Consider the following 239,058-nt stretch of genomic DNA (forward strand, 5'->3'; position numbering starts at 1 on the left):
CTAGCAAAGCCTAGAAGTCCTAGATACTCCAGCACCAAGTTCAACAGTGCTTCCAGAGGAAGAAGGTGCTGTGTGTTTCCCCGGACCATAAGTTGCAAGCACAGATTTATTAGGAGGCTTTTAATGCATTTAGAGGTGAAGCTGGACACCTACTCAGCTCCATTCTCAAGTTATCCTGGTGGAAAACACTTGGGAGAGGAGAGTAGATGTACTCCTACAGTCCTTACTTAGTTGTCTGCTGTAAGCTGCTTGAAAATGTCTCTCTTTAAATAATCCACTGGAAAAAATATGACTCACCTTTTATTTTGTGGTCTTGGACACCACCCTAACAATCCTCAGAAATTGTCACTGCAGTGAGGTTTGAGATGTTAAATTTTTGCTACTTCATGCAGATGGTATATGCACAAAGAGTTGAGGAAAGTATTATATTCTTTCAAGCTGCTATGGCAAAGACCATATCTTCTTTGTGTACTTTTCCCCCCTTTACCTCAATTCACTGAATGGGTTTCCTATTTTTTTTTAAATTTGTGTGTGTGTGTGTGTGTGTGTGTGTGTGTGTTCTGTGTCACTACTGACAGGACTCATCATCTCACTTCACAGGAAGGGTAGAAAGCATCTATTTATTGAATCATAAGAAAAGGAACATCTTTGAGAAATTTTCCATTTTTCTATACAAATCATAACTTTCACACTGTTCAGTTGCAATTTTTTTATAATGGAAATGGTATGGAGAAGCAATCAACATCAAATGCAGCTCACAGGAAATGACAGATTCCAAAGGTTTATTTTTCTTTCCTACCCAGTCCAACATCAAACACTTGTTTTCATTTTACTTGCTAAAAGGGGAAAAGAAAAAAATACATAAAATTAATAAAATGCACATGAAAACCAACAGAAATGGATACAGTGGAAAATAATATGCATTTGGATATGTCCAAAAGGTCTCGCTTCTGACAAACAATTCCCTGACTGCTTCGAGAGTGGACTGATACTGTCTTAATAATCTGAAATGAGTAGATGTGCTTTTTAAATGTCAGTGTCTAGATTTCACAAAAAGTTACTTACATAGATTTTATTTAGTTGGTTCATTTTGACCTAGTTTTAAGGAACATATCTATTGCCTGGAGCCTTAGCACTAAATATTGCCATGTTAGAAGAGCTTTTACATCATGTATTTAAATTCCTGTGTGGACTGGATGACTGTACTGTGTGAGGCCCTTGGATGACATGTTCAACAGTCGTGATTTGTCAGTCCCTGAATGGCTACACGACAGAAATGTAACTTCTTAAGTGACCATGAGATAAGAGTCATAAGTTGAATTTAAGATCTAAAAGGCACTTCTCTGCCTACACAACTAGTTCTACAGATTTTTATTTTTCCGTTCTTTTGACTTGTGCCATGTAAAGGCCAGCAGCTGGAGTTTATACCTTATTTGTAACAAGGAGGATAATAAATTAATTGAGTTAGTGCCCCAGGAAAAGAGAGATCCCATTAAGGAACGATTACACTTGTATTTTTCTCAACCGCTGTTAGCTGAAGTTATTCCAGCTGTAGCTGAATCAAAGCTTTTATATTTAAAGCAGTTTTAATGAAGTGTTTTCCTTAGTAATTATTGTAAATCCAACCTTATGAAGGTCTAAGTGGCTCTCTGGCCTCTTTGTATGGGTTTGAATTTCACCCAGGAGGGAAGAATAAGTTGGTTTGTCCATTTCTTTATGTAAACTTTGATCCTGCCCCCTCCACCCCACCCCAGTCTTCTAGGAAATATTATACAGATACTTCGAATTACATAAAACCATAAAGCACATGCTTTTCTAAAAGGCAGTCATTTAAGGAAGCAGGCAGCAATTAATTTTTTAACCCTTAAAATCCTAGTGTTAATTGTCCCATGAACTTTGGGGGAACCTTAGAAGATGTGACCCAATGAAGTTAAGAGTGTGTGTTTGTGTGTGTCTGTATGTAACACATGTGTGTTTGTATATGTGGGAGTTTTGAAGTCTGGTTCCAAAGCCCTCATAAACCAGTTTGATCAATCATCTGCCATGCTTTAGGCTACTAAAGAATATGGATTATTTAGCCCATGGTGTTGTGGTTTATACAGGTAAGACTGCAGAGTGACACAGAGTGATGTGACCGTGCTGCATGCATGCCATGCCGGTATAGATGAACTGACTGGAATCACAGAAGTGCTCACCACCTCCTCTAATTAAACTAGTGTGACTTGCACATGGGAGGCTGGCTGAATTTAAACTTGCCTCCTTAATCTTTGTGCTTAAGTGTTTTGGCTGTTTGCTTTGTAAAGAACACTAACCCTAAGGGCTTAGCTAATGGACTGATGGAGGTGGGGCTGTAGCCCTGAATTTGATGAAGAAATGGCTTTTGTAGTTTAAAGTATTCTATGCATCTGCTGTCCTCCCTCCTTGCAGCACAGGCAAACCAGAACATGTGCCTATGAAGTAGCAGCTTCAAAGTCTGGATTGAAGGTAGGAATGAAGAGAGGCTTGCACAAGCTAAAGCTGACATGCTCACATGTAAACTGAGGTGGCTGAGGCTGGCATTCTGGTTTATTCTTTCACAAGAAATGAGTTTTAGGCAGCTGGAATAACTGCAACAGCATGTTCCTGTGCTTGCCTATCTGGCTTATGAAACCTCAGGAGAGTTCAGTTTGGATTCTGGCTGAATCATCAGCTCCAGTCTCTAAACAGCATTTAGATACACAGGAGCTGCTGGGGTGGTGATACACACCTGCAGGGCCCTGCCCTTGGTCTCGATGGGCAGTGTGACCGCAGAGATCGCACAGACAACACACACAGATGAGAAAAGACACAGGGCCCCAATGAAAGAAGCGTTCATAAGGACCTGCAGGCAAAAGAACATTGAACATGAGCTTGGTGGTATGGGGGGCTGGCACTTAATTAGGAATTAAGAGTGAACAAAAGGTCACAAAGAGCTGAGAGACTCCGCAATAGAAAAATGTCTTGTGAATCTTAAGAGCTTTCAGGAAGTAACAGATACTACCAAGACGAACTCCATGATGAGAATTATGCAGAGCTATATCTGTCAGAGACCATCCAAATACTCTGTGTACAGGGTTGGGTGATTGATTACACCCTTTTATTTGGATGAACGTCAGGGGTATCTCTCTATATCTGACAGCAATGATCGCAATGTTTACCGACATTATCAAGCATGCTCTTACTTGTGATATAAATGGGGCCACCATAGCTCCAACACGGCACAGTGACCCACTTGTTCCCATCCCCAGCGCTCGCATTGTGGTGGGATAAACCTAAAACAGGCCAGAAAGAAACTGGATTAGTGCAACACCAATCTGTGATATCTGTACCTTTCTTTTTTGTTAATTTTTGTTCAGAGAGACCCGTTGTGTTATCAAGGGCAGCTAGTGGGATAAGAAATGAAAAGAAAGAAAGGCTGCTTTAGGTCTTGAGCCATTACAAATCTCTCTTTTTTTGCCCAAAGTAAAGTTTTAGGGCAAGTCAATCAAAGCTAGAGGTGATTCCCCTGCATTTGCTTAGCACCACTGCTATCACCTTTCTCCCAGCTACGCTGGGCAGCTCACACCAAAGTCACAGAGTTGGGTGCTGAAGGAAGAATTCAATTAATATTGCCGGGCCCGTATCTGGAAAGCAGGAAGAAAGGACATTGTCTGCAGCCTTCAAGACTGCCTATTCATTTTTATCAGCAGCACTTTTGTTTAGAAGGAGGAAAAAGAAAAAACAGATCCCAGTAAGAAAGCTCCAGGCTTAGAAGAATATGTTTTGTGTAGTTTATCTCTCACATTTCCCAAACACCTGTGCCAATAAAACACTTTAAGTATGGATTTTGTTTAACTTTTTTAAATCCTCTTAACAGATTTTAGCAAGTATACTCACATGAGCCTTTGTTCAGATACTTTACTGGGCCAAGTGAATGGAGTAAGTTAATTCAATAAGAGTCCAGGCACATGGCTTAAAAGGGAATTTTCAAGTTTGGTTTTGACCATTGATTAAATTGTGAGTAGAATTGTTTTATGATGTGGCTGTTGCAGCAATGCTCTTTACATCAACACCAGTCAAAACTACTAAAATTTTGGTATTTTTACAAGCCTGGTGCAAGTTTAGATATTATAGTGCACTATTAAAAGAAATATCAGGCCAAAATGGAGAGCTACTTTTGTTTGCTCTTTATCACTTTACTCACTTGAAAGGAAATACGTTTAACTCCATACAATTGTTTTTTTAAAAAAGAAAAACCAAAAAGCCCAACAATGCATACTTAACTTGCAGAACTCATGGCTCCAAAGCTGTATGAAGGACAAGCTCTCTGAAGGATTAAAACTATTTGCAGATAGAACACAGCAGTTTCCATTAAGTGAAAAGAATCATATACATAACCTTATATACTACCTCAGTATTACTACATCAGTCCCTTTAGTCTGGAAAAGGTTCCTTTTAGTGGAAGCCTATTTTCTAACTGCAGGGGTTAGAGAGGGGAAAGATTGTGGGGTTTGAAAGATGGTGGTACCCAATATCCTCAAAAATAGTGGGGTTTTTTCAGCAGCTGGCTCAGTAGAGTATTCCTCTTCCACCTGCTCCTGTCATCCCCAGCTGGTTTTCTGATTCCTTCTCTGATCTTGCATGTGAAACAGTGTGGCCAGGAAGCCAGAAATACTTAGTTCAAGAAAGGTGACTAGCTAATCAATAAACTAGTAGATAGCATTCCTGGGTATATGCAAATGGTATTTCAAGCAGCATAACAAACTTCAAGGAGGACCCACCTCTGCTGTGTAAATGTAGATGGTGTTGAAGTTTGCTGAAACCAAGGCACGCAGCATGAAGAGAAACCCAACCATGCCTGCACTAGAGAGAAAGCCATGTGGGGCAGAGTTAGCATCACTGAGCAGAAATCAGCAGAGATACAACCTAATATATGCACTGTGCTAAGCCTTTTACCAGCTTAATATAAGGGAAAGCATAAGGAAAAGCTGATTGTTGACAAGTAGTCATCGTCAAGGCATGTTTGACAACAGGCTATTACATGTAAGGTTTCCTTTAAGCCAGTGTTAGAGGCTAGAGAAATGATTTGAACAGGACCTGAGTGGCTCAGCTGGTGCCCTCAGCATCATGGTAAAGCCTTGACTTCCAGCCTGGCCCTCCCTTTTGGTCCCTGTATAAAACTTTTGCAAGAAGATATTATGGTCAGGCTCAGCTTTAAGGAAACCTGAAAATACTAACAGCACTGAAGCTCACTGAATGACTGGAAGCTTCCTGACATTGGCTTATTTAGCTTAACAACTATTTGCAGCCTCCACTCCAGCTCCCAAGTATTCCAGCCAGCCTCCAGGACCGGTGTTCCATGGGGAAGGGATGTACACCTGTGGCGAGCAGCCTTCAGGCTACATGGTAGTTTAGAGGAAACTTCAATGTGAAGCCATCCTGATTTTCAGTAACCATTAAGCTCTGCCAGCTTGAGAGGGATCAATCTTACGCATCCTGACAAATTACAGCACTTGTGGCAGACTTTCTCTTGATGCCTTGAGCTCTCATGAAGGGCCTGACTCTACAAGTTAGAGCAGACATATGTAACATTTCCAGAAAAGAAAGAAAGGGGGGAAAAAAGTGAATGAAAAATATTACTTCTTTTCTAGACTGTGTTAAAAGCAGCTTGTATGCTAAGGTGAAGCCATGTGGGCTCAGTAATACAAGTGAGCCCCTCTGCACACCACTGCACCACAGCATCTGCTGCCACAGCTTTCCCAGGAAGAAGGGGAACTAGTCAGAGGCTTTTTTCAGGTCTAAAAGAATTACTGGCCTGACAGACTGGTGACCTGAGAATACTATAGGTCTCGCCCTCAGCATTGCATGACCCTCAAGAAGACCCACAGTCTGAGTCAGAGTACCTGGAGGTGCAGATATTAAGGAGAAGAAAGAATAGGGCTGTACATGCCATGGTGATACACAGGCTCAGACGTCTTCCGAGGAGATTGATGCCAAGAATGTTCAGAGGATTTACTGGAGATAAAAAGGAAAACCATAAAACATTAGATCATCTAACTGCAATGACTGCCTGTCTTGACAGACCTTATGCAGTGTGCCTCAAAGACACCTGTCTGCATCCCCAGTGCCTACCAAATGTTCTATAAAATGCACACACCCTATAATTCTTTTCCCGTACCCAAACCCTGTAATTTGCACCCATCCTCCTTTTTTTTCATCTTTCCCCTCAGATGGCAGAGCCTGTGCTTCTTTGAAATTGCCCTGCTGTGCTGAGGCAGGGCACCAATGCCTGTCCTGAGCTGTGCAAGGAAGGCACCCGTTGGGTGAGCAGCACAGGCCTGGGTGGTTTTCCTCCCTCTAGCCACAGCCCAGCCAAGCACCAGGGCCTGGAGTGCACCCCACTGAGTCCCCCATTGAGCCAGGAGCCCAGCAGGCACCTGAGCACATCACTGGACTGATCCCAGCCTGGCTGCCCCTGCAGCCAACACCCCATTGCTTTGTTGTTCATCTGCTGAGACATGAACCAGGGAAAACGTGCACCTCTCAGGCATATTGTAACACTAGACCCACACACCACACCAAGTTCTTTCAAGAGTGCCACATGGATGCTTTAGGCCATCCTACCATCCATCCCCCAGTGCTCCCAGGCAGGTTGCACCAGGGAGCAGTTTGGTTTGTTGTAGATTCCCTGGGCACTTAGCTGTCCTTTGCTGTAGTGCTCAGCACAGTATCTGCTCCCAAGGCCACCATCTCTTGGAAAGCAGGGCATGTGATACATTCAATTATGCCGATCTAACTATTTGCAATCCTTACTTGTTTATGACTTTCCAAAATCTGCATATTTGGGAAGCCAGGCTCAGTTCTGTTACGTTAAGAGCAATTTCCCCTGGAGTCTAACCAAGGCTGTTGGTATGTACAAACTGCAAAGGAGGTCTTTAGCTCTGTTCCTGGAAGGACCTGTGCTGTCACCAGAAACTGAATTATTCACCTGGGGAGCAATGCCCTCTGTTTCCCCTTTGCCACGGGCTCATGGCCTGTGTCCCAGAAGTTGCCAGCAATGCATGCACAACTAAAACCTTTGCATTGAGCTCTGGCTGTCTGCAGTAGGGAACAGGAGGGCAGGGAGGGGAGGAGAGGTTACGTGCGATCTCTCCGGCTGTGCTGATGATCATGGTCTGGTAGGCAGTGGGCCCAAACAAGTGGCAGTGGCAGGGGCTGTGGCTCTCCTCAGAGTCATCGCCAGAGTCCTGCACTGGTGGGGCTGCAGAGCCACAGACGACGTCCCGCTCCAGTAACTCAGCACTGGCCAAGATGACGCCATAATAAGCGAAAGCTATGCCAAGCCTGTGGGGAGAAAAGATAAATAAGGTGCAGCTATGAGCCCACACTGAAGCAAGTTTACTGGCAGGACTTCTGACCCCAATGAGGTTCCAGGCTGGAGCAGCCTGTTCCTGAAGGACTGCACCCCGTGGAAGGGACTCACACTGGAGCAGCTCGTGAAGAACTGCAGTCCATGGGAGGACTCACATTGGAGAAATTCATGGAGGACTGTTTCCTGTGGGAGGGACCCTATGCTGGAGCAGGGGAAGAGTGTGAAGAGTCCTCCGCCTGAGGAGCAACGAATAGTAGAGACAACACATGAGGAACTGACCACAGCCTTCATTCCCCATCCCCTGTTCCACTGGAGGGGAGGAGGGAGAGAAAATCAGGAGAGAAATTGAGCCTAGGAAGAAGGGAGAGGTGAGGGAAAAGTGCTTTTAAGATTTCATTTTATTTCTCATTTCCCTACTCTAAATTGATTGGCAATAAATTAAATCAATTTCCCCAAGCTGAATCTGTTTTGCCCATGATGGCAATTGGTGAACAATCTCTCCCCGACCCACAAGCATTAATTCATATTTTCTCTCCCTTGTCCAGCTGAACATGGGAGAAATAGAGCAGCTTTGGTGGGTACTTGGTATCCAGCCAGGGTCAACCCACCACAGTCATTATGCTTGTCATTTTGCTTGCCCTTTATTTCTGTTTCTTGCTCTGCAGCAGGTGACCTGCTGTGGCCATGCTGAGGAGAGCCTGCCCCTTCAGTCCCTTTCTTAATGCAGGGCTGTAAGTGAAGACATTTCCAAACCACCCCTTCCTGGGGAACCAGGGAATCTCAACATCGGGCCTCAACACTTTCAGCTCCCATGAAGCAAATACCCAGGTTATTTTTTAGTCCTTATCCTTTCTACCCAGGGATTTTCAAGAGGAGTTTTCATTAACTGGCTGGAGAGGCTCACATTGCACCCTGGCTGGCTGTCAAGAATACAGAATTGGTGATGGCAGCCTTGCCTTGTCTTTATCAAGTAATTCAGCATACGCATAATCATAAGCAGGCTGATAAGTAATTTTCACTTTTTTATTCCCCCCAGCATTTTCAGACACAAGTAGCAGAATCTGGGCTGCCTGGGGAGGCAGGAGATGCTTGGGGCAGGGAGGGATGGGAATGCAAACCCAAGAACATGCCAGAAACTCCTGAGAGGACTAGGAGAGAAAGGAAGATTAAAAAACAAAATGATATTTCATAACACTCATAACAAGTCAAGAAGAAAAAAAGCATAAAAAATTCAAGGCCTGGCTAGCAACATTTTGGGTCAATGTGTTCCCACGGACCTATTATTTATACATTTCCATTCCAGACAGCAAAGTCAATGAAACATGTATTACCCTCGCATACAGCTACTGGGAACATTGCATATGAAACCCATTTCTTCAATCTTAATTTTCCCCAGTGAGTGGAACTGGCACCAGTTAATGTGTTTCTGTCAGAGCCCTGTTTCACCAGGACTTTGGCTGGCCTGCAAAGGTGGTATGTTTGTCTTCCTCTTGGGAAGAACAAGTTTACACCAAGAAGGGAAGCGGAGTTGCGGGGACATGGCTGGTGCGTGCTGCAGGCAGGCGTGGGCTTTCTCCTGTGGCTCTCACCTGGCTCCCAATCAACCTTCCATGAGCTGCCCTGTCCTGAGAAACGACTCATGGCACCCTACACCACCCTGGATGTCCAGCCCTTTTCTGCCTCTCTTAACAGCAACCAGTCAGGGTGTCTGAGGAATAGTCTGAGGTCAGGGCAAACCTGTGGTGATCCATGTCTGCATACTCCCCTCCAGCTGCCAAGGATCTGCAGTCACCATCTGAGGCAGAGTGGTGCCTTGTAATGGCAGAGTCAACGAGAGACTTCTACTCCCTGCACACTTTCAACTGAGAGAATGAGATGATAAACAAGAGAAAAAAAAATTACCATATGATCCATATCTGTAAAGTGGTTCTGAGGTATTTGGGGTGGATGAGGTCCTTGAATCTTCCTCCCCTTTCCTGCAAACCATATGTTAGAAATAGAAATTATAAAAAGGGCATCTTTTATACAGGGGCAAATGTCCTGTGGCAGCAGCTGCCACCCCAGGCCTCCCTGCCCTTGCCCCAGGCTGCTGGTGGCACAGACTGACAGATGGTGCAACACAGAACCCCACCAAACCTGCAAAGAGGAAAGCCTCGCTTCCTAAAAGATGCCCACAGGAGGATGCACTGCAAAGGATGGAAGGGGGGAGAAAGAACATCCTGAGCACTCCCAGCAGGTCTCACAGATCCCAGTAGTCTGGCCCCAGTGTGACCATGATGGAGCCAGAGGGGGCCTTGGTTGCTTCTTATGGGGTCAGCACTGCTGGGGCTGCTGTCAGCTCTCCTTGCCCCACGTGCTGCTCTGCTTGTGAAGCAAGTTTTTGGCCTGAAATGCCAGCGAGCACAGACACAGGCAGGCACTTGGGGGACCCTGCCTGCCCTGCTGCTCCCCAGGAGCCAGCAGCTGCCCCAGCATCCCGCCACCGAGGGGAGAGGAGTTCACAGCAGTGGTTTGGTTTGCCTTTATTTTTATTTTCCTCCTCATTGGTTAAGCTTGAGAGGGTGCACAACCAACAAAAACGCTTCCCACAGCCAATGTGGGTCCATTACATAAATTCAATTAAACTACAGGGAAGCTTTAATCCTAATTAATTCCACTACAATAGCACCATCTTGCATGAGTTGCTAAGGACAATATTTGGTGCCTGTGGGATTGAATAAGCAGCAAAGAGGTCCAGGAAAGAGACTTAAAAGAGCTGGATACTAATTTTGAGGCCCTTGACAATAGATTTGTCTAATCTTCCTCTCTTGGGGGCCAGAGGAGCCACCTGACTAAGTCCTCCCACCTACCAGAAGGCAGAGCCCAGACTAGGGGGTAAGGAGGAGAAGCCTGGGAGGAACCTGGCCCCAGCTCCTCTCCTGCCTGCCCTGAAACACCCACACACACTTGTGGGCATTTCAGTCCAGCAGTGATTAAATCCTGAGCTGCTCAGCTGCTTACAGGTGCAGATGGTGGTAGCCGTGAAATGGTCTCTCCTGCTTTGATCCTCTTCTGCTGGTCAGTGGCTCCACACTCAGGGAACCTGAGGTGCTGGGACACAGTGGACAAGCCAGGCCAGGGGCTGGGAGAAGCCTCTGGCAGCACTGAGTTGACCTCATGGCAGGGATCCTTTCAGCCTGCCTGGTCACAGCCCTGAGACGGACTCCAAGGGGCAGTTCCAAGGTCTCATGGCGCAGGGAACACCCCTGTGGGACGGATGGGTAATAAGGAAGAATGTGCTTTGCCAGGAGCCCTTTTCATGGTAAAGGAAATAAATCTTTCCTTAGCACAATATTTTTTTGAGCGAACACAAAATGAGGAGAAAAAAAGCAGAAAACTCCATTCTATTTTGAGGGCCAAGATTCCAATCTCTCCAAAAGAAAAGCCCAGGATGGATGGGCTGGGCAGCAATGCAGCCTCAACTTACCTTGGCAGGCTCTCTCAGCACCCCCTCTGGCATCGCCGCCCCATTCATCCTGGCTATCCTCTGCAGCGTGGCCAGGGCAGCCCCCATGTTTCCCGTGGACACGTTGTACCGTGCCGATTCCGGGATGAACTGAAAGCAGAGTGGTGTCAGAAAGCCTTTCTGCACCCCTCTTGTCCTCCTCAGCTTCCTGTCACGCCCAGGGGTCTGGTCAGGTTAGCAGGGGCACTCCATGAGTCAAAGCAGCCTTTCGCCTGTCCTCCTGCCCAGCCATGCCCTGGGGTACCCCTCCAGGTCCCCACATCCCTTGCTTGGGGGGCTCACCCTGCCCAACAAACCTGTTTCTTGGTCCAGCTCCCAGGATTCTGCCACTGAGCCATCTGTGTCTAGCACTTACGAAAGGTGGGAGCCAAAGATACAGGCTTAACAAAACCAATCCTGAATTAATTGACATTCTAAAATGAGACGAGGCACATGTGACTTACTTAAGCAAAAGTCCTGGAAGATACCACAAGGCCATTTTAATAAAAAGAAAAGCATAACTGAAATTTAGGAACTAATTCACTCTTCCCTAGCATTTACAATGTTGACCCACACTCAGTGCTCTTTCCAAAATAAAATACTTCTAAATTATAAGCAATTACATCTGTATCACTGAAATATGAATTAAAGACTCATTTTTTTAGAGGTATGTACGCTGACTCAGTCTTTTTTTTTTCTTCTGGACTAAGAACTTTTGCTATCCATTTTTTTTTCTGGTAAAAATAATCAAGGAAACCAAACATCAGAGTTATAGAAGTGGATGCTTACAATGACCTGGCATTTGCCTGCCCAGGTGGCACCCCAGGTGGACTTGTGCATTCATTCAGCTGCAGGAAGGGCTTTTACATCTGTGTGGCTTCCACCAGCCACAGCTCAGGACTGCAGTGCCTGTGGACACTGTAAATAGGGATTTTCCACATCACCCCCACAAATAAGATGGTTCTTATGTCTGAGCCTGATATTTCTGAAGGAGAAGTAAACCTGGGGAAGCTGTGCTCAACCTTCACATGTTCTGTGAACGCTTTACTGAGGTTGCTTTCTTCAGCCACAGAAAATGTAAAGACTGAAGAGGGTATACTGTGGCCACACTAGACTGAGGATATTAGTTGTGATTTTTTGCATACCCTGCCTAGCCTGTCTTCTTCTCGGTGCCTGGTCCATCACCCCAATCCCTGGGTACTACTGGCATCCTGGACACTGAAACCTGGGGTGCTGAAGGGCTACAGAGGAGCAGCAAAGCCAAGACATCACTAGCAAGGTGACATCTCCCCAGCAGCTGGTCTGCAGCTCCACCAAGCCATCAGGACCTTACCAAGCTCTTGGGTGAGAGGGTTGAAATGATGAAAGGAGGACTAAAGGATAGTCCCAGCCTTACAGGGGGTGGAGAGCAGTGCCTCTTGGCGCCTGGGGAGACATCAGGTCAGTGGCAGTGCAGTGGGGAGTGGAGATCTTCCTACCTTGAACAGGAGGATGAGAAGGATGCCGGGAATGGAAGCAATTCTGATCAACCACCGCCAGCCGATGGTTGGGTTCACCACTGATGCCAGGCCAATGATCAACAAAGATCCTGCCAACCAAAACACCTTTTCAAGGGAAAGAAAGGAGTTAAAACATGAACACATGGCAATGATTTGTTTATTTTCTTCCCTTCTGGTCTGATCCTATGGGTAGGTGGGGAACTCTGCTAGGGAATGCTGAGGTTCAACTGAGCCATCCCGTGGCTATCTGAGAAGCTGGCCTTAGGTGGCAGGAAAGAGGAAAAGACAAGGATTTGGGGAGGAACAGCTGAAGATAGTCTTAATTAGCTGCAGATGAAAACAGACAACTTGCTGTGGATACCACTGTACTTAAAGCCACTTCTTTTGTCCTTCCAGTGACTTCTCTGCTAATGCTCATGCTCATGAATTTTCCTCTTGTCTAAATCTCTGCAGGGAAGCAGCAGACTTACAAGCTCAGAAGGCAAAAACAGGCCAGATTTCCACTGCTGAAAGTTGGTGGCTCTCCAGTAGACTCAATGCCAAGTCTACCAAAAGAGAACCTGGCCTCCAATCTGCGTGTACATTCCTCTCTGTAGTTCACTTGTTGCCACTAGGAGACATCCCTTTCCAGGGGGCCACCCAAAGGAGCTCAGCCAACACAAATTACACAAAAATACGTAAAAGCTACAGCAAGTTCATGAATAATCTGTGTGCAGAAATAACAAATTTCTAGGGAGAAATACAAGATTGTTCTCTTATAAACTCTTCTGTTTCTGATGCCACTTTTGTAATGATGCCCTGGGATCAAAGAGACTGTAGTGAAAAGTGAATTATCCCTGCCACCAAACACATTTGGTTCAACAGTCAGATAAATCTGTGGGCTCAATGGGGTCTCCACTGATCATTTGCATACACAGCAAGTGCCCATTGCAGAAGCCTTCAGTAAACACTAACCCCAGTTACTCTTGCTGTGGTCTTTGCCCAGCAAGTGGGCACAACCCTCACAGCATGTCTCAGGCCAAATTTGTGACTATCTATGCTAGCCCTGTCCTGTGCAAAGCCCCTTGCCATCCCTGAGCAGGGACAGGGAGAGGCACAGATTCCCTTATCTGGGAATCACTGCATAAATAATTTGTTATGACTGGGGATCCAAAGAGAGGGGAGGATGAACCTCAGCATGGAGGGGCCTGGGAATGCCACTAGCTCCAGTGCCTGCTGGTCCATCAGCACTGGTCCCACCGGAGCAGGTAACCCCATTATCAATAGGACAACCATGAGACCGGTTGGTGACAGCCAGCATTCAAAGTTCCCATACAATGCTTGGAGGGTCAAATTATTTGAGAAGATATTGCCTCTCTTCTGCAGGCAGCTGCCTGTGTATGTCTTTAGTAACACAGATGCCACATTCCAGGATGCAGGAGGCAGCAGACGCTCACTCAGACCCAGACAGGTGTGAAAAATCTGGGAGAAACACTGACGGCTGGAGACCTGGCTTGCCAACATCAGTGAGACAAATCTCCCAGGACTCCCAGCTAGAAGAAACAGTAACGGGCTCACTCTTCTTACCTGAGATAAGGGCAACATGTATCCTCGGTATTTGGTGGGCAAAAATTCCGTTTTTATGATAAGCCTAGCAAAAAAAGGAAAAAAATGCAGAAATATAGCAACACTGAGAATTTTCATACAAGTCAAGTAACAGTTTAGCTCAGCTCAGTCAGTGCTGGACATTGATGCCTACAGACAGAGTACCATCACCCTTCCACCACTGAGCACCCAGAGACAAGGAATCCCTGCTCATTATGCCTTCCACTCAGGCAGGCACCGAATTACATGCAAAGGAAACACAAGGCATGAATCCTTTCTAGCCCACACCTGTGGGGTACAAGCAGGTAAGCGCTGCACTCTGTACATTAGGAAACCTACAAGAAGGTCCTGTGGGCTGATCGAAGTGCCAGCATAGGCATAGAGTATGTTCACAGAATCGAACAGTTTTAGTGAATTTTATTTTCATTAAATAAAGACAACACTCTGTTCCACTTTTTAAATGATTCAATAGCCCTTGGTGCAGAGGGATCCTGGCACTGGCACCTCTCAGGCTCACAGGTGTGAATTGTGCTTCCTTGGCTGGACAGAGAGAGAGGTCGGGAAAGACCCACATTGGCTCCTTCTGTCTCAGCTGGTGAAGTGTTTCATAAAATGTGCAATTTCCCTCCATCCTCATGAGGCTCAGCAGCAGCCTCCATGGCCAGGGAATGGGGACCTTCCTGTGAAGGAGGCAGTGCCAGGAAGTCAGCGGATGCATGACGCAGGCACAGGATGCCTTCTCGTCACAACAGCAGATCTTTCCCCCTTTATCCTTCCCCTACTTCAGCAAAGGGTGCTCAGACCAACATGACCAGTTCTGGGCTTTCCTGTGTGGGAAGCAACCAGGCTTTGAGGAACCATAGAAGATGCTGAAATGTTGCTTTTGTTTCCCTGAGAGAGACAAAATAGTTTTCTAACCAGGCTCCTAGTGAAGTGGTTGGTAATATTGTGAATTTCTCCTCTCCCTGCCACATCCCCCTTTCTGCCCCAACAGGACAAAAAGTTTCACTTAAGTTGGAACGTTTTACATCATTCAAAAAGAATTTGCTACTTAAGCAGAATTGTTGTGACTTTTTTTTTACAAGGAAGCAGCCTTCACTCTTCTGTTACCTGTCTAATTGTTTTTATATGTGCTTAATAATCCCTCTGTCACCAATTTAACGTAAACCAGTTGCCCCTTCTGTCCCAGGCCTCAGGAGTCCCTGGGAACTGCAAATTAGTTCGATTAACTAGGATTTAGTGAAATTACAGAACAGCATTTTGGTGATATGGGAATTTTCTCCCCTTTCCCCTTCCAGCCCCCCTGAAGGCCCCTGCTCCACCATCGCCTTCAGGTCACAGCTCAGCCACAGCTCACTGGGCTCAGTGCACGGAGACCCAGCACTCCACCAGGGTCAGCCAAGATGAGCTGGAGGGCCTGTCTTGCTGTAAACCCAGGAACTCAGCCCCTCAGGGCCCGTCAGTGCCTCTGTTAAGTTCCCTGGGAAGGTGAGCTTGCCGCTGCCCGTGCCACAAGGCATGAGGCACAGCCTTACCCTTGCGCGTGACCCGACACACCACCTCCTACCATGGCCCGCAGGAACACAAACCAGATGTAGGATGGGGCAAACGAGGTCAGCAGGGAGAAATAGGCTGCCCAGAGGAATGAGAGCAGCAGAATCTGCAAAAGGGGAAAAATCAGGGTCATCAAACCACAGGCTCAGCCAGGTGCATGGCTCCCGTGGAGCTCAGGAAAAGGTGGTGCAGCCCCCAGCACTCACTCACCTTCCAGCGGCCATACCTGTCAGCCAGGAGCCCGAGCACTATGCTGAAGACCATGTAGCCAAAAAACACCATCTAAGGGGAATTGAAACACAGCTGTGGAGGGCCCACTCCCAGGAGCACTGGGAAGCTCTACTCTTTGAACTGTGGGTGAGCTGCATGCTCCCAGGGCAGCAGGATGAACTGCAGTGCCCAGAACCATGAATAAGGCAGCTATCAGGGGATGACCTCCTTTGTGTGGGCACACACTCCTTCAATCCTCAAAGCTGGGGGATGGATGGTAAGGGCATCAAAATAAGAACATGGAAGTGGGGACTTGCTTTGGAATTACAGCTCTGTGAATGGACATCTGCTCTTGTCAGCTTGATTTCTGGTTTTCTACAGTTGTGGTACTGTTCTTATTCCTGAACAAAGGCCCTAGGAATTTATTTGGCCCACTGGGAAGTGTACTTTACAAAGCCCCTGACAGTGGCCACATGGTGGATAACCTGTCTGGGGGGAACACAAGTCACTCACCGTTGTGACTAAAGCCACCTGCCAGTCTTGAAGCTGCCACTCACATCGGATGAGAGGGGACACAACAGTTATTAGCATGATCTCCATGGCTTCAGCCACCTTTGGAAACAAGTGTACCTGTTAGCAAGAAGGGAAACTGGAAAGAGCCCACAGGGGAAAGTCTCTCAGTCCTACAAGCCTGCACCTTGGCAGTCCCACAGTGTCAAAAGAGTCCTGTGAAGCCATGGTGCCTCCAAGTGGTCTGAGCCCTGTGCCTGATCTGGAAGACGCAAGCACTTGGCAACAGGGAGAGGAGGGGAGAAAAGCGCATCTAGAAAGCAGGTATCTAGGTACACCCTGTATCTAGGAAGTTTGGAAAGAGTCAATCCTTAGCAGAGGAGACTCTTATCCTGCTGTGCTAGTGGAAGACCTTCAACTACCTCTGGAAATGAATCTGCTTGGTTAGGCAGCTGACTGTGAATTCAGGAATCTAACATAGAGATGAACTCTTAAAACTGCTTTTGATTAAAAACTTCATAGGTCCATTGGCTGTTTGCCCCAGCAGCTGGCTTCGGTTAGGAGTGAGGCTATTGTTTACACATAGTTACAGACTTCTACGCCTCAGCTGCAGTGATTCTCTTGAATATACCCTCATTACATCTTTACCCTGGCCTGGCCTCAGGCTTTTGCCAAAGTTCTCAAACCAGATACACCATTCACCCAAGACCATGAAAGTTAAGAAATTTTTCAGGTAGCCAAGGGTGAGAAGATGGCAGCCCTCCTGTGCTGTGTTGCTCAGCGTTTGGGCACCATGGAGATGACATGGAAAATGCCAATGTGAGGCTGAATCTAGCCCTCAGGCACTACTGAAGACATGCCCTGACAGTGCCTCAGGGCAGGAGCCAAGCCACGGTGCTCTGGGCCATCCTGCTCAGCTTTGCCCTGAGATAGGTGTGATATCCATGTGGCCAATATCTACTTTGGCCAAAGATGACAATAGCAGAAATCCTGCTTGAGAAGGTATGTGTGGGAAAAAAATGGGCTACAATATGTGCTCCCAGTGTTTATGGTTATTACTGCACAATAACAAGAGAAATAAGAACATTTTTTTCAGGCCAGTGCAGATGGCTGCAGATACCTACCACAGTGCTGCCCATGATGAAGAAGAGCATGATGTGGAACCTCCCAAACCCAATGGTTTCCACAGCTTCTTCCACTGTAAATGTCTTCTGCCCTGAACACCAAAGGGAAATAGAGAAACAAAAACTGTCAGCAGTCAAATTGTACCTCCTCTTCATGAAATGTCAACGTTTTTCATGCTCCTGTAGCAATGAACCAGGAAAAAGACTGGAAACATCTACCAGTTTGTGTTCACTGACCAGCCCCTGGGCGTTCTGGTGACCAGGCATGGCAAGGAGTTGCTGAAACAGCAGCCAGTGGTAATGGAGGAAGGACAGCCTTGCACTGAGTTACCCCAGCTGCTTCAGAAACCTATGGCTTGGACTGCATCTCTGGGCAATGCTCTACTGCCTTCCCCTGCCCAAACTGCTGTGACACTCAGTCCCTCTGCACTCCTGGGATACAGTCCTTCTCCCAGCAGGAGTGGTGGGAGTTGAGGGTTGCCCCAGGCCCAATTCCTGCAAGATGAGCACAGCTCTGAGCTCTGGGCTGTTTCATGCCCTAAGCCTTTATTCCTGACTTCTTCACCGCCCTCCGCACTTAACCCATTTAATGGTCAAAAGAAGCATCTCAAGATCAGGGCTGGGTCACCCTTCTAAACAGACTTTGCAGAAAGATTTCACTATATGAATACTTTCAAACTCTTATTTAGGTAAAGTCAGAGCTGCATAAATTTTTCTGTCAGGCCATATATTTCCAAAAAAGTAATCTCAAGCTCATCAAGACTACCTCTGAAATGAAACAGAACTAACTGCAGAATTTCAGAAGAAATTCAGGTTTTTTTGCAAATGCAGGCCCTTTTAGATGCTTTTCGACATTTTTTTTCACTTTAAAATACTTCTGAAATAGAATAAAATTTAAAAAAATAATATCCAAAATAAATGAGTCATCAAATCACCAATATAATAAAATGTTTACACAAAGCAGAGGCCTGAGAAAAGCCAAACCAGCCAGCTCTTCCCACTGCTGTAGGTAGCAGTCACCAGCCTGGTAGCTGTGATGGGAGAGGAGTGGTATGATGCTGCTGTTTGTGGCTCCAGTTACAGAAGATTTAGGTAGCTGGAGTAGCAGGACTGAGGACCGTCCCCCTACCCCAGCTAAATGAGGACCCAGATTTCTAGTCCTGCCAATACAAACCCACCTTTTGGTGATTCTTTTCTCTCTGTGTGGATTTCCTCCAAGCCAATAGCATTTTCTGCCTCTTCTGGTGCAGTGGCCATCTCAGCTCCTGCTGGGATCCACCATCAGACAAGGCTAGGATTTAACTGTGAAACCTCTGGACAGTCACAAGACAGCAAGGCAGTTTCTTGTGCTGGAGTGGAAACATTCGGATATGGTCAAACATAGTTTGTTTCATGCAGCTACTGGGAGATATCCCTTCCCATCATGGTTTTGGTGAAGAACAGATAGAAACTTCACAAGGTAAGTTGGTTGAACTGACAGTCATCACACTGCACTGGCTGTTTTTATGGAAAGTTCAGGGACTGCCTTACGGAAGACTAGAGACCTACTAACACAAGAGAGCATGTGATGACTTTCCTAGCCCAGAGGTCAATGAAATGCAGAAACAGTCTAAAAGATGCTGCATCTCCAAGAGCCAAGACATGATACAACTAGTAGGTGGTTGTCTCTGTTGGAGGCTCCCCTATGGGTGCTGGGTTTGAGAGGGCAGTAGAGGTGCTGCACCCTGTAATTGCTCAGCCTGATGGGAGCCCCCAGTGGGGCAGAGCCAGGTGACCCATCCAACTTCCTAACCCCGGCTGCTTGAAGATGGCATGGCTAGCCCAAACTCCTCCTCACCCAGTGTGCACCTTGCTGCTTCCTGCTGCAAACTTTATCCTGTGCCTCGCCCCCTGCCGTGCTAATCCCCATCCTCTCAGGGTATCAAGAAACACAGCCATGGATTGTGACAGGGAGAACTTGGCTGCCTCTGCTGGTGTTTCTGGTTTCCAGTGCTAGATCCCTTGGCCTCATCACTGTTGCTTTTCCTCATTAGAAAAGCTCACTTTAATCCCAGGGCAGGGATTAAGCACACTGACGGCTTAAACCCACAAGCTTTTCTGCTGAGTGAATGCTCAGACACTGGGGGGGGGGCCTCAACACATCTTCAGTTTGATGACACCTTCTGCTTTGATTACCTCCCTGTAGAGGTGCTGGGCTTGGCCCAGGCAGAACTCACAGCAAACCAGCACTGGGGAGGCTGCAGTAGGGGGAGAGCTGGAGGGAATTAAAGGCTGAGAGCATCTAATGAAAGGTACAAAACCCCAGCTGAGGTGGAGGGCAGCACAAACATGGGAAGCATGGAGTTACAGTACTCACAGGCTGGATACCTTGAAAGCATTATACCGAGGTGCAGTCACAAGGAGGTCATTAAGGGCTAATGGCAGCTTAGTCAGTCGGATCACATACACTGACCTTGCTGTTAAAGATCATTACAGTCCAGCATGCAAGAGGATGTGTAGGATATTGCTTACATCTGTCTCACAGTGTCCTCAGAGGCAGCAATAGCTGGCAGCAGCAAACAGTGCCACCAGCTGACCATAATGGCCAACAGCTAGGGACCATTTCCAAGTGGAACTGGCTCAACAGAAATCAAAAAAGGTGCTTGGAAGATCCCACAAGAAGAGGTAAAGATCTACTGTGTGGCTGAATCGCAAAAGGCTTTGCAATAACAAAATCTGGGCACCAGTTTATCTCCTTTTCTGTTCCTTTATGACTAAGGACCTGCAAACACATTCTAAGCTGCCACATCACACCTCTGGTAAACAGCTACTCTCTTCCAAAAGCCTGTGGCAGGCACGCCAAGGGTGTTGGCAGAAAAAGGATCAAGCCCTGGGCCTTTGTCCACTCATCCTGATGCTGGGATGTTCTGCTAATTTTTGCTGAGGGGTGTTGGAACATTTCATTGGCACTTACCTACTCTGGGCCATATGCCCTCCTTCTGGGAAGTGCCACAACTCTTCCAGACAAGGGGAGGGAACCCCAATCCTTGGTGTTGCTGTGCAGAACTACCAGTGAGGGCCAGATGCTCAAGCAGAAGGCTGCAGTGCCACTTCCAATACCTGACAGTAGACAGACACCCTCAGAGGTATCAGGATGTTGGATAGCACCTAATGGGAGAACCACACTACTCAAATAGCAGCGGGTGAGCAGGTGGGATACATTCTCTAGCATCTCAACACTAGAAATCTTTGCAGGCACAGTAAACCTCCTAACAGTTCCTACCAAACCCAGGATTTCATGCCAAACCTTTGCAGCCCTGTTTGCCTTAATGGAACAGCTAGTGTCTATCATGCATCTTCAGGGAGTCACAAATTTTCCACTATTTGCAATTCCCAATTCCTAAATGCCAGTTACATGAGCCAGGAGAACAGCAGTGACAAAGCTGCTGCTGGCAGGGAAAATAACAATCCTCCATCTGAAGGGAGCAACCAAGAGTGCAGTGAAACTGTTGCTGGGACCCGTCGGAATGATGACATGAGCCCACACCAGAGGGCTGTGAGGCACGAAGGCCACACAATGTGCACTTCTGCATGTGACACCAGCTGGGAACTTTGTCAGTAAAGTCAGAGACCTCCCTCTTGTGAGAATTCCCCTCACAGGTGAATGATCAGATACCCCCCACTATTAATCAAGACCTGATTAAATATTTATTTACTTAGTGAGGTTTTCTTACCTCTGCGGTGTCTCAGGCAAGAGGAGCAGACCTTTCCTCCTGTATGACTGTATCTCTTCTGCTACTTAGTTTTTACAGTGTTGGTGGTGCTGTGGGTTTGGGATCCAGCTCCCAGGAGTCAGGTTTCCTCCTTGCTGGGCACAGGCACGTCCCTCTCCACCTGCCTCCACCCCCAGAAATAGGTGCTGCAGGCAGAGTGCCCAAGTGCTGATCTGTGCTTTTCCGATGGCATCTACAGGTCCTCCACAGGTGCTGCCCACCACAGGTGTTGGTACTTGCCCATCCCTTTTTGTAAGAATGACCCCAAGTAGACGCAGGGAGGATGCTGAGGAGGCCCCTACTGCAACACCAGCTGGATTCAAGCTGATGGGTTTCAGAGGCGGCTCCTGCAGCATCAGTGCCCATATAAGGCACCTTTCCCATCCCCTGCAAAGCCATGAGCAGTGGCTGGGCACTGCAGCCACCAGCACTCCTTAGGCCAGATGAAGCCAACTCAGATACCAGCACCATCAGAAAAATAAGGTCAAGTTCATCTGCTTCATCCTTCTAAATTTCCTGACCAAGTAGCAAAATGCAGGGAGCGTTCCCGGTTTGAACTGCCACAGTGATCCCAACCCTGTTGTGCAGCAAATCTCAGTGCTATGACAACTATGGGCTCTTGACTAGGAATGTACGTGTCTACCTTTACTAAATATTGACATTGGTATAAGCCAGCAAAGATGCTGGGAGGTTTTTTGTCTTTGTATCTCATGGGGGTTCCCAAAATCCTTCTGTTTTGAAATATGTACACTGAGCTGGTAGCAATACTGCAATAGTTTTATCACAGTATGTAACTCCCATGCTGAATCTTATGCTTCCATAAGCATCTGGAAGACATTTGCTACCAGCCAACATATGCTATTTCACAGCCTTATTTTACCTCTCCTTCTTAATAATATCTAATATTCAACCGTTATTGGCATCTGCTGAATGACATGCATGATGCAGGCTGCCAGATCCATACCATTTTGTTTTCATTGCAAAATCTGAGACAGTGCACATGCAATCACAGGAGGGCACAGATGTTTCAGCATTCCAGCTTCCCAGCACAGAAGGGAAAAAATGACCAAAATACCAGTGAAATTCTAAGCCATGAAGATGTGCTTTCAGGCCCAGGTGTTTTGGATTGCACAAAGGGATACTATGTCTATAATTTTTTTTCAGCGACCTTATGATATTTTAATTATTTGTCACGGAAAGGCAAAGGCTGGTCAGAATAAAGCACAAATGGAAATGTCTACATGCATGAAAGGTCCAGAAGAAATAAAAGACTGAGAGCAAGAAGAAAGGTCTCCATGCTGGCCAAGGACATGATGGAGGGCCATCATCTGTGTAAACACTGAGGAAAGTATTGTTTGCTCCAGGAGCCAGAGGCCAGACTCCAAGAAACTGACTTCTGGAGTTTATAAAAGCTCAGTCCAAAAGCCAGTTCATCATTACCAGCCCAGATGACCTAAGGGACTGGACAAAAACTCAATACCCAAAATACTTGATACTTTCTTCATCTTCCACATCACAAGGTTGTCCTGGTAGGAGGGCCTAGGCACACACAGCAATAGCTCTCATGAGGAATAAAATACTCAGGAAAGAATGAGTGTGGGTGACTGAAAACAGTTTGCTTGACTTTGCTATCCCTTTCCCTTCCTACATGGTCATTCACTGAGGGTTTTTTAATGTTCATTTCCTACAAAATGATGTAACTCATGTCACCAATTCTCAGAAACAAACAACTCCTTACCCACAGGATGAGCTTTGGGTCCAGAAGCACCCATTCCACCCTAGGCACCAATCCTGAGTCTGCAGCAGTGGGACATGCTGAGGCCCTGGCTTGGGTCAAGTCACACCTTCTCCAGCAATGGGCAAAGTTTAGATAAAGTCACTGGTCTGTTGTACCAAGAAGGTCTACTAGTCTGTAACAGTGGTCTCTGCTGGACCTGACCACATGCGATGGCCACAGTCACAGAAACAGCCAGAAAACATGGTCCCATTCGGCTGAGCAGGTGTACAGGGAAACAAACAGCCACTGCTCTTCTCTGCTCCAAAATCTCCCTTATCTTCTCCAGGAAAACCTTTGAAAAACAAGGCACTCTCTGGAACATTTCTGGGTTTTTAAAGAATTCTTCAAAAACCTCAGATGAAAGCCAGGGCTCTCCTCAAAGTGTATCAGTGCAACCGTGCCTCTCAGCAGTATTTCATCTGAATGCTCCCTGATTATAAGTGGGCTTGGTCTACTTGTGGAGTGAGGAAGTGCCATCCCTCTATCACAAATGCTCAAGTGAGACACAGGCTCTGCTGTGTTTTTTCAGTTGTGCACAGAAAAAGAGAGCTGAATATGGAATTAAGCCCAGTTTTTGAATGGCTGTTCAGTACAGTAAACAACAGACCACCTCATCACCTGCAGTAATCACAGGATAACTTGCTTTTCTTGCTTAAAATGTAAACCTCAGACAAAAAGCAAAGCACCAAGAAGTTCTAAAAGGAACAGATATTCTGTTTCTGGTAATCACCTTCTCAGTTACACTGCAATCACATCGAAAGGTGTAATAAAGATAAAATGTGTATTTGTGCAGAAAATTCACCCGCTGTTTCGTAAAGCAAATGGTTTTCTCTGTGTTTGGTAATGCATCAAACTACTTTGGCCTTTCTTGCTGCAAAACTGCTTTTCTCCTTAATAGGAATAAACAAAACAGGCTGGAAGGAAGAAACAAGGGTGATGAGCATACACTGAGCAACCGTGACACCATCTGCAGTGATATCCATGTGGTTTTTGTCTGTATTGTAGGTTACCCATGCCCAAAGAACTGGTGACACAAGACCATGCAAGGGTCATGGACACACTCCCATGCCCACCTCTTCTCAGCTCCAGCTGTTGCTCCTAACCCAAGCTGTTGTTGAAAAAGGCTCATGGCTCTGCTGGCAACCAGTGCCCAACATCAGTGTGGCTTCTTGAGACCACAAGAGAAAATTAGAACAACTGCTTTGCCTGGGGCTGTATTTTCTCCCCTGTCGCTGTAGCTGAAGGTGACTCTCAAGCCTGAATACTGCAGAAATATTACCTGTGATGACTCATTACACTGTGTGTCCTGCTGAGAACACTCCCAGGTTGTTTTTTTGGTGGAGCTGGATATCAAGAATGTGAGGTTTGAAAATAAGGGCTTGTTTGGTCACGTCCCATGAAAGGGAGCACTGTCCACTCCAAATCCATTGGTGTGCTCTGTTTTCTTTTACATACTTCATGGTTAAAAAAACATAGCCTGATTAACACTATTCAGTTTGAAAGATTAGTAATTAATGAATATTTAGGAAGATCACAGTACATCAGTACTTCAAATTCATGTCAACTGCTTTGATTCCACTCTTCTTTCTGTTCATTAGGTATTAGCATTTCTACATAATCTACTTTAACAACCCATCTTGAAACATACAGCACAGGAGGAGTCATCTTAAGTCTCCAGTGAGAAACAAGCCAACAGAGATAAATAAAATGTCTAAAAATGTTGAAATGGGTGCAGTCTTTTGTTTACACAGGTCAAAACTAACACTTTTGTTAAGTGATGATGTGTGCAAACATCTATAATCCAGTGCTGTCAAGCCCTGGAGAAAAATCAAATAAAAAGAAGGTTATTCTAGTAAAGCACGCAGAAAATTGCAAGCCTGCAATACAATCTGTCTTTGAGCTGGTTTGCATTGTGTGCTAAATGACGGGCTACAACCTTGTAAGGGACTTAATCATGTCACATGATCAACCACAGCTTAAAACAACAGCCAAAACATATTTTCCTCTGAAAGAAATATACCACAAAGACGAGGCAGTAAACGGAGCAAAACATGTGTGAGTTGATTATTAATAACTGGTTTAATTCAAAAGCTACATCTCCTCTTTTCAACCAAGCAGTAGGCAGCTGACCTCATCAAATCCTGAGGACCAGGTACTTGGCAAAGACATCAGTGGAGACACTCAGCCAAGGGTCCAGCCAGCCCAGCTGATACAGTTCAGCTCTCAGCTGATACAGCAGTATATTGGAATGTAGCTATTACATTTTCATCTGCAGCTGCTCTTCTTTCAAGGGCCACATCCCATTCTCTTTCATCCCATATACCCTACGCTGTGGGTGAGCGACCACAAGGAAACAGAGCCTGGTCTGAGGAGTGAAGCAGTGATGCACTGGCTTCACTCTTCTGCAGTGCCACTGATGATGTGCTTGAAGGAGAATGGAGAAAATTTGTACCCGGCTCCCACGTAGAACTTGTTCTGAAACTCCACCCTGGGGAGGAGCAGAGGAAGGCATCAGTGCTGCTCACGGGCAGGATCTACTGGCAGCCAAGAGGCTTATACATGGCACCCATGAGAAGAGGGAGGCCACGATAGATAGTGGCCTCTGAGACAGGACATAGGCTCTTTCTGGAGCCAGCAGTGAGACACAGGCAGCCCAGGGAGCAACCTGGCATGCATCAGTTTAGACTTTCCATCAGCCAGCCTGGAAATGCTTGTTGTGAGGCCAGTCAGCAGAACTTTGCCTGCCCAGTAACCTGCTTCCAGCAGCTCTGAGAGCTGGGATAACCACCTGCTGGTTTAACACTCTGGTAGGAGACAGACATCTCCCGTGCCCTGCACAATGACAAGCACCTGCACCCTGCACCCTGTTTTTCCTTGTCAGTGTTTGTGGTTTATGGTGGGACATTACATGATGGAAAAAAACCACAGCTTGGCTGCTCAGGCAGGAAGACGAGTTATGGTGGTGGTAAAGGGTGTTTTGCCACCTTGGTCTCGCTTACATACTAGCCTGACAGCGCATCTGCACTGCTGTCCTTGCCTGCACTGACATCCAGTTAAGGCAGATATAAGCTAACTTGAAACTGCTTTGCCACAAAGCCAAACCAGCTTGGAGCTCAACTTGAGCTGATGGCACAAGCGTTGACCCAGGTTTTCATCAGGTTTTGTGCCCCCAGCTGAACTCTTCCTGACCTAGGCAGTCCCAGCCCTATTGTATGACAATAACCTTTGACAGTAATCTTGTTTGATGGTAACCTTGGGTGGGATACACAGCCAGGGGTGGGGCTGTAGAGCCTTTGAGCCTTGTCATGCAGGTTAAAGTGGCCTTGCTGGCTCTGCACATTTACCAGGACAGAACTGCAGATTGCCATTGGCCTCACATGCTCACAGCCACCACAGGCACAGGAGGACAAGCAGGTTGCTCCAGGGAGCAGCTCAGAGCAGGGAGCTCTGACCTCCCTTTGGAGGAGTCTCCCTCGCTTCACTTGCCAAAAGCAACTGATGTTCTAATGCACAGGTACTAGTACAGCGTGTCTAGTACTGGCTGACGGGGCCACCTGTGTTCACAGCCTGATCCCTTCCAAAGACTGCTCCAAGAACCTCCAGAAGACCACACCACCTACCAGTGCAGACGCAAGGCATGTAGGAAGGCAGAGAGTCCCTCCATGACCAGCAGGATGGCCACTGTCAGCACTGCAAATGCTGCAAAGATAATGAAGATGACAATGAGGCCTGTCCAGCCACTGCTGCTCAACCCGTTGTGCATCACCATGGTCCAAAGCACCTCTGACAGCTCTGTAGAAACAAATAAAGGGAAAACAGTGCTGAGCAACAGCTGTGGACAGACATGCAGTCTGCCAGCTCACCCATTTTTCCCAGTCAGATGAATTGGCCTAGGATAAAATGCACATGATAGTAACATATACATGACAGTGATCATATTTGGCCACCTCGGCTTTCCATGATGACCAGGGAAGGAAAGTGGATGCAGCTTGTTTTCCATTGCTCCTTTTCACTGTGTTAGAAGCTGATGGTGCAGTTTTGGCTTAACTTTGCATCACAAGTCCATGGAAGCACACTACCAAGGCTTCTGTTAGCCTGTCATGATACACTCATCAGTTTAATTTACACTTCCTTAACATGGCAGGTAGGCAGTATGTGCAGCCTTCTAGGACTGCCTGCTACTAAATCCCAGTGAACATGATCGATTGACATAGTCAATACATGTGCAGATTAGGATACAAGCTGCACTGACTGAACCTAGCTAAGACTCACAGGAGACATGTAATTCCCACTTGTTCTCCAAACCACTTCTCCTACGGTGTCATGGAGATTCTGTGGTGGGGAAAAAAAAACAAAGACAATTGGCTGGTCCCACCCAAGGCAGGATGTATTTGTGTTCAGGTTTCTTGCCATGCTCTTAAAGATTTTTTTTTTTTTTTGTGCACAGGTTTATATCAACATTCACAGCATTGGTATATCTGACTCTCAGCTCAATAACATATTCCTAACTTAACTACCCCAGTCACACAGGAGCACACAAGAGCAATTTGTCTCTTGTGATACAGGCAAAGCAAGGATTTAGCCCAGGTCTTCTACATGTGGATGCTCCAGCCACCAGTTCAGCATCCCAAGGATCCCTTCCAATTGCTGCTCTCAGGAAAAAAGAAATCTTGTTGATGTAATTTTGTAATGCTGCAAAGGAATATGGTGGTTCTCCAGGCAGAATACATAGGACTGCCCTTAGCTAAGCTTTTCAGTTGGTTTATTTTATTTTATTTAGATATCTGTCCTCCATGTAAAGCTAATGCGTATTAGCTTCCACTCAACTCCTACTAAGCTCATTTCTGTGTCAAGCAGTTCAGCTCACCCCTGTCAACCCATGGCACGCCACACCACAAGCCCTCCCCTTTTTGTTTTCATTTTTTGTGTGCTCAATTCTTTAGGGCAGGTGCAACTCCTAGCCAGAGGCAGTACAGCAATACTAATAAAAAACATTTCAGAAAAATTAGAGACGTTGAAAACCTGAAGTTCCAGCCTGAGGCAGTTTCTAGTTTTTGAGCATTTGTTTTTATCATAAATCAAGGCAAAAGACATTGAAATGCTGCACATTTTTCATGGAATGTAATGTTCCACTGAATGTCGCTGGGAAAAATCCCACTGAAAATGACAAATTCCAGAAGCTCTTGAACCCAGATCTTTTCTTTCTAGTTTGCTGAACAAAATCAAAATAACTGTTTCAAGTAATTTTGACATTTGTCTGCATACCCTGAGGCTACAGCAAGTGCTTCTTGGAAAAGAAGCTATGACTCCATACTGCCTTTACCTCCATGGACTGGACTACCCATTTGGACTGCACCACCCACTGTGCCACACACCGTGAGGACTATTCCAGAGGGGTTGCTACAGAGCAGCGTGGGAAAGGGGCCCCAGCCAGTAAATGCAGTCAGGAGCTGACTCACACATAGCTGCCAGGGATCACCACTGAAAACTGAGATGGCCACTGTGAAATGCTTGGATTGACCTAACCTGAAGCAAAATATCCTGAGACACAAATGGCCACAAGGAGAACTTGGATTTTATGAAGAAATCTGCAGGAATACTCAAACACCAGCAGAGGCAGTGATCAGCACGGAGTTGCTGGTCAGGAAACAAACAGGTGGACAATCACTCACGTGCATGGGCCAAGCTCAGCGCCCAGAGCCGCAGGTAGGATGCTGTGTTGGAGATGCAGCCAAGGCAGTATTCAATGGTGTGGATAGCTTGGTGGACAAATATGTCTCCAAAATTGAACTGAAACAACATAAAACCAAACACATTTTATTAGTTCCTAGTTCAGGACTTCCTGGCTAACAGAGCAACACTCCACGAAAGGCTCTTCGTACTCCTTCCTTTTCCTTGCTGTGTCCCAAGCAATGCAAAGATATTTCCCAGGTAAAGGGACTGCTCTGAAAAGTGTCCATTTTGTATGATCTTCCCAAACATTCTCCCTGGAGAAATACAATTCCAGTGAAAACCAAATGCTCGGGAAACAGCTCATATTCCACTCTTACAATTTCAAATATTTAAATGTCAATCCAATTGCTAACAATGTGATTTCTGATAGAGACATAAGTCCTTAGGTAAAATAGTGGCTTTCAGACTATCTGCCTATGGGCATACACATTTTGTGAGATATCACTGAATTATTGTGTCTTATAATAATGAATAAACAAATCTGTGAAGATTCTCCGTGACTGGGAACAGCCAGCAATATCCACACTCAATATTGTTGATACTCCCAACTGCCACAAACACTTCTGTTACTTTTTCCTGGGCTGTTGCCTACTGCAGAAGCCAGACAGTATCTGCCAAAGGAAGACTTTTCTCCTTAGTCAACAGTTCTGGCTTCCAACTTTTAAATTCTCCTTTGCAAAATAAAGGGAGGAAAACTCACTGACTCTTGGGAAAGGGTTGACCTTCTCTGGGTGCAATGTGGAAATGAAACAACCACCCCTGAGGAAACAAAACCTTGAGGTTTGTAAAAGCTTGAGGTTTGTAAGAATACCTGCCACCACCAGGCAAAACTGAAGGAAAAATTTAGGGGAATTATTTCAGTGAAAATTCAAACCTCTTTCTGTTTGGAAACACAAAGTGCTACAACAGTGTGTGTTGACATCTTGTTAAAAAGAAGGGCTGACAACTCTGAAAAAGTCTTCTGCTTGACTTTGTGTCTTCTACTATTGTGTCTGTCTCAATAATTTCCTGCCCAAATTTTCTTACCTCTTCATCATCACCCTCATGTCCTTCATGGCCACCACTGTGGTCTCCCTGGGAAGCTTTCTTGGAGTGATTGGTCTCTTGGACATCTACCTCATTTTCACCTCTAGGGTTTCCTGAGATGGCTTGAGAACGGATCTTTCAGAAACAAAATGTAATAAATCTTTTGTCATGCTACAGGCTGATACCAAAATGAAGAAGTCCATGGCACAGACCTCCCTCAATAACCTCATGATGGGTAACAAATGAAGGATTATATCATCAACACGAAGACAATTCAAAAATGGTCATCTTGTACTACAGAAACTGAATATTTCCATGGAATGGCTAACAATACCTAAATATTTTCCATCCTAGAGCATTTTCCAGTGCTTTCAACTATTTCACTATTGACAAAAAATGGCAACCCATCTTCTCCCTGTAATTATTCTTTACGGAGATTTTCTAGAGGCCTGAATAACCTGATCTGAGTCTCACTCCAGAAACAACAGCACAACATGAAAATAGCCCTACATCATGTAACAGTCCTCTTATACAGCATAACCAAACATGGACCTCATGGCTTCGCTCAGGTTCTGTCACTCTTTATAGCTTCCAGGAGGTTTCATGGGAAGGGTCTCATGACAACATATTGTTTCCTATTGCAGCAGTAATCACTGTCACACCCACTTTATCTTTGCTTTACCTGAACGTCAGCGTAGAAAACAGATTTTGTTGCAAACATATAAATCTGGGGGAATGTAAGATGTGATCAGACAGCTAACATATGAAAATTAGGAATGGAAATATGGGGACACAATAGGAGGTAGGGAAAACCTGTCAGATGTTGGTAGCATAAAAGCAGGAGATGGAGTCAGCCGTGTCAAGCTTCCATCCAAATCCCAGAAGAATGACAAAATAAGAAATTACAGCGCAGAGGCAGGGCTGCAAAGGTCTCCCAGGGACCTGGCTTTCAGTTATAGGTCAGAAGTGACTGTGTTGGAAAAGGTCAAGCAGCACAGCCAGCATCTCTTTCTTCAAATGGAAACATCTGTACCCTATAAAAGGCACTCCAGGCACTAACTCTAACTACAAAGAGAAGTAAATCTTGACAGACAAGTAAAGTCCTATTAGTGTAATAAAGGAGAGAACTAATGAACAACTGGGAAACTGCAGCTGCCACAGTTATGTGCTGCAGAGCTGGGCAAACCACAGAGCCCATGGGAAGGAGGGCTCTGTTAATGTGAAGACAATCACTTAGGGAAGAAAGCACTGCTAGAAAGCGAGCAACAGCTTTTAAATCAAGCTTCTTCTTTAAGCAGTGTTTTCTCTCCAATACCAGGACTATCAGAAATGCTCCATTTCTACAGAGCAGCTAATTGGTGGTTAGTGGTGACTGTGGACTAACAACTGAGGTCTTTGCCCTGTCTTGGCTTTACCAGAACTTCAGTCTTTCTAAACTTTCTATGACTTTGGATGTGACATGTGAAAGAGCTTGATGTCAGCTTAACAAATAGGGCATGGCCTTGCGACCAAAGCTCCTGCTTCCAGGGATATGTTTCCTTCTCTGGAGATATTTAAAAGCTGACTGGACACAACCCTGAGTAACAAGCTCTAGGGGACCCTGTTTGAGCAGGGAGGATGGACTAGATGACCTCCAGTGATGCCTTCCAAACTTAACCATTCTGTGATTCTAGTTTAGATGGCTCAAACATGTCCATACACATGCCCTTGGTACATGTGGCATAAAGCACACTTTGAACTCATCAGCGAGAGTCTGAGATCAGAGAAGAGCACTTCTCAATTAGATCACTGCAAACGAGTTTTGGGGTCTATCTCCTCATCCTTGCCTCCGCTGTACTGAATCACCCTTGACTGATCCACATCCCTTACCATGCGCTGTGCTTTCTGGTGGTTGGCTCGGAGGATGAAAGGTTTAATTAGGAGCATCCAGGGAACAGCAATCAGAGCAAATATGACCAAGAAACTCTGCACTTCTTTCTAAAAGACAAAACAACAACAAGACAAAAAGTTACTTTTCTTCCTTAACTTCCTATTTATGGTTAGAAACCTGATTCTGTAAAATGGTATTTTTTTTTAATACAACAGATATACTCCCTGCTTGGTTGTGTATCTTCTGCTTGTAAGGACATGAAAAAAAATGTATACTGCTTAAGGCTCCAGAAAGCACTTCCAGATAGAGATGGTTGGAGATTTGGAGGTGAAAGGCTTTCATGCTGGAAAGGGCTATTTTACCAAAACCCAATGTTACTGACTTGAACCTGGCTGTCCAGTGTCCCAAGGGAATGTCCTAACTGTTGTGGGAGCCAGTCAGTCTGCCTTGCTTTGATCAGTGTGGCAATGCTGCAGTAAGAGCCAAGTCATTTAAGTCTTGCCCTGGATTTGCTCTAGATTTGCAATTCCAGAAGGGAATTGAATTCCCATAGCTTAGGCTTGGTACCACATTGTCCCCACAACAAAAGGTGTTCTTTCAGTGCAGTATGGCACCCCTATTGCTGTCCTAACATAACTGCTTGTACTTCAGGAAAAAAAATGACAACAAAACAAAGAAAACCCTTAACTACAACTTCTGCATTTTCTTAAAGCTGGCTCAGATCTCAAATCACCTCATGATTTGTCTCATACACTATTGCATTCAGACTACCCAGGTGGATGGCACAGACTGTTATTGGTGAGGCAAGGAGATAGGAATCTGAGAAAAAAAAATTGCCATCTTGGGAAGGCTTTGGGTTGTTACAAAGTGAAATGTTACCCAAAGACTTTTTGAAGGCTGGGAAAACTGTGTTTTCCCAAACTCCCTCTGAAGCCTTAACACAGTTACTTGGAACTAATTGGGACTCTCTACTAACTGACTCCCCAGCACCCCTAAAACTGAGCTCACGCTGAAGTGCCAGAGTGTGCAACTGTATTGAAGTAGGTGCACATATGTGGCTGGATGCTGCATTTGTTTGCATATTCTTCATTGATGTTGCTAATATAAAATCAATCAAGGAAAAAAAAAAATTCCATGTTTTGACCAAATAAATAGAGATGAATTTAAAGGAAGTTTTCTCTTAGAGGAGATTTTTTTGATGGTACTTTTGCCTTTTTTTTTTAAGTGAACTCCCCAAAGGAGATATTTCTGACAAGAAGCTGCCATATAATTCTCTAGGTGCTTCTATTTTTTTACATCAAGTTGTGAAATATTTGACTTTTTCAAAGAAGAAATAAAAAATTATGAAGGGAGGGAGATGTCTCTAGCGTCGTGACCAGACTTCAGGACAGCACATCTGCAACACCCACCTCTGCATCCATAATCACCCTTCTTTCCTTTTTTCATCAAAAGTATCTTCAATTGTACCATTGTTCTTGTAAGGATAACATTAAGAATGAGGTTCTCTCTGCATCACTGATTGACAGCTTCTCCGTCCTATCTGTCTACAAGGTCAACACAAATACCAGAGGAATAAACTTCACTTCTGTGACAGGCACTTGTGATTGAGCTTCGGAGCATGTTCCCCATATACTTATGCCCACTCTCCACAACACCCACTGCAAATACAAAACCAACTACAGTGGAATCAAGCTGCTTGATTCATACCTGATGCAGATACAGTGGAGCGTTTGAAGTGTCACCATAATTGAACAGAAACATGTTGATGAAGTGGATGAGGATGCTTGGTGCACTCTGGGATGAGTGGACATCAAAATGACACCATTTGAAAATAATCATGAAGACCAGGTAGCCAAAAAGAGAGATAATAAAAATCATCTCTGGAATGAACTGAAGGATAATGTTTATATATTTCCTGAAGTAGCTGGAAAAAATCAGGAAAGATAACTACAATTAATACACTAGGTATTAATACAAGCTTGCACCCAAGTATGGCAGTACTGTACACTACTTAGCCTTTGGAAAACAACCTAATGAATATACAACTGTCACTAGCCAAGAAAGAAGTCTGTAATTACAGTCTATATCAATGAAAGCTATTGTTTAAATACAAGATCTTTGTTGTACTGATTACCTTCAGATTTTTATACTTGACCTACCAGTATCTCAGCACCTCAAAACACTACTACATTGAAATAGAAGCCAATTTTCAAAAAATGGCTAGTTTACAAGGTTAGCATTATATTCTGAGGAAGGTCAGAACCAGGTGTAGTATCAGTTATGTAGGGGCAGTCCTCTCTGTCATCTGCAAACACTTCTGTCCTTGAAGGTCACCACCTCATTTCAGCTTTAGAGAGTCTCTCAAGACAATAGTGTCAGCCCCTCCACTCTACCACCATGTCCTATTTTTTGTTGCAAAATATAGAGGCAGAGATGTAGACACACAGACCCACAGATCCTGACTAAAGGCCCACTAAGCCAGGTGAAACTCACACGCACACATACTCGGCAAGATTTCAGTGTACTTTGGTTTAGACCAAGGGAGTTTGTCTTTTAAGAGAAAAATTGTCCATAGTGGGAGGTGCTATGTATTTTTAATTTAGAGTATTTCAGTATTTCTGCTATATATTTTTAATTTAAAGTACTTCAGTATTTCTGCAGAATCAAGAATATAAGAAAGTTAAAAAGAGAGTTTATCCAAGAAAATACCTGCAATGTAATGGCTGTCCTTTGGACTTAGCACCATTTACCAACCACAGTGTGAGTCAGTCAGGGTACGGGACAGTTCAAGTCATCAGTCAAAGACATGAGGCTTTCTTTGAATGAATGACACTAGTTTAGCGATGAGGACCTGTGTGCTGCAGCAACAGGCTTGGTGAAACAAACTTACATGTGGTTGAAGAGACTGAGTATCACCCCAAAAATCATGTGCACAATTCCTATGACAACCGACATCTTCATTTTGTAAGAGTTCAGGAAAGTCAGCTTGTTTGATGCAACGTTCCAGATCTTCGGGGAAAGGAGTAGAGAAAGAGAGAGAAGAACAAGATTTTCAGGTGTTTGATTAGTAACAGACTTGTGGAAGTTGTTGCTTTGACACCATCAATTTACTACTCTCAGTTATAGTAAGAAGATAACAAGTAATGGAATTCTAATTGTTCCTTATAATACTTTTCACTCTGCCAAGCTTCTCATCTAAAAAGTATAAGTATTAGTCTTGTTTAATAGATGAAACAACAGGATATATGATTCTGTGACTTTGCTTCAGCCCTCCAGAAACCGATGCAAAGGCTGGTAGCAGAACTTTTCTGTGTCATTCCTTGTCTTTAGGCTGAGTCATCTTCTTGAGCAAAGATGGAAAGGCATGAGAAAATCCCTCCTGCTGCTATGGAAATTTGTTCCACCTTCACCAGAGAAGTACTGAGAACAGAGCATTTTCAAATGTTTTGTTTGGAAAAAAAAAAAGCTCTTCCCAGCTCTTTGGCCGTGGAGATCAGCATATCACCTGCCTCTCTGCAGTAACTTTTCAGTTATGTTAGGACAGTAACCATATGTCTCTTCTCAGTCCTGTCTTTTTCATGCTACAAAGCTTCAGGTTGCTTCTTCTTTCCTCTAAAACTTCCTAGAATCCCTAGTCTTCTGTTCTCAGAGACAGTAAGTAGATACCGCTTTCCAGACCCTAAGTATAGTACCTGAACAGAAAGGAGGAAGACAGGATTATTTGGAAGGTGAAACATTAGCTTATGCGCCTTTGTCCAACATGCTTTGCCCCCATTATAGCTAGAGAAGACTGCCTAGCTTCTGCATCTCAGGGTGACTCTTTTTTTCCAGGATACACCTCAGTCATCCCACCAGGATTTGCAAAATGCAAAGAGCCATCTGTCCTTCTGGGCAAATAACATGGATAATTTCAACAGAGAGGGCCACGTGGGGGCTGATGCTTCCAGTCTACCCCTTCCCTGCCAGAATTTGTTTAGCCATTCCTCCCTCCCAGCCAGGGGTCCCAGTCTCTTGAGTTGGCAGAAGCCAAGTTGGAAGTGGTAGTCCAGGTAAACCTAAATCAGGGATGTGTAAGAGCAACATACAGAAAACTCAGCTGCTTCTGACATGGCTTCCTGAACTGGACTGCCTACATCCTGGGCAGAGCTTTAGAGCTGGATTTATTAAAAACTTACTACAAGGTCAATGTCTCTGAAAAGCAGGGGAAGCCAGTGTTTCTTTGTGTGACCAACTGAAATGAGAGCGCATTCAGTAGGGAACAGAGGTTAATTGGCTAATGTGAAGTTTGAAAGAGGAAAGCATGATGTTAACAACTACATTTCAACACATGATCAAGACAGAATGGTGAGAAAAATGCAAGTAGGACACAGAGAAAATGTGGATAAGTTAACTAATACTGGCCTTTACTTTACACTTCATACAATAAATAGACTGCATTAAAATTGGGACTTTGCCTTCAAACTGGTGAGGTATCTCTGGAAGGGGTTAAATACCCAAGTAAGGAAACTGAGTCCATCAGATTGTGGATGGAGCAGAGACTGTAGCACAAGACCACCCTCCAGCAAAATCGAAGATCCTTCCTTCTTACCATTTTGCTGCTGCCTGTGCAAAACCGTCAACAATATATATCCTTAATATATATCCTTAATTGCTAAAGAAAAGCATTAGAAGGACTGATGAATGGGAAGAGGGTAGTGGTTAATGAAGTTGTATTGAATAGTGTAGGATCTGAGCATGATGTAAATGGTACGGAATAAGGGGTGGAATGTGCTGGGTTTGTCTGGGGTAGAATTAATTTTCTTCACTGTGACTAGTATGGGGCTGTGTTTTGGATTTCTGCTGAACACAGGCTGGATAATATGGATGTTTTTGTTATTGTTGAGCAGTGCTTACACAGAGCCAAGGCCTTTTCTGCTCTTTTTACTGCTATGCTGGCGTGGAAGTTAGGGGTGCTTGGGAGGCTGAGAGGAGACACAGCCAGGACAGGTCACCCAAACTGACCAAAGAGATATTCCATACCATGTGACATCAGGCTCAGTATATAAAGCTGAGGGGAAGAAGGAGAAGGGGGGGGACATTTGGAGTGATGACATTTGTCTTTCCAAGTAATCGTTACGCATGATGGGGTGCTGCTTTCCTGGGGATGGCGAATCACGTGCCTTCCCATGGGAAGCAGTAAATTCATTCCTTGTTTTGCTTTGCATGGCTGTTGCTTTCCCTGTGAAACTGTCTTTATCTCAATCCACGAGTTTCCAGGCTTTTACCCTTCCGATTCTCTCCCCAGTCTCACCGGTGGGGCAGGGGGCGAGAGACTGTGTGGGGCTTGGCTGCTGGTTGGGGTTAAACCACGACAGCTCTGTAAAGAACAGGCAAAGATCAAGAATTGAAAAGCACAGCTTCAGGAGAGAGTGTAGGGAGCTACTGATGTACCTGATATGTAGAAACAGGATTGAAATACAAATTATCTTAGAGCAATTTAATTTAATTACCGGATCTATTCCAAATGGATATGGATTTCCAGAGTAGACTCCTGGGACTGCTGGATCCAACTGCAGCACCGTATTGTCTAGAAGCACGTCCTTACTACAAGAGAAAAGGGAAATGACCTTTGCAGCTTAATCTCTCCATCTAAGCCTACAGTATATTTATGTGAGGTGTGCTGAGGACTACCACATGATATCTGTATCCAACTCCAATCTCTCTATGACCTGTTATCCTGCACTTGTGTGCACATGTGTGTGTAAATGGGCCTCACACAATGACAGTCTCCATGCATCAGTCCTGGACACCTGCAGATTTTTATGCACATCAGTGCCTGAACAAACAGGCATGTTCCCAAGGACTCTACATTTCCATTTCAATAGCAAGTTTATCTGTGTGTGTCAGACAAAACCTCTGATTCATTCATGACTGCATCCACAGCAGGGAGTTCTTCCCTTCCCCACACAAGCAGTCTTTCTTTCCAAGCCTATGTGCTCCATTTGCTGCGGTTTCACTTCTTTCCTACATTTAGCCACTTACTTCCAAGTGTTATTTTTAAACATGGGGATGATATGCCAGGAAGAACCAAAGAAGTTGAATGATTTGGAGAAGCAGTCATTATAGATGAATCCAGTGTACATGGAGAATATGCCCATGAGCAGGATCAGGTAGCGCCCGCTGAAAAAGGTATTCCAGATCTGCAGGAGGAGAAGGCAGTGACAGCGACCAAAGTACCCGCAGGTCCACCAGGTGGTGGCCCTCGCCCAACAGGAGACATGATTGTACTAATCTATGTACATACAATTATTCATAGGAGACTTTGAGTCCCTTAGGCTCATCTAGGTCTATGTGTCTCAGTAGTCATAATTATTTGCCAAATTTCTACCTCATGAGTATCTTCAAAGAATCTCCTCTCAGCCTTTGGGAGGGAGGCTGGATGTCCCCTTTATCAAATGGGGCTGATGAGCCTTTTTCTATGCTTAAAGGGTGCATCAGCTCCCTGGTACTCACCTCATTAGTGCTCTTCTGGGCCAGAAGGCTCTTCTCATTAATGACCATCCAGAGTGCAAAGCCCAGCATGACAGCACCATGGCCACAATCCCCAAACATCACCGCAAACAAGAAGGGGAAAGTAATGATAGTGTATGGAGCTGCAGGAAGCAAAGGATGAAAAGCTCAGCTGCTTCCAAAAAAAAAAAAAGGCCTCAGCAGAGAAGCTGTCTATCCCATCAGGCCATTCCTTACAGCTGCTGCCCTTAAAGGCCTCCCTGATCCCTCCCCTACTCACCAGGCAGTCAGATCTAGTGCAGAACTAGCTTTACCATCAGAAAGATTGTCCAGTTGTATGACCTGTATCTTCCTTGCAGTTTTCTTGTCTCACCATAATAAGCACCACGTGTAGAGAACTGAATTCAGTTTTGCAATGCCATAATGTACTTGAAGTTCACTATCATGCTTCTCAATCTGTTCAGCCTCAACAATCTGAGTTAATCTGAGCCTTTTCCATGGGTCCCAATTTCTAGGCATCTCTTAATTTGCAGTGGTCTCTCTGAGATTCTCTACCAATGGTTTCACTCTTTTATCAGGTCCTTTTGGCCTTTTTTGCCTCAACACAATGAGCTCAACTTACATTTGTCTTATGAGCTTCATTCTTTCCCTCAGAGCTGCTACCTCACCATTTTTTCCCCATCTCATATTTGTATAGTTCATTATTCCCATCACAAGAATGGGAAGAAGACCAACAGCCAAATTCTTTGCTTGAGAAAATACATGCCTATGCACCAAAGAGTTCCAATATGGTTCAGACTTCTTAATCAAAGAGTACACATTTTAGGATGGTGACAGAGCTCAAAGGCTTAACTTTGGCTCATGCGAGCCAGGTGCAGGTAGTTGAATGTTTCTCACCTGGGTTCATCTCCCTGTAGTTGCCCACACCATACGCATCCACAATGTTCTGAAATCCAGCTGTGAACTTGTTGGTCCTGTTGAAGGTGGGTGGTGCCATCCTGGTGTGTATGGCAGTAAGGATAGGGGCAATGGTAGAGCCACTGCGCTCCTGCAAACCCAGTGACAAGGGCAGACACAGTCAGAGTGGCTAGGAGAAAAAAATCAGCCCCACAACACCACAATCTGCGTCCAAACATGCACAGGCAGCAACATGAAAGCTGGGCTCAGGAGTTTTATATCTCAACCCTTTCTCTAATATCCACATTTTTCTATTTTCTGTGCTATTGATTTGTTTAGGGAAAGATGCCAGTACTGCTGGCTCATGGACCAGTCACCTGCTAAGATTTAATGCTGACCTTAAACTCCCTGAGTCCAAGCGATCATACAACAGCCTCAACTTAAAACAGAGAAGGTAGCCCAGCATTATGGTAACAGACAAGTCTGAACATATACTCAACATATAAACAATGCAGTTTGCGTGAGAACTTCAAGGACCCAAAATGTTGGTCTCTTACCATTCCTTGATGGAGAGCTCTTTTTATCCGGTCAGCATCAGCCACTGGGAACCAGATCTCTGCAATGACACACTGCTGGGTGACGTCGATGTTACAGCAATTCAGGATGTGGTAGATAGCCTTGATTTTCTTCACTTTGATCCCCCAGGACCACAAGTTGGCTGCTGCCTCATACAGCAGTCGCTGGCGGTGAGATTCAGTTTGTGTCATCACCTGTAAGCATAGCATAGGCAGCACTCGAGATGGGGAAGCATGGGGGGCATGATCAATTCAGTAGTTAATTAGAGAAGGTAGGTGGAAGAGGGTTGCAGAAAGGGAATGATTTGTATGAATGAGTCTCCTGTAGGGCAGTGTGTGCAGGTCTGGACACGGGAGCACTCGACACCGGGTGCATAATGCTGCTCACTAAGGACTCTCCCTGGATGGTCCCAAGTCACTATGAGCGTAGAGGAGGTCACTGGGAGTTACTGAGCTGTGGAATTGGCTCCTTACCCAGTCGCTTATAGACTTGCCACATCTCACTACACACTCCCAACCTGACATCTCCCATAGGCAGCTCTGTGCCATGAACTTCGGGTGTATCACACCCACGAGTTAGAGCCACAATGGCCCTGGAACCTCCATGCCTCATGTGGCCACCACAGCGCTGCTGCATAAGTGAACGAAGGAGATAAAGTGTTAGGAAGATAATCTGTGTGGTCTGCAGGTGCTAAAGAAGTCTGGCTGCCCATGATGCTCGGGAGTGACAGCAGTCCAATTTTGAAGCGGACTTGTGTGCAGGCTTGGCAGTCACAGGCATTCACAGAGTGGGTGACAGCAGGACGCCAACTGCCAGATGGACCACCTCAGGCAAACAGGGTGCCCGTTCCTTCCTGCCTCGGGACCCACTGACTGTCATGTGTCACAATACACAGTCCTGATACAGTGTACAAATATATAAGCTCCTGAGCACCCATAGCAACTGAACTTGTAGTTTTCAGCCCCATAGTAAATGTTGGAGACTTGTACTTCTATAACAGCAGTCTTGGGTTTCCACTGCTAGTGTGATAAGCACCCCAAGATTTTGTCAGTAAAGAAAACTTAATGTAAATATAAAAGAAATCCTTAGAGTCCCCTCTAAGCCTTGTACTACAGTTATGACTGAACAACTTTGCAAGCTGCTGAGGGCAAACCATGCTCTAAAAGCTAGACTAATCTTGAATAATGTGCAATTTGGTTACAATACCTGTAGCCTGCTGATGATCTTATATTTCACTCTTTAGCCCCATATCATAAGGTCTAAATCTCCGGCTTTTGCATAGAGAACAGCAGCAAGCAGTTTTCAAGCCACTCATGTGGGATGCTTTCCCCCAGCAGCTCCTGGAGGTTGTAAATGGGCAGAGCAGAGCGCAAGCACTGGCCTTTGCAACTGGCGGGGGTACCACTCCACGGCTGGTGGCTTCATTCCCAGCCCCTGGCCAGCTCTGCACAGCCAGCTCCCAAAACAAGCCTGGGGTCTGGCCATGGCCAAAGGGTTTCAGACAGGACAAGTATCTGGGCAGGTCCCACTTGCAGGGTTCAATCCTCAGTGAAGCCGCTGCCACTTACTGTGTTTAAATCCTCAATCCTTGTGTTGACTCCATCAAGCATTTCTCGGCGCTCAGTGGCAGACTCTGGACAGGGATAGACTGTGGCACGAAATCTAGCCTCAGTAAAAGAGAAGTGAGAAACACCATTTATTTGACTGAATTTTCTTCCTCTGTACTCTTCTCAGCTCAAAGGCAGGGAAACTGGACTTCATTCCTGACCAAGTAGTATACTCTTCCTACATACTGTGCAGATGTGTCTGGTCTCACAGAGAAGTCCAAAAGGGTACACTTATCACTTCATGAGAATAAAAATCCCTTCACCTGTTCTAGCTGAAAAAAACCTTCCTGTCTCAGGTGACACACAGTAGCTGATATCATACAGTGGTCAGTACTAACATGTAGGCACCTCCCTTTATGCCCACAAGCTGCTTCAACTGCAAAGAATCCCAACAAAAGCCCACCCTGGCAAAGGCAGCCCTGCTAACACGGTAGCCAACAGATGTCCCTCTTGCACTGAGGCTGGAAAAATACCATGTCCCTGTCTCTGCACTACCCTCTCGAAGGCACTGGGAGAAGGCACCAGCTGAGCTACTGCCGCACTGCAAGCAAGCGCCCTTTGTGCCGGCAGGCTGCGTAAGTAATTAACCCTTGTAAAACAAACAAGCGAGGAAACAAGCATAAACAAACAAAATACTATTTCCAAGATAAAACTGAAGGAGGATGGCTGGCTCTTGGCTTCCGGCTCACCTGTTTGGCTAGACAGCTTGGGAACAAGGAAAGGATGTGGGTAAAGGTTTTTAAACACCTGAGAGTGGTATCTGTCAGCTTAGATATGCCAGGCTAGTATAAATGCTTTTATAAGCTTCCCCCCAAGGTTCTGTTTGGGACATTCAACGGGTTTGTTTAGTGTGGTATAACAAGGACTAATGTGGGATTCTAATATGTGAGTGAAAGTCTTAATTCCATGCAGGTGTTGTACACTGCTTCATCTATGGTATGCAACATGACCTTCTCTAGTACAGCTGCAAGTCACCCTGGTGTAGAGGTGCTTGCACCAGTACAGCACACTGCAGTGTCGTACAGCCACTGCATGATCCTGGTACAGCCAATTACAAATTGGTTGCATGTCTCTCTGAAAAGTGTACAGCTACCTCTCCTGCCTGCAAAACAAGTCCCAGAGGACAATTCCTGCCCCACAGCAAGCACAAGGAGCTCCCCTAGGACCTTGTAGATCACAAGGTGCACTGCTGCAAGACTCTGCACCTGCAAGCCTGAACTGAGCTGAGCTGTTGCAGTAACTAAAACAGCAGAGATCCCTCCTTTTTTTCCTACTCGGTTTGTTCAGTGATAGCTAGTGCTTGTGCCACTCCTGCTACTTTAATATTGCCCAACAGATCTGCAGGAAGAGATCCCTCCTCTTTACAGAGTGGGGATCTTCTGCCCACCTAAGGCAACGTGTTTCCACCATCCTGTCATGGAGGTACACTGAGTTAGGGTTGCTGAAGGGCTGCCTTTCTGCACGTGAGCTGAATTAAAAGGCGGTGTAATAGGGTCATAGGGGTCTATCCCTGCTTAAGAGACAAAAATGTTCAGGCTCTGTGTACAAATAAGCATCATATTCTGGCTTTGTCTGAGCACAGGATATTTCACCACCTGCTCTCCAAAATCAGTTCCAGCACACACACAAGTGAGGACAGTTGCAAATTGAACAAAACATGCTGCAGTTTCCTAGAGATCAGCCCAGAGCTGTGTGTAATGACAGCACGTGCTCTTCAGCTAAACTTCCCTTTCCAGAATTGAATTTCTCCTCACTCAACACCTGATATTCGTTTCCAAAGGTTATTCACCCCACCTAATTATTTCCATCTTCTTATTCTTCCCAGCTCTTAGTTCATCTTTAATAAGGATTTTTAATCAAACTTGAAAGCTTATTCCTCCATACTGTACAGTTCCCCCGTTCCCAATAACGTTATTGCAGCAGTGCTGCTTTGATCTTTTAACAGCCACTTTGCATACTGAGTATCAGCTTTGCCCTAATGGCACACACATCTCTGAAAGCTCCAGGAGAATTCAGCAGGGAATCCTTACATCGATAAACCCAGTTTAGTATTCACATTAGCACTGAGGCAGCCGCAAGAAAAGGAGGAAAAGAAAAATTCTTATATTTTCCTCCTCCCTGTTCCCTCTACATCTTTCACTAATAAATTTGTGCATGGACTTAATACTCATGAAATTGGCAGACTAATGTTACCAATTAGAGTCAAGCAGGGACTACAAGCGTAACCTGAGGCACACAGCTCTGCAAACAAATCTTAGCCTGCCTTGCAGGAGACTGGCTAAGACCAGTCCCATGATTTTTGCAGGGTATTTACTTGTCATGAATGATGACTTAGTGCTAAGCAGAAATGTCCTGCTGGGGCTGGAATGACACTGCCACTTGAATTAGGTATAGTTAACTCTGCCTTTAAGATGGCCAAGATCAAAATGTCTTGGCCTGGGTACCAGGGGCAGCTGATGGCCCACAGAGCACAAAAGGATTAATGTATTTAGAAACCTGCCACTCAGCAAAACATCCTTATGTGTGTGCATATTAGCAAGTAAAAAACTTGAAAGGAAGAAGGAACATAAAGGATGATTTCAAGTGTAGCCTACTTAGCTGGCAACAAACAAAACCCAGTGCAGTAGGACTGCAAAGGGCATCCTGTGAATTTGTCTTTGGTAGGTATGTTTTCCTTCAGTTACAAGAGCCCAAGAGAAACCAGCCAAAGTTCCTTTCTATGAGCCTACTGCCACATCCACACTAGTTCCCAAAAAAACGATCGTGTCATGATCCCCCTGCAGGGATCTGCTCACATTTCCAGCACTGCCTGGCCCCTTGCTCCCACCTGCACTCCACTGCAGAAGGTTATGCCTACGGTCTGGATGATTTTGGAGTCAATCAATAATGAAAATGCTGACAGGCACTGCATTGCTTGTTCTTTTACTCTCATCCCAGAAAAAAAGTCTTGGGCTTTTGGCTGCAGGGAATTTAAAATGCTGCAGGGGAAAAAAATAATAATCCAAAATGAAGCACCTACAGCACTCTGTGGGGTTGTTCAGTTGGGAGAAGATAAGGCTCTGGGGAGACCTTATAACAGCCTTCCAGTACATAAGGAGGCCCACAGGAAAGCTGCAGAGGGACTTTTTACAAGGGCATGTAATGACAGGACAAGGGGGAGTGGCTTTAATCTGAAATAGGGTAGGTTTAGGCTGGATATTAGGAAGAAATTCTTTACTGTGATGTTGGTGAGGCACTGGAACATGTTGCCCAGAGAAGTTTTGGATGCCCCATCCCTGGAAGTGTTCAAGGCCAGGCTGGATGAGGCTTTGAGTGACATGGTCTACTGGAAGGTGTCCCTGCCCATTTGAGGGGAGCTGGAACTAGATGATCTTTAAGGTCCCTTTCAATCCAAACCATTCTATGATTCTATGATATGCAGGAAATTGTAATCCAGAAGGAGAATAAGACTCACTGAAAGCTCAAAGACCACTGGCAGGAGCAGACTGATCCTGCACAGTGGCTATGGCAGAACTCCCTCCATATCTGAGGTTCAGGATCAGAAATCAGTGACTGAGAGCTGGGAGTCTTCCCTCAGCTGTCTGTGATTGCTTTATAGACAGATGCCCACCTCAGGAGGGCTGAATTCTCACAGGATGAGAGATTGCCCTCCACTGCCTGTAGAAGGTATCTTGGAGGGCCCCATTTCTAATGCAGGAATTGCTAATAGTCCCCAGGGTTCTGTCAGTTCACAGGACTGCAGTCAGTTATCCCAGCTGGATGAAAGATCTACCTGTTTTTATTCTGATTAAAGGCAGGATGTAAGGAAAGACCTGCCCTGAGTGCAGATGTCAGAGAAGAGCAATTGATCACCCCCTCCCTGTGACTTTCTACAGCCTGCAGGCTGTCCCTTCTTGGTCAAGGTGCCATACCTGAAATGGGTTTGGTGACAGCAGAGAGATCCTCTCCTCAAATCTGATTTATACTGCAACAAAGCCCATCGGTCATCAGTGTTATGAAAGAGTAACAAAATATTCAACCTGAATTATCTTTTCAAGATGCTTAACAGGGTGGAAACAAGTCAAGTTGCATGAAGCTTTCATTTCTCTCCTGGGCTCCTTCTCTGATTACACAGATATTGTTCAAAGGCCTTGGGAAAGGGTTGAATAAACTACAGCATCATCTTTTTATGAAGAAATGCAGGAAGGTTTGAGAGCAAGTTGGGGATTACCATGTTTCCAGTCCCCAAGTTAGGGCCCCTGATTTTCAGGGAAAGGGTGCTGAGTATTCCTTAAACAACAGTCCCCTTTTAGATGTTTCAAATTAAAAACCTAGAAACTGAAGCTCCCAAGAGCTGTAAGTCATTTTTTAAAATTTAGGATCTTGATTTCCAAGTGCCAAGGTGATGGATATCTTTCATGATTAGGGGCAGAAGAGCCGAGAAGGAGAAGGGAGGTTCTGGTGTCAGAGCTGACAGATGGAGATCTAATCTCTAGTTCCAAATTCAGCCAGCCTGGGCTGCCAGCTAAACACCTCCATGGGAATCATAGTAGCTTGCCCACAAGCCTGCCTTACCCATCACAAATCTTCTTGATTTTTTGTTTAAGTTGCTCTCCTTGATAAAAGATAATGAACACATTCTTCTTCACCTCTTCTCTCTGCAACAAATTAAAGCAGAATTTAATGCACCCGGAGTCCTGCGCAGAAAAGTTGATGGGATTTTTTTGGCAGCCTCTCCACTGGGTTGTTCTTTTCCCCCAACCCCAGGTGAGGACAGCCACGGTCCATCTCCACAGTGGTCCCCATAATACAGCCACCCTGCTAGGCCCCACATGCATCTTAACCAGGCAGGAAAAAGAAACCACCTCGATAGCAGCAAAAGGGGAAAGCAACGTCAAAGAAACCTCCCATCCTCAGACTTTCCCTCTTTTCTTCTACAGGCTGCCTTCAGACACCCAGCTCCGGTGAGGCAGCTGGTGTTGCAGCATGGCCAGGGTATGAGTTTGGTTTCTGCAGGTCACAGCCATGGACGCAGGGCAGAGTAAAGCAAAATCAGGTTGGTACCTACTGTCACAGGGTCCTCCATGGGGGTGTCCATTTCCGTGTACCTCAGGTAGATATTTCCCCTGCAGGCTCTCCACAGTAAACGCTCAAAGGGTATCATCCTTTCCCTCCTTATTACCCCTGCCGTGAATCTGAGCAGAGTTACAAGACAAATAAATTACAAGCCCATCCTAGGCCTTTTAGGACCTTGGTAATGCACACGATTTTACAATCTCATGTTTTCTAGCCCAGGTTCTGCTGCTGCTGCAGGCACTTTTAGGAAAACTTCCTTCCTCAAGCCTGGCTTTTATGTCAACCTACTGACTTTATCCTATTGTTCTTTCCTTAAAAAAAGACTTTCCTAGATCAACAGCTGAAGGAGAAGAGACAACTCTGGCCAGAAATGGAGGAATGGGTAGATGCTCAAAGTCACATGAACAGAGAGTGCCTGAATGACAGAGGCAGGAGAGAAATTTTGAAGTGGTGCTTTATCTTTACTCTCTCCTGTTTTCCTTTCCTGGAAAGCATTAGACTGCACCTCTGAAGTGAAGCATGACACGTTGGTATACACCCACCAAGGCCAACGCCCTGCAGACATAATCTCTGCTCATAATGGAGTTGAACAGGATTTCAGAACTACCAGCATAAGCAGCTAAAAACACCAGCCTGGAAGAACAGCAGTGAGTTTCACCACACCTGTCTGATGTGCAAGGGAAAGCTGTTTGAGTCTATGCTGTCCACCAAACTACCATCAGCAATATACACAGTGGTGTTTCAACTCCCCTAACTCTCACTCTTAGAGCAACTTCCTACCACTGGCAAAGCCCAGTGCAATCCCATGGCTTTTTGCTGTGGTTAGACACCCATGCCTGGAGTATCCAGATGTTTGAGCCCAAAAGTCACAGGTGAGATGCTGTAAGACAACAATTTTCTGTCAATACCTACTAAGGGGTCACTGGAATTGGTCCATTTGTCCCACTGACCCATAACCTGACCAAAGTTTCAATGATAATTTCTGAGGGCACACTTTCGACTTCATGAAACAGCTATGCTGAAGAGGCTGGTGAGCAACCTCTGCTAAGAAGCTGAAGGAAATTGTGCCAATGTCACAGCAATGCAGCACAGGTGGGAAGTCTGGCCAAGCTGTGGCCCATCACCAATACACACCCCAGCTTGGCAGCAGCAGCAGCAGGAGTGCTTCTCAGCTCCAACAGTCCAGATGTGTCCTCACTGAAGAAATCATCCGGCAGATTGGTTTCTGCCTGGAAAACATTAGTTTTAAAAAGCACTATTCAGCACTGCCAGTTTGAAAACTATATTCACATTTTTCTCCTGACATTTTTTCCCCTAAAGGTATCTTTCCACAGAGGTTTAGACCAAAGGAAAAACAATAAAAGTAAATTATATCTTAGAAACTGAAAAGCATAAATGCCATTTTCAAAGAGATCTGGGAGCCAAGTTCTTAAGCCCCATTGACTTACAGAACAATGCAGGCTCCAAAGTGACTGAGGTGCTTTTGCAAACGTATCTTACTGGCTTTTGACTGAAAATTAATAACAGTGACATACATCAAATGAAAGTGTCAGTACTTTTAAGAACCTTCCACATCTCTGTTGGAAGAACAAAGGGGCCTCTCACCTCAAAGAAGTCCTGGGTTTTCTTCAGCAGATGTTTGAGCTCTGTCAGTTCAAGGAAGTTCTGCTTCAATGTTTGCTGGTTCTGGTTGGCTTCCAGAAGCTCGGCTTCAAGTTTCTCCAGCACTGTCTGTTTAGGGTCCAAGCACATCCAGAAAAACTCTGAAGCAGACCAATGGCCCTTTATCAAGCTGATACCAAATAGCAAACTAGATATTTTTTTCCAGGGGAGAGTGCAGAAATATTCAATGAGCACTTTGATAAACCCTTTTTGCAGGAAGATATTCACCAAGGCTAATGCATCAGGTTTCCATTGCCAGCATTCCCTACTGGGTGTGTTGTCCTCTTCTGACATTAGAGTTCTGATGCATCTGACCCAAGCATAGGCAGGTAAGTGGGTGTGTTGGGTAAGTACCTCAGCCTGTCTCAGTGTCTCTGTGGTTCCTCACAGGACATCTCAGACCCCAGGCTGGCTGGATGTCAGTCTACAGGCCAAAAGTTAGGTGAGGATGTGGGCCCAAGAACACACTAGGAAACCAGCTTGCTTGTGAAGCTGAAGCCCTTGGTAAGCATGATTTGTCTTCCTAGTCACCCACTTGTGCAGCATTTTTAAACTACCCTGTCAGTAAACTTAAATTCCAGCTGGGCTATAATAAAGCATCCCTTGCACATCCAAAAGCAAGGTACAGATATTTGTGTCAGGCCCCAGCATTACTATATCACAACCATACTCCCACCAGGACAGACAATCCTGGGTTTTTTATTCAGTGAAGCTGGTTCTAACATCAGCTCTCCTGGTAAAATACCCAAACCATTCTTATTCTCTCCTACAGGATGATGGGGACATTCTATGAGAGTGATACTTTTCCATTAATATGTGGGACCCGAGGGGTGTTTCACAGGGGATGGTGAAAAGAGTGGGGTCCTTTAGGAACATGCCAGTAGGACCAGCCTTAACCTAACAGCTGAGAGAGCAGCTCGGGGAGCACCTCCTCAGGCAGGGAAAGCCGTGCCAGCCTCAGATACCAGATCCTTTCTTGCAAGGCAGGGCTCTACTGAGCACATCACACAGACATCCCAGTGCACTGCCTCTTCTCTCCATGGTGCATTCCAAATTCTGTACCTCCATATCAATCATCTCCCGAGGCAGGGGGGTCTCTGGGTACTTTTCTCGCTTGACTATCTCAACATCGTCTTCCATCTCATTTTCCAGAAAACCTACAAGGAAAGGACACATAAATCTCAATACAGAGCCATCTCTGCTTCATCGTCCTGGTCATCAGCTCGTTGCTTAGCCAGGACCGAGGTGCCCCACGGAGGTGTGACAAGATGCAACGATATACAAGGGCCATCATCGCAGTGCATATACACACACGTCAAGAAATTACACCCAGCAACCTCCTTTCGCAGTGAAGAGGCTGTTTCTTCTGAAGTCGTGGTGGCCACTCCCACCTGGACAGCCCTCAGCCCCGCCACAAGTAGCATGGTTCCCTTTATTTGGGGCAGTGAGTAAGGCACACAGAAAGCTCAGGTTTCTCTCCTTTGCTCCTACAATGGCAAGTGCAGTCACCGTGGCTACAGTGGGCACCAGTGTTGTGGTGGGGAGAGTGCAGAGCTCTCAGGACACATGTCCACAGGACAACAGGCATCATGAGCTCTGCTGCTGGGGTTTTAAGGACTTATCCCTTGGGCCACAAGAAGTGTGTGTGCCAACAGCTGGTGCACTGGTGTAAGAGTGAGGTTATTTGGATTAGCCTCCTGCCCAGCTCCAGATTTATCTTGTGATTTTATAAAAGCTAATTAACCTCCTTTCAGTTCAATTAACCATTTTCAAAACAGGGGCAATAATTTATTGCCCATATGGGGTGAAGTGGTAATTAGCTGACGCATGGAAAACATTTCCAGGGGCTCAGATGAAAACATCATCATTTTGCCACTAATTCTGCTCCCCAGTGTGAGAGCACTTAAAGAAATAAATCCCACACCACTAGTTGGCAGGAAGTCGACTGCATTTGACAAGCATTTACTTACGCAGGATCCTCTCCAAGGATTCGCACCTTCTCACTTCATTCACAAACTTTCTCTGGAAGCTGTTGACATTCACATTCAGCTAAAAACAGGAGGGAAAACAAACCTGGGGCTGAAGGCTGCACACTGCTGTGCTCATTTTTAACATCAGCAAAGAATGAATGCCTTTGGTGCAGATGGCAAACACTGCTGCATCTGAGAGGCTCCTAGAGGCAGGGTGACACCATGAGCTTCCTTATGGCCAGGGACATGGTGGCCTTACACCAAGTTCATTGCCCCACAACCTTGCTGTGACAGCAGGAGTCACAGAGGGACTCCCATCGAGAGAACTCCTGTTTTCTGGTGATGGAAGGAATTGTTCTACAGTTGTGTGGAGGGCATGCAGAGCACTGGATGGGAGGAGACTCAGGGATGGGGAGGTTCTCGGCATCATAGTTGTTTTTCAGATCAGCCTTGGGGAAGGCCTGTTTTCACCATGGACTTTTTGGCCATCCTCCAGACGCACCTTTCCCAAGTGCTTTGAGGGAAGGACAAGCACACCACAGGGCACATCTCAGCATGACAGCCAGGCACTACTCACATCTCTGAACTGGACCAGACCCAGCTCCCCAAGCTCAGCCACGCAGCAGTAGGCAGCCTCCACCTGAAGGAAGAGCTGCATCAGGCTCATCTCCTCGCTCCGGAAGATCGAGGCCATCTTGCCTGCTCTCCTCTGACTTGGATGTCTGTAGGAGTCTTTGTGGCAGCAGCACAGTGTTCCTTGCCCGGGGAGGTGCCAGAAGGTGCCAGGCACTGCAGGAACATTGGAAATCACTGAGTCAAAGTGCTAGGAGATAACCCAGTGCTGCCCATCATGTCCTCCTAAAGGGTTTCTTCACCTCCTAAGAGCCTCCTTGAACCCACATGAGGCTTCATCCCACCAGAGCAGTGATAGGTGCTAAGGTATGTGCGTACCATGGGGAAAGAGGGGAGTCACCAGTCTCCTGTGACAGATGATGAGAAAATACCTTCCCCTGTCCTCTACTGGACCTAAGACCCTTCAGACCACTGCACTCAAGCGCTTTAGTTGCATTTTGGATGGTGAGCTTGTAAAGGACTGAATTTCTCTCTGTCTTAAACACAGAGACAAAAAAAAAAAAATCATTAATTTCATCTTGCAATTAGACAAGTGAAAGAGGCCTGACTGGTTTTTATCACTTTCACTGGTAGTGTGAACGCAACATCACAAACACCTCTGGAGCATGTTATATGGGCGTGAGAAGAGCAGACTAATGTATTTAAATTAAAACAACCTCTGAGATTTCAAAATAATTTTCTCCCCATAAAGGACTGTTTTCAAAATGAGATACATGAAATAACACGTATTAACAAAAGTTCCTCTCATCTCTATGCTTCTTATTATTTACTTAGAGTAACCTGAACATACAAACTGCCTTTGGTTGTTCTCACACAAAATTAACTGATTAGCATGCACAAACACGGTAATTATCCTTTCTCAGAGAAAAACATGCAAGTAGATACACTTCTTGCATGCATTTAATTTTGCAGCAAGCTTACATTTTAGAAATAGCAAAACAAAATCCCTTTACAACCTCACTTCTATTTGTTGACAGAGATGGCAACTGAATTGTCTTTAATGCCTTCTCTCTTCATAAACCTTGTCTTTCAGCATTTTTTAAAAACTGTGGATTCTATGAATTTTCTTTATAATATATGACAGATTTATCTTAAATACAAAAGAAACATTTTGCAAGATATTAAAGGCTTTTTTAACAGCAGCACCATAGTCACAAATCTGCATTTACAATTGTCCTGTGAGTTTTCCTTGTCTTACTTTCTGTACCCATTCACTCAAAGATTTAAGATGCTGAAAATACAATATATGACAACTAGTAGCTTGTTAAAAGAAAACACCATGTGCCAACTCCAATACGTTGAGTGAGGATATAAATTTTAAATTGTTTGGACATTTTTCAGCAAACTGTATTTTTCACAGGGAAAAGAGACAAGAGCTACAATAGTCTCTCACTACTCATGCAATTAAGTAAATCTCATTTTCAAAAAGTTTAAAAGATCAAAGTATCTTAATTTCTCAAGACTGAAAAGTGTGAAGAAACAATAATTTAAAGCAGTTTGTATTTCTAAACCTGCGGTTAGCTTGCATAGAAAAAGTTACACCTTTAGAATTATAAGAACAAAACTCAAATGAGTTATTTAGAAATATCTTCGTTAAAATGCTTCCAACCATCAAAACCCAGGGTTCTATTTTTCCTTGGCAATCAGCCAGTGAAAACCCCAAAGGCTCACTTTCATCTTGATTTGGAAGGGGGGGGGGGGGGGGAGAAAAAAAAAAAGAGAAACCTCTTTCCAGCCTGGAAACCCTTCCCAGCCCCGCTCCAAGGAAGGCAGAGTGTTCGCCCCTTATCCACTCCTACAAATGCAGGAGGCTCGCCCAAAAGGACTTGCTGCCAGCCGTGCCTCTACCAACACCACCTCCCCCCCGCTAGCCCTCCCCCCCCCCAAGTTTTCGCTTTGGCAGAAGAACAGTTAATTGAGGAATCACTCACACTTCCCCCGGTCGCTATTTCCCAGCAGTGCTGCACTGCATTAAAACGCATTAAAACGCACCGGGTTTCGGGCAGGGTAGATCCCAGTGCCGTAGGCTGCTTTGGAGAAGGTGTCTCTGGGATTTACCTTTCAGCCACCACGCTCCTTTCTGTCAGCCCCTCTGCCCAGGGCAGGGGGGAGCTGTCCCCTGGGTTTGCCGGGTGTCCGTCAGGCGATGACAGCGGGGCTGTGCTCTGGCATCGCTGCGGGCACCGCGCCGGGCGAGGAGGGCGGCGAGCGGAGCGCCCTGGCCACCCGTCCCGTCTCGCACAGGGCACGGCAAATCTCTTCTTTTAAGGTCAAAACTGGTCTGGACCAGAGACGGGAAACCCTTTCTATCCCTAAACAACCCCCGGGTGGACTAGACCCAGCGCTGTCTGGCTCGGTCACAACCTCTGTGTCAAGTCTGTGACAAGTGCGAGGCGTTTTGTGGCTTGTTGAGACCAATAACAAATGGGGCAATGCCGGCTCACACCGCCCCGGCCGCCCGAAAACGGGCGAGAACCTTCGAAACCTGCTGCGTGTGGAGCGCCATAAAACCCGTAAGAGCTCATTTGCAAGCTCTGGATGGAGGATCAGTCGTCAAGCAGGTGGAAAACTTCTGCGCTGTTTCTCGCGGGTTTTTCCTCGCTAAAGGCAGTCTGGGAAAGGGCAGGGGAACAATGGGAGATTAATGATTTTCCTGCCGCGGGGGGAAGAGAGGAAAGAGAGGGCTGGGAGGGCAGGGACTCTGTCAGTATTGCTGCGCTAACCTGGGGCAGTACTGGCAGGGAACTTGATTCTCACCCTTTGAAATAACAAATGGTGGGGGGAAAAGTGGCTTTATAGACTTTTTGCCACTTCAGCTGCTAAAGCAAAGGCACCAGAGAGAAATTTGACCCCTTCTTAAACCAATGTCTTATCTCCTGCTGAGGCAGAGGAGGCAGGGTTTCACCCTGACGAATAAGGCTGGCTGGGTTACTAGTAAATCTAGCACCCAGAAGAAAAAATTAATCTCAAAAGGAGAGCTAATGAAAATGCATGGCTATATGCAAATTGTAAAGTACCCCTTAAAGAAATGCTTTCTCAGGCCTGTTCTTTCTGAGGTATCCAGTAACCCCAACCCGACAAGCCCAAGGGTATAGTTTGCCCGGGGGAACACTGCTGAAAAGAGAGCAACAGCAGAGGGTTTCCCAGCACAGGGGGTTTCTATTCAAAAGCAACAAAGAGTGGTCCCACTTGGCAAAGTCAGTCAGTGTGAGAGGGGTCCCGCTGGCTTAAATCCAGCTGCCTCAAGCTGTTTGACCCAAAAAGGAGGTATTAAAAATTATAAGATGGGCCTAAAAGTTGCACTTTACTCAGCAAACCACCCAGCTGAACTGATTGTGGGGCCCCCTGGGCTCCCACCCACAGTGGCTGCACTGTGCTCCTCCTATACCAGCCACTGCCCACAGTCAGTTCTGCTTTCTCTATCAATTCTACCAAAGAAAGGCAGTAAAAGCTTTCTGCTGGGAAATTGGAAATTTTCTTGGTAAGGCAGATGTGAAGTCATTGCTGTCGACCACACAACTACCATGCAGGGCTGTGGAGAAACTCCTGTGGCAAAGAAAGGACTTTGTCTTCCAGCCCATGCAGTAATACTAAATAACAGGAATCATCACTCAGTTCTCAACTGGTGTATCTTGACACAACAAAACGAAACAGCTTCTCAGGCTACTCCCCTCACCTCTGAACACATTCTTCCTCTTGGATTCATTTGATGCTATCAGGATTTGCTTCCATTTTGCACCTTTACTTCTCTTACTCACTTTTACTCAGTCCCAGAGTTATACTCAGCTACTCCCCTACAAGCTGTCAGGGCTAGGGGAGCAGAAGCAGGTCCCAGCACACACTTCATGGCCAAAGCAAGCTGCACTATGCTGGCCGCTCCGTCCTGTTAGCCAAGGAGCAAGAAAACATGGAAAGCAGGGTTAAAGTAATTTCTCCTGCCCTCCCCTGCACCCTTCCCACGTGAGAAGCAGAAAGGAGAGAAGCAGAAAGCATATCCCATTTCATGCCTCTGGCATGTGGGAGTAAGAACATTATATTCTAATAATCTCATTAATGCAGATCGGATGATGAGGGCCAATGATGAGGCACCACTTGCAGAAGCCCCATCAGTGGGCCCATTGTTGGTGCCGGCTGCTCTGCCTGGGAGAGCTGAAGGCAGCCCTTCTCTGGCAGCCCTGCACTGCCTGGCTCATCTTGGGCCCCCTCACTGGGGTCTCCAGAGGAACAGCATGGGGTCACAGCAGGGTCACAGGCTCAACATTTGTCTAACAGCAATCCCAGCCTGGACTGGAAAACACAAAGGGCAGGGTTGGGGTTCTTGTCCAAAATGCTAGAGTTGTATTCCTTTTTGTGGCAGAAAGCACATCCTCTCTTCCCTTCTTTCCTTTAAAGAGTAAAACCTTTGTGGTTTTGATATTTTTCTATATTTGCCAAGTTTTAGAAATCCTCTGTTTATCTTAGACGGCTATTTTTCACATCAATGAAGACACCAAAAAATCAACCCCCTTCCTGATGGACACATTATTAGCATCAGGTTTATGATTTCGAGTGTTTAAAAGTAATTTTAAGGCTTTTATAAAGACACTTAAGTTTTTCTGAGCTTTATAAAGGCCACACAGGAGGGAGTTCACCCCACAATACAAAGACTGGGGGTTGCTAACAGGCAGACCCGTACCCCCAACAAATGCCTTTTCTAGAGTTGAACCGTGAGATTTTGCTACCTACAAAGAACTTGTTGGAGAAAGATCTGCTCCTATGGTCCCACCAAGAGCACAGACCACCTTGGTGTCTAGCATCATGACCTCAATGGCTGCACACAGCAACTAATCAGCAGCTTCAGTGTGCCACCACACACAACTCAAGAGGGTCCCTAACACACAACCCCTCCAGCCAGGCTGTCATCACCTTCAGCAGCACTGGGAAGTGTCAGGCAGCTGTAGGTAGCTCTGGGATCAGACCTATAACTACTCCATGCTTAGCTCTACCATGCAGAGGGTTTGTGTGGTTACATGGGATATTAATTTTTGAGCTCTCTTTTACCAAAAATCCTTTTTGTCATAACAGCTAAGCATAGCACCACCTCAGGTACACTGAAACGAGAGTTGGGGTGTAGTTATCCCAACCTCAAGTGACATTCAGAAAAAAAAAAGATTTGTCCTCTATCACTGATACACCCAGAGGTGATGCACCTGCTCTGCTCTTGTGGACTGTGTGTTTTGCCCTGAGTTAAATACCATGCTATGGCTCAATTGCCATCGTGCTGGTTACTGCAGGGATGGAACACAATTGCAGCAGCAATCAGATTTCATTTGGAATGAAAAATACAAACATGTTGCCTATGTAAACAGAATATATATAGAGAAAGAGACAGAGTGTATGTGTGTATGATAAAGGTAATAAATACTTGTCTGAGAGCCACACCTGGTGGTGACGTGTCAAGGGCAATACTTCGGTCATCAGAGAATCTTAACTGTGAAGCTCTCTGTGGCACAAAATATACTGAATGGTAGGTATTGCCTCATTTGTAACCATCAGGAAAAGCTGACCTGGAGCCCTACACACTGTGGAAGAGACTCCAAGGGGAGAGCTGGGGAAGTATCTGATTTTAGAGTAAATAGAGTCTTGCCTTGAGAAGTGTATGAAAATGGGATCCTGAGGAAAGGAAGCCCTGTCTCTGCAGGGGCTGCAGTTGTGCTCTGTGTGCCAGAGCACTCTCATGGAGGGAGACAAGTATAGAAACTAGGGGAAGGCTTTGGAGCATCTTATCACTCTTCAGGCAGTCACAGCACTGAAATATGAACATGTTACAAAGAAGAAATGAAACAAATCCAAATTTGTGTCAGGAGATGATTTTACAGAGCTCCCATTGTGTCTGAACTTATCAAGCAAAGCCTTCATTTCCAATCCAATCCAAAAATCGCTGAAGCCAAGTGCAGCCTGTTCACCACTTCAGGAGAGTTTGGAGCAGGCCCTTTCTGAACCACAGAGGGAACACATTTTGGAAAGGAAAAGAAATACATTATGTTAATTGTGCAAATGCATTTTCAGCATCCCTTAGAAATGGGCACATTTACCTGCAAGCTGACAAAGAGCATTTAGTTATAGTTAAAATTCAAAAGACATTTCATTACAAATTGAATCATTCATGCAATAGTAGAGCAGTTTTGTCTTTTCATTTCCCCTCAAGCATTTTGTGCTGCACAGAACACTTCTGTATTCATTACTTTTGCAAAATTAACTGCCAGGTCAACTTTCCGGGGGAATTGTGGTTGAGAAATTCAGGAGGGAAAGGTGAAACTGGAAGAAAGGAGAGGGCCCTTTCCTGGTAAAGACTTGAGGTTTAATTTTGATGCAACAGGTAGCTCAGATAAATACCCTCAGATAAATCAAAAGCAACCACTACAAGAGGATCTAGACACTGAAACGAGGTAGAGATAAAGATTATCCTATAGGTGAACTTGGAGCAGCTCTGAGCAGTTGGAGTCTCCTGCCGTGACTCAGGACTGGGGTCACACACCCAGCCTGGCTGCCAGCCGAGCACGACACACCTTGTGCCACCCCGGTGTCAGCTGAAGGACAGGGCCTTGCATCCCGGCAGCAGCAGGAGGTGGCTGTCACAGACCAGCCTGCACAGCCCTTACTCTGCCAGCCCTGGCAGCATGTTGATATGAAAACAGGGAGACAAGGTGGGTAAACATGCCCGTTTCAGCTGACCTGCCCTCATCTGCAGCTCAGTGTGCCCTCTCTCTGGAGGAAACCTCCAGCTGCCGTGTCCTGCTGCATCATGGAAATATTTTCAGCTGGGTGGGAACAGAATGTTTTTGGTGGTGAGAGGACAAGTGGATTCAGCCCACAGAAATGCTGGGCAGGGCTAAGAAGGGCTCTGCTGCCAAGGTTTTTCTTAAATGAAAGGAGACCAAATCTACCTCACGGCTTTGCACAGCTGTCCCCTGTTGTATGCCATTCCTGTGGTAACCCTGTCATGTCCCTCCCTGTGGGTTTTAGCAGCGTGAAACGAAAAAAAGAGAAAATTATTAAATTCTATCCTACAAGGATTGCTGCCCAAGGTGCCTTCCTCTGTGTCTCCTTTAAGACTGGCTGCTTATCCAGAACAGGCCCCAGACCAAAACCATGAGTGACCACTGCAGAAGAGCACCAGCAACCTGCTCCCTGAGGAGCCCACCTCTCCCAGTGCCTTCCTGCCTGATTAAATGCCTGAAATTTTCTCTAACAAGTGCATCATCACATCAAAGATAGGAACAAGCACAGCCAACAGCCTCGGGAAGAGCAGCAATGTGTGCTGCTCATCAGACCAGGAAAACAACACCAGCACTTCAACAATGTGGCTTTTCAACCACAATTGCTGAACAATTCTCACTCTCCAGCTGGTATCATTTTGCCAGCAGCCCTCTTGGTATGCAGATAGAGCTCTGCTGGTGTGAAGGCACAGCTTCTGGCTTTGCCCTCAACAAGGAGGAGTTGGCACAACCACCAGAGAAGAAAGAACAGCTTTTCCAGAACCACGTTGCAGATGGCAATGGAGGCAGTGACACCGCTGTGTTCACAGGGCGAGAACAGCAGCAGCTTCTTCCTGTGCAGAGGCCCCAAACTGGAACTGATCCCATCCCAAGCCATTGGTACTCTGCAATAGCTGTCAGTAGCCTACACAAAGCCACTGGTTTCACCCCATTTCTTGGTGGGAATGTGCCCACACTCTGTGTATCCTGTGTTAACTCAACAGCTGCTGTACCAGCATGACCTAAGCCTGCTGTTTTTTAGGATTCCACACAGCCCTTCCAAAAAAGCATCACTGGGAAAGTCAAGCAAGAAAACATGCGAAATCAAAGCCAAATAGGGAGACAAATTCTCTACCCCAATCCTCTGCTCCTTTCCAGCTCTATTATACCATCTTCATAGGACGAAAAGAATATTCAGAAGCTGCCTGGGACTCTGCTGGGAAGGGCTGGCTCTGGAGGCCTTTCCTTCCTCCAGCTGCAGCATATCCTAGGGAGAAAACTTTAGCTTAACCTTCAGGGGCCAACTCCTGGTATCCACCTCCCACTGAAGCTGTTTCGGTCAGAGCCGTTCTCTTTCCTCACCCGGTTTTGGCAGGAAAGTTCAAGGTGTCCTGGCAGCAGGAAGCTCCCTTGCTCCACCCTCTGCTCTGCACACCAGCTCTCTGAGCTTATCAAGGATTTGCTGCACCAGAGCTGCCAGAGACAGTGACCTGTTCCGTGTGGACACTCAAGTGGGAGTTGGACCCCCGGCATGAAGCACTTCGAGCCCTGGGCAGCCTCCACAGTGCTCCTCTTCACCGCTGCGCTCTGGGATTCCTGCTCAGCAGGTATTTCTCTTCTACGCTTCAGTTTTTATACCCTGCCCTTTCCCCCTCCCCCCATATATTGCCCACAGACAGTAATTTGTTCTTTCAAAATGAGGCGGGCTCCCTTGTCTCACCTACGGAGTGTAAAGAGCTGGAATCGATTAATGCTAATGAGAATTACTGGACATGATTGGTCATCATTCTGTAGAGATGCTCTTTTGCCAGCTATTTACAGATCCACTGTCAGTGTGAGGAGCTGCAGGCTGCTCCACTGAATGGCAAGGAGATAGGGAACCACAGTTATTTGGTCTTCCTGTGCTTGCTGAGGAAAGGACCATTTGCAGTAACACCCAAGGGGCTCGATGTAGTGTGGTTGGGCTTTTATTGGGTGCTTTTTGCAGAAAATCTGGTTTTGGTCCCACCTTAATTATAAAAGTTGCCTAAAACCAAAATGCAAATGAGACCTGTGAGCTGCCCCTTTCCCACCAGGGTCCTGCCTGAATTTGTATATCAGCACCAGATGAGACCTGCCAGCTGTTTAAAGATGGGTTAGCTTTGAGAGCCTGTTCTTTGGGCTGCAAAGTTTATAAATATGAACCAATGCTCAGCATGCTGCAGCACTTCCTTCCACAGATCATACACAGGTTTCAATGATTCTTCCCAGTGCTCTCATAAGGTACTTATTAACTGAGAAAACAAATTATGGGCTTGGCCAAGGTCATTCAGCAAGCGTCCTAACAGAGTCAGACAGAGGCCTGGGGAGTATTCAGACCCTTCCCTGGAGCAGGCTGCCCAGAGACCCACTCTGAGCATGGCAGAAGCCATGAGGAAAGCTCTGGTATTGCTGATGGTGAATCAGCTCAAAATGCAAAGCTGAGCAATGGAAGGTGACCCAAGAGGGACATCTCCCACAAGACAACCTCAGTTTATTTGCTGTTACTTGGAAAACACCAAACTCAAAGCAAAGGTTTGCTCAAAGGTCTTGTTCTGTTTTGTTTTCCTAAGCTGAAATTAAACCTGAGCTATTACTTTGCAGTCTTCACTGAAATCAGGCTGAAACTGATTTTCGCTATCAGACTCCAAATTATCAGCTCTGAGTGATGGTTTGACTGGAAACAGTTATCTCATAGCTTCTGCCTGGTCTGTGGACAACCAGCACACCCTCACCCTGTAGCCTCCCCGGGCCATTTTTCATCTGTCTGTGCAGGGGATGCTCCACCTGGCTGAACTTGAAGTATACTGTTCATGGGAGCACAGGAAGAGCTATTTCTTAGATTCCCTTCCTTATGCAGCAGGGGACAGACAGGTGTTGATGCACAGGGACCACAGCAACCCATGCTTTTCCCTCACTCAGGCATCCTGCAGCTGTCCTTGCATCTGATCCCACAGTGCTACAGGGAGCACGCTGAAGCTGAGGGGCAGGTCTTCCTCAGGAAGACTAAGGAAGGTTTGGCCGATGACATGGACAGATTTGGAGGGCTGGAGACCAGCCAAAGAGTTGTGCCAGAGTGTATGTGTGTTCTGACTATGAGTAGGAAGCAGGATAAAGAGGCAAAACCTTCATCAAATCTTCTGACCCTCTCCGGCCGTTACTCATTTCTGTATGTTGTATTTTCCAGCCTGAGATGGTTACCATGCTGGTCCAAACTGGAGTCCAGCCAGAGCAGGATCAGATGCTCTGAACTGCAGCAAAGCCAAAGCTTCCCCTTGGAGCCATGGTGGACCTGCTCAGGGCCTCCCTGGATGGGCTCAGCCCTCGGCTCTGCCTGACTTCTGCACACCCTGGAGTTACTGGGATTTTTTTAAGGACAAAAGGAGGCAGATGTACAGCCTGCTGGCCATGGATCTCCCATGCCACTGAATGATCTTTCTCATTTCAGTCCTTGCTTGTTCTGCCCCTGTAGTTTGGGAAAGGACAGTGGTTAATTTGAGCTCCGAGTGAACAGCTCACATCAGGGTCCCACTCAGGCAGAAAGACAGTGATCCACCTCCTCCTTATGGCTGCTGCTACAGCAGGTCTCTGGAGCCTGTGTTCAAAGTGGTGGGATAAGAAAGTGTACCCTAATGAAGCAATGTTTAGGGGCAGGAACTTCCTTTCTCGAAGTTGGTTCCATCCTATGGACCTCTGCAAGGCCAGATTTTTCAGATTTTCATGTTAGATGTCCAGTATTGCTTTTCTAATCCAGCTTGCCTTTTCTCCTTCTGGCAGCAACAGAAGCCATCTCCAATGTTTCAGGAAGCTCCATGCCCACAACTGAGTATGAACCACCATGTCTTAGTAAGTCTTCATAAATCATTACTACCACGTTAAAGTCAGGTGATGAGTCTACACAGGTGACTGAGAGGTTGTCCTGGAAAGGGATTTATCTGTTGTCAAGGCCTACCGTTGTGGGTGAACCTCTAGGATGCACTTCTAAGACTCCTCCATTGGCACGGTATAGTATCTTAGGTACACTAAGAAAGATGCATAGGTTTGAACAGACTAATTGATAGCTAACTCAAAGCTCCCTGCCAGACCACCTGCCTGTAGGCACTATATGGATTCCCAAGAGAGCCTCTTTCCCTATCCTCTCAGGTCTTTTTCAAAGAGCCAGCTCCAAGCAACTCGAGATCCCACCAGTACTCCCAGAGTCATTCTCCAACTCAAACATCAAACATCCCCCACAATCTTGCACTTCCTGTATTATAGAACATGTACCAACACAGGTATGTTACTTGAAAGCATGGCATAGGCATATAGGGCAGGCATCCCTCTCCCTTCTCTGGGCACACACAAGACATACCTCTGTGATGGGAATTCCTGCTCTCTGCAGTGCAGGACAGTTGTACTGTGTGCACTGAAAGCCAACGCACAGGACCATGGTCCTCCCTGACATACATGAATGAGAGCAGCTGAGCAGCACCTGCACTTGCCTTTTCCCTGGAAATGTGCAAGAGGCTGGATGCCCTTCACCAAGCTCAGGGGGCATTCCCTTTTCACAGCTAACGAGATTCATGAACATCAACACACAATATATGTAAATTCCGGGGTGCTGGGGTTTCACACTCAGCTTCTGTCCGAGCCCAAGGGGTTGAAATACCATGGTCCTTCAGGCTCCCTTTGATATTTCCACATTACCACACAGCATATAGACACAGAGCTGGTATCTTCACGGTGCCCTTGGAATGGAAAAAGTATATCAGATGCCTTTAAATAAAAGTATAAATGAAACAACTAACGACATACTCTTTAAGTGCCTTTAGGAAATTGGAGTGATTAAAACAGACAAAAAGATGCAAGAGATGCAAGAAAAAAACCCATGGAATTGTTAAAAGTTATTTAATTTTTAAACATGTAAAACAGGGATCTCCTGATAGTGGTGTGTTTTGCAGCTGTTATACTTAAGTCACAGTTAAGAGCCCAGCAGAGAGCTGTCACTGCCCCTATTGCTGACAGAGGTATTGGGTACCTAAACTATTGGAGGTCCTGCTGAAGGTGTCTCTACCAGGGATCCTCTTACTCTCCCACATGAGGGTTTCTCTACCCCAGGTTTGTTTTTTATTTTAACTAGCTACTTCTGTCATATGCCATTCCTAAAACTGACAGAGGAGACGCCAATTAAAAGATTTCCATAATGGTGGGCACAGTGGTACGAGGAGCTGCTGAGGTGTTTGGCCAGACAGGGATGACTGACTGAAGACATGCAGATGGAACTGAGCACTGCCACCCACCCGGGTTAAGGCTTAGGGGAAAGATGCCAAGGCGGAGTGACAGGCCACAGGGCAGACAGTGAAGTCACTGTCTCATCTGCCTTCTAGTAAAGGAGACCTGTTGTGTACTTGGCCTCCCATCAGCTCACCTCATTTGTTCTCCACCAGATGTGAACTTCTGCACGCAGGCGGCCGTGTGCTGCCCGTCGGGCATGGACGATTACGGGTGGATTGCAGCGGCCGTCGGCTGGAGCCTCTGGTTTCTGACTCTCATCCTGCTCTGCATGGACAAGATCATGAAACTCCGGCCTGATGAACCCAAATACTTGGTGGCCTGAAGCAGGGACTGAAGCCAGCAGGCAGCAGCACCTGGGAGCAGTGAGGTGCAGACAGACAGACAAAGCATTTCAAACACTTCCTAAGAAACTGAAAAAGAAAGGAAACATTCAGTCAAAAAGACCAGATTTAAGCAGGGCAGCTGCTGAGGCTTCATCCTCCCTGGCAGGTTGGAGCTGCCAGCCAAGGTGTGGACTAGGCAAGTCCTTGCAAGCCACCACATATGTCCCACTGCAAAAAAAAAAATAATCTTTTCCCTGAGCCGCCTCATGCTTGCTGTGAGAGCAGCAGCAGCAAGGAGAGGTGAAGGACCAGTTACCAGTCTATAGCCTGTTGTCTTAAGACAACCCAGTGCATGATCTTTGGTATGAAACAGAAAGTGGGCAAATAAAGATATTTTCTGGAGGATCAACATAACCAGATCTATTACTGGGCTACAGGCCAGGTTACATCAGAAGGAGGATGTAATTCACTGACTTTACCGAGTCCTTCTCCCTCACTAACCTGCAATATTTAAAAATCTATTAACTGATGCATGGGAAAACTCTCTTATGGAAACTTAGGGATCGTTTGGGCTGGTTTGAAAGTAAAACTAGTTTTTCCAGTGCCATTTGTATGTGAACTGTGTTGCAGGAACTGAATGTTGCTTGTATTTATTCAGCATGCACCTGTCTGAGTAACTAAGCCAAGCTGAACTATGGCAAGCAGGTTTAAACCAGCATATGCAATTCATGCACAAAACTGCTCCTATTTATATAAGGTGATAATAAACACTTATTGATTGAAAGATTCTCACTGACTGGTTTATGTGGATCAAGCTTATATTGGCAAGGAATTACTCAACCCAAATTGTTAGAAACAGGATTCTAACAAGACATATTCATGCAGGAGGGTTTGCCTCACTGCAGCCAAACTCTGATTTGGGGCAGTTGCACCAGTCTTGGTTTCTATCCATTATTAAAATAATAAATCTGTGTTAAACCTATCTAGACCCACACAGGATTAGCAAACTTGCTAGAGACCAACTGAAATGAAACATAAAAAGTTACTTTTAAACCAAACAAAGCACCACTGGAGATCTATATCTACTAAAAATCATTATATTCTCCCACCAGCTCATCAATACGTAACTTCTCCTGTGAGAAAAGATAGGCATCAGTTTAAGACTCTTCACATTGATTCTGGCACAAAGTAGATACTTTGATCAGGACAACTCTGTGCCACTTCAGAGTGATGGGCAGTTGTCCCTTATCAACTATCCACCATCAACAGGAACGGTGACAAGTTTGACACGGAGGAAAGGACACCCTTCCCTATCATTAGTATCACTTAAGACAAAAAACCTTTCAAAGTGAAACACTGAACAGAGATGCTAGTATCAGGAAAGTAAGTTTTAAAAGGGAAGGCCTCAATTCTCAGTATTCCAATACAGAACAATTAAAACAAAAATAATTTTCACAGGACAAGTCTTGGTGTTGGACCAGCCAGCTCTTTCAATGAAAACAACCCCAACAACCAAACAACAAAAAAAACCTCTCGTGTATTTACAAACTTACAGAAAAAAGGACTCTCAGTCAACATCAACACTCAGGTGTAAAGAGCAGTGAGTTCACAGTTAAAAACCACTTCAATCACTCATGTGTAACAAATCTTCTACATACATAATTTCTTTCCTATTATATTAGTGTTAATAGTAACAAATGTTCATTGGCCTGAAAGCAATGTGAAAGATACTGTGAAAAAATCTCCACGTATTGCCTTAGTGTCTGCCTTCTGCAGGCCTCTTCCCACAGCTCTCCAGACTTGAGGACATTGTTCTCCTGGTTGGGAACGCAGAATTGCCTGCTGGATATGGCACTGTTTTTCACCTTTGAGAGGATGTGCTTCTTAGCTTTTGTATGTCTGAGTTTTAAGTACGTGATGCAAACTTTACATGTCTTACAGCCAAGTGCAACACCCACAAATGAGCTTTGTAACAACTGGGCAATTCTGGGGGGCTTCCTGAAGCCTGCCTTTAGAAGTACAGCTTGTTTATTTTTCACGCTCTCCAAAACAGTCCGCTTGTGGGCAGCTACCTTCAAGGACTGCAGTAGATTTAAACTTCAGGTTTTGCTTCTTGCAGCTTCTGTTGAGGATTCCCAGCTCAACCAAACTGGGGAGGAAAGCAAAAAATCTGTATTTTTTCATATAATGTAGTGCCCCAAAGGATTCTGTGTGCCTATGTTCAAGGGTGAAACCCAAGTCCTGACAGAATCATGTATACAAATGGAGTATCTTACAGATTATTTCTGTTGTGAAATGTATACTTTTTCTAGACCTGTAAACCTCTGATCTAATTTCACAGTTTTGTTTCTTACTGTATCACCTACTTTGACAACTGACATTGTCAGGTTTGATCTGTAGCTGCTTCTTTTCAAGTCACTTGATTGGGTCACTTAGAAAAATTTAGTCCTGTAATGAATCTCATGAAGATACTACTACTCCCAGCGTGTTTGAGATCCCTAAACAAAGTGACAAGTGCCCCAAAAACTCAAAGGCTACCAATGTAAATATCTTACCTGTTCCTATGCAATATAGTACAAAAAATAAAATATTATCTTAAAGAGACTCTCCAAGGTACACTCTATGTGTTGTACTGATCATAGGCACCACGGGCAATCACAGGTACATAAGCAAAGCAACACATTGTGCAAAAGGAGGAGAAAAGCTCTAATGGTATTGTCAGTGTTTCAGGGGCTTGTCAATAGTTACAGGAAGCACAGAATAAAAAAGTTGCATCCAAAAGACATGAGAAATTGACATAAAACCAGAAATTAGTATGCAGAAATGGATTATGCATACCTGATTTCTAAAGTCTAAAGATTACCTGTAGTCTACTGTTACACTTTCTGCAATAATTTCAACAAGGCACACACCGTAGCACACCTTGTGAGTTATAATTCCTATTTAAAGAGCAATCAAGTCACAGTAGAAGGCTGTGGTCTGGTTGTGATGCACAAATTAAAGATGAACTGTATAGTACAATGCCTTATAAGTGTGGTCTGTGAGCAGTGTTGCAGACTGATACACTAATTTATCATGTATTATTTTATGATTTTAATAATATCACTGACAGGAATAGTTGACCTCTAATCGTAGATGCCAACTAGTGTAATGCTACCCAAGCCCTGCTGACTTCAAGGGAGTCATACATCCAGCACGGGCCTGGTTTTGTTGTTCGGATTTTTTTGTATTGTAATTCAGGAAGCCTTTTTGTTCCCACAGGAAATCTTGGAAACAAAACATAACTCCTGATTTGTCAGCATGCATAAATCATTTCACCAGTGCTAAACCTAGGTGCCCCATCAGACTACTATATACAACATTATGCAGGCACTTGCACATCTCAAAGCATGTCAAAAGTAAGACGGCAGCTCACGTTGCCTATTAAGCTGCAAATTACCCTCTCAGATTGATGATGGAAATGTTAACGCTCCAGTCATTTATAGTCATTGTCTGTCCAGTCAAATTCCATGTCTTTGGACCTAAAAGTTCATCACTGGAATGAGATGTAGGAAAAAATCTATTCCAACTCTTACAACTTAGTACAAAGAAAAGGAAGAAAATTGTTGAAACCTGAATGGCTGAAAAAAAAATAAGTGTGACTGAAATACACAAGTTTGAACCTCAACACTGCTGACCAAGTCAGCAGAGTTCTTCATATTTTCTGGACAAAGTTTCTGAATTTCAGGCATGAAGGCACATAGTGCCTGACAAAAGAGGTGTAAAAGGTACCCGAGAGAGCTGCTGGTCTGAAAACATCTTGGACAGACAAACAGAGCAGTGGGCACATGTAACCGATCAACACTTCTAATAACTAAGGAGAAAAACATTAGCATCAGCACAGCATTCCAGGGTAAATACTTTAATTTGCCTGGAGATAATATCAATCACATCCGACCAGTGGTTTTTAAAATTCTTAATTCAAGACTAAATGGATTGGTACTTGATGCATGAGTCTTCATCTTTTCAGATACCATTGCTCTGGTAATGACTCACATTACTCACTGCCTTTATCCTTGGGGTTTTAGTGAATGAGCTACATATTAAGCAATTGCACTTTACAATGATTACACTTTGCAAAATCACTAGAGGAATGAAAACTGGCAAGCACCAGAGCTCCCTACTCACATGACGCACACAGACAAAAGGCAGAGGTTAAATTCATAAGAAAAGGTGCTGTGTACTGGGAGTATGTAAGAATTTTGATAAAGCCATTACAAAAACTAGGATTTCAGAAATTTATTGTAGTTAATTATGGCCAAGGAATGGAATGCAGGCATTCTTGGGAAGCAACCACCCTCTCTCATCCTTACACTCCAGATTCTGCTTATTTTGTTTTATCAACAGTACCAGTATATGCTGTGGAATTGTTCAACAACTCCTATTTTGTAATAACCTTCTGGAAATAAAACACAGGGTAAACAATGCAGTACTGTCTCCCACATCTGCAAACTGCTTGAAAAAAGAAATATAGCTCTAAGAGACTTGTGACTTTTCCTGTCCAATTTGACAGCATGAAATCTAGAGACACATTCAGTTAAAAGATTTTGCTCACCCATCAGAGATTTACAGGCTCCAATGTCTCGCTGACATAAAACTCCCTCAGGATTAACTTTTCCCTCCAAAAAGAAAGCAAGGGAAAAATGTCCAGTCCCAGTGACCAGCAAACAAAGCTCTGTTCTCATATCCTGGTTGTCATGGTGACCTTCACTCTAAGAGCTAAAGAACAGAACTAATTGTAAAAGTCTATGTTTGTTCCCTCTATCACTATGTGTGGTAAAGTCATGTCCCTGCCAGACACATTTTGGGAACAGCTAAAATGTTTGTTTGGGGACAAATTACACATTCACATTGCATCAGTCCCAAATCCTTGCATTTCTGTCTCCAAAGGTTCCCACCACAATTTGGTTTGCCACTTGAAGGAACCAAAAGAGCCTGGGGCCATTTATAACCTAATTTAGATGAAGATGTCACAGGCCATACAGACATTTTGTGGGCTATTGCAACAGCAAGGTGAGATCATAGAAACATAGAATGGGGTAGGTTGGAAGGAACCTTAAAGGCCATCTAGTTCCTATTGCCCCTGTCACGGACAGGGACACCTTCCACTAGACCAGGTTGTTCAAAGCCTCATCCAGACTGGACTTGAACACTTCCAGGGATGGGACATCCTCAACTTCTCTGGGCAACCTATTCCGGTGCCTCACCACCCTCACAACAAAGAACGTCTTCCTAATATCTAATCTAAATCCACTGTCTTTCAGTTTAAAGCCAACACCCCTTGTTCTATCACTACTTTGTAAAAAGTCCCTCTCCAGCTTTTTTGCAGGCCTCTTTAGGCTCAAAGGTCACTCTAGTCGAGCTCTGTCTCCCAGCAGCAAATACTGGGGGAAGAAGATACAACCCTTGCCGTACGTAGCAGTCATAGGCTCATAGAATCGACTGGGTTGGAAAAGACCTCTGCGATCATCAAGTCCAACCCTTGATCCAACACCACCGTGGTTACTAGACCATGGCACTAAGTGCCACATCCAGTCTCATCTTAAAAACCTCCAGGGACAGTGAATCCACCACTTCCCTGGTCAACCCATTCCAATGTCTGATTGCTCGCTCTTTAAAAAATTTCTTCCTAATATCCAACCCAAACCTCCCCTGGAGGAGCTTAAGACCGTGCTCTCTTGTCCTACTGCTCCCTTCCTCTTCCCTGCTCAGCTCACAGGTGAAATAAAGCACCCTCCCAATACAGAACTGAGCTCTCTTACAGCAGCTCCCCCCCCCAGCATTTCAAAATAAATCCTCTGAGGACTGTAGATAGTTTCATGCAATAATACCTTTCTATGACTTTTTCAACTTTTCCCTTGTGGAAATCAATCACTCCTGTTTCTCCCCACCCTCCTCTCTCCTACTGATCTCATTTTCCATAAACTTCACATATTCACTACCGAGCTCGTGCATGAACTTAAACACAGTGTGTCACCCTTGAACTATTTCATATAAGTGACTGTATGTTTCAAGAAAAACACAGAAGACCCAAGTCCTGGTTAAACTTTCTGTTGCCTCTGTGCTCTTTGATGGCTGTATATTCCAAACTATTTACTCATTTCAGCTTTACCGTTATTATTCACTATTGACTCAATATACTAGGTTTCTGCTCATCATGCCCTGCTCACAGCTGTGCTGGTTGCGACAACCCGGAAGACCCGCCTTGTCCTTTCCTTCTCTTCCCTTTCCAGTGGGGAACTGGAAATCAAATTGACTCCCAACTAATATTCTGTAATCTTTGCCTCTTTTACCATTACTTCTCTTCATAAAGTTCTTTTTATTATTCTTACATTATCAGTGGCTTTTTCAGCCTCTGATTTATCTAATTATAAAGACAAAACAAGTGATACCAACATACAGAGCTGCAGTTCATGAGTCACTGGGAAAGCCAGAACTACCTTTTCTAGCTTGTAGTTTCCAAATCACATGATTAAACATGCAGCCAATTTTCAGTGTGACTTTCAGAGCAAAAGTTAAAGTACTTATTGAGGTCTTTCACAGTTCTGTTTGCTTTGCCTAAATGGCAGAAAAGGGAGACACCTGCAAAGCCATCTCTGCTAGACTGTTCCCACTTTGTGCCATTTCAACATATCGTGTATTTAAGTCAGATCAGTCCAACAATATTCAAGTTCTAATGTAGCAACTCTCTGGGCTCAAATACATGAAGAAATCACTGTGCTTTAGCTGAGCAATACTAACCTTCTGTATAGACACATGATAATGTTAGGTAAGAGATGTTAGCTCATCCTTAAATGAAGAGGACTAAAGAATTCTCATTGGCACTGGTGTTGAGTGCTCCTCAAGCTGCAGGAAACAGTGCTCTCTGTTCCCTGGCAGAAGTAAGATTATTGTAGGCAATGCTGTATCAGTGATGCCATCTGCTTGAAGGGACAAACAACTTCTTGTAACTTCTTTGCAGTTCTACTCTGCAAAAGCAAGATTGTTGTTTCCAGTGTCCCACCAAATTTTCTTCCACACTGCAGTGAAGTACAGAAAGATGTAGCAATAATGTGAATATGTGGCTGCACATCCACAAATCCTCTGAGCAGGAGATTCCTCACCTTCAACCTTGAATTTTCAAAGTGTTCTTGCTTAAAGCTGCCATCATCAAGCCCAAAGACAGAAACTAACCTAAGGATTAAACTCATCCATGGAAAAGCTTGACAGAAGTGTTCCATGCAAAATATAAACCAACTTACCTGAAACCATTTTATCCAGGATTGCATGAACCAACAAATCCAGTAATCAGTTCACAAGTTTGTACTTGTACTGCACTGAATCTGAACAATTTCATATTTAGTGACTATGTTGAATTACTACTAACAGTGGCTAATCAAAAATTCTCTTTCTCCTGTTTCCTCAAGTCCAACAACCAAGGATAAAAGCTTTCTGATTTTTTATTATTGCAGTATTTTTTAACTTTTTATTTCTTTACTCAAGTTCCTTTTAGATGTGTGTTTTGGGACCAAAAGAGCACAGTGCACTGCCAAATATAACACCACATTAATTCTCCTTGAATATAAAAAGTAGTTTTTCCTAAAACGCAAACAATATGCAGCTACTGCTTTTAAATCATGCACAGCACTAAAACCTTCCAATAGCCTGGATGAGGAAAGCAACTTCCAAGAAGCCTTGGGACGGAAATATTTGAGAATTTTTTATGGGAACACTACAGAGCTCTTAAGTGTGTACGTTAGAATGCATCTGGAAATTGCAAACAATAATTGTCATCTTTCAGTCTCTTTTCTACTCTCTTAGTTCTCATTTCATTTCACCTGCTCTACAAATGGCAATAAAAGGATTTCTGCAAGTGAACCTGAAAACCATGTCAGGGATCCATGGAGGTTTAGCATTTGTTTCAAAAGATTCTTCAGAGCATTTGTTCAAATGTGCCAACATTTTATTCCAATTAAGGCAAGATGTAACAGCCTAAACACAAACTTCCAGTTATGGAGTAAGAACTACTCAAAACTAAACAGGAGTGGCCACTACAAAGAAAATATACGTATTTGATATTATAAAAGGTATCAAGAAAAAGTAACACAAAATCAAGACAAAACATTCTATTTCTACAAACTATGAAGTGCAAAGAAATGTGTATGTTTTCTAGTACTAATGTAACTTTTTTTAATTTATCAGTCTTCTGTGGAATTCATGAGACTGCAGCTCTACTCCGGAAAAGTCTCTTTAAAAAGGCAGTGCAACTCCACAGGATTTTTGCTTCTCAAGTTTCTTACTCTGGGTGAGTAAATTCACCCAGGAACTTGTACATCAAAGCTAGACACATCTTGCCAGCTGCATCCCAAACTCCACTAAAGAATCTGTAGGATAAATTCTCGTTCCAAAGAACACATGTGACTAAATGGTTTTCAGCGCAAGACATGCAGATGCAGCCAGGGGCAACATGCAGAGCAACATTTGGATCTGAACTACCAATCCTATTGGTAGGAGCTGTCACAAGCCAAGTGTGTTCTGCCCTCAAGTATCAGAGACAGAAGTAAAATTTTACAGTCCTCCCTCTGACATAAGCTCCATTTTGAGAGACACTCGCTATAAGAGACACACTGCACTCAAGTGCACTCACACCAAAATACTTCAAAACTAGAGTGAATCGTCACAAGCATTCCAAAACTTGCATTCCCAATTTCTGCTTCCTCAGTATTTAGGCCCTACAGATAGTTGAACACGTGAATGGCAGCAGACTGATGACAGCAGAATACATCCCCATTGTATCTCCTCAGTTTTTAAATACAAGTCTGACAGGAAGAGAAAAAGATGCCGTCCACAAAAGGGAAGTGGATTTGTATTTCCACATTCAAGCAATTCAAAGCTGCTGCTTTTCTCTATGCACATCTAAACAGCCCTGGAGAAACTCTACAGCCTTGGCGAACTGCTTGTGGGAGTCTCACTGATGAGAGATGTTCCTCACTTTTGTACAAACCAGAACTGCGAGTGCTGAAGGACTGCAAAGAGGGGCTGTGTTATGGTCTCAGCTTGAGTGGGGGCAGGTGGGCTCCCTAAGACTTTTTCTCTCTCTTTTTAGTGCACTTTACAGGTGGTCCTGGAGACCTCGTTGCTGTCCTTTGCCTTCTGACAATCGCATGTCACTCTTTTTCTTTTAAACTTTTAATCCATTTCCAGCTCTGTCCATATTCAGAGTACACCAAACCAGGTGTTATTATTTAAAAAATCCATTTTTTTTTTGTCTGCAAAAATACGGCCCACAACATGCTCCTACCTCAAAGTCACAAATGTTCTTCGTCCTGCCACTTCAAAGCTCTTGGCCAAAATAGGGTATTTTCAAGGACCGGCACCTTTTAACAAAGAGCTGCTTGATAAGGCATGGAAAGGAAAACGCTCATTTTTTCCTTGCGCTAAAAACTATTGAAGTTGGAAAAGGGAGGAATGTAGTGAGGGCAAAACTTAAAAAAAAAAATCAGTTCAGCTGCTTCTGCCATCCACATCACACAATTGGTGACTTTACTTGAGCCTGAATACACACCAGCTTCCTTGTGTAATCCATCAAATGTGTTTTCAAGCCATGAGTTAACACACAACAGCATCAGCTGTTTTGGTTCTTGGGAAGTTACCATCCCTGTACACAACCTCTTTCTAAGATAATGCTGTAACCCTGCTGTCCATAGTCTAATTTAAAGGCACTGGCTTCAGCATTTACTGGGAACATGCACTTTTGGATGATCAATCTTTGTATATATGTGTCCATAAAGGTGCACGATATTGGGGTAGCCAACACTTCTTTGGGTGCAGAGGGGATAGGCAGACCTTGTGTGATGCTGCTGCTCCCAAACCACTATATAAGCCTGTTCCAAACCACTGCAAGGACAGTACATTGCAAAGGGTCAGTCAAATTCCACTTGCTGTTCCAAAGTGTGCATAATTAACATTATGAGTCCAGTACCTACGCAATTCACTCCTCCAAAAACCAAGGTTTTCTTTCCTCAGTTACATGCCCACAGTCACTGGTAGGACCATGTGTTACATCCTGGTAGGGAATATTTTATAGTACTGAAGTGTGCCCCACCTTTCAAATTCAGTGTATGAAAAATAACCGTAACATTTCACTTAGCTCCAAAAATAATCAAGAAGCAGGCTAGGGGTCAACATCTTGGCCACGGAAAGGAAACCAACCAAGCTAAATTATGTAGCTCTCATCTTGCCAACTTCTTCTACGTGCCAAACTAAACACAGACAAAACACAAATGTCAAGGAAAACTGTGGAGAAAGGGAAGAGCCTGAGGATTCCATGAACCAGATGGTTTAGTCATGGAAATGGATGCAACTGTTGGTAACAGCTTTCTGTGCCTGTACCAACTTCTCATTCGATCAGTGTTTTCAGAAACTGGTAAATTCATTAACAGATACTTAAATTCAGGATACTTTAAGTTTCAGGAAAAAAAGGTTTGTTTGGGTTTTATTTTCCTCCCTTTTAACAGGGTAATAAAAAGAACTGGCAAAAGAGCCCAAATCCATGGGGATATAGAAGCTTACAGATTTTTTCCCCCGAATATCCAAGTGGAAACACACATTTTGGCACATGCATTCCACAGAATCCTTTTTTCTTAGCGCATGGAAAAAGCCCCAGCTTTTCTTGTAGCTACAGAAAGTAAAGTGTGGGTCTCCCTTGTTAAGACCATTCTTGGAACTGGTGCTACTTTTCTTATTATATGAAGATACAGACTATGCCATACCACTGGATCAGGTGTCCAGTCAATTTGAGAACATAACTTCCAAACACAGCTTTCCGACTTCTTATATTTTACTGTCCTGCCCAAGGTTTTAAAGAGGGATTTTTGTATCAGGAAGCCTCTTTTATTTATCAGTATATATTTGTCCCGTGTCCTGTGCTTTTCATAAGATTTGAGACTGAAAAGAGAAAGGATCTTCATCCATATATAAAAAGATGGAATTTCACAATAGCATCACCACCACTAGCAAAAAATGAATAAGAAGTGGCTTAAGTACCTCTAAATTTCAAAACTCTTATTTCACAGTCCTTCTTAAATAGCTGAAACCAGAAAATTAATTTTTTTTTTAGAAGCCCACATTTTCTTGAAATGAAGCCATGGTAATATGTTAATATTATAAGCACTGGTGTCTCAGCTCACTGCAGAATTAAGCTGGAGAAGAAAGTGGGCTTGGACACACATGATTTTAATGGGAACCCTTAGGAAAAGTCAGTCTTCAGCACTGTCAAAAAGACCAAATGAACATTGCCTGATACACTCTTCATTCTTCAAAACCTGACATTTTGCAGAATTATTGGCAATATCCATGTTTACAAACTTGGCAGAAAACAAATGTTTATTTTTACCCTAGAGTTGATTATCACACAAAAAAGCTTTAAAAATTTAAATCATAATAACCTGTTGGTACTGCTGTTCACAACCATGCTGGTGTTCTGATCCCATTCACACCTCAACCGGTGCCCGTGAGGGCTTTACACATTGACCAAGGAACTGGAAACTAATTTAGACTGCTTCACTGCACTAAGCCGCTCAAAACAATTTCATACAGCATTTTGACGATCATAAGTAAACAGAAAAATAACTGTTCTTCCTAGTAAAGAGGGAAACATACCACATTTTTTTTCCACATCAGTGAGCGACTGAGGTTTTGGCTTCAGCAATGAGTTTGGTGTACCAGCTTCATGAATAATGTATGTAGTTGGTTTCTTCCACAGTGTCCTCCTACCTGTTCTCATTCCAGCCTGAGTTAGTCCTGTCACAGCTACTGAACTGTGCACTGGAACCAGGAACAGATTTGGCAGCCCAAGACCACCATACCACACCAGTGTTACACACCTGTATTTTACCAGTGCCATTTCTACCCCAGTGAGTGAGGCAAACGCAGCCCCTACCCAGAGCAACTGCCCAATGTTCTCTCTGGCAGACCTCTGTTCCTCAGACCTTTTATGACTATAACCTGATATTATTTGAAATACCTGCACTGTAGCACATAACAGTTTTGCTTTTCATTCTTCTAGGGTACGGCTCCCAAAAATCCTCACAAACACTGACAGAGGGTAACTCTGTCTCTGCGCCAGGTTGTTAACTTTAGTTCAGTTTGATCTGAAAATGAACACACTCCAACAAATCGTAACTTAAGTAAAATTTCTGTATGTATTATGTCAGTTACAGTTATGCAATGGTCAATATTAGTAAATTTGTAGCTAATATTAAATTAAAACTCTGAAAAAACAGCGACAAACAGTTCCATGGCACGTACCATTTTTACCATGGGGATAATGCTCACCTTTTGTCCAAAGGGACAGTGGAAACAAGTATAAATATAGAAACTGTCTCAAAACTGCAAATCTAAGCCTATGTTAATGCTCTAAACTGTCACTGACTTCCACTAAAATTATTCAGATCCAAACATCAGCAATGATTTAGGACATCAATTTATAATGTAATGCTGGTGACCCTGTACCAGTCAGGCTGGATTGGTTTCTGTCCACAAAGCAAACTACAGAGTGGCAATATTTTATCACTGGTCTTGCCAGAGCATTTAGCATGTAAATATATTTTTTAAAGATATACACACACATTTCCCCAAATTCAACTGTGGCTGAGTATTCCTCTTCCAGTTTTCAATAATTTTTAAACAAATTAGATACCAAGCCCTTTCTGTTTGGATGCTTTGTTTTCTTTTTCCAGCCTGAATGAGTCTACAGATATTTTCTTAGTTATACAAGGCCAATGTTTCACTTTGCAAACATTGAAGATGAAGGAACACTTGAAGCTTCAGCACCAGAAGGAAAACAAGGAAGAGTGCAGAGGGTAGCTCCATTCGGAACCACAGAGCTATAACAATTATTGTTCCAGTTTGATACAAGTAACTCAAAAAAAGACTTTTATTCTAAGCAGTCCCATTGTTCCTGACAACCAAAGTGATTCTTATGTTGGATTGGACCTTCAAGACCCTTGAGCTGATACAGTTTGTAATCCTGCAGAACAGCAATGCAAACCAGTTCCCCATAAGCACTGGAGAGATAAGAATACTTGTAATCTCTTGCAAAATGTCATCTCAGTTTATTCAAAACATCACCTACTTCCTTAGAAAAAGGAGTCCATCATACTTGGAGTTTGTTCCTGTCTTTTTTTTGTTTTGTTGCTGGAGTATTGAGTTCTTGACCTAAGGTTTTATTTATATGTTAGGTTGAACGAGGGTAAGGAGAGAGAAGGAGCATCGTAATATTAGTAGATTAATTAATATTACTTGTGATGACACTGATGATTTTCCCTGTTTGTCCCCCATCTCTCTCTCCTTACTATCCTCATTTTGCTGTCTTCTTCAGTTTTTCCAGAGTGTTGTCAACAGAGCTGTAAAAGTTCCTTCCTTTGAGAGAATAACATTGCTGATTTCCAATAAGTGTTTGCTTCCATAGGAAGCAGATACCTGGCAGATTTGCAACGGAATGCTAAATCAGCTATGGAAGTTCTGCACTGTTGTCTGTTTCTGAGAAAGTCGCAGAAGTTCTTCTCTAATTGCTTTGATAAGAGAGGCTGATGAGTGACCTGGCTGGAGGTCCTCAGTGGAACTGGTGGTGTAGCAAAGGCCCTGGCCCTGAAGGCTGTTGTGTGGAAGCTGAGCAGGAGGTGCTGAGGGCTGTCTGGCTGAAGTCCTCGGCATCTGGAATACTGGTGAGGAGGAATATTCTTGGTGTCCATGCATATGCGTCTGGAAAAAGGTAGAAAGCATTACTGTACTTTCTGAAAAAACATGATTATCCCAGAAAAGACAAGAAAGCAAAAAGGCGAAGAACAGAGGGGAAAGCAACATGGAGATGCTTCTATCTGCTGCAACTGTTCTTCTGCTATATGAATGAGTGATTCCTCTTACGAAGCACAAAACAACAAGTGTACACAAAATTGTTGGACTGCCTCAAGTCCAGTGATTTTCAAAATCTCTCTCAGTATCCATTAAAAAGCCTTGACCACCTTTCCAATCTCTGGTATGTTTAGAAACTGAAGTGGAAGGAGGTGGGGAGAAAACCCACAGAACTGGAAGTCAACAGAATTGGCTTCTCTTTCCTTCCATCTCTATCAACTTCCTAAAAGACAACAGGCAAATCACTGTCTTCCTGGTTGTCATATCTCCATACTATTTATAAGCACAGATGCTACTAGTTTGACCTTCCCTTTCTCTGCCTGGCTTGCCTGTTCAGACCGTACACTTTTTGTGGACCCTGTGACTGACTGACCAGTGCCCAGGAAAACACAGTCAACAGAAGAAGCAGAAGGAGAAAATTACTCAGATTTGAAAGATTAAATTTTTCATTCTCAACATCTGTTTTACATATCTGAGAAACACTATCCCAGTTTAGGGACAATCACTGTTTCAGGGTAGAAAGGGGTTAATTCTGCATTTGTTCAGTAACATGTATTTTTTTTAAAAAACAAGAGAGAAACAAAACAGAAGCCTGAGTTTATGGCTCCTCTATCTGGAAGAAAATCTGCTTATGCTAAAACAAAGCATGAATTTACAGTACACTGGGTGACTGCACCAACTCCCAGTACGGACACAAACAATGTACATTTTGAAAATCTAAATTCCAGCTGACACCCCAGAAGCAAGTGTTCCCCCTTGCCTCATACTGCTGAAGGCTGAGAGACAGCCAGAAGAAAACACTGGACACAAAGGACTCGAACACACAATTGGGAGCAAAGCAGTGTAATCCCCTTTCAGAGGGTCTGCACTGGGGATGGGGAGCAGCCACCTGCAGCAAATTCAGATCACAGTCATCACAATTCAGTGAGCACTACCTTTCTCTGTAGATAAGCCTTAAGTAGTAGCAGAGAGAGCAACCTGATGGGGGAAGAAAGGACAGCAAGGTCAGCTAGTAGGGGATTTGGGAGTGAGGGGGAGGGGAATGAAGGGATTACAAAGCAGAGCCCGGGAAGGATATGGGGGACCTAGAGCGAGTTTGGCAGCAGTGTGCAGGGAACACAAAAATGGGCAGGAGTAAGTTCCTTAACATCTCTCATAATATCATAGAATAGAATTTAAGCCATTTTTTATGAAGTAGAACTAATAATAGATTTTTGACTCTCTTGCACAGCTCACGTACAGCACTCATCATTTACACAGTTAATTTGGGGAGACAGATTAGGAAGAAAAGAGTCTTTAATAGAAGAATGACAGGTAAAGGTTTTCCAAGTAACATCCTGTCTTATATCTTACAAAAGAGAAGTGATTTCAGTATCAGAAGGAAATGAATGGGTCTCTTGATTGTTCAGAGTTATTCATTTGGCAGTGAAACCTGAAACTAATTCGTATGTGCAGCCTAGAGTTGGCAAACCTGACAAGTACTCTGTGGGTTTATAGAGAAGAGATGACATAAGAAAATATTAAAAGCAAACATTCCCTGATACATGAGTCTTAACAGCATCCTAAATTATATTCCTGTTATTTCACATTCAAATGCATTACATGATTCAGCTCCTACCTCACACTGCATTGCATTACTACCATAAGAATGGTTACAGGGGTATTAGAAGAGGAGTTAGAAAGAACATCTGATGACCTCAGTGGCTGTCTTTTACGTTAAGGTTATCAAGGTTTTCTTAAAAATCTAAGAAAAAGAAAAGTATGTGTTTCTGTGATTTCCCATATAACATCAGAATTAAACAGGCCTGACAACTTTCAATACCACATTGGTTTAGAAACCTAACGTCTACTAAACTACAACAGCAAAATAAGGAGACCAAAACCACTGACATGTTTTTTCAGTTTGCTGGTTTTTTCTACTTTTAAATTTCTTTACTAACAGAAATACACATTGGTATATTATATATGTAAAAATATATAGTTTTATATCGTATTCATAAATTTTAGATTTTTATCTAGAAACTTTTGCATAATTAACAGCAGTACAAAAAAATTGACAAAGCCATATTTACTGAATCTTCCTTCTTAAAAAATGAAGATTTATGAGATCACATTGTAAATTTATTAATCCTCATTTAGTACCTGTTGTACTCTGGCCAATTTCAACTGAACTGGATGTATAAATATATACACAGACATATGTGTGTATATATATATATATGAACAGATATATAAAATTCACAAAACCAGGTAGCTAATTAGACATAACCCGATCTGTGCTATCACTGAATCTGCTTCTGAGTGGCAGAAAGGTCAAGTTAGGCTGTGCTCATGTAGACCTGTCAGGCAGCACATATCTCACAGGGGCCACCTGGGGTACATGACAGACAGCTTTAAGAATGGTCAGATTGTTTAGACACACTACAGTGGGCAGCTGGAGTAGAAAAATAGAGTGAAAGGGTAAGAGTAGCTTTGGGGAAACACTGCAAACCTGGAGAAGACTTGGGAGAAAACGGAGACCTATAAGGGACTGTAGATGGGTAGGAGATGATGCCAGGTGGTGGTAGGGAGGTAGAGATATGCAAGACACTCCACCCACCTGTAAGAAACCAAGCTTTGTTTGTTCTGCTGCTCAAATGAGCACTTGCTCAGTATTGTATTTTGTGTCAGCTAAGGAAATCCTGTAATTCTCCTGGTTGCCTAGGTCTCCTAGATGGAGAATTAAGGTGAATGGATGGTACCCTGCACACTGGCTTTGGGTTGGGAGGTACAAATGCAGATCCTTCTCCGGTTTGAGTGTGAGAAGAATGATCTAGATTCTAATCTTCCTAAATGCAGAGTTTAATTTTAGAAACTTGCTCAGAATGAGGGAACAGTAAGACTGTTTGCAAAGGATCAGTTGAATAGTGCACCATAAGGAACATGACTGTTATTAAGTAAAGCCTCATTTCCAAAAGGAGGAAAGATAAATTCAGAGCTCTGTCCTAGTGAAAATATCCAAACTCTGAAGGTAATTATTTAAATACAGAAAGCTACAAGACTAAGGCATTTTTTTTTAATGGGAAGAATCCTTTGCAAAAAAAAGAAAATACTGTTCATAGGAAAAGGAAAGTGTGGGAAATAGGTGAGCTCTCCTACAACTGAATGATATGAGTCAGATAAGTTTTAGTCCATGATCTCCTCCTTTTGCTTTTTTTTTTTTAATAACTGAAAAAAAATTCACATTGCAGTAATATATGAACTGCAGCAACCAGTGAGCAAAAAGTTCTGTCAAAGCTGAGGCATTTGCCTCAGATGAACTAAAAGAAAGTCAACCTGGACTGAAATGACCTGAACACACCTGAAACTGTGACTGAAGGTGCAAACTGCAACCAAATCAGATTGCATTGGGCCGTGAATTTTTGAAAGCTGTGCAGGTAACTCTTTGTATAAGATCTCATATAATGGGTCCACCTGAACTTTCAGTAATAAGTTTGCAATTCATGTAATAAAACATTAAGAAAGTAACAGTCGAATATGCACTTGAGAGGCAGAAGGGACAGGTCCACAGATTTAGAAAAGTCACCTTCAGAAAAGAGAGACAAGTGTTAAGAAGGGTCAATGAATGGTAACCCAGAGATGTCTCTGAAAATGGAACAGGAGACACTAAGATCTCCCGTGCAAGTGCTCTTTTCTATGTAAAATGAAATTGTGATGATCTTGCATTGAAATACTACAGTTTCAAGCACAGAGAGAGCACATTAAATTAGAAAAAAATACACCTTTCATCTTTGACAGATAAAGTTTTTGAATAGTACCAATAGAGTTTGTTTCTAGTGCACCTAGTTCTCAAAAGCTTTATGCTGCTCCTCTCCAGCTCAATTCCACCAAAATCTCAAAATAAGGCCATCCTGCTGCACTTCCTTTCTGCAAAGCTCTTTCAAGATCATGCAGTACTGCATAGCAAATTCAAGTAGTGTGAACACACACTGCTCTAAGCATGCAAAAGGAGGAGAACCTGCCTTCCTCCCTCGAGGAAAAAATCAGAAAAAGATTGTTTAAACAAAGAAGCAAAAGAAGCATAAAGCTGTCGCTCTCTAGAGTACTACGATAGAGCTGTCACAGGTCAGTCTGCTTCAGGATGCAAGTACACCAAAGAAGGACTGGAAGCAGGCAACTGTCTCTCTCCTGGAAAGGCCATATACTATCTTCAACCTCACATATCTGGTTGAATCAGAAATGTCAACCTCTAGAAGCACCACCGCCAAGAACATGGAATCAGCATGGCTGCCTAGGCAACACTGGTAAATGAATACATATTAATTTACCACATCCTGCTGACTGAGGCTAGGAAAATAACTTGTTCAGAAACACCTCTAATGTTACATGCAACTATGCAGCTTATTCTTTTGCCCTGACTCCTGCTGTTGTTCACCAATACAGAAGACAAAAGAAATACACCCATACAAAGTAGGATGGTAGTCTGGGACAATTTAATTCAATGTTTTCTACTTACAATGATCTCAAAATACAGAGGCATATTTCAAAGAAGAAATGGAAAGCAGTATCCACCTCTGCTGGAGCTCAGAAGCAGAACTGGATGAACTGCAATTAATGGGTGAAGGCCTCAAGTGAGAAAAAAAAAGGTTAGGGTAAAATGAGAGAAAGCAGTTAGAGAGAAGCAAAGGTGAAAGAACAGCAAGCAGAAGTTGGAATAACTAACAAGGGTTCGAAGAGCAAAGCAAAGAATGTCAGAGAAGCAACTGAAAGTATTCCAGGGGTAAAAAGTTCCAAACAGTAATGCAGGAAAAAATACCCAAACATATCACTACTTTGGAAACTATGCAAATGTGTAACACAGTACTCACTGCATCTCGCCTAGCACATTCATCCTCTCCACGGTACTGGGGCCACCCTGGCCCCCCCGGCTGGCCATGCCCTGCTCTGCCTGAGGGGATCTCCACTTGTTGACCTCCGATCCTGCTAGCAATTCCCACCTGAGTGAGGTGCTGTATCTGAGAACCTTAAAAGCAAATATTGTTTTTTTCATCTTTATACACAGTCAAGTTTGCAGGGCAGACAAATGACAACATAAAACTTTGTTGGAAGCAGGAAACAAGAAGAAAATGAAGCTCTGTTTCTGTGCAATTAATAAAAATCAGCAGAAAGAAGGCTGTCAGTGTAGAACAAAGAAGGAAAAGTTATGTGCATTTTGTGCAGTTCATTTGAGTGTGATGCATTTCATTTCACTGCACTGAAAGATCAGGTTGAGATATGTGCATCTCAGACATCCCAGCCCTTTCCAAACAGCGTTTACTAAAAGCTCTGGCAATGCTTTCATGTAAATTACTTAGCAGCAAAGAGAAGACATTTGCTCCTGTGGCACACCTTACTTGCATCACACTAGCAGGACCCTAACTCTCTGCCTTCTGTTCCATCCCTCAGAAGAATAAAATACATGTCTATGTAAGACTGTGGTTCTTTGAGCTTTGCTTTGTGGTTAAATATTAAACGACGCTGTCATTAACTAACGGGAAGGTCAGAACACGCTGTATCTCCTTTCAGTCTGAAAGCTAACCTCCTCCTTTCTCCTTTTCCTTCCCTTCCCTCCCCTCCTGCTGCTTTCAAACACATGCAAAGGATAGCCGCCACCATTAATTTCAAGAGACATGCCAGTTTTCCTTCTTCCTGAATTTTCCCACAGAGAAACGTAATTTTTTTTTACTATTATAATTATTAAAATAATATTTTATTATTCCTTAGAAATGAAACACATTTAACCCAGAGATACATAAAACTGTGTGTATGTACAAAAAGGAAGGAAAAGACAAAAACAACAGTGTGATTTAAGTGATGGACAGTTAGATCACTTTCATATTTTCCTCTTAAAAACCCCCAATATTTGACAAGTTTGATATTCACACATAATTATGCTGAAGAACAGAAACTAAATATATGAATTACCTCCAAGCTTTAAAGCAGAATAGATATGAACATTTAGATAATAGTGTGAATCAGTGAATAAAATAACCATAATTAAACTGTAATAGTTACTATATTCCTACCATTCTCATTCTTTTAACATTTACAGGGAGAGGAACTATCAAAACTAGGCTTCTGACATGAGTATATGATCGTATTTCCAATCTTTTTCAATTCTCCAGGAAGAAAATATTTATCTGGGAGAAAATTAACTGTGACATTTGCATAACAATACAATCTTTTATTCTTAGAATCAGTGTTTGCTGCTTAATTGCCATATGATGTTAGCATCTTATTCATGATAGCATTGATGAGTGCTATGGAAATTATCTCACAACCAAATCAGGGAAGGTGATTTCCTATGGGACAGCAGCAATAGATAGTATAATCACAAACTAAAGGATCCTGCTTTTATGCATACAATTCTAGGAAAAGAAATGAGAAACACGTAGGAAAGTATTAAACAAATTTTGCTATTTAGCATGCTGATTTGGGATGCATCAATTGGTTTGTTTAGCAAAAAAGAAGTAGCTGGCAGTGGAAAGTTAGCACACACTGTACTCCCTAAAACAAGTAATTTTCCATTCTTAGAGAATGAGGTTTTGTGAAAATATGCTTTGTGATAACCAGTGCCTGTAAGATATTAAAACGGTGGCAAAGCACTGCCTTTTTCTGCAAGGTCCTGTGGATGTAAAGTTAACCTCATTTCGTGATGATTTTTTTTTTTTGGGCAATGAAGGCAAGGACCACACATCATGTGTAGCAGCTGGAGGAGAATGACGTCTTAATGGTGACCTTGGCAAAAGGGTAGGTACAGAAAGGGATCAGTTATTTTAGTGCACATTCAACTCAAGTGAAGTGTACCTGCAGTGCTTCCAACGGGCCGTGGCCGTGCCACTGACGGCATTTCCTCTGAGTACATCCCTCTGGAGGAATACGGAACCTCAGGTGGCGGCTGCTCAGGGTGCATTAACTCCGCAGGTTGAAGGAAACCTGGCCCAAAGTTCTGCCTGTGGAAATGGAGTCAAGATTAAAATAAGTGAATTCCCTAACCAGAAACAATAATGTAGGCGTACCTCATACAACAGCTCTTTACGAGGCCTTTTACTGTACATGATAACCTTAAATGTTCAGGAAAATATTTACACCCGAAGAGCATAATCCTCCTCCATGATCTGAACTGCACAGGAATAGTATAACAGAAGTTTACACAAGTGTTTTTCACATGTTGCAGTCTCCTCAAAGCAAGGGAAAAAGTCCACAGATCTTGAGATCTTGTTTTCCCCTTAAGGAAAAAAGGATCTTCAAAAACAGAAAAATAGGATAAGAGTAGTGATGTAGCTGCTTACCTCAGCAAGAAAGCTGACTACTCTAGATTTTCTGGGCACACAGTTTTGGTCTAAAACCATACAAAGTGCATTACATGTGTATTTCACAAACAATTATTACTTCATCAAGCATTCTGATAATTTTCCAGGAAGTTTTCAAATTTTTTGCTCTTGAAGATTCATCAAAATACTCAAAACTGTAATTAGCACATATGAAGAGTAATGTATACTAAAGTTAATGCTTCCTATAAATCAGGCTGGTGCTGGTAGTCACTGTTATATATTTACTGAAAGAGTTAACAACAGAAACTGTAATCAATCTAACTTCACTAATTGTGCCAAGGTAAGTGCACTTGTAAAAGAAACCCTATAATTAATTCACTGAACAGGGACAGAGAGGGAGATGGAAATGCTGCTTTTCTTATGCTTCCTATTAACATACGTTAACCCTGCCACGGCGAGATTGTATTTTAAAGGACTGATGGTAGTTGACTTTTCAGGGGTTATCAATTCCTATCAATATAGTGGAAGTGTGGATGCCCAAATTTCAGGTGCTTAGGTTACTAGGCTCGCCTCAGCCTCCAGGTATGATCAGAGGCACTTCTCAAGAGGCATCCAAAGCAAAAGATTACCTTAAACCGCTTTCTGCAGGAGCCTCTCACTGGTGAGTATAAATGAAGCAAAGTGAGACAAACATCCCAACTCAGGCACATGAAATCACAAAAAGTGAGGACTGGGGATGACTTTTATATGCCTTTTACCACAATGGCATCTAACCCCATCTATGGTTATGGACTGCAATGTATCCTATTCCTCAAGACCTCAATTTTACATCCCTTTGTTTTACAGGAAAATCCTGTGACTGCATCTAACTCAAACTATTCTTGATTTGTGCTTTATTTGGAAAATTACCCACCTTTGTATGACAGCCAGAGAGAAAAGAAAGTTGACGTAATAATAAACTGACTAACAAAGCCAAATAAGAGCCTATTAAAGCACCTCCAGGTACTTGGCATACAGTATTACTAAATGGAGGAGGTATAAGACCTTCAAGTTGTAACAGTCTTGCTGTGGAAGTGCTAGAATTTCCCCAGCTCCCTTACATACAATTCCACCTGTCCACTCAGCAGATGCAAAGGAAACCATTTCCAACTACACCTACAAACCAGTTAAAATAAATGCTTCAATGGGTAGGTAATGTTTAACAATATCACTTCTGTTATGTTAATCACTGCAATCAGTAAAGGATGTGATCATCTGGCTTTTTATGCCTGAAGTGTTGAGCTGGAATTTTGAAGCTCATGAATTGCTACAACTTTCTGATGTTTTCTAAAGAAAATATTTTTTCAAGATCACTGCAAATGTATTATTATTGTGCTAACTTTTCAGAGGACAGGAAGTATATCCTTTATTGCTGATGTGTTTGTACTTGAAAGGTACACATTTAATAACCCTTTACCCTCTCTTCTCAACCTTGTTTATAATAGATAGATATAGCTTCTCTTTAAAGTCAGAGATCAACAGAGGAGTATTAAACCGGGATACAGCTCTGCATCTATATCATACAGGCTTTCTAGTGCTCCTTCCTATATCCAGCTTTCGACTTTTGCACATTCAAAAGAAGAAAATTAATCTCCAGTCATTTAATTAACTGGGGAGATACCATCCCAAAAATCAATTTTACACCACTAATCCACTATGGCTAAGTAGCTCTATCTCTGTTGCATGATGCACTATCCTTTTTCTGGCAAAAACTGTTCACTGTGCCTTTATGTTTGCCTAGCTGTTATGTGACCTAGGTCTTTTACATTTAATTTTTTGCCCCAGGTTGGTTCTACACCATTAAAGATGCTGACTGCATTCTTATAGAGAAGAGAACAGTACGCTCACTCAACTATTATTCCATGCACTGCATATTTAAGCCAATGGACTATGACACTGATACCACCTAGTCACACTGACCTCAGGTTATTTTTCCTTCCTCTAATTGGTGAACTGGTTCTATCAATTTGTTCATCATTATCTTCAGAATTTGAGAATACCTCCCATTGCACAACCATGACAACTCTTTCCTTGTTTTCTATCGACCAAGCTTTAGGAAACTTTCTATTTTAATGAAAATTTAAAGGAACTCTTTCTGTTAAGGTCAATGACCTTGCAGATTGTTAACTTAATCTGTCTGCACTGGCAAAGGCAGTATTTAAACTTTTAATCATGATGCAATTAATTTGTGACTTACATAAATTCAGAGTGCCTGTGTCAAAAGGTGATAAATTTTTAAACAGAAAATATGTTGCAAAACCACTATCCTGCTCAGGTGTACTAATATGGGCTACAGCACTTTCATGGTTAATTTAACACATTTTCCCTGAATGTGTAACAGGTCGACAAAGAGCAAATCCTCAATAACAAATCACTGGTTATGCTTTGTATTGGCAGTCTCAAAGCCCATAATGTTCAAGGTAACCTAAATTACCAAAAATACACCACATGTCATACTGTGTTCCACTTCATGTACACTCACACTGAAACTGCCACCTCCAGACAAGACCTAGGTAAGAAAACATGCTTGGAAACTCCTCCTTTTCTACTTGGTCCTTTCAAAATCAGGTTGCAGAACAACAAATAAAGTTCTTCATATCCATTTTACCATCAAGTTTCCAAGGCAGTGAATACTTCAGGTGAATTCTAATGAATGCCATGGATACCAGCAGGGTTTCATCTCATATGGTGAGCCGTAAGAAGGTAATGAGAGAGCAGCACAAGGCCACCATTTCACCACCTTGGCTGCAGCGGCTTAGAGGGGGTGAGACAAGTCTGAACACAGTGGGTACCATGACTCAAGGTTCACCTTGACATGTAGACAAAACACAGACATCAACTGGGAAATTAGCAGTCACCTGGACAACCATTTTCTTCTCTTTACACAATTCTCCCATAGCAAGGGCAGGAGAGGATGGAAAAATTGTTCTTTCCCTGATTTTATAATAATAGCCAGGCAGGCTTTTTCTATGAGGGTCACTGTGCTCTGTCATTTGTTCTCAACTTGGTTAAAAATAGAATGAATCTGTTAGTCATATGAAAGCTTTTGCGAGTGAGTGTTGCCCTGAGGATACAGAAACAAGATGAAAGTCAGAGCATTGGGAGAATTACATGCATCTGAGTAACAGTTTCAGGCTCTCCAAAACCTGAAACTCAGTGGTTTACTGAATATTTGGAAGGATATCTCTATAGCCAAGGGGCTAGAAACACATTTCTGTTAAACACATTCCATACCACACGCATATGTCATTCATGCTACATAAATAAATTACAAAGACTGGATCTGGACTCTTGTTACTTCTCATTTATACAGTACTTTGCATAATAATATGCCAGTGACAGTAAGAAATCTGGAATAATTGCAAGGACAATAATAAATTATAATTTTATCAGTGAAAAGCTACCTTGGTAGGAGACCTGGTGCTGTTGGCGGAGTCATTCCAAATTCCATATATCTCTGTCAGAAGAATGAAAAAAAACCAAAAAAAACCAAATTAAAATCAAAATGCTTACCCTGGGAAGCCCACTGTCAGCCTTTTAAGAGATGAATGGCAGAGATCTCTAGGCCTCTATGTGTGACTTGATGGTAGCCATAAGAGCTCGGTTATACACACACAGAAGTACAAGAAGATCTGGGAATCACTGCGACAGCAGGTTACTCTCTAATGCAAGTCTTAACTTAAAAACTGCCCAGAAACGCTTTCTCTCATGTGCAGAAGATCAAGGGCTGCTCCAATGTCTGCTTAGCTGAAAACTTTCAGCAAACCAAGCTTTGCATTTGGAAATCTCATTAGAACCTCAACCAGCTTAAGACTGCAGCAGAGAGACCACAGGGCTCAGACTCAACAGAACTCGAGATGACCTAAAGGATTATCCGTGTGTTTCAGTGCTCCATTAAATGCAAAACGTCATACACAGAAATACTGCTTCCCTATCCCTCACCTCTTGAAAGCATTTGGATACCCTGATGACAAACATGACCCAGGTCAAATGTTTCTTTTTTTTCGTTGTCAAGTTACCACATATATTTAAAACAAATCAAGTCTTACTCTTGGACATGGCAAGACTGATCGGTGAAAGATCCTAACTGAGAAGAACAGAAAAGTTATCCTAAAGGAGAACTCCTATATTTTCTTGTGGTTGAGATGGGGAAAGAATCCAAATAGTTTAAAAGCAAATTCAACATCTTGTGATGGTCCTTTCTGAATTCTCCTGGTTCCGGGAACTGTCCCACATTTGTGGCAAGTCCTGACAGCAAGGGCACAGTAACAGTGACCGTGGCTCAACCAGTGCTAACTTGCTAACTACCTGCCCAGAAAAGCCCTTTAACTTGCATCACTCACGTTAAATGGGTTGTTTACTGCCTGAGTTGGGCCATAAGGTGATCCCCACTGGGGGCATGTGGTTCCCCTCCCTGCTCGAGCAGGAGTGCTGTTTACCGGCTGTCCTGCAGAGACCCCGGGCGGTGCCACAGCTGTGGAATTGGCAGCTTGGCTGCTGGGAGCCACCAGCGCAAAGGCGTCATCCAGCAGCGAGTGCATGGTCTGCCGAGCCTCTTCAATGGACGGCTGCGGGGGCACGTACTGCGACACCGGGTGGGAGGGCAAGCCAGGGAACTTCCCCAGATCGGCTGAAGATGATGTCTGAGGTTCAGGAGGCAAGTCTGGATCAGACTGGAGGAAACAGAAAGAAGGTGAAGGGCAGCTAGGGAAGGGAAGATTTAACAGCCAGCTTCCAAGCCCCTGTGAGCCTTAAGTCTGAGCAACATTGTCTTTGCCAGAACCACAATGGGACAAATGGCACAAGTGCTGGTGCTGGACAACACCTGCCCCTTACCCTTCTCAATTCTGCATGCATATATGCATGCACATACATAACACCAGCTGTTCAAATACTTCATTCAGTGTGATTTGAAAGACATTGATCTCAGATAAGGCAGCAGAGCTTTGTGCAGGAGTTACTCAGCTATAGAAATCTTGTGGTTTGCAAGCACATAGTGAAATCACGCACTTCTCCACCCAGAAAAAGACAATCAGCTCCATCTACATCTTTGACTTCTTTGCAGCTTTTGCAGTTCCAAGAAATTAATTCAGTCTTTAGCTTATAACTGACCACATCAGCAATAACATTAAACAATTATTACCTCCTAGAAAAACACACAAAGGAAGCTGTTAAGGATCTAAGTGGTTACCTGCATGGAACTTGAACTTGGGTGCATCACCTGAATGGGATTCATGTAAGTGCTTCATAGCAGCAATGCCTGAGGCATGCATCATAATTACTACCTGGGATCTTACCACATGGGCTTATTGTTCATCAGCAAGAGGAAATTAAAAGAGCTTTGCAGCAGCAGACTTATTATCCAAGCTCATTCTTACCACTGCATACAGACTGCAAAATCAGTTGTCAAGAGGCACAAGCCTCTACTTTATTCGGAACTTAGCATTCTGAGCACTGTCTCGCTACAGATGCCAAAGGGGCTGAGCCTGCTGTGTGACATGTCTTAATTAAACAGCTTCAGATGATAATTCATTCTGCTGCAGCATGACATTAAAATCATCACACTCATGTTTGAAGGCAGAAGGAAACTGCAGAAATCGACATTGTAGTCACCTGACTGCATATGCAGCTAATGGTGAAATTCTTAAAATCTTTAAACCATCTTTCAAGATGAAAACTGTCCAGGGGTTTCCAATATTAGCATTAGGCTTAGTGAAGTCTGCTTAGAAGTGGTTAAAGATGCCTAAATACAGTTTGTGACATGGATATGATTGAACAGAAGTATTCTCCAGGGTCTGCTTTTTTTAGACAGGAAACAAAATTAATTTTCAAGACATTGCATTAGAATTGTTTCAAGCTACTGTAGTACAAAGACATGTTTCTTTTTCATTAATAATTAATTCCCACATTTTAAAGATGAGAAAATTTCTCACAAAATGAACTGAGTCTTCCATTCTGTGAGAGCAAAGGGTGAAATTTTCTGTAACATATGAATATATAACATCCAGCAAATTGGACTAGAGTGAAACTATGTTCAAGATATTATGGAACACGCCAAGCACACTTTCATGTGCATAACCCAGTGGCATTAATGCAAACAAGGCTTTGCTTCTTGGCTTCTAATATCAAGGAATACTTGGCAGAATTTTACTGCTTAATAGTGACAAACTGTCAATTAAATCTTTATTTCACTTTGATTTACATGCTAACTACACGTGACTGAAACTAGCCATATAGACCATAGTCAGAAGGCCAAAACCCTCCCAATGTCACAACCATCATTATGATTACCAGAACATTCTTGCCATCACAGACATACATACAATATATGCAGAATTATTGACTCCTGGAGGCCTTTTGTATGTCCCATCACTGTCAGTTGTGATTAACCTGTCCTTTTCGGCATCAATCGGACTCCCATTTATCTGATGTCGCCGGCGCTGCTTGGGAGAACGTTTTGCACGAGAACTTAAGGGGAAGAAAAGAAAAAGTAGAGAGAGAAAGAGAAAGGTAATCACATTTCTTTTTGCAATTTTTATTCTCATCCCATTCAAGCTTGAACTCCTCTGTCCATTTCCTCCAAGTCATCCTTGCCTCAGCCCTGTTTCTCTTTCCTTTCCCAGTTTTTCATGCCAGTTCCATTAGGTAGCCTCAAATCTCTCTCCTTGAGCTCTCCTAACAACACTTTCCTTGGCAACTCTCCAAAATGTCCCATTTCTCCCTCAAATTCTTTCTAGTGTCACCTCCCTTCTATATTCATCTGTCAAAGTTGCCTGTGCTCCAGTTCCCCCTGACAGTGCCTCTCCAGGTCTCCCAGACCAATGACACATCTGCAGTAGCAGAACAGAACACACTGCCAAGGCGGCTTTGTGCTTGGCACGTTGGGTTTAACCCCACCAGGCAAACCAGCTGAGGAACACGCACAGCTGGAGAAAAGCTACTTTCTATCAGTGCAGAACCAGTCGCAGGGTACTAGTGCTCCAGAAACAAAGTGCTGGTATTCATAAGCCCTAAACAGAAGCCAGGGAAAACTTCCTCTGAAAATACAATGCCAGGAAGGCAGATCTGTGAGGTTGACAAATGTGCCTCATAATCTTTTATGTATTCCCTCTGGGTAATCTCATTGATTTGTGAATTTGCTTTTAACATTCAAAATCTTCATGCTTTTTAGGTTGTTCAAGGTTTTTCTTATTTTGCTTATTTTCCTCTCCCTTTATAAAAATATTATTACTTGCAGGTTATGTTTTCTATGTATCTTTTTTAGTGCTGATATTGTAATTTTGATCCCTCTACACCACACAAGAATTATTCAAACAAATGGCTGAGCAAATACTAAATTGTTTTAAGACAGTTTCCATACATTTGGGCTTATTTATCAAGAATTCATTGCTGAGAACTTGTTAAAGAATAATGTGAAAACAAAACATACTGGCATATAGTGAAATAAATCAAAATGCTTAGAACAATCCAATCCTTCTCACCTAGATAACTCAAATTCAACCAGTGATCAAAATGATTTTAAGCTCTGAAAGTTAAGAAGTACAGTTTTGATGTACTTTGGGCGCTGACTCTAAAAGAAAATTGCTCTTTCCATCTCTGAAATCCATACCTCTTCCTGGGCTCTATGAAGACTGTAGGCACACTGCCTCCAGGGTCCAAGATCTTGTCAATCTGCATCTGTGCCTTGCGATATATTCTGTGCTGTTCTTTGGAGTCAACCACCACCACGTCGTCCACCACTGGAAATTCATAGTGCCCTTTACGCTTGGCGCGAAGGCGAATCTTATTGCGGTGATGCTCAATCTCAGATTTGTGCCTCAGGGCTGTCTGTATCTTAAAGGAGGAAAGGAAGGGGGGGGGAAGAAAAAGAATCGCGTTTTTCACTTGGATATTTTGCAAACTGGATTTTGCTGCTCTTCCACAACCCTCTCCTCCCCACCTCTCTGTCTGCCTCTCCCTCCTTCACCCCCTCCCTCCCCCAAATCTCTGAAGGACTAAAATAAGTCACACAATTAACAAACACACTTTCTTTCTCGGGTATTTTTCAGTATCCTCATTGTCTCCCCAGGTAGATGTACTATTATACACAACACGACTGCCAGCACAGCAGGTGCAATTAGAAGGAGGTTGCAGTTTGTTAACAAAAGGTCGGAGGAACACAAAAAACTCCTGCTGTCTGCCAGAAGTGACACTGCTCTGAAAAAATAAGACTAACCAGACTGTAGTCAGCTTTGCTTGTCCAACAGAGATACATTTGATCAATAGTGATGAAATCTGTCACCCACTCCCTTTAATGACCTTCATCACCTATGAAGCAAGAACTTAAGGAGCTAACTGAGCTCATAACTCAGTGCCTCTGCTGAGCATGAGAGGTCACCATAAGCTATGCAGGAATGTAGCAGCAACAGAAGGGCCCAGGTCCCTGGATGAACATGTCACTATCAGCTCTACATCTTATTGCATGCTGAGGTTTCATGCCTCTCTCCCACACTTTTTCAAATTTCCTGCAGTGCATCTCATTATCTGGGAAAAGCTATTGTAACACCACATTTTGTAAGTCCTGGCCCAACATTCACTGAAATCATTCTTATCACTGGAAAACACTTGAGCACCAGAACAGGTAGCAACAACTGCTCTTGCCTGTGCTGGACTAGTCCTGGAATACATCTGCATTTAATTTGCTGAATTAAAAAGGAGATAAAAATTGATTTTTGTGTATTCTTTCATGAAAATCCCTAAAAAGCATATAATGGACACAAGTCAGACTTACTATTTACATTTATAGTTAGAATTATGTGTCTTCTGCCCATATAATGAGATTTCTTTTCTGTGGCTCCTCTTGCCTGTGTATCCTAGATATATGTGTTTACCTCTCTTCCACAGGGTACTCAGAAACACAGAATCTTAAAGTTAAGTTACAGGTTGTAGTAATCTTCCACTCTGAATTACGAGAAGGTATCATCTTGTACTCAATACAAAACCAAGATGCTGGTATGTGGTAGTGTCAGGCAGTGTATCACTTTTATAGTGCACCACCTTTCCTCCTCATGCCCCAGCCATGCATATATTCTGCTTACAGTAATGTGAGGCCTCAGAGAAAGCAGGAAGTTTCTGTATGCTTACTGTCAGATAAACACATCTGAAGTTGAAAGCAATGAATGTGCTGCAAACTCACACCCCAGAATATTTTGAGATAAGTTCTTTGTATAATCCACATCCTGAGTTGCTGAAAATTCAAGTGAATAATGTAAAATGAAAACCAAGGTGGGCAACGTGTTCCAATTCTCACACATTAATTAACACAACTCTAATTCAATCATGTCCTGATGAATAGCAAAAGGATGCTGACATGAGGTATCCCAACCATCAAATTTGCTCCTCTCCCATTGTTTAATTTTTGGTTTAGATACCTCTTAAAAACAGGTCAGATTCTTCCTCTGGACTGAAACGGGATTATTCCTGTAACTTGTCATGATTTCACTCCTCAGGAACTAACGAGGAACTCCTGATAACAAGAAACTGCATACTTTTCACTTCTCTCTTGGCTGGGCATACAGTCCTCCAAAAACATTCAAAGCACTTTACCTCTTTATTAATTTTGTTGGTCTCTGCCACTCGATCAGAAAGCACTGAGTTCTGAACCGGAGGTGCTGCCATCGGTTGCATAGCAATCAGCTGGATCTTGCTTGGGACCCGTCTGCTGGCATCTGAGGAGCGAGACATCCTGTCCACATGTTCAAAGATGGAGGCTGAGGAGTGCTGTTCATTTCCACTGCTGGTCTGAGGGGGTCCTAAATCACCAGAACCAACAGAGAGTAAAGCAGTACTGCCAGGGTTATCTCAGTCACATTTTAAGCTCTACAGATGCTGCGCTACAAGACTATGCCATGTTTTCCATCTGTGTTTAATTTGCCCTACAGGCCTTCCAGCTGATTCACATTTAGTGTACAACAAGTTTACCCTGTGGTTTGCAAATGATAAACATTTTTCCATTATATTTCCAGAAGGTGAGCTGTCATTCTTTATTTCTGTAAATCAAGCTCTTGGCATTTGCAAACCCCCAAAATCTCAATCTACTTTACTTCATAAAAAGCTGTTCAAGTACATACTGCTAATGGTTCCTCTTATCAGTACTTAAGGAGATGCAAATTGCTCAAATGGAGGTTCAAAGAGCAATGAAAGATGTCTCAATGCAAAATGTATTTCTTAAGTGATAGGAGTGATATAGGAACTAAACAAAAAAACCTCTTAGAAGTCCACACAAACCACAAAGAATTTTATGAACGGTTTACTGAATAAAGCTTTTAAAAGTAGTCTTTTTCTCTGTGACAGGATAAATAGTTCAGATTGTAATAAGCAAGCTGCACAAATATTGCCTTGTAATTTGTTGGAAAGGTTAAACCAACTCAAATACGATCAGCAAACGACAGAAACTAATATGCATGGAAGTTGCAGCCCAGGTCCTGCCAACAGTTAATCACTTCAATAGAAACAGGTCATCTCTTTCAAAAGACTTGAAATCTGTAGGATCACCCCAATGGTTTGCCGTTAAGCACAGATTTGATTATTTTTTTCAAGCTAGACCTAAACCAGGAACTGTTACGCAGATGAGGCTTGCAAAAGCTGTTCAAAGTTTGCAAAGGAACCTTTTGTCTTGTCCACATGGTAAAGCCACAAATTTTCAAACTGCTTTTCACCATGAAATACAAGCTGTGAGATCAAGATTTGTCACTCTCCTTAAGGAGGAACACAGCAGTGTGGAGGGACATAATCCCACATCCTTGCACAGACAATAAGGGTTCTTAAGATTCAAATCAGGAGGTAAATCTCACTTGATTGTGATACAGAATCAGTTGTTGCTCAACACTATCCAACTACAACAGACAAAAGCAGGAAAATAAAATAGTCACTGCTCTGATCCATTTGCAACATGTGCTGGTAATGCAGGATAGGGTTCAGAAGAGGAGTGAATGCTATCTTCTGTAGAAGATCACAGTAGATTACTTGCTCCTTTGCTTCCCTCTTCTAGCACAAAAAGGGAGCAGGAGAAGGAAGGAATGGTACACTTTATTATATTCACAGCACATTACTTTTGGGCTGGAAAGCAATCCGGCCACAAATTGAGCAAAATTCTTATTCTTCATATTTCTCAAAGTTGATCAATGGATTGTCAAATGTACCCATTTATAAATGGTATCCACATTTATAAATGTGACTTTTCTGTACGTGTCATTAAAAAGAAGGTAAACAGTTCCTTTCAAGACCTCTGTGTCCCAAATGTTCTGCAAGACACTGAGACTAAATGAAATATATCCATCTCTCTTCTATAGCTATTTATATCATCTTTACCATTTGTCATCTTTAAAGCCCAATCTTCATGCATTTCTCAGAAGTGTGCAAGCATTGCCTCTCACAGAGAGGGACACAAGATATATTAAGTAGTTAGTGTGAATCCCTCAGAGCAATTGTGTAGTCAATAGAAATCTGACCTTCTGCATCCATCTTTCCCATTTTCCCCACCACACATTAGTAATTTTTTTCCAACCTTTTCACTCTAACAGCCATTCTCAAGCTCACTGACCTCCAACATAAAATTTTAAGGTTATTTTCATATTACTTGGTTAGCAAGGTCCAACATATTCAATTACACTAAGCATTCACTCTGACTCTTTATAATTTCATCCATAACCTCCCCTTTTACACACACAAACAAGTGCTTGGCAGAGGCCTCTTAGCCGAAACAGGCTTATACTCATTTTGTAAAACTGTCCAAAAGTCCCACTGACAAATTTTGGTAAGGCTTTACAGTAACAGTGTATGTAACTCCCTTTTGCAGAAAAGATACACATACACACAAAACCCTCATAAGCTGCATCTGACCTTTAAATCTCCTGTGTGTGCATACACTGAATGTGTCTGTAAATACAAAGTACAGTAAAGTAGATAAAGTCAGGAACTGCACAGCACTGTATACATATAGCAAAACAAGAAATGGTTTCTAACTCAACACATAAATAAGCAAAAAGTTTTGACAGAGAGAATAATTCCTCATTTCGAAGTTCTTATATTACACTATTGTCCATGCTTAGAAAATCTTCCTTATAAAGCTATCAGATGGCACTACATGAAAGAAAATTTGATCTCAGACTAGTCACCTGAGGCTAAAAAATAATGGAGAGGAATTAATACCCCAATACTGGGCAGAACACATTTAAGCAAGTAGTCCATATAGGTCACATGTCAGGATCAATGTTCATCACTGTTCCCTGAGTTGTACTACTAATTGAATTGAAATGCCAGGGAGATTAATTGCTCTGCAGGAAGCTACGATTTCATATGAAAACCAATACAGTCAAAGATAGAGGAAGCTTACTGCTTCCTGCACCCTCTTGAAATAAAAACAAGAGACATGGCAACCAAAAGGCATAAGGCCTCATCCAAAATCAGATTAAGTCAATGGGATTCTTCCTCTGATCCACTGGTATCTGAATCAGCCAGAGTATGCAGTTTCAGATACATTTCATACCGTTTCTTTGTATTCCAGTAGGTTATGTCCCTAGGATGCAGCTGATGACTCATTAAACCCAACAATGGAATGCATCATAACCATTCTATCCATCCTTCTCTACCATTGTAAGATGGACACTGCTGTCAGAGGACACAGTCCTTATTTTATCATTAGATATGTTATGTATTATTAAAGACAGTGTCAGCTTTCCCCTGCCCTGTGTTTGCTATGTCTCACTCCTGGTCAGGAAAACACTAGTTCAGGAGAAAATATTTTATGTTTTTTTGCAGGTAGCTTGGGTTTGCCTTGGGTTTCCAGTAAAGAAATTAACTTCTAACAATACCTCTAACTTGCTTGTACAAAGCTAGTTTCAGACCCAACAGCTGCCTTAGTTTTGCTTCTTTCACAGTCATGTTTTCCTCAATAATTTGAAAAAATTGGGAGGAAATTAGAAAAATGTGCCAGATGACTATAATTTGTGTCACTGAGATTTTTTTTTTATAGTTCCACAGCTCAAAAGCAATTTTGGTTTTTTAGACTCAGAAGACAAACCCTGCCATCCTTAAGATATAATAGCAGCTACCCCAGCACCTCTATTCATATTTGTAATCAACTACCAGCTCTGGTTACTTACCCACTCTGTTTGCTCCTGACAACATAAAGGAAAAAGAAGAGACAACACAGTAATTATGACAAATAATTCAGCTGAAATGGCAACTGGAAAAAAACCACAGCAGCAAGATGATTGCATTTACTTTTGAATGAAATTCATGAACTTGGATCAAACTGCCAAGCCTCAGCTGCACAAAAAGGGAGCTGAATCTCCCAATTTAACAGAGAGCTCTCTCCAGACAGTGCCTGCAATTCTGAATGCTAAAAATAGTCCCTATGATTACCAAACTAGAGGCACCAAATGCTGCAAAAATAGTGCATTTGATCCAGTAAGCACATGATGAGTAGAAAGAACACAATTTACACAGTATCCTTGCCGCCTTTATCAGGTAATTCAGATGCAGCAACACCTAACATTTCTACACCGAATCAAAATGCTAAACCTTAAAGTTTTAAGCCACACAGAAAATGAAGAGACGAAAATGTAGTTCCCACGTCAGAAGAAATGGGAGAACACTAAATCAGAGCAATGGAATTGAAGTCAGATAGATTGGAGCAACTCAAACCATTCTGAGTTCTGTCATAGCATAATTGTTTTCTATATGTTTTCACTTGGGCATGATTTCTGGTCCTTAGAGCAAACCCAAGGCATTGAAAACATGTAGCATCAAGACAGTATCTTCCTTTGTAAATTCTGTAAAGTATATAGAGCATATGCTGCCTGCTGAATTATTAGAAAGTTTAACTTTTTAGTCACATCAGCAGATCCTGTGCTTTGTTTTCTTACCTATTCATTACATAGGAAAGCCTGATCCATCAACCCCTGCTCTTCCAGGAGTAGTCCACATTACAAAAGTTTAAGAATCACACATCATTTAAGCTGTTGTTTAGCCACCCAAAAGCTAGCTGTTTATATAATAAACTATCTTACATAGTCCTCATTTCTGCAACATAAAGAAAAACTGAATATCTATTGTCTGCTATGACCTTAATTTCACTGGCACTGCATTCCTCAGAAGTCATCTTTACATCTCAGCTGGTATTTCACAGAGGGTGTGGAAAAACACTCAATATACCAAAGAGACTGCTCACAATGTGGTCAATATTTTCGTCTTCTCCTAATTTTCTGTTGCCATCAAGGCCATGTGTATTAAAAACTGATGAGGATATCACAAACTCCTTTACCAGACAGTCAGAATTTGCTCTAGGAAGACTACTGTGATTTAAGGCAAAGATCTGGTAACTAAAACCACAAACAAGGAACAAGCCATCTAAACCAAAAGGCTCTCACAAAAAACACTTACATGTTTGTGTAAGCATAGTTAACCACACACTTTTAAACCAGAAAAGAATTTAAAAGAATGTTTTAGTTAAAAAAAAATGAAAGTGCATTTTCACTGTTTTATCAACTTTTCAATGAGAAAAGAAATATATTTTAGGGTACCTCCAAGACAAATGGCATTTTAACTGGAAGGAAGATAGTTCTTTACAAAAAAATACCACTGTTATTAACATATTAGCAGTGGATTTTCATCTTCTGAAAACACAATCATGCAGGCATTTTGATGTCTGAATTAGAACTTATTTGTAAAATTTTTACCTCTCTGATCTCTTTTTTTTTTTAATCTCACTTTTTCAAAGTTACAGTTAAAGACACACACCCACACAGTATAAAGTCCTGCTGTGACCTCTACTGCCCAAGTAACTGCCTGCAATTCCGGTACCACAAGCCCCAATTGGGCCTAAATGGAAAGAGTTCTGCCAGGGGTGTGTTCGGGACAAAAGGAGGGAAGATCCATTCCTGCTAAGCCATTAGTTTCAAAAGCTTGCTGGAATCAAAGGAATGTGTAGCTCTTCAGTTTCACCGGAAAAAAACTAAATCAAAAAGGAAAGGATTTTCTGCGACAAAATCCAGAAAAATCAACAACCAAAGATGAATTTACGAAAGTTACAGCACCACAGTAACTCTTCAACCTGAGTAAAGCTCTGCTAGTGCACACAAGGAAAAAAAAAAGTAACAAACCTTTCTTCACTGCTCTGCGTGGTTTGCCCTCGTTTGCAGTTGATGGTCTTGCAGTTTCCTCTCCAGTCTCTCTCCCGCTGGATTGTTCACTGGCTGTGGAGTCAGCATCTGATGGCGAAATTCTGCCACGAACAAAACAATATTTGCAAGTCTGCAAAGGGGCACAATTCTCACGCTCAAAGAATCCTGCACTAAAATATCTTGTGAAGACTGCTAAACTTTTCCTCTGTTTTTAAGTAAATTCTTAATACATTATCATAGCCAGATATTCATTGCCATGATGTCATTGCGTGCGAAAACTGACTGCAACAGGATTCACATGTGACAATATTGTTATGTAATCTTTCCTTTAAAATACACTACAAGAAAAAAACCTCTGCATTCATAAGTAATAGTTTATTCTTCAGACAGAAGAAAATTATATTAGGAATAAAAAACTCATATAGGTAACCAGTGTAACATTCAGCCTTGCTAACTTGGTGTTGTCTTGCCAACAATACAAGACCACATGAGTATTCTCCTGACTAGTCAAATGTAGGGTCATTCAAAAATGCTTCTTTTATGTATTTATCCCATGCAGTCATGAGATTCTTCAAAAGCATTTTTTACCTAAAAATTACAATCTCAGTGTTCATAGCTTTTGTGGGAGATACAGAAAAATAAAAAAATACTTCAACTGTAAAATTATTCAGATAGCAGTATAAAAATAAAAAAAACATAGGGCACACATTACCTCCTAGCTGACACCAAAGCCTGTCTTTTCATATGGGATCAGCCTTTGTGACAGTGTCTCTAGTGACCATTTTGTCTTATGAACATTCATATTCTATTCTGGCAGGGAGTTAATCACTGAAAGTGTGCACATGTCTGTGCATTAACTTCATTAGTGCAGGATTTGCTTGGGCTAGATGGATATCTGAAATAGTTACTGAGGCTCTTGGCTAAACATCAACCTGCCTAGAGCCCACAGACTAAGATAACTATATCCAGCTTGACAAGTCCATTGCAAGTTAAATCTACTCCTTGCAGCAGGCAATGTTCCAGCTCCAAACTGACTTCCTTATTTTTCCTCACAGAACAATGCACTGATCTGCAGGATCATAATACTAATGTCAAATCCCAATTAAAAAAAAAATTGCAGGGAAAAGAGGATAAATGGTCCTCAGTGAGCTTACAGACCTGCATCATTGCATCTTTTTCTAAGGTGGAAGGTGTGCAGAGCTATCATCTCCATCACCTTTGCCTTGGTTCAGTAGAGTATAAGGCTGGAGTTCTTCTTTCCAGATTTCCCACCAACTTTGTTTCACCTCATTGTGCTTTGCGTTCCTTCATACTCTTTCCTCAGTCTATCTAAATGATCATTAAGTTATAGGAACATAAACAGTGCTGAATCAACATCAGTCATTCCTTAAAAGTGCTGAGGAATATGTAGTTGTATCCTCTCAAGCCAAAACAATGGGTCCAATTCTCAGCTGGAGCCCAGAGATGCTGTGCTTTCTGAATTCAGCTGCTCTTGCTTGTTGTTTTTCAGAGATACAGAACATGTACTCACATCACCACTATATTTCCTGGCATGCAACAGACAATCCTGAATTGCACTGTGATGAATTGAGTTCTGTATTTCCTCACAAAACAGCAACCAGCTAAACCCAACATAACACAGTATGATATCATTTCATATTTCAACTTCTGCCTCGGGGAATAAATGTTTTAAATCGCAAGCTGACATGGGCATGTCAGCATGGTAGGGAGATGATGGTAACATCTCCATAGTTAAGTCTAAAGGAAGATTTGTTCTTAAGGGAATATGAGGGAGAAGAGGGAAATTCTCTTTTGAACTACAAGTTAGTCACTCATCTCTGTGCCTAGCAAAACCATGGAGCAGACTCTCCTGGAAACTATGCTAAGGCACATGAAAAATAAGGAGGGACTTGGTGACAGCCAACATGGTTTCACTAAGAGCAAATCATGTGTGACATATTTTGAGACCTTCTACAATGGGGTCATGGCACTGGTGGATAAGGGAAGAACAACTGACATCCACCTGGACCTGTGCAAAGCATTTGACACTGTCCCACATGACATCCTTGTCCCTAAATTCGAGATACGTGGATGTGACAAACAGAAAATTTGGTGAGTAAGAAATTGACTGGATGGTCACACTCGAAGAGTTGTGGTCAATGGCTCAATGTCCAAGTGGAGAGCAGTGACACGTGCCATTCCTCAGGGGTCAATACTGGTATTGGTGCTGTGTAACATCTTTGTCAGCAATACAGACAGTGGGATCAAGTGCATCCTCAGCAAGTTCTCTAACGACACCAAGCTCTGTGGTGTGGTCAACACACTGGAGGGAAGGGATGCCATCCAGAGGGACCCTGACAGGCTTGAGAAGTGGGGACATGTGAAACTCATTAAGTTTAACAAGGTCAAGTGCAAGGTCCTGCACCTGGTTCAGGGCAATCCCAAGCAAAAACACAGGCTGGGAGGAGAATGGGTTGAGAGCAGCTCTGAGGAAAAGAACTTGGGGCTATTGGTGGATGAGAAGCTCAACATGAGCCAGCCATGTGCACTTGCAGCCTAGAGAGCCAAATGTATCCTGGGCTGCATTAAAAGCAGGTTGAGGGAGGGGATTCTGCCCTTTCACTCCACTCTCGTGAGACTCCACCTGGAGTACTGCATCCAGCTCTAGGGCCCAATATCAGGACGACATGGACCTGTTGGAGTGAGTCCAGAGGACAGTCATGAAGATGATCAGAGGGATGGAGCATCTCTGCTATGAGTCCAGGCTCGTGGCACGGGGGTTGGAACAAGATGATCTTTAAGGTTCCTTCCAACCCAAACCATTCTATGATTTGACACTTAATTAGATGCTATTAAAAAAAAAAAATCTTTATTCCAAATTTGATCAATGATTCACTATTATCTTCGGGGGAATCATTAAAATGTTGGCTTCTGAAATTTGTCCTGCGTAATTCTCTGAATTATTCTAGATGAAATATAGTAACAACCTCAAATTTAAACTTATATCTTATGCTGATGTGTATATAAATATAGATATCTTCCCTTTCCCAAGGTATCATCTCTTAGGCCACTATTGAACTTTTTAAAAGAAACACAGAAACACCCATCCTTCAGATTTATATTACTTTGTTTTAATTTATGTAAGCTACACCAAAACAAGTTAGCTCATTTTTCTTCTATTATTTTCCAATTTTGCCCACATTCCACTGTACCACTGGTAGTCTACTACTTACAAGGTCTATAGGGAGTTAGGAAGACAGGCTTAGCATCTGGAAAGGGGGAAACTGAGCTTTATGAAGCCCATATGGGGAAGATGAAGTAAGGATCTTAAGACAACTGGGGCTTTAGAGAAAGCACAGAAGGCTGAACAGAGGAGCAAGCTGTGTCACAGAGATCTACAGCTCAGTTAGAATCACCATTAGTTTCCATCTAAGCTCATTCAACTCTGCCCTTGATTGATTGCTTTTCTTTTTCTCTCACCATGAAGCATCATGTAGGTATAAGCACAGGGGATGCAGAGCTGAAGACAGGAGTGCACATACGAGGGTGAGGGAGAGGAAGAAGAATTACTGGAAAGTGGAGCACAGAGGAGCTCAACTCCTCAGAGTTCCATTTTTTCCCTCAGCTTTTACCTTCCCACTTCTCTCTTTTCTTTTGTGCACAGATCCTTCTTTACTGTGTAGCTTTGTTACAGCAGGTATCCCACACAGTTCTTTCCACCAAAACACGCTTGATTATTGGAAAACATTAGCAAATTTGTGCTGAGGTTAACAGACATTTCTCCACTTGCACAGCTGAAAATTATCACTGCTTTTTCTGACTAAGGCTGGTTTGCTATGAGAGTAACCAGATTATCGTAAGTAAAAACATTCATGCATCTTCCCTGAATTTTGGAGATATAGCTTATTATTGGAAATCCCAACTCTTCGTACATGTGTTGGTCACTATTAACGTTATTGAAACACGTTACTATTTGTCAATGGCTTTCATTTGTGTTAACCACCCATTGTCTTAGTAGCTAGAGATCACATCAGAGACTGCACTGGAAAACATACACGATGTTTCTAGTAAAGCAATGACTTGACTCTAGTCAACTCAGCAGTGTCTTAAATACTGCTCTTAGCTGGGTATGTTCCCTTTAAGAGAAAAATGAACACTAAATTCTCACAATCTTGTACGAATGAGTAGTGAGGTATAACTGACAGCTCACTAGAAAACACAAAGTTTCAGAGCTCTGGAACAGTTATTTCTACTGAAATTGCCCTAAAAATACTATAATCACTAGCCATTAATAAACTGTTGTCTACTACAATTTGTTTTATCTCTGAACTGACCTCCCTCTGTGTCGAACAGTCTTTGAAGGCTTTGTGGAAATCTTGGATTTGGGGCTGGGCACATCTCCATTTTCAGACGGGGTAGTATCCTTAATAGGTCCTGGTAAAGGAGCTGGCTCGTGGATAATCAGGACATCGTCTTTATTGTGCTGGCCCAGATGCTGCTTAGCAAAATCAAAGCCTTTCACACTGGGGGCTTGTAGCTGTGAGAAAAGAACAAAGACAAAAGACAGGAACTGTGAGTGACAATGAGTACAAAGGCTTTGGCTCAGATCTACAAACAGTGGCCACTAGGAGGATGGTTAGGCTATGGTAGTCTCAGGAATGAACATGAGAGCTGCAGGGAAAAGAAAAACTCTCCACAATTCTGTCATCTTACATATGATACACAGTTTAAAACTCCAAATCAGTAAACCAAGTTAAAAAATAGCCTTCTGATGCTGCTACATATTTTTTTTACAGCTATTGCTTCAGATTTCATCACTGTGTGAGAAGCTTTTTGTGTACTTGTGAGTGCAAAGCACAGTACACCTGTGTACTGACTGAAACAGTTGCCAGTGCCAGGTCATCTTTTCATTTCTTCCAGTCAAAATGGATGAAAGATTTAAAATAATTTGAATAATGTCACTGTTGATCTTTCTCATTTTGAGCTCCCCAAATCTGCAGAAGTGTGGAATTGCTTGTACAAACATCTAGTTCATCTGATGAAAGATTTACATTCTGCAGATCTGAGTTATACAGCAGCCTGGTAATTACTTTTTCAGTCAGCATGGATTCCTCCAGGAAAGAACTGAAAACCTAGCTCTTAGGAATTTCATACTGAATAGACAGAAAAATATATAAAAAACTTTGGAATTTAGAGAAATTATCCTAGAGATCTTATAGAGGGATTATGGATTCAATGCACATCTTGCTTGAGAAAACTTTGGAATTTAGAGAAATTATCCTAGAGATCTTATTGAAGGATTATGGATTCAATGCACATCTTGCTTGAGAAAGACACAGACTTGGGCCTTCTATTTTCTTAACTGTATTTATGAAAAAAGCTAGTCTCACCTTGTCAATGACTTGATTCAGACTTAATTTAATCAAGACTCCAAGTTTCAAGCGCTCTGCTGATTTTTTGGGGCTTTGGAGTAGTTAGAAATTCTGAAGAACTAATTAAGAGAAAGTTTTTCTTCAAATCCCACTCACTTTTACGTAGTTTGAAAGCAGAAAGAAACGATGACAACTCGAGTTTCCAAAGTGCGGGCACGCATCCCCACTGCACACCACACGCACAAACCCCTACGTGTGTGTTCCTAGAGCTGATTTCCTGCAAAGTGAAGCACGTGCTGGAGTGTGTGTATGGGTGCGTCGGGTTCCAGATGTTTAAATGAACCCCCTGTCATAAAGCTTGGCATGCCAGCATAACTAACTGCAAACAGACTCGTCTGATATCATGCCAAAGATAAGCTTGCCTAAGGAATATTCTGAAACAATCTCTTCAAAATATTTTCTCAGTAAGCAAACATCTTCCAAATGGTTCTTAGAAAGGGTGATGCAGTCGAGCAAACCGTATTTAAACCAGTAGATGGCAATAAAAGCTCTTCTGAAAAATCCAGCAGTGCTCTGAATGGGTGAGGGTTTGGAGTTCATTTCTTACACAAAATGAGTAAGCTTATTATTTGAACAGATCTGGATGTCTTCCACTGTACTCCATTTGTCTTGGGCTTTACAACAGTCCCTTGAATTCAGCATTATGGGTGATTCAGTTATTGAATTTATGCAAATGACTGCAACCACTGATTCAAAAAGGCACTGTGGAGCTTCAGCAGGTGAAGGTATAACTGTGTCTCCATTTTTTGTCGTTGCCACCTAGTGAAGCCTTCCTAAAATTTGCCCCCCTTCAGACATTAAACATTTGTCTTCAGGATCTTGCTTACTTAAAAAAAAAGCCTCCAAAAAACACCACCCCCTCCAAAATACTTCTGAGGAAGAACTTTTCACTTCCTCTGTGAATTATCATGCCAGCTTGCAGCACTCTGATTACTGAAACTTCTCTTGGTTACCCCACCTCCTCTGTTTGACCCCATCTGTTTTTAGGTTATGTCTATTCTCTTTGAAGATATTCCTGGGTGTGACACTCTTCCTTTGAACCCTTTAGTGGCTTCCTCTCTTCTAACACTCCCCCTTTTACACTCCCCCCTCCTGTCCACACAGCCCTGCTGCTGATCCCTGATGATCACTTCCTCTATTTTACTACATTCCACTCTGTTGCCTCCAGCCCCCTTAGCCCCAAAGATGAGGAGAGTCTTCACCATGTGCTGCGCACAATTCTTCCACAAAAAATTTTGGTGGTGCTCTAGCCTTTCCTAAGCACCCACGACTCGACCTGCAAAGTTACTACCACTTTTTGAATAGTGTGATGGGTGGGGTGGGCAAGGACAACCGAAGAGACAAACATGGTAGTAATATTGGAATTACTAGTATGGTTTTACTAAGATTGCTGCATGTCTGAAGCATGCATTTCAACCCATCTTTGAGTTACTCCAGCATATTGAGTTTGTAAACATGTTGGGGAATAAAGCAACATACAAAAATAAAAATTTTTAAGCTTTTAACTTTAAATAGTCTTATTCCTAGCTGCAGACTAGCACAACCTTTCATGTAAGCACAGTTACAGGAACAGATATATTTATGTGTACATGTACATACACCACAGCATATGTATGAACAAATGTTTATCTGCAGACAGACTACACAGAAGCTGAATTATAAGGCTGATAGTATTGCAAAGACTGACACTCACACTGTAAGAAATGGCAGCTAAGATTGTCTGAACAATCACAACTGGATCCTCTCACACACAGGTGTTGCAAGAGTCTTGAGTTTCGAAATCATAAATTCAGTTCTTCCACAGGAACCCTCTTGCTCTCTCCCACCCTGCTGCACCCTTGGCATAGACTGAGCCTTCTGCTATTAGTCAAAGTTGGGCAGAATGTAAGAATGTTATTTGCAGAACCAGGATATCGACCTCCTTTCATGCAGAAGCTGGCAAACACATAGTGAAAGGAGGAGGGGATGCAGGATGAGAAAGGATGTATTCTTTCATGCACCTTTGCAACTAGGGTGGCTGAGACTTTGCCAATGGCTTTTATGGACACTTGCTGGCAACAGAGGACTTGCCAGTCTCAGTTATTACCACCCCAGGCACCAAGGCGCAGCCCGGTAAACTCCTCATCTAGTCTTACTCTTCCTTGCCAGGCAAAACTATTCTCTCTACCCCAATCTTTTCCCCCTCCCTCTCTCCCTCTGCCTGCCAGCTGTCCATTCCAGTTTACACCATCCAAGAACCTTAGGCTCAATGCTTCTTATGCTTTGAATACAATCTCAGTGTACAGCAACAGAGAAAAAACCCTCTCAGCTTTTGGTACAGCTCTACAGACCTTATATGCACAGAACAGGTATAATCCTAAGAGAATTTAACTGGTAAATCTTTAATAAGTCTCTGTCAACCCCACGCAAACAATCTCCTAAAGGTTTAAAACTGAAGTCAGAAATGGGCAGTTCCCCACAGAATCAGCAAAAGAATTTCCCTCACACAAAACAACCTTCTTTCCTTCTCCATCCTGCACCCCCTAAGGCTGAGAATATGCATTAGAGCTTCTCCAAGACAACTTTTAAAATTTGGACAGAGCACTTTATTTTCTTTTAACCTTGTTCTTCTTTGAAAACCAAACTCTTTTTATCATCTTAAAAAAAAAGTTTCAGTATGAAACTGATCCTTGAATGGAAAAATTTGATCCTTGAATGAGTCAAGCCTTGCAAAGTTCTGTACAACCACATAACAACATTTCTAGGTATTTCCTGCTGAAAAAATGTAAGTTGGCACTACCAACTCCAGACAATATAAGAACAGTATGAGAGACTGTATGCACGTACGTAGATACGTGTTTGAGCATATGAATGAAAAAAGTGATAGAAAAATGTGACAATACACACATATAAAACATTATACATAACTGAATATGAAAAAAATAGTCCTCAACTAAAAAACCGATAAAATCACTTATCAAAAATAATATCTATGATTTGAAAAACAGAAATACTAATAGGATTACTACTGCAGAAACAATGCTGACAGAGTGCCACCTTGTTTTCTTAAAGAAACAATCTACACTTCTGATACCTCTCCCCATAGACCATGGCAACATTATGACTTTTAACTGAGAACTGATACTAGCCAAAATCCACATTTTCAGTGAAAAGTGTCTGAAGGACACTGAACCACAACTCTGCTTTCTGCAAGACTAGATGGTCAGATCACCGAGACTCAGTGAAATGAACAGTGTTATTGCAGACTGAAGATGTTTACTACATTTTCTTATAAATTTTGTGTGCCACCTGCCGCATTCTTTCTTTTCTTTATATCAAGTTATGTAAGTGTAACAGATTGTATTACCTCTGCTCATCTTGGGACCGGTAGTCAGAATACCATGTGTGGATCAGTCATCTAGTGCTCATAAATTAATCACCACCAAGAAAAGAATGCAGTGTCTTTTTAAGAGCACAAGTTGTACTGATACTGTTACCTGCTCTGGTGATGAAAATGAGCATCTTTTCATCAGCCTCAAGTGCCTTTACCCAAGACTACACAAAACTAGTCTTGGCAAAGATTCCTTGTTGTAAATGTAAGTTGTTAGAGGTTTTCATTTATCTTTATATATTTGCGAAAGGGAAAAGATAAACTACTCTGAAGTTTACCACCAAAATGAACATATCTAAATTACTGCATTCATAAGGAATTACGTTATCATACAAATGCAGAACCTGTGAAATCTAAGAAGAAGATGATTTCAAATTGGTAAGTCAAGACAGTGTTTTAATTCTATTGTTACATACTGAATGAAAAAAGAAACCCAACAACCAAACCAGTATTTGAAGCTCAATTCACAGAGAAGTCAAATAATTTTTGTAGAAGCCTACAAAATCTGTGCACCTCAGTCAAGACTTATTCTATAAAAGCAGATAACAATTTTAGTGCTGTTCAAGTCACAGAAATACAAAATGGTTGCCAATATATTGTTTTGCTAGATGCAGAGACACACCAGGAATGTCAACAGCCTGTTTTCTCAAGAAAGCAAATACTGCATATTCAGGTCAGTGAATAATTTCAGCAGAAAGCAGAAGGGAAGAAATACACTTACTGAATATTCTCCCTGTAGTTCCTGCAAGCAGCATTTGAATTTGGACATAATATGAAGAATAATGTATTAAGACAATTTTCTATTGACTTTATACCATGATCTTGCCCTGTTCCTTGTAGACCCAGATGCATCGAGCAGAGGCTGCTAAAATAGATTTCTTAGGAAACAAAGGAGCTAAGCATGTACTTTACTGTTGGCACATAACCCATGAACAGGACAGGAATCCCTGTAAGTCCTGCTGACTTATAACCTTAGTATCATTATAGGACATGGAATGTTACAGGATGAAGCTTTACAGAAAAAAAAATGTTTTCAAGTTTACTAGCTTAAACACAGAAAGATAATGAAAATCACTGTTCTTAAAATTAATGTGGGTTGAAGATGTAAGTCAGTGTGATTTAGGACAGCTTGAACATATTTAACGTTGCCAACTGTGCTCACACCACCAAACCCTTCTCCATCTTCCCAGGGCACCATAGTATGGGGTAGTGTGAATTCACTGCATTACTCTCACGATGCATCAGAAAGTACAATTATTTGCAGCTGCTCATGTGCTTGGTAGCATCTTCCTAATTTTAACTCTTTTTTTCACCAGGTGTCTATCTATCTCATCCAAGAAGTCACCTACATCTTCCTCCCACAAGCATCATTCATCCCTATTGTTTACAGTCACTGGTCCATGAGATATTTAAAACACCTACCAATAAATAAGAATTTAGAAGTATTGAGGCATGTTCACCTTTCATGGTCTCCTTTTCCTATTCAGCTTTATTCTTCTATTATCGTTCCTACATATCCTTCCTTATGTACCTAAGTATAACCTCTGTATTTTTGTTTGCATCACTCTCCTTCAACAGAAACCCCTTTGTGATCACAGCCAGGGACTGCCTGTAAAGTATGCATACAAATTATACATGTGATTCAGTAACAATAATGCATATCAGAATTAAATACTCAAAAAACCTTTTTTCATGGGAAAAGCATATTAGAAGATCACACAGGTGAGTTGCAACTCCATAGCCACCCCCAAAATACTAGAAAAAAAAGACTCATTTGTATATCTCAAGGTCTTTTCGTGCACTGTCTCTTTTGTGAAATGGGATATGACATAACCCATTTGTGCCATAAGCACAAACTCTTTCCTAGCATACTAAAAAAACCCCACTAAGTACCATTGACAAATGTGCAGAGGGGTCCTTTTGCTGCTGTTGGTTTAGGAAAAATTTCTAAGGACCAAACCCCAAAAAGTCTCTAATTTAAACACCTTCACTTGATAATGGTGTATGTATGTAAAAAGAAGTGCATGTGCAATGGCAGGTCACTGTGCTACGCCTTAGGTGGGACACCATCCCGAGACAGCAGTTACAGTCTGTGCCCTCTATGGCAAGCCCCATCTCAAACAGAAGGAGGATTTTGAGTTCTGAGGGCCAAAAAAGAGGTTGCATGTACAAAATGCTGCCCATTTTCTTATCTTGGACCAAGTACCTCCTATACAAATTACGTCTCACAATTTGTCATCACAACAACACTTCAGTCAACTGTCACCATTTCTGGGAACAGGTAAAGCAGTTGAGCAAACATGTCCTTGTGGAGAAGGAATATGCTTATAGTTTCTCAGGCTTCTCCCATCAAGTTGGAAAAAAGTAGCACATTGTATAGACAGCACTGGCATGGAAAACCAGAATAAGCTCGTGTACAGCCTCGGGTCCTCCTTCCCTCCTCGGAAAAGGTAAAACTGTGTGTTACTGCTTACCACCAAACAAACAGTAACTGAAGCAGGAATCCCACAAAAAATACCACCTCAGGAATTTTGCTGCTGGAGTAGGATTAAAAACAAATAAAGAAACTCCCAAACTTACAAAACTTTATAAAGCCTGAAATTCTCAAGACACCTGTTCTTCTTAAGACAGATTCTTCTCACGGATTTTCATCATCCCTCTTCTTCTCCTTTGTGCATTTCTTCCTGCCACACTAATATTACCATGACAGCTCAGTAAATTTCACAAAATACAAGAGGGATCATGTTGTTGAAAGCCCATAACTCCGAGTACATATATGCCCACAGGCTGCTGAGATAACTGCTCTAACAGGCAGAATTTTGTTTCTGAATCACACAGAGTTTTAGCTTTCCTTCTCAGACAGAAATGCCGCTGGGTGGATACTATCTTAATCATGGTTTGGTGAGGTTCCTTTGCACACTAGTTGGAAGGAAGTGTCAGGATTAAGTTAGAAAAAGACTGGCAACTTTGCAGGATAGACAGGTCACTGCTGTGCCTCACTTTCAGCAGTCTTTTGTCCATAAGTTATGTTAAACAATTACTCCTCTAAGGCCATGTATGCAACTCCAACCCCAACTGCAACCTCTAAGAAAGGTAGCACAACACAAAAAAAGGTATAAATTAAGGGAATTCTTTTCTAAACTTGCAAAGCAAAAGAATGAATTCATAACATGGTTCTTACCATCTGCACAGAGCATATTTACAACAGTCCAGAAACACATCCTCTCTGTAAATAATGAGAGAAGTCCTAACAGACTTCTAAGATAGAACATAGGTCAGCAATTTTAATTTATTTTTTGTGCGGTATTTTTTGAGCTCAATGAGTCAAACACGTTTATATACCTAGAAAGGGTTTAATGCACACAGAAAGAAAGTACGTTCATATATTCTGCAGAAACATTTTGCTTACTGAAATGAAACTGCAAGTGAGGAGCAACATTGAAACCTTAGGCAACAATGATTTAATGTTGGTGCATTTCCTTGTTCCCAAACCAGCTAAATTCTATGGTAGACTTACTCTTACCATCTTTTATTACGAGAAACAGAATTTATTTCCCCAGTATTAATCTTGTCTCAGAGGTTAATTATGTTTGGGATGGTATAATGCTCATCTGTATCTTGAAAATGGATTATTTTTGTTTAACTCCTTCTCAAAAGTAACCAGTATATTAATGCTGCTCTATAAATCCATGGGTCACCTACATTTTCAACAGCCTATTCAGTTCTACTCTCCCCCTCTCAAAAGCGATGAAAAAGAATTAGAAAATGTTCAGATTTTTCAAAGGTTCAAAGGCCAGTTCGAAAGAAGGGACAAGAAAACCAGGACTCAGGAATCAGCTGTTGACTGTCCCCTCCAATGCAAGGACTAGGGGCCATCACAGAAAACAAAGAGGTGGCAAGACAAAAGCAAGATGAAACAAGATGACATGGTTCTTCTCGTAACATGTTGTGGAAATCCCTGTCAGCAACTCAGATGGGTTTAGAAGGACCAAACAAGTTCATGGAAAAGAAATCTACTGAGGATTGCTAAATATCATCACTTCTAGAGAAAATTCTCGAGACACAAATAACTGAAGGCTGAAGAGTTACTCAAGGCAAGGCATCATGTGTACTCGCCCTGTCTTTCTCCCCTTCTATATGCTTTTTCTTTTGGCATCTGGGCTAGCTGGCCTTTTGGTCTGATCTCAAGACAGATACTCAAATGTTTGTAAAAAGGCAGATGGAGACATTTTACTTTTTATACCTATTGGCATAAGCAGTATATCTAAGTGTGGTATTTTATTTCTGCCATTTGTGAATAGCTAATCCCCATTGCAGAAGAAGAGTTACTACAAAAGAGCTCTTTCAGAGGAATTGCCACCAGAGAAATGTATTGTTGAGACGTAATTAAGATGTTGAATACTGCATTCCTTGTTAGAATCCAGCTATTGACTCTGATGCAGAACCTGTATGCCATCCCAAAAAAGACAACAGCTTGGAGAGTTAGTCAAGGTTGCTATTAGAAATGAATGATATTTGTTATGCAAACAGTAGGCAGACATGAATCTCTTGCATAAACTCATGTCAGTTTTCAAGTAGTTTTTGTAGGATTGGTGTCAGCTGCCTTTCTTAACATGAGTCTCTTTTGACTGAAATTTTTCCGCAATGCAGAGCTGTTGCCTCAACATTATACAGATGAACAAAAGCATTACAGGATGTCATAACATCACAAGAATTCTTTATATCAGGAGCAGAAGCCTAGTATTTAGCCTCCAGCAGGGCTAGCCTCTGATCCTGGGAACATCCAAGAGACAGTCTACTGAATACACAAGAATAAGCAAAACTCTCAATTCAGAGGTGTAAAGTTACACCTGACACATGATATTTCGATATCAGATATTCCTGCTTGGGGGAAAAATATAAAAATCCACACAAGTGCCTCTCAGACTCCTTGCAGAAGGCATGACTCATTACCTGTAACCGTGAGCAGCACACGGAGGGCTGGCTGGTTGTCAGGAGCAGTGTGGATTAGAGCAGACACACAAGGGCTGGTAACTGTCCCCAGGTGATGATGACACATTAGCTGAGGTTTGCTGGCACAGGATGCAAACTGGCAGCCCTCCAGCTCTGGCACTACCTGTGCTACTGCTCAAGGAGAAGGTGTGGTGCTGTATGCTTTGTCCAAGGCTTTGTGGGGACCAACCCACTCCACCTCTCCCACATGTCCCTCCCACACTGAGTCAGAAAGACATGTCCAGCCTCTAAAAACCATAGTGGCATGCAGAGAGCTCCAGAGAGGAGTGACTTCTGACTGAAGAAGCAGGCATTTTCCCCCTAGGGTTTTAGGATGTGCCCTCAGAAAAACAAGGAACTGAGCAAGCCACTAAAAGCTGGCACTGCAAAGGCAATGACTTCAGCATGCCCAGCATTTACAGAACATCCAAGACCTTCTAAACAAACTGCCAATTAGCTTGTCTATAGGTGTCAAGCTCTTGCCATTAGAGCAGGGAGCCTTTCCCTGAATAACTGTCTATAGCTGAAACTATCTCTTGAGAAGTCCTAGAAAGGGATTTGACATTTTTCTTCAAATGCTTTTACACAGCAGGGAAGGTGAAATCCCTAGTGAACCAGGTTCCATTTTAATTTCTGGATGTCCATAGAGAAAGAAATAATATTGCTGACTATAATATTGTCAATAAAATAATGTTATTTCCATTACAGACAACATATAAAATTTTTTTTTGCTCCCTGGGGAAGAGGAAAGGAGTTGACAGTGTTTTTGTACAAAAACATCAGAGACCCAGTACAGAGTAAAATGATGGTTTAGGCACTGAAGAAATTTATCCAGTTTTTCCTGAAGAAAAATAACCCATGGCAAAAATTCAGTTGCCCACAAAAGGCACAGCTTCTTTGCAGGGAAAAAAGCTCAGGTTGGGACAATGTTGTGGCAGATATAGGTAATGGCAAGAGAGAAAATCCTGTTATTTAAAAATGCCACTTGTGCATCTTCTTACTTCCTAAGGCAAAGACATCTTTATCCAGTGCAACAACCCAGCTCACATCAAGGTGAATTTTCAGTAGAATGCTACGGCTTCCAGAACAAGTCATGAATATTTGATGTGCCCTTTAAATATCTTAGTACCATCTCTTTAAAAGAATTATCCTTGCACAGACCAATGAATCTTGCATAGAAATTTACTTCTCTCCTCTGCTTCCCTAACTCCCATTTTAAAAAGCATACAAATAACTTTCATCTAAGCATGTTTTCCCATCTAATCTCCAGAATGAAAAAGGAAACCTAATATTTTTCAGGTATTGTTAATCCTGCTTTCACACAGAGGGATGGATTAGCAAATCAGAGTCTCTTCAAGATCCTTTATTTTTTACTACTTTATGATCAAACCTGGTTTTGCTAGCATCAGTTCCCACAAAGGTTTTCTCTCCTATGTATTTATGTTTATATTCACTGAAGTAGCAGACTTCTGAGACTATCAGAAGTAAAATATCCCTTAATATTTTCTGAGTTCAGGCTCCTTCTCTATATTCTTTGCAGAAGAGAACATTATGAGCCCTTTTAAGCAGGACCCTTGTGCCATCCTGTCTGCATGACACTAATCCTGTAATGACACTAGAAGGCCAGATGGAGAGAATAGAAACTGATAGAGTGGTACATCCAACCTGCAGAACAGACCTTTGCTGCAAATGGTCTACCCTGCCCATGCCACCACCTTAGAAGAAACATTACCTTTGCTATTATCTGTATTACCTTTGAGAATGACCTGGCCTTGAGAGTGGGGACAAGCAGTACATGTGGACTCAAGCCCAGCTTCAGGGCTGATATTACACATAAATATCAAAGCAATCCTGGGTACTGCTATGGACTTGTCACCGCAGGATCTCAGTATTTTTTGACAGAGCTGTGTCCGCTCAAGTGGGAAATATGTTATTACTGACTAACACGAGTGAGGGACTGTGACCCAAATATTCTAAAGGGGTGTTCACAGAGCAGATAAGGGGCCAGAGCCAGATAGCTGTGCTGGCATGATATGCTAGCCAGCATGACTGAATTGTGTAACACAAATACCTGGTGATCTTTACCTCACTGAGGTGTACCCAAGCAGCCATACCCTCAGAGCACACCCAAAAAGGCACGTAGGGTCTTACTGCCAGCAGATAACAGTACTGGTTTGCTTCATTAGAAGATAGACTGTGAGGCTATGCAGCTTATGACTTACTTTTAACGGTAGCCATACGAACACAGAAATCATACCTACTCTGTAAAAATAAATCTTTACATGCAGAAGATTAAAACTTACACTGTCTGAGCGAACACCAAAATATTTCAGGAAAATGCAGAAGTTTCAAATCCAGAAAGAAACAATTAAGTGAAAGGAAGGAAGAAAAAAACCTTATGACTAAGAATGACAAACATATGGGGCTACAGAATCCAGGAAAATTTGTAGCATCTTTAAATCATCTCTCTGAAGAGAAGAAGACAACTTTGTAAGAGTGATTCTAGACAATAATAAAAAGCTGCTGTAAAACTTATGGCTTACTTATGCAATCTCCATTTACCATATATTTACTGAGGTTCCCTCTCTCGATGTTTCAAGGCACCAGCCTTTTAGTCTTTTCCCAGCAGCATGAAGAAAACCGGCATTCCCCTCGACCCATTCCCAACCCCGTTCCAGGCTTTTAAGTCACAGGTGACATAATTTGCTATCAGCTGCTACTGTGAATTCTAATGGATTATTATGCTGCCCACTGATCTGCTATGTCAAAATGGCTAATTAAACACACTGAAGAAAGACTGGTGATACCTCCGGAGATCCACCAGTGCAGCATGATATCCGATTTCAGCTGAACAAGAAAAGTGTCTCAGTTTCTTATCTTACAATCAACACACATTATAGACTTATTACAAGGTTGAAAAGTACTGTCTTCTATTTCCAGTATGAATATGCCATACGTAGGTTAACAAAATACTCTGATATTTAAATATTCCATTTCCATATCTACATTATTTTTTTAAAAATTATTAACGAAAGTCAGAAGAGCTAGCACACTATAAATGCATCTTTATGTTTTTTACCAATGAAATATAGATTCCAAGAGAAAAACCCAGATCTTTAACCTAAATATCTTTCCATTTACAGATGCAGTAGAGGTCTTCACTTTCCTTCAGTACCAAGGTCAAGCTCTGGAAATGGAAATAAATGTGGGTGTGGTGAGGGAGATCCTGAGTCCATTTTTAAACTGAGTTTATTTACAGACTTAAATCCCTGACCACATGATGACACTCCTTTGATCATTTCTTTGCATTTACCCTAATACAAGTATAAAATACACAACAATTTTAGAGGGCAGGATCAGACCAAATGTCTCTAATAATTTGTATGCTGTTGTGACTAGGGGTCTTCAGTGGTTGTTAAATATGTCCTATTCTGACCTGGAATTCCAACCCACTGTTTGAAGACATGAAGACGTCCCAAAGACAGCCTGCTACTAAGGCAGCCAGAGTACTACTTTTGTTCTGGGCAAAGGAGGAAATGGTTAGTGAAAGAGATCCTGCCAGTTGTTTGATGTGCAAAGCGATAAAAATTTAAGACACTTATTGATTTACCTCCACTGGCAGGCACAAGGATTGAACTAGATGTCCTTACTGGTTCTTTCTAGTTTGCTTACAGCAACTTCCCTAAAGAAGGCAAAGTGACAGGCTCCCTAGGCAAACCAAAATGAGACTTGCATATAAACAAGCTCAAGGCTTCTGACTCATGAATGATTAAGATGAAGAATATTGTGGAAGCAGTGGGGAAAAACAACTGAGCCATTTTCTTAAAAGACAGCAATTCTATGAAAGATGTTTCTGGCCTTACAGGCAACCCAACTGCTTCCTTACAAAAAAACCCCCTTGTGACAGCAGAGGTATTGAAAATGTACATGATGAAAGTGTACCAAGGGTAATGATCCTCTCCTGCCTCTTTTGGATGACCCTTCTCAAATTAGCCAAAACTACCATGGGGAACTTCTTCAATAAAAAACCTGTGTTACCACAGGTGAAACAAGGTACCAGGGGGTGAAGTTCATCAAAGGGTACCACTTGTTGCCAACCTCTATTCTGACACACAATCTGCAGTCGCAAGACAAGTGGAAGTTACTATTGATTTGTTCTGACTGCTTTAGAAGTGCAACCGCTTTCTGCTTCTCTCATCTTTCACATCATTAATTATCTTGAAAGAAAGCACGGTGTACAGACAAGGCTTGTTATGGAGAAAACTGTATGACTGAACATGAGGTGACAGTACAAGAACACGACTGCAGTACCACAGGATTAGCACAGGCAGATTATTTTGCCTTTAATAATGCCTCTGAAAGTATAGTCACTAATAAGCACTTCTGACACACAGACTAGTTCTCTTTGGTAATAAAAAGAAAGTAACCTTTCAGGAACTTTTCCACTCTTTTTACTGAATACATCCTGGATCACAATTTTTTAATTTACAGTCTTGGGCAAGAAAAAGACTGACTACTGAATTTCTCACCATCCTAACCCTGTCCTCCAACCCTCTGTCCAACACACTCACACATGCAGTCACGTGCAGATCCACTAATTCATGTTCTAGTCCTGCAACAGGCTCTCACAATGGCAACAAGAGCAGAACATGGAGCAGTCAGGATAGGTTCTAGAAAATTCTAGTTACAGCATGAGGTATAACAGATATTGCATTTCAGCTGTCAAATTTGGTTAGCAGAAGCTCTCCACAGAAAAATTCAGCCCTCTGCGGAAAACAACGTCAGCGATTGAAGACTCAGTACATTTCCTCTTATTCAGTCCTAGCCATAGCCTTGAAATGAAGTGATAAAGAAAGGTTCCTTTCAGCCTCAGTGCCCACATTTCAGAAGGATGTATCTATCTAATGCAGTATCATATACTCAGGAGAATAAATAAAACACTACAGGATTCTTGACTTCAGCTATCATTGGACTTCTTACAGGATTCTTGACTTCAGCTATCATTGGACTTCTTCCTTTTTTTTTTTTTTACCTCTAAACTGGAATGCTCTGAAACTGTGTTTACACACGCTGTTTAAGGATGCTGGGTGTTCCCTAGAGTCTCACATTCATTTCTGCTCAGAATACCCAAGCTCCTCTCAGCACAACTTCCCCTTTTACCTTCTGTCGTTGCTGAATGTTGCTCATTGCGTCTGGCTGAAACTCCAGCTTGTCTGTTCGGCAAAGTTTCCAGTATAAAATAATAACGATCAGGAGCACCACAGCAACTGGGACTGCCACACCAACGATAATCCACAGGTTGCTGTTCTGTGACTCTGAAGCGGACTCCTTCAGCTTCTCCACAGCTGTGAAGTAAAAAAGGAAGACAAGCAGTATTATGTGGTTATATTTTAAACTGAGGACACTTCAAGGTTATGTATTTTTATGTTCTTATAAAAGCTAGTTAAAGAACTTATCAGAAACCAGCTGCACATCACAGGAAATGTCACACCACTTACACGTTAAGGTATGTCATGCTCAGGAAGCATGGGGCAGGTGGATCGATTGTCCTGGCCTACCTTCAGAAGACCTGTGCTTAAAATACTAATGAAAACGCACTTCTGCCACATTATTCTGTAACCCAAAGCTGAGCTGACACAGTGAAATGGGTCTAAAAAAAGACTCTACCACTGACAAAGGTAAGATGGACTTTCAAACATTTTTGCCTGTTTCCTGCTTTAAGCGGTATTATCAGCTGCCTCTTCTCTTTAATGATACATTTTGTTACCTTCCCCATCAATAATCACAATCAATTTGAAATCAGTGAGACCTTCCTCCCCAACATGTATAGTTCTGCGTTTTTCATTACTTTTTTTCTTTTCCCTGTTTCATTGTCAGTGTGTGAGATCCCTTAGCCCCAAACAGAGAACAAAACTACTGGAAAGTGTAATCAAACAAGTCATGCCTGTAAAAAGTAAACTGGAAGAACTGACAAAACTTTCATTTGCTCTATTTTGCATAGTGGTTAGATGTGGAACTAAAAACCAGAGCACTAATACATTTCTTGTCAAACTGCTGCACTTGTAAAAATGATGTTTTCAAGTTAAAAAGAGTATTTATATGCATTTATTTGTATATACTATTTTATTAAAAGCCATTCTAACAATGAATCTAGAGCTTAAAGGAACATATAATTCTCATATTTTATACATCTGACAGCTCATTTACGACATTATGTTTTCTGTTAAAAAATAACCCTTTTTTGTCTAGTTTCTTCCAATAAGAAGCATTTAAAGACTTCTATGATTCTATGACTCTTAGAAGAACTTTCTAATGACGTGTCAAAGATAACAAGCTTCAACATGCACAATAAACTATAAATACTTCATGAAGTTTGTTCAACATATCATTTTTGTAAAGAGAATTTATTCTTGCAACTTTTTGCATTTCTGTCTAACCAGTATTATAGTCCATTAATGGATACTAAGCGGATGTATATGAGCTACTGACCTAATCTGTACACAACTGTTTTAATGAGGGACAAAATTTAGAAACACATCCAGATGGTGCAATTATTACTATTTTCTTTCTTTCCGCAGAGAATTTTAAAAATCAGACACATGTTTGTTCTGTTGGCAAAATACCCTGTGGTACAATGTAACTCATGCCTCCATATTGCACGGAAAAGGTAATTAAGCATTCATACCAATGAGGTATTTTGCGGATCATACTTGTCTGTTCCTGTTTTAAAATACCTTCAAGTGTTCTTTCCTAATTGTAATGCGGAATTTTGAGTAGTCTTCTGTCTCACTACTTACTGAAGCCTCCTGAATAAAGTCATTATGTAACTTTATATGACCTGTAATATTTATTCTGATGTGTATCTAGTTAAAGATCACATTACTTCTACATTATATTCATTAAAAGATCACATTACTTATATATTACTTATGGGTAAACAAATAAAGTCAGTCATAGTGTAGATTAGTGTACATTTTTTACTCACAGAAAAAGTAATTCAGACAAAAAAACCCCAGCAACTTGTGCTAAACTTCACTGCTATTACTCAGCTAAAGGAAACACCTATCTCACACAGATGCCCTCCCATCCCACAACGCTGAGGTTTATGTAATCTCCTGGGTAAAATAAACTGTAAAGAAATACTGGACTAGCAGGAAGAGATGAAAATGACAAGAAGGTATTTAGTTAGCACAGCACTCTTCTAGCTCAAGCACTAAAGTGAACACAGCGAGGCTTGACTTAAGGACCCTGTTGCAACCCCAAGCTCAGCAGTCTTCAAGAAGCAAAGCGACACCTCATAACTCACTGCACGGCTGCTAAAATTTATTTCCTCAGGAGTGTCAAAGCTGCAGCATTCCAAGAACAAAACACTGCAACAGTGGGCACTGTGCAGTGCCATAACCTACAAAGCTAATGTCACCCTTCCTGTTTGTCTTCGTTGGCATCAGTGTGGTTTTGACAGGGCTTACGCTGTGCAACGGTGCCATCGATGCGGTATCCAAGGATGATTGCAGCCCGCTGGATATCAACTCTGTTCATCAGGTCTGAGCACTTCAGAGCGCTCAGTCTCTCTCCATCTTGGTCTTCCACGAAATATATCAGCTCCACGGGGTTATCAACACCAACTAATCGCGACACATTCACAATCTGAAAAGAAATTGGAAAGCTTTTACATTTTAAGTTGTATTTATTTGGCGCTCCCATGGTCTTTCAGTCCATACTCTCTCCTCTTCCTTCCTTATCTCAAAATAAATACTGGTGCCGTCTTGGCAAAGCTCTTCAAAGTATTTGTCTAGTCACAGTGTGCAAACCCCACTGCATAAAAAAGATTTCACCTTGTTTGTATCATGTAGAAATACAATTGTTGTTAAAGAAAAACCCTTTATCTGTGACACTAAATAATATGGTATTATACTAACCATGTAACTGCTATGAAGTAGTACAGTTTGGAAATTGTTAATATCCAGAGAAGTCTGATGGGAAGATGTGCTGTGTGTAGTGCTCCAAAACACTGTATACAGCAAAGGGAACATAGACACCAGCTACTTCTCCCACCTGAGAAGAGCTCAAGTCAACACTGGACAAACAGAGCTAATATTCAGCAATAATAATCTGCTTCCAAACTAAAATTCAGGATACTTTCACCTAGTACTTATACAAAAGATTCTGAGTGGAAGTCATCCAGAGGAAGACAACATTGCTGGAATAATATATAAGAGCCTAATTACACAGGCACTACTCAAGTGCTCCAGAATCCTGGGAAATTTACAGAAATACCTATTTTGTAACTGAAAGGAAAATTTCCAGGGAAGCAATCCCTTGTGTAATACATTTTTATGGCAAATATGAAATTTCAATTTTCCCCCTCACCATTTGTTTCATAACAACATACAGATCTGATAAGCAAGAGAACTGCTTTCACTCTATAGATGCCCACACTGTGCCACCCTGGAAGCCTCTACTGCCTTTAGCAATTGTCACTTAGTAGGAACTACTGAAGAGAATAGTGTGACTGCACTTTTCCCCTTCTCTAAATACCTACTTTGACTTTGATTTGTTATTCGTAACACACACCTCTTTGTTCCAGTTTTTCCAAACGTTAAGCAGCCACACAAGCGAATATTCTGTTAGCATCAAATAAAACTGTTTGCTCTGCCTCAACAAAAGCACTTGCACAGTCACCTTCATCCTCCAAACGCTCCCCCTGGCATCCACCTTTCTTCAGGAAGGAATGTATTTGACGCTGTGGGAAGCAATTCTTCCTACCTAGTTCTAAAGACATTAATAATCAAAAGAATGCATGCTATGAGGAAGCCCTGTAGATACTCTCTAACCACCAAACATCTACATTGCATATGAGAATCACATAACTTTGAATTCCTGTAAAATTAAATCTTTATATATGACAACTCTCCTCATTTTAATCATTTACACATAATGGTGAGCTCAAACAAGAACCAGGCCAAACAAATAGTGGGAGGTATTCTATCATGTAAAACAGAGTTTTAAGAACTCTAGAAGTAATTGGCACAAATAGAGCGATGTATTTTGGTTCTTTCAAAATTACCTTTTTGCTATGAAGTACATATTTAATAAATTCTAATCTCAAACACTGCCCATAGGCTTCAAGTAAAGTAAACACAAAAATGTTTGCATGTCTGAGGCTTACAAAAGCATAGCTTTGTATTGTTTTCTTTCCTAGTTTCCAACTAAACAATCACGTTGAAGGAAAGAAGTGCAATGTTCTAGCTTGACAGGGATGATATTCTGGTCTTTGGGGACACCACCTCAACATGTCCTAAAACAGCATTTTTCAGGATGGTAACAGCAAGTTATACATGTATAAAAAAGGCAGTGAAAAAAAAAAAAAAAAAAAAGGAAAAAAAGAAAGCACAATTGTCATAAAAGTCTTCTAGGACAAAGCAACTGAAAGCAAAGAATATTGTTCAGTGTCTGTCACATCTGATGTAAGAAACAGAGTGTGTACAAACAGAGCAGAAAAATGTGCAAATTTGAAAAAGAGCAAGACCTGCTAACAGGACCCATTAACCAACACTGCTGCTCATCCTGAATATTATTCACTATTGTACCAGCTAAGAGGCAACCAATCCTCAATTTAAGGTAGTAAAACAATATCAATAAATAAGGTTTCAACACACATTCAGCAGCTGTAAGGCTGAATGTGGTTTCATGGACTCCAAATATATAATTCGTTAACGAATGTCCACAGCTTTGTATTATTTTTGCTTCAGTGGGTTGCCACAGCCCAGCCTCAGTGCACAGAGCAGCAGGGTGTATGGACTGGTATTTGCTTTCAGCACAGATGAAACCTTTCTGAACAGCATTTAACTCACACAGAGGGTGAGGGAGTTGAAAGGCCACATGTGAAAAATCGTGTTCTTCATTTTAATTTTATGAAACCCCTCTGTGCATAGCAAAGCTAGAGAATCAGAGAAATTTAGAAGATTCTTAAAGTGAATTGTCATGTATTTTATGGTGCCTGTGAAGCACACAAGAAGCACTATGATTACGTGTGTTATACACACTGGGTAAAAATCAGAATCTGACTGAATGGGTTAATAAGAAACTTCTCCACCGTTGCCTTTAGAAAGGGCAGGGGATAAGAAGGACAAGCTTCCAATGCAAGTTGCCACAACTGAAACTATACAATTTTTAACACAAAATTAAAAACAACAGCATATGGTTCCCCATGTTGAGGAACAGAGATGGGTAAGAACAGCCAGAACAGAGACAGGAAGAAGTAGCTGGAGGTATTTCAGCACAGTATAGAGAACATGGCTGTAAGAAACTCAGTGGAGGTACAGGCTAGTATTTATGAACTAAACTCATCATTTAAAGTTTTATGGGTACCTCAGTTTTCATCTCTGTCACGCTGATTCACTAGATTTTTTTTATTGATTGTTTTAACTAACCTCTATGTTAGCTGCAACACAGAAAATGGCATGCTGGATCTGAACTGTTTTAAGTATGCTCACAGAACTAAGGCACATAGTCACTGTGCCTATATTTTACACAGTTTCTGTATATTAAGTTTTGTGGCATATAGTTCCAAATTACACTCTTTGCACAGCTTCAGACTGGTTTTGTCTCTACCCTTGAGAGTGCTAAGAATGCAAGCAGAAATATTTTCCAGGCATCCAGCAAAACAGCCTATGTGTAAGGAAGCATTTAAACATTTTAAATTTATGCTCTGGCAGTGAGGGATGACAAAGGGAGGGAGGACAGAAGAATTTCAATACATGGGAGGCAGAAAGTGGGGGAAAAAAAAAGAAAAAAAGAAAATACTAATTCAACTTCTGTGCACATAAATGATACCACTTTTGTTGATACTAGATGTGCATTTAACCTCCATAGAGGAAAGGTTTAACTGTGTTCAGGTGTCAGCAAATTTAATTTAAAAAGTGTTTTCAAGTGAATATCATAGGTTAGTGAACAGAGTTGCCTTGGTAACCAAATCTAGTTTGTAATGTAAAGCGGGGAAATCCAAGGGGTAGGGAAGCTCCCAAGGTGTTCGCAGGGGTCAGTCAGTCAGTGAGATGTCCTGGTGAGCAATCCACAAGGAGCAAGGAACCCCTGGATGAACTGTTTCAGGGTTTCAAAGGCATGAGCACCACTTAGACACAAGCAAACATGCAGACACAACCTCCAAAATGCATGCATGAGGGTTATTTTCCTCTTCGCTACATTCATCCCCTTGGGGAAAAAAATCATCAAAGCAGATTCTGCTTTCTGTCTTACTAAAAACAGGATTTTAGTGTCTGGGCAATTAAATCGAGCTGTATTGGGGTCTGAACAGCACACAGAGGTAGGAACAGCCTATGGGTTACCTGACAGAGGGGCTGGTTGCTGCCCAGGGTGGCGATTGGAGGGGTGAAAAGCCTCTGAGGAAAAGGTGAAGCAGCAGCAGTCCCCAAAAGCTTTATTTATAAACCTAAAAACTCACAGCAAGACTGGGGCTTTCCTCAGATTACACACTTGGGAGAGACATGTAAGCTGTCAGTAGAAAAACAACAGAATGAAACTTTGCCTTAATGAAAAGCTCAATTACGTCCCCTCATAGCTGCTACTTTACACATTGCAACTAACATACTACTTAACATGTTCCTTAAATCAGAACATTGCTCCTTTTGTCATTTACTGGGATCATCTTTTCACTTCTACTAGGTTCGAAAAACCAAGCACATTGAAATGAAGGAAAATTACTTAATTTTTTTTTTATTAGTTCCTACTGTATTTTTAAACTACAATTAAGTAATTTAATTCCTAAAGAAAAGTAATGAGAATCGAGTTATTACAGTAAGCTATTGACAAAACATAGCACAGGTCTTAATCTCTGCAGAGGCAATGCAAACCACATTAAGCATGTGCCTTCAAATTTGCAGCAACAGCAGATGCACACTGAAAATATGTATGATTTACTAAGTGAAATATTAATACACATCATACAAAAATCAATGGAACTATCTCATATATAACAATCAGGTGTGAGGTTTCAGGTTTTTTTGTACGTAATGGTTATAGGCTTTTTTCTCTTTTTATCATGGAATGCCACCTGTTAATAGCACAGATAGGCAAACAGGAGGGGAAAGGATGATATCTGGGCACCCTCCAAAGACCTTATTCAGAGTGTCTAGACTTAAAGTACAATTTTTTCACATTCTTAGATACTAACCCATGCCTTTAGAAATGAAATCTAAACCTCACAACGTATCACTTCTATTTCCTTAGTCTGTGAAAGGAAACTAATATGCCTGCAGTAACATTCACAAGTAATTGCTTCACCTTCTGACCTGCAGTCCTGATTTTCCACAGAGCTTAGAAATGTCACATTTCAGTACACTATAAATATCTATCACCCCAGGAAAAACTCTGGTCTATGGGGTCACAACACAAGCAAAATATAAGTCTAGTCTTTAATGGATATATGCACATCCTGTTAATAAAACTATCCAACACTTTGTGTTGCTGGCAGCTTCTGTTCTTATTTTCACTTCCTTGTGCTCTACTATCATAGCAGTCACTGTATGGTGTGCAAGAAATATATGTGGGAAAATCTGAATATAAAGCACAAAATACATTACTAGCTCTCCTGGAAGACACAAACAGATGCAAAAATACAACACACTTCTAACAGAACTTATAAACTTGGCTACGAGGAACAGAATTAGCAGCAGTAAAAGGTTTATGGCAAATGACTATGGACCAGATCCTCAAGTGACAGAGAAACATCCTTGAAAGAAACTGTCCTTTACCCACTACCAGGTACGTGAGTCCAGCTGCACACAACAGCCTCCAAGGTTGCCTCACCTGCCACACATCCTGCCAAAGCAAGCTCCCAGGATGCTACAGTACCTGACAGTACCTGCTGTTCTCCTACAGGAAAGCAGGACACCTACCTCAGACACCTTGCAGCAAGGTATCTCTTCAGCCTTCATTCTTCCACATCTCCTTTATTACAGTTCTAACCCTGTTTAAAAGTGTGGGCTGCGACCACCTGGAGAAGCCCTGTGTTACATGGGATGGCAAGATGTGCTGATTGTAATGAAGACAATCTTCCTCTGCCCAAAGCCAGCAGTTGGCAGACTTTTTGCACTAATTAAGTGTCATAAATGAGCAACACTGTTTACTGGAACATGAGCTGCAGCCCTCATTTTATGTCCCAGCAAGTAATACAAAGTCAAAAGGAAAATGCTGTCTTTTCACTTTCCCAAATACTATTCTTCAGCTAAAAAAGATATGCCCGTAATTTTGTGCATGCAGAAATAAATTACCTGAGCTTTATTATCTAAAATCATGAAATCGTAATCTAAATATACACATTTTATAGGCTGTGGTTATCTTTCCTAGCAACACAAGGAATATTTCTTTAATTTATATGCAAAGGCATAAAGAAAAAAGCGCAGTAAGAGGTGCTGGGAATAGAAGACCTGCAGCAGACATCTATTTACAGCAATTCAAAGCCATACAGAAGAAAAATAAAATAAAGTCTCTATTACAGAAACAGATGTTTCTGAGACAGGAAAACAAAAGTAAGAATATCCCAACATCTGGAGATTTAAGTGGTAGCAAAAACTGTACAATTAAATTAAATAAAGATAATAGGTCTGAACGCCTAGAAGGGCATCTGCGAGGTAAACCAACTGTCATTGAATTAGCTGGAAAAGGTAATTTTTAAGAAGATGAGCCATTAAAAAGTACTTTGGCTTTTGGTTTGTAGAACTGACTAGAAACATCACATGCCAGAATTTAAATCTGAAAATAAAATACCCAAGTCTTCTTGGACTTTATGTGAATAACTCCATCTGTGACAAAACCCTAAAGCGGCACTGGAATCCAGGTAGTAGAAGTTGCCATGTGTGCAAAATTTGACATGATTAATTGTTTTTACCTGAAAGTCAGCCCTGTGACCAGGAGTCCTGTGACAAATAAGAAGTTAAGGGGCAGAATATACTACTCTATTGCTGCATCAAGCTACACACGATTCTATTTCGTATTTCTACACCACTACCAGAACACCACAGAGAGTTGTGAAGTAGCTGTTCCAGCAGAGTACTTTCTTTCAGATGACCATCCCATCTCCTTTCGCTAGGCACCTTGGGTAAGTCAGAGTAGATAGAAACTTTCTAAAATAGGATTTTGGTAAAATAATTTTCAATGTTGTTTTTAAGAAGTCATCAGAAATTTTCAGTAGATGCTTACAATAATGAGTTATTTACATTTGTTATATTTACCTTAAAAGACAACAAGGTATTCATAAGAACTATATTTTAGGTGCAGAACACAAGTATCATCAACTAGCTAAATGTGATACACGCTTTTGACTTATATTTCTCAACTCAAAACCTGGACAATATTAGTTTATTCAGTAATTTATTACCCTTTCTATTTCTTTCTCTGATTCTGAGCTTGTAATACCTGCACAATGTTGCTTCCTGCAAAGCTGGCTCGCCTCCATATCCGCCCTCTGACCAAAGCCTCGTTCAGCAGGTGAGCAAGTTTCCGCTCCATCTCAGCCCGAAACACTTCCTCCTGAATTCGCTGGTCGACGACACCCAGGAGAACTACATTGCACAGAAACAAATTAATTAGCAAAACTTTTCAGTGTCTTTTCTGCAACTTCAGTTGCAGGCTTTGAGTTGCCCTGTGACAGCTCATGGACAATTCAAGAGCAGCTGTATTCACATGGGAATACTGTCCTGTTCAGCCGGAGGTTACATGTTGGAAAGGAAGGCATTGGGTGGGAAAAAGTTAAAAGAAGTTTAAAAAAAAGAAAATTTGGCAAAGGATTTTTTTGGAATCTTAACTAGGCTATACAGACACAGGATATTGAAGAAACAGTTTCAATTTCGAAAATACATAAAATTATGAGCACTCAGTGAATTGTTAAAAAACTAATAGAAAATTTAGTCTAAATTTCAGTCAAAGAGTTGGAGATGGTGAGGACAAGGCAGAATCATGAAGAAAAAGTATAACAGCAGCATATGAACGAAGCTGTGCATTCAAGTGCAACTTCCCAAGATCAAGATAAACAAGCATGCCAATCACAGCACAAAAATATGGTTAGTAGCCCTGCCCACTTCACTTTCCAACCCAGGTATCCTGGATCACTGGGGCAGCTAGTGATGAGAGGAATTCCCAAGGAAACATGAAAAAAAGGGTGGATGTTTACTGTCAAGATGGCATCCAGCTAAAGAAATGTGGAGTGAATGAAGTCACAGTCATTCAAATGACCTAACTGAGAAATCCTATAGGATAGCAAACCCACTCACTGCTGACTGAAGTAACAAATTCAGTTTTAATTCCTGTGCCTCTCCACTAAAACGATTTATATTTTTTAGAAGCCACTCTTTCAGTAAGTGTTCCCACATTTATTTTTTCAAGTTTGGTGCTTAATAAAAAGCCATCCAATTAGATCAAATCAATTAAATGTAATTTAAATTTTTTTAGTTTTTAAAACAAAAATATCAGAAGCAGTTTTTCAACGTCAAGCTTTTCACTGCATATGTCAGAAAAAGGAAACATTTTCTTGATTTCTCACAGAGATCAACAGCATCTGTCTTCTAAATCCACTCACAGACTAAGTATCTCAGAATTAAATTGCAAAATATTTAGACAGTGACCTAAGGCTATTATATACACCAAGCTGAAAACTGTTCCTGCCTATGTATTGGATTTCAGTATCAACAAATTATGCTCAATAGCATGAATTGTACTCTACGAGTGAGAGGGAGAATTACAGAGAACACTGCATATCCCAGCGTTTTATGACTATTGGGAAACATGCAAATATATCTGAGTAACTTGATATTAGAAACCTTTACATGCAAAAATTCTATCATTTCCCTGTGTCATGATTCATTACCCTTACATTGACTGAAAGGACTGATCCAGCCAAAATCTACTAGCTCTTCCCAGACTGCCTTCAAGAACTGGGATTGCAAAAAATTCCTCTACAGCAAAATGAAAAGTTGTTGCAATTAGCTTTCAAAATCTTACAGTCAGGTAGTTTATAAAAATCCAAGGGGACGTGATTTCTGAGCTGGAAGAACCCTTTTCTTACTGTAAGATCTAAGGGAACTTCCAGCAGCAAGGGACAAACCTAAGGCTGAGCAGAAGGGGGAGGGAGTGTTAGAAAAAAAGCCAACATAAATCCCTAAGGAAGGGACATTGGATATTAGACACACACATGAGCTTCTCTCCTGCTAGTGAGCATTATCTGAAATTCTAAATCTTTCTTCTGTAAAACAAATTGCGTGGGCTTCAGAAATTAAGCTACAACTTCATTTCCTGCTTAAAAAGTGATCAGTGGTGAGAGGAGACAGAGATGCCTGAAAAAAAGGTAAGTTTATGCAATAGGTGAACTACAGGTGATAAAGCTGTAGTAAGACAAAGGTGTATACAGTGGGACATCTGCACCCTAAGAGCCAGTTTGATAGGCACAACCGGTCACCATTTAGGCTTAAAAGCAGCAGGTAGGACCTACAGCATGCAGGCAACCTCAACAGCCTTTGAGCATCTAAAGGTGACAGCTCAACCACATCTGTGAATGACAGAATAAAACATTCAGAAGACTTTGGTGGGAGGGACCTTCTACAGATGAATCAGAAGAGATCAATGAAATGTGATGAAACTCTTTCATGTACTGTTTCACTCTGTTTTATTCCTGGCGTGTTTTGGTAGAAAATGCCACGCAAGTAAAATTTTAATTTTCACTTAAAACAAAATAAAAACCTAAAAATCAATGTGACATATTGGCAGCATGCAGAGCAGACACTTTATGCCTGACAGTCTGAGTTGTTTCACGAAGAATGAACTGCCTTATAGACAAAAACTGCTTTGCATGCATTATCAAGGATTTGCAGTAGTTAATTCTAGACCAGGGAATTACATTTCCCAGATATTCCAGGTCACTAGGCTTTTGGTTTTAGAATTTCTTCAGCTCAGACATTTATTACCTCATAAAATTGCAGCACCCCAAGCTATCAATATTTATGTAGGCTAGTTATCCCACTAATAAACATAATTGCACTCTTACTTACTCAGAGACTGTACATACCTGTTCTCACCCAGGAAGATTTCATCAACTGAGACACATTAAGCTTCGGATAATGAAAGGCTGAGGAAAAAACAGAATGGAGGAAAAACATCCATAAGAACAGTATTCTCAACAACATAACAGACACAAAAAAAGAAGCCACTTCATAATTTATACTGTCAGCAAGCATCTTATTTACACAGATGCATTACTGCTCCTGAGGCAATGCAGACACAACGGTAAGGAAAGTGCTCCAAACATACACTCCCCAGTTCATCTCTAACAAAAAGAAGCTAACTGAAACAGTCAGATTTATTATGGGAAAGATTTCAAGCTGCTGCACTGAGGTCATTGCTCCTAGAAATTTAAAAGCTCAGTGTCTGAATTCTGACTCTTACTGAGCTAGCTGCAGGATCAGACTTTTGCTCAAAGGGCAATGAGGCAACTCATGAGTGTCTCAGGATGAAAATAAGACCTTCTCTGAGGCAGAAACTACATGGAAGCACTAAATGTAAAGCAGAGAACTAAATACATATGATTTGTGTTCCAGACTTGTGCAGGGGGAAGCATTTAAAAAAACCACACCACCTTGATCTAAAAAACAAAACAAAAAATTAAAAAACCCCCAAACACAAATAAGTGCAGGTAGAAACGTTGCTATAGACCAATCTCGTGGACTTTTGTGTTTGGCTTGGTGGGTTCAAGCTTAATTTCTAAATTTTTCCAAAAAACCACTGCTCCAGAGTAAAATCCTTGCTCCAGTGAAGTAAAAATATCTATTTCTACTGACTTCAGTATGGATAAGATTTTTCCCAAGGTTTCCACTGGAGAGCAGTAAAGACATGTTGGGAAAGAAGTGAAGATGGGGGCTGGGCCAACAGTTTCCTCAAGGGAAGTTTTAAGCTTCACTATGGCAATATGGAAAAGGAACCGTCTTAACTTTCTCAAAATATTTAATCCAGATGCAGTTTGCTAAGCATTATACAAAGGTTAATTTTTAAACCATTTCATGGATAGAAAGAATGCAGCACACAACAATTAAATGACCTGGCCCATGTTGGATCAATTTAGAGTAAAGACGTCTTCAGTTGTAGAATAGTTTGCCACTATCACATGTTTCAGAGAAACAGAAAATGACAATTTTTCTAATTTAATGATGCAGTAATTTATAGAGAAGCTGTCCTCTGTCAGTGTACCTAAAAACTGATTCTTTTGCCCCTTAAAAAACTTAGGAATTCTTTTGCTAAGGCAAAAGCCAAAGAATCACTAGTTACATTTACCTTTTATTTTCATAGATTTATAAATATTCCTATTGGGAATAAAAATTTGGTTCTGCCACCTTCATTTCAATAACAGCACCACTGGTTTCAAGAGGACCACCTGAGGGGTACTTTGTGACTTAGTATTCAGAAGGGTATCAGAACATGGTCCGTTTTTTCTGAACGGGAAACACTGGCCCTCTATACAAGTGACGAGGATGCATTAAATTTCCAAAACTCTCAGACACACAAAAAGCACCTCACAGTCCATTTAAACACACACATTTATTTTTGGCATCCTGCTACTTGATTCCTCTGATTGTAGTTTTTCGATTGGAATTCTATTTATTCTGGTCACACAATTGTTTACTTCAATTTAGATATACAACCTGAACAAAAAAGCATAAACTAAACTCAATCTGTTGTTTTCCAAAGCATGGAAAGAGCCTGATAAGGAAATCAAAAACCTTACAGTGACCATAATGCTTTGAACTGCTTGCAGTTGCGAGCTTTTTCTTCTTTTAAACTAAAATCATGTTTTGCTTCAATACTTAATGTGCTCTTCACACTTTTTCTAATTAGTACTTGAAAATGATTTAATTCATGCAAATTGCTGGGTGACTATTCACTTAAACTTTTCACAGAATTAATGCAATTTAAAAATAAACCAACTTGAGCAGAAAATCTTGACACTGAAAAGGAAGATGTGCTGTGATTATCGGCAACTAAGGCTGAGTTCTAAAACCCGAAGAAGAATGCACGAAATAATGGACACTTGTACAGCTGAGAAGTGCTCAGAAGCAAATCCAGGTTCTAACTCTTATTCCACAGGTCACTCATGTGTCCCACTAACACACATGTGGTCAGATTATGAGCTCATCTGGAGTCTCAGCACTGCAGCAAGATCATATTTGCAAGATTTCTAATGTCCCCTGGAACTAACAATTTAAACAGCACAAACTGATTGTTATTCTGAGGGGGAAGCTGGATAGACAAAATGCAATTATTAGTTAGATTGCAGCTGGTCTGCTAATGACTATAGATGCATTAATGAAGTAGATGCTAGCATCATTAGAAGATTCTAACAGGCAGCCCTGAAGCACCATACCGTGTAACAGCATCGATTCAACGCTGACTGAAAAGGCAAAGGGTCACCCAGTCACCCAGAGACCTACGGACAGCAGTCTGAAGCACATCACTCAGGCAGCGTGGCCTTTGCCAGATGCTCCAAGGATTTCTGACTCTCTCCTACAGAGATGTGTGGGACCACGCAGGATAGAACCTGTATTATGTTGATTGTTCTTATTTCTCATAAATGGAGGAATGGTAATAAAAAGCATGGAGGGAATGCAGTATTTGGGGAAAGAAGGCATTAACTGAATAATAAGATTCCATGCAAATACCAGGGGTGTGAGCAATAGCAACACACTGTGTCTGTTAGAAGCCTGATCCAAAACTGCCAAATATTTCTGCAGTCTTTGGACTGTATCATACAATTTCATATTATCCTATTGGCCTTGCAATATCTCTATGACAGCCAAAATAGATGACATGCATCAAAGTGCTACTTAGCACTGAAAAAATAGCAAGTCCCAAGGCAACTCTCTCTATTTAAAGTCATAATAAAAACAAAGAGATTTATTCAGGGGAAGTTCATGAAGGCAAATGCTGCTCATCAACTCCACAGCTAGCCTCTGCCTGTCCTTCAAGACATTTTCCAGCCATAAAAAGATAATAAATACGTTATTTCCTATTATTTTTAATGAACTAGCACTCAAAACCTGTGATTAAACTTGGTTTTCTTTCTGCTGACATGTAGGTCATGACCATCTAACCAACTTACAATCTGAAACGTGAAATATAAGGTGGACAACATAAAATAAGCATGCTGGAAGGTGTAAACCTGACATTTGAATGTAAGTATGTTGCTGAAGTCACATAGAAGTCTTGTGAGGAAAGAAGAAAGTCTGGAAGTTTCCAGGTTTGGTCATTTCAACAGCCCTATTCCTGCACAGAACAGTCCAATTCTGTCAAACTAGCAACTTTCACTACTGATCCTGACTCTGAGTGGGGAAAAAAGCAGACAAAAAATTCCTGGTGCTAATGATGTACTGCACAGGGACAAACCCACATAGTTAAAAGTATAATCAGTTATATTTACGTGAATAAAAACAGTGAGAGGACTGTGTGTGAAAGGCAAAGCAAAACAACAAGTGGCAGGGAGCAAATAGATTTCTTCCAACAAGGTTCATATTCAGGATATTGATGTGAAGGTCTCACTTCACTTAACAGAGAAGTGCACAAGCAGCTTTTCCTCAGTATGTATCAGCTTCAACCCCTGAAGCTGGGAGTTGAGCCCTGACAGCTCAGCTCACCTACAAATATTTTCTTTTTCTTCAGATGCAGGCTATAAAATCATATACAGAGCCCTAAAGGGGAAAAAGAAAAGTTACCACCAAGAGTATTACCTGTTAGCATGCCTGATAACTAAGGCACAAATGGCATAGAACAGTATGGCATGGAACATTTCATATTTACACAGAAACAATAACATACGTAAATTGTTTATATGTGAATATCCGTGATTCCCAGAAAAACTCATACTGAAAATAGAGGGCTGCATATTAATTTGCACAGACTAAAGCAGCTGTCTAAGGAAGACCTTCAGAACACCTTCACTGCTACAACTGCTTGGTGGACCAAGGCAGAGCATGAATGCAGAGATTTCAGGGTCTAGAAAACAAAAACATTGAGGCGTCTTCCTGCCAAAGTAGCTTTGAGGATCTGGCTGTTGGTCACCTTCAACAGACTGTTGAATAAGATGTCTCAAGAAGGATCTGCCCAGTGCTGCTGAGCCTTTGGACAGGATTTCTGGCTCTGAATACTGAAGATCTAAAATCCTTAGGCTCAAAATACAGTCACAGCAACAGTGCAAACAACTGCAGAAACAGCTAAAAATAACTGGGTGTGGTTGCCTCACTGACAAAAGCGTTTGAGCTACATTCATTAATACTGGGCTCACTGACAGATGGACCCATAGGTCTAATAGTATGAGAAACTGTGCTCCCACTTTGCCAACTTATCAAACAGCACCATATCTGGTATTCCAGAACAGTGGCTACAAACACATCGAGGCACTACTGAGACCAAATTAGAGCAATTCAAACCAAAATGTGCTGTCCTGCAGTGGGCTCAATCTACAGCAAATTTGAGTTCCTCTGACAACAAGCAAGTCAAATACTGACAAGATATTCCTTAATTTAGGATGCCATATCCACCAAATCCACATGTTTTCTACATTGCAAAATTTGGGAAGACCTCATTATTCCTAAAAATCCTGACCTCCTCACTCTTTCTACTTTACTTGGCTTTCTCATTGACATGTGAGCTACCACAGGACTCCACCACCATTGCTCTGGAATCATCACGAGGCACTATACACATGCAGGTAACACAGGTAGAGCTCCTGCTACAAGCAGGAAATTTCAAATTTCCTCAGTACCATCAAAAAAGGAAAAAAATAGAAACATAGAATTGTTTGGGCTGGAAAGGACCTTAAAGGTCATCTGGTTCCAACCCCAAGGAGAACAGTGTACATGCATTTTCAGTAGGAACACTTTTCCTCTATGACCACCTTCTCTTTCAGGATACACTGGCCTTGGTAGAAATTGTTATCACTTAATTGCACTGTAGCTCCATTGCATAATCCAGAAGATGGATTTGCAGCAAAGGGCAACCTGCAAATGCACTAGAAATTATAATTTCAGAATATGTGGACAAAACTGAAAACCGTAAGACCCAATGTAGTATATCACAGGAGAAAAAAAGCCCCACAATCAAATATATTACCCAAGAGACCAAAAATTAAATAAATTCTAGGTCAAACGTTTAAAAGAGATGACACAGAGCAAAGAGAACTGTCTTTCAAGCAATCAAGGCAAGAGCAACATTTAATTTGAATTCAGTGAGGAAAAAAAGACCACAACCCCACAACCTGAGACGTTCTGTGGCCTCGCAAGAACAAAAGAAATGCTAGTCATTTATGGACAGGGATTCTCAAGACTTTTGGTCCTGGTTGCATTAAATACAGCTACCACTGCACAGGCTCCATTAAGTACAGCTACCACTGCACAAGCACACACTCTATGTGAGACCAAATGAGAGCAGAAATGCTTAAAGAAAATGAGTCAACAACCTCATACATTTTTAAATTGAGTATGGTAGTAGAGGGATCAAAATTACTGAAACATTAAAATAAAAAGCTTCAAAAAATTAGTACTTTTAAATTACTTCTAGTAAATGGGGAAGTATCCTGTGCATCTTACACAGATTGAAAGATGTTAAGTAGAGCAATTTCTGTTGACAGTCACTCTCTTTATAGTATCTTCACTGACATACACAGCTGCATACTGAACATCAGCTAGCATCAGGCCTGATTTTCCACTAGATGTCTAACTGTATTGCAAAACTCACTGTGTTAGATGTTGTGCACCTCTACAGCTCACAGAAATAACTCCAAAAATTAAAAATCTGCACTGGAAAGCAAAGTGACATAGGAGAATCAGGGAATTAATGGACTGAGTTAACAGTAACACCCACCAGAAGGGAAAAGCAAGTACTGTTCTCTCATGATCTTGCTTATATTCATGAGTCATCTGAAAATTCTAACCAAACCTGAGTTGTCAAGGCTGCATGTCAAGCAAGCTCTGCTAGGCAGGTAGTGCCTATTCATCCAAGTTTAGGATGATGATGGTCTGAAAAAAATTATTTGCAATGCAAATTGTACATGAAAAGTGAGAGATATACTTAAAAGATAATACCTTAAAACACAGTAGACTACTCAAAAAAAGCACTGCTGCTGAATAACAAGTAACTTAGATAGACTACAGGGGCAAATAAAAGCTTATGTGGCCAGTGTCCCAGGCCTTCTAAAAGTCAGAGACACAGTTAAGTGCTACAGAAAGCCCAAGGTAGTAAACTCTGCTGAGAAGCAGCAAAGGCCTCTGTAGACATACTCACAGACACACTTTGGATTGCACTTCACAGCAATAACGTGATTTTCTTTTTTTTTTTTTTTTATCTGAACTAAGACCAGGGGACTAATGAAGCCAAGGTTAAACACAACTGGCCCATCACAAAAGGTAAGTTATGATGACAAAAGCAACAAGCTGCTGTATCACCGATATGTGAGCAGAAAGTGGCACAGATTTGCTCTGTAGAATTCATGATACAAGTTATGTACTCCAACGTGCATTATCACTTATGTGCAAAATTACTTTAAAATTGTAGAGAGGAAAGATGCTAGAAAGAAGTATTTTGCAGCACTGGCTAACAGCAAGTACTCACGTTCAGCAATTTGCTGCACAGGAAAGCCCAGATAGAAGCTGAACTCCACCACGGACAAGTTCCTCAGCTGCTCACTGACTTCGGACCCATTTAGAAAACCGGATCTATCTCGGATGGCAAAAACAATGCTCACGGGGCCTTGTCGAAACGCTACCCCAGGCCTGATCAGAGTTATGTTCAGTATCTGAAAAGACAGGATTGAAGCAGGGTCAGCAAAATCAAGTCACTGGCATTTTCATTCATTCCTTTACAGACTTTTTTCCCCACCTAATATGAAAAAGCGACAATTCACATCAAAACAGAGGAACATCTGTTCCAGATTGGTTCTGCCTGTTGAACCTCTCAGAAGAGGCAAAGTTACATGTGAATTCCTCTTCTAAGAGTTATCCTTTAAAGTCAGTCATAATCCAGAATGATCTGAAAGCTACTGTCCAGAAAATGATGAAAAAAACCACCTAGCAGGACAGTCAGCAAAATAGATCTAGTTGTAAAAAAAGTCTCAGATGAATGCCAAACTGCATGGAACAGACAGGAAGGAATCATGGTAAAGAAACATTTTGAAAATGGATGATCTCTTGGTTAAAACCTCCTGCACCATGCACACCCAAAACCCCACCACTGGTTAGAAGCCTTATTTTGGCAGCAATGTACACAGCAGCTGCGTTCATGCAGATAAACCTCCTCTAGACAGTAAGGAAGTATTTAAAATAAGTTTTCTAAGCTGATTGTCCAAGAAATGGTTCTGCATGTTCTGTCTTCAGTCTGTGCAGTCACATTGTGTCAGTTGTACATTTGTACAGTTCCGAGCCCTTTTCTATATGTACTACACAGTACCTTACGTACTAGAAAGTTTATGCCATTTTTCCTCCTGATTTTATCTCAGGGTACCACAGATAGGCATTTATGGTGTCAGTTAAACAACATGATATAATTTTTACTGATTTTGGTATTGCAACAAAGTTAGATTAAATTTAAGAACTCAGAAGAGGGAGTTGGTCTCATCAAACTGAATTAGTGACTTTTCAGGGAGTTTTAACCTCTGCTGTGTGATTCAGCACCCAGCACATATGCAATACCTGTCATGTATGAAGTTCCAGCAGCAGCTGTCAGAGATATCATATACTGTAAGTATTTCTAGACCTCAGAAGCAACCAGCATGTTTGGTCACGTGACGGCAGATTGCATATAACTCCTATATTCCCTCACAGAATCCCCTGCATGGCAATGAGACCTGAAAGTTGTCTTCCAACAAAAACTTTTTAACTACACCGTACTCTCTTATAGTAATATCTGATGGGAATTATTTTGATAAGGGTTGGAACAGTTTTTATTTGAAAAACTACAAACCCTATCATATTCAATAACGCTTTTGCATATAAGTCATCATCTTGGGTCAGTCTTTCAAAAAGCTTGAAACCAGGGGGATATGTGCAAGTTGCAGTCAGTGAACACCTAACTCATTTTACTGTCTGGATGAAACACAGGACAACCAAAGGTGAGGAAAAAAGGGACAGACACAAAACATGCTTATCTTCTTACCTGCACAGTGAAGTTGTAGAACTCCTGGTGTTTGTTCACCTCCAGGAATGCCATTGTCAGCCCTTTCTCAATGTGCTGGCTAAAGTTGCAGAACCCAATATCCATATTTCTAGGTACAAACTGAAGCACTGAAGACAAAGGGCACACATTATTCCTGCAGATAAGTATTTCCACGAGAAAGAATAAAACAAGCAACAGAATCCAAAGGGCTATCATTTTTTTTTCATGGAGCTCTGGACTTATTCAGTGAAACACTGGGTAAAAATACAGTAGAAATACATTTTGTGCTGCTGCAGTAAATTCTCAACTCACTAATATCTGTTGCAGCAGTAATTAGATTACTGAAAGATACTAGTGACAAAATACCTGCTGTTTCCTCCTGTATACTAAAAGACCTTCACTTCATACATGTGGCTAACTTCACATGATTTGAACACTAAATTGGCCTCACTGAAATCCCTAGTACCCAACAGCTCCATGAAAATCTTCAGGAAAAAAAGCAACAAATATCTTTTGCTTGTAGACTGAAATACAAGTATTTAGCTTGTCTAAAAAACCATGACTGCACTTTAGCATCACCCTAACACTTTCAAAACACTAAATTAGCACATAATCTTTTAAATTTAGATACATTTTAAAGTCTTTCAGAGGAGAGAAAGAGCGAGCACAGGAGAGAAACACTGAGCATAGGGGAATGTGATCAGGCGCACAGACTTAACTACATGCACATCTGTGGATTTCCACATAGTCTTACCCCAAAAAAAGCCATATTAGGTTACAGACCCTAATAGCAATGTTATACCAGGTTCAAGAACAGAAAATATGTCAACTGCCTATCTATATAACCATGTTAAGCAGTGGAAAAAGACATCACACCTGTACAATTGAAAAAGTGATGTCTTGCAATACAATTATTAACAAAAGCAAAACCAACAAATGAAACATACCCAAATAACAGTACTATATTGACATTTATTACCTCTCTGCCTGTATGCTCAATCCCTGTCACTACCTCATTACACAGTCAACCAACCAGGCAGGCAGTTTCATCATGCAAATAGGACTTGGAAGATTTTAAATGACACCATTGAGTCTCAAAATCTGTTACACGGGTGCTATTTTGCTTTAGATTATTAATAGTCATGAACTTCACATAAACTGCTGCAATACAGCAGCCATGGAAAGCTAAATACTACATAAGCAATCCTACTGCTCACATACATGAGCAATCAATCCTCCTGCTCACCAATTCTCCTACATTATGACAACACAAAAAAGTAGCATTTAACATAAACTTAATTTGAAACTTGACACAGGCATTACAAAGTAGCTGCACTATGATTTTATGAATAAATATTTCACAGCATATTTTTCTCTTCTTGCCTTTTGAAGCAAGAAAAAGAGCACATCTATTTCGCAATGTACTAAAAAAGAAATTCCTGAAAAAATCATGAAATTATGGGGTTAGCAGTTTACAATTTATCATCTCTCAACCACGGACTTGTCAAATCTGTCACTAAAAATGTAGAATTAAGATTCACCACAGTAGAACACAGGGTTTTGACTCAATCTTGCATACGTAATCACAAGTGAAGAAGTGTGAATCAATATGAAGTTACCTTTCCCCCTCTTTGTATCAGGAGGTACTCACCTGTCTGAACTTGAAATCTGTTGTCTGGCACAGTGAAAGAAGGATGCAGTGAGAGGATCATGGGGGCCTCACCACGAAGGAGACTGCTGTTCACAAGCACATTTATGACAGCTATTGCCGTGTAAACAAAAGGACCTGATGTCACCAAGAAAGCAAATTTGGGGGAAATTTTATAAACCTACCAAAAAAAAAAGAATCAGAAATTAAAAAAATAACAAAACTTCAATGTTAAATTTGGCAACATTTCAGACCTACATAGTCTCAGGCAGTTCAAAGCCACATTGCCAAGAGGTAGGAAACCACAATCTTTATTTTCAAAGAGCAGCAGAACCACACGCCCTCTGTTAGTGCTGTGCCTTGCAGCCTCTGCTCCACTGTTGCATCTGAGAGGTGACTCCCCTGTGGTAGGTACAACTACTAGAATCTCTTCAGTACAACACACTAACCTCAATGCTTCTTGATTTATCACATCCCTACATAGTAGCACTCCCCCTCGCCTGCATTCCCCTGGAGTACATAATATTTTCCATACAAAATTTCTGTTTACTTACTGAACTGCTTGTGCAGCTTCTGCAGTTCAGTCATATACTGCATAGTGAATATCTCCTATGCCACTCACATCTGACACACAAGGAGTAAAATACACATAACCTATGTTTTATGGATATAATTTTCACACTCGAGAACACTTTCTTCCAGGGAACACTTCTATCTGCTTATTTCAACACAGTTACCACAATTAGTTTTCCTCTTCCAATTCACATCTTGACTTTGAGTCTTCTTAAAAACCCCGAGGAGCCTTAGACATCATGCAAAAGAAGTGAGATTTTAATATAAACCCTGATGAATGTTTCCATGCAGACACTATTTTCTACTATTTTTCAGTCACCTAAGTAAGAACAAACTGAAGGGGTTTATTTCCCCAGTATTATTTTCTTCTTCTTTGGTTTATTCTTCCAGTTTGCTTTATTTCCCACAGGCAGTCACATTTCAAAATATTTTGAGGTGTCCAACATGATAGCCTCACAGATAAATAACCTAGAGACCTCAAGTTTCTAATAAATATGGACCTCTTAGATGAAGAGATGCTAGCACCTTGCAGGTGCTGTGATGGTGAAGGGATTTGTTAGATACCTTCAGCTTCAGAATCAGCCTTATAGAAAAGCACAGTGTTGCTTAAATTGTGACCCACATGTTCCTTAGTGGTATTTCTGCTGTAGTATAAAGTAATGGCAACTGCTGTTTAGATGAGACAGCAAGCAGCTCTTTCCTGTCCTCTAAAAAGCATGCATTTCAGAGAGCTCATCTTCATCAAAAGAAAGTACCTCAGTAGCAGAAGGAAATGAGAAAAATAATCTATGCTGCTCATTATGCCTTTCTTCCTTCTTAGCCCACAAATATATGCAACATCCAGCTTTTATTTTAAATGGATTTAGGCCCATAAAACTCAAATTTGTTTGATATGAATAATGTGCACAGCTCTTTTCAGTTCCTCTTATCTGAAATTTTATTCTTTTATCTCATGATGAAATAATCTCTGCAGCTTCAGTTTGTCAAATGGAAACAGCAGTTATAATGGGGAACACATGGCAAAAGAAGTTGCCCATTACTTGCAAACGAGACTACTTAAAAGGCAAGAAAAAGAGGAATTAGAATTACAAATTTCAGTGACAATTTGCTGGTGATTTCTGAAGGAATATATGCTGAGGAAGAGAGGCCTAGTGCAGCCAGCATATGGTTATGCACTAGTTAGGTATTTCAGACACAAAAGCAAGGTCTGATAACTAACTCAGCTGCCTCCATCTCTGACTGGCTGCACTGCACCCTAGAGGCCAGGGTAGCCTGAACATCCCCCCTGGAATTTTGCATTAATTTTTTTCAGCTTAACAGCTAACATTGGTTCCCTTTTGTGCTTCGCTGCACCAGAAAAGTTGCAGCAACTCCAGAAAGGACATCAAAAACCCCCCACTTCTAAAAGTAATTTTGAGGTAGGCAGATTAGAACAGCTACAAGTCAAAACAATAGTTATTTCTGCTTGAGATATAACAGGGTTGTCTAGAGTAAGCTCTCTACAACCTCATTCATGTGACAGAAATAACAGACCCATGCCAGCCTACAAGCTAATTCAGAGAGAAGTCTACAAATTTACCTAGGATAGATGAGCACAGCTCATGACTCTTGATATGTGATTCATGAATAAGAATAGCTGCTCTTGGCACAGCTCTAATGGTTCACAAACCCAGCTGTCCATCCAACTCTCGGAATTTTCACCTCTACTGCCAGGACAGCTAGATGCAAGCAAATCAGGTAGCTGAACCATTCACATTTTAGAGTATCACCTATTAAAGTACACAAGCACAGATTTCTTACATTAAACAAGTACAAAATTTTTATCTTAACACTTTGGGCCAGAAAGTCAGAAAAACATGCACATGTGCACTGTGAAGCCATTCCCACAGCAAAAGCGGAAACCTTCAGTAGGAGCAGAGAACCCCTACAACACCTAAAGTTAAGCTAACCCTTCTCCAAAGCACGTCTAACCCAACTCTGCTGTTTTCAGGATACAACCTATCTCATTCCCAGCTACCCTCACAGGAGAGAGTGCTGCTAGTACAGAAAGTTTTCAAGCCTCAGTTTACCAGAGGCTAGAAGAGTATTTAGGAAAAATATCACTGTATCCTTACTCTGTTTCTTATGATGTCCCCGAAGCATTTCCTATTGAATTACTATCTGCTGAAATATTTGATTAGATGCACCTTTGCCACAATCTAATCCATGCCCACACTGCACTGTACCATGCTGTGTAAACATCTGGCAGAAAGCATGAACAATTTCCTCACTACCACCTTATTAAGCATCCTGTAAAGAACCTGTAGAGAGTGTTTAACTTCCTGAACATGGACTACAAAGGCTTACAGGTTTTAAAAATGAAACAATGCTTCTGCTTTCATGCACTTCAAGATCCTAAGGCAGCAATTCTCATTGTTTTTACACACCTCAATGATACCAGCCAGAACTTCAGCAGCAGTGAGCAGAGATGAAGCCAGGACGAGTCCACAAGGTGGCATCTCTGAAAGGAGTATTTAACTGCCTGACAATGAACTGAACTCCTTCCTTTGGAGGCAGAGTGTACTGATTTTGGATTACAGAACCCAATAGGTTAAGAACACACCCCAAACCGCACATTAAATACAACAACAGAGTGGTTGAGGTGTACACTATACCTCATGATAAAATTTCCAAGCACAAATGAGGCTGGCAAAAACCTTTTTCCTGTTGGCATGAACTTAATGGCACCAGGGGTCCTGGCAGCAAGTCACTGCCAACAATATTTTATTTCACACCCCACCACAACAAGTCAAGTCAAGGGAACGTTGTATAACAGATTTTACTCAAGTGTCATAAGGTTTACATTACAGAAAGTTGACAAAAATTACTCTTATTCAGACATTACGTCTTATTCTTTTGCAGATGCAATATGTTGAGACCAACTGAAAAGAACTTTGAAATTTTAGGTTATTCTCACTTCGCTGTAAGGACCTTTGCTAGGAAAAAATTGAAAAAAGTTTTTTTTTTTCCACTTGGCAGGATTCAAGCCTGCTTCTTTTTTTTTTTCTTCCACTTCAACAACTCACAATGTTTGAAATAATAAAAAAGGAGAGACCAAAGCTGCAACTGAAAAAGTTGGAAAAAAATTTTTTAGTTCGCCTTTTAGTGTTAAACTTGTTTCCTATTTAAAGTGAGCAGCAGTTATAGTCATCATTGAGATGAGTTTTATTTTTAAAGTATATACTACTACAAAGTCAAATTTAACTAGACTGTCTCCTGATTTACTGTACATTATATCACAGCAAGGGAACATCTGTGAGCTGTAATACGAGACACAGTAAAAAAGCAGCTTAGAGAAGCTATACCATAACTTGCAAACATACACATGGTTTCTGAGTACTCTTAACTAAAAAAAGTCAGGTCTGTTTGACTAATTAAGTTTAGTAAGATAGACAAATTCTGTTTAAAATTCTGCATTACATCACCATTTGACATACTGCTATTATAGGCAGCTCTTTTTTTTAAATAACAGTTTTGTTAGTATTTGACTGTTAGAGGTGAAGACATTTGCCAGAGATTATTTTTAGTGCAAAACCCACACCCAAGGCATCACAGAGAACACGTAAGACAGCAGCATTCTAGCATAAAATAAGCAAAACTGATTCCACAGAGATGTTTCTTCCTTTTCATAAAAAAGATTTTGCAAAGAATGAAGCTAGGCTAACTAAATTATTTATAAAAACAGATACTTCTGAGAAGCCTTAGGACTTCTCAGAAGCTTTTCCTATTGAGAGCTTTACAAGGTAATAGTAGGCATGACAGGAAGGAATTTAAAGGGCAAAAATACAAAACAGTATATCAAATGTTTGTTCCAATCAGCAGTCAAATATTCAGCAATGGGTTTTGTCTTACTGCTGTTAATATTAAGAAGGTAAGTGCTTCCATATTACTGAGTTGCATAAGGTCACTGGAAATCAGTGTAGTTGTATCTTCATGAACTTTTGACCTCTTGACTACGCCAGTTTGCACAATCTGAAAGTATAATTCATAAACTAGAAGAAAAATCTCTTATATAAAAAACCCTGAAAAAGTTCATTGCCAAAAGGAGCTAAACTAGACATAATTCATAGTGGCAGCTCACTGTAACTGAAGTTTGGCAGAAATTCATAACACTCCTATCTTGACTGAGTAGTAGAGAGGTATATTCTCAGGCAGGAGCTGTTTAATTACTGAGTGCAGTGATTATGGGAGGTGCAGAAGTTAAAGGCACCAAGGGATTCTGTGTATGGAGAAACTCAAGTTATGCTCAACATTCAAACTGCTCCTTGAGTTAATTTGATAATGAAAATGAGATCATTAACTCAGAAAAGATACTGTGGTGCTTGGCTATGACAACTAGATGAATACAGTTATGAAAAACTGCAAGTGCAGCTGAACCTCATCAACACCAGCAACTCCATTACAATATTTCCTTTTGTCCCCAGTGTTGAAGTAGATGATTGTACAACAAAGGTACATCCAAACTACCTCTACAGTCTTTTCCCATCTGACAGAGGGTTTGAGACAGAGGTGGGGAAGAGAGACTTTAACCCTCATCTCAACCAGACAGTCACCTGGAGGTTCGAAAACAACACTGATACATTGTTCAAAGAAGATTCCTTGAGTATCAAAGCAGAGGAAGCTTTCAGAAAAGCCCAACAGTACAGCAATTTCTAGCCCTATGAGTGGGGGGAGGACAGGAGTTACACATATCTAAAGGCTTAAAAATAATGTCTTACGATTGCACACCTGATTTTTTTCATCTGTTTTTTTCATCTGCCAAATCATGCATTTGGGATCCCACCACCTCCCCTGCAAGTGTTGATGGCCTCACTTACAACATTAAATAGCACAAGTTTGTGCAGAAGGTTTGGTTTTATTTATACTGCTAAGTATATAATCAGCTAGCAGAATGAACAGAATTTTTGAAGGGTAAAGGTTCTTCAGTTCAGTTTCAATTCACCAGCCAAAGGAGGTGAGCAGTGGAGTCTGGACACTTCTTGCTCACCTCTGGTAAAACCAAGAAAAATCTGTCATAGAAAATGATGACACTCTAAAAGTAAAAAAGCTGACATCACATTCATATTAAAAAACCCAACCACAACACAACTAACATTCAAGTTAAAATAAATCTCTCTCATACAATACCTCATGGACTGTTTGAATTACCATTTCAGCTTGTGAACTAAACCCACTATTGTATGACACTGATCAAAGAGTACTTGTGCACACTTCATACCACTTACCTCTAACTCTACTGATCTCCTGAACTGAACTCTGAGCACTTCTCTGATGGATTCACTGACATTTCGTAGAACAGCTCTTCGGGCCAGCACTAGAAATTAATATTAATGTCAGTCAGTAAATACATTTTAGCTTCATCTGTTGGGTTTTGATTCAAAGCTGCATTTTCAATTGGGCAATGCATGAAAAAGCAGGCAATGAGATCAACTGCATCAAACAGGTAAGACAATAGACAAGGAAACAGGTAAGACAATAGACAAGGAAACAGGTAAAGATGTGACTGTATCCTAAAAAGTGACTGTACATAAAGTTTAAGGAACTCAAGGTTTATTTTCTCTCCCATTTTGTTTTTTCATACCTAATGTCTTTAAAATTCTAGTAAAAGAATCTTCTAGAGAGCCACTGAGGCACTCAAATGGGATCTGAAAGTAACAGCACATTCAGTCTGACCTGTGCACAACAAGCCTGCTGCCACAACACAGTTAAAGTTTGGTAGGCAACGCATGGAATGCAGATGAGGTCAGAAAAAAGCCACAGAAAATATGGATCTACTTTTCTCCTAAATAGAGAGTAAACAAATGTGACACTAATTAATGAAAGGAATATCCACAGAGTAAGAAACGGCTTTAAAATCCCCACATCCCAATGGATGTCATGTCTGTTACAGTCACGCTTGCCACTTTGACTATGGGTTAAGCAAACAACTGAGAAGTGTCATGTTGTCATCCTGCAGTTACTTTCCATCAGTTACTTGCCTACAAAACTACTCAAATTACAGATTTAAAAAAAAAGTCTTCCTCATCGCTAGCATAGCTAGATCACTTACATACCTGGAGGATGAGATTATGCTCATTCTGCTTTACATATTACAATTAAATCTTAAGGGTAAAATGTGTTGCTTACCACAGAACATGCAGCACTTCTGCAGCTGCCCTGGATTAGTTTGCTGGTATTGTTTTGTTAACAAGCCAGGAAGAGGTAGGAAAACACCAGAAAAGCAAACACAGATGCTAAGACAATTAATTTTGAAACACATTAATGTCACTTTTTCTGGTTACAAACACACCAAATCCAATTGAAAGTAAGTATGGGAGAAGGGAAGATATAAATATAAGCTAGTAAGGGGAAAATTATAAAAATGGTAGTGAAACCCAAACATTTTTTAAACCGGTTCTCCTCTTACATATTACAACATTACCTCACATGCAGGTGGTTTTTTTTTTTTTTTACAAACAGCAGCAACAACTGAAAGGAGAAACTTACTCAGTCAGAACATTTAACATTTTGGCAGAACAGTACCATGACAGTAACATTCATTTACAACCCATGAAATGATAAAGCAGCCTCTAACTCAGCATACTCGTACATACGCATCAGCAATTTTAGAAGACAATTTAATTCTCTGTGCAGTGTAAGGTATATGTAACTCACTACTAAAATGGACTTTACTCAAGTGAATTCTATTATTTTAAGAGTAAATGATAAATCAATGCTTTTACAGCTCTTTGTCTAAATTGACACCATATTTCTTTGAAAGGTTCACTTAGTTAAGTCAACATCTGCAATTTAGCTAGGGGGTCACATTACTGTGGCCTCTAAAAAAAAACCCAAAATAAAACTGTTAGGAATATCTTACCTGCAGTGACTAAGTAAGCATCGGGAATGGTGATGTCGCAGACATACGGCTGCCTGGTAGTAGTCACAGCAGAAGTCACAACCACCAGTTCAGACGGAGTAGTGGTTGCCACAGGGGTGGAGGAGAATGTCCCTGGGCTGCCTGCAGCAGCTGTGCCATGGCTGCCTGTAGCACTGGTGACAGCGGTCGTGGGGACGCTGGTGGAAGGAGCTGATGCATCAGTGCCAGCAGTTACACTGCTTCCTGCTGGAACTTCATATCCAGTGGGAGGGCTAGAAGTTGGAGGAAACTGTGTGGGAGTAAATGCCACAGTCACAGACAGAGATGTTGTAGGAAAGGGCATCACGCTGATGGTGCTGGCGGCTGATGTGAGGTTGTCAGGGTCTGTGGGAGGAAGGGCTGTGGGAGCACTGCCCTCGCTGCGAGATGTTAAAAGCAGCGTGGGGTAAACTGTAGCACCAATATCCTCATCAGAAGCCAGTGCAGTTGAGAGCAGAGATGAAGATACATTTAAGACAGGAGTTGCTGGAAAGGTAGTAAACAAAGAGATCAGATTTGTTTCGCTGAGCAAGATGCTGCTGGTAACAGACTGGGTGTCCGAAGTGGGCAGCACCAGGGTAGGAACCACAGAGTGAAAGGTGGAGAGTGAAGGCTCCAACTGAGAGGTAGCTCCTGTAACAGCTGAGGTAAATACAACTTCAGAGCCCACTGGCAGTACCGAGGGTGCTTCCAGAAACACAGATGACCCAGAGGGAAAATCTGATGATGGCATTATTTCAGGAACATGTGCATCTGGAAGGGATGATACATTTGAATAAACGTACGACGTTTGGCCGAGATGTAACTGAGAAACCTTGGTGTCAGTGGCAGAGCTGACAGTGGTAGCTAAGTCCCAGCTGGTAACATCCTCAGAAAGTACTGATGTCCCAGTCAACAAGATCTGAGGTAAGAGTGTTGATAAATCACCTTGCCTGACAGAGTAAGAATCTAGCATGGTCGATGATAAAGATAAGTAGCTAGATTCAATAAGAAACGGTGTTGATAAAAGACTGGATGGAAAATCTGAAATCTTTAAAGACGGTTCCTCACTCGTAAATGTCTTGTCAAGCAAAACCACAGATTCTGATGGCATTAATTCTGGCAATTCCAGCAAAGTTGTCCGACTGATTGAAAACGGCGCTACTGGCTCACTCGGGATGATGGTAGAGTCAAACAGAACGGTGGTGGCACCAGGAAGTTCCACATGAGTGCTTAGTGTCAATGAAATTGTTTCCAGAACAGGGAGGGATTGGGCAACAGAGATATTCAATGACATTCCTCCAGGGAGCTGATGGTAGGAAGGAGAAATGGTTATAGGTGTTCTAGTGTCTGTAGTGCTTACTAAAATGCTTGAATCAGGGATCTCTGCAAATCTTGAAGACAATGAAACAACTGGTCTTGATGGAAAAGAAGTATCAAAAATCTCAGGTGTAGGTTCCTCTAATTCATACCCATCAGTAATTATGCTTGTAAATGGAGTTACGCCTTGTACCTCAGAGGCTTTGATGGACATAGTTTCAACATAATCGCCTGAGCCCACATCATGTTCTGGGGAAAAGCCTGCTTCTGGCAGAAGTGAAACCGAGTCACAATACAGGCAGTAACTGTATGATCTTGTGAAAGGCACTGGACTCATGAGCTCACTGACAAGCTCTGATTGACTTGGTATTTCTGAACCGGCAGGCAAATTTGGTGCTGTAGTGGAGAATTCACGTGTAAACAGGTTGGCATTAAGAACTGTATTAGAGTTCCTGGAAATGGCAGCTGAGTTAAGTGGGAAAGACACAAGTGGAAGACTAATAGGAAAAAAAGCAGGTGCAGCACTGGCTGCTGAAGTTGGCGTGGCCCAGGGAAGGCTTGGAGTGGGGTATGTCCTTAGACTGAGAGATTCTGCTGCCTTGGTACTCCCATCGGTGTAAATGTCACCATACAGGTCTGCACTTTGTGCTGTGGCATCTGGGATCTCAGGGCTAGTTTTACCCAGCAGTTTGAGATGAAGAGGCAATCCTTCTGAAGCAGTCCCAAAAGGCAGAGCTGTTAAACTCACATTAATGTTTTCCTGTGCCACAACTCCACTCTCTGAAGGGAAGGAAGTGAAATGAATAGCTGCATTTGGAGGGTACAACAGCAAGTCTCTGCTTGCTGTTAGCGTTTCACGATCTGGTACAAAAGGTTTTAGTTCTGTAAGAGTGTTACTGCGTTCAGGGATGGCGCTCAACGGAGTCTTCTGCTGTGCTGTTTTTGAGATATCATATGGCGAAAAAAGGACAGATAATGAAGGTGTTAGCAACACAGTTTCTAACATTTCTCTTGATGGCTCTACTGTATTAACTGAGTGATGATCTGTTAAAACTGCAAAAGATTTCAGCGGAGGAGTCCACTGTGCCTTTGAAAATGAGCTAACAAATTCATTGTCACTTAAGAACGCCTCATTGCTTGTTACGGAGACATCTACCAACAGCGTACTTCTCCCTTCTGAAATCCTGGCTGTTTCTTCTTGGCTAAGTAAAGTCACATCAAAGGAAGTGGTAACTGATGATAAAACCGTTTGAAGCAAATTACTTTCTTGGGACTTCAAATCACTTTTTGCTAAGGCCGTTTGTGTCCTGCTGCCTGATATGCTTTCGTGCACCTTTAAGTCCATTGAGAAAAAGGAAAAATTCTGCTGCCCCAAGGATCTTTCATCTAAGTAAAGAGGGAGAGAGAAAAACAAAAGCCAACAGATTGGTACAACTAGTAAGATCACAATGAGCATACCTCACACACGGTATTTCTGGAGACACATGCCCAGAATTCAAGGGTGAAGACAAAACCTCCGTGACCAAGTCAGATCAGACAAATCGTAAGATTCCCTATGAAACTCCATTTCTTGGAAGTGAGCCAGGCAACACAAGCTCCTCTCACTCTGCACTGACTTGTCTCTACAGCAGCACTCTACTGAGCCCCATGGATGGCCAGAAAGTGACTCCCTCTTACCTGTGCAAGGCTACAGTGCGTGGCAGCAAATGGTCTCACAAAGTACACACACCAAAATTTTACATAACTTTAGATATGCTGTTTTCCTTTCATATCACTTCATTTCCTCCAGTTATATTATTTCTTCATATTATATATATATATCTCACTAGAAGATCTATTCTCTTTCAAGGACCAGATCCTCCCTCAGAAATGAGTGACACTTATGAGAAATGAAGAGGGGTTCCCTTTACAGAAGGCAAATGTGGACCTGGTATCAACCACACAAATTTCCTAAGTAACATGTCCACTAGTTACGCTTACATTGTCCACCATTCATCTCAAGTCTGGCCTGTTAGCAGTGACAAATTGCTTCATTACACAGTTGTCACCTTTATTCACAGCCTTCTACATGACTGTTCTGTTTACGGGCCACCTGTAATAAAACTTTCACTGCTCCAGTTTCCAGGGTTCAAGTAGTAATGGCCAGGGGAGAAGAAAAAGCTAAGAAATTCACCAGATACTTTAACAAAATACTCTCCTCTCTCACAAAAGTGTTCTTGGGTTACAGAGAAGATCTGTATATAAGCTTTTCCAACCACGGATGAGTTTTGCAGAGAAATGGTTGATTATTGCTTGAATACTTTCCTGAAATGCCAAGACTGGATTAATAGCATTCAGAGCTGAATTATTAAAGGAAATCACAGAAAATTGCTGCAGAATATTTTTCAAGGACACACACAAAAGGTTCATCCTTAATTCATCTATCCCACCTGACCATCCTGTTTTCATACAGGAGTGTCCAGGCACTGCTGCTGGACACACATTAACAAGGCTGGGGGTGCAGGAATCACATCCAGTTAAACCACCAGGGATCAGTTTAAAATAAAAATGAGCATATACAGTACAGAGGGCTGGACAGTGATACAGTACACAGCTCAACTGCAACTACATCTGTGACCCTTTAGAGGATGCCTTGAACTCAGTAACGCATGGAAGATCCTGCAGGAATAGCTCATCTAATCGGTTACCCACTGTTGTCAGTATAACACCACCTACCAAAGGTGATAAACTGCTCTCCTTATTCCCTCCACCCTGGTCTGTTTACTTAACTTTTTGACAGAACTTTTTAAGTGCTGACACACCAACTTGATAAGTTTTGAAGGTGCTGCTCTAAAAAGCACAATGACAAGAATTAATGCACAGAGCAAATACCACTGTGCCACTAATGATACCTAACCAAATAGGAGTGCTGTGATTACATCCCTTATTTGACAGATTTCATGGACAATGTTTTGCAGCACTGCAGATACTATTCTCTCAAGTAGTCCCAGTCCATTTTTAGCTCCTGAAACTCACTGTAGGCATTACCAGCTTTATGATGCTTAGCTGTGGTATAAAATATATTGCCTTACAATGCTCTCAGGTGAAGGGAAAAAAAGAGAAAAAACACTCTTGTAAAAGCTATGTAAGACAAATACACAAGTCCATCCTCAACCTCTTCCATAGAGGTCTACTGTTTGAACACAGTACAGCGCAGTCATCATGGAATAACAGCTTTCACAAGGAGTTAACACAAGTAACAGCTTCTCGCAAGCACAGGACCAAAAACATACGCTGAGCCAGCTCTGTTTGCTGACCAAAAGCTGTTCCATGTTTTTTCCTCACTAGAAGCCTCCCTGGCCTTGGTTCCTTTCTTTGACTTAGGCTTCCAGCCTTTATTTTTCTCTTTGTGACATTTTGAGTAAGCAGGGAGTTACTAAAGGAAAATACTTACAAAGCTATGAAAATTAATCACTTCCCTCCCTATATGCATGCACAATTCCTTTTAGCCAGCCCTGTAAAATCCTGTCCACCTTGGTCACACTTCGGACACCCAGCCCTTGCTTACAGTGAATTCCACACTGCAGGTAAACATGCTAACAGAGAAAGCAGTTCTTGCTCATGATGGCTTCATGCTGCAAATCCCTGCAGCAGTACACAAGGCAGCTGTGTTAGCTTCAACACAACATATGTATGGTAAATGCAGAGCTGATACACCTGACAGCTAATATGATCAGGCAAAGGTGAATACACCCTAATTAGTAACTGCACTTTTGATCACACATTTCCACAAATCTTTGACCCAAAGCTAGCGGGGATTTCACAACTTTACTGCCTATACATGCCTATGCTGCATATCAATTTCCTTCTTCACCCATAGAGAGCTCCTTTTATCTTTGTTCAACTTGATCGGGAGCTGTCATATGGCAAGATCCTGCTGGAAGTGACTACATGTCACAGAAAGATGTTTTGAAGAGTTACTTGCACAACCATAAGCTGTCCGACAGACATGCAGAACAGGCAAGGCCAATCTTGGATTTAAATTCTTTCTGACTTTAGAATTAGCTTTTGGGGTGGTTTTTTGTTTGTTTGTTTGTTTGGGTTTTTTTGTTTGTTTGTTGGGGTTTTTTGACAGTCTGGTATTATTTTTTCCTTGAGAGACAAAGTAATAGTAAATAACAATTTTATCATTGTGCCTCCTAATGTAAAGAATATTGCCACTGATGTCAGGAAGGAAAGAATACAGCTTCTGAAGCAGGCGTTTCATTTTATGAAGGAAAACACACTGTGTCATGAAAAAGTTACAAGCTATAAGACAAGTTAAGAGCAGTGCTACTTGAGTTAAGTGGAATGGGAAAAATTCACCTGGGCATATAGGATTTTGAAATAACTCCTCACCAGCAAGTTCAGGAGTTGATGTTCCACACTATTTGCTTTGCTTAGTGTTTTAGAAGCAGGGAGCATTAGTGACATGCCATTAATAACACAAATTGGTGTTTTCTGTCGTCTCCAGAGAACAGTGTACCACTTGAATCCTGCTTGTCAGAACTGAGCGTGCCTCTCAGGGAGAGCAGATGGGACGCGTGGCAGATGTGCCTGGGAGCAGCCAGACAGTCCACAAAGAGCAAGGAAAAGCAAAGGAAAAAGAGACGGAGAAGGCACACCATGGCATGACAATCGCCCTCATCAGTGCAGAGTGGCCGATCTGGCTATAGCATGGGACAAAGAAAGCAGACAGATTGCACATGTTCTGGGGCATCTCAATGCCACGACTGCACAAAGCTATTGATGAATATCAATGCTGACTTGTTTGTTTGCACAGCTGCTACTGTCGGGTGACAGTTTCCCCCGTACTGCCGTTGAGTGAGGCAAAGGGGACAGGCTGATGATCAGACAAGCCAGACTCGGCCAAGCTGATAACATTATGAAAAAGAATAGATAGCTTAGGGAACAAAGCTGTGATCCCAAGCTACAGCAAAGGGGAGGAAAGGCGAGCACTAGTGGCAGGGACCACAGGAGGCACAGATGGCACCAGTACAATGCCTCAGCTCAGACAAGGGCACAGGAGGAGCAACAGCATAGGAAGTGTGCTGGTGGGCTTGGGGTGATGAACTCTCTGCTGCTTCTGCTGTCTCCCAAAACTGATACGAGTCACAAGCAATTCACGAGTAATGAAACCTGTCACTGAACACAACAACCCCTTTAACTGCCAGATCCATAATTACAGAAGCACATCCCTGCAACCAGTAACGCTGGTGTAGACTTGTGTGAATTTGAGAAGCACAGCACTTCCTCATGACTACAGCAAAGGACTGCTGCAGTCCACAGACTTCTTTGGGAACAAAAATATACCATCTCTGCTTGCCAGAAAACGATGTGTGTTCATAAACTAGGAACTAGGCTAGTCATTTTTCCAGAAAGCAATTAGAGGGATGCAGATTTCATCCTTCCTGTAGTTGCAGTGCTAAAAAGTAACGTCTGTTCTATAATCTATAATGATAATTTTTAAAAGTTTCAAATATGTATTTGTAATAATATATGTACATAATCAAGTGCTTTCGTATTTTCTTTAATTATAATAAATATACGTTCATATATTTTTAAATGCAGGATGCAGATGTAATCTCACCTCTGCCACTGATGTCTCATGTGACTTCAAAAAAGTTGCATCATTTCTCTGCACTCTCCTATTAAAATGTGGCAATTGTACAATATCACAATTCTCAGTATCTACTAAAATGTAGGTAATTTTCTATATTATGAAGACGTTAAACTATAGATGAAAAGTACAATCATGACAACAACAGAGAAATCTTTACTTGTGATAAAATTAAACCTTGAGAATAGAACTAATAATTTTCGTTTTGTCACTTTTGAGAAACCACGTAATTGCTAATAAAGTATACAAACATCAGAAAGTGCCACTAGACTCTTCTGTGTACTAACACAATGATATACAAAATTAAATTTTAGTAGCTTTATCTTTTAGGCATGAAGAAAAATTGCTCTTTTATTGCTGCCCATTGTTTCAAACTGATGCATTTTAGGTAGAAAGGCAGCCAATGTTACATACATTCCAAACATTATGGGAAAATTCCTAAATAACTATGTAACAACAGCTCCCAAATTATTGAAATTAAAGCTATGAACTCACTAGGCACATTCACCACTTGAAACAGCTCCCTGACTATGGGGTAGAGTAGCATAACACATTTAAGGGAAGCTTTTAATAACACTAAGTTTTTCCTTGAGAAATGGAAAGTAAGAAATTGAAGTTACTGAACACATCATAGGATGAGACCACCCAAGGGTAGAGAAAATGATGGATGAAAATGTATCTTAAAAAAATCATAACTCTTCCTTCCTAAAGCTTAACACTTAATAACTTTCCAATGTACTTAACAGCATTTAGTTCAGCTTCCATCAAAAAGAGCTTGTATGCATTAGGTCATTGCAAAAAATTTACACAGTTCCCTTGTGTAAGCCTCTAACTAAATTTCTTAAGTGTCTGGCTTGTAGGAAAATACCAGTCACAGAAGCATGTGCAGACGAAAAGCTGTCTGCTTTCTTCTCTGAGAGGCATTAGGCATGGATTGAACAGTGACAGTAATCACCTCTGGCACACAAAAGCCAGGGAGAGGAGGGGATGGGAGCCTGCACCATTCCTCCCTTCCTGAGCTCTAGTTCACAGCTCCGCTGTGGGGTTCTGGACAGATTTTGGAAGGTTGTGTTCCTCAGAGCACATGCTGTACCCATGCTCGTTTCTCCCTCAGGGCAGCACAGGACACAAACCATCCGGAGTTCTAACAGTTCTTTCTCAAAGATGTTTATTTTCTTATTGAAAAAGAAGAAAATCTCATCATTTACCAGCTGTACTTATGAATTTTAACTAATTAAGCTGCTTGTACCACCTGAAAGACTAAAAGAAAGAGAAGGTAAAGAAACAGAGCAATTATGCTATGTCTCGGCCCTCTTTCTCACTGCAGTTGATGATAAAACTTCATGACAGAAAAAGCTGCATCATGAGAAAAATAACAGTGTTCATGGGAAGCAGCATGCAAAGTGAGTGCCCATGTACACATGCTCACTTTTACACACTTCAGTTTTTAATACATAGCCAAGAAAGAAGAAGAACATCTTATTTTTCACCCGCATGCAACCAGATGTGGTTCAGCTGCTGCCCAGGTGCAAGTAGACAAGAACCTCCTCCTCCTCCTGCACAGCGAATGACCACAAGCTTCCATCTCTGCTTGAGGAGAAAAGGTGCACCAAAGCACACAGGAAAGGGGCAAAGCAGAGTTGATGAAGGCTTTGTAAAGAAAGTTTTAGTAGAAGGCAGTCTAACTAATTTCAAACCTGAGTAAAAAAATACACCATGAGATCCTCACGCACTCTTGAGTCTGGCAAATAATACCAATGAGCCTGTAATACTAGGCACTAGCATATACATTTTCTTCCTTCTCCAACATTAAAACCACCCTCAAAAGTTCCTTTAGGACACTTGTTGGTAATCATCACATTAAAGAGCTGTAGCCAGTGTGAGATCCCAACTTCCACTGCACGGCTGATGGAACAGCTCAGCAGAAAACTTTCAATCTGTGTTCTGATCCAGGAATCTTCTTAACATATCCACTGCTGAAGTAGAACTGGACCCTGTGGTAGTTTACAGTAAATGGTAGACCAAAAGGAAAAAACCCCACAGCTTGCCTTTATTTCATACCACTGTAACATATTCTGGTTTGCATGGAAGAGAGAAAAAAAACATGCAACCCAAGGAAAGTTTTTTGTAACACAAAAGGAGGTAAGAAGCAGACCACCAGACTGGGCACTAAGGGCAGGAGACCATACAGAGGGTGTCAGAGCAAGCAGCCCCACCATTCGCTCCATAAACACAAGCACACAATGAGATCCACCTCCCAAACATTATTAACACCTTTGGAAAAAACATGACTTAGCTAAGAAGTGGGCTGGGAACAAAACCCATGCACAGAACAGTTTGTTATGCCTACACAACACCTGCAAGCCCAAACGATACAGAAATCCTTACTCATGGAACTGCATAAAGATCTTACAGCACCAAGATGCCTCGAGTTGACAGTCCCTCCCTAGAACGCCTCTGATCAGAGATGCCGGGAAGGTGAGGAAGCAAATTAGCCATGACAGTTCACACCATTTCCAACATCTCAGGGGGAAGAAAAGTAGATGTTTCCCATACAGAAGACTTCTATGGCCCCGATGTCTTCCTGCAGACCATCACCCACAGCTGAGGAAAGCAATGGCTTTGTGCAGAGCTCGGTGCTCTAACGTGACCAGCTGTCTGGTCACAAACACACACGCACAGAAACCGCAAGTCAAATTTTAGTTCAAAGTGTAGCCTTTGCTGGGAGCATTCACGCTTTTTTTGGCACTTAGCTGTATATGACATCATCGTGTGGGAAGCCATATGTTAGAGACAAAGTACACACAAACTTGAACTGACTTTACAAATGTTAATTCTAAGAAAAACTCTCATCAGATTTGCTCATTGGTATAACCAGGTCACATTTTTTAAATGAGAAAGCTTTCCTTCCCCCACATTTTTTTTTCCTCTTTTTTATTGCTCTCTGCACAGAACTTGATTTTTAGTCTCCAAAGAATAAACTGACACTCCAGTGTCAGTTTTCATCCAACTGAATGATTACTGAGAAGCTTTATGTTTATGCTCAACACTGCAGTGTCCACCAAAATGCCGATCCTGGAAGTTTTTGAAAAGAGCAATTAAATTAAATTTCTATTAGCCTTTTTTAGTGCAGATGACAGATCAGTAAGTGGCATTTTGCACACAATGCATTCAAATGTTTTAAGGATGTATTTTTTGCTAAAAGTAAAATAATTTTACTTCCTAAATTGCATTAACACTACAAAAATCTCTAAAAGCAATGAAGTGACAGAAAGTCTGAAGACAAGAGGAACCACCTAATTAAAACAGAAGCTATGCTGTATCCTAGAAACCCAGTTATCCGCAGGGACTCTCTTCATTGACACATATCCTTAACTGTGCCATGCTGACAAAGGAAAAATACCCTTGACTGAGCTTTAAGTTGTTCAGGTCAGCACGTTTGCTTCTCCAAAACTGTATTACTTCAAGGAATAAGTGGAAGTCCCAACCTGCAACACCTAAAAGCAGCTCCTATGAAAGGCTAATTCACAAGGCTTCTCTTACATACACAAAGCATGATGAAAAATCTGAAGATGAGATTTTCAGATGGCATAGTACAATACTCTGTATTGAACTCAGAACAACAACTTCATTGCTCCAGGGCCAGATTGTAACAATATGCCTGTAAATGCTTAATTTTTCAAACTGTTGTATATGCACAAGCAAGTAATACTGAAAAGCTCTTGCACAGTCGGATATGAAGGCATTTAGTGGTACTTGCAGCGTGTATCACTCGGCAAATCTAGTCACATGAGAGAGAATCTGTCAATGCATTTTCATAGGAAAAGGAGATTTCAAAGAAAAGCTGGGAAAGAGAACAGTCCCAGCTACCCCAGCCTTTGGAGCTGAAAAGAAGCGCTTTACCAAGAGAGTGCTGAAAACATGAAAAGAAAAGGGACATACAAAGAGATGGAACAGAAATTCAAGAAGTACTCAATTTAAGTGGAGGTTTGAAATAAGTTACCTAAGGTTTTTCTTTACAATGTGCAAGTGTTATTGGCCTTGGCTTCACTCAGAGAAAGAGAAACCTCCTAAAAAAATCCTGTAGTAAAGAGAGTAGCTGTGCAACATCAAAGGTCAAACTTCTCCCATAATTTATACCCATAGAACTTCCAGAAGACAATTGCCTGGCAAAATTACAAGAAAAAGAAGACCACAGAAGTATTATTTCAAACAATAAAACCCAGAAAACCCCATAACCAAAACAAATGAACAAACAAAATCAACACAAAAGCCCCACATTTTTCTGCCTCTTCCCTATAAGCTGTCAAGTTTAGGCATCCACAGCATAACATAGGCAAATTCAATGCAAGTATCCCTACTAGAGATTCTGGAACCTCACTAGCTTTAAGAATAATTATATCATCAAGTAGTTTTCCTGTGCAAGTATCTCAAGATTTAGCAATTAATTTTCATCTTTTCGTCCGTTTCTCCTTAGCAACATCCTGAAAACATGACGAGTAAGGAAATCGCAGTTGCTCGCATCTTAAGAGAAATGAAACTTGCCCAAAGCCTTTTCCTCCACGTCCTTAATGCAATACAACAGGCCTAATCACTGCTCTTGGAGTACTCTGCTGGAAACAGGTTATCCTGAGTTTCTGCTGTCTAAGCTTGCAGACCTGGAGCCAAGTTCATTGCCAACACGAGTTCAACTCTGCCAGCTCCAGTAAAGTTGCCAATATTGAAGTCGGTTCTGTGAGACCACCAGTTATCAGCCACACATACGATACCCTTGATATTAAGTTGTGAGTCTTCTCTCTCTTGCTGTTCTTAGTTGCTCAAGAGTCATGTGGCAAACTTAGGAGAAAGAAGCTGTGGACACTGAAGTCGCCACGTCATGGTAATAAGTTTCCTGCAATAAGTTTCCACATGGCCCTAGAGACTTCTTAGTCTCAGTTAACAAAGGAAAAAAGAAAAAAAGAGTAAATATTATGCTAACAAGAATAAAAGAAATAAACCAGAAAAGGATTTGCTAGAGGAAACAATATATAGATAATCCAAGAAGAGAATCTAACCACAGACTACTAGATTACATATTTCTAACTAGAAATAGGTATAGAAGAACTAGAAAGGTAATAAAACAACTGTCAAGGAACAAGAAATATATGGGAGTGAAAAGCATTACACAGCCCTACTTTATGGGGCAGTCTGTTGACAGCATTTTGTACAGGAACAATAACTCTTCAGGAAAATAACAAACTAATATATTCCTAATATATTGGGAAGTACACTACAAAGACAACAATAAAAAGGACAGGCAAGGAATGTCCTCTTATCAAAACTTAACCTTAACACACATGGGTCAAGTGAGAAACAAACTTGTTGGAAAACAGATCCACTAATGTGCCTTTCCCAGGCAAGACCACCAGCAGAGTAACTGAAACATGCTTCAGAACAACTGAGCATTGAAGAAACTGAACAGCCACAGCACAGCCTGGAAACGTTTTTGTTATCACTGACATTTATTAGGGGCATACAAGAAAATACATTTACCTTAAAGCAGTGAGGAGAAAAGGAGGTGGACAAGGCATCATGCACAGGCAGATAACAGCTAAAGTCTGACACGTTCAGTAATAATCATTGCATACTTGTCACCTTGGCTGCCATAAAGACTTCGCAAGATCCTGTAGTATAGCACCATGTTAGCTCGGCTGTGAACTGCTGCCAAAGCAACTGATGACATTGAAGAAATGATCCTTCTAAAACCTTACTAGGAACTTCCACGGTCTTTAAGCTCCCTGGGTTATCCCTTCGCTTCTCCATAGGCTCTACTGTGTAAAGTTGCATTACACCATCACTGTTCAGTAAAGCTACTGACACGTGACTCAGTAAGATTGCAAATTGCAGCACATACTGATTAGGCAAAGACCTATAATCACTACTCCATCTACCACAGATGGCACTGTTAAAGGAATTCTCCACTGAAAAAAAAAAAACTGGGCCAGGATTAGAAGCTCCGCAGGTGAATCTTACATCTGGTTAAAACCACGAAAGCAACTGGGAAACAGGGCTGAGATGCACTCTGGTTGCACAGTCGCCAAGACAAATATGATAAAAAGAATAATATCCCAGAACAGTAAACATAGGTCTCATGAGAAGAATACAGGCTTCTCTTTCATTCAGACCCTGGTATTTGTTTTTGAGATTATATCATCTACATTTCAGGACAACCTATACGTTTAAACTAGTGGAACCCCTCTGCACAGTACACAATATCTTCAGAAGCTAAAACACATGCACCTTAGATTTTGAACAGAACTTAGAAGTGTGGGGTTTTGTTTATGACATGGTCAATAGCTTCAGTCTTTAAAAAATACTGTCATATTGAACCTGGTGAAGCACCAAGTTCCTTTCATATGTAGTACACCTCAGGACAGTACACTATGTTTGGAAGCTGGAACAGCTACCCATTGGAATCTAAACTGAATTTAGAAGTTGAGGGTTGATGTCATGAATAGCTTTAACCTTCCTACTTGAAAAATATCACTGCATTGAAACTGGGGCTGACATTGTTCTCCACAGGTTATCACGCATTTGAAGCATTTCCTTTCCATTTCCAAAATATTTCCAGTGGAAAGAGATAAACTCAGTTACATCTGTAATAAGGCAGAACTGTGGGTAAGCACGAGTACAGTTTTATAGGGAATCATGACCTGAGTTTCAAGAATAAGAACACAAAGTAAAGGCAAGGCTGATGCACAATTTTTATTTGCATATAAATGGAAGTAGATATGATTTTCTGAGATAGAGGGAAGACCCGTTTCTGAAACACAGCTATTCTCCCTTACTGCATGCTTAGTACAATTTAAAATAATTGTAGGCTTCTTCTGTTGATTTTTTGAAAAAAATGGCTTAGCAACACAATGTCGCCAAACAGAACTGAAATGAAAATGACTGCACATGCTATTAACTACTTCTGCTGTTATTCAAAATAATGTTAATATACAATATTACTGGAAAAAGAAATAACACAGATCTGATCATTTCCACAGTGTATCAGTCTTAAGAAATTTAATGTTCAGAAGAATTTTATCTGTAGCGAAACAGGTTCAAAAGAAAGGGGAAAAAATACACTAACCTTCTCTTGTAAGTTATCAGTTACTTGAGATGTAGTATTTACAATGTACTTAAGTGTTGTTTCATACCACCCTTATAGACCTGAAAAATCCACTCCTGCCTTAAATGGCAGAGGCTGCTAGAGGACAGCATATTAGGTATAACCAGACATTCTCTTAGGAGCTGACCCAGCTCCTGTACATTGGGATCCTTCCTCTGTCTTAGGTGGAAGAGCTGAATTGAAGATCCTGGTTAACTCCTGATGCATTCTTCTTCTAATAACCAGGAAATAACATTATACATAGTAACTATATGCCCACACCTTAGAAACCACCAAAAAGTGCTAAGATGAGATATTCCAAATGAAACTTTTTGAAGCAACTACCTCAAGTACTGTCAAATACATAAATGAGTGAAATTCTCTCTAGATGAAATATTCTATGGAATTTCTGTGGAAAAGAATGACCCTCAGTAAGAGAATAAAGTCTTCCCTATCAAGTAGATTTCAATTATTTAGGAGGCTGCACCATGCATATGGCTATATTCTTCCCTTCTTACCACAGCTTGGCCTTTCACAAGTCACACTGTTTAACTGCCCATGATCAAGAAAGGCCAGTGTTTGTGGATCAGGTCACAGCATACATACTCTCTACTACTTTGGCCTGTATAGACAAACTAGTATAAAATTTCTATTTATGCTAAAGGAAAAGCAGGTCAGTCTTACACAAATTATGAGCTACAGTTTACTTATTTCACTCTCTGTGGTTTCAAACCCCCCTCCAACAAACAGTCACTTAGGAGTGGACTTCTAGCCTAATTACCTCTAACTGCAATATTCCTATTCTCCCAAAAATACTCTCTTGCTATAAACCGACCTTATATAGAGGCTGGCACTAGTACAGTTACCGTAGACATGAGGCATGATTTCTCCACTTCCTGCATAGAAAAAAAGCACTTCAGGGAGGCTTTTTTCCCCCAAAAAGTAGACGAAATCATTCTGAAAACACAGAGAAGTTTCTATTTTCTTTATAAGTGGACTAGATGGGGCTCATAAAGGTCTAAAGAAAAGGTTTTGGAGTACATGGGCTTGATTATCCTTTGCTTTTAACCTCACACAGGTATTCACACATCCATAAAATGTTGTTATCCTAACCTGGGAAAGTCTGCACACAGAGAGTAACTGTCTGCACAGAGAATTCAGTCCATTAACTAACACTGGACTAGCCCAGGAAGAGATGTGGTACAGATAGAATCTGTTAATTAAAATGAAAAGAGAAAATGTGCTGGGAGTATGACAGTTTGAGCTTTGTTTTCAGATGCAATATATTTTAACACTCCCATCTGCCATGAGCTGAGCCTTATTCAACCTTCGGAGCAAGATTTTTCTTTTCTATGCAGACTTCCTCCTGCAGGGCCAACATTATATGGCACCCAGCACAGTGGTACAACTCAGCCCCTCCAGTGTGGTCCTGAGCAGAGTCCCTTGAGTGCTGTAGGAAACACAGTGCTTCTCACCCAGCTCACTACACAGGGTTCTACAGCAAGGAGCACAAAACCAAGTCGGTTGTCTCATGCTGTGATATTAAAAAAGGAATTAAAATAGCCTTATGTGTGACTTATTGTCTAGTTTTGGATGTTTCATTTAAAGAAATATATGGTCTAATTATAAAGAATCCAAAGAAGAGTCCAAGAGTGGACAGAGGTGCTCTAATGAGGAAACGACTGGGATAAAGTTGGGATTAATCATTCTAAAAGAAAACTGATTATAGGGAAGGTGTAGAATAAAACGTGCCAATTGTTTTTAAGCCTATGTAAAATTACAGCAAGGAGGAATAATCTATTTTCCACATCTATACTGGACAGTTCAGCAGTCCTAATAGTCATTAGGACGAGTTTTCTAAAGGTCGATGCTGTTCTGTATTGGAAAGGATTGCTACAGAGGGTCCAGGAGCCTCCATCAACAGAGGTCATTAAGAACAGTTTAAATAACAACATGAGGAATTATAATTACAGCTGATTCTTGCTTTGAGACTTCTTTCAGACTTATTTCCTCTGATCCAAGCTGTTCAGATGCACTGTAGATGGAAATTAACGTCACATTTTAAAGTTGCAGGACTAAACCTTTAGTTTATCATATACAGCAAAGCCATTTTAAAGAAAATAAACCAATAGGCTGTGTTTATGAACATCCCAACTTTCCTGCTACTTGAGAAAGCAATCTCTCCAGGATCTGTTAAACCAAAAATTTTAGCTTATATATAGTGAATTTTCACCATAAACATGAGGTTGTCCAAAAAAAAAAAAGTCAACTAACACACTTAAAGGTATGCTGAGCAGGGATTTTAATTGGTGATTATGGAGAATTCCCGAATCCTAACTGGCAATTAGTTGCCAGTGGGTAGTAAGCAAAGTACACACAACTCTAAAAGCAGCACAACAATATGTTCTGTATTCAGCTGGATAAAAGCATATACAAACAGCTTCACACCACTGAAGACCCGGCAGTGAAAGGGACCAGTGTTTGAAAGCAGTATTTGTAGGACTTAGTCACCAGTTGTGCATCCTCTGTGGTGAATGTGTTATTTACAGTATCTCTAAACAACCACAGAAACTCATTATAGAAACACAACTTGTCTAGCTGTGCTGTCAGGGACCTTTCTCAAGTGAGGCAAGCCTCCAAGTTCTCCTTCTTGCCTTCCAGCACTGTCCATTCCTTTTCAAAGGCCAGACTGTTCAGTCCTTGATTACAACTGGAATAAAAATAAGTCAAACATTACGAAAGACTCAATTGAACAGAGCAGCATTTCCACCTGTGAGCAAATCACAGCCAACGTTCAGCTCCCTGAAATTTGTTTTCACATCTTCTTACAACCATGACAAAGGAGAAGTTACAGCCACAAACATTTTAAAAGCGTTCAGTACAAACGCCTGTACGATTACAGTCAAAGAAGTCATCCCCCCTTCACAAGCATACCCCTCTTTACTTCATAAGGCTATTTCACCCTCTCTTTCCCTGCCCTGCTGCTTCCCACAATACCTACAGTGAGGATAAAACCAAAGTAATGAAAAATGTATTTTGAGCTTTGGACTCCCCTACAGCAGCCCAGGCTGTGGTTATCCTCAGCTGCACTTCCAAGACATACTTGGGCCTTCAAAACTGCACATTTTTATCAACTAGTGCTGGCCTGCTAACTGAGATTAAGAGCAAAGTAGGACAGTTCCTGCTGCTGTGGAATGCTTTAAATTCCTATCACTGCTGACAAAAACTGTGTGAGATAAAGTTGTGAGCATATACTGCACACTGTACCGAAAAATTTTTCCACAAACTTATACTAAAAGACTCTTCCACCTGAAAAGGCTCAGGTGAAAAATGGGTATGGACAGTTACACTTCTGTGCTGTAGAGTCAAGGCTCTGGCACCTGCAGCAGTACTGGATGTTTTAGCGTCAGTTGGGAAGGCAAGAGAGGTTGTTCTTTATGTGGAAATAAAACTGGAGGAAAATCTATACGTGTCTTGCCCTTAGAGATAGAGCTGTTCTAACAATGCCATCCTAGGATCAAAGAAGTGTGGTTTGCCTCCTCTAGTCTAATATATTGACACCTGACAGGCAGAATAGTTAAAATGGGAAGTCTTGGTGATGCTTCAAGGTATAGCAGGTGAAAGATATTTTGCTGTTACTTGCTGTTTTGTGGCACCATGTACAAGTCCCTAACAGAGATCCAGACACCACACCCTGGCAACACCTGTTCCATGACAACCTGCTTCATAAAAATTAAGTACTGACAGGAGCTCTGCCTTAGTCATAATTTTCTAAATTAAACTACTTCTCAACTACTGAAACTAGACCCAAACGATTTTTTTTTGTCTCTAGCTTCTTATTCTCCCTCCCTGCAAAGTTAACTACTTGGCACTGCTTTTACTTGAGATGACTTAGATTTTATTCATTCACACACATACACATTTATTCTTTATTAATTAGGATTTGGAAAAAGATAGAAGCATATGGTCATGTAAGCTTCCTACAGATTCAACAGTAACACTGAGATTACTTCCAGTAATATTTTCCATTCTGGCCCATGAGATCACTAAATCATTTAACCCACAAGTAGATTTGCTTATTATTTCTCCGAATGAATGACATAAAAAGACCAAAACATTCAGTACCAAACTCAGCTAAGAGATGCAAGCAGCAGTGTTCCCATCCAAGAAAACTTCAGTTGAAAATAAATAGCTGGGTCTAGCATACATTTCAGTCAAACCACAACCTGCTTAATAAAGAAACAAAAACCATACAGAAAAAGAGGTATATTAGCACAAGTATTCACAAAGCCAGAATACAGTCATCTTCACAGGCAGATAGGTCACCAAAGCACCCATTATAAGCTTCCTTGAGATCCCCAAGGTCCAGGCATCCCTGTAATTACCCCTGTAATCTTCTTATGTGCTCAAAAGTCCCTGCTAACACCAGTTGACAAAAAAAAAAAAAAAAAAAAAATCACTTTCACACATCTTGCAGCATTAACTCAAAAAATAGTAACCACACTTTGTGGTAAAGGACCAGTTATCTTTTTAAGGGATAGGAGAAAAGTACCGAAACTCAATGCACTATCTGCAGTTGTCAGTTCTAGTTTTAGCAGTTTTCATGCCCAGAGACATGGGATGTGCCTTCTTGTTTTCCAGGTCTCTGAAATGTCACATTATGCAAACCACCCTAAGATGAATGCAAATGGAAAGTGTCTCATGCCATGAAAATATAAACAGCTAAAGGTCTGAAAAAAACACGTGAAGAGAACATTAAACATATATACACACATATAACATGTATATATTAAATTGAATATATATATAGTACATAATGCATCAAAATGAGTATGTTCCAGGTCAGTTCTAAGGGTCCTCCCTCCTATACTGCTGAGCTTAAAGCTGTGATACTTTCCCAGTTTCATAGGCTGAGACTCAGCTTTTATTTCAGTAACATCTTCTTCACACTGTCTTCACACAACAGATCAAAGTATAGGGAATCACATAATGCTCATATCCAAACTCTGCTGTGATTTCACAGAGACTTAAATTCTTGTCTCCATCTCTCTTTTCCCTCCAGTTCTTCAATTCTCACCCAGCAACTTAAGTCAGGATGAAGATCTTAATGTTCTTGAGAAGATTTATACCATCCTGACCTATCTTCAAAAATTCTAAGGGCCTTTGGGCATCGTAGGTGAAATTATCACCTTAAGGAAGGCTACAAGAAAACCAGCCAGCAATAACATGTAAACAAAGCGTGCTATTCCTCCTGTCAGAAGGCAGCATTGGAAATGGGCAATATGAGGAACAGGATTCCCAGTCCAGACTCTGGGACACATTGTAGCAGCCTCCTTTGCAGATCTGCCCCAACAGCTGCCAACAATGCACAGTTCTGCACAGACCATAGTCTAAAAATAGCTACACGAAGCCTGATTTCCTAAGGGAGTATGGATTAAGTAACTCTACTTCCGCCTTCTCCAGTAACTTCCGAATCCAATGGCCAATTCAAAAAATACTCAACAGAAGTCTAAAAACTCAAAAATAACCTGTTTCATTCATATTTCATGAATATAAGCATCTGAGAAGAGGAAAGTATAAATTAATCATTCATCCTCCCTTCTCTCCACTGAGTGGGGCTCAGGCAAAAATCATGTTTTTAACATGCCTTTTGGGAGCAGCTGGCTACTGAACTTGCATATTCACAGTTCCACACACAGCATCACATGTACTGTTTCCTCCCCAGTTCAAATATCTTTTTGATATTGATCTGTCGTGACTGCTCTGCTTGGATAGAGATAGAGAAGAGGGAAACAGAACACTACAAGGTACTGGGATTCATAAATTCTGCCCATCATGAAATATATTTATTCTAAACCAAGGAGTCCTTCCATCCACCCACTTACTTCTGTCCTGTGCAGAAACCCCTAAATCCACCTAGTCACGACAGGTTTTCAAGCAGCTGCACAACACACTGAACCCAATCACTTTAGAAAATGGATCCTTCTTCCGAATTACTTCTGCTCATGGATTGAGGAGCCAAACTATTTCAAATTCAAAGCTCAACCTGGCAATCAATCATTGAATTGGTTAGGTTGGAAAAGACATTAAAGATTGAATCAAGCCATTAACCTAACACTGCCAAGTCCACCACTAAAACATGTCCTTAAGTGCCACATCTACATGTATTTTAAGTACCTCCAGGGTTGGTGGTGATTCAACAACTTCCAAACCTTCCCTGGTACAACTTGAGGCCACCATTTCCTCTTGTCAGGTTACTTGTTTCCTGGGAGAAGAGGCCTGGCGATAAGGTGCCCACTGAACCTCCTTTTCTCCAGGCTAAACAACTCCAGTTCCCTCAGCCTCTCCTCGTAAGACTTGTGCTCTAAACCCTTTGCCAGCTTCATTTACTTTCTTTGGAGCACCCCAATGTCTTTTTAGTTCCGAGGTTCATTCCCAAAGTCAGCCCATTCAAGACAAGTTTAAGAAGAAAAAGCTGCATAGGTTCAGCCCACAGTGCTTGGGTCACCCCAGGGCTGCCCAAGAGTTCTGACCCACTGAAGACAGTGGGTTTTCACTCAGTGAGAAAAAAGGCAATCTTGTTTTCCTCAAATAATTATTCACTCGTTAGATAAGTAAAAAGATTAAAACAATTGCTTGACAACAATAATGATAACATTATGAAGCTGTCACATTATTCCAGTTCTGACTCCTGTTCCCATTACAGAAAGAACCCACATGCCAGTTCTACAGCAGATTCCACATTAGTCACAACAGAAATTTTCATCTGAAGATCATATTTGACAGTTCCTTCTTCCACTAAAACTAATTCCTGTATTACCAGGAAAATCTACCCTCTTCCAAATCCTGTTTCCAGCTCTAAATACTGCAAAAACTTGAGCACAAGCATGGTTTCCTTCTTGCCTTAATAATGGAACAGTAATACATAGCCACAGAATTGCCTACATTTCACTCTGCAGTTTTAAGTCCTCTTAATATTGATTTCCTCTCGTGCTGAACATTTTGTTCACTTCAAAAAGAAAATTTGATTAATACAAAAATGTAAAATAAGCATTCTATCTGACGTGGTATAAAAGAGAATCAATGGGAGGGAAGTAGGGTTATAAACTAAAAAGGTAAAGTAGACTGAACTACAGTGATGACTTGGTCTGAAGGCTGGAGTTACTGATAGCAAGCTAAATGTTCTTCTAGGCAGGTCTATAGACATCATGAGTCAGATTTAAGTAATAGCTGAGAACAGAAAGCATCACTACACACTAGTTGGAGCACTGCATTCAGCATCACTCAGGATAAGAGAAAGGGACGGAGGATATGCATCTACATTACTCTCCAAAGCCTTTTGGCCCCTAATTTATGTGCACAATTAAATTACATGTATATTAATGCATTTGAAGTTATTTAATAATTTGACTTACAAAATCTATAATAAGGCTTAGCAATTCACATTGCAAAGTTGTCGTTTCTGGAGACTTAAAGCAGCACTGTATTACTGCACATTTGGAATCTAGTCAGTCCTCTTAACCTGTACGGATTAGAAATTTTACTTCCATTTCCAAGCCATAAGCTAAAATTTTGCACAGTCATTGAATCTTGATAAATCATAGAATTGTTTAGGTTGGAAAAGACCTCCAAGATCGCCAAGTCCAACCATCACCCAGCACTGCCATGTCCCCTAAACCATGTCCCTAAGTGCCACATTCACATGTTTTTTGAGAATTTCTAGGGATGGTGACTGCATCATTTACTGGGCAGCCTGTTCCAATGCCTGACCACTCATTCAGTGAGGAAATTTTTTCTAATATCCAGTCTAAATCTCCTCTCACACAATTTGAGGACATTTCCTCTTGTCCTATCACTTGTTAGAAGAGATTGACCTCCACACCCCACTACAATCTCCTGTTGGGTAGCTGTAGAGTGATAAGGGGTCCATTCAGCCTCCTTTTCCTCAGGTTCAACACCCCCGGCTCCATCAGCCACTCATCATAGGACTCACGCTCCAGACCCTTCACCAGCTCTGCTGCCCTTCTCTGGACACACTCCAGCACCTCCATGTCTTTCTAATAGTCAGTGCCCAGAACTGGACACAGTACTGGAGGTGCAGCCTCACCAGAGCCAAGAACAGGGTGACGATACTGCCCTGGTCCTGCTGGCCACACCATTTCTGATCCAAGTCAGGCTGCCATTGGCCTTCTTGGCCACCTGAGAACATGCTGGCTCATGTTCAGCTGCTGTCGACCACCACCCCCAGGGGTCCTTTTCCACCAGGCAGCTTTCCAGCCACTCTTACCCCAAGCCTGTAGTTCTGCATGGGGTTGTTGTGTGCACGTGGTCTTGTCGAACTTCACACAGATGGGCTCAGCCCATCAATCCAGCCTGCCCAGGTCCCTCTGCAGAGCCTCAGCACACCAACACTCCCACCCAACTTGGTGTCACCTGCAAACTGACTGAGGGTGCACTTGGCCCTCTCATCCATATCATCAATAAAGATATAAAACAGGACTGGCCCCTGAACACACCAAGCAGGCCAGATCTGGCCCAAAGGCATGGTGTTCAGCTTTCCTGCTTATGTTACATTCTGACTCAACAACTTGAACTTCAATATGCACAGGTTAGACTATGGAACTGATAGAGATAGTTTTGGGAGGGAAGTCTAAGATCTGTGGGCTATTTTCCCAAATCAAATCATGTACATGCCTGTGATTTAGCTGGAAGCTATGTAAAAACAGAACTACAACCATCATTTTATCTATGTCATGTCAGAAGCCAGGCTGTCAATACACTAAGCAGCAAAACTAAACTAACCCTTGAAGAGAATGTCCTAAGACAGGGAAGAAAGCAAGACACCAAACCTCTGGTAAGCATCTGCTAAAAAAAAAAAAAAAAGAAATTAATATCAAATAAGGCCCTGACAGGAAAGGATATAGTAAAACAGATTGGTTGAGGCTGTTTTACTTCTAATTACTTAGAAAATTATGTTGGTGCAGTACTATGACTAAACAAGCTAAGGTCTTTTCTCTTAAAAAATACAGGATTCAGCAGACACCAGTTGCATGCCAGCTATAAGTCAACTTTGTTAGCTCTGCATTCAAGAATCCCACTGTGGTGAACTTTTCATCCAACCGGTAATTTAATTCCCAGAAGGAATCAGAAAGGCTAATGAATTGAACAGCTGCATAGTGCTATCTCCTGCATTCTCAGTGCATGCATGTTTCTTATGCTGCTTCCTGTCTGTGCAAGGACATTTCAGTTGGAAGAGGACAACGATAAGTAAAAGGTTGAAGAAAAGGAGAAAATCAGAATTTTTCTATTGCACCTTGGTCTAAGAGAAAATTAAATTATGTGAAAAGCCATTTATATGTTGACCATTATAGTGACAGACAAAAAAAAAAATTCTGGACCCTCTAACTTTCTACAGTTTGAACTTTTGAAATAGAAACAAGTTATTTTGCATTAGTAACAGTTTAATTAAGTTTTTCTTTTAAACATACGAAGAAAGTGTCAACTCTTGAAATTAAAGCGGTGATAGAAACTTCTGTAAAGTAGGTTATTACCTTCAATTAATACTAGCACTATGCTTACATTTAAAAGATGATAGAAAAAAAGACCACAGTGCTTAAAACACTCCACACATCCACCTACAGCAGCTTGAAATCATATAAAATGAAGCTGCTAATTCTTTCCCAAGAGATAACAAGGAGTGAAGAGAGGAGTGAGGCCCAGTACAAAAGAGAAGTCAAGATAAAACATGCCACTTTTAAAATGTCATGGAGCAGCAAGATAAGACAAAATCCCAGGAGAGAACAAGACTGAAGAGATGCTCTGTCATTTAATTACATAGCTGAATAGCTAGCTGAACATAAGTATAATTTTTAGCTTGATATTTGTCCAATAAACCACAACAGCAAGCAAACACAAATTGAATGTAATCTCTTCCTCATTTCCTTACACACAGAGGAGTCTTAGATATGCAAGATGAGATGAAGGGGAAACATCACAAAATGTTTATTGAGGTGCCAAGAATGGAAGTACTGAAGCACTGCAAATACAATAAATGTGAAGTCTGAAACTGCACAGCATTTCAGATGACAGTAACCAGGAGGACACCAGGCGTGGTCTGGCTAAGCTCAGTTATGAACATAAAACAAGCACAATTGGTGCTTTACTGATTAAAAGCACCTCCATCTCAACAAATCTGCTGCTTCTGCATTTGATTTCAGAAACTGAGGAAAGAGATAATGTGAGGCTTTGATCTATTTGAGGATACCTGTAGCTGTCAACTCTTGATCTACAACTTTTTTCTATATTCTGGTGTTCAGTTTTCTAAAATCTAAAATCAGTGTACTAATTAGTACAATTCAACAGCAAATTCCACTTGTTCTGGGTGACCTACAGTGCCTCCCCAAGTCAGTTTAACTACTGCAAATTTTCAAATTTTGCAAAAGAGACTTTAATGTTCTGTCTCCAAGAGTAGTTATGACATAGAGGAAAAAATATGATGCAATCATTTCAGCAAAATTGTTTGAAAGGCATCAAGCAAGTCCAAGGACAGAGCTAGGTTATACAGGTGAGCAGCCTACAAACGGCATAGAACTGGTAAAAGCAGAATTTTTGCTGCATTAGTTGGATAAATTGGCTCAGTGGAGAGAACAAAGTACACCAGAATAGTTGAAAAAGTAAAGCTGAGCAACAATCTGAGCACTGGAAGGAAGAAGTCAAGTAAGATGTCCCCTGTTTCAGCAGCAGTAAACAGTTCAGCCAGCTCACTACTGAAAGCACCAACACAAAGCCAGTACAAAAAAATCTTCCAAAACCAAACAAACCCCCCCTCCAAAAAAAAAGAACCAAACAAACAAAAAAAAAAAATACAAAAACCAAACTACCACCACCAAAGAAAAACCTTAAAAAGGGAAAATTAAATGAGACCAGTTTCAGGTTAAGTAGTTGAGCAGACAAAATCTGTCTTACTTATGCTCTACCTGTAGAGAAACGTACGTAAGAATATCTGATCTTAACAGCAGCAAACTCAGCTGGTGGTGATGAATGCTTTACAAGTGAAGTAAGTATTAAATTTGTCCTGCCTTTTGCTTTCTTCCATATGCCAACAACATAAATCTAAACATCCTAGTCACTGGGTGTGGTTTATTTCAGAGAAGATTCTTTCTGACATTTATGTAAAAACAAGTCATTGATATCAGACTGATATTTATTAGGACCACCACCACAATAAAACATTATCCAGCCTTCAGAATGAGGAAAACCGTGAAGGGAACTGAGTGAGACTCAAAACACTAGAACATAAATTTGCACAGGACAATGTGCACTTTTGTTTTTTAATATGCAAATGTCCACTTTGATGATTTCACATTTTTTGGTAGATTAAGTCATTGTGCAGTTGTTGGATTTTGCTTCTTCATCCCATTAAGCTCTATCTTTGATATACTTTACCTGTGTTATATCTAAATTCTGCCAATCAATATAACCTTCAAGTGCTACATGTTTCAGTACTGACCTGGTTATCAACAGAGCTGTATCACAGTATCTTCCTGCAGCTATCATGCTGGGCATGAGGACTCCCCATCATTTGCAATTTGCTGGTTTCTAAGCACAAATTTGAGCCACAGTCCTCAAGGTTACCATTGGCTAACTCAGCAAGTCCAACTGAGAGTGCACCACATACGAGTCTGCTTTCGGGAAACACAGACTTGAAGTTCAGTAGCATAATTCAAGCACCTTAAACCCAGTAGGTTTATCACTACCTCAGAATCAAAACTTTAGAACAAAAAAAAATTAATAAAATCTCTGTGCATTTTTTTGACTTGCAACTCTCATTACTCCTAGGTTGCCTGAACTCCACACCTCTGGCAGCACCATGAAACCACATCCTTTACACCTCTGATCTTCCCCCTCTTTCTCTGGGTACCTCCATCCTCTCTTCAGAGCACTCTCCTTTATCTCATCTGTGAACTGGGATCTCTCTTGATTCCCTACTTAACTTCAAAAAAGAGTAACATCCTGGTCTGGATTATGCCAGCTTATCAAAGCTTCTCCCAACAGTTGGTAACCCAGCAAGTGTTATTTTAGGTTCTTTAAAGCAAAGCTCCTACAAATACTCATCCTTGCCACCATTTTCTTTTCTAGCCCTGATAGTGCAACCACATGACACTGTTCATGAAAAAAAGACAGAGTTATATAATAAAAAAACCAGTATGGAATTTTTTTTTTGTCCCCTTTGTTGTAATCATTCCAGAAGGGCTGAGAAATCTTTCTCAAGACAGAAGTGCCGTACAGGCTGCTCTAACTCCAGATTAACTTCAGTACATTCTACATTAAATGCTCTGCAAATTGTGAACATTTTATTTTGGGTTCTCACATTCTGCTAACTCATTAGGACCATAAAGTAAATATTAAACAGCTATTCTTTTTTAATTCGTATTTATTTATATTTTATTTATTTATATTTATATTTAAAGCTGTAACACATGTTAGAACAGGATGTTAAACCCTTGGGAGCTTAAAGGATCGCTTGATCTAATTCTTTTTCCCCTCCTTCTGTAAAATGTAATGACATAGTATTGCAATGTAACAGCTGTGTTGGTGATACATCAAGATGTAATCCCTAAGACTGTACAAAACTATGTATTCTTTCTTAGTAGCCTTCCACCTCACACTACAATTCAAACAAAAAAAGGGAGAGAGAAAAATGTTTCCTGAATTCTTAAATCTTGAGATCTACCTGCCATCCCCCTACTTCTTTACTCTTCCACATGAGCAAGAGTATATCTGTTTAAATCCAAGTCAGCTTAGATGTACTCACTTGTATTCATCTAAATATTCAGCGATGCAGCACTTCATCTTTTGCAACAGCTTGTCAGCTTTATAACACAAGAGCATATGATGTTTATCTATTTTTTTAATGCATTAAAAGACTTTAATTATGTTATCCTTAAGCTGATAAAGAGCTTCCAGAAGAGTCTTACAACAAACAAAAATAAAAAAAAATCATCCTTGGTTACCATGGTAAAGAATATATGATTATTACATAAATATCAAACATTCTAATGAATATATCAAATGCAAGCTTTCATTTAAGTACTAGGTAACCCGTTTCAAATTAAAGGTTCCTTACAGTCATTCAGTTGGGAAGACACAGACATCTGAATAGAACATACACATGGCTCGTTACCACTTTGTGAAACCTGCAATAATTTCTGTTCAAAAAGATTCAATTATTAGTGGTTCAGATACAAAGCAAGTGCCACTGTGCTTCCAGAAGACATACTAATCACTGCCTAGAGTGCAAATGCATTTCCCTAGGAGCTAATCAAGGTAAAACCTGATTGCTTTTCTCCATCTACATGATTATTTCATGACTCCACAATAATACTTTGATATCCGTATAGTCCAAAGGGCTTTGCTTTTCACAGACAGGTTTAATTTACAGATCCCAGCATTACATGGTTAGAAGTTCAGCAATCTGGCATTCTCCAAGCCCCTCTACTCTCTAGAAGAACTAAAGTCTTAAAAACAGGGATAAGAAGACAAGGAACATTTCTTGATTTTTAGGTATTCATGTATGTTGAAGAAAGAATGAAACAATAAGAGAACTATACAATGAGAAGCATATGTTATTTCAGAAAATGTTTTAAGTTAGGAAAAAAAGAAACAAAACTCATGCTATACTTGAACTCCACATGCAAGGTTTTTTTAAAGGTGGCAGTCTTTTAGTATATGAAATTTACTTCCACCCCTTCCCCTTCATCAATGATGGTTTGCATAACCAGATGTTTTTATACACTGCAGTTAACAGCTGCCCCATATGGAACTGCAACAGTAAATATACATAACTATGGAAACCAAAGAAAAGGTCATGAAAAAAGTCAGTAGTTTAATAATCTGATATCACAGTTTTAAGTTACTGAACCTACATCTTTCCCGAATGAAGCTGATTACAAAATATGTCAAATGTATTTGGCATTCAAATGCCTCTCTCTATTCTTAAAACCTAAAGAAAACTTACTTTTTACTTAGGAAACTGTAATTTGTGTTAAGACTGAGCTTCTTCCTACAAGCTTCCAAGTGCTTCCTGCCAGAAACAAAGTACATTAAATCCGCACTGAATTCAACAGGTTCCAAGTGGTACACCTCAAAATCTAGATCTTACTGAGCTACACCTTCCTTTAAATAATCCTATGGAGACACTGTCCATACAGCAAGGACTTCAGTGAATAAATATCACCAGCTTTTTCTTTTTCAAACCATCTTCCTCCTTTAGTTACAGAACAAAAAGTGGACATTAGTACTAACAGCTCAGTAACAGTGCAAACATAAGCTCTCTTACCTTTAAAGTTACAATGAATATTAAAGAGTATTTGCACATGTCACTACATAATCTTTTGGTGAAGAACACAAGTAAAACACACCTGCAAAAGCATGTTCAGCTAGTTGGTTTATTTACTAAACTGTCATTTATCCTAAGCTAACAAAGGATATAATTTGTGCCCCCAGAAATACATACAAACTCTCTTCCTTGCTATTGGCAGGAGATAAAATCAGGAGAAATAGTTTACTACAAAAATATTTTGCTTTTAGTTGTTCTTCTTTCCATAAGTAGAAAAGGAAATTTAAACCCCAATTTCCTTCTACCCCTATATTCAGTATTCTCTCCTCCGAAATAAAGCGCCTCAGACTTGCGCTTGAACATGCACAGCTTATGATTTCAAAAGTAGGACTGTCAGATACCATCCAGTTGAAATTGGGAAGTGGTGTTTTTTTGGCTTTTTTTCTTTTTTTTAAGCAAAACTGTAGTTGTCTTGGCTCTGGTGCACATTAGAGAATTAGCGAATAGCTAATTGAGTAAGGCTTTTAATTCCAAAACCTATAAGGCAATTAAGCCACTTTACATAAAAATTGAAGCATTTTCTAAGTGGTCCTGGCAATTTGAATGACAAACTTCAAACAATGGAGTTCTTCTTACAACAATAAAGTTGGGGCACAATGGAGAAGTTTAAATATTTAATTAAGACTGAGCTGTAAATCATTAATTTTTTATTGCTGCAAATCTGCAATTCAGCTAGAGCTAGACAGTTGCAACCCATTCTGGGTGAACGCAGGGTGAATTTCTCCAATACAGAATGGGATATAACCCTCCTCCTCCCAACAATCTCAGCTGCTTTTACACGGAGATCTCAGGCCATGTCAGTCAGAACAGCATCTGGGCCTGGATGAAAGCCCATCTGTTGCTTACCATTTTGCTCACTGTTCAAAAAACGTGCCCTGATCATGCATCTGGAATATGCATTTACACAGAACTGCCAAGAAAACTGCGTTTTGAGAATGCCATAGGTAGTCAGAAGCTACTTTGGACTCAGTCCTTGTTGATGGTGAGAGAACATCACTCAGCCCAAGTCAAACACTGAGTAAGTAGAGATATTAACACTGAAAAATGAAACATATCTACAGTTCTTTATGCACAGTAAGAGAGGTTTTAGCTGCTAGCTCATCTACAACCAGAAGCAGTCTACCTAAAGTAGTTAAGGTTTGTTAATCCAACAAATGTGCCAAAAATGGGAAAACTCTAACCTCTTCCAAGTCCAACCAGTATTTAAGGCAAATTATTCTTTTATTTTCTTTTTTAATGAATCTTAAATATTCTGCTGAAAGTATATAATAAAAATTTAAGCCAGGCTTGCTGCAAAGTACTAACAAGTCTTGACATTAGATATCCTTCATGAAATTTACTTCTTTTCTGGGAAGCAAGAAGAGACCTGATACCTGGTCACACTTTTTCAAAATAAGCCTTGTTCAAACTTCAAAAGCTCAACATTTTGTCAAGATCAAGATTTTCAAGATTAAGTCAAATTGGTCAGCCAGCTAGTAGTGAAAAACCTGAACCGATGACATATGGTATGCTGTTGTGCTCTTAAGATTATACATAGGCAAAATAAAACATTTAGTGACCTCATTTTGCTGTCACACAGATATGCATAGCCAGTTCTGCAAGGAATCTGCTTATGTGCCATTTTCACCAAAACCCAGAAGTGACACGTGCCCAAGAGACATTAAAAACATTTTAATTATACAAGAAGAACGTACATCCTTAGCACCACTCAAAGAAGAAGGAGCTCAGAGTGCCATGCTATCACTGGGCACCTGTAGGTGTTATTTGGTTAAGCTGCCTCCTTCCAGCACTGTGGATGCATTGGTTGGCCAGGGCCGAGAGCAGACACTGTTGGGTGGAAGAATGAAGATTACAAAACAAAGTGAAAAGGAACAGCATTACTGAAAGAATGAGGGGGAGTGCTGCAGTCCAGAAGACTCAATATATGCCTGCCTCCCACTCTGAAGCAGAGGGTGAAACACCTCAACTCCATCAACAGGGATTTAAGGAGGTCTGCAGACTTGGGAATGAGCAGCAGGACTATCCACCATGCATGTGGGGCATTAGGGGTTGTACAGCAGGGGCTCAATGAGGTCACTTAGTTGCCGTGGGGCAACCACAGTGTGCTAAGATTGTGCATGCAATGGTGCATGCAAGAGTATCACAGAAGGAGAAGAAACAGCAAAGGCAGCTCTGGGAAGTGAATTCCAACTAGACAGAAAGCAAAAAGTGAAACTACAAAATCAAGATGCCTGTGACAACTTCTAGAACATAATCTTTTAAATATTTAAGGTTACTTACAAAAAACGTAGAAAACTTTGAAGGGCAGGAAGTTTCAAGTGGATAATAAATGTTTAAATTCATGAAAATTTACTGCATACACACATCTATTAAATATATATTTATACATCTGTATACATATACAGAGAAATAGTTGGAAAAATAAAAACTGAGCCATCAGTATAGATAAAACAAACAGATTTTTCTGAGTAACATTTTTAATAAGAATTATCTTTATACTTTGGGGATTCCATCTTACAAATGTCTTGATCAGGGGCAAGTCATTAGATACTTGCTAATAGCATTTCAGTTTTATTTATGAACTAGGAGGTACAACAGGACACGTGGAGCATGCTGCTGAGATATAGGTGACCTGATTTATTTTCTAATGTACATGGGCCTGCCACCCACTGAAAACAGAAAAAATAGGACAGCTTTTTAAAGTTCAACTGGACAAGACTGGACTTTCTGCCTTGAAATCAGAGCTCTGAAAGCTAGAATTATTTTGCTCACAGAAGTTTTTTTTTAAAATTCTTTATATCGGTATTTAAAAACCAGGCTGCATCACAAGTGAAAAAACTTAAACACTTAAGGGTAGCAAGATTTCCCTAGTTAGTAAAAAACACCAGAGTTTCAAAGAATTTAAGGTTCAATAATGCTAAAAAATCACAAGAAGTTAGCCATGCCAATGAGGACAATGAATAAAAGATGATGCAGCAATATTTTCACTAAAATACTAGCCAGTTTCTTACTAAGAGACCCTCATCATTTCTGAGGTGTGATTTGGTGGTGAGCAGTCCTGACTAACCAGGGAGGCTCCAGCTGACTGTAGGTTAGCAAATGTGACACCCATCTACAAGAAGGGCCAGAAGGACAGCAGGGCCTGTAAGCCTGACTTCAGTGCTGGGGAAGGTCATGGAGCAGGTCATGAGTGCCATCATGCAGCACATAAAAGACAACTGGGGTTCAGGCCCAGCCAGTGTGGGTTTGTGAAAGGCAAGTCCTGCTTGACCAACCTGATCTTCTGTGACAGAGTGACCTGCTTAGTGCATGAGGAAAAGGCTGTGGATGTTGTCTACCTGGACTTCAGTAAAGCTTTTGACACCATTTCCCACAGCACTCTGAAGAAACTGGTTGTTCGTGGCTTGGATGGGTACACTGTCCGCTGGGCGAAAAGCTGGTTGATGGCCTGGCCCAGAGACTGGTAGTGAATGGAATCAAATCCAGCTGGAGGACAGTCACCAGTGGCATTCCCCAGAGCTCAGTACTAGGGCTGGTCCTGTTTATCGTCTTTATCAATGATCTGGACAAGGGGATCAAGTGCCCCCTTAGTCAGTTTGCAGATAACACCAAGGTGGGAGGGAGTGTTGACTGCTGGAGAGCAGGAAGGCTCTACAGAAGGACCTGGACAGGCTGGACTGATGGCCCAAGGCCAATTGTATGAGGTTCAACAAGGCCAAGTGCCAGGTCCTGCACTTTGGCCACAACAACCCCCCGTAGCACTACAGGCTGGGGGAAGAGTGGCTGGAAAGCTGCCCAGTGGAAAAGGATCTGGGGGTGTTGGTTGACAGCGGCTGAACACGAGCCAGCAGTGTGCCCAGGTGGCCAAGAAGGCCAATGGCATCCTGGCCTGTATCAGAAAGAGTGTGGCCAGCAGGACTAGGGAGGTGATTGTCCCCCTGTACTCAGCACTGGTGAGGGCACACTTGAGACCCCACCTGGAGTACTGTGTCTAGCTCTGGGGCCCCTACATAAGAACGTGGACCTGTTGGAGCAAGTCCAGAGGAGGGACATGAAGATGCTCTGAGGGCTGAGCCCCTCTCCTATGAAGACGGGCTAAGAGCTGAGGTTTTTCAGCCTGGAGATAAAAAAGCTCCAAGGAGACCTTAGAGCACCTTCCAGTATATAAAAGGGGCTGCAAGAGAGCTGGAAAGAGACTTTTTATAAGAGTATGTAGTGATAAAGACAAGGGGGAATGGTTTTAATCTGAAAGAGGGTAGGTTTAAATTAAATATAAGGAAGAAAGTTTTGAGTGTGGGGGTGGTGAGACACTAGAACAGGCTGCTCAGAGTTGTGGATGCCCCATCCCTGGAAATGTTCACGGCCAAGCTGAATGGGGCTTTGAGCAATCTGGTCAAAGGGAAGGTGTCCCTGCCCATGGAAGGGGAGTTATCCAAGGTCCCTTCCAACTCAAACTGTTGTATGACTGAAGTGTACATTATAGCATAAAACCAGATTTGATGGTGTTAAATGGGTTAAAAAAAAATAGGCCAGAAGCACTGAGAAGCTGTATATGAGGTAATCCTCTTCTCTTTCAAGATCTTAAGACTGTTATTTTACATTTAAGTCTTTTCTGCATATGTAAAATGTATTTCCAAGCATTTCGTTCCCAATGCAAATGAACTGACAAAGAAATCCACAATGCTGCTGAGTTGCTACAAAAGCCACCCTGCCTCCTACAGCTCCAGGTCTCACCACAGACATGACACACTTCTAAAAGCTGAATGCTTATTATCTCTTCCTTCCTCACTATATGACGGTCCAAATTTAAAAGCGCAGTGGAAGTAATACTTGATTGAATCACCTCTTCACTGAGACCATCTCTATCCATATGAATGACAAGAAGGTGATCAGGAGTACTCAACATGTATTCACTAAAGGTAAATCATGCTTGACTTACCTGATTGCTTCTATGATGAAACAACTACCCGGATGGATGAGTTGAGAGTTGACATTGTCTACCTCTACTTCAGCAAGGTTTCTGACATTGTCTCAAAATATTCTCATAGGCACATTCAGGAAGTGGACTGGATGAGTGGACAGTGAGGTGGACTGTGAACTGGCTGAGTGGCAAATCCAAGAGGGTCGTAACCACTGGCACAGGGTCTAGTTGGAGGTCTGCCCCTAGTGGTGCCCCCAGGGTTCAATACTGGGCCCAGAGTTGTTTAATTTATCAGTGATATGGATGAAGGTGCAGAGGCCTCCTCAGTGAGTTTGCCAATGGCACAAAGCAGAAGAAGTGGTCAATACCTCCGAGTGCTGTGCAGCCTTTCAGAAGGACCTCGACAAGCTGGAGAGATGAGCAGAGAACGGTCTGATATTCAAAAAAGGTGAATGCAGGGTCCTGCACCTGGGGAGGCATAACACCAGGCACCAGGACAGGTTGGGGAACAATCTGCTGGAAAGCAGCTCTGCGGCGAAGAACCTATGGGTCCTGGTAGACAGTAAACTGTCCATGAGCCAGCAATGAGTGTGCCCTTGTGGTCAAGAAGGCCAGTGGGATCCTGGGGTGCATTAGGAAGAGCACTGCCAGCAGGTCAGGGGAGGTGATCCTGGAGTTCTGGGCTTCTCAGTACAAAAGAGACATGGAGCTCCTGGAGCGAGTCCAGCCAAGGGCAACAAAGATGATTAAGGGACTGAAGCATCTTTCTTACAAGGAAAGGCTGAGAGTTGAGCCTGTTCAGCCTTGAGAAGAGACAACTGAGAGGGGACCTCATCAATATCTGTAAGTGTCTGATGGGAGGGTGTTAAGAAGATGGACCAGGCTCTTCCCAGTGGAGCCAAGTAATAGGACAAGAGGCAACATGTAGAAACTGATGCACAGGAAATTCCACCTGAATACGAGAAAGAACTTCTTCACTGTGCAAGTGACCGTGCAGTGGAACAGACTGCCCAGAGGGGTTGTGGAGTCTCCCTCACTGGAGATATCCAAGACCCATCTGGACGCAATCCTGTGCCATGTGTTCTGGGATGACCCTGCCTGAGCAGGGAGGTTGGACCAGATGATCCACTGTGGTCCCTTCCAACCAGACCCATTCTGTGATACTGTAACAACATCATAGAATGAAGCAAACAATACTCAGGAGGAGTCCAATTCCCCTCTGGCTTTATAAAGTTATTGTTATTTGTATTTGTGCTTATGAAAATGCCATATTAAAAATACCAATATAAAAATACATTGAGGAATCAGTATGCTGCTTTAATGGTAATAATACAGCACACAGATTGCATCACTTGTCAATAAGTAGAAGTTTTTCTGTCAGTGTAATGTCAACTCTTCTTTGTCCATGCACAGACTACCTAAGCTACTGTGGTAGGAGAATCAGTTGGAGGAAAGAAGGAATACAGCCTGCACCAACCTTGTTCTGGGTACCCCAGGCCCAGCAGGACATGCGAGCTCAGTGGCAGGGCTATGAAAACAGAACTGCTGGTTTTGGAATCAGCAGCATCGCAGGTTTGTGCGAACTAGCAAACCCGTCAACATCCAAGCCAGCTTTGCACAGAGCCATCCTGGACATAACCAAAATGTCAATTTTTAAACACAGTTGTATTGCTGAATTCCTCTCACTGAAAGAAAAAGATAAAGGCAAATAGTCATAACAGGACGACCAGCAAAAAATAGTCTCTCTCTCCAGGTTTTGCAGACAGACCTTGGACAGACAGAAGAGACACTCCATACTATTTTCTTTGACACCCCTCTCTGTCACCCAATTTCCAACAGTGATCCAACAAAATGTCCATCTTGACAGAAGTGAACCTTCATAAGGAACTCAAGAGTGCCTTGCCAGTATAAAAAAATTCCTTAAATGAAGCATGCAGCCACCTCCATAAAGAGCTCAATAATTAACACCTATAGCTGGAAAACAGGAAATTATAAGGAACAAGAAATTAAATGAGTTCTTTCAGTGCTAATGCAAAGCTCTAGAAAGTGGTTTGTAAGATAATTAAAACAGTGGACCCCACCCTGCAGCAAGAGATAAATAATGGAGCAGTTCTCTCCACTGCATTTAAAACCCAAGAAAATACTATGTAAATCATCATTCTAAGCTCTAATTGTTTGTACACAAAAACACAAGTTATTAAAATCTGCATTCTCTTCCTTCTTTGGAGACTCAAGAGAATGTCTCTCAATCCAATTACTAATGGAATAACAATCACATTAATAAAAAGCCTTTTTGAATAACCAATCTGCAAAATCCATTTTCTGCCTAATTAAATGGGTAAAGTGTTTGTGGGGGCAGTTTTTCTTCCCTTGCTAGTATATCAAGTGTCTTCTTTCAATACCATTATTATTAATTCAGTATTTTCGGCCAAGCAGATGCTTTGGGAAGATGTGACTATCGATTAAAGCAATAGATATAAATCAGGGGGTACACGAAGAGGTCTGTAAAAGGCATCTCTCTAAAGCCATTTTCAGGAATCAAAGGCCTGGAAGACACATTAAATGAGACATGCTGCTATGAAAACTTAACCGCAATTTCTCCTCCCAAGATTATTATTTCATTTGAGTCTCTCCCAGGCCCACGTTTCCCAGATGTAAAACTATCTGTAAGACAGGAAGATGACACACACCTCTTGAGGGGTAACAAATGTTTCCTTTACCTGATCCAGGACACTCACCAGTGTCAAGTATTACACAAAGGCCTTGCCTCTACCTCACTGGGAACACTCTGGTTTAGCTCGCGTTTCGTGGAGCAGCATCAGACCTGCTTCACATATCCTACCTTTGCTAAAGGAAAAGTGTTATTGGTCTACATTGATCCTCATTCCCCCTCAGGTCTTCCGAAACATCACTGTTGGCCAACTAAGGTTCAAAATCATTGCCTGTATATCTTGAACACTTCACTGCCCAGAAGAATTTTATGTGCAAACCAAGCACACTCGTCACACAAAGTGAAATTTAACCTACTATTTAGAAAAGCATTGCCTCAAGAGCAAAGACAGATGGACTCACACTGCCTTCACCACAAGATATTCAAAACATTAAAATAAGCTTTATGATGCAAAGAAACAGCTTTTACTCCAATACTTGATCTCTCACAGGATTCAAAGTTTAAGTTAAAAACCTTCAGCTGTGATACAATCAATCTCCAGGAACTAGAAAGAAGGTACAAAGCAGGGCCTGAAAAAATCTGAGTCCTAGCACTGAAGTCTTCCAGACACTAAAGAGCTAGCAAAGGTTAGTGGTGCAAAGATGTCTAAGTCCCCAGCATGGATGAGGACATTTCACTGTTTCCCATTTACTATAACGCTTGGGCATTTTGGGAGAGGTACAGTTACGAGCATACAGACTTTTCAAAAGATGACATTTTGGGGGAAAATTACCCATTTTATAAAACACCATTTCCATAAAATTAATTCATTTCGTACCTGAAGTCCATTTTGGCCACTAGCTCCATGACCAGCAGAAGTGAGCCAGCATTGTTGAGAATACAATAAGCTGATGCAAAAGGGAGCGAAACCAACCCCACCCTCCCCTCCAGATTCCCCCGAGATAAGGCTGCGCCAAAATCCTATCAGATCTACTTTGATCGTTCTTAATTCTTCAGTGTTTCAGACAGTATGAACTCGGGCACATCTGCATTTCTTTATTGTCGGAATAATGACAGGATAATGGTGCTGGCACTAGGCCAACCATTTTTTGAAACATTGTTGGCACAGAACATATTTGCAGCACAGAGAGTAAATGGTCTTGTCTGACAGTTATGGAACAAGTCAAGGAAATATCGTAAAAGAAAGTTATCCCTAAGTTTCCTGCATTTGTAAATAACTCCTTGTTAGTTAAAATCTTTGTTATTGAGTAGTCCACATAACTGTTTTGAGACTTTTCTGGAAGGTGACATCACCTGTATACAGAGCTAGGAGTGCTGAGAAAAGAGAAAATGGGCCTCAACTTCCAACACTTAAAAACAAAAGCTGTACCTGCAGAAACACTTGAACCAACTCCCTAAACACTTATGAACTCACTTAATACCAATGTATTTTTGAGCTGTGGGAGAAGAAAGCTGAAAAAGATTTCAGTCACATACAGAACATGTCTTTGCAATGCACTGACAGACCATAAATACATTAAATAAACTACAAAGTAGAAGGCATTCTGTCTCCTCCCTCACCATTTCAGGGAAGAGCTTGTGCACTTCGGGTTTTCTTACCTTTCCCTCAGAAATAAGTGTATACTGAAGAGGAAATGGCAAAGCAGTAAGTTCAAATCAATACCTACCTAAAAGGTCACAGGACTCTAAAATATGGAAAGTGACTGTGCCAAGGCTATTTGTGAAATTAAGAAAGTGACAGCCAGGCAAAGCAGATGCTTTTAGCACCATAGAGCCTTCAGACTTACCACATATGAAAGTATCTCTTATTCATAATAAGGCTTTTAAAAAGTTATGGAGATACACAACCTAAATAAGCTTTTAAGAGATTCATGTCTGGGTGCTCTTATCTGTAACAGGTTTCTGCTACATCTAATACTCTTGTGCTCAAATAAGGCTGCCATGGAGAAGTCTACAAGTCTTACCTCATTGCTGTGCAGGCAAAATATAAAAATCAACAGTAACTGGTTTGATTTCAAAATGAAAGATTTAAAAGAAATATTTTACCATCTTGTGGTTTTTAAGTTACATTAGAAATATTACCGTGTTTAAGATAAGAAGTTGGTCAAGTCATCTGATCTAACATAAGTGTAATTAATTAAATAGTATTTACTTATGTTTGCCCATACAGTCATACCAAAACTACCTGTTTGTTATAAATTACCACAATAGACTTTAGCTAAAGTAGTTTCAGAAGCCATATGAGCTCTCTCCAACTCTTGAAATAAACAAGGATAAAGATCTCCTGAAACAAATAGGCTTACCCAGTTGTAACAAAAGTCCCCTAGGAACTCTCCACAGCCACCATGTTGGGAGCTGTAGACAAAAGAATTGGCTGGAATAAAAAAAACAAGAGGATTCATGCAGAGAAGAAAAAAAACCCACGAACGAACAGCAAGAACTAGCACAGAGGATCAAGTGCCATTTAAGACTCGCATCAGGAACGTCAATACCATTGCACATCCTTCAGTCTGTGTGTGTCTATCTGGGAAGACGCAAGAAAGCACATATATTTTCTGGAAGTTTTTTTAGTTTAGGCAGCACCAGAGAAGTATTTAGGGAACTACTCTTGAAACAGACAACCTACTCACACTATTCCCTATCTTGCTAGTTTGAACCGAGTGAAAAAACTGCACCCAATTTCATCAAGGTGTCACTGATCACACAAAAGCATACATTAGGGAAATTTCTGGTCTCAGAGTAAATAATTGACCCTTAACATAAAGGGGACAGGGCTGGACCAGGCCAACTTCTACAACAGAGAAATTATAGGTAGCTGTGACTTTTAAATGCCCTTGAGCCTGGGATCTGCTTGGCCTGGTTCTGCCAAAACTCATCTCAAGGATCCCGCACAAACACTTCTCTGGGGAAAAAGAGACAGTCACCTGATACAGGTACTGTGGTCATAGCTCAGAGAAACAAAAACACTTACTTCAAGAGTGTATAAAGGCTTTCCTCAGATTTTCTTTTCACCATGATAATAAAACCATTTATGCGCTCTACAGACAGCAGTTCAGGCACTCAGCTCTTCTAACTAAGCTTAGTAACTTCTTTTGGTCCAAAATGTACTGCTTAATTTTGAACTCAGCTTTATGTTGATTCTGAAGAAGACTAGGCTACTTATCGAGCAGCTTAAGTTAGGTGTGATTCAAGGTCTCTGAAGAGTTACTGGTGAACTGGCAGTACTGGGGATAGATAAGAGTCCTCCCACGAGCTCTAACCATCACTTTCAAACACAGTAGTGTCTACATTCAAAAGCTCTCAAGAATTTGACCACGACGAAGAGCCTGCTATAATTTGGGATCAGTTGGCACCATACTTCTGGCAGTACTTCTAGGCATTTTCTAGCTCATGTCACTCTCCCATGCAACACCTATGCATTCCAGTACCAGAAGCTTCCCACTGCAATGACTTTGATGGCTCACATTTTCCAATCGTTGCTCGAGACAGGCAACAGGGAGCAGAGAGGTAAGACAGTGATAGAAAGACATCAGGATGTCCCACCATATCCAAAGCATACCAGTGGTCTCAGCTCAGCGCCTTGAGGGCTAGTGACTGTTATCCACAAACTTTTTCTGTCTTTTCAATTAGCATTTGCAGTGAAAAGCGTATGGAGAATAAGGGATCCTGAAAGTACCACTCTCTCCCACCCTATCACATGAGGCAAAGTTCCCATCAGCAATATGCTGTATGGGGGCGTTTTCCATTCCCCACTACACTGCAGCTAACTAGGAAGCACACTGCTATTAATAGCAGCATTTATTGTAAAGAGTTTACAGAAAAGCCAGAGTTAAATGCATGTTATTTTACAATTAAAAATTCACTAGTTGCTTTAAAAATTATTTCATTGTTCTATGAGGCAAGTGCAAGCTTCTATTTAAACAATGCACCTCCAAGAAAAAATCATGGACAAGTGCAGTTCTTCACTCAGAAAAATACTATTGGAGAGAGCTTTTGATATATTTTCCTACTCAAGAAAGTACTTGAGAGGGAAGCTCTCAAGATGAAGAGGGAGACAGCCTATCTGGATTTTAGCCTTTATTCATATAACTGTGACAAACATGAACTTGACATTTTAAAAGTGATAGTGAAATGTTGGGAGGTACAGAAACCTGCAGGTCTTCAATCCCTCAGCATCTGTGTGATATGAATGCTATGTTCAACACAGACATAGCCATGGCATATCCAGGAAATGGACATTTGAAAGGGACCTCTTAAAGAAGAAACTAGAAGTTATCGAAGCTACCCAATTAAGTGCATGTGAAAATACAAATACTGAGAATCCCTTCAATTATAAAAGCCATGACAGATGCAAGATATTTATTTAAATAAATTCATTATTGCAGAAGAGGGCAGAATTTTTATTTTTAGTGAGGAGCAAGCTGGCTGAAGAAGACTAAGTTTATGAACATTTTTAAAACAGTCTTTAAGTAATTAAGTAATTAATTTTACACAATTAATTATGCATCATTCAAGCCTTAGTCCCGCAAGAGCAGTATTCTTCCTCTGTCATTTGAGTTATCACAAACCATGAATATGTGATATAGTTAAGAAAATGGGTCTTTTGCTTGTTTAATTGAGATATTTAAGTGTTTAAAAAAACTGACTTGGACCAGTTTACAGAAGCAATGGTATAGTTAATATAAACATGTATGTCAACAGAAACAGAACTGTGATTTTTGTTTAGTTGAAGTTTCTGGCAGCTTTTGAGCTGACAAATTTAGATAGCCACAAGAATGTAAAAGGCACTACTGGGAATTGTAGCTGAACAGAGAGCACTAAGAATCCCTTGCCTACCTCCAAAATATTTATGTTATATCAAGCAATATCTCAATTAACCTCTCAAGCAACAGCCAGAACAGCAGCAAGTTACAGTTCCACAGTACTGCCCACTATATATATCTAAAAGACAGTTTAGATATAAATCTAAAAGACAGTTTACCTTATCTTTTCCTACATGTTAGGATATCTGCATCACTCTTCCTGTAACTATAACATAGTAACAGTAGAGTCAGGCTTTCTCTGGAAACTGAGTTTTATAAGGTTTTCTACATATTTTGGCCATTTTAATAGTCACCGTTTACAGGATGGATTCTCAGTCCCAAAAGTAGCTCCTACAGAAGTTTTTTATCAGGGTTTGGGTTCATGACCCTTTTATTTTCTTATGTTATTAATAAGAAGACATTTTAACAACTAATTTTTAGAGGCAGGTTACACCCTGATGCACAACAGATACTCTGCAGGCATATCCAAAGCCAAAATTGTTCAAAAACTCTCACCAGGAATGATGAAATACATTGCTTTGGACATGGAGGCATGACTTGCTAGTTCGCTTAAGTTGTCCTTCCTATAACCTGCTGTTCACTGTGCTCTGGTAACATTAAATAAAGTTTGCATTTATTCAAACTACACATAGGAAATTACTAGAACTCACTGCAGCTCAGGTTTCAAAGTATTTCTGGACTGCCAGAGAAATGTACTAAGAGGAAAAGCAGGCAAAGAAGGGGGGCATATAAATGACAAAGCCCTCCCCACACACACATTAGATCAGGTCAAAAATCACTGTAGTCCTTTTCTCTTTCTTGAACTTCCATGACAAGGTAAAGGGGGAAAAAAAAAACCACCAACATGACAGTTCTTTTCTTTATACCATCATAAAACTGAGCAAGAACTAGTGCAGACAGTTTTCTCATTATCTCCCAGAGAGCTGAAGCCAAAATAACGCTGCTCAGCCTGAAAAAACAAGCACTCATATGCTCCCTTCCTCAGTTTTAACCGAAGCAGCAGCTTTAGCTTATAATGCACATCTCACAGGAAAAAAAAATGACACCAGAAAAAAAAAAATCAAGAACTGCCATACATCTCAACATTTCAGGAAGTTCTTAACTAAAATACTTAGATAATTCCCTGTAGGACTGTCAGAACAAGCACTACCACCACTCCCAACATGCTAAAGGAATAGTGGGATACACATTGCAGATTACATACTTGAAACTACCACGCCTGGTTTTACTTTGCCTGCTTTGGTACTCTCAGATCAAGAGCTGGGAATCTTTTCCATACTGGAATTACATATTAAAAGACTCCTCTTTTAAAAAGGAACATCATTTCACATGCCATAATCTTAGATTAGGCCAAATATGGTCATTCCAAGCTTTTAAAAATGAGAGTGGATAAAAAGCGATGACTTGTCTTCCTAGGAAAATCACCACTTCTCCAAGCTTTCTTTTACTTCATGGCAACGAACATGAACAGAACGACAAACCTCTCCTTGTTTAACAACTCAATTTAACTGACAACAAAATGCACCCTTGCAATCACAGATTAGTTCAGGTTGGAAGGGACCTCTGAAGATCATCTTGTCCAACCTTCCTCCTTCAAACAGGTTGCCCAGGACCAGGATTTTTTTAATATCTCTGGGTGCTGGCACAAGTTACCTGGGAAGGTTATGGAGTCTTTGTCCTCAATCACCCTCAAAGTAAAAAGTGTTTCCTGATGTTCAGGGGGAACTTCCTGTGTTCCCACTGCCTTTGGTCCTGTCACTGGGCACCACTGAATACTGTCTGGCTCTCTCTTCTTTGCACCTTCACTTCAGGTATTTATGTACACTGATAAGATTCCTCCTCCCCCCAGAATTCTTTTCTCCAAGTTGAACAGTTCTCAGCATTCTCAGATTGAGAGATGTTCCAGTCCCCTCATAAGCTTAGCAGTCCTTTGCTGAAGTCTCTCCAGTATGTCTGTATCTGTCTTGTACTGGGGAGCCCAGAACTCGACTCCATACTCCAGGTGTGGGCTCCCCTGTGCTGAGTCAAAGGGAAGAATCACCTCCCTTGACCTGCTGGTAACACTTTGAATGCAGCTGGGGAGACCAACAGCCTTCTTTGCCTTTGATCTCAAAGGCCAGCACCATCCTCTCTTTTGTGCCTGCATAGTTAAAAAAAAATACAGTGACAGAAAGAGAGTTCACGGTGAACAAACAGCTGGGTACTTAATTTTCTTTAAATAATAGGTTTCTTTGAAAAGAAGAAAGTCCTACCAGGACATTGCTACAGCATGCATCTTTCACACACCTATACAAAACACAATGCTAGTGCTCAAAGTTACAGATGAAGATGAAGCTCATCACTTTTTCAATTAAAGGAATTTGTGTCATATACAGTGAAGTGTTTCTCAAACAAAAGTGATTTATAACAGATGACCTCAGAATTACCTCTGAACAGTCACAGTTTTTTCGTTAGGAAAACCCAGAAATAAACAGCAGTGTTTACTCCTGAAGTAATCTTTTCCTATTAAAAAAAAAAAAAAGAACAGAAAACACCTTTTGACAAATCAAACTCAAATTTTCCACTAACTTCAAAATGGACATGCAAGAACAAACGAGAGCTTTAACTTTCTAGCTAAGATTTCAAACAAACAGAAGTGGCAAAAGATGTCTCATATCCTGTGCGTTCCACCCATACACGTACTGTTTCACTGCAGGTTACTGTGGTGCTTTTATCCCCACATCTTTTACTGCTTGTTTGTTCTTTTTCATTTTATAAATGGACTGTTGTGCTGCAACTAATTCCCTCAAGGCCAGCCACAAGCTAAGGGCATTTTCCTTGTTCTACCCCATCTCTCTTCTTCAATGGATGACTCTTGCTTATGACTAGTAGTAAGTGAAGGAAACCCTCCCCAACTCTGGTGTTTAAAACTCCTCAATTCTTGTGAATTACTAGCTGCTGTTTAGCCAAGCCATGCACATGGCATTTAGTCATTTTATTTAAAAAAAAAAACAAATCCCCAAATTACTGAACTGGAATTAAGTTCATGCAAAATCCTTTCATAGGAGCAAAAAAAAAAAAAAAGAGTAACAAAAGCCTAGTTCAAAAGCAACCTGGTGCTCTGACAGCTGAAGCTGTAAACAAGTCTGCCATTAAAAGGGACTGTTACAGCCGCCAAGTCATGAACAATGGAGGAACATTTATTAAAGTACTACCTAAAATTGGATGCACTTTTCTTTACGACAGTGCTTTGCTTCTCCATTCCCATCAGAAGGACAAATTGGACAGGAACAGGACAATGTAACGTCAAGAAACTTGTCTGATGTGCCTGATCATCCAATGTGTAAAAGAGACACAAGAAAACTGCATTTGTGTTGATAACTTGCCCCAAACTGAATATTTAATACTCTACAGAATTACCTGTTATGTAACACGTCGTTTAGTCAAATCTTCCAAAACAACATAATGTCTTGTTCTGAAAGCACTAAATAATTTGCTTTTTTCGTACGTCTCCTGTCACATTCAGTAAATCTACTTAAGGTTTCTCTCCATGCAACAGGAAATTGCCTTAACTCACGCATTCCATTAAAGCAGACAGCCAGTACTTGGCTTTCAATTGCTCCTTTGTAAAAAGTCTATGAAACGCTAAAATGAGAACTCCGCTGTATCAACATGCACTCTTACAGGCCAAAGGAAGCCAGATTTAAGCAGATGACTCATGTTAAAGTGATATAATATCAAGTCTGCTTTGCAAAGAAAAATGTAGTTTAAAGACTCCTATTAGCAATTATACATCTATATAGAATCCTGAGGACCCCAGAAAGTCATTTTCAAATAGTAGATGTAAGCAAAGCTTCAAAAGGCTTCCCCCATACACCAATGTAATTGATTACGTACAATAAATTTTTGCATTTAATCTAACTATACCTCAATTTTGCACTGTGAAATCAAACCCCCTGTTCTCTTCCTAGAGCACGAGCAGGATAATCTGTTGGTTCATATTGCCCTACCATACCCCAGCTGCCCTTTAGCTCTTAAACTCTCAAGTCTGGATAGGCAAATAAAACAGCTCTTAATAACTTTCTGGGTTTAGCTTTTTACCTATTAAGAGTCCTGCATTTTCAGACATAACTTTTACATCATACTTACATATATTTCACAAAATAGTAATAGAAGGGTTTATTGCTTTCTCTGTTTCATGCCGGTAACACTTCCCTTTCAATCTGATTTGATGACTATTGACTCTCTGGGACAGAATTTCAGCATATTATGCAAATCAGCTTTTGCTTAGAGCTCAGCTTGTATACTACTTATGATTTAGATAACTGAAATAACTGAATCACTGGCCAAGGCCTGCACAGGTCTGTAAGCAGGTTGTATGCAGAACTTTGACAGAGTCTGCCAGCTCTGCAGCAAATGTGTCCCTTTTGAAGTTTCCCTAACAGCAGCATAATGTATTGAACACAGCAATATGAACTACCATTCTCCAAAATTCAGAATATCCTGTTTCTTTAATAATTCTGTATAACTTAGGAAATTTAAGACTTAGTGACTCATTTAGGGACAGGGGCCACATGTGATGAGGAGGTCAACAGTAGTTCTTGGGTTTCAGCTTAAAGCAAAGACAATTCTGAACAATGGACTTAAATGGCATGGTTCACTAAGTAATTTACAAGCAAATGTCAATTAAAAACAGAATCATATGCCTCATGTAAGCTTATATTTGCCTTTTATTTTTGAAAGCTTTATGACAGACCTGAAAGCAAAATTATTCCCTTCCCCCTCTGTACATACTACCATTGTCACTCCTTTTATGTTGCTTTTAGCCATAGATGGTCCCCTCCCTCTTCCTTTCCAAGAGTGTAAGGTACATTTCCAGAGGTTACAGTATTAAACAGAAGCAATGCTTTGCCACTGTTTATGCTATCCCATCATTCAGATACACTGATTTACACAAGAAATCAGAGCCAGCATCTTATGTTCTTTCAAATACACATTCTTCCAAAAGTTGGTGGTTTGTAATCCAAGCTCTGGAAGGTCCAGCTTTGTCTAGCCAGCAAGAGTCACACATGGCCTCAGCAGTTACAAACAATGGCAGCACACCGTGTGTGCTCCCTGTGAGACCAAAAGATAGGGAGAGGAGATATCTTGTATCTGGGACCTTGGTAAAGTCTGGACAACTGTCACTTGTCATCAAAAGAAAAAGTCCATTTAAAAAGCATATACACAGAAGCACCAACACTCATGCCCTTTGCAATCCTCCACCACCTACTGCTGCTCTGCATGTTCTCAGCATCATTGTAAGGGCTGTACTTTAAAAAGCTGGGTACCTGCAACGTACGAAGATTTCTTCAATTACTTTCCATAAGCTAGCAAACAACCTAATTAAACAGATTTCTATCAACACATTTGTATTCCCAATTCTGCAGTCATTATTTATGCAAATAATCTTATCAGCTCTAATAGAAGTCACTATGAGACAGAAACAAGTGTTACACCCATTAAACACAGGTCTCACTTACCTATCTCCCATATTAAGGATACAAAACAATACAGATAGGGTAGCTGTATTACTAAACACAGCCAGGATATCTTAATTTCTCTTTGCTCGGGGGTTGCAAAAGAAAAAAGACACATTGTAATTATTATACAGTATATACTATATATTACATAGTAAAAAGTAAGAACCCTATCATCAACAGTGCAATTTGGAAAGCAATTAGAATTATGCCTTTACAGAAGCTCAATGTGAAAAGTTACTGTAAGTCAACGTTTTGGACAACACTGAAGTTACATTCTGCTGCCCAATTAAACAGCAACAATCACAGTCCTAACCAGTCTCACCACATTTATACTGAGCAGTGAACTCATTCACAGCTGAGACAACAAAAAGGTTCATCAATACCAATGAAAAATTAACCTTAATATTTTAATTCTGGCGTAGTAGGACTTATTATGCGCCCAGGGATACTCAGAGAGATCCCAGCATGATTACCATTCTGCAGTAAGTATTTTCATCACGAAACACAGGAACATCCATATGGGCAAGACACCCCACTTGGCTGTTATCGTATAAAAAGTCAACTGCCCTGAACCAAATGGAATTTTCTCAGTATCCTAGACACAAATAGAGAGTTAAAAATATTACTTTAAAAAAGGACTTTCCAATTAGGATGGATATGTTTGACAAGTCTTCATGAACATAATGTAATACTTCTACAGACAGTGAGGGAGGAGAACATGCAACATAGAAGGGACGAGGAATACTGGCTTCTAAAGATTTTCTAAATGTAGGAAAATAAATACAGCTAACAAGTATACAGACATGGTACAGTTTCTGATGGGTGATGTTTGTCCAAGTTTTATTTCTCCTACCAAAGCTGCCATCTGCTACCTTTGAGAACTACAGGATTTGGTTTCATCTCAGTACAATCATGTCGTTTCCAAAATACACAACACTTGTAGAAATAAATCCCATTCAGACTAATTGTTCTACTGTAGCCATGAACTAGAACATTGACCAGCACTGCAACAACTCTATTTTCTTTTTTAACTTCCAAAGTGACAGAATGCAAGAGTTGAAGATGGATATGCCGTTCATCCGGTATCGACTGCTCCCACAAACCACATAGGAATCTTCCATTCCATTAAAGTTACCACTGGACAATTTAAAATTTCAGGTATGTGGCTTAAATAGGGACTGTGCTCTAACATCCCTCTTATTTCAGGCAGTCAGAACACACATGAAAAATATCTTCAGGCACTGACTTCTCACACCAGAATTTTAAGGCTCCATTTGGTTGCTATGTGGAAACTGGAAGAAATAATGACAAACTGTACTACTCAATTAATCTTTCTTCTAGTAAATGGATTATATTCTTTGACACAGTTCACAGCTCTGTAAGAACAAGGCCTTGAAGACAGAACAACAGAATACCTCTGATAGTTTGAGGACATTTTGTCTGGATCATTTTGCTTATTCTCAAATATTATATAAGTTGCCAGAAACTAAAATTTGAGTTTTATCCAGACAGGTCACCTGCAAAACTGTACACGAATGCCAGGATACTGAAAAACATTCCAAGTTCGCAACTGAAAAGACGCTCAATGTGCAAATTATTTTCAGAAAACAATTGCCAGTGTATTGCAAGTCAAGGTTTGTAATGAACTCAATCTTTAGTTAGGAGCCTCATAGATAAACTGTAACCCCCTGAAAATGTATATTATCTCCTTAGTGGTACCATTAAGGATCTGAATTGCATAGATGCTGACAATATATTAATATTCAGCTGTTCCTGTATGAGTCAGCACTTACTGACAGTTATGCTAGAAAAAATAATAGGCAACATGATGCAAAATCTTCTATACATTTTAGAAAGGAAATCTTATTTAAGAGAAACATTAGAGGCAAAAGGTTAAGACATAAAACCAAGTCATCACTTATATCTTTATGACAGAAAGAACTAATACACAATGATTCCTCTCCAGTCCAGACAGGTATTTACAGTTCTGAATTCTGAAGCATAAACTTCAAGTGAAAGTGCTTAGACAAACACTTTTTAATGTTACAAATAAACCAACAAAAAGTAAAAAGACCTTGCAGAAAAAGCCATTGTCTGGCATCTCTTATCAGCTTGCTGTCATCTGCAAGAATTGTAAACATCAGTTGGGATGTTGTGTATGGTCTGTAAGGAAATTATATGTCCCTGAACATAACCTCCCCTGTTATTTCAAGAGAAGATATGGCTACCATTTATATTGCTCTCCCAATCTTTCTGTTAATAAGCACGAATAGATGAAGGTGACAACTAAGTTTATTATACATGACCTTGTTCATAAGTGGCCTTGACAATCAATCTATTCAGTCTTTTCAGCAACCTCTCTGGTGCCTTCATGATTAAGACACTTATAATGGTTTCACAGTTGGAGAAAGAATGCTTTGCATACTGTCTTCACTTCTGGCACATCTCTAGTTGCTGGGACATGGTAATCCTGTTCCTAATTACTTTCACTCCTGCAGCAATCCATCTCAGATTCCACAAGTTTTGTTTGCTAACTTCAGCCCTATGTGAATAAGCAAGCCCACTCCCCCCTCAGGTCAAGGGAAAAACATGTATGGCCAAAAATAATTAATCTAATAATGATGCAAAAATGTTGAGCACATCACTCAGAAATACACAATAAATCATAGCTTCACTGCTTTCAGATATCTCCCCCTAAAAATTCCTCCACAGCATCAGTCGGCAATATTTGGATGCTATGTATGCACATATGCTGCATACCTGAGATATCAAGAGCCCACTCAAAAGTTGCAGAAAACTATAAAACAACCCCATATTTTTAAGAGAATGATGTCACAAGCAAATATCCACCACTTAGGGTGATCCAATGAACCACATCAACTCAGCAGCTTAAGGATAGTTGGAAAATTGTTAAGCACTTACGCATTGTTTGATTTTAAGCTATGATCCCAAAATTTCTTGAAAATGTATGGGTTTTCAGTAGACACAGCTTTTTTTTCTGGGATCTTAAATTCATGAGTCATGTTGCATAATACCATACAATTCTTAAGTCCACTGATAAAACATTTATATCAGAGAAACACAAGAAAATCAATTACAGAATATACTGAGCTCAGATACACACAGTATCCTGAGGTTCAACCATTCACTTCTAAATAATTTCAACTATATTCCACTCAGCCTCCTGAGAACTGGTGTGTTAAACATACTGATTTTCTTCGCATCTTTTGTTCCATAGCTGTGCATACACATTCATGCAGAGAGAGAAACTAAAACGTTTTCATTCACATAGATCATTTTCGTTCTTTCCTAGTGGTAAAAGTAACTCCAAATTGCTTACAAACTGAATGCAAATAGGTAAGGCACAAACCAAGAAATAAAACATTTGTAAATGGTTGCAAATCCCCAAGAAAGCCAAAACAGCAAGACTACTTTTCTCTCCGATGATAACAGCCAAACACTCCAAAGTTAAATCTCATGAGATGCATTGCTTTTACTCTCACACCCCTGTGCTAGGTGTACAACAACAAAAATATACAGCCTTTTCTTGGAGTTGGGTTTTACTGGTAGCAGATAAAAGCCTCCTTCCCAAGTTTATTCTGAGCATATCTCCAAGAAAACCTACTTTTGGAATAAAGTCACTTAATGACTACTCTCATTCAGGTTGTTAGTTTCAAGGGAATAGAGTTCCTTATGTTCCCCATGATCCATCAGCATTTTTATCTTGGATCTGCTACTTAATTGGTTTGCACAGATGGACTAAGGACAATGATCTGTGAAAGAGTTAATAGTTGTAAATCTCAGAGGTTCCCAAATAATTTTAGTAGAAGCAAATTGCCTCTCACATGTCAGTGACAGTACTGTGAAGAGCAATATCTACACAATGTTAATTCACTTGAAACAATTTTAACTGGATTTTCAGAGCCTTTAACAAGGCTCCTAATCAAAACTCTTAAATTCAACTACTATGGACTAAGTTCAAGATGTCAGCAGGAATCAATTAAAAGCTTTAGAATGCAAAAAATATTTCCAGCAGTGTTGCAGCTACAATGCTTCATTATCCTCAAAATGCAACCAGGAGCAGAGAGGTGAGTTGACAACATTTGCCAACAGCGTTTCAGAAAAGCCCCAACTGAAAACTGACACTGAAAAGCAGTGGAAAGCTCTTCCAACACCACAGACTTACATCAAGTTCGGTGAAATTCAAGACTGGTGAATGTGAAGTATAGAAAAAAGGAAAAAAAAACCCTATCTACAGAAGCAACGATAAGGTCTAAGGGAGCTACTACCAACCTGGGAAAAGAGACTGTGAAGTACCATCCACCATGATTTCAAAATGTCAGTTCAGCGCTCATCAGAAATCAAAGACACAAGCAGAATACTAAAGACCACTAGGAAAGGAATAGAGAATAAGAACAGGAACGTGTTATTATGCCACATTATATGCAAACATTGTGATTTCATCTCAAGTGCCGCACAGTTATAATTATCACTGCTGAAAAGGAATAGAGAAACGGAGGTGTCACAGAGAAGATTAAGGATAAAGTGTAGCCTATACTGGCTGCATGGTAAGATTTTTTAGATTGAAGGAGAGACAACAGAAGTTGTCAGACTATGAGAATGAGGTTTCTAGACACAAGCAGGAAAGATGTGATGAAGTAAAACCAAAAATTATGACATTTCAGAATAAATTATTAAAAATTCAATAAAGGTATCAACTAGCATAAGTTTAATAGCAACAAAAGAAACGTTTTCACTCCAAACATGATGAAATTGTGAAAATCACTGCCATGGGATGTTAAGAGTCCAAAGAGCATAAAAAGTTTAAAAAAAAAAAAAACCAAGACAAATATCTGAAAAATACTGCATTCATACTGCATTCAGACTACATTCAGTTGCAGAAAACTAAAATAAATCATCAGAGAAATGAATACTAGAAGCTTGCTCTGTTTCCTTAGCTTGGAGAAACCAGAATTAATTTGACCTTTGCTGCAAAACAGCAGAGGCAGAGGAGTAAAGCAGAAACAAATTTCAGTATCTGCAACATGGATAAAGCACACTAAATACACAGCCTCAGACATGAAAGTTGCTAGGTATGTTATCAGAACATGTAGTGCTTTTTAAACTGGTAAGTAAAGTTTCACTAGTAAAATGTTATCTCCTCCTAGAACTGCTTCCCGAAATTAATCTGAACCTTTATAGTAACAGGAATATAAACCTCACAACTGAGTGGAATCACAATCCTCCTTTAAGAAGTTTGCAGTTGATCAGTGGAAGCTACCTTTCTCCTCATGTGGCCAGTGCAAGGTTTGAGAACTTTTGACCAAATATTTTATCTAAATATTTGCTTGAAAACTTGTCTGACAACTTCCATGGCAGCACCATCATTCAATTCAACACTATGAATCTTCACATGGTCTGATACATGTCCCACAAATTTACATTACTCTAAAATACGCTGTTCTGTATGCAAAATATTGCAACATGAGTTACAGCCCTCACTTTAAGGGGAATTAAAGTTCACCAAGTCACGAACACATCACATACCTTTAAAGGTTTGTCTGGTTTTAACTGACAACTAAGTTCTTTGTCATTTCAAGAGAAACATAAGGGACACAGACTTGTCTTGGTTTCTTCTACACTGGCAAGTTTTTCTCGTCAAAACCTTTCCTAAATGGCAACTTTTTTGTCAGACAACTCCCGCACATAAACGTATTTGAATGGTGGGACTGGAGCTTTTGAATAATTTTACTGAAATTATTTACCACTACCTACTGCACTGGAGACTTCTTTTTCAAGGGAGCACAGATTCCTAGATTAATTGCTTTTGAAGATCCTATTTTAATTCTCTTTTCTTTCTTCTGTTACTCTTTTTGTTCTAGTTGCACCTTTATCTTTATCTGCCATGCCTTTTCAAATCTGTCCTTCTCTGCTCTGACTTCTCAGAATACAATCCTGTTCAATCACACCATCAGAATCTTTCCCCTCCCACTTTTCACATTCTTGCACAGTTTTCATATTTTATGTCAACTGTGAATAAAATGAAGGGCACCATCAATAAAAAACACTTCTTAAACTACATTCATTTCTCTAAGGAGAAGCTATGAAAGTTGCCTCATTTCCATTCAGCTGGTCTTTTTTCCATCCAGTGCTTTTCTTGGTCACCCACTGCCCTAAGTTTGAAATCTGGTGTAAACCTGGATTCAAGAACCCTCAAAGGTCATTACAGCAAGATTTTTCAACCATTACTTCCCAGTTTCCTGGGGAGACCATATACTACTTCTAAAACGTCTACAAAAGGAAACTCAGAAGGGAAAAGCCTATCACCATCAACTCTACCTAACTAGGAGGAGCCTACAAGTTAAAAAAGAAAAACAGCTCTGCTGCATATACCTTGTAGATAAATAAATGCAGTAAAGATTTCTGAACATGGTAGAAATTCACCAGCAAACAACTAAGTTGAACAAACACAAACTAGTTCAGGTAGCAAACAGTAAATGGGCTTGGCCCCAAGGGTCCAGGTCAGATGACGTCATCTTCACCAGAGCAAGGACAAGATCAATAGGACCTCTCCTCAGAATGACACAGACAATCCCCTATGCTAGCAGAGACCTTAAAGGTCACAGCTGAAAACCACAAACAAAACTACTGAGATGCTGCTGTGTCCCTTTGTTCCCCTTTCCCATCACAGTTTAAAATGACAAACACTCCAGGTTAAATGGCTAACATAGCAATGAAGCGAGAGAGAACCGTTAAAATGAATGATATTGGTCACCACAGATATCAGCTTCCATAGTGCTGCACTGAATTATTTATTAAAAAGTTTCCATTGCTACAGAGGTGTCAGCTTCATCACTCTGTGCACACCAACAGTTGCCAGCCTGCAAAACATGCTTGAGGGGAGCTCTACTACAAGTAATACTGGCCAGTAACATTGAAACCCTGGCATGATGCCCATGCAAAAAAAAAAAATTATTTTTTTAAAATAGTACCAAATATTCCAAGGAAATTAAACCTTTGCTATAATGGAGTCAATAGGGAAGGGAAGAAGGTGGTGTTATCCGGTCCCTTTCCAGTTTTATTTCTAGAGCTACCTCTCATTTGCGGTAGCACACATCTCTGGGGAACTTCTTGTTTGCTGGAAAAGTTGACTCCAAGACTTCTTTTCCTTTCCTTCCTTCTTGCCTCTTCATGGAAATTCAGAGTATCATCCAAACACAACCATCTGCTTCTACACCCACAGAACCCTTCCTAGTACGGGTATACAACAGGCTGTGTAACACCTCTACTCCTCTCTGGCACTTGCTAGAAAAAGGGAGGAGCAGTGTCAGTCTGGGTGGTAGCGACAGAGCTCAGCTCTCCTCCAGCTCCCCACTGCTGGGATTGCCACAGCACCACCAGCATCACATGTTGTACCCTGTCACCCTCCAGAACATTGTACGTTCCACAATGACACTGTAAAACTTATATAAGCCAAAGCTTTATTTACCAAGTTGCACGTTATGCTTTCAGCATCATATTCTATAAGTTTACTGCAACTCCTTATCATCTTGACATTTTTTGGTACAGAAGGGAATGTTTTTAACCACTAAAAATTCTGTATCAATCTCCTCTAAAACTCAAACAAGAGAGGCAAGCACAACCAACATGATCAGAGCAGGTTTTTCTCATTTATTCCAACAGAAGTTGACTGGAGCCAAAGGAAAGGAGAATTAGATTCCATGCTACATGATTAGACTACATAATGTCATTCTTCCACACCACACAGCCAAAGGTTTATAAGGGCAGAAATTGACATTGTGGTCTTCCGGCCCCTTCTCTGGCCTAATTTTGTTCATAAATCCTGCCCAAATTAACTCCTGCTTTTTAAAGGTTCCAAGTTGCTCTACAATTAATTTTTCCTCATTGTTACAAACACCGTATGTAACTCCTACTCTTCAATTTCCCTTCACTCAAAATCTCTCCTATCTAGTTCAGTGGCCCTTCCACTACAGAATTAATGTTTTCCACAACACAGAAATTCTAGTCATCCCTACTGCTCACCTACAGCAGGTTAACTGGGCTGCTCTTTTTGACATTTTCACCTGGAAACATGCTTTCCTCAGAGGGATACTCTCTGAGCCATTCCCAGTTAGTTAATAAATATCCTTCCTGAACAGCTGACCACACAGATAGGCGAGAAAAACATTAAACATGTGAATGGAAGCAGGAAAGTTATTTCCAACCATACCACTGGACAGTGAGTTCCTCTTCAACAGCCTACCAAACTCTTCCTCCTCCACATACAATACCCTCCAGCCCTAAATCACTGTTTTCCAGAAGTTTTTTGTTTTTGCTTTTTTAGAGATCTTCACTGTTTATCTCTACACAAATCAGCTTAGCCTTCCTCTGCTATTGGTACAAAAAAAAAATATTCCTACAAATATTTACTCAAAATATTAGTGAATTAAGCCTGGTACACTGTGTTAGTGTCTGCTCTATGGCATCTTTAAATAATGGGTTTAATTAGCTTTTTAATCTAAAGTTAATTCCTAATCACAACAGGTACCTTTGTGGAGTACACTTTCAAGGACTCAGCTCCCAGTAGACACAATACTCCCAATACCCAACAACACCCCTGCAATCCAGCAAGTCACTTCATGTCTTTTCACACTGCCAGACAAAAAAACGTATCTGACACATTTAATACACCCGAAACCAGCAACATCACTCTCATGTTTGCCAAGTAGTGTCCTACATTTCCCATGCACTGGTCTGGTATATTGTGTGATAGTTAATAATAGTTCATGACAGAACTGCAGTAATGCTGTGTAAATGACAAATGACTGCACAGAACATTGCACATAAAATGCTACCCAGGGATTAATCTAACAGAAACCACTGGAGCTGCAATAGTAGGTCTTTCCATAGTCATAAAACACAGAGGTTATACTCTGAATATTAAACTGTTCATTCATAAAGCTGGTCTAAAACCACTTTAATAGAAGTGTAGATGCTGCTATAACCTAAAATCTGAATGCTACCCTCCCCACAGCTGAAGAAAGAAAGGGAAAAAGTACTCAATGTTTTTCACTATCAACAGCTTTAGTAAATTAAAAGTGTTTGCAGTATCTTTCATTAAACACAATAACACTTGTTCCTCACAGCAAATACTAAATTGGATAATGTCAACATGCTAACAGACACCTGCACAGGATTCCTTCTTCCTCCTCACCACCATTTTGTTCTATGAACTTGTGTTACTGGGGAACAAAATCACTTAAATAGGGATTTAAACAAGGGGAATGGAAAAAAAAGAAAAGCCTGCCTTCCTTTGTTATTAGGGGTCTAAACTAGCCCAAACCATGACTAAATATACTTAGCTTTTTTTATCCTACTGTAATGCCAAGATTCAAGCATGGTCCACTTACTTTCTAGTATGTTAAGCCAATCAACGAGATGTTTAATTTCCTCTGCCCTTCCTCACCCTTATCCAGTTCACTTCCAGGTTTACAAAACCAGAGTATTTCAGCAATGCTCCCTTCTCCCTTTCATCAAGAAGCATTTCATTTCTAAGAATCAGCATACAACAGATATAATCATGAAGAGTAAGATCGAATTCCCTGGAAGATACTAGACTTTTGCACAGAAGATAGTTTCCAAAGGCTCCAAGTTGGACAAAATTATTAATTAATAATTATTAAGATTATTTAATATTAAGCATTTCTCAGGTAAATTACATTGTTTGGAGTGTTAATCTCATCATAAACTGATGTATACATGAAGTGAAATAAACTTTTGCATTTAACCAAGCTGAAAGCATACCCTCAAGATATTAAGCCTCTAAAAAGTAGCCCCTGGTTATCAAATGCCAGTAATATGCCAGCATCTGTATTGTGGGTACCATAAAGCGCTGGTGTTGACATAAGAATGAATTTTCCTTATCTGAAAAATCAGCACCTGTATATTTGACTCAGGCTTGGTCTAGGAAGAAGAAAAACCTATACATTAAAAAACAGGCAGCTGATACCGTTTTTCTACCAAACACCTGGGACATCTCAGAGCATCCTTGCTTTCATGCCAGCTCCGCAGAACTCAGTGACTGATGAAAAGCACTTCACCACACCAAGCCTGCACCACAGTTTCCTTGCAGAAGACTAGTAAACCTGCATTCAAGTCCTTACACCTTCCTCAGATGCATGTCATACGCCACTATTCCTGCAACACAGAAATGGGAATGTGTAGGGGATTAAAAAAAATACTCAATACAGTATCGCTTTACAGCAAAGACTCATTTTGGTGTTTCCTTTACTGTACAAAAGGTTCAAGTAAAGTCCACCTCAAACATCCATCTAAACCCCAAAAATCTAATGAAACCTGGCATTTCCAGTACTTTTAGTTTTCTTTAAAATGTCAGCACGTTCAGATTTTTATGGTGCTCTTGAGCCTCCCAGGTTGGTGGCTTTTTTATTTTTTCTTACTTTCTCTGCAAGGGATTAAGAAACTGAGAACCTGTCAGTTCCTAAACTGGTTTACATAAACCAGTTCTAATTAGACCCTAAGTCTGCTACAGTCAGCATCATGAGAGATCTCCACATTTCCCTGAGTATCTCAAAGACCACTATACTGCCACACAGGATGGACAGAAAAACTCCTATTACTGATCTTCAAACAGTTACTGAACAGAACTCATGAAAATTATCAGCATGAATAAAGTGAAATATGACTAAGATTCTATGTTGAAATACACATCTCTGGAAAATTTTCTTAGTGGTAGTGCAAAATTTTATTATCAAAGCAAACCATGCAAAACAACAAGAGGTCTAAAGGTTTTACACCATTATGGACGGACATATCAGGAGGTCTGTTTTTCAATGAAAGCCTATTCTGGCAAAAAAGTCTTCCTCCATTTCAAGTACCACTTAGAACTCCAACAATGATTTTTTAAAGTTTAGTCCCAGAGATGCTTTACAATTTTTAATGCTTTACATGCATGTGATACTTAAATCATAATTAAAGAAACCACAAAGGTGTCAGTTCCAGTTCAATACAACAGTTTGTCTAAAATGACCTACAATATGCACTGTCTGAAATAATTCACTTTTATCAGTTTCTCTCTGATGAGGCTTCCTCTCCCAAAGACACTGTTCCATCATTAAGCCAAGACACAAATTAAACAATTTTGGCTTTAAAAAGCCAAATGACAAAAGTAAAAGTCATTTACATTCCAATAACCAACATGTTGGCTTATCTGTTTCTCCACAACACTTCAGTACTCTTTTCTTCTTCCAGCCCTCCACAATATCACAACCTTCAGGAAGACTCCTACATTTTCTACTGTAAAATGCATTAGTTTCCCTCTGAATGGGCTGAGAATTGATTTGCCACCATGCAAACATCCCTGCTGCCCCTCCTGCTCTGGAAGGCAGCACCACAGGCCCCACACCATTAATCCAACTCTCCTGTTCGCATGAAAGCTGCCATCAGCAGCAGCCACCAGCAAGTTAGTGCTCATAAGACTCTGCAAAAGTCTGCTGGAATTGATGAGTGTGTTCACTACAAAATATTTTGTCTCCAGTACCGACAGTGTTTTCAAATCCTGTCTCTCACATGTTAATATTGAATCAGGCAAGAAAATAAACATTTGCACTACCTACTTAATGCTGAAGCTCACTAATTGGAATCTTGCTCTCTCTTGGATGATGCAGAAAACATCTAAAGCAGCAGTAGGCAGACAGCATGATATATCGTAGGTCCCCTATAACCTGATTTCAGTCAGGAGCTAGACATTTACAGTTTCATATTGGGTCACCCAAATGTGCACTCCCAACACCTTCTTGCTTTTCACATGGTTCTGGACAGCCTAGCTTGCTGAACTAAACCTCTACAGATATATTTGGGCATTCACCTCAGAACACCCAGGCATGCAACTGCTGCCCTGCAGACAAGCATGGCTCGTCAGACCGGAACAAATTTATAATCCGGGCCTGATTTGCACACACAAGTAATACAGGTGTAACTACAAGGTGGTTTTCTGTTTGATAAATGAGTGCACAGAAAGAGAAGAGAGTCAAAAATGCAAGAGCGATGCTGGTTTAGCCAGTACCTCAGCCAGTCCTTCAGGACCACAGAGCAGGAGCTGCTGCTCAGGGAAGCAGATGGAGGGAAGCCGAGCATGTTGGCAAAGCTCTGGGCCCATGAGGCTGCACAGGGAGAGCGTATGCAGAAACAGTGTGAAGAAAGGAACTGTTCTCATGGGGACTGAACACTAAATAATTCTGATGCTAGAGCAAGTGTTGAAGCCAGTCCTGAAACAGAAGGCATCAACTGTAAAAAAGGACCTACTAAAATGCATTAGTAAGAACAGTAGTTCTCTAGACCTGCCACTTAGAAAGGTGAAAATTCTTTATCCAGATAAATTATGGAGCTTAAACTTTCTATACAAAGTACAATATGACTGAGGACCAAGGAGACATTTTAATCCAATCATTCATATAAATGTTTCCTTAAAGAAAAATATTTTACCGTGTACTCCAAGTTGATGTACTTAAAAATACAAAGCTCCACTTTTCTTTCAGTGGATAAAACTTCCAGAAAGAGCAAAAAATCCTGAAAATTACTAGTAAGAAATGGAGTTCAAATGAGAAAGGGGTTGCTGTTAAAATGAAGGTCTCTCAATAGCAGAGGTTGTTTAAGATCAAGCAAGTTCTAATCCACTTGCTCCTTAACAAATTAATTTCAGAGTAAAACAGAGCTGTGGTGCCATTCTGTCAGTGGCAGCTGTTTTGAAAGGTTCTTGCTGCTCCCTTATGTCCCCTGATACTCATTGTTGCGCTCCAGAGGTGCCAATACAATTGTTTGCATGACTCTGCCCTAAGTCAGGGTTTCAAGAATTGTCCATTTAAAGGGAAAAACAATACCAGAATAGTAAAAATATCCCAATAAGGTACTTTTTAACAAAATACATCCTATAAAACAACCATCCAAAAAAACTGATGTGACAAGTTAAGACAGAACTAACAGAAACATCTTAAATTGAATTTTCGCCTTCATGGAATAACACAGTCACAGTTTCATAAGAGGAAAAATCATTCACTTCTGGCAAGAGACTGCACTCCTGCTTTCTTTCTTCTCCCCTTTTTTCCAAGTCCTCCCTTCCCCAACAAGCAAATAACCCCACCCATGCCTAACAAGTTCTACTGTCCCCTTTAAGAGCTTGGAAGTACTGAGTGCAAAACCAACACAAGCTGGAATCAGGTAATTTTTTTTGCTGGTTTTCAGTAGGAGGTAAGATGGAACTCTATGTAACAGAGACACAGCAAATAGGGTAGAATATATGTGGAAAAATAAGAGAAGCATTGAGGAAAGTACAGAAGGGAATGTCGATACATTTGCTCAAAAAAAAAAAATCCCATAAGAAGATTTTCTTCCAAAAAGGGGAGGAAAAAAAGGAAGAAAAGGAATTGAAGTTTACTATATTGGTTAAAAGCAACCATGTTACCACGTTTGTGAAGCAAAATCTCTTGGTCCTGTGTTTCTACTTGAATAGGTACATATTATGACAATTCAACATTCCAGACAAACAACATAAAACATTGATATGAAACAAGGTTGAGCTCAAAAGACTAGCTTTGACTCTATTATTGTTGTGTCTTCTGATTAAATATACATAACACCTGCTGTAATGTGTAAAAACAGAGGAAAATCTGGAGGGTTTACTTGTTTAAAATAGAAATTGATTGCCTCATGAACAGCCCACTTATCAAAGCATGATTTTTACTTAGAAATGTGTGATTTTTCATAAACACCAACAGAGAACATTATGAGGAAGCCTGCAAGATTTTTTGGATGGCAAACAGACTATTGATATGACTATCAGAGACTACATCATCACAAGTCATGCTACTCTAATTCAATTACACAGTCACTGAACAATTTCTGCATGAACACAAGCATTTAATTAAAAACAAAATTACACTTACCATGTCCTTTTCAACTGCTCAATACAAAAACCATCCTACACATTGAGAAAAAAACATACCTGTTCCCCCTAAAGACTATGAAGAGGAATTTCAGACATGCACAACATTTATTGTTAATAACATACCCCACTGGCTTTGATATTCTTTCATGAAAGCAAATCAGAAAAAAAAAAATCCAAATGTTCTTTTTAAATATTAAGATTTCAAACAAAACTTCTACTTCAATATTTTCCACCTAGCTTGAAATAACAGAGCTCTAGCTTAAAGGGTCTACATTCTTTAAACTGGAAGAGACAGGATGAAATTCCTGCTTCGACTTAACAGTTTTACCTTCACCACATTTGAAGTATCAAGGAATCCAGTGCCAAAAGTTACAAATGATGCAATAATGTTATTTCTCTTACACTGTAGCAACAATTCAGAAAGCATCCTGAAGCTTATGACCTTACAAAGTTTCCAGGCAAGATGAACCATAAAGAAGTTAGCACAATAATATCACTGCAGGTTTTAGAGATAACCAGTCCAAAGTGACAGCTTTAGTCACTTGGGTTCCCCACCTCGTAAACTTCACATTGCTCCCTGTTCTTTCCTGTTGACAGACCATGTTCACTCTCCTTCACATTGCAATAAAAGAAACACTTAAGGAAGGTACTGTAGAATTACCAGAGTAAATTGGTATCAGATTACTGGATGATGTAGCTCCTCAGGTGAGCACAAGAGAAACAGAACTTGAGGCAGCAGTCCCAATTAAACTTGGGCAGAGTTTATACAGCCAAACTAGCACAGACACCCTCCAACCTTTAAGCATTGTTCAATCATGAAAATAAACCATCTAATTTAACATTTTCCCTTATCTCCCAAGTGGGGGGAGGAGATGGGGGAACCCCCAAACAAACAGCAAACCAAAACACACGCATGTTACTGCATTATGAGGACAAACCAGTACTACATGCCTTATACATGAGTGTTCCACAAACACCTGCTGTTTTGGGTTGTTGCTTTCACTGTCTATGATAAACTATATTTAACATGCACCTGTGCTTTTCACCTGTCCTCCTCCAAAAAACTCCATCCACCAGAACTGATCTTAAACACACAGAGGAATCCAAATAGCTGTTACTTTAATTCATTACTTTTATTCTGCTGGTAATATTCTCATTGTTTTTCCAACTCTCTCAAAACTGAAAGCATCAAATCCCAAAATACATTTTTCATAAAGCCCAAGTCCATTAATTTATTAAAAATGTAATTTCTGATTAAGAGAAATGAAAGGAGGAGCTAGAAGTATTCACTCAACTCACAATCCTTGTCTTCATAAAGCATATTAACTCTCACCCCTGCATTTGGAAGATGTAAAATATATATTTCTGCTTTTGAAAATATCTAGCAAGCTATTTAACATCGTATTTACAAAGAACAAGTTTTAGATGTGACCTCCAGAGTTGACGCTATTCAGCAATGAAGGAAAGTATTGCAGAATATTTCTGAAGTATCTTATCTAAATGACATAGATGTTCATACTGAATATATGACACAACATAAGGCGTACTATTCTTCAAGGGCTGTGTTTTATTTTAAAATATAAAATACAACCATTATAAACTGTCAGTGCGATTTCACACTTCAATAACATGTTTCAGTGATGGTTTTGGCTCGTTCAAAAATACATAAAAACACCCTAATTGGAGTGCTATTTTAGAAAAAATCTGAAAGAACCTCTTTAAGGTTTCTAGAACCACCTTCACCTGACTTCTGTGATTACACACAATAAATGGCACCAGTAAATACTAAATCATTGTAAGAATACGTCAGTACAGAAACTACATTCAGTTTTGTTTCTAATACTCCCAGGATTTTAAGGAGATTATACTTTCAAGTGACACCGTCTGCTTGGAATCCAGTCAATTTGAAAAGAAAGAAAATGGATTTACATTCATTTCACATTCCTCAGCTTTCCTAATCCTGCTGACAAATTTTACAGTTTTAGGAACATGGCTGCAGTAGAAGCAGCAAAGTAACTACTCACAAAAGCAAACAAAGTAAACAGATAATACAATTTATTTTCTTGAAACTTCCTTGCTTGTACTAACGCTGCATAAAATACTTCTTGAGAAAACTTTGATTACCATCCTCACAAGCAGTTACGTAATTTTTTTAACCAAGTTACTACAAAAAGCACATGCACTCTGGAAAGACAAAGGAAAATCTTTTTTTTTTTTTTTCTTTCTTTCTGTTCTTTCAGAGTGGAACAAATTACATCTTCTAAAAATTGAATGTCAATGGCTGGAAGCCCAAATCTGTTTCATCTTTCTGCATAAGGACAGGAAGTAAGGTCACTGACAGATTCTAATGGAAAACATCTTCAAACCAAACTCCTGTTCTTGATCAGGATTTTGTTCTGTGACATGCAATTTCTATCCCAATACATCACCCAAGTTTTAAATACAGACATCCACTGGAGAAGTTACCTAACCAGAATCCAGTGTAGCTGAGAAACAACCGCCTGTCTCCCATTCAAAAAGTAACCTGATACTAGCCCAGAGGACTCTGCTACATAAATGCTTGGAGCTTTGTCTCCAAATAATGCAAAACTATATCATTGTGGCTTTGTGGTTGAGCAGTGCTCGCTGCAATCTGCATACATGTGGTGGTATTTATTTGCAATAGAATTGCAGGCCACAGGAGAAGGTGAGACAGGCTCAACATCTTATCAAGTTCACACCCTACTAGAAGGAGAATAAACTTCCCTGCACCACCCTGCAGCATCAAACTGCCTTTACGTGAGGAAAGAATTTTTACTTAGAGACTGTCCACAAACTAGTTTCATACATTGTTGGCTGTGGTGCAAACAAAAGGAAATCCTTTTTTAAGAAATCAAATCAGTTTAATTTCCTTATTCAGTATGAAAACACGTACTAAGTAATTCAGACCAATAAAATGTAAATTAAGAAAAAAATAGGCTGGAAAAAAAATCTGTAAATTGTATCAATACTACTTAAGAAAAAACACCTTTACCTGTATTGTCTACCAGTCCTATGTGACCATTTATATTCAGGTACATTTAGAGTTCTCAAGTACATCTTACCGGGTACCTGTGAGTTTTTTACTGAAATTGAGACCAGCTACTCATTTAGAAAACGCCCTTCTGCACAGTTCTAAGTCAAGCTCTAAAGTGAAAAAGCTCAAGTCAAATATTCAGGGAAGCCACAAAAAAGCTCCAACTTAGCAGTATCAAGCAGCCCTCCTCTTACCAACACATTCCAACTCAGCCTTCCACTATCAATACCCTAATCCATCTCCCCAGTTTCAACCTCTCCTACAGCAGCCTCAGCCCCTTCAGTTATCTTTGCCATTCCTTATTTCAGCATCCTCCTGATCAAAGTGCCTGTCCTCTCTCTCTCTCTCACACCCTGCCATGCCAACCAATTTCAGAAAAAGGGCACAAAGACAGCTCCATACTGCTTTAACTGTCAGGGAAGCTTTGTCAGGACACACTCACTGCAGAGATGAGAAGTGCACACACCTGAGCTGAGACCAGCAAGCACACAGCTCCGGCCACGACATCCGAGCTGCTCCAGTCAGGAAGCTCTGCCACTTCCCAGTCACCAGCTGAGACACCCATTGTCTCTCAGCTACTGAAGAACCAAAGCTTTGCATTCTCCCTGTGACACAGACCCTCAGTCAGCAGTGCACACAACACAGACAGCCAAGATTTCATCTAGTGCTGCTTATTTGCCCAGTCTCCCAATTACCTTGCATCACTTAGGACCCCTTGCTTCCACCATCGCTCCCTTCACTAAGGACCAGGGCAAACCCTACGTTCTGTGCCACAATGAAGTTCCCAGTTTGCTCAACTACACATTTCATAGAAATAGCAATGAAGTGTTTTGAGCATAATACTGCCTCTCTTTCCATCCCACCTGTGAGATACACAAATGCTAATAATAATTCAGTCAATGAATAAAGACATGCCACTTAGTTGTACCTGTCCTCTCAGTGATAACCTATGTAGTATTATAAAATGCTTCACAAAGTGAACTTGCATGGAGAAATAGCTTATAAAATTAGTGTGTTCCTCCTGCCTGTTAATTACCACAGATAAAGTCACTACAGCAAGGATTACAAAATGTTCTCTGAAACCTTACAAAACTGTTAAGCCTAAAAATCAACATAAACCACAGATTGTTCCTTCACTTCATCAACACACTGAAGTTCTCAGTAACAAAAAAATCCCAATGTTGCAGTCTGCACATAAAACTACATTATTTATTATTTATTTGTTTGTTATTTGTAGTATCTCACAAAGACAGAATTGCAAAATATTTCAGAGCGTCCTCTACTTCATCCTTTTACAAATTACTGTTGCAAACCACTTCTGTTAGATCATTATATAAGCTCATTTTTCAATTCCAGTGACACATTACCTTATTGCCCCAACCCATGCATTTCTGGGTTTCATTATCCCCACTGTTAAAAAGATCAGCAGTTAGAAAACCTGTCTTGTTCACTGCAATTCAAGTCTCTTTCCTCCCACTATTTATTACACTTCTCTTTATATTTATCTTTTATATGTTTGAATGAAGTCCTGTCCACCTGGATTCTTTTCTAGATTAGGTAGTTCCAATAGTTCTGTGATCTGAACAGTCTCTAGTAGCTTGTCTCTTCCTTGAAGGCCTCATCTAGACAGAACATTCCAGCTGGAGCTCTTCTGCCACAAAAGAGAACTAACAAGTTATTACACAGGATATGTCTAAGATTAAAACTCATGTGTTCACAAGATCCAGCACCACTGTGATCCTGTTGAAGCACATTCTGTCTGTGATCCCTGATAAACACCACGTCCCTTAATACAACACTGTTGCATTGCTTAGTTCCCATCCTACAGCCATGCAGGTTTTCAATCCCTTCAGTATGACACTATTGTGCATGTTCCTTACTGAAAAATATGGATTTCAGACCCCTGATTTACTGTTTCCACCATTCCTCCCTCCTCTTCCCCTTACTTGCTGGTGGATTTTAGCCTCTTACATACCTCACACCACAAGACCTGATGTGCTGTCTTGACCAGATGGTTGAAGCCAATTCAAAATTCCATATAGGATATTAATTCATAGAGGAGAAACCTCTCTAAATCAGAGGGAAGAATGGAAGAGGACTAAAAGGATTAGAAAGCAGTTTATGCATGAAGAACAGACAGGCAGGGGATGTAGGCTGAAATTGCTAAAACTGAAAGTGAGCAAACATCAATAATCATGAGCTCTTTTTAAGACTATTTTATATTTAAAAAAATCAATAAAATCCTAGTACACTTTGATACAACACAGTACATCTTCCCATCTACAAGGCTAGTTAGCTCACTAAAAAAAAGTCTTAATATGGTAAATGCATACTGTTACGCCACTACCTGCTACTTTCTATTTGCTTAAAATAAGTTATTTTTTGCACTTATTTTCTGTGGATTCAAGTTCTGCAGACTGGTTTATCATCCACTGGATCTCTACGGTTCTAAAGAAAAAAGTCTGGCTTTCTGATGAACTTTCATTTGCGCTGTTACTGCATCTGCACATTTCATAGTATTTCATAGTATTTTGAAAACCAAACAAGGAACTGTATCTGAAAAAATCACATTTTACAAATGGTGAAAAGAAGAAACAAGGTCAAATTCCAAGAGCCTAATCTGAAACATTAATTAGTATTTAGAATTAGACACAACATCTATTCAAGAACTGCTCCTCTTGACTTCTTTGGCAGCTGCAAGCACTCAGCATTTCTGCAACACAGATCCCAGAGGTCTCACATCCAGTAAATGAGGAACACACACAGCTAGTGACCACCTGTGGGAAGCTTGGTTTAAGCAACTTGAGCATCACTGAAACTCTGCAACAGCAACACAGTTCAATTGTCTAGGACAACATTTAATTACATTAACAGTGAAACCCTTATTCAGACTTTCCTGTCTCTCACTTCGTTCATGTCACACCTTCAAACATCTGCTACAAAAGGAGCAAGAGTCCTGTGGATAACTTCTTCATCTGTTATCCAACACCCATTTCTCCCCAGAGCAGGATCAGTTTTGTACACTGAATGCAATGATGATCTTGTCTGTGTGCAGGTATTTGTATGTGCAGACAAGTTATGTGTAGGTGCCTGTATAGCTATAAACATTATCCATATGGATATAGGCTTTGTGACCATGTGAGCATAGCTGTACTGTAACTTTACAGGCACAGAAGTTTAAATTGTACAGGTTATTTTAACATCAGTATTTCCAACCTGCTGATTTTTGCCTTTGCAGTCTTTATATGCCACTACAATTTCTGTGGAGGAATTTTACCAGTTTTTAAAACAAACTTGGAAAACCACTTCTGTCACAAAGATGAAGCACACACATTCATGACATGTTCAAGGACTAGCAGCAGATTATCATGCTCCTGACTGAGAGGAGAAAAGAGCTAACACTCTGAAGCCCTGGGTTCTGTGCCAGATGCTGGAGAAAGTGTCCCAGAGCAGTGGGTACAACACGCTTTCCTATTCCTAAATTCCAAGCTTGATGCTTTTGGCACGTCTCCATCAGTCTTGTCCCAGTCCCTTATCTTCCCCACTTCTGATTCATCCTTTCAACACTATTTTTTGAGGCTTATTTTCCTTTTTTAAAGTGAGTCCATCTGTGTTTCCCAGCGTGCTTATCCTACTACCAGACTGCACTGCTTACTTCATCTAGGATTAATTCCTGCATTGCAGTTTCCCTTATCCACAGACCTATTTTGCACTCCTGACCTAAAGTCTTGCCTCCTAGTCTTTGTGCCCTGCCAGTTCCAGTTTCTTTCATCTCATAAACCCTCTTGCAATTTTTGTCTCTACTCCTACAACTTCCAGGTTTCTGAACATATCTCATCAATGAGCAGAGCAGTGACTGGAAAGATCCACAGACCCTTCTCTTACCTTACACCCTTACTCCAAAACGAAACCTGAGTCCCCTGCTGGCTCCTTCTAAAGCCTTCTCTCTGTTTTCCCTCTTGGGCCTAATGCAATTAAGCACCACCACACAACAACACACCAGAAGGCAGATGCTCAAGTTGCCCTAAAGAAAGTAAAGCACTCCAGTACACAGCAGAGACATGTCCTTAAACACAGGTAGGCAGGTGCCAGTTCTCAGTCCTAAAGCTCAATCCAGTCCCACTTCTGGAGCAGTTTGGATACACTTTCACAGTGAAGTCCAATCTTTCTCATAACATTTTGGGCTATAGGAAGCCTGCTGAGTACATCTGCCCAGGTGGCACTCCCTGGTCAGTACTAATAAGTAGGTGAGGTCCCATGAGAATAGGCTATATTCAAGTTTTAGCAGACAAAAAAGGGTATCATCTCTATCACAGCCATGTCTACCTAAATTTAGCTGTTATAAGGTTTTGAAAAAAAATCACTTTCAAAGCAGCAGTCAATAAAACATCCCCTTCGGAGCAGACACAATCAGCCAAAGTTTAACTGTATGCTCCAAAGCATAAGGGTTCTTTTTCAGAAAAGAGGCTGGCAGAACTCAAAGCAGAAACAATTGTTTTCCTCTTGCCTCAACATCAGAAGTAGCTGAACTCTTTCAACTGACATTTTGCAAAGAAAAAAAGCTTCAGCCCATAGCAAAATGCACACTTTATAAAATTTCAATTGAAATATTTAAGTTCGTTCTCAATGCCACTGCAAAGCAGAAATACTTCTTAGACACATCTTATAACATCTTTAGTAAGAGCTAGCACAATCAGACCAGTTCACCATTTTCCAGTATTTTTTATGGGCAATTTATATACAATTAATTACACTGATGAATCAGGAATTAGAGTACTGATAGTCAGTTTTATCTTCCCCCCCCACCTCATGTGTTAGACATCACTAATGCATTGCTGTTATGAAAAGTTTTCCCTTAGTCTTCCAAAACAGCTGTCTCCAGTAACATCAACAGCTGAAAATACAGTACATATAGGGAGTGTCAATCAAATTTGTTATTGAGCTCATGTGTGTTTAGCAATCACTAAAGAAAACCATAGAAATATATGAATTTTCAAGGGATTAAAAAAGGTATCATAACATTTAACTCCAAAGCGAAAAAACTCTCCATACCATACTGAAAAGGACTCCATGAAAATGTGATTCTTACACATGAGCCAAAATAGAAATTAAGTCTGCATTGTTTATTTAATGCTACCATTTGACTTAACTATAGGATTACAAGACAAAATTTAAGGACAACCATTTCCTTACAGCTTTTTACTTATACATAGGTTCCCAGGACACACTGTATTTAATAACTCTTATGCAATTAGTGTTAATGGTGCTGTATGCCACAATGGGCCAGGCTGGAGACACACTGGTAGTTAAGGGCATCATCCATAGTAACTTACGCAACTGGTGTTATTTATACTCTGTGCCACAATGGGCAAGGCTGGAGACTTGCTGGTAGTTTAGGACATCAGCCACAAACAGATTTACTTTCAAATGAAGGAAAGCCATGTCTCCCACAGCTGAAATGAGACTGTATTATTAAGAAGTCTATTCTGCTTCATTTCTCTCCCAAGTGACTCCCACACACACACACACATTTTGAACTGACAAGTAAGAACTGGGATGTCAGAACCTGCCATTTACCACAATCATCAGCTTCCCAAGATTTCTTGGAAAAGATTTGTGCTGCAGCAAGAATCACTGCTCTTTAATGTGCCCAGTTCCTGAAATCTATTACCCAAGGAAGGTCAAAGCTGTTAAAGCCTACTTTGCTAAAGGCATGCTGTATTTCAAGTCCTAGCCCTGCCTGAGAAGGCTAAGACCTTGCTTCACAGAAAACAAATGTCACTCACAAAACAGATAAAACTGAACAAAAAGCTGCACTGTCCACTAGCTTGTTTAGCATTCTAACTTCTTGAAAGAACATGCAAACAAAAAACACATTTCCTCTGGCAAGACTACAAGTGCAGCTTGTAGACACAAGGCTGACATAAATAAAGCAAGAACAGCATAGAAAGCAGTCTTAAAGAGAATCCTCCAACCATATGGGTCTTCTGTGAAAATGAACTGGAAGCAAGCTTGACAAGCTGAACAGGCCACAAGAGACGTGATGCCAACTCAAGTGTCTGCAGCAGACTCATGCAATTAACTTGAATAAACAATATCCTGCAACTGTCCCATAAGGCAGCTACATCTGGTTCTTTGCCTGACCTCCACAACTTGTCTTTGGTCCTTGAGTCTCTGAGGAGACTCACTGCAGTCTTTTCAGAGTCCAACATACAGCTCTCCTCCCTCTCATGAAAACAGTGCAGTGAGACAAGATAAACCCTCTTGATTGTCAGTGCGGGAGTTGCACAGATTGTGCAATGGAACAAAAGCAAAAACACAGCCTGGGCTGAGCAGCAAAGACATTCACAGAGCCTGGAGAAAGCCCTGCTTCGCAGAGGTGCTCAAATGCAGACCTGCCTTTAGCACTCTGGCAGTACAACCACATATTAAGAGTTCAGCATCTGCTTAGCTGTGGAAGCTGAAGCCCTGATTCAGTGACATGTGATTTCAGGGGGAGCTGGATCAAGCATTCCAAAACCTGAGTTGATTAACTATTAGATTTTCTTAAGTGCTGACGTTGACTTTGCTATTTCAACTGTGAGCAAGTGGTCATTCCACTCTTACTGTATGCCTCCTCTGCATAACTCAGACCTGTAGGAGAGCTGTTCCTAGACTGGTCAAGACCAAATGGCACTGAAAAGCAAATGAACTGTACCCTAGGGAGATACACAAGAGTTGTAAATCTGTTGATCAGGTAAGTGAATGCTGTCCAAGCCTACTGCATATGGTCAGTATACAGGTCTTCTATTTCTCACCACCCATTACACCATCAAAACATTTCAAGGCTAAAGAAAAGATTAAAGACTGTGTCCAAATTTTCTAAACATAAGGGGCCCCTGACAGAGAAATCAGGCTCCTGTCACACTTTTTAATAACACATTTCACCTTAACCAAAAGGAACAAGACATCCTTGTTCTCTGTAACCTGCGGACTTTAAATCTCTACAATCAGTGGATCATTTCTGAGGTGCCTGTGAAAAGCATCCTCTGAAGAGCAAGTTTGCTCTTACTTTCCTCAACTTCATTGTACACGATTCACATGCCCCATGGGAAGAGAAAACTTAGAGGGCTCTCAAATCAAAACAGCTTGAAGGCTCCTGCCCTAGAATGAGCAGGAAAGCATCGCTTTGGGCAAGATATGTTGTCTCTGAGTGCTCTCTTCCAGTAGCCCAAGCACTGGCTGAGTTACATAACATTTCTACTGCTGTTTTTAAGTTATACAAGAATGTACAATAATCACAGAAATGTTTACAGAAATTCACAGTCATGTTTAATTAAGAGCTATGATGTGTTAGAGAAACAATTAAACAAAAGCCTTCGCTGACTTACTATGAAAATACAGAAGAAACCCAGCCATTCTATTAAAGAGCAAATCTCCAACTTATGAAACTACTGCTTTGCCTCCTTCCTACTTGTATGCAAAGCCTGTTCTATTTCAGAAAAAGAACTGCTGAAGTTTACTAGAAATTATCAATTTTCATGTAGGCTGGAATGGAACATCGCGTGTTGGCTACGAAGGGAGCTGGAGGAGAGCGCAACTTCTCTGAAAACCCAACTAGTCACCACCAAAATCGAACTACTTTCTGAAGTGAAATAAAGGATTATTAAAGAGATAAGCATGTTTTGTAACACCAGGGGTTCTTAAGCACCCAACAATAACCACCACAATTCTCTTCAAGTAAAAGAGTCAACACTAGCTGGTCCACTTCATGAAACAGGTTAATGCAGGTTTTTATCACTTCTTACCACTTATCAACAACTTAATGATGTTGATAAAAATGTATTACTTTATACATGTTATCTAACAAAAAGAAAACCTATACTTACAGCAAAATTGTACCTTTCCAAGAAATGGTAGTTGTTTCAAATTTGAAAAAAAAAAAAAAAGAATTAAAGATGAACCAAGATGTGCTATGGGAGCAGAACCAAATGAGACATTTTTGTGATTAAACTGTCTGCTTAACTACAGACTAATTTTGATACCTAGAGCCACCAGAGAAAAGAAGAGAAAAAAAAAGGGGGTCACTGATTCATGGCTTTTTCGAAATACCTACTGAATACACCACCCCCCCTGGAGCCCGAACCATTCTCTCCACACACAAGTCATGCCACAGCAGCGCTTGGAAAGTCGCATTGTGCGTTTCGAGGGGCTCCGGTGCTTCCCCACTGGAAAGGCGAAGGACAACCAGGCTACCCTGCACCTCGCAGGTGCTCCCACCGCCTGACATGGGGCACCCCAAACGCCCCGGGCGCTGCGGCCACAACTCGGGGCGCCGCCGGCTGGCACAGGACACGCCACACGCCCGAAACGCCGGGTCCCCCCTCCCCACAGCGCTTCTCCCCTTCACTCCCGCGGGCTGGGTCCCATCCCCCGAGCCCCGGGGCTGCCCGCGGCCCCGCGCCGGAGCCTTCGCGGTCTGGCTGCGAACAATGCGCGCCTTTTCTGGCGGAGCCCCCCGCGCTCAGCCCAGCCCGGCCGGCCCCCGCCCGCCGACACCGCCGCATTGTTACCGGCGCTGCCGCCCCCCGCACCGCCCCGCGCCCGGCACGGCCCCGGCCCCGCACACCTGCCCCCCGGGCCCCCTTTGTTCCCTTACCTGCGGCGGGCGAGCCCCGCAGCGCCGGCACGGCGAGCAGCAGCGGCAGCAGCGCGGGCAGCGCCGGCCGCCACCGCGCCGCGGCCACCACGGAGCGTGTCATCCCCTCCATGGCACGGCACGGCCCGGCCCGGCGTCAAGTCATCGCGGCGGCCCCCGCGTCCCCCCCGCGGGGGGCTGGAAGGGCTGGGCGGGCTCGGCGGCTCCTCCCGGGCGCATCCACCGCCGGCGGGGCTGGGACGCCCGCGGACGGGAGGCCGCCGCAGCACCCACCCTTCCCCACGCCCACCCCGTGGGGAGTGTTCACGGGGGCAGCGCCGCGGCGCCTCCCAGGAGCGGCGGGCGGGGGCGAGCGGCGCGGCTCGGCAGGCGGAGGGGCAGCCCCCGCGCTGCGGGGCGGGGGGCTCCGCGACCGGGCGGCTACGGCCCTTCACGTGCGAGGAGACGGCGGCGGCCGGCGGCAGCAGCCCGGACCCGGCAGCCCAGACCCGGCAGCCCGGACCCACCGCCCGGCGCCCGCTCGCTCCCCGCCCGCCAGCGACGCGCTGCCCCGGCGGAGCCCGGCCCGCGGCGACGCGCACAGCCGGGCCGCTCGCCCGCCACCTGCGCGCTCCCGGCCGCGTCCGCGTCTGCGCGGGGGCGCGCCCGGCCCGCCCCCTCCGCCGGGGCGGCGGGCAGCGGAGGGCGGGGCCGAGGGCGCGCCCCCGCGGGAGCCGTGAGGGGCGGGGCGGCGGCAGCTCCGCCCGGCGCCTCCCGCCCGCCTCGTCCCGGGATCGGGGCTGGAAGTGCCGAGGGGCCGGCTGAGTCACCGGTGGCTCCCGGTACCGTCTCTGTGAGCGGGGCGGCCGCAGGACCCGCTGTTTCCTGACTGCGCTGCCCTCATGGCACAGCGAGGTCGGGAGGATGGTGATCCCGTCCCGCAGCCCCCAGGGCAGGCGGAGTGGTGCCTGGGGTCAGCCCCGCCTTCCCACAGGCTGTGCACGGAGTTTGAGAGCTGAAACTGTAATAAAGGTGCCAGCGGGAAAGGCGAAGGCTCAGCAATGAGGACATAGCTGTGTGGCAGAACATCCACGCAGCATTAGCCTTCCTTTGGGGGACAAGGACGGAGGGACTCTTTCACGGAGCTCTTCCCGAGCCCCGCTCTCCTCAGGAGCACGGCTGAGTACAGCAGTGATAAAACTACAGAATATCCTGAGCTGGAAAGGACCCGCAAAACCACCAAAGTCCATCTTCGGGCAGGACAGCTCCAAGAACCTGAGCTCCACGTGCCTGAGACTGTTTGTCCAAATGCTTTTTGAACTCTGTATGACTTTGTGTTGTGACCACTTCCCTGGGGAGCCTGTTCCAGTGTTTAACAACCCACTGGGGGAAGAACCTATTCCTAATATCCAACCTAAACCTCCCCTGAGGTTCATGCCATTCCCTCGGGTCTTGTCACTGATCACCGCAGAGAGATCGGTGTCTGCCCCTCCTCTTCCCCTAGTGAGGAAATTGTAGACTGCAATGAGGTCTCCCCTCAGTCTCCTCCAGGCTGAACAGAGCAAGTGACCTCAGCCACTCCTTGTATGTTTTCCCTTCTAGACCCTTCACAATCTTCATGGCCCTCGTTCGGACGCTTTCTAATAGTTTTACATCCTTCTTACATTGTGTCACTCAAAACTGCACACAAATGTTCAAGGTGAAGCCGCACCAGCACAGAGTAGAGCAGGACAATCATCTCCCTCAGGTGGTCAGAGATGCTGTGTTGGATGCAATCCAGGACACCTTTTGGCTGCCAGGGCACACAGTCACAAGGAGCACCAGTAACAGCTGGGAAAGGTGCCACCACAAATTAGAGCTGTGCTCATGTAGTTTCCAGCTACACTCACAATTAGACTATCAGTTCATCAGGGGACTTTCTTATGCTTTTCTCAGCACGCATCAGTTGCAACAGAAACAAGTTACTCCCAGAGATGTATGGAAAGGGCAAAGGATTCATTTTGCTGACAGAGAAATAAAGCAATAAGTTTTAGCTGGACATCACAGCATAGTATCACTCAGAAAGCAAAGGAAAATAAAGCATGGCCAGTCCTTGGCAGTGGAAACAAGCGAAGCTGAAATCACAACAGCTGAAGCTGTGGCTCAATATAGACACAGTGAGTAAGGGGAGGGCACGAAATCTGACTAACCTAACTGATTTTAGGTTAGACATTTTCAGGGTTAAAAAGTCCATGGATTCCCTCTCTTTTATCAAAGGCAATCACTCTGATGAGTATTTCAGGCCTTCTAGCACAAGACCTACACTTTCATTCTAAAAGTCTCAGTCAGTACAATATAATTTTCTTTCATTTTGTACAGTGGAGCAATGTTTTACAGAACATTTTATGGGTGTTTAGAACCCATATCTTAAAGGTAAACTAAAAACCTAAGCTATAAAATCCCATGAAAAGATGTTAAACATTGCAAGAAGAAGACTACAGCAGGACAAAAAAACCTCACCCCATGTTTTTTGAAACACCTAGCAGAAAACTGAACGCAGAAATACTTGCATAACACGCACTTTTTTTTCTTTTATCTGAGCAAATAAGAAGAAAAATCAAGGCCTGAGGATTGTTTCTGCTGCATTACATTGCTGATAGACAAAAGAATGTCTTTGATGTTCCTTTTAATTTACTAAAACCAGAACCCATTAGGACACAGCTTTTTTCTTTGCTAGTTGCCAGTCCCTGAAAACAGTTCAGCTCAAAAGAGCACTCTAGCCTTTTTTTATGATTACCTACCCACCATTTGTGGATACATGCCATGTCAGGTTCTTCCTTGCTGCCATCTCCCTCAGTTTCTCTTGCCCTTCCCAACCTCTTCTGCAGATCTGCAGTGCAGGCTAAACAATAGCCACAAAAAGTTTAAACCGCCCTACGTTACTCCAACATGCCTTCATTGTAAGCATCAGTGTGCATATATGTTTGGCATTGGGGCGTGCAAGGCACATACTCTTTGAAAAATGTGGTTTTCTTTTTCTTTTAATAAGCTAGCCCTCAGAAGTGTTTAGCAAGTGAACGGGAATCCATCCCTGCTTCAGATTCAGTGGGAGCTTTGGCAGTTAGGACCCTTGAAATACTTAATTACACAACATACTTCAGACCCTATCATCTTCATTGAAAGATACCACATTTCATCATCCTGAGAATGCTTTTAGTAACAGAGCACATAAGGCTGCCTGTAGTACATTTCAGATTGCATGTAGATAATTTGTTTCACCAAGATCCAAAGGTAACTTCCCAGACTAAAGTGTGAGACAACTTCTCTCACATTTCTGAGATGTTATCCATAATGAAATATGCCGTTACTGCTAACTCATTCACTGTCTCAGCTAACACGATTTCCTGCTCCAGTTCCCAGAGTTCAGTTCACGAAAATAATCCTGTCTTGTGTTTGGGTTCTTGTTCCCTAGTTTCTGTGTCTTTTGAGATCAAACTGGTATTTATGTTACTTCCCCACTTCCAGGGCAAATTTAAGAACTGTCACATTCGATCACATATTCTCTATTCCCCTGCAATTTTACACATTCCACCAGACACCTCTAAATAAAAGTTCCATTGTTAAATAACAACTGGCATTGAAAGAGGAACTGTGAGGCAGCTACCTGTTATGCTACAGTTCACCCTCTGCTTTAGTCTGTTGTCTCCCAGAAGGTGTGAAAGAATTTCCCTACTCTCATATGACCCTCTGTCCTGCTTAGCCTCCTCTTTCACTGGAGCCATATTCAGGGCAATGCTTTTGCAGCTGTGGCTCCTACTCCTCTTAGCAATTACATTAACTTTAGTATCTTTGTACTGTTGTTTAGATTCTTTGAGTTTTTGCATTCTTTCTAGTCCCCATTTTTCCTGGAAAGCTACACTGTTTGTGTCAATCTGGCTGACATTTACTTCGTCCATTTGTCTTGAACCAGGATAGGAGTTATCCATATGAATTATCTTTGTGGTAGCTGATTCCCACCAATTTAAGACCAACTACAGGGTTTTTCTCCATCTTCCATTTATGTAGCCTTCAGCTATTTTTTCAGTGTACTTCTCATTTACAAGAAGGTCCTGTTTTCCTCTGTACAGCAAGAATTGTAACAAAAGACATGTTCTTTTGGTTACAGCTTCAAGCCTGTACTTCTGTTTGTGCATTCCTCAGGACTTCTTCCAGCTGTGTCAGTGCATCCTTACCACCTTCTCTCTGTTGTTTTTCACCTGTTACAGATGTAGATAAAAAGTGCTACAGAATAACCAGCAAGAACTTCCCACACATACCCTTGGTCAGATAACATGCTGGAATTTGTGGTGGAGATTACGTTTTTGCTTTCCCTTTGGAACAGCAAAAAACCCCCAAACACCTTACATGCTTCTAGGAAGTACCTTAAGAATGCCAGTTAATTATATCAATATAAACAAAACAAAACAAACAAAACCCTAAAGATCTATAGAAGGCTTCAGATTCCACTAAAACAAAACTATAACAGATTTTGCTAGGATATGAACACAGGGCAGAAATCCTGGAATCTTGCAAAATCATAAAGTGAAACTAGCTATAATTTTAACTAAGTTTTACTCTACAGCTTGCAAAAGAGTTCACTACAAGAAGTAACTGATTTGGAGGGTGAGAAATTCTCTTCCCTATGGAAGCACATGGATCCTGCTGCGATCCATGGTGCTATGGAATAAGAAATGAGACATCCTGCTTAAGGAGAGAGTTGAAGTAATCTTTCCTAACAGTGTGACTTGCAAGGGTTATTTACTTACTGCTGAATGACTTCCCATTGCACATACACCAGGAAGCTTTTGACATTACTGTGCTTTCCACTACAGCGACGGCTACTCTGATTTATTACTGGGTCAAGGCTGAGGATGCAAAAAAATCAAAGGCTGTGTAAAGTATGATTAGATTTATGATGACAGGCTTCACCTGGAAACTGAGAGTTTGCTTTGTGAAGGATGCAAGGGGGGAAACCTGCACAACATTGTAGATAGGAACCTCTCAAGTGAGCACACACGCACACACAGAGGGGCATTTGGAAGCTGAAACCTCAGCAGCGAAAACCTGCATCCACATTGCAATGACAGAAACAAGAGCGTCCTCAAAAGGCCCTCTGTGGAAGTGCTCACTTCTTCTAGTTGCCCAGGTTTTTCCCGAAGAAAATATCTGAAATTAGACCCTCTTGCCAACCTCGATGCACTTTCCAATCACCTTGCGTTTTGTGGCAAATGTAATACCCAAATCCAGAAACATGATTCTCAAAATTGCACATCAGAACCCTGGTTCAGAGACAATGGAGTGAATCAGAAACCATCAACATTATTTTCAGTGGATCCAGACAACTGCACAGTAATTTAACTTTCAGTTATTACTAGTTTGGGACTCACTGACCAGAAATACTGCTAATATATTTTTCTTCTGTGAACAATATTTGTGTTAAAAAACAACTGGTTTTTTTTTCTCCTGCTCTTTTGCTGCTGCTGAAATTTGTGAAGAAATACATTTTTGTCAATGTTTCCAGTTGACTGACATACCCCTTGAGAGAAATGTTTGAGGGCAGCGTTCTAGCCTGGCTTTGTGAAGACCTTCAGACAATTTGTTGGGCTATTCCCAGTGCTCTCAGATGACTAGTTTTGCTGAAAGGCTCGTTATCTCCTTGCAAATATCTTGGGCTATCTATTTAATTAAGTTCCTGGACCTTTGGCTTTGGGTCTGCAACAAATGTCTCTGATATACAGCTTCATACTACTCCTCCTAAGAATGGTTACTCTGATTGCCTCCTCTGGCTCCCTCACTTTCACAACCTGCCAAAACCTTTTACCTCAAATTCCTGTCTCTTCAGTTCTTCTGAGGCGACATCAGAACAAATGGGCTTGGTGTTCCTCCACTAAAGAGGTGTGTGGGTCTCTGAACCGTTGATCTCTTTTCCTTCATATCTGCAAACAATCTTGACTTTAACTATCCCATTTTGTTCAAAATCTATCATTTTATAACAGACATACCATATTCAGAAATTATTGCGCCGCAGATACATTTTGCTCTCTCAAACTATCCTTCATTCTTATTCACTGAGCAACCAAAAATAATTCCATCTCCACTTAGCTAACTTACCATACTAAAAATAATACTATAAAAATGCTATAGCACTGTTCATACCAGCAATTAGATTGTTTCTCTTTGTTATGGAATGACACACCAAAAATAAAGAGCAACTCTTGTTTGCGTAGTTTTGGAACTTAAGGAAAGTAATTTTCAAGTACAGTGAATTTACTATAAAATATCCCTGGTAATCTCCTTTTAAACAGAGTGCTCACTGAAAAGGTCACTTACACATACATCTGTTAAACTCCTCCCACGAAACAGAATCAACAAACCTTCCTGCCACTTTATGCAATGTCAATAAATACTTCCAAAAAATACCCAGATCTTGCAAAATCTTCCCCCACATCTGTTTCTAGTCATCACTTCATAATTCAGGGTACATCTCCCATCCCATTCCAGAAACCATTTGGACTTTATATAAAAAGATAAGGCTTCCTCCTGTCCGGCCCAGATACAGTTTATAGCAAAAATTACTCAAATGCTCTCCTAAATTATATAATGAACAAGGCAGATCAGTAAGTTTTGCCAGTCAAGGATCAGTGTTTTTTGGAAAGTAAGATCAATCAGTAGATGCTTTGCCAGATTTTAGCAAGAACAGCTGGAAGGTACACTTTCAAAACCTTGTCCATGACATTACCCTCTAGTGAGCTTTTGCTCCTGCTGACAGATGCTAGTAGCTTGATCTTCCTGAGAGAAATGTTTTAACAGCCCTTTTCCCTTCCCTCAAATCTACTTTTGTTTCCTACTGCTAATGGTTTCTCGTCCCTCTAGAAGTTACAACCCCAGGCTCCCTCCCATTCAATAGCTGTCACAAAATACCTACACTTCTGTTCTTTATTCTTTTTTCTTCATTCACATTCATATTCCTGCAGTCTTCCTGCCTTTATGTCACCCTAAAGACCTTTTCTCCCCATGTTGCTTCCCCATCTTTCAGTGAAATGTCACCATCCAAACCTTTGGAAAGCAAAAAACTTACGTTATGTTACTATACTTGAGGCCCAAATTCTGTGATTCCTAAACCATGTTTCACATTATTTGCTTCAACCAGCATTGTCCCCCACTGAACACCCTTGTCTAGCATTGAACATTGCAGTCAGAGGGGTGTGCAACTCCTTGTTACTTTCATTACTTTTTTTCTTTTCCAAAAGCAGAGCTTACAAACCCTGCCTGCAAATCAAGACCCCTTTGTATCAAATTCAACAGACACAGAGCAAAGTGAGCCAGAAAAGATGGTCCTTGTCTCTCTCTATTAAACAGCCAGAATACAAATCCCAGTTTTGGAGCCAGCTCATTCAGCTTTGCCTCAGGGATATTTGCACCATGGCGTGTCACAGCGCAGCTGTGCCCTAAGTAAATTTTAAAAAACCATTGTACAGACTTGTGACAGGCAGACATAATAGAGAGGCATAAAACACTTGAAAAGCCTTAACCGTCAAGAAAGAGAAGAGCTTGTTAAGGACAATGTTTGAAAGAGAAATAATTTAATCCAAAAAAAGGCAAACCTGAGTCAGAACCTCCGGATAAAATTTCTGGCAGTGGATACACCGGCATGGAAATCACCCTCCAAGAACAGCGACAAAACCCTTGGAATTTTAAGGCTTAAGTAGACTGGGCACAGAGCAGAGTTCAGGGAACAACATTAGATGCCATGAAAGGCTTACTCTGCTGCTAAATTCAGTGACAGAGAAATGAGCTGAAAGCTCTGGTGTTACTAAGGTACCTCTTATTCACAGCTCAACTGTCTTTCACTGTCTTCAACATTCATTACAGGTTGCTGATGTGGTGTTTTCTTCTGTACTCTGATACGGATTTTAAGCTGGAAAACACTGGGAACAAGATTGAATTACTGACACAGATACATGAATTGGTTATTTGATATTGTCAGATTTTATGTTCATCACAGAAATCATTAAAATTATTTCCCTTCCTTCAAAATTGGGAGGAAAGACACAGGCAAATGTGAAATTGCCTCTAAACCCCACAGAGGCATTAGTGACATGGGCATTCACCTCAGCAGCCCAGCAAGTCATGTGGCTGGCACGTGCTCCTGAGCAGCCAAGCCTTCAATAAAGATAAAAGCATCACTAAGTGCAGTCTTCCTTCTCAGGTGCCACAGCAGCAGGCATTACCCAGACTGAGGTCAAAGCACTAGAATAATTAGCCTGAGTCCGTGGTGGGCCAGTATCTGTCTGCTGTGATGACTTTACTGGAGTGGAGCTGCATTGCCAAAAGCCGCCTCTAAAACTGACCTCTGTAAATGCTCGTTCTAAATACTGAGGCTGAGTCTCAAGAGTGAACACAGGGCAAAAATAAAGACCAAGAAGTTAAGACAAAGGAGGATTTAGGACACCTCTCCTGATAACTTTTCTGCTGAGCTAGGGGAAAGCCACAGGACAGAGTAATCTTGTCCCATGGAAGAAGTTAAAAAGGCACGAGCCGCAGCTGCTGCTGACGTGTGGTCAGGAGAGCTACTGGAGCGAGCAGCTGCAATTTGAGACGAAACTCTTTCCTTCTCCAGTTCTTTTCAGTCATATTTTATGCAACGTTAAATTAAGGTCAGATAAAGGACATGTTAGTAGTGTCCTTGCCAGTGAAAACCACAAGTTCACTGTTAAATTATGTTTATTTACTTAGTGTTTGATAAAAAGAGTTTCCCTTTGAAAGTCCATTTGAAGAACCTGTAAGGCTGAAAACAACATTTGGACACAGCTCTGAAGAGTTAATGGAAGTTCTCTGTGCTCTGTCTGAAACCAGTTGGGGTTCCCTTTTAGCACATTAGTTGAATGTATACACTGGGAATATTTTTCTTTGTTTTATGTTATTGCAATTTGCAAAACTTACACTAATAGCCCAATTTCATGCAATTATCTGAATGCAAAACATCGTTCGGTTGAATTCCCATAACCTAATCCTACTAGTTCCCTTGGCTGTCTCACTTTCAGTTATGAACCAAGGTCTGCACATCAGATGAAATGCTGTTATTGTAAAAATGGATCCTTTCTTTAGAAGTTTTTTTCAGTGGTCTTCTGCCATACAGGCTGTTTTCATTGTCTGCAACCAAAGGCACTTTAAGGAAATCTGATTTTAACATCACAGGCCTGCAATACATATACTTTAGCTAGAGTGGTTTGTTGTGTTTTTGTGGTAATGACCCAGTGATGTTTGCACCATAATTGTACCTCTAAATGTCTCTTGAGCTGCACATATAGGGCAAAGTGTGGATTTATGAATACACAGGGGAAGGGGAAGAAAAGAGGAAGGCCATACAGAGAATTACATCCTTTTTTTCCTTACATATATAACACAGCTAACACAGTTTTGGAAGGCAGGCAATGGATGATGTTAACACTACATTAACGCCTACTTGGTGTTCAAATCTGAGCATTCAGATATCATAAGGCTGGCTAAGGGATCGTACATATCTGGTTTAGTATTTGCTTTTCCCTTTTTGGGACCTTTACAGTTTGTATCTTCAAGTTTTACTGCACAATCTAAGAAAAAAAAATGAGCTTTTTTTTCTTTTTATGTGAAGTCCAAGCTTTTATTAAATCACATGACTCCAGGACCTAGGACTTCAAGAAAAATACCAAAGAAGCTGAGACTTATAAGAGTCTATGTCCTATGGTCCCCAAATCAAGTTAAAGAATTAACCCAGCCAAGTGACCTGCCTTTCTGGAAGGAAAATGTACATCTTGAAAAATGTGGATAACATCATACTGTGGAGTATACTTCCTTGAAGCTTTGGAAGGTTTGACGTCGGCTCTACTACATCCCTTTCTTCCTGTTCCTCTGAAATACCGATCCTGCATTTCCTCATTTGTATTCAATTTACTGTATCCTTGATTGATTACAGACCTCTCCTTTTGGGGAGGAGGAAACCATTCTTACATCCACTTTGGAGAGAACTTGCATTCCCTGACTCAACCAAGACATATGTAATAGATCCTTTCTAACTGAAGTTACACGCATATATTTCTTTGAAACTCAGTCTCTAAGCTCCATTCCTTTGCTTTGAATGCAAAGAAATGATATTAATTTCCTTATGAGGTAGGACAGACATCAGCCTCTGGCCTTGCCTCTCTCCTTTGTCTATAGAGGAAGGCTTCGATAACGAGGGCTTTTCTTGTGGATCAATAATGTTACATGAAATCAATCTCAACCTTGATGTCACATTTTGGATACCCATAAATCAAAATAGTAAAATTAAATTCTTTTTTTCATTTTCACTGCCTTAAATATCTTCCATCTTTTTTTGTCCTATAGAAACAGCTGCCTCTCCAGGCAGTGAAATTTCTGTTCCTTATAAAAGCTACACATTTATCTGACATCATTATTCAGGTCTCCAAATGACCTTCATCAAAGAAGAGGAACTGGAGACATGATATTTTGGTTATTAAAGGGTGAAAAATAAGCAGAGGAGGGGAGGAAAAAAAACAAGTAAGATTTTAAAAAGTAGAATAAGAAAGAAAAACCACTGCTTTTACCATTGCATTTCACCTTTTACACACTAATTAAAGAGTCACACACCCAGATAAACACACCTAGATACCCCATTACTAGTTATCTTTAAGGAATACTTCAGATAGTAAGGCAGGATTCTCCCATCCTATTTTGGCTGGCATGCTCTATATTAGCCCTTTCTCACTGAGCCTGCAAACATGGCCATTGTGGCACTTTCCTTATACAATATTTTATTTGTGAAATTACTGTTAGCCCAAAAGAATGTCTTGGGGAAAGTAAATTTCATTTTGTGCTCTATGCTAGCCACCTCCATCGCAAATGCCAAAGAATAAAAAAAAAAAATATAGATCAGCTCTCTAAGGATCCTTTAATTTTCTTCATCTGCTTTGTTAGAACTGCCACAGTTGCGTGCTCCTCGCAGAGCATCAGACAGACACGTGTAACATCTCCACTCCCTTGCACAGAGAATCACTCACAAAGCTGGTTTCCTATCATTAAGCCACTCTAAGAAGTAACTGAATGTGATGCAGGCCTCAGCAATTATTTAACATCATGAACAGACAGAAACAAGTGGACTGGCTGCCTTGATGCTGCAGCACTCCATCCTCACATGACTGTCTGGAAATTCTGCTGCCCCGAGTCTCTGGTTTCTAGTGAATGTGTAGTAATGCCTCAGCCTCTTGCTCGGGGATGCCTTTCACAGGCATGGAACTGTATAATACCCATTCCAGCATTTATCTGTTACATGCACTGCTGGCACAGAAGTTTGCGTTGGAACTGGCAAGGTTATTAATTACTATTCTGATTTAACCCTGCTCTGTCTTTTGCACCTTTGCAACAGCCATTTATATATATATACACACATATATATACATATATATATGTGCATATACACACACACATGCATTAATATATATATACATCCGTATATATACATGCATACATACATCTATAAATATACAAGCATTTGATGCTCTATTTTTGGAGCAGAAATCAATACTAGCTGCCCACTGCCAAGTGGCTCCTCAGAATGTGTGGCCACGAAATTCTGCATTAATAAACACCTGTACATGGGACACAGAGAAGGAAAAGGAAAAAATGTTCAAATGAAGGCATCTTTCCATTTCCTGCTTGCAAAGCACTGTATAAACAGAAAATTGGAAGAGATCAAAATCCACATTCTTAGAGCTTCTTGTGTATCACATATTGTACTTCATTATACATTTTTCAAAAGGCTCCACCTACTCTTTGAGACTAGAAATCTTTTAATAGCATGAAGTTAGTCAATCTTTCTTTCATTAATATTCATATATATGCCCTAGTTCTTACATTTAAATCCACTAATGAAGATTCACTGCTGCTGCAGTCGAATGCTGTGCAGGACTGGGACCCTTTTGTGCTGGCAGCCCCTGTGGAGCACTGAACTATGCAGTGGGCAAAAAGCACTAAACATCATTAAACAGCAGCCACTTCACCTGCTTTCTGCTCCCTTAGCCCTTCTGCTAATTCCTTGGACATCTTCAGCGCAGTCTCAGTCAATGGGGGTTATGTTTCCATTGCAGTGATGTGAGAGATAGGCACAAACTTGGGATGTCCCTGTCCTCTGTGTTGCAAAAGACATTTTTAATAACCTTTGCCAGGTTATTCAATCTTTTCATCTTTTGCATTGTAAAATGTTCCCCGTTTTATGAAAAGGAGACAATAGTGCTTCTCTTCTTCCCAAGGATTTCTTACAACCATACACCTTCTGGTTTCCATTTAGAACTAACTCTATCCCTTTATGCAGCACCACACTGTGATGTGTAAACTTAGCCTGGAACAGAGTCTGAAGGCAGAAGAGACCATTATGATCATCTAGGATTTTTCTCAGGGATTCTTGCATGAGGCTCCACGGTTTCAGTTGCCAAGGAAACAATTATCAATCTTTTCCATCCCTCACCATCCTTATCCCTCCTTTTCATTTTGCTGTTTCTTGCTATAACAAAAAGACCTTGTCAAATGTCCTAGTCCCTAGCTCTTGCATGCTCACTTCCACCCCAAAGAAAGAATAGGAAAGGGTGGCAAGGATCCTTGGCTGGGAGTTCAATCTGAAGCTTACCTCTTATCCTTAGATTTTGTGCTGCGGGTGGACAGGCCTTTGAAAATGATCCTTTTAGCTGCAGATAGTTTATCAAATGCTCTATTGTTTGACTAACATGAGACATTATATTTTAGATTAACCAGCAGTGTACCACTTAATACATTTTTGATATTTTTCCTTTTATCACAGCTTTAGCTCCACTACAGCCTCATGCAGAATTGCTTTGGGAAAAAAAAAAAGCACACTTTATTACAACATGCAGCTGAAGGGCAAAAGCAATAATGAGGAAAAGAAAGGAAGATGCAAAGAGATGGGAAACCATGTTGGAGGAAGATAGAAGGCAAAAACTCTGCAACAACTAGAGAATAAATTAGATGTAGTCAGAGCCAGAGATAAAATTTTTGAGTCTCGGGAGGCTAAACTTGGGTACCTTCAGGCAAGTTACAGAATATCTGCATGGTCCCCTAAGGTCTAATCAGTCCTACCTGTAGAGTTCATAGCTTCTGAAAGTTGCACTGATTTTATGCCATTAAATACAGCTATAGGATAGAAGGGTGTCTCACCAATGTAATTTGAAAGGTACTCCCCTCAAATTCAGTGGAATTACATCAGTGTAATCAGTTCCTCAGTGTGCACAGGAGGAAGGATGAAAGCAGCAACTGCAGGAAGGGATAGAAAAACCACATACTCACAGAAAGCTTATGGGCAAGAGGGCTGCCATTTGGCCTGTTTTGATGATTCACCACTTAGGGCAATTGTCATGCTTTTATAAGTAGCCTAACAACAGCTCACATAAAGGAAAACAAACTTATAATGCAAATCTCTTTGGAACATCAGATAACCAAGAAAAAGTCAGATATGTAGAAACTGAAACATTCCTCAGAGTACGCTTCTAGGGAGAGAGAAACAAGTAGACCACATTAATAAGACAACTGTTGCTTACGGTCAGGGAGTGATGCTTCAGCCCTTCCTCTTCTGGACACTCAGTTTTGGAGCTTGCTGAGGGGTTTTTTATTCTCTGTGTGTATGGAGACATAACAGGATGGTTCTGAGGATGGCCAAACCATGTGTGTGTACACAGAAGGTGTTATGTCAAACACACACCACTGTGGAAATGCTCAGCATATGTCCAACGGATCTGGCACCAGAGCCATTGTGCCTCTGCTGGGACCTCCATGGACCAACCCCTCAGGATAGGGCTCACTATCAGCCTGGGAAATCTAGATGTTTTGGCCATTTGGGTCCATTTGTGTAAGGCATTGCACCTAAATGTAGCCCAGAAAGATGCACCATACCAAAATCCCTGGATTTTTTTTCTGCAGAAATCACTTGCCAATCGTTTAGGGTGCTTGTAACAGAAGTAGTAAGAAAAAAATCTGTGTGTGAAAAACGATGAAGAAGACAAGTTATTTTTATGAATGTCAACAATATCTCAGTTTTCCTGTTGGCTATTTTCCTGTCAGGCTGTACAGAATAATGTCAGAGACGAGCAAATAGGAAAACAACAGTGACAATACAGCAATACCGTTTCAAACATCACAGAGCTATTACAGTAGTGTACTGGGGAATACACCTTCAGGCAGGCGAGTGTTAATTTCTCCCAAGTCCAGGGAGAATAAAGAAGACATTGAACTGCTGAAAACCACAGCTAGACAAAGAGGAATGGATGAACAGCAGTGTTGAGATGAGTCAGAAAAAGCCAGTCTTTAAGAGAGAGTTGGGTTTGGCACTTGACCTCAAACAGGTGTGTTTATGCTCTGTGGAAACGATTGAAACAAATGTGTTTTCTAGTAAGACTTATGTACAAATGCTCTCTCTTTGTTTCATCTCGTGTTTCGTCTGATTTTTTTTGGCAGGAGAAACATCTTTTCTGTAAAGAAAAGATATTCTTGAGCCCCCTGGATCAGCTGCTGGCCTGAAATACTTTGGGTCAGTGCAGTACACAGCAGGCACTGCTGGCTTCTCTATTCACATGTTGACTGCTGGATTCAACTACCCCAGAGAAGACTTATGTGGAGGGAAAAAAAATCCCTGGCTGGCAGTGACATGAGATGACTTAGTGTGCCAGCTGCCTCCCAAGCCTCTGCTTCCTCCCCTCGGCAGTGGTACACAGTTTTCTCATACAAGAAAAGCAATTCCCTAACAACAAACCAAACCAAACAAACAACCAAGAAAAAACTCCCAACAAACAGGTAAACCTGAGAAGGGTACTGTCACTTGACCTCACTGCTTCTCCCACTGGGCTGTGCTGCATAGTTCCCAGGCAACCGCTCTCCTGCTGCTACCTGCTCCTGCCAGGCTGATGGCAGGGAAGAGGGTATCAGTTTGCAAAAAAAGTGATCCTACTCCACAGAGAAACAGCACAATCTTCCCTTATGGCAGACCTGAGCATATTAATCAAGCAAATGGCATGAGGAGGCAGAACCTGAAGGCTCTCTCTTCTGCTGTGCTCATGGGCTTTGAACTACTCAACTGCTGTTCACACTATAAGACAGTGGGACTGCACTCCACTTGGTAGTGGGATGCATGCAGCAGTGTCTTCTCCACAGCCCTGGCTAGAGATGTACTGGGGAGGAAAAGGCTCTCTGTTGCTTAGGAAGATTAGGAGGGGGTCAGAGAGGGTCCTGATCATGGAGATCTTGTGTCCTGGAGCTTGCCTTTGGTCTAAGACAGACCTTTTATGCACTCAGGATCAAAAATAGCCCATTTCACTAAATCTCTTCTAAGATCTTGAATGTTTCAGACTCATCACCACCACCCACTATGCCAAAACTTCCCCATCTACTCCCACTCACATCTTCCAGCTTTCTAAGACTAAGTAGCCCTTTGCTGTCAGACCATGCCTGATCACTCTGCGTGACTGATTGCATCACTGTCTTCTGTCCTGCTATCCATTGCCAACCCCTGCTGTTAGCAACAGTGATTTCATGTTCATTTAGATTATAGATTAAATTGTTACATCAGTGGATCAGACAGCTTCCAGCATTGCCCTAATCTGCATGAGCCTCTCCCGGACTTCTCGCTGGCTCTTTGAGGTTTGTCATTTGGTCTCCTCTTGGTGCTGTTCACACAAGCTGTATTGATATTGCACAGTGTTCATTTTTAGACTCAAAATGCAGGGTGCTACTGACTCATATGCCCAACACAGTTTCTCATACATTATTACTATGCAGTTATCTTTGTCAACCAAATATACAGTTTCATCAAAGCACAAAAATCAGCTTTGTTTGGCAAGTTTGCTTATAGTTACCATAAAACTGTTTCAGTGGCATTAATTATATTCTTTCACTTAGTTCTTCCTTGACTGAATTCCATACCAACTTCCCTTTATTTTCCCAGGAACTGAGCTAAACCTAGTCAGCCTCCGATTACTGGAGTCATTCCCTGGGGCAAAATTAATACTAGTCCTTTTGCCCTGTTCTTTGCCTTTAATGTGCCCTGACCCCACCTTGCTCTGAGTGTCCCTGCCCTGCCTTTCTTCACAGAGTAGCATGTCCTCTTTTTCTCCTGGAGAGGCTTAGGGGAAGGGATTGAGGCTTCTTCCTCTACCTTGCAGAGCACTGGAGAGCTATTGCCTGGATGAAACTCTGGGTTCTGGGAGGGCAGAGAGTAAAAGAGAGTGCTGTGGGGATCTGCATGCCCACAGTACCACCTCAGTACCCCACAACACGTTGGTCTGTCCCAGAGACAGCCCCTGGTCACAAGAGGGACCAAACTGCCCAAGAGAAGAGGGATGAGTGAGTAAGAGCAGAGCTGGAAAGTTCTCCTGCTCCTGCTTACACTGCTCTTAACCTTTGTCCAAAAGTTTTAACAGTACTGCCATGACTGATGATACCATAATATCATCCTTCTGGTTGTTATCAGCAGCGAGGTTCAAATGATATCATTCCTCCTTACCCGCAGGCATATTCCAAAGTCTGCTGGAGTCCTTTTATTAGCATAAATTAGCATGAGATCAGAGTTTATGATTGCATTTCCCTGGAGGTGTTAAAGCTGCTTCCACTCCTTCTCTTCCTTTTTTGGGATACTTAGCATGATCAGAGGGTCTCCTCTGCAGGAGAGCAGTAGCAGTTGCATTTGCATCTCCAGAGGACTTACAGGGTTTCTTCCCACTCGCCAGGCCCCTTTCACACAGCATGCAGTTGCAGAGCCACTGGTGTGGCTCCTGTCCACCAAGCCAGATTCTGTAATTGCAGGATTCACCAGAGAATTAAAATAGATTTTTTCCCACAAGTCCTTAAAGAAATCAGTGCTTACTCAGCAGGAAACAGACTCAAGATCATATAGCTGTCCTGCAGGGGTTACCTGTCATATAAGCCTGTGTAAAGAGGATATGCCAGGCCGCAGAGAGTGCAGGAGAAACACACACTGCGCAGTACAGAGGGTTGATGCAGCAGAGTCGGTTTCAGATGATGATTAGTGTATTCAGCATTGTACTTCAAGTGCCATTTGCTGGGAAAACCGATTAATAAATGGAGACAAAGGCCATAATAAACTAAAGAGCAACTGCTTCACAGTTCAGAGAGTAAATACAGTGCCCTGGGCAGGGAAGCAAGATGGCTCAGTAACAGAGAGCTTGGCACAGACCAGTTCAAACCGTTGATAACTCTGCTTATTACAAAGAAAAAAATAAGGATGATGGGAGAAAATAAAGAAAATAAAGAAGAAGAAAAGTGAGAGAGAAGGCAGCCAGAGAAAGCTGGGCTTTAGAGTAAGTGTGTGCATTACCCTCTGACCCTGTCTGCCTATAGTTAGAGAGCAAGGAGGCACATACCTTACTAAAAATCTCTTGAAGAATCCAGATCCTTTCTCTGTAACCTTCACTTGTAGTGAAGTAAGGTCATATATGGTTCTGAAAAAATTTCTAAAAATTTATATTAAACATCAGAAGTAATAAAACATTATGAAAGGAACACAAGCATTGTTTCCAGTGTAAACTGCAGGTGGTTTACTTCTCAGAAAGTGCTTATCAGTTACGCTTTTGCTGCAAAGCAGATCATTGGCTTCTCAAGTGTTTGCACATAGCTCAAAACTTGAAGCATTTCTTGGTGAAAGACCTGTCTTCTTTGAAAATTCTGAAAGTGGTAATGAGGAAAAAAAACCAAAACAGACACCTTTCTCCACTCAGTTTTTTTTTCTCATGGAGATGAAATCAGGATGCTGTCTTTGCAGCTGAGGTGAAATATACTGGAGAAGGGAGGTAGGAAAAAAAATACCAAGCAATCCAAATAGTTCCTCACCTTCCTCAGGAGTCATATTCTTCATCTTCATTACTGTAGCCAGGAGCCTTTTGAGAGCAATGGATTTAAGAAGCCGGGGACTTCCATTTCTCGTGAAAGGAAGGGCAACTGAAATGGATGAATGGGACTCCATGACCTTTTGCCATCCAGATTTTGCATTCAGATAGTTCCATCACTTTGCTGGGAATCTCACAATCAATGGTTCCAGCATTAGATGTATCAGAGCTGTTATTATTTGATATCCAACTGAGGTATTATAATATCCTCTGCGAGGGCACAGCGCTGTTCCCTGTGATCAAAAGCAAGCCCTATGATCAAAGGTATGCGTTTGAGGATCTTTGACTCCTTCTAGAGAAAAGCACCGGTGATATCCTTACTTGAGTGCTGAATGAATATTCTGCTCGCTCTTGCTTTACCTTTAGTGCCAACTAGTTTTTGCCTGGAATCTGTGAGTGCTTTTTTTTTTGTAATTGCCTGTATGTTCTCTGAATTCTTCTGGTACCTCTGTCTCAAGGCACCTGAATTAATAGTGTCTCTCACAACATTTCCCAGCTCTATCGGGTTCAGTGGGGATGGAGTCGATTTTCTTCACAGCAGCCCATATAGCCCAATGTTTTGGATTTGTGTCCAAAACAGTGCTGATAATACAGAAGTGGTTTAGCTATTGCTGGGCAGTGCTTGCACAGGGTCAAGGCCTTCCCTGTTTCTCCCTCTGCACCCTGAGCGAGTAGGCTGGAGGTGGACAAGAGGCTGGGGTGGGACAGCTGACCCAGGCTGACCAAAAGGATGTTCCATACCATATAACGTCACTTTCGGCAATAAAAACTGGGGAAGGGGGAAATTCCAAAAGTAGTTGCTCAGGGACTGGCTGAGGTTCGCTCTGCTGGTAGGAGGTGGTGAGTAACCTTGCGTCACTCGTAGGTTTTCTTCTTTGCTGTCTTAACTTCAACCCAGCTTTCTTTCACCCCTGTGTTGTTGAGTATTTATTTCGACCGCGCTCAGCACTGAAAGCTGCCACCTACCACCCACCCGCTTTGTTTCGTACGGACGTACAGCAGCTTGTAACAGCACGCTGGCCAAGACTAGCTTTCCAGTGCCACCCGATTGCAGCTAAATAGCAGGAACAAGACAGGATTTTCAAATCCCTTCCCCTCCTGGTACCGACAGCGCGCACCTTTCCCTCACGCCTGCAGCACAGCCGGGCCGAGCGGAGCGGCGGAGGCCGCGGGTGCCCTCTGGCGGCAGGCGGGGCCCTCCGCCTTCCTCCTCGGGGCCCTCCGCCTTCCTCCTCGGGGCCCTCCGCCTTCCTCCGCGGGGCCCTCCGCCTTCCTCCTCGGGGCCCTCCGCCTTCCTCCGCGGGGCCCTCCGCCTTCCTCCGCGGGGCCCGGCGTCGGCCGGCAGGTTCCACTGTTAACAGCATCCCCATGGAACTGCCTTGTGCACGCTCCACTTTGGAGACCACTGCTCCGTAGGCTGAACGGAAACAAATCTGATGGCGAGAGGACCTGGTTTTTTTGTTTGTTTGTTTTGTTTTGTTTTGTTTTGTTTTTTTGTGCACACCCTTAGGACAACCCCAGTCTTCTGTGCTTTGGTTAGAGCTGCAGAAACTCACAGCTTCTGAAATTCCCTCTTTCACATCGATTTCCTGCTCCACTTCGACCCCTTGCCTGCTTCCCACTCAGCCGTGTTTCATTTCCCCTCGTATCTGGTCTCAAAGCATTTCATCGCCTTTATTCACCTTTCCTAGTAATACTAGACCTGCCAGAATCACAGAATCAATTAGGTTTTGAAAGACCTCTGAGATCATCAAGTCCAACCTATGAT

General features: G+C 41.5%; 3 protein-coding genes and 1 long non-coding RNA gene across 12 annotated transcripts; 1 reads left to right on the top strand and 3 right to left on the bottom strand.

Annotated features, from left to right (window-relative positions):
* Positions 1 to 18,591: 18,591 nt before the first annotated feature.
* Positions 18,592 to 52,705, bottom strand: ATP6V0A4 (ATPase H+ transporting V0 subunit a4). Of its 3 annotated transcripts, none has more exons than XM_039383245.1 (21): positions 52,440 to 52,705; positions 50,326 to 50,537; positions 49,749 to 49,827; positions 48,841 to 48,935; positions 47,722 to 47,847; positions 47,251 to 47,345; positions 46,109 to 46,235; positions 45,616 to 45,698; positions 41,023 to 41,116; positions 39,436 to 39,648; positions 38,879 to 39,029; positions 37,985 to 38,124; positions 37,514 to 37,671; positions 36,982 to 37,075; positions 34,383 to 34,501; positions 33,200 to 33,416; positions 31,492 to 31,599; positions 29,623 to 29,757; positions 28,536 to 28,653; positions 26,484 to 26,655; positions 18,592 to 18,683 (listed from the first exon to the last, which is right to left on the bottom strand). In XM_039383245.1, the coding sequence occupies exons 2-21, from the start codon at positions 50,440 to 50,442 to the stop codon at positions 18,656 to 18,658; spliced, it is 2,469 nt and encodes an 822-aa protein (XP_039239179.1). In that variant the 5' UTR covers positions 50,443 to 50,537; positions 52,440 to 52,705; the 3' UTR covers positions 18,592 to 18,655. The 3 variants fall into 3 exon arrangements, with proteins under 3 accessions (XP_039239179.1, XP_027599561.1, XP_039239180.1); XM_027743760.2 differs by lacking the exon at positions 18,592 to 18,683 and adding an exon at positions 24,913 to 25,351; XM_039383246.1 differs by lacking the exons at positions 18,592 to 18,683; positions 49,749 to 49,827; positions 52,440 to 52,705 and adding an exon at positions 24,913 to 25,351 and having other exon boundaries at positions 50,326 to 50,401.
* A 5,883-nt stretch (positions 52,706 to 58,588) lies between these two features.
* On the top strand, positions 58,589 to 63,517 carry TMEM213 (transmembrane protein 213). The gene is made up of 3 exons (XM_027743848.2): positions 58,589 to 58,725; positions 60,914 to 60,982; positions 62,563 to 63,517. Exons 1-3 carry the CDS (start codon positions 58,650 to 58,652, stop codon positions 62,730 to 62,732), a joined length of 315 nt encoding a protein of 104 aa, XP_027599649.1. The 5' UTR covers positions 58,589 to 58,649; the 3' UTR covers positions 62,733 to 63,517.
* An 11,414-nt stretch (positions 63,518 to 74,931) lies between these two features.
* KIAA1549 (KIAA1549 ortholog) lies at positions 74,932 to 219,894 on the bottom strand. 7 transcript variants are annotated; one of them, XM_039383268.1, is made up of 22 exons: positions 219,355 to 219,894; positions 147,274 to 149,997; positions 145,640 to 145,728; positions 139,806 to 139,983; positions 138,155 to 138,282; positions 136,616 to 136,799; positions 130,032 to 130,091; positions 127,391 to 127,536; positions 120,424 to 120,601; positions 118,115 to 118,299; positions 103,495 to 103,697; positions 99,140 to 99,261; positions 97,139 to 97,153; positions 93,582 to 93,787; positions 91,606 to 91,829; positions 90,320 to 90,464; positions 88,340 to 88,669; positions 87,401 to 87,453; positions 83,491 to 83,636; positions 81,513 to 81,667; positions 77,601 to 77,643; positions 76,438 to 76,515 (listed from the first exon to the last, which is right to left on the bottom strand). In XM_039383268.1, the coding sequence occupies exons 1-21, from the start codon at positions 219,464 to 219,466 to the stop codon at positions 77,620 to 77,622; spliced, it is 5,607 nt and encodes a 1,868-aa protein (XP_039239202.1). In that variant the 5' UTR covers positions 219,467 to 219,894; the 3' UTR covers positions 76,438 to 76,515; positions 77,601 to 77,619. The 7 variants fall into 7 exon arrangements, with proteins under 7 accessions (XP_039239201.1, XP_039239198.1, XP_039239200.1 ...); XM_039383267.1 differs by lacking the exon at positions 81,513 to 81,667 and having other exon boundaries at positions 74,932 to 76,515; positions 88,436 to 88,669; positions 219,355 to 219,890; XM_039383264.1 differs by lacking the exon at positions 77,601 to 77,643 and having other exon boundaries at positions 75,946 to 76,515; positions 219,355 to 219,892.
* A 7,023-nt stretch (positions 219,895 to 226,917) lies between these two features.
* LOC120323626 lies at positions 226,918 to 238,576 on the bottom strand. Its single transcript, XR_005564276.1, has 2 exons — positions 236,769 to 238,576; positions 226,918 to 227,279 (listed from the first exon to the last, which is right to left on the bottom strand). It is a non-coding gene; the product is annotated as an uncharacterized LOC120323626 (long non-coding RNA).
* Positions 238,577 to 239,058: the final 482 nt, after the last annotated feature.

Source organism: Pipra filicauda, unplaced genomic scaffold, assembly GCF_003945595.2.
Source record: "Pipra filicauda isolate LSUMZ 115617 unplaced genomic scaffold, ASM394559v2 scaffold2_size9829703_pilon, whole genome shotgun sequence".
NCBI lineage: Eukaryota > Metazoa > Chordata > Aves > Passeriformes > Pipridae > Pipra > Pipra filicauda.

Bases quoted from the DNA above. Each gene is read 5' to 3' on its own strand.
- ATP6V0A4 (XM_027743760.2), bottom strand. From the start codon at position 50,442: ATGGCCTCGATCTTCCGGAGCGAGGAGATGAGCCTGATGCAGCTCTTC. The intron at 49,828-50,325 runs GTGAGTAGTGCC...TCCTGTTTTTAG, and splicing joins GTCTGGTCCAGTTCAGAGAT to CTGAATGTGAATGTCAACAG. The intron at 39,030-39,435 runs GTAAGAGACCAA...CTGGGTTTGCAG, and splicing joins GAGCTCTCCATCAAGGAATG to GAGCGCAGTGGCTCTACCAT.
- TMEM213 (XM_027743848.2), top strand. From the start codon at position 58,650: ATGAAGCACTTCGAGCCCTGGGCAGCCTCCACAGTGCTCCTCTTCACC. The intron at 58,726-60,913 runs GTATTTCTCTTC...TCCTTCTGGCAG, and splicing joins CTGGGATTCCTGCTCAGCAG to CAACAGAAGCCATCTCCAAT. The intron at 60,983-62,562 runs GTAAGTCTTCAT...GTTCTCCACCAG, and splicing joins GTATGAACCACCATGTCTTA to ATGTGAACTTCTGCACGCAG.
- KIAA1549 (XM_039383264.1), bottom strand. From the start codon at position 219,466: ATGGAGGGGATGACACGCTCCGTGGTGGCCGCGGCGCGGTGGCGGCCG. The intron at 139,984-145,639 runs GTAAGTGGTATG...TTTTTTTGGTAG, and splicing joins GGAGATCAGTAGAGTTAGAG to GTTTATAAAATTTCCCCCAA. The intron at 87,454-88,339 runs GTGAGTGATGCA...TTCTTCTGACAG, and splicing joins CAGTAAACAACCCATTTAAC to AGATATATGGAATTTGGAAT.